This window comes from Aythya ferina (assembly GCF_964211825.1).
Source record: "Aythya ferina genome assembly, chromosome: 1".
NCBI lineage: Eukaryota > Metazoa > Chordata > Aves > Anseriformes > Anatidae > Aythya > Aythya ferina.
Window position 1 is genome coordinate 96,259,054 of NC_140296.1, and position 243,793 is coordinate 96,502,846.

A 243,793-nucleotide genomic window follows, 5' to 3' on the forward strand; every position below is an offset into this window, starting at 1 on the left:
TTAGAACGCAAGCTGCATGCTACCTTTGACATCAGGCCACTCCATTCTAATTTTGCTAAAAACATCATTTTTAGTGGCAATCTCTTTAAACTGCAGCTCTCCAGCACCAGAGAGGTAGAGCCAAGGCTTGTGGTTAGCGTTGCTTTTATGACAAATGGTCTAATTGAACATGTTAAAATTGGTAGTGCACGAGGCACTTGCTCAGACATTTCCGTGCCTCACATGTGTACCCCGCAGAGTGCTTATGGCCCCAAGGTACTAAAAGATACAGCGGAGAAACCACCCTCCAGTAACAAAAAGAGCTGAGGAAAGAACAGCCAGAGAAAAGCCTAGAAAGAGGAAGGCCAGGAGGAGCAGAGGTGAGCAGAGCAGAGCACTGCTCTCAGGTTCAAGGTGTGATGCCCCAACCTGCAAGTGTGTCTGGCAGGAAAGGACACCAACATCGAGTCCTCTGACCCTGCGGTGCAGAGAGCGCGGTGGTTAAGCCACCTTCACCTAGGCAAGGGAAGCACCTTTAAACACAAGACCTACCCAACCACATCTCAGATCCATTTCCTTGAAAGAGCAGAAGTTCACTGCTTCATGAACGTGAAACATCCTCACCTTCCAGTTAAACGCCACCATCCTGGCTGCGGACCGATCCTGCCTGTCCGGCACCCAGCACCGACGAGCGTCACACTTCTAATGGCACAGACCAGGGCAGAAGCATCTTGAAGAAATGGAAATTAAAAGAAATAGATATTCAAAAAAAAAAAAAAGAATTAACCCATCTGTTTCTAATCTGCATGTCCGCCCAGCACCTCTCTGAGGGGCTCGTCTGCTGCCCAGCACCCAGCAGGGTATCTGCGCCACGTGGCCACGTGGCTCAGCAATGACCTTCGTGGGCCTTTTTGGGGCTGAGTGACAGGAGCAATGTCCATGTGGGGTGCTGCTGAAGGACAGGGGCTTGACGGGCACCGGGCAAGTGCCGCACTTGTGCACAGGGGAGGCTGTACTTTCACCGCACACAGCACATCCCAGCAGCTGCCTGACTGAAAGCGCAACGCTGCTGCTTTCAAAAGCCTGGCGTGTGTGCACATCGAGCTGCCTCACTGGTGGCTGAGATGTAGAGGACAGAAGCACACCCAGAGTTGCTTCTTGCGATTTTTAAGCCCATCTGCCCTGTTCGAAGCTTGAATGCCTAATGGGTCCTGGTATATGGTACCATTTCCCAATTCTCTCCTGTTTGCTCCTAAATTAATTTTTCAGTACAGCTCACAGCAACACCTCAGAGAACCAGCCAGTCAGCCGATCCCTCAGGTGGGCAATGTACATTTCAGAGCTGAACTCTGGGACTGAGAAACGCCCGAGGGGATGCCAAAGGCTGCAGTACAGAGCTGCAACGTTGCCCTCTGGTCTCTGCTGCCGCTCCAGCAGTGCTGACGCCGTTTTAGCTGCTGGATTTCAAATTAAGCTCACTTCCCTGCCTGAGCGCCCCAAGGGATTTCCTGTATGTGGAACAGCAGAGTCACTATTGGAAAGCAGAAGCAAGGCTTAGTCAAAACCTTTACTGGCAGCCAGGCTGAGCAAATCACCACCACACCTCAACAGCTGCTTCTGACCCATCTTCACAAACAGGGAATCAAGGAAATGTTGTTGCAGCTCCTGTGCGGCTCAGGTAGGCATCCTTAGCTGCCACACTGCTCAGGGAGCAGAGGGAAGCCCTTCTGTTTATCCTAAAGAAGCCTTCAGAGATGCATTCCCAAGCTTGAAGGTGGTAGACTGTATCACACCACATGGCTCAGTGCACATCATGGGGTGTTCCAGGATTATATCCCACCAGGGCAGATTCAAGTCAGGAATATCAGAAGCTGTGAGGTCAGCCACTGTTACCAAAATCCAACTATATTTGAGCAGTAGAGTGGCCAACTTATTTGTCATTCTGTATTTACTGTGCTGACCCTGAGTTGTGCAGCTCCCTTCTCTTGATAAAATGTCAGGGTAGCTGTGAAATAACAAGTCAGTAGTGTTTCACTTACCAAAAAAAAAAAAAAAAAAAAAAAAAAAAAAAGCCTTAAAACTTCTAACATTTCCTCCAGAATTCCAGTCACCAATAAAATTTAAAGTCCCCTGCCAGATGGTCACAGACAAAATCACCCATCAGAGCACAATTTGGTTCTCAGTGCACGGTCCAGATTGCTACATGCTTCTCAGGAAAGCCCAAGGTACAGAAGCCTGGCCTGCTGTGAAGAGGCTGAACTTCCCAAGTGGTGTGTCCTCATCTCAAAACCCTGACTTCAGTGGGGACTTCATCATCAGCCACAGCCTTCACTCTTCTCCTAAATTGCTTTAAATTCTGTGACTCAGTTGGAATCAATTTTGCAACACGTTGTAAAGAGGCATGAATTCAGCCATTCAAACACATGCCAGCATCTGGCATACGATGCTGAAAATGGAGTCTTAGTGATTTTTACGTACAGAAGAAGGTTTTGACTCAGCACACGTTATGCAAGCCCATCTGTGGGGTCTGATTGTAGGGTACTGTCCCACTGGTGAGAAGCAGCATATAACGCGTATCACAGTGTGCACTCCTGCAAATGCTTGTTTGCAAGGCGATTATCTAAACATTCAGCACAACATTTTAATATTTCCGCTCTGCTGAGACACAAGCCTGAATCTGCTTTGATTGTGTATCTACTAGGAGTAGCTGCAGTGAAGTCACACAGCAAGGCAAGCAAAGAAATTCTCCCTTTGTTCTGAACTACGGTGTTTTAGTCTAAAATGCTTTCTGTGAGAGCTGACACTTTTGGTGGGCTGTCCTTACAGTGTCATCTGCGGCTGGAACTGAGTGGGGAAGCCACCGCTCTCTCCCTGTTGCATTCCCACATCCTGTGCCACCAGCCTCCAGTGGCCATACACTTCTCCCCACTTCTCCTCTTGACTCTTCTGATCTCCATCTTGATTCAGACCTTATTAAATATAGCTGAAACCCCAAGACAGAAAAAAAAAAAAAAAAAGGGTGGAGCTGGGACATAGGGTGGAGAGGAGAAAGTGTAAGAGAAAATGGCCAGATTCACTTCACGCTGAAAAGTAACGTTTGTTACCACTGACATTGTTAATTCAGAAGTAAAAAGCTCAGACACTGTATTTTCAAGGTTGTGATATCTTAAAAGCAAGCAGGCAAATAAACAGCTGAAGTTTCGTGTTTGCCTTTTCCAGAGGCAGATAAGGCAAAGATAGGAGTTCAGAACACATCTACAGTCAGGCATTGTTCGTTCCCCGAGAAAATACAGGCTCCCTTAACAAACACTGCACTACCGGGAACGGAGAGCGGGCCCCATGGAAGGTCACTATTACCTTCGCTCAGAAGCAAGAAGGTCTCATGCTGAGCCATGTGAGAAAGAACTGGGAGCACTAGCTCTGCCTGAAGCTCTGCCAGAGACTTCATAATCTATCCATCACATACTCATACGCTCCTATGCAGGGCAAGGATAAAATGACTTCACTCTCACACGTGTCTGTGGCCTTCTTCCCTGTGACTGCACTTCACTATCACCAGCCTAATTACACTCAGACCTCTGTGAAGCAGATCAAACTACTGCAAACAGGAAAGGGAAGAGAGAGTCTGCCTGTGCCATGCACCCTAGCTCTGTACTCGCAATCCTCCATCAGCTCCAAATGCTGTGAGGTCTGCTGGGTCCAGAGCCGGCAGACAGGGTCACCAATGCAGCACTAGAGGCTCGTGTCCTCAGCAGGGCTAACGAGCTCCCAGGGAGGGCTGCATCAATTCCCTGAGCTAGCTTTTAGCTGATGCCAGCCCCAGGATCTCTGCCCAATGCTGTGTTGTGCAACACAGACCACCCCGGACAGACTGACTTGGGCTCCAGTCGGATGGGAAGTCTGTGGTGGAGCACAGAATTGAATCCAGATCTCTCAGCCACTGAATTATAGCTTCACTCCACCACAGCAACCACATCACAGCCCAGCCACTCACGCCATTGTTTTCTTACGCAGCAGCAGAATATCGACTGGCCTGCATGCTCCAGAAAACTTCCACACAGGCATCTGGGTGCTCACAGCCCCACTTGAGTTGTCTTGGCTGAATGTCTCACTCAGCCTGCCAGTAACTCCATCTACTCAACAGAATGGGACTCGAGATATTCCTCTGTCTGCTGGGGGTTTCTGAGCGCGTCCTTCTTATTCATTTTGTGGAAAGCTATAAAAGTCACCAGCCACAAGGCCTCAGAAAGCAGCGAGCTACTTAAGGGAACTGATGCATTTAAAACAGGGTGATGGCTGAATATTCCCTGAGCTAGAAAAGGGACGTTTCATTACACCTGTCTCTTGTTGCTGCTTTCTTTAAGGCTTGTTTTTCAGGAAACAAAATGCATGCTTCCCACCTGGACAGTCACTGGAGGATCTACCACTGCCTGCTGCGACATGCATCAGGCTCAGCATCTGCAAGTCAGGATCGAGCCTCCTCAAAAGAGGGAGGCTGCTGGGCAGAGGAAAAAAGCAGTAATATGAGAAACACACTGAGCACTGAGAAACACAGTGGAGGCAAGTGGAAGCCAGAGGTGCTACACTAAGAGTCCATCACAGACCTGTGCACACTTACAGCCTGCATGAGTATGTATAGATCGAGACATCACTCTATAAAAAGGCCTGTGTAATCACTCAACTTAATATGGGAATTCCTAACCTGTCTCCAACTCAGGAACATCACAAACACAAAGCTGTATAAGACCTTCATACCTGAAGAAGCTGAAATGAAAATATGAGTGATTCCTCGGGCGGCTCCTTACACGCTCCAGCCGCTGTAAAGTAAGCACAGAGCAGACGGGAGGTGTCAGTGAGGGCATCCAGATAAAAATAAGACCAAACCAACCCCCAAAACCATCGGTGGCACATCTGCACCTCGGCTCCCCGTCACTCCAGCCACATCGCTTGCCACCACCGCCTCGCCCCCTCCCCACGCAGCCCTCCCACCCGAGTGCCATTTGCAACCAGCGATGGCTTCAGATCCCTCTCCGCTAGATTTATTTCCTCCATCTCCTTTTACGAGGACGAACCCGGGGAGGGCAGGCAGGCCGCGGGGCCGGCTGCAGGGCTGGGGTAGACCAGGCCGCCCTGCGGGGCCCCGACCCGGCCATCGGTGGGTCCCGCCCGGCCGCCGCCGCCGCCCCCTGCCCGGCGCCGGGCGGTGAGGGAGGGAGGGCGGCGGGGAAAGCCCCGGCCCCGCGGCTCGTACCTCAGCGGGCGGCCATGGCTGTGGGCGGGAGGGACTACATCTCCCAGCAGCGGCAGCGCCCGGCCCCGATGGGGAAGTGCCGCCGAGGGTTTAGGATGTGCAGTTTGTGAGGGAGCGGTGTGCCCCTCCAGACCCTACACTCCACGAGGAGCAGGGCTTTGCTTTCGTTTTCCTGTGAGATGTTCTGCACAGCCTGGGGATGTGTGCTAAGGGGGGGCTGCGTCTCTTCCTGAAACATTTGAGCTAAAGCACTTTGCCCCCGCGTCCCAAGGGCAAAGCCAGGCTGTGTCCTCGTCCCCAGTTTTGCTGGTCTGCAAGCAGCCAGCAGTGGGGCACGGCCAGCGGTGGAAGCTGCCACTTATTTCTGATGGCGAGTGTAGCTGCTGCTGAAAATGTTGTTACAGCCGGACTCTTTCTCTGGGCACACCTCTGCCGTCATACCCTGCCAAAAGCCACATCCTTTCCCCAACCACACCACGTGTGTAGCCAGATGGCTACCAGGCTCCCTCCACCTCATTGAACACGATAACTGCACCCTTACAGCCTGCGGGCCACAAGGATAAGCAGCAAGGAAAGTGCTTCCACCCAGAGGTGGGGCACAGTCCTAAAGAGAGCTTCAGGGCTGGCAGACACCCATGGGTCACCCAGGGGAGATGGGAGGAACAGGAGTGTGCTTGGTGGGGAGATACTCACCAGCAGTCTGCCCTAGGACCCGAAAAACCTTTGCTAGCACTCAAGGTCCCAGACAATTAAAAGACTTGTTATTATGCCAGCTAAAGGCACATCTGGAGCACGACAGCATATGCTGTGCCAAATCTCAAGACCAGTCTCCCAAACAAGCCAAAGCTTCCCAACAAAAGAAGCACTTTACTTTTTCATTTCTTCTTAATTCGAGTGAGGCAAACTTGTCAGGAATGCAGTGGCAGGCATGGCTGAAGTGTTTCAGCCAAAACTTTATAAAAACATACAACAAGCCCACACAATCAACAGCCAGCAAGGAAGTTTTAAGCTTAAGCGGTTTAAGTCTGGCAACATGAATAGGAGCTGAACCCAGAGCCTTACAAAAAGAAGCATGTTTTAATACCAGAAGTGTTACCAGCTCTGCTTCTAATTATTCCAAGAGCCAACATTATGGTACTTTAGCAGCACAGGAGAAGGTAAACCATCTTGAAAATCCATTTCTCAGCCAGTGCAAAGCAGTACCCAACATGGGAAGCCCTTAGAAAGCACATCAATGGGACAGCCGTGATAGCTGGGCATAGAAATTCCTCTGAAAACCACAGCAGGAGCCCAGTGGTTTGCACTAATGGGTTGCATCCCGCTAGTAGGGATGTGGCCGGTGCTGCCATAAACCAGCTTACATCCCAGCTTGCTAGATCACTCTGGAGAGCTGAGGAGCAGCAGAAGAGAGAGCTTGGCTAGCCATGGACTTGAAGAAAGACGGTGAACCTCTAGAAGCTGCCCTGCACAACCAGGACATGCTGTTAGATAAGACTGCTAGTCTAGCTGCACTTTTGCTATAAACCAGGCCTCCTCAGAAGGCCTTGAGTCAATCTTTGCAGCCAATGAATAACAACATCAAAATAGGAGCCAGATCATTAAAATAATTGTTTGGCATAAGTCAGTGTAGATATAGGTTACCTCCTGTGATTCATACCACAACATATTGTTCAATGAATAGATAGAGGTTTTGATATTTTGTTATACAGATTCATGTTATTTTTAAGATGGGCTTAAGTCATACACTTTGGATCTAAATCAGCACTGTTGACCACTTGAAAATTCATAGTTATTTTGTGGCCTGTTTTTCAGTAATCCAGATCTGCTTCTGGATTTCAAAAAAATGCTAAAAAAAATCCAAGTTATTCTTTCTCATGGCTTTATTTTCCTGAAGAACAGAATATCAAAGCAAAGCACAATTATGCATTTTTCTTGGGTGTTCCCCAGAGCAGCCATGCCAAATTTCTCACAGAAAGCAGTCACGTTGATTTCCTCAGCAGTCTGTTCCAGCTTGACCTGTGTTAAGCTAATAAACATTTTCACAGCTATGTATAATTTCAGTGAGATCCCTGTATGTGGCTTAATGATTTCCTCATTGCCGATGTTTCCAAAACGTCAAGGTGATCCAGGGCTTGTTTTGTCCCTTGCACCAAAGTTTTCATGGATCACACACTTGAGGTCTTCTCGATTCAGAACCTGGCTTTTATACTTCTCACCCCAGTCCTCAACGATGTACTGATGATAAGGGTCATGGGAGTGCTCTCGCCTCTTTGATTTCACAGTACTCACCAAAATTGCCACAATAATGAAGGAGAACATACCAATCATCACCATGAGATAAAGGATAACATAGTCAAAGTTTTCAGCGTCAACCTTGGCTTGCAGTTCGTCTGCTGCTTTTGTCATGTTTTTCCTCCAGCCATTCATGTAAGTGAGAAAAGTTTCCTTGAAGATATCTTCCACCGCCCAAGTGAAGTTCCGTATTTCAGCCATCCTTCCAAGTTACAGGTACTAAAGACAACATGATACTTATTTTAATCAAAGATCCATAATATAGCAATTACATTCATTTGTTTTGTCCGCATTATGTAAATTAAATAACACCTGCCACTTGCTGGTGAAAATGTAAAACCAATATTAGACCAGCTAGAATCCCCATCTCTGAGTGATTCAACATGTTCAGAGGCCCAAGGAGGTCTTACTTCTCACTCAGGTCATTTCCAGTCTGTTAGAGTCCAAAAATGCCTTGGTGAAGTGCAATGAGCTCATGTCACCCACGTTACAGGGGTTCAGGAACGCTGACTCCCCTACTGAAGTGAAACACTGCATGAAGAAAACACATTTCACCCAGGAAAAGACAAGATACACATTGGGTTTTCTGAAGGGCAGCACAGTGCCACTCCAAGCAGTTGCCCAGGATCTCTCCACAAAGGATGTGACCTTCCCCATTTCCTCTTTGGTCTCACATGTTAGATCTGGTGTGAAGGCTGAGTAGTGCTGCAAAGCCACATCTCTCCTGCCCCTGTCCCAGCCCCCCAAGCTTGCCCAGTCTGACTCAGCTGCTGCTAAGAAAGCCATGCAACAGGTCTCTATCTCACAGGAGATATCTCCCTTCTGCACAGGGGCTAGGTTGCCCCAGTTTTGTATGGGCATGGTGCAGATACCCCTGCACCATGGCCTGTTGGGATCTGTTTTTTTCAATGGTCTTTATCTAAGGCTGGATTTCAGTGCTGCTAGCAGAGGTGCAAAGGGTAGGAGAAAGAGACAGCTGAGGCTTCTAGACCATCAACCCCTGAGCAGAGCAATAGGGTGGGGAGACATCTAGACAACTCCTCAGCAACTGATGACTTAGCTCAAATAGTCACTTTGTGCTGATCCATTTGGGCTTACTCAAATTGAGCTGGGTCCAGGGCAGAAACTCTCACATAACTCCACTGAAGGAGTTCTCAAGGAGCTCTGAGAAAAGCTGCTGTCCTATTCTGCTTTTCCTACATAAATAGGAGGGTGTGATTGGATTGCCCCCTGCTAGCCTTCAAAAAAGGAAAGGGTTTGGTGTAGCATTTCAGTCTGATCCTCATTTATAACACCTGTACTTCCCTGCTTCAGCCCAGATGAGTCCTACAACATGTGGCAAAGCTTCCACAAAACATCTCTCAGTCTCTGTAGTCTTCAAGCAATGATGAGTTTACTACAGCCTATGGTAAAGGGTGATGGATTTTCATCACTAGTACAAAATTATTGTGTCTTTTCAACTTGAGTTCAGCAGTCTGCCTTCCTCTGCTTCTTAGACTAGCCTTGCAATGTCCTCATGCACAGAACAGGCATGCACATGCAGAGAAGCACACTTATACACATGCATGCATATCTCTGTATGATTAGACACACACACTCAAACATGCAGGATAAAGGCAAGCTAATGGAAGCAAGCAAGATCTAAGGAAATCCAAGCCCAAACTGTCTTGAAACTATTTTTAGTTTTTGTGCAAAATCTCTCTGCTTGTTCTTTCATTCAGAAAGAAAATTATTATGCTTTTCAATATGAAATAAAAAATTACCAACAGAAACTTACCTTTCCTGTGTCCTTTACTAATAAGATTCACAATAACAACCAGGATTTTCAAACTCCACTGGATAATACAGTGATACTCAAAAAAGGAATAGAGGTATCTTAAACTTCAGGTAGCCTCCAGCCTGCTGCAAGGCTTTAAGCACTAAGTAAGTGCTTTGTACTGCACACTTTATATTAAATTAAATGCTAAATCTAATCTCACCTGGAAAGTCAAATATTGGCTGACAGCTTACATCAGTCATCCTGTCAGATGCTGAGTACCACTCTTTATGCTTATTACTGCAATTTCATATATTGTAAAAAAAGAAACAGTGCTTTCTAGGGGTTTACAACTTGGTCTTCTCTGACCCAAACAAAAGAGTAAAGATATATTCTATAAAATAATGATAAGAATAATAATTCCATTCACTGATATGGACACAAGAGACTGAGCACTGATTAGGCACTGTAAGAGGCCTGCAGGGCTGCTAGCACCCAAAGGGAAGAATTTTGTACTTCCTCACTTCCATAGGGAGCTCAGACTTGAGTCTTCATTTCTTTTTCTGGTCTCTTTCTCCTTCCCTTGTTCCATGTTTCCCCTGTCCTTTGCCATTAACAAGACCATGGCCTTTCTCTCCCTTTCTGCTGGATCCCCCACATTTTGCTTTTCCATTTCTTTCACCAGGGATGTGGTTGTTAGTGACCAGCCCCTCCATGAAACCTATGTTGTGAGAAGCTGCTCCCCCAACACAGCCAGGACCAGCCTCTCTGAGCTGTGCTTTTTGTGTATCTCACTCACGATCAGGAGTGTGAAAAGACAAAAACCCACATTAAAAAAAAATAGGCAGAATTAATTAGTGTTGATTTTATTTCTCAGCAAACATGCTGACACCTCACCGAAAGTCACTGAGTCACACCTTAGTGAAATGAGACAGCTTCGGTTTTAGTCAGCAGTGGTTCCTGGCTGTGATGGGGAGATTCAGCAGAAGGGGATTAGGGTGAAGATGCAGACATCCAGAAAGTGCTCCACAAGCACATAGGCAGGGACAGACTCCTTGTAAAAAAAAAAATAAATATATCTTCATTTTCCAGGTAGACCTGCCTAAGCAATTTGCAGAGAAAACAGTTTCGCAGGTAGCTCTGCTTTGAGGAAGATAAAGCAAACATGGACTACCACTGAATCAACAGCATACATCAGAAAAAGGGAGATATGCACCTGGTGCTGAAAAGTGCTAATCCCCGAGGAAGCCCCGCTAGTGCCGTGCTGCTGACATCGTCATGGTTACTGCTATCATTTCTTCCGGATGATTTTCTGTGCACAAACACCTCCCAGCATGGGGGTGAGCTGCTGGCAGTGTTTCCTCTGTGATCCCACACACCTCTCTGGCAGTTTCATACATGCCCTCAACGTCAAAATAGCTGGCAAACTGCTCCTGCTTGCTTTGGTGAAACCCCTAAGCCAGAGGAGCCACTGCAAGTGCAGCCAGAGATGAACCCTACTTGGTCCTGGCTGTTTGAAGGCAGTGGGAGCCTCCCAAATGCAGGGCCATGAGCTGGGACATGGGAATGAGAGAGGAGGCACAGCCCTGGAGGTTAGGCTGCAAGCAGAGCAGCTTGGGAACTGCTGCCCTGGGCTGCCAATAAGCAGGTGACAGGATTTATTGCTTCGTCAGCCAGCCTCTTCTGATGCCTGTTCCTGGCCAGTCCTGCTTGGCCAATACTCGCAGGCATACACTCACACACATAGACATATATACATACATAAAAGATGCATGTTGTGAAGCAGACATGGAGTTTAACTGCCTGCTCTGTTCTCAACCAAGCAAGAAGAGTCCTTGAATAATCCCACTCTGCTACGTGTCCCCCTGAAGGTCACATTTGCTCGGGGTTTGTTTAGTCTCTACACCAATGAGGTGATCAAGGACAGGCAGTGTGAAACTGTTGGAGAAGGAGGGGCAGCCAAATGCCTTGGTTAAGAAACACAACGGCTGTAATATTGGTCTCTGTTTGGGACAGCAGTAGTAAAATGCTCCTGTCCTCAATAGAGAAAGGTGGGAATGCTTGAGCCTCCTGCACCCACCCCAAGAATGGCTAGGTCATGGCAATCATGTAAGGTTCCTGATGACTGGAAAAAGGCAAATATCTTTATGCTTCAGAAGGGCCATGGCAGCCCAGGGAGCTGCAGGATGCTCAACCACACCTCAGACTTTGGGAGGATTAAGGGGCAAATCTTGCTGGAAGCCATTACCAGGCATGTGAAGAACAAAAGGTGATTGGGAACAACCAGCTTTGGTTTAGCAAGGGCACAGTGTGACTGACCAAGCTGATTTTTTTTCTGTTATGAGAAGATGGTTTCAGTGGATGAAGGCAGAGTGGTGGTGTTCACCACCTATAGGATTGGAATGGGATGCTCAATTTTACCTGTTTCTTATAGAAAATGAGATTTACAGAAGATTATTAATATTGACCTTTGTCACACAAACAGAAACGTTTCCCTTCATAGGAGCTTCCAGTATGATGTCACTTTTTTGACAATCTTTCATTAGTTCTTTCCCTATATTCTTTAAAATAAACAGTCAAAATTTACTCTTCAGTTTAAATCAGCAGCTGGTATATTTATATGCAGATTTTACATTTTTCTTCCCTTCATATTAAACAATTAATGAATTATAACTTAAGATCATTAATTATATAGACTTAATTCTCAGAAACAAAAGAATATAGCTCTTAAGCACTGCTATTGAAGAGGTAGGAGTATCCTCTAATACTTATCTATGCATTTTTTCTTCAGTATTTCTTCTGTTCTGGCTAAGTCATAATACTGTACCCATTCACTGTGCCTCTCAGACCTTTGCATACACAGGTTTAAGCCACAATCTTTTCAGCCTTTAACTACTGATATGCTATACTGCTAACTACTGATACATAAAGTGCTGATAGCATTTAATTAGTTTCCCCACTGCCTCACTTTTTACCTTCCTGATACCCCTCCTAGATTCCTTCTATTATTTACACATTTGCCTAATAGAGCATTAGTGAAGTCAGCAATTCTGTCCCTCGGTCTGGCTGTTTCTTTTCAAGCTGTTGCTCTGCAGAGGATCACCCAGTAAAACAGAGTCCTACCAAGGCCATTATGTTATTATAGTTTGTCCTTAACTGTGAGTGCCAAAGTCTTTCCTCCTAAGATTACTCAAGATTACATCTACTACTTCCATTTGAACTATTTTTTCCCCACAGTGATTTTTCTTTATAATCCATTTTTTACTACATCTTGGGACATTTTCCAGCTCTTCTGGTTTATCTTAACAGCGTTGGCAATTAAAGATGCTGCCTCCTTACATTTTATTCCGCTTCTGTTCTTCTAAGTCTTTTATCTGTTTCCCGCATTCTTATGAGGAGCCTCTGCAGTGGGCCAGCATGTGCAAGCTACCACCTCTGCTGGAGCTTAGACTTCCACCTCCCACCTCTTAAACATTTAACTCTTATGCCTCTGTTTGCCATTCCCATGAGCAACTCATTATCACTTCATTTTCTTTCTGCATTCACCCCATGCGTGCATGGTGGATGCTATTTTCTTGCCCAGTGCAAAGGACTATGAATTCGTATATCCTCTCCTCCAAAGACGATTGTCTTTAGCACAACTTGGCATTGTGATGTCTTGCCCTGTATAGGCTGGATTTTCTTTTTAAGCAAGAAAATCCTTTTGCAATTGTTTATTTCTTATGTAACTGTTCTTCCATCTTTCGGGGAGCAATGATTGCAGTTTTCATACTTAACCTATTTTCTTGGGCTTTTGTTTGCTCTAAGGCAATACATTTGCTGGTTCAACACTTGTGTTATTCTGCTTTTCTGTGAGACCCTAAGACTTAGTTGTTTGTTATACCTATTTTAGCACTTTGGGTACATTTGAAAAGGTATTAACTCCCATCCTTTCACACAGGATTTCTGTCCCTGTCAGTTCAGCAGAGAGGCAGACCACTTCTGCCTTTTTCTTGAAACCCTTGGTCAGATTCAAGATAGCTCACAGGCTAGCCAAAGGTTCAAACCCTAGCCATAGTAAGGTTTAAAGATTATCACAGAATCATGAAATGGTTGGGGCTGGAAGGGACCTCTGAAGGTCACCTGGTCCAGTCCCCCTACTCAAGCAAGACCATCAGGATCAGGACCATGTCCAGAACCATGACCAGATTACTTTTGAAGATCTCCAAGGAGGGAGACCCCACCACCCATCCGGGCAACCTGTGCCAGTGTTCAGTCACCCGCACAATAAAAAAGTGCTTCCTTATGTTCAAACAAAACCTCCCGTGCTCCAAGTTTTACACAAAATCCACTGAGAGAGGCCTGATGCCCCCAAAATATTCATAAATGGTAAAAAAAAATCTCTAAATATGAGACAAACTCTGTCTAAAGATCACTCCCTCTGTAGGTCCGAGACCTACATCAGGGTGCACTGCCCTTAACGTCTTGTATAGAAGCAATGAAAATAGCGTGGACAGTGGAGAGGGCCACCTGGAATGGTCCTTTGTGACTGAAGGAAAATATGCTTGGCAAACTAACATCTTCCAGTCATAACTGAAGAGAGAGAAAAAATATTCAGGAGGAAAAGCGCATTTTAAACAAATTTTGTTATTCAGTACAAGCGTAAGCAAGGCTGTGAGGAAAACCCTTTGTGTCTGTGAGATAAGAGCATATCTCATCAGGATGCATTCAACAGTGAGGGACTCAAGCCTAAGCAGTTTCTCCAGCTCTGAAAGCTGGAAAAAAAAAACAACCAGGCAGAATAAGCCAGGTCCTGAATGTTGTCTGTGCCTGGTGCTGGGACTGCAGAGCAGCCGAGATACATGCACCTTCCACCCTGCCAAGAAACGCATTGCTTCCCTCAGCCCAAGCTGCAGGGATGGAGAAATCATGGCCAGGCAGACACTGCAATCATTCGGCTTTGTTGCTATGGTTTTACATGTTGCTGTTCCAAAAGCTTTAGATGATAAATAAGGGTGTTGCCTGCACATAACGTTTAAATGAAAAAGCAAACACTAATAATTCACCCTGTCTGATGCTTAGGTTCTAGTGACTTTAGGAGATTTGCTTCTCAGCCCCTTTGAGGTCACATTTCTGAAAGCAGGATAGAAAATAAACATCTTTCCAAACAATGACCACAAGGACAGCTTTTGCACCCTCACAATGAGAGTAACATAGCTCTGAGAGAAGCATAGTCCAACATGTGGGAGAGCAGCTGATAAATTCAAAGTACTTTTTGCTATTCCTCATCAGTATGCCCACCTTAGCCTTGGTGAAGCTGCTAAGTGATTCAGGTTATCTTACAGGCTGGCTAAAGGTTCAAACCCCAGCCATGGTGAGGTTTGAAAGCAAAGATAAATAACAGAATCATGAAATGGTTGATGCTGGAAGCAACCTCTGGAGGTCACCTGGTTCAGTTTCCCTACTCAAGCAAGGCCACCAGGATCAGGGTGCCCAGGACCATGTCCAGATGACTTTTGAAGATCTCCAAGGAGGGAGAACCCACAGAACCTGTGCCAGTGTTCAGTCACCTGCACAGCAAAGAAGTGCTTCCTGATGATCACAGAGTCTCTTGTGTTCCAGTTTGTACACGCTGAACCAGTGCTACTGGTGGTATGGAGCTTCCACTGTCCCTTGTGCCCCACTTTTATGTTCTTAGTTTTGTCCATTCTCTTAACTGACAAAAAACTGACAAATTCTCTTGACTGACAAAACCTCCCCACCCTGGCTGTTGAAGTGGAGGGAGAAGCAGGAAAGCGGACAATGAGGAAAGTAAATAAGCATGTACAAAACAACCTGTCCAGTGGAAAATGCAGAAAACAAAGCCAAGTTTGTAAAGGCCACCAGGATGCTCCCATCAAAACTCTTCCTCTTGGGGCAAGGGTGCTATGACTTGATGGAGCTTCAGATGATACAAGGTAAATAAAAAGGGGAAGGCAGGGATCATTCAGAGCCTTGCTAGGAGGCTCTGGAAGGGTCAGAAGAAGAATAACAACCTACTGATAGATGGTATTTTGGGTGATGCAGGATAGCCATCCTTAAGAAGCTGTAGCCTCCTGATGCATTGGAGTGGGCTTCAGCCCTGGGTTTGATGACACCAGAGTCAAGGGGTCAGAGATGGATCAGGACAGATGTGCATGGGTGTTTAGTCCAGCTTTGGCACCAGCTCTTCCATGGGCTGCCTCTCCAGCACAGCCCAGGTTATAACTGGGCTGGTTCTGTACTCCCAGCTCAAGTGAAATCCACAGAACCTGGAGGGGAATTTGAACAGAACAAATTAAAGGAGTCTGATCTCCAGCTGGAGTTACTGCTGATACCCACTTTTGCCGGGCTCAATGTTGTTAACTCACATGTCTACAGACTTATGGACTCGTTGCTGAAAAATGGCACATACGAGTGAATCATCTGTTTTCATAACTCCTCAGCAAAACAAACGGTCTGATTCACACGGTCAGTAGAGTTCAACCATTTCTCCAGAAGGGTTGCTGAGACTCCTTAGCAGGAATGCTTTTCAAGGCACATTTTTAAATGATGCTGTTCAGAAGGGAGAGGACTGAAGAGAGGGATTAAATTTGAGCCTTCCCTGCAGCCTTTGAAAAGTTACAAGACACTTCAGGGCCTCTCAAGCCTTGCTGGAAGTGTTTCCTTACATTACTAAGCACTGTTATCCTGTGCAAGTGGGAGGAGGAGTGCACCCAGAACTGGACACACCAGTATGAACTGCTATCCACCCATGGTTACTACAGCTTACTGACAGGCTCAATATTTTACAGATATGTCAAGTTAGATCTAGATCTATTTTTGGTTTATTTGAACTCCACCTATCCTTATTAAAAAAGTGGAGTTTATTTTTCCCAACTTATTGGCCTGGATATAACCTAGTAGAGATGCCCATTGGTTATACCTGGGACATTAATAAAGCTCTGTGAGCATGAAACCAGTTGATACTACGTACACAGGGATAATGAAGGGGAAGCAGAAGCCAAGCCAAGAGATTTTACTGAAATAGAAAAACAGTGAGCACCCTACATAACCCCATGCAATGGTATCATCTCATGAGCCTAACTCCACTGTCAGAGTACATTAAACCAGTATTTATTTTTGCAGAAAAATCTTTTACAACAGTCCATAGAGGTCACTGAGACCAAAACATATCTCAAGGCCTGCATCACCCCAAGAGCTCTTAAAAAGTAAAGGGAAGCAATCGTTGCAAGTCCAGTGACAGGGAAGGAAAACAAGTGAGTCAGCACATGATGTAAGAAATAATTGCTTAATTAACCTGGTGCATGTTGCACACAAATAGGCATGTTTCTTGTTTCCTCAGCCTTCCTTGACCTTGGGCCCGTTTGCTTATATGGCTGCAGTCCAGCCGTGCAAACTGGATGTACGATCTGCCCACCGTCAGCTCAGACTCCAAGAAAAAAAACCCTCACCACCAGCACAGCAAGCAAAGGAAACCCACATGTGTATGTCTGCACGGTGCTGGCATTCAGACACTTCTACTGGCTTCATAGCATTGCCTGCACCATCACGTCACAGCCACCACATGGGCAGGGACATCCTGGGCCGTCTAGGGGTGCAGGCAGGGATGCCAGGAAGGTGGCAGGCATGGGGATGTGGCACTACAAGCACTTTGTGCTGGGCTACACATCATCATACCCCTGGAGTACTGAGTCCTGTTCTGGGGTTTTCAGCCCAGGAGGGACATGGGCATGGTGGAGAGAGACCAGTGAAGGGCCACAAAAAAGATGAAGGGACTGGAGCACCCTTCCTGTGAGGAAAGGCTGGGACTGCTCAGCCTGGAGGAGAGGAGACACAGAGGGATCTCATCAATGTATACAAATACCTGAAGAGAGGGTGCAGAAAGCACAGAGCCAGGCTCCTTTCTGTGGTGCCTGGTAACAGAACAAGAGGCAGTGGGAACAAAATGGAACAAAGTAGATTCTGTCTGAACATCAGCAAGCACTTCTGTGCTGTGCAGTTAACCGAGCACTGACACAGGTTGCCCAGAGAGGTTGTGGAATTTCCCTTCTTGGAGATATCCAAGAGATGCCTAGACATGGTTCTCATGGTTCTGGGCTCCCTGATCCTGGTGGTATTGCTTAAGCAGGGAGATAGGGCCAGGTGACCTACAGACATCACTTCCAGCCCCAACTGTTTTGTGATTCCGGGATTCTGTGGGGTACCAGAGCCACAAGGATGGCTTCTGGGCCAGAATCAACATCACCACTGCATTAGGCATAAGAAGACGCATGCAGCTGACCTGTGTAACCACAGCACCCAAACACACGGCATCCATTTTCTCCACAGCCCCTCTGGAGCTCAGGAAAAGTATGGAGATTAAGGTTTCAACTTCGACTTGGTTACATCTCAACATCACTGTTTCCTGTCAGATCATGAGAAAAAGAAGATTACAGATAGTGAACGTTACGATGGTTGGACTTACATGTTGTGAAAACAGCATTTCTGTTATGAACAGCCCAGTCTCGCTATTTCTGCTTAGTGGAAGTCACAGTAATGCCACTGGTACCTATCCCAATCTGTTTCCACTTACCACAGGGCATAATTTGAGCTCACATTAAGGCACCTTTTTCACACTGCCTGTTGTTCAATCTTAAGAAATAGTTAAGAACATTCTGCAGAGTCAGGCTTAACTGTAAGCACTTGAGCTTCTGAGTTGGTGGCGGTTTGTTTCTATTTATTAGTATTACTATTTTCTTAAGGCCTGGAAAGGGAGCTTAGAATCCACAGAAGTAATTTCACTGAAAACAGACAAGGTGAAAGAAGTACTCAAACTCCTCAACATTAAAGAACTGTAGAACCCAGGAACACTTACCTGCCAGCTCCTGAACTTGAGTCACTTCCACGCTGCTTCACAGTGAAGTCACACCACCAGGCTCTCACTGTACCAAGGAGGCACCAACAACGCAGCTAGCTCATAGAGTCACTCAAACTATTTCACAGAGATGGGAGAAAACACAAATAAAAAGCAGCCCACTGGGGAACACTAAGCCCACTTCACCATGACAGCGGGAAAGCACCCTAGAGAACCTGAGCCTCAAACTCCCCCCATGGAGGCACTTCCCTACAAGTCCTCAGGCTTCCTATATAGCAAAGGTCAAATGATCCACACCTGGCAGGTTTCGCTTCACAAGGGTGGAGCCAAGACACCTTGTGGAATAGGCTCATCTACCTGGCTTCAGTCTTTTAAGGTCAATTGCTCCTTATCACTTATAGAAATAACCTGACAAGGGGCTTAGTGGTTAGGGTTGACCTAATGAATGAACTGCAAAAGGTGTACAAGGGTCATATTTCTGTTAGTCATTCTGTGAGGAAAAGTAGTACAGAGCCTGTTAAAATAAATAAATAGATAAATAAACAAATGAAAGAAAAGAAATAAAAGAAAAAAGAAAATGACCTTAAAGGCAAAATTGCTATCACAGAGTTTCATCTGTCTAGTCACGACAGATAAAGAATATAGCAATCAGAATTACTCTTCTTGGCATTAACGTTATTTAAATCTGCTTTTCTGAGATGTCTTCTTTATGCAGGACTTTTCAAAATCTAGCCCCGTGACCTCTGACTACACTATTTACTCCCGCTGCGTATAAGCTATCACGTATAAATGCCAGGATCCGGATCCTCACTCACTATTCAGGTCAAGGACTGGGCTGAAGGTTTGGACTGGCGTACGCTTCATTGGGTTAGAAACTGGCTGGATAGCCAGGCCCAAAGAGTTGTGGTGAATGGAGTCAAATCCAGTTGGAGGCCAGTCGCTAGTGGAGTCCCCCAGGGCTTGGTACTGGGGCCGGTCCTCTTTAATATTGTAATAAATGGCTCAGTCTTCAAAATAGGACTGTAATCAAAGTTTACAATTTATTAAAGGAATAGAGGTAAGCAAACAGCGCTGGGTGCGCCGAGAATCTCTGCTCCACCAAGACGCACACCAGTTACATCAAACAGCTGATTTTTATGCTCCTAGGCTAATACATATTCACTACTACTTCTAAAAAAAAACAGGGTTATTATTATTAGTTTCTGGAATCCAAACCCTCCTACTGGAGCATGTGTATCAGTCTCTGGTGGTCCCTCTGGGGGTCTCTCGTGCTGAAGGCTCATAGTCTTCCTCCCTCTTGTCCTTCTCCTTTGTCCAGCTTGTCTGTATGTCAGAGACTTGTGCAACGTCCCCTGCAAGCTTTGTCTTTTAGTTGTTCTTCAGCTCTCCCCGTCTCCTTAATCTCCTGGCCAGATATCAGAGACTTGCATAGTGTCCCATGCCATAGTCATAATAGTTAGCAGTTATTCTGAAACCCCCCAGATACCAGAGACTTCGAGGAAAAGCCTACAAATACATTTCCCTTCGAGCTCTCTATTGACACGAATTGCTAAAACATTCCTTTGCAAGGTACAAGAATTATATACATTAACCACTCTGTTTTTCTTAGACTTGTGGTTATACAAGGGTATGTAAGACAGAAGGTCACATTCATCACACCGTGCGGCCCTAGCATTGTTCCATACTGACATGAATCAGATGAACATATCTCACAATATCTTTATCGATGATCTGGATGAGGGCATTGAGTGCACCCTCAGTAAGTTTGCAGATGACACCAAGTTAGGTGTGTGTGTCGATCTGCTCGAGGGCAGGAAGGCTCTGCAGGAGGATCCGGATAGGCTGCACCGATGGGCTGAGGTCAACTGCATGAAGTTCAACAAGGCCAAGTGCCGGGTCCTGCACCTGGGGCGCAACAACCCCAAGCAGAGCTACAGGCTGGGAGATGAGTGGTTGGAAAGCTGCCTGGCAGAGAAGGACCTGGGAGTGATGGTTGACAGTCGGCTGAATATGAGCCAGCAGTGTGCTCAGGTGGCCAGGAAGGCCAACAGCATCCTGGCTTGTATAAGAAGCAGTGTGGCCAGCAGGTCTAGGGAAGCAATTGTCCCCCTGTACTCAGCTCTGGTGAGGCCGCACCTCGAGTACTGTGTTCAGTTTGGGGCCCCTCGCTAAAAGAAGGACATCGAGGTGCTCGAGCGAGTCCAGAGAAGGGCGACCAAGCTGGTGAGGGGTCTGGAGAACAAGTCCTACGAGGAGTGGCTGAGGGAGCTGGGCTTGTTCAGCCTGGAGAAGAGGAGGCTCAGGGGCGACCTTATTGCTCTCTACAGGTACCTTAAAGGAGGCTGTAGCGAGGTGGGGGTTGGCCTGTTCTCCCACGTGCCTGGTGACAGGACGAGGGGGAATGTTGGATGTTTAGATTAGGTTGGATGTTTAGAAGACCTTCTTTACCGAAAGGGTTGTTAGGCATCGGAAGGGGCTGCCCAGGGAAGTGGTTGGGTCACCATCCCTGGGGGTCTTTAAAAGACGTTTAGATGTAGAGCTTAGTGATATGGCTTAGTGGAGGACTTGTTAGTGTTAGGTCGGAGGTTGGACTCGATGATCTTGAGGTCTCTTCCAATCTAGAAATTCTGTGATCCTTAGGGGACCATTCCAACTCGGGATAATCTATGATTCTATACCCGCCTTTGGTTTCAGTGAGAATTCAGGCCCTGAAAACAACCAAAGTTTCTTCTGGATGGTGTTTTTTTCTGAATAGGATAACTTCATTTCCCTTTTGCAGACTTACAGGGATGTAGTAACAAAAGAGACAAAGGCAGAAAACAGTACCCGAGGCATAGGCTACTTTTCAGCCGGCAGCAGACTATAGGTATGATATTATCATTTCAGACAAACATGATCTATGTAATGCGAAGTGTTCCGGCATGCTTACACTCTGCCAAAGGCCAGAAAATGGGACCTTCATTTTAAGACTGTATGGAAAAGGAAACAAAAACAACAGAGAAGGAACTTTTGTTCACCTACATTTTATTATTTTGCCACTCCCCCACCCCAGTAAAAATAAACAAAACAAACAGAAAACAACAACAACAACAACAACAACAACAACAACAACAAGAACACATTGTGGCATAGAGGTATAATTTCAGTTCACACCAGAAGACATTCTTCTCACTGAAGCGCAGTTAAGCCCCACAGAGTGCCAAAAAACCTGCCAAAAAGTAACGTATTTACAAGTTAGTTTTACATGTTAGCATTATTTACTTGTCCGGTCTTGCCTTCAGGGCTTGACCTATCCGCCGGGGGCGGGGGGAGGTGGAGAGGGGGGGAACATGTAATGCCATGCAAGGTTGTTTGGGTGTACGACTGACAACATGACTTTAAAATTTGGAGCTGTTTGTATAGAAGCAAAACACAGAAGAGTACACTATCCCCAAGGGAAATGTAGAAACTACCCATTACTTCTCAGGTTTAAAGGTAAAAGGTGTAAGCATCCGTTAAGGTGTAAGAAAAAGTGTAATCAGCTGTTTGAGTAGAATCCTTACGTATACAGGAACATTTTCCTCTCCAATTTCCAACGTGGAGCACAACATTTGACATCGTGCTCTTAGATCAGGATTCTGATTCTAACAGCGGTTCCTAGTGCAAGTTTCTGGAGAAGAGAGAAGCCAACCAGTCCTGACTGCTTTGGATGGGATGGAGAGAGCAAACAAGTGTAAATGAAGAAAATAAACCCGTAGGAGTGTTTCCAAGTAATTGTCATTGTCCAAAAGCTTTAAATGGGTTGAATCCTTGAAAGCTAATTAAGGGAAACTCAGGTAGCATCACTGAATTTGAAGTAGTAGGATAGACTTGCATCGTTGCAGAGCCTCAGTCAGTTTAAATTGGCACTGCCTCTAACTTCATGAGAGCGGAAGAGAAAAAGCCTATCTTTCTACTGTGTCAGCTACTGGCGGACTTGGGGGAAAAAAAGAAGTTGTTAAAATTAAAAAAGTACTGTTTTCTTAGGACATTTCACCCAATACGTAGTATTTAGGAGTAACCAGACTACAAATGAAAGGGTAGAAATGAAACAGTAGAAGGTACTTGCGTGGCCTTAATTTACATGGCAGTTGACTACAACCACAACCTGCAATGATTTAGAAGTATTTAGAAGTGCCTTACACCATTCCCCCTTGAGACAGAAAAACGAGATTCCCGTAGTATTTACGGGGAGTGCAATCCCTCTCAAAATATGAGGGCCTGAGGTACACACACCACCGAGTGCTGCAAATCTTAAGACTAGGCAGCACCGAACTCAACTGAGAAGGGAGGAGGAGTCCCTTTGGACCTTCAAGTAACAGCAAGGAAACTCAGATTTTAGCCCTAAGCAACTGTTCTTGGAGACAGGCTGGGAACTGGTTCTTTTGAACCCAGGGTCCATTTCAGAATCTTCAAAGATGAAGAAATGGTGGATTGCCTTGTTGAATCGTGCTCCAGGCGGAAAAAGTCATGTTCCTATTAGAAGAAAGAGCTTGATGTCTTGCTTCGGTCCTAAAGATGGGTTTTGCATTCAGACGTACCCCATCCAAGATGAACAGCTACCTTTACTTTGTGGGGCTCCTACTCTGCATAAGAGATTTGTAGCTTCAAACTTCATACTGTCTCCTCTCGAGGAAGGGAGGAGGTTGCAGATGCAGAAGAGGGCAAGACAACTTCCCAAACTACATTGCATTGCCACAAAACTACTTTAAAGTATTGCTGCCAGGGCACAAGACTCCTTTGCAAACCACCACAGCTAAGACATTACGGCAAAAAAGGGTGGAGTGCCCTGTTGACTTTTTTCTGCATACTTGCCACTTCAGGAGCCAGTCAAGCTGAGATGACAGCTTGAAATCCCAAGTGTGGCTTAGGATACGCTGTGCACCACAGAACTTGGTCCCCATAAGATGCCATGCTTCGGAATGCCATGGCCAGAGGCGACGTCCCTTCTACAGTTCCTCCAAAATACTTGCAGCAATGTGTTGTGTGCTAAGTCACGGTGCCTTTAGAGAGCGGTTTTCCTGGGGACCAGATCTGGGGACCAGATCTGGGATCCCGTCAGGATCCGGATCCTCACTCACTATTCAGGTCAAGGACTGGGCTGAAGGTTTGGGCTTTGATTTGGGTACATGCCTACATTGCTGCTTCCTGGCAGCTCGTGGAAAGAAGATCGGCTGGCCTGGGGGAGCTTATGTACACATGGCTTTTAGGCTGCAGCCAAAGTGTTCCTCTAGATCTGGAAGTCTGAAGAGGGTTGCAGTCCCCAAGCTCAGATACAACCACATGTTAGTCTGGCGCAACCGATTTTTGTGTTCCTTGCACTGGCTGTTCTTTCACCTCCTCTCCAGAGGCAAGGACATGCGTCTCTTTCGTGCTCCTTCGTTAGTAAACAAAGCAGGAGAGATTAAAGCCTCTTTCTTCAAGTCAGTAAGATACTGGGCTACAAAGATGGCAAAGCACCTAGAGGGGAAGACGTATGAGGAGCGGCTGAGGTCACTGGGCCTGTTCAGCCTGGAAAAGAGGCGGCTGAGGGGAGACCTTGTCGCGGTCTACAGCTTCCTCACGAGGGGGAGTGGAGGGGCAGGTACCCATCTATTCTCTCCAGTCACCAGGGATAGGACCCATGGGAATGGTGTCAGCCTGAGGCACTCATCTGCTTTCAATTTATGTTTCTCCCCTCAGCAGTAGCAGCACACACTTAATCAGTGAGGCCTAATCCTGTTGCCATGGGAGCCATCATTTAGAGCCTCCTTTCCTCCCATGGAGGCTCTCCAGTAACTTTTCTACAGCAGCACACTCAGCATGGGCCTAGCAGCTCCTCTGGTTGGATGTATTTCTGTGGCTGCCTGGTGCAAGGATGCCCCGAGCACCTGTAGCCATACAAACACCAGCAGCCACACCTGGGTGGGGAGCCTGGTTTCCAGACAACACTTTTGAGAAGCCATGCAAGTGTGGTTTCTGACATACCATGTACTGCATAGCTCTATGAACACTCATTGGATGAAGGAGCTATGCAGCAGCTACGGAAATGGCAGCAGCATCGTTCCAGCTTTCTGAAATCAGCTGGAGCCTTTCCCTTGCCATTAATCTCAATTTAGGGAGGCAGGTAGGTTGCAGTTAAGTGCAGCCTTCTTGGAAGTGGCTCTTACATACATGTCTAATGTTAAGCCCATTCCACTGCTCTGGATAAAGAAAATTTCCTGAAGCTGAGCCTCCGCCAGAAGCTGGAGTGGGTCCAAAGAAGGTTATTCTGGGTGAGCTGCCTGAGGGATTTCAGCAGATAATTTTGTGCGTCCCTGTAGCACCCTATCCTGGAGATCAGGAAAGTAATCTTTTGATTGGATTCCACCTGATTAATTGCCTTCTTGGATTTGCTAATGTCCAGTGCTTTAGAAATCGTATTCTGGCATCTCCATCAAAGCCTATGGTAAAAGCTTCAATAGAGAGCCATGAAATGTTGCTTCATTTTAGATTTCAAAAATACTGTGACTATGGTGTCAAGGAAAATATGCTGAAATCATTGTGGCGTGGCATATGCATTTATCCCATCAAAATAATGGAAATGCTTTTTTGTCCTGCTTTCTCTCTTTTTTTTTTTTTTTTTTTGGACCTATATAGCATGCATTTCCTCAAAATGCTTTCTTCAAGAAGGCTGAGTTTAGCATTTCCACTGCTGGGTTTCACTCACCCTTTCTGAGATGGGAGAAAGAAGAAATAACAATTTTCATAAAAACTCCATCACTTTTGAAATAAATTAGATTTTTCACAGTTCCCAAGAACATCTGCAGACCTGCATTACCAAAGTATGCGTACCTTGTTCTGCATGTAAGTGTGTGATTGTTACGTTTAATTTAAGAATGTGTTCACAAAATTTCCATCATATGTTGATACCATACCTTGGTTTTACCTTTACCCAGATCATTCAGAGGTCTCATCTTCTCATTGGGATGACCACAGGCTTCATGCTGTTATCTTCTGGATGGGGATGAACCTGCCTACAGCAGCCTGGAAAGCACCAGGGCACAGGAGGCAGTATGCAGACTGCCAAGGGCAGGCTTGGGTCTCAATCCCATGAGATCTCAAGGATAAGGAATAGCTCCACAGTCCAGGGCAAACTGTTGAATCAAATTCCTGATTTATGCTATTCTGCAGGGAAGGCCATACCTCAGGCACCTACAGTACATGCAGAGATTTACCTTTACCATTACCCCTCCTCCACCACCAGAGTTATCTACGAGCTCAGTGTTAACTGCAACCCTTCAGCCCCAAAGCAGCACCATACTGGCTTAACTTGAGTTTATACCCTGACATGTGCAACAATTCACTAAGCACACACAGTGGCATGTCAACTATGGGACTAAATGTATCAGCCACCGAGGTATCTATATGCTGGAGGAGAGGAGTCTTAAGATGACAATGTATTGTCTAAGTGGCGTCCTAGATCTTCATTTTAAAGTGCTTAGTGCTATTGCAATAGCAGGAAAATGTTTCTAATGCAAATTTCAGATAAAAGTCGGTAGTTTCTTCCCACAAACACTACAGTGAATAGTCTGGAGTCAAGTGGGTGTTTATTTGTCTGCTAGCCACCTCCTCATCTGCTCCAGATTCTTTCAGAGCTGACAATCTTCAGTTTATTGTCCTGGAGAGCTGGGAATCAGTAGGGTGCAAGGGACAGACTGCCTGCCTGGTTTTGAGCATATGTATTTCCACTCAAATTAGCATGAAGGGCATCCCAGGTTAAAAACAATAAATAAATAAAAATGACCCATCTCTGTCTTTCCTACCACTGACGTTCTGCAGCCTGGTGTTACAGCTGCTAAACAAGGAGCTTTTATGGGATAATTTTAAAAGTTGTTACTGGCTGATAATCAAAGGCCCTTAAAAGAAAAGCAGCACTGGAGGTAAGGAAGGAGCAGATGGAAAAGCATACACAGGAACTACCGCAAATACAGAATCCATATGATACAATAGCAAATGTTTTGCCATGTAATGCCTCATTCACAGTAATGATGTGAGGTAAACTGTCTTTCAATGGTCATGAAGGAAAACAATTCTCAGGCAGAAGCACCATCTGCTGGTGGACACCAGTTTTATTACTTCACTTGGGAAGTTTACAGTAAAACCATTCTAAGCAACTACCTAAGAGATTGTTAGAGGTGCCTAGGAGCTGTCTTTGAGACCTTAATCCAAGTCTTAAACGTGATATTTACTCACTTTTCACGTCAAATCCCTCATGGCGCTGTGTTACTCCAGTCCCTAGCTGAGAAGCTCCACAAGCAGGTCTTTGCTTTGACAGAAGCAAAAGGTTTCTTACATTTGGAAAAGGATCAGGCTTTCAGTCTCTTCTCACTTAAGTCAATACAACAACTTTCACTGCCTCCCAAGCACCATAAGTGTTTCTTCAGTGACAGCAGGGGATACTTCCTAGCCTTGGGCTACAAAGGCTGTATGTCTCCCCATTTGTCCATAGAGTTTTTTTCTATAAATGGAAATTGCTTTCTGCCCAGAAACATGGAGTAAGGGCAAATACCTTACAAGCTTTCAAGAAAAGGTTAAGACACTGGGCTATGTTTTGCCCAGTGGATATACTGAATGATTAAAAATTTCCTTACATTTCAGTCCAAAGGAAATGTGAAAAACACTGTGCTGTATGTTATACAGGAAATGGTTAGTGTGCTTACAGAGGCTCTATTTTGAGCTAATTTCATATGGTCCTTCATTAAAAATTTACTCCAGTGGGTAAATTGAAACCTGAGATCTCAATGCAGCATCATGAAGTCACCCCTGCTCCTGGCCTTCAATGAAAAATCAAAGGGTTCCTTACAGCAAACTGCTTCTTCTCCAGAAGGACCCCAAACATTCCAGATCCAAATGTAATAATGTACAGGGACTGGCTGAAGAAAGTCTTGAATCATCTCTGTGATTTTTGATTTTGCCAACCCACACTCACAATTAAAGTAAAAACACAGTTTCCGTAGCTTGAGGTTCATCTAGATTAATTTCATCTTCTTGGAGGGGAAGTCTCCAAAATTTCAGCAAGGAGACTCTTTCTTAAAACTGATCTGCAAAACTTGTGTTGTTTTTGTTTTTTGTTTTTTGTTTGTTTGTTTGTCTGTTTTCCTGCTTTCTCTGGTCAGATTTTAGTTTTGATATGTAAACCTTTGCATTACAGCTAAGAACTACCCTAAAGCTAACACACCAGATAAGTGCTCTGTAATGGGTTGAAGAGAGTGGTGTGTCATCTGTGTGCCCATTTATCAGGAGGACCAAACCCATGGGGAGATCACTCACATTTCTTACTTCAAAGGTTCCATATCAGACCATATTTGGCACACATCTCAAAGCCCTGTGCCTAACCTGGATCTCTGGCTAAATGTCATCATAGAAGACAAGGAAGCTGATTAGATATAAAAATATCTGTGTCTTTGGAATGCCTGCCAGTGAAGCAAAAGTGGATTTAATCTCTTCCAGAGACATGTTTTTCCACGGAGCAGAACAATGAGATGTCCCTTGCTTTTTCTCTCAGAGAACACGGAATACCAGAGATGATGCAGATCCCTTCAACCACAGCTGGCATTATTGCTCTAAATACCATTTCCTATTTGAAGGGCCAACTGCAGTCTTATTAAGGTAGCAAACACTTTATCTTTCCCTTCAGATATCAGGCCAGTAGCAAAAGCACTCTAAGGTGACCCAAAATGGGTTCCTCCTATTTCTTTCTGTCTGCAGCTAAGGACTATGAGACAAAGAAGCAGACCATGAAGAAATGGCTGTGAAGAAATGGCCACAGAAGAAAAAGCAATGTTCTACCAGTATTAGGCTACAGGCATTTTGTTTAATATCCTTGCACTGATAGGTACACTTCTGTCAGGAAGTCTCAAAGTTGCTTTAAGCACAAGACCGGCTCAGTCTTAGAGCGAAAGCTCTTTTCACTGGAATCTTTTGACAAACTCAATGTATTTTTAAGCTCTATCTTTTTAGAAGATATTTGCTGAAAATACAGATACAGTTTTGCTCATGTAACACTAAACAATCTGGAAGCTTCCAGACGCACTGCATGTGGTGTGAGATTTTCTTTAACAAGTTGGAACTTTGAAGGGAGCTTTATCTCACCAGGCAGGAACAGCATGAGCTGTACCCTGCAGCATCTCACAGCTGATACGAGTCTGAGGAAGGGTGAGAACATTACTTCTGAAGGACACAGACACATACCACCCAGAGACAGAGCCTGGCTACCCACACAGAGCAGCCTCAAGGTATGCCATCCCAGGAGGTCCACATCTGCAGGACTGCACTCTGTGCTCTCTTGCTGTCTGTGGGACTTTTTTGGGTAATAGGACCACCATGTACCTGAGCAGCTCAAATGAAAACATTAATTTGCGGACTGCATTTCAGGAAAGGAACGGAAAACATAGACTTTCAAGGAAAATGAGGTGTGTAATACAATTAAAATTAATGGGAGCTAGGAAATGCAATTGCTTTGAGAAACAGAGTGAGTGTTTTTTATGGTCACTGAGTGACTCTGATGGGACAGAAGGCTGAGCCTAGGTCTTCTCAGCTGTGGCTGTCTCTGCTCACCCACTGACCCCTGATAACTTTGCCGTAGAGAGATTTATGAACCCTGTCCTCCACATGATCTGCATCAGAGTTCTCATTCCTACATAATGCCCTACCTTACACCTAACATCCATGCTACCTGGATGATGAAAATCTGTCTGAAAGTCCCCAGAAATCTGGCAGTGTCCTAGAATTGCCCTTGCTCTTTTAAACAACGGTCCCTATATTCACAGGTAAGCAGTATTTTTAATTGATCATTAATGACACATCACAGGTAGCTGAAGTTCATGAGATGAGTGATGACCAAAGGCTCATCTGAACCATCCTGAACTTTGCGGAACTGGAGATCAGATACTGCGTCAGGAATCATTAATAATGGATTGAAACCAACTCTCCCATTTAACAGGAGGAATTCAGGAGCTTAGAGCCATCTTTGTGATAGAATCTGATCCTAATTCATATCACTGTGTACCTGAGCTCTTCCTAGGTTAGCCATAATCCCAGAACAATGTCCCTGGTAATTTTTATGGTATCATCAACTGTAATCAAGGAAATGATCTCAAATGCATATGCAAAATAGGGTCTAGAATCACAGCCTGTACAGCATCAAAATGGCAAGTAGGCAGAACACAGAAATCCCCTTTTACAGAGTATTATTATTATTATTGAATACAGTTGCCTTCCACCTCAGACAGAACTCTAACAGTTCATCTTCCTCTCGGAAAGGGGATGGAGTCTCAGGTTGGTGTGTGGGAAGGGGGAGGAGGAAGCACAGGTGCAGTCTGCATGATGCCTGGGCCACTGAGGAGCTGTAAGATGGGTCTGTCAAAATCTCATCCAAACCTAAAGCCATTAAGTTTCAACAAGTTGGTGATTTCCTTGTTTTGTTGCTGTTTCTTCAGCCAGCTGCCATGGTGATGGATCCAGTCCAGAGGGGGTACTAACACAATACTGCTGCTGTATTCTGGAGAGCACTGCATGCTCCAGCGTGGCAGTCTCCCTCTGCTGCTACTGTCAGCTGCTGCAAGGGTTTGACAGGAGCTCCTGGGTGCACATATGAACAAGTTAAAAGAGAGGTTAGCCCATGGTCATCAAAACCAAGTGCCTCCTCAGGACTTGCTCTGATTCAGAAACCCAGACAGTGGCACCCACAGTAGATAAGGATAGGTCTGGGCTTGGCCCACTGGAGCTGATGAAGAATTATTTGCTGACACAGTAACCATGTGAGCATCCTTCTGGCTAGATGATAAATCACAGGGAGTGAGGAATCAGTTGCCCAGCTTCAGGTTTGAGGTATGCAGCGTGTATTATGATCTACTGAAGATGGGGCCTGAATCTTGGAGAGGCTACAGAAGTTCCCATGGAAGGGTTGCTGCAGCTGTAAGCACACTGAGGACACTGAAGTGTATGGAGGAGGCCAACTTTTATGGGAATAACTCTGCCAGTTAGGTTAGCACTCACAGAGAGACACTTGCACACGTGTGGTTACTGTGCAGGCAAACCCCGAGATGAATCTGGTACCATTTACCAATGGAGCCAGGAAGAAGAAGGCATGCCTTATGCTGGCTGAAATGCACTTAGCCTTTCTTCTCAGTCTGGCTGAGAAAACCGAGGGCAAAGTTATCAAGAATCAAAGTGCAGAAAACTGCATCGATATTCTTCCTGTTTACAACCTAGTCAGCGTCAAAGTTTGGCCGCCCAAAAGGCTGGAGCCGACGGCTGGGTAACCCTACGAGCTGGCACTTCTATTTACTCGCCTTTGCTAAGCCACAGATTCACCTTCACTCTTGCACTCTGACTATATCCAGACAGCAAAGGAGAAAGCCAGAGGCTGAGCTCGTGCACGTCAGGTGCCGTTTTCGGGAGTGACCACACCGTGTCCCCACAGAGCTGCACTTCCATCCCTCCATCCACCCGCAGAAAGGCTTCCAAGTGGTAGCTCATCTGCATGCCCATAAATACACCCCCCTCCAGCGCTGCTGTAACCCCTACTTATATGGTTAGAGCTGGCAGGAAAATAGTCCTGACCTTCAATTGCTACCAGTCCACTCAGTCCAGGCCCGGTGAGGCGAGTACATAAAAAAAAAAAAAAAAAAAACATGTAAAGGTCAAAATTCAAGGTCTGCTGCTCATTACTAAAAAATAGCACCAGAAACCCTCCTCATTTGCATAAAACATTTCGTACTGAGATCTGAAATGTCCTGAAAACAAAGGTAAGCACCACTAGCCCCATTTCACAGATGGAAAAGTGACCCGATTGCCAAGACCACACAGCAGGCATGCAGCAGACCTGAACCAGATTAGGCTTGTGGCTGTCTCTTATTGCCGTGCTGGACCACACTCCCAAGCCTGTGCGATAAGGAGACAATGTGGGGTTTTGTTTTCCCAAACTCTGGAACACCAGAGGTTACTATTGTGTATCTGAAAGGGCAGAGCAATGTGGGCCATGACACCTTACCTCCTTCCCTTGCCCTTTCAAACACAGCACATCTCTTCAAAAGTTGGGCAATTCAAGGCGGACATGGGATCCTCTCATCTGCAGCCAGGCCTGCCACCCACCTGGTTGGTATTCAAGGGTGGGAGCACTAGGGTCAGATGAGGCCCATATCATCTTGCTAAAATGGGGAAAGGGGTGGGCAGAAAAGGGAGAAGAAGTACATGTAGGACCATGGTTTCACAGTGAAGACCATCAACAGCCACCAGGCACACAGAGATCCCTGGCCAGACTGTTCACTGGGATAAAGGCAAATTTGAGAGCAGTGAGAGGCAAAAGAGAAAAAGTTTGAAGGACACCTTCAAACCAAGAGCAAGAGCAACAGCTTTCCATAGGGCAAGATACTTCTTCCTTGATTATAAAGACTTTCAGGAAGCCCACAGACAGGAAAGCCCTTAGATGAAAGAAAGATGACTGTTCATCCACCAGCAGATTGCAGCAGATTTGAAGGAAAGCTCACAGCTCTCAGAGTGGCATGTCAGCACATCGCTGTGACAGCAGGCCTCATCTCACTACAGGTACACCACCAGTCAGCAATAGTTACTCTGTGGCTCAGATCATCATTTCTGGGCAGAAAGATCTAGGGCCAGACCACCAGCCCCATCTCAGCAAGGCGCTCGTGCCATGCCTCCACCTACTGAGGTCACATCACTAGCTCTTCCATCAGTCCATTTCGCATCAAAGATTCTTTGGCTAGTCAGTCATCTGATGATTAGCCATCTTTGTTGCTCCAGAAAAAGAAGGGAACCAGTGAGTCTGGTTTTCAGCAGTGTAATTGTATGTTGATGGCTCACGGTGGAGGAGCCCGATGGAAAGCCATGGGACACAGCCCCACATCTACAAAAGTGGAAAGCCAGAGGATAAGCTCCTAGGATCAGATCCAAACACAAAGGTTCACTCTCTCCATTGCCACATAGGCCTTCAGCTTAGAGGCACAGCAAAACACAGACTCCTTCCCTGCACACGCCATCCTAATGGAAAAGACTGTCTTACTTGGGAAAATTGCAGTTGCCCTACCTACCTCATCTCATGTGAGCAAGTTGCTTCAGTTTTACCCCTAGTGGCATAACCTGTTCACTGTCCATCCAGGCCTGAATTGCAGAGAAACCCTGCATCCTGCCTTCCCCAGCTGATCACAAGGCAAAACCTTGGCCACTGGAAGCTTCACACAGGCTATGGAGTGCATGAGGGAGAGCAAGTGGCTCTGAAGTGAAGTGGCATAGAGCAGCAGAGTCTACACAGTGACTACACAGGGCTGGAGGACTGATACCACAGGAAACGTCTGCATTGCTGTTCAACAGCACACTGAAAGTCCTTCCTGGAAGACAGCAAAGAGTGGACCATAGCTACCATGTCCAGTGGGATTTCTTCTTTCAGGCCATCTCGCTCCTGGATGGATCAGCATATTTCTGTTTTGGTCAGGTTACTCCATCAGCGTGCTCCTTGAGGCCCCATGTCTATGGCTTCAGGAACTGAAGCCAGGCAAAGTGGCTAGAGGCTCAACCCTATGTTCTCAATATCAAGGCTGAGCCCTTAAGCCAGAAGCAATCAGGCCATCAGGGTCAGGGAACTCCTTGAAATGGAGACAGAAGGGCTCCATGCTCCGTGAGGGCCCTGGGGCTCTGTTTCAGCTCCATTGTTTTATAACCCTCTCGATTTTTGTAATTTTTAGAGAAGGATGCATCTTGTACTTTCTTTTACAGGTTCTGATACTACTGACTGTTTAACATGTGAAAGGGCAAATAGCTCTTAACCCGGAGTCACTGCCATGAGCAGAGGGTTTCTAGGCTTAACTTTTATTTTGGTTAAGAAAAAAGGCCAGGAGAGCATGTGGCTTGTGATTACACTCTCAGCCTTTCTGCCAGTATCGTGACCCATCTCTTATGGGTACAATGAAGATGAATGATCTCAGGGATTGCAAATTACCCCAGTGATCACTGAGGAGCTTTTTTTCTCCATTTGGTGCCTAATTTGAGCTGTCTTGATCCCTTCCCTTCTGATTAAGCAAGACATATGTGGTATGAGGGAAGGGGAAAGGAGGGGGGGAAAGAAAGGAAGTGGGGAGATCTCTGTGCCAAGCCTGTCACTGCTATATGTCCTCTCCTTACCTTCTCCCTCCCCATACCAAGGCTGGGTTACAACAGCTGGAGTCGCTCACCACTCTGAGCTGGTCCCCAGTGTGCAGGGAGGTGCAGTGGGAAGAGGGCTGACCAGCCTTCACATTTCCCCTGGCCATGCGCTGTCTCCACGGAGCCAGCAGTCCCAAGAGCCCTGTATAATGCGAGCTGGCTTTCAGGAATGATGTCTTGCCAGGAGCTTCTCTGTGTGAGGCCAATGCAGTTTGCTGGTCCATGACCACAGGAAAAAGCTTTACACTTGACAACCAGAAAGCATTTTTACAACACACACCCTTCTCTGGACTTGTTGACCTGTAGAAGGGCCTTTACCTCTGTCCCTTGCTGTCTTACCCCATGGGCAATGTGTCCTTGCCATGTCCCATCCCTGCTTCTGGTTGAGCAGGACTGCTGCTCAACCTGGAGCAGGCTGGTGAAGAGGCTTTTACCTCAGGGTGCAAGCTTTCACACATAGGAGAGGGACTTAGGAAGAAGATGAACAAGCAGGCAGAGAGGTGGAGAGCTCTTAGGAATAACGCAGCCTGACCAGACCTACAGAAGCTGAGAGCAGCCATCTCTGCCATGTCCTAGCTTGCAGCCACACCAGCAGGCATGGCAGCACCCACTGTCTTGGTGTATAGCTGACCTCCTCTGCAGCTCTCAGGTACCCAAAGACACGTTTGGCAGGAGCTCAGGATGTGACTGAACTCCCCATGGTCATCTGGGTGGAGGTTGTGGAGGATCACACAGCACTGATAAAGATGAAAGCGGAGATAATCACACTGTGGAGACTGATATCTCATGTCAATAGTTGAGAGTCAACATTTGGCACAGGTGGCAGATCAAGGACTTCCCAGAAGCACAGGCACAATGCACACAGCTTGCGCTTCTGACTTGTGTGTGCCAGGGCCACCTGCAGTGACCAGAGGGGCCCTGATAAAACCTTTTGTGGCTGTCCTATTCAGGGATGTCACAGGGTAACGCATGCCCTGCCTATGAGCTCAAAAAGGGGAAGATGCTTTCGCATGTCCAGGGCAGCAGGAACAGAATAATAATCCAGCCAGTGTATGGTGCTACTGACCTCCACTCTGACACTGGCCACACTGCAGTGACCTGCTGTGGCACACAAATGTGGCAGCATTGTTCTCCTTACCAAGATCCATGGCAAAAACAGACAGCAGGCCTGCTCTGCAATATGGTCACGGGATCATAGGATAATTCAGTCTGAAAGTGACCTCAGGAGACCAGCTAGTTCTGCCTTGCACTCAAGCATGGCCAGCTCAAAAGTGTGTGCGTCAGGCAGATATGTTGGGACTGAGGATATGTATTAAAGGGGGCTTGCATGAAATGCTATAAGGACTTGTAGGAGAAATGCCATATGCTATGGACTGTGGTACCTGGGGACAGATATGGTGTTCAAGCCCTTCCCTGGAGCCCCTTAAAGAGCAGTGTAGGTCCAGCCAGAGCAAGCTACATTTCTTCATTCACTGCTCCTGCTCTGGAATTACCCTTACTGAAGGTTTCATGGCTTACCCTTACATGGTTTCATGGCTGTAGGACTACCTCTTTCTCTTCCCCACTCTGTTTTCACCAAGCACATGCCTAGTGCAAATCTCCTACCAAAGTTCCCAGCTACAACTCCTTAACACTTCCACTGCCATCAGAAGCTACAAGTTTTCAGCTAATTGGTAATGACTGTTCATTAATGCAGGTGACTTAAAAGGGTCTTCTCAGCAGTAGAAACATGATATTGAATTTTAAAGCTTCCAACACTCTCCATGTATGTCTGCATCCCCAAAACTGTGAAGAAACTTGTACCTTCATCTCACCTAAAACTTGTAAACCGTCTTGGTCCTGAGTAAACTTGTTGTCTTCAGCCACCCATGCAGTATCTGTCAGTGATGTCTCTGTGACCGCAGCCTGCCCTTTCAGCCTTTCAGCAATGATGACGATCTTACTGGCTTTTTTGACTTGTGCGTTGTGTGGATGTAGCTTCTTTACAGCTTGCAGCTCAGGCATTATTTTTAAGAGTTCCCGATAAGTGAACCAACAATTTGCTCTTCTGGAAGTATGGTGTGTCTTGACTATTAAGCTTAGAAAATGTATTCATGCACGTAATCATCAATAACCAGATGTAGTGATACAATAATTATATCTATAGGCAGACTTCATGTAGGATTCACAAGCTATTACAGGCCAGATCCAAGCCCCATCTTAAAGAAATAAATTTTTAAAAAAAAGACAGAAGGAAGATACAAAATATTTTAACATTCAGTTCTCATTGTTTAACTGGGCAAACAACTCATTTATGCACAAACTTATATGCATACCAAGAGACTAAGTTAACACAATTAGAAATTTAAGTTTAGCATTTCCGGACTCCCAGGGACAGAGCTGTTAATACAACTCCTAATTCTGTGCTTGCATGGGAAAGAAGGGACAAAAATTAGTTGCTAGTAGTTGGGGTGACTGGTCATTTCTGCTCTGATCCCACAGGCTACTGAACAAAAATAGTCCTCTGTAGACACCAGGAGCCATTGAGAAGAGTTCAAAAAGCGTGGTCCGTAACATATGACTGGACTCAACTGATTGTGCCTGTCGAATTTCAACCCTCAGCAGATTTACTCTCACCCTTCTTAGAAATGTGGTTAGATATTTTTCTTCCCAAGCTGGAAAAAATGCATTTTTTTTCCACTCTCCCATAATGTAAGTGATTAAAAGTCTTTGCTAAAACTTCCATTGACAAAGGCAAATTTAACCTCCAGGCAAACTTCAAACAGGGAAAACTTAAGCTCCAAAGGTGTTTTGGAAAATTATGAGTGTGAAAAATAGAGGCTATAATGGAAACTATTCCTGCAATAGTAGGCAAATGACTGTATTACCATATTGGATTTCTTCTCCACGTTATTTTGTGTTTCAAGCCAACCCTGAAACGCACAGTGCACCGAAGACAAACAAAGCCAATAATGAACTGACCAAAATTCAATGTTATTCCAAGAAACATAGTTGAGGTGAAGTAAGTTATGTGGAATGGAAGTTGAGGTTAAGTGAACACAAAGACAAAGGAATTTGCGCAGTTTGGGGTATGTGTAGTAAATATCTTTGCCTTTGCATCTGGTACAAATTGGAGATTGCCATGCACAAAGTGCATACCCTGGGCCAAAACAGTGGTTGGTCTTAAAAATATTTCAATTGTCTTCGAAAACTAAATATTGTTTCTCCAGGATTTGTGTTTGTGTAGCTTCAAGATATTCCATAGGGATCTCTGTAGAGTGCCAATGTTAAGATAAAATTACTATCTGAGGCAGAACTGAAAAGTTGAAAAGACTCCTGTACCTCTGAGTCAAGGTCCCTGATGAGATTCATGTAGAAGACTCACCAGAAGAAGGTGTTGATTGAGAAGTGCTCCCCATTCCACCTTTCCAACTAACTCCCTATCTTGTCATCTTTCTGTTGGCTGGGTTTTTGTTTGTTTGCTTTTATTTATTTATTTATTTATTTATTTATTTATTTTTTAAACCACATTCACTGCAATTTGTTTGTTTGCCCTTCACTATACACTCCTTCACTGAGGGGAAAGGAAGGGGGAATGACTGTAAAGATCCATATGCACTGGTCAAAACGTTAATTCAAATCACAAATCCCTTTTAGTTGCACAGCTGGACAGAGAAATTTTGTCTTTCATTGGGCTGAGTACTCCTGATTCTGCTGTTACTTTCCTTTTCCACTTTGCAGTATTTTTTTACTCCACAGCATGAACTGCCCTATGATGAGTAGTCGAAGAGATACTTGGAGCCAGCACTTCAGAGCTCATACATGAGACAGCAACATGGAGAGAGAAATCCCATTAACTTTAGCAAATACAGTACGGACACCTGCATTAAACTACTCACACTAGGCAACAAACAAATGCTTTTAGGGTGTGACTCATCTGGCCTAAAGTAGATGATTGATTTAGGATAAGATGAAATGTGCTCTGCAAGTGCTTATTTGTCCTTATTGACTTTAAAGGGTATGCAGGGTGACCAGTCCTGCTTTAAATGCCTGTATTGTCAATATCAGCACATGATCAGATGGATCCTAGTGCTGCTTTCTGGTGGAAATGGGGACACTGACCACATTTAACAGACAAGGTCCTGATTGTCAGTATTGCCAACCAGCATGTTACTATTTCCAACTTACGCTCCTTGCTTGAATGCTAGAAAAAAAACTCTGAAGCAAAAGAAGGCTGTGTTGGCTAGGGAAAACCTGCAAGCTTTTATATGAAACTATGGGACATTTCAAAATGATTTCTTCAGAAAAACAAGAATCAGTGTAACCTGTTAAAATGACTGCATTCATTGCTGTAGGAACCTGGACTCTTGAACTCTGAGGAGGTAGGAATCTGAGCCCAGGAAGAAAAATGAGAATTTGTACAGAACATAGAAAGACAGAGGGAGAAGAAAAGAAAAAGTTATATGAGAGTAAATAAACACAGGTATAAGACAGAAAACCACAAAGAAACATGAAAGTCTCCAACTAAGCCTTCCCTAGTTTAAGAAATCTCATATCCAGGAGCAGAAATCTCACAATCTCTGTGAGGAAAATGGCAGTGTGCTCCTAGCATGTAGTACTGTCATCAGAGACCAGAGGGTTCCCTATTTGCTACTGGTCTTGAATGTCTTTATCAGCCACATGGGACGTCAATGTTTTTTGAGATCCAGATGATCTTCTTTTCTTCTCACTGTGCCCAGTACAGTTCCCTCTTCCTATTTTATCTGTTTTTGTAATTTTCTTCTGCACTTCGTGGGTCCCAAAAGCTATCAGACTTTGAACACAACCCTGCAGTGGATTCCCTTGTCCTACACAATGCTTAAGTCTTCAACCACTTCCTGACAGAAAGAGAATCGACGCTTCTCACCTCAGTAGGTAGCTTCCTTGAATCCTCACAGGTCTGGCCATTGGGCTTACAGGTATGTCCAAAATATTTTTTTCTTCCCCGTTTCCAAGAATTAAGAATCCCCATTATTAAAAAATGGGTCACCTGGGAATTTGTCTTTATAACCACCTGTTTCCACTCCTTCCTTCTTTTGTTCCCTGGGAACATCTTCCCCCAGGCTATTCTCCTTTTCATACGTTTATCCCTTTGCTTCATATCTGCACGTTCTGATGCCTTCTGGCCTAATCATGCTCATGTGCATGTATTGTTCTCAGTTACAGTCTACTATAGAATGGTCATTTCACATCTCTGGTCACTCTCTTCTTTCTGTGTTGCTACTGCTCCCTTCATACAAGGTATCTGCCATTTTAGTGGTGGAAAGTTCTTTTCTCCTTGTTCCTGGAGCACAATGGAGGGGTAATAATGGCTGGAAGTGGCATTTTCCCCTCTAGTCTTCACCTGAGGGTAAGATGCATACCTTTTCCCCTGCAAAGGCCAAGGAGATCTTGCCTCTCAGCTGAGAGAGGCTTTAACAGGTCACTGTCCTGCAGGTCAGTAGACAGATAGGCTGAACAGAAGAGAAACCAGGATCAGACACAGTATTATTCTCTCTCACCTTTTCCCTCTCTTGTGCCCAAGACTCTCTGTGCTGACTAGCTGCCAACTGCAAATTTGTATTCCCTAAGCACCTCAAGGAACTTGGCGCTCTGTTTCCATGAGCAGATAACTACCCAGGACCTCGAGAAAGCTGTGTTGGTTGGACAAGAAGCAGAACAGTGGAAGCCATTCCCATGGACAAACTTGTGAAAGACTGGAAAGAAAAAGGGCTGATTCAGCTTCACAGCTTGTTGGTCAAGGCCAAATTCTGCCTACTCACATCCATGAAAGTTTGTGGGATCTGTGAAATTCGGCACAGTGCTCTGCTTCGGTGAGGCACAGGATATAAATATCTTGGTTTAGGACTGGAAAGACAGACAGACAGATAGAGGGTTTGCACTTAGTTTCGGTGCTGCAACATGAGCTTCCCCAAGGAGCCAGTCTGAACGTAGAAAAGTTGGCCACTGCACTGAAAGATAAAACGGCGGAGAACTTACATGGCTTGTAATGACTTGACTGAAGCCAGATGAGAGTTTAAATGCTATTTTCCTGCAAGCCCATCTGCAAGGGACTGCTGGGATGCAGGACATCAACTTTGGCCCATCAGCACTAAAGTTCTTCTTAAGCTGTCTGGCCCACATTCACTCACTGGTTAGCTCAGCCATTTCTAAGCCCAGGAAAGTGCCAATCCACCTCTGCCTCCAATTCTCAGAAATGTTAGCTAAACAAGACTCAGAGAGCATTAAATTGAGAGCAAAATGAAAACAGAACAGAGCAGGGAAAAAAGCTTGTTGTTGCTAATAGGATACAAGGCAAAGAAAGCTTGATTTTTGTGTGTCTACGTTTATTATAAAAACTGCATGTGAAAATGTACAAGCTTTAAGATTATAATGGTAGGTAAATAAAAATTCTGACACAGTAGCTTAGGCTGCCAATTGCCTGTTACTGAAGTCCAGAGAAATTTTGCACAGGTAATCACTCAGAGGGTGGTAAGGCACTGGAACAGGTTGCCCAGAGAAGCTGTGGGTGCCCCATCCCTGGAAGTGTTCAAAGCCAGACTGGATGGGGCTTTGATCTGGTCTAGTGGAAAGTGTTGGAACCAGAGGGTTTGGAACCAAATGATCTTCAAGGTCCCTTCTAGTTCAAACCATTCTTTGATTCTTTGATAAGGGAAACCAATGAAAATAAGACCATCATAAGAAACCCACCATGCAAGAGTAGCAAGTCCACCAAATTCAAGTTTGTGCTCTTGCAGCCAGATCATCCAATGAAACAGTATGTCCTGGCCAGAGCCTCACCTGAATTGCTCTTTACTGCAACTTTACATTATGAGTACCAGTAATCAACACTGTTCTACCTGCCATATAGTTAAAACTATACTGACACTACACCTACCATGAGTAGGGGTAGATAAAATCATGATCTGAACAATGGCAACCATGAAATGCTAGCACCTTAAGCAGAAATTTTCAATGGTATGACTGCCGGGTAAATGTTTAATTCCCTCACATTTTAGTGAAAGCTAGGCAGCAAAACATCTGTTTGTGCCTTTGAGAATCTTCGCTGACACCATTACTATCACAAGAAGAAAAATTAAGGGGACAAAGATGGGTACATATCTTTGCACATGTATCTCCCCCTTCATATATCTACCTTGTGTTGGTGGCCCAGAAGAGTATAGTGAAGATATAAAGGTCTGAGGTACAAAAGGATTGGACTTCATGTTTACCTTCATGAATTCTCTACTGTTCTGAAGACAAAAATCATTCCTTTCCTGCTTTTTTTTTTTTTTTCCCCCCAATACTTTTATTGGAATTACAGTGTCTCTACAGCTGTTGCAATGTAAAATAATACCATTTCCAAAGAATGAGAATGTCTATGCCAGTTCATTGCTGCATTTCTAATCATCTCATTTTGCCCTGCATGTATATGATTTAGAAGTCTTTGTGGTGCTCTATAAATGGGTCTCCATTAAGTAAGCCATAAAAATCTTTTAACCTAAGGTCAATATTTGGCTTACAGTGACTATATTTAAATATGATTAGTGGAACTCTGTATTCTGATTAAGCAATTCCATATAAAGTAAACTCTCTGTAATTTAATATTTTTGAACTGTAGGCAGAGTATGAGATTCACATTTCTTCAGTAAAATTGTGGGGGTGGGAATGTGATTTGATTACAAGAGTAAATATAAGATCATATGATTGAAAAATTAATAGCTTCCCTGATTCTTATTTAATCTGTTAAAATAACTTTAGAAAAGGCTCAAGGCCTGAAGTATTTGACTGCTATTCAGTAAACCAGCCAAACAGCTCAGTCCCCCATGGAAAATCCTTGATTGACATTCTGCATGATAACTGAATACTTAGGTTTTCATCCAAAACCTTTATGCAGCATTTTCTTACTCATTCTTACACATTTTGAACAGCTGAGAATTTATTGGGCTTTTGCCTGTTGAAAAAATTCTTGTGGATGTTTCAATGGAGTGTTTATTGTTAACTGAGTTCAGGCTCCAGGGACAAGTAATATTTTCTATCCTAGATAAATCGACACTGAAAAATGGACAACGTCACAACTGAGTCCCATCAAATAGATTACAATAGGTCATTCACACTTGGTGTGGCAAAAAATGTCTACAAAAGCCCTGTGGGGAAAAATAAATAAATAAAAATCTATTACACCTTCTGAAAATTATAAAGCAAAATTTCCCTCAAATTAAAAAGTAATATTTGAAAGAATCATTGAAAACTTGGCTTAAAAATATTTGTTGCATGAGTGCAGAACATATAAACTATTCAGTATCTGCTGCTGGAAGATGGAGTGCTATTCCACTGAGATAGCATACTAAAAACTTCTAGGTCACTCCTGAAAATAACTCCTGTCTAAAAGAGCTGAAGGACAGAGTTCAAATGAGCCAGTAGTCTGAAGTTGATATGCTTCAAGCCCTGCACTTCTTTCTGTTCTCCTTCACATATTATTCCTAACTAGGTTATAATGATAATGCACCCTACTGCAGAAGACTGAGTTGAGACTGTAGTGATTTCTTCTGGTAGAACCTTGTGCCTCAAAAGGTCATGGGCAATGCAGTATTCTGGATTGCTTTAGGTCAGAGCTAACCATACTGAAGGGCTGTGGAGAAGTTTGCAATATTCTCAAGTATTTCAGCATTATCAAACACATCTTACCTTTTAATGCACTTCAGCAAAACAACAGAGATTCCATGGTGTTTCCCCATAGCCTTTGTGTGTTTAAGACGTGGAGGCTATGATAGTAACAGGGTTCCAGGGTAATCGTAACAAGTCACTATCAGAAAACAAGGGTATGTCCAGAGTTAGGGCTAGATCTCCACAGTGCTGAACAAGGCAGAAACACACAGAAACAAACACAGAACCTTCAGTCATCATTCAGCCTCAGCACCGTGATTCCTTAAGGATCCTGCAGCATTCAGCAAGTAATAAAGTGTTACCCCAGGCTGAGGGAGAGCTCCTTGTGGACTCAGACATTTCTTCAGTGCAAGGAAAAATGACAGCATGAGCAAGTGTTGTTAGAAAATCTTATAAAGATACACACTGCAGTTAAGTCTCTGGTGAGGTCTTAATACCAGCCTCACTGTCAACGAGGGCTACCTCCGCAGTAGCAATGCCACACTGCTTTTGTCCTAACAGAGGGATTCAGTTACAATCCCATCTCTGTTTGCATGCCCTCTAGAAGTATTTCCCGTAAAGCAAGTAGATAAACCTTTAATTAATGCTCACCTCATCTAATACTAAAACTGGTAAAAAGTTGTGATTATTGCTCTAGCTCAATCCATGCTGCCTTCATGCATGCCACACATGGCAGAGCACTGATCTTCCCAGCTACACAGCCCAGGACATGGGTTGCAGACACAGGCTTACCTGTTCTAAGTTAATAAAAATTAAAAAAAAAAAATGCAGCAAGGTATACAACTGCTCAAACAGTTGTGGAGTCCTCAATAATAGCAAGTTTGTCTCAGGGATTGAACTGAGACTTCCTTTCAAACACCTACCTTTCAAATACAGAGGCTGTTTTCTCTTATGCAGATGCCATGCCACAAGTTGACGCAAGGGTAAGGTTCAAGATCCATCTCTTCTCTAGACATCTACAGCCTGAGGATATCCTTAGGAAAGGATCCATCCTCAAAAAGCTATTGATATCATATAAAAGATATTTGCGCATGACTTGCAACTACCTTTTCTGACACACATTATGTGTTATGGGGATATCTTCATGACATGGGAGAGGTGATACTCCAGGAAGGCACATATACTGACTACGCAGCTGCTGAAAGCCGTTCATTTTCTGCTTCAGTTACGTATATCTTCCACCTACTCAAATTTATACTGAGGGTCAAATAAATATCTGGAAGAGCTGGAGAAGGAGAATGCCACCTCCTAAAACTCCCTAACACTGACCACTTCTCTTGCCTCTACACAGGGCAAATTTAAACAGCATAGATGGTTTGCTGGATCTGAGACTGCCTCTAACTGTGATCAGGGATTCATTAGTGGAAAGACTGTAGGAAATAGCACATACACCGTAGTCCTTTCCCTAACACACCTGCATTTCTGGCAATCGGTTATTTACTGTTTGGGCTGGGGCTGTAGCCAGTGTTTATTAGCTACAAACAAACCTGTCCTATGTGTATTTGTTTAATCTGTCTTCTAACTGATTTAAACCTTTGGCCTCTACAGTATGTTGTGATGAAGACTTTCACAACTTAATTACATACATTGCATTAAAAAGTGTTTCCTCTGGCCTGTTTTAAAACCTCTGCTTGATACTTTTATTAGCTTCTCCTTACTGCTTTTATTACAAGAAACAATGAGAAATCTTTCCCTTTTCCTCATTCTTCATGGTTTTATGGACCTACATTACTATCCATCACCTCCCTAATCCATTAGTCTCTTCTACTACAGAAACCATTCTATATTTCTGATCAGCTTTATTGCCCTCTCTTCTACCTTTTTTCTAGCTGTGGTAACCAGAACTACACATGATGTATTTGAACAAAGGCATAATGTATTTCTTGTTTTGTTTTTGTTCCTCCCTTCCTGTCTCTCTTTTTGACCATCACTGAACACTGAGTTGGTTTTTCATTGAATTATCAGTGACTCCCAGCCCAATTTTCTGAATAGCAGTAGCTCGGTTAGATCCCACTCTGCTCATAGCTAGGGTGTTTTTCCCCCCATATGTACTATCTTGCATATGTCAATAGTGCTTTTCATATGCCATTTTATCACTTGATCATGCAGTATTTTCAGAGCCTTCTGAAATTCTTTGCAGTTTACTTTGGATTGTGTAAAGCCATAAAGTAGTACCACTTGTATAGGAAAGTCTGTGAAATTTCACCGGAGGTCACTGATAGGTGTGATGGGCAGCACAGGTCCCAGCTGACATCCCAACGGGATTCTCCTGGCCAGCTCCCTCCACAGGGAAATCTGATAATTTTTTCTTACCGTTTTTTTTTTCTATCTTTACATTTTATCTAATGAACCATTTGTGTTTGTTTGTTAGTTTGTTTTTTAACAGTGTATAGTGAGTGGCCTCATCAAAAGGTTTTCAGAAACCTCCATTATCCCCGTGCACCATGGCTCTTTATTCCACCAGGTGTGGTGGTGACAGAGAGCACACTGTAAGCACCATTTCAGCTGTTTCCATTTGTTTTCCCTCTGCACTCCAGGGTAAAAGCCATCCAGCCCTGATAATTCATTACTATTTATTTCATCAGTTGCTTGTTTAGCTCCTTCTCTTGATGTTTCACCTTCATGTGTTTTCTCAGGTTAAGATGGCATCCTGCATGGGAACTTCTACATGAACCTCTATAGAAAACATAAGCACCACAAAGTTCAGTGCTATTGGTGTTGTGAAATACCTCTCCCCATTTCTTCAGATAGTCATACAGATTGATTCTGAAAGCCCTCCGCTTGCCACTGGAATGTAAAATCAACAGCGAAAGGATTGCTGTCCCTAAGGCCACTCATTCCCCACAGGACACCCAAGGCTGTTCTCTGTCCCTGCATTAGCAGACAATCTGATGTACAACCTCTGTCTCTTTCACTGGCTTTTCTACAAAATAACAGCCATAAACTTATTTAAGCACTGCACTCTTGTTATCATCTGCATAAGCTGCAAGAACTTAGCCATGAAAAAATTGCTACCCCCTACCTGTTGGCCAAACAGCTGCTGTAATTTGATTTCTGCTTTTTTCTTTTTGGTTCAAATTCTCCTGGAGAATTGCTAGCTATTGCTGAAATTTGTATTGTGCCTGTTTTTATTAATTCATCAAATGCCAATGAACTGGTTCCTCATTCTGTTTGGCCAGCTGTTTCATATAATCTGTTGTTACAACTGGCTTTAAAAATCTCCCAGGGGGAGCACAATAACTCAAATTTGTCAGATCTGCAGTAATTCATGAAAGATGCTTAGTATGTGGAAATCCACATTTCTTAAATGCAAGTATCAAGATATCAGTCCTATTGTTGAAACCAAAATGTGATTTCCAATATAACCCACTTGTCACTTGCAATTCCCCTACCCCTCTTCATATGACTGAGTAGCCTGAAATTTTCTGTGTTTTGTCTGTCCAGAGTTCAATGTATTTCTTTTTAAGAGAGAAGAAAATCTGTTCAGATAGAACCAAACAATCAGAACAATTAAGAAAATCACTCGGATGCTCCTTGTACTTGGATAATTCAAGAAACATTTTGCTTAAAGCCTCATATTTGGCACACGTTTAAGAGGAATGTGTGGTTTGCCTTGATATAAGAAATATGGTAATGAATGTTCAAACATTTTCTACTTTGTAATTTGTAATTGTCCTTACTGGTTTAGCAATAAGTATATAAGTATATGTTCAGAAATTTTTTAGTTATGGTAATTTTACTGCAACACAGACCTTTTTGTTATCTTACTTGACTCAGGAGTTACATAAGATGTCATTTGGAAACCACTGTCTAGCATTATACAATATCAAATGCATATACCCTGAAGAGAGTCTCAACATTTTCTTTATAGAAGACATGGCTCAACGCCTTTTTCCTATACCATTCTTACCTGCACAACATCTCCATATAAAACAGTTCAAGATAATAGACACAAACTGCAATGTGCAATAACAGATTTTCAAATCCATTCTGGTATTTATGGGAACTGTAGTTAAATGCAATTTGAGAGACAACAACTGGTTCTTTCATAAAAACCAAACAAAATAAAATTTGATCCTGATAACATAAAACAATATAACATCAATGAACAACTAGTTCTATCAGTTTAAGCCTGGTCTTAGGATTCAATTGGTTTCAATATGCTTGATATCATCAACCTGGTGGCATGACGGAAGTTATGTTTATGCAGAGATCTCCTAAAAACATTCTAAGGTCATCCCTGCATTGCACTCATGGGCTTAAGAGCTGGCTTAAAGCACACTTCTCATCCACACTACATGGACTCCTTGAAGAAACCACATTTGTGCTGCCTGTTGGACACCTGACCTGTGGTGTGCTTCATCATTCCTGCATGCAGCCACTGGAAGAAGAACCTGGGCTCCAGCTCTGGCCACTGACCTTCAAACCCTTCTGCTTTAGAGAGTCAGAAGTCCACCCCTGCAGCCACGTGCATGCAAACGTGGGCGGGGGGCAAGAGCAGGTTTAGAGCCAGAGAGCCACACACAAGTTGATGCTGGCCCTGCGGCCATATGAGCAATATCAGGCAGAGGACATGACTGGTGTCCTCACGGACTGGTGTCCACCTTCACATGGCTGGCAGCAGAAAAAATATCAGCTGTGCGCAGTGGAGCTTCTGTCCTGCTGGATAGCCCAGAAGCAGCTTGTTAAAGAAACCAAAGGGCATGCCCTATCACTCCCCTCCACAACTACAACAGTGCTTCCAATCTGCACAGTTACTACCCATGCAGCAGCCTGAAATGCAGATGAAGCAGATGTGGACACACTGTTCTTTAGCCTTGATGTCCAATCCTGCGTGTCCTAAAGGAGACAGACTCTTCAAAGTACCCAGCTGCTCTTCCAGGGTCCTCTGCATAACTTAGTGCTCAGAGAACAAGGAACATCTTTTAGCTTCATTACCAGAAGGTAACCCTGCTGACTTGAGAAGCAGTGAGATCCCTGCTTTAGTCTCCTTGTGGGAATGACTGCTGACAAATAAAACATAGCCAACTTGTGGTTAAAGCACAGGATCTTTGCTCTATTCCTGGAATTGCAGCAGATTTCCTGTGTGGCTTTGGACAAGTCACGTAAGCCAAAATATTCAAACCTGTGGCCAAGCCACTGGGTGCTCAGCAGCTTGAAAATCAGGTGTTTGTTTGTTTATCTAAGTATAGATTTAGGACCCTTATTTTCAGCAACCACTTCTTAAAAATCTTTGACCTATATGTCTCTGGTTCAACACCTATGTAGCCATGTTACACAGCTAGTCAAGCATCCCACCGAATTTTGGGGAGAGCACCATGTTCCCTGGCTGTCAGGCCAATTATCTATGCATAAACTTAGGTGCCTGTCTTCAGTTTATAAGGCTGATCACACAGGGACTGATCTCTCTGAGCCAATAACTTTCCACCTACGAATGAAGAGGACCCAGGAGCACACTTTTATTGCTTCAGGCCTTGCAGAGCCTCAGTGTGTAATAGGTGGAAATGCTCTAATCCCTTATCCAAACAGAGAAATGCAAAAATGATTGTTCCTACTGATGTTTATTATGTCTCTGTAATTACACTTGATTTTCAACCGTCATTGAATATCCCTTTTGTGTTTTCAGTGGTGAAAAACTCAACACTTGCTGGGCAGAAAGGTCTAGCAGTTGTTCTCACCCTGAAAATTAACTAGAGGCTTTTTCCTAAAAAAGGAACCCCAGAATTTGCCTGCTAGGTTTTCAGTCCCACACTTCCCCAAGAGATAAGCCTTCTGTTAGGATCCAGTCACCAGCAAATATAATCTAAGACCTTTTTAAAGAGAAAAATACAAGGTAGAAGTCCAAAACCACTAATTATTTTTCATTCTCTGTTTTAAATAACCTGTCAAAATAAACAAATACCTTCTAGGCTGGGACTTGCTATGGCAATTTTTAGTCTTGGCTGAATTTTAACAGCCAACTTATAACAACAATACACCCTTATTGGCAGTGGCATGTATGCTACCACGGTAAAAATATTTTCAATGTGCAGACACTGTATGGTATTTAAATAGAAATATCCTTTTTATTTTTGCTGACAGACTCCTTAGGCAAAGCTGGATGATTGGAGAAGGAGAACTTTTATTAGCATACCCAGGGGCCAGCTGGATGTTGTGTTCAACCCTCTGTTCTCACACAGAAGGGGTTTATCAGGAAGAAGGAACAGAGTACCTAAGCTGAATCCCCATTAAGACCTGCATAGTACAGCCTAATAGAAGATACCAATATGACGTATTTCACATTTAGAAACTTTCCCTGGAGGATGGAGGGCAGTCATTTTTTCCAACATGTATTCGATCTGGTGAATATGTGGTAAGAAGCAAGTACAAAAGCAGGTGAAGTTTCTCAAAATAGTGGTGGTGAGTGAGATTTCCTAGCAAAGTGGATTAAAAATCCAAGGGAATCTTTAAACCAAATATTGGCTTTTGTAGAACAACAAAACCAGGATAGTGTTTCCACTCAGCCATAAAAGTTACTGCGGTTGTGTAATCATGTTGAGTTGCGGCCTTAGGAGAAGTTATAAAGCAGCTGCAGCAAATTAACTTTTCAAAAGTTATTATGGATTGGACGGAATCTAGAAAATTCCCCCATGTTGTTTTTTTTTTTTTTTTTTAATAGAACTGTAAAATGAACAACTGTGGATGAGATCTCATCTCAAGCCTCTCACCCTGTGCAAGCACTAACCTGAAGACTTCAAGAGGAAATGAAGCCAGCAGCACCCTATACTCCAAAGCAGAAACCTCCCCCTCAAAAATGGATGGATATGTTTTTTCCCTCTCTAAGTGCCTGATCTCTGGTCCCCAGAGTTTAGCCAAAGGCATCCCACAGTAGGGTCTTGGTAGACCTTAAACAAGGTATCCATTTCTGGGGTGATCTGAAATGTCTGACTCCTGGCAAAACAACTGGGGAGCCTCATGTCTGAAAAAAAATGAGGGGTATGCAACATCAGGGAGAAAGCTGCAGGAGGGTTACCACAGCTGGTGGGGGGACGCTAGGGTATTCACTAGGCTGCTGTAAATGGGAAGTTGCCGGTTCTTAGGTGAAAAGACAGCGCTCAAACACATGGCTGCCAGAAAACCCTGAATTCAGCCAGCAACACCCTCTGGCCTCACATGGGAAGAAGTTACCACCACTCGGCTAATAGGTGGCCTCTTGACGTTGTAGGAGGCAGCTCCCAAACTTATCTGAAGTGTAATTTGGGGAAGACCTTCCCAGCCTAGCAGAGCACCTTGAGGCTGACAAGCCCTGGGTCTAAGCAGAAGACAGAAGGTGCAGAAGAGAGCAAGTAAAGGGAACAACAGTATTGTATAAGACAATGTGAGGTAAAACAAAAGAAGATACTGGCGTCATGGTCACTTCAGTCCTAAGTATTTGAACTAGAAAATTTGTGATTTGGGAGATTAACAGACTTGAAATCTCCTGGACCAAGCCACGAGAAAATCACACAATAAAAGAAATATATGGGGTGGGGAGAAGCAGGACAGTGGAAGAGAGCAGCATGTCTTGCTGTTTGAGCCGAAATCCTTACACCTGTTCTAAGACAAATGCCTTTTGTCTTACCACATAAAAGCTCTTGAATTAGACCTTAAAAAAACAAGTATCCTTCTGGACAAAATGTCCAGCATGCAGCTAGATAAATATATGATACAGTGGGTGAACAACTGGTAGACAGTTTGAGCTCAAAGTGTTATACTAAACAGTGGCCAGTCACTAGTGGGGTCCTGCAGGGCTCCATTTTAGGGCCAGTGCTCTTCAATGCTTTCATAAATGACCTGGATGCAGAACTCAAATGTATATAAGTTTGCAGATGATACTAAATTAGGAGGAGCTGTCGACTCCCTCAAGAACAGAGGCCTTGCAGAGAGATCTTGACAGACTAGAGGGCTGGGCAATCACCAACGTGAAGTTGAACAAGAACAAGTGCTGGACTCTGCACCTGGGGCAGGGCAGAACACTTAACAACCGGATATATAACATTTCCATGTCTGTTCAAAGCCAGCTAACGTACCATATCTTAATGATCTGACCACATATAATAGCAATACGAGGCATGCACAATGTGTTCAGACCTTCAGAGTGTTCTATCAGCATAAATTACTGACTTCTCACCAACACTAACGTGAGATAGGTACATATTCACACAAATAGGGTAACCAAGACCCCACTCAGAGTACGTTTATAGTGACCTATTTGCATTCAGACATGTTAGACTGCATTCTTGCTTGATGACAGTTTTTAGATGTGGCACAATTTACAAGTCACTGAACTACAGACATACTGTTGTGGTGTTGCTTCAAATATTTCCAAGTATTTACCCCAACAATTCTGGAAGGAGGAAGCTAAGGTTGTCCACCAAAAACCTTGAATCAACACACAGACGCCTTGCATGTAGAAAAAGCTTCTGCATACAAGAAAGCTTTTGATAAAGTGTGAGCTATTTTTAATATCCACAGATGGGCCTCATCCCTTTCCTACAGACAAATAATGATAGAGGTGGACTGAGGGATTAACAGAAACTAGTGGCACTCTTCTTTGTAAATTAGTTTTAAAAAATGACAAATCAATAAATCATTAGAAAGTAAAGGGGTTCAAAGTCCATCCCCTCTTTGTACCTATGCTTCTTAATGTCTTCCCTGTTTAACTTGCCGCTTTTCTGGGGCAGTGGCTGTCTCTTTCATTGTGCTTTTACCCAAAGGAAGGGTAAAAGCCTCAAAAGAGCCTCTGAATTAGTGCCGGCCATCTGGCCTACAGGTCCATAGCAACATTTGAACTGCTTACAAGGGATCTGGGAAAAGTGACTGAGAACAGCTGTCAGTATGCTTCTGCTATGTTTCGCCTGTTAAAAAAAAAAAAAAAAAAATCAGTGTCCACTGTCAGAAAATTCTTGAAAACACTGCTGTAAATGAGGTAATGAAATCTATCAAAATACCAGCTGACCTACTAAAGGATACGAATCTCCTCACAGACTTTGCTTCTCACAACACAAACAAAATTACTATAAAAAAAAAGTGTTTCCTTGTAGACCATAGTGAGTTATGGATTTCTAAAGCACCAAAAGCAGAAGGTGAAAGGGATTACCATGGGATGATCTGAACATCTCTACCTTAATTAGAAGACAGGGACAAAGAAACATGAAAGATGCATGTATCAACCACACATGGCATGACAGCCCCTTGTAACTCAGAATTTGACTATTTTTCACCTCTGCTGGAAGGAATTCCCCCTCAGATCCTAAAATACATCCACTGCACACCTCCATACCCCATCACTTTCAGAGTCTTCACTTGGTTGCACACACTTCCTGTCACTTCTGGCCCAGAAAAGGGGACAGAAACTAATTCATTTGCAGGATCTGTTTCGTATTGTTTGCTCTTGATTTGTTTGGCATGCAGAGGGCAGTATTTTCAAAAAGCCTCCGTGACACTACAACTGTTCTCTAATGAAATGTCAGTGGGAACTTTACCACTGACTTCATTGGGAACAGCCTTAGGTCAATGCTAGGCTCTTTCTGAAAAAAAGAGCAAAACCAACAAAAAGCTCTCAGTCTTTGTTTGTTGTTGTTTTTTTTTTTTTTTTTTTTTTTTTTTTTTTTTTAAATGATGTCTTGTGACTCTATTACAGAGTTATGCCAGTCCAAGGGAGGCAGAAGAAGAATGTTGAGAGACAAAATGCAGAATCTCCTCTAAATATCAAACACAGAAAGCAGCTAGTGACTTGCCATTTTTAACAGTGTATAATCAGCAGGAAACTCTCACAGATGTCCTACATTCTCCAAACCATGTTTCAGTTTCTCTTTCCTTTCCAGTCTTTTCCAAGAGCCCCCCCTCACCACCTATCTCATCAGTCCTCTGCTAGGTTTCCCTGGGGTCTTTGTTTCCTCTTTTAACCATACCCTATGACATATATCCCCTTTAATACATCTAGGTCTCCTTTCCCCTTTCTCACTTTCCTTCATACCATCACCTTAACCTTCACAGTATTAATTCAGGTTACTTCATTTTTTCATCTTAGTGTAAGCCTGTAATTGTGTTTAAATACCTGTACTATCCTCATCCGTATGAATAATAGTTTTCATTTCTACAGTAGTCCAACAAGGATGAAATCATTTCCAACTAATGCGCATTGGTGTTAAACCCACAAAACCACAAAAAGCCTTTCCCAAAATGAATACCACTTCCAAATCATTTTTGGAGAGAAAGTAGATGATTCCATTGATACGACCTGGATTCCTTGTAATGCTTTCTTGCACTTGCTATAGGCCCCATCCAAAGCTCATTCAGTATTAGTGGATGTTTTCCATCACCATCAAAGGAGTTAGGATTGCTTTATATCTTGTTACAAGAAATTTTTTGTTTTCTCCTACATGAACGGTCTTGTTCTCACTAACTCCTACATATTTGTACAGGGTGTAGTATCCTCACAAGGGGTGTTACACGGTAACAAGAAGAATTTTATACATCAAATATACCTTCCTTAAAGCCCACTTATTGTTTTTGGAAAGTGCTCAGTTCCTTCAATTGTTTTCCTATCAATAAATGTTCACTGATGAATATGTTCTCCATGCTGGTGACAGATTTCACCTTTAGAGCAGACAAACAGAAAGGTGGTGAGACCATGCAAACTCAACTGCTGCTAAGCTTTATGCTACCATGAATGAAAGGCATTTTGATGAGTGCCACAGTGTTCACTCCTGGCACCGAACAGCTCAGTAGCTGAGATTGTATGCAAACCAGCTGCTCTTCCAGGTGACATGTTCATTGTCCCTATAGGAACACTCTGCATCCAAATCCCACGCAAACATGCTGCTGGGAACAAAGCTGGCTTGTCTCCATAAAACATTCACAGTATTGAAACAGGAAGCTGATGCATTGTGTGCTATATTTTTTCCTTTACATTCCAGAAAAAAAGGATTAGAAAAGAAGGAAGATGTGAGCCATTAAGTCTACAGCACAATCATGTTGCGGTCAAGAACTGAGAACAAGAGCTGATCACCAGCTTCTTCAAGACCTGACAGTACATAGGAAAAAAAAAAAAAAAAAGATCAATGGCTATGGACTGAGTCTTCATGGCCAGACCTCTATCTGCTATGTGTTTGGGCTACTCCAGTAAAATCAGGCCAGGTTTCTTATGTTCAGGCTCACTCCCAGTCATTTTAGTGATTAACAAAGCACACAAGGCCACCACTTTCCCAGAGACCTAAAGTTGCCAGATACCTATATCAGTCTGAAAGTCCTAGACTGAATATGTTCAATGGGAGCAGAAAATGACTCTCTGCTTTTTATGTACATTACCTGTTTTAATAAACAGAGTTCCTACAAAAGAATCCCTCTGTGTCACCAAAGAAAATCCATATACTCTTCTTCTAAGGTGACGTTGTTCATGAATGGCACCTGTGTGCGGTCAGGTTTTTCTGCCTGTTACAAAGAGCTCCTAAGCTACATATATTAAAAAGCAGTTTTAAAGTAAGAAAATAGCTTGAAAGGAGTGAAGGCTTAAACAGAACACTATCTAAAGAATCATTCATGCCAGCTCAACAGCTTTTATTACTCCTGGGTCTGCTTTCTTGCAGACTTGGAGGAATAGAAGATATGGATAATGGCCACTCATAGCTTATATTTTGCCCTCAGTCAAAAAACTTCTCTATCTGTTTTCCATTTTTCACCAAACAGCCAAGCTCCTTATGTGCTTGTTGAAGGCAACTGCCCACTTCTTACAGAAACCCTAAAAATAAGACGCAGTGGTGATGCAGTCATACATAAACAATAGCTTGTTTTACAGAAGAACTGCTTGTTATATACTGTTTATAAACCAATCCCAGGCGTCTTTTCTTACACATACATCTGCATATAGTTATCAGTTTTGGCAAGGACAGCACAGAGCATGGTAAATCAGAGGTTCACAGATTATCTTACTGAAATTTATAATTGCAAAGGGCTTTGACTGATAAAAAAGACTGAAGCAATGCTCCTGATATATAAGAAGTTTCATCCATTTTGAAGCATGCCAACTAGACTCCTGGGCTCTGCAGTCTCTCTCTTCAAAGAAAGTGTCTTCAACCTGCACACCAGCATGAGCATAGCATATTGTCACAGCCAAGCTTCAGTTCCAGAAGCCCAGGGAGGAGAATCTGAAAGGGAATAATGAAGTGACTTCACAGGTTTTCCTGGGACACTTTTCCACTAGTGAAGCACAGTGTGGGAAAGCAGAAAGAACTCTGATTAAAGATGTAACATTGCCATTAGACGACAAGGCAGATGAGAGATGACGTTACCAAACATGACACCACAAAAACAAGAGAGAAAGACAACTCTCTATCAGACCAGTACAAGCAGTACGTATCCAAGTACTGCTTGGATACGTACAAGCAGTAGGGGATAAGACCCAGCGTATGGGTTGAACAGATAAGATCAGGACACTGAACACAATATTCCCTAGATTCTTTGTTGACAGAAAGTTATTAGGTATGTTTACATGTAGTGTAAGGCCAGAAAAATGGTGTTGCAGCACTTTGTGAGGTGGAAGAATGGGAAATGGACTAACAGATACTGGCCTCATTTCCTAAAGACAGAATTCCAGTATGGTCATATTATCCACATGTAAGTGTTCATCTCTTGTCCTCCTTTCATAATGTTTTCATCCAATGACTACATTCAGCCACAGCTGGCAGGCAAACAGCCATCTCAAAGATAGAAAATTCCTACGCTATTCGTGCAAATAGAGGGCAGGCAGAAGACAGAGACCCTAGAAGATCATTTGCCTTGGCCATACCATCCACTGCAGTATGAATTCACCTTGTAGTAAATATCACATGGGAAAGAAAGAGGCCATATACATGATGCCAATGGCCTAAGAGCTTCCATCAGATACTGCCTATTCCTAAATACCAAAGTCAGCCTTTGGATTCAAACCCATCAGAAAGCAGGACATATACGTTCAAAAAATCATGGCATAGGATAGCAATGTCTGTACATTAAGGATGGTTTACATTAAAGATGGCTTTGTTCACATTTTCCTGAACCTCTCTATTCCTGAATGCCCTTCTTCCATCTAGAAATTATTCCTATTTTAGGACATTTGGGGACATTTTTTGAACTTCCTATGTTTGTTTGGATTTCTGGACCTCTGGCAGATGCAGTGAGACCTGGGTAGCAAAGCTGACAGACTTCTGCGTATCACAGATATCTTCACTATATGGGCACACTCCACTATACAGCAAAGGTATCTGATCAGTAAGTACCTTGTGCAGGACACGTATCTGGCAGGTAGACCCCATTTTTCTGACCCATATTGTAGATGCCTGAACAACTGTTTAATAATTGGTCTTCACACGCAGTAAAAGTCCCACATGTTCTGAAAACGTTGGCTTTGTCAAGCATGTGCAGAACATCCTGTGCATCCTGTACTTCCATGGGCTAATTCTGAAACAACAATATCCATATTACTACACACAGAAAACCTCAAGAGCAAATATGTAAGAGCTAAACATGTCTGGCAAAGAGATTCTGGAAGATTTTTAATTAATCTGAAAAAAATAAATAAATAAATAAATGTAGAGACTTAAGCAACAGATGAGTAGAGGCTGAAAGTGATGAAGGCAGAGATAAGGTGGCTGAGAGGCCTCTAGGAGTTGTGATGAGGACATTAAGAATCTGGGCCCAGCGATGCCAAAGGTTCAGAGCCATTCATGAGGAGACAGAATCACAGAATGGTTTGAGTTGGAAGGGACCTCAAAGACCACCCAGTTCCAACCCCCTGCCATGGGCAGGGACACCTCCCACCAGACCAGGTTGCCCAAAGCCCCATCCAGCCTGGCCTTGAGCACCTCCAGGGATGGGGCATCCACAGCTTCTCTGGGCAAGCTGTTCCAGTGCCTCACCACCCAGAAGTAAAGAATTTCTTCCTTATATCTAAGGATCAGCAACACAGGCAAAGAATTATTTTGGGCAGAAGGATCTGGCCTACTGCCTGTTCTCCATTTCCTCCAGTGAAAAAGTTTTATGCAGCAATACAGCAACAAGACATAATCAAAACAGTGCTGGGTGATATAAACCACCTCTGTAAGCCTTTTCAATAAAAGATTTGAGTTGCAGGGTCTCACAGAGCCTACTCACCACTCCGCTGGCATTACAACCTAGCAGCAGCATTCCCAGCCACCGCCAGGCAAGCAAGCAAGCAAACAAACAAACAGCTGCCATGTTCTTTGCATTGTAGATGAACTCAGAAAAAAATACAGCTGCAATTAGTTGGCACGCAGCTGTCAAATTAAATCTTTTACTGCCCAGCTAGTAGAGCACAGAATTGTGGTTTACGCTGGATTTGAAGCAAGGGGCACCAAAGAAAGGGTTAACCCTACACCTGTGTGCATGTTCATAATGTGTATTTTTTCCTGAACACATTATTAGTCTGTTAGCTCATTTAGAGACCATAATGAAGTCATTATGATGCCACCAGTATATTTTGCCAGAAAGCTGGCAATCTTTAATCTGCTTCCTCTACAACATCTCACAAAGGAAGGGAGAAACCAAAACACTGATTTCAACTAACAATGCATTTATGTGCAGTGCTGGGTCCCAGCACATGCTGAGAAGAAAGTTCTTTTGTTTATTCCCCCCCTCCTTCCGACAGGCTTTACACAACAAGCAAAGCACAGAAGATTCCTCAATGCAGCACAAAGCCACTCCACCTTTTGCATGCTTTTCATTTTCTCTGCACCTTCCTTTGACCTTTCCTTCAGATGAGGCAACCGAAGATTAAGTTGAAAATTCTTTGAAAAAAGCCGTGAGTAATGAGTTGATGCTCACATATGCAATCCCCATAACTGCACGCTGCCAGACTCATGCCTTCTTGGAGAGACAACAATATACACTTAGCAGGGATTTGTAGGGTAAGTGTGCTAGGAAACAATGGTTGGCATGTCAACAAAGAGGATTTTCTATAGGAGTCAGGGGCAGGTAGGAGATGTGGGTGAGGACAAAGACAAAGAGGAGCCAATCCACCCCAGGCCAGTTGCACACTCACCAGGGTATGTGCATTTACAAACAGGGGGGTAAAAAATACTTTTGTCAGTCCCTGCTCTTGTTCCCTATTAAATAAACCCCACTGATTTCAAGCTCACATGGATAGCATTCAAGGCAGGTGTCCATGGGAGCTAAACAAGCTGAGTTTTCCCAATTAGCAATAGCCGAGATGTGACTGGGTCAAGTGATGGGGAACAGCTGAGCCACATCTATCCATCCTGCCATCCATGAGGTAACATAAGGCTTGTATAAAAAGCAGAGAGGTGAGTAGGTTGGGAAGCTGAATCTAAGGGCAGGTAACTACTATGAGTGTTGTCTTTTCTAAGGAGCCTGATCCAAATTCCAGTCAAGCCTCTTACTACTCTCATCATCTAAAAAGATATTTTAGGTGGGAGGTAATCTTACTCTTACCAACAAAATGCTGAAAAACAGCAATTCAATGACTTTGTCACAGTTAATTGCCAGGTGTTCGAGTCTCTTGTTTTCTGCTCACTGTCAAGTCCTCCTGAAGCTTCAATTCAAACTGCTTTCCTCAGACAACAGTAACTGAGTTACTAGATGATACCCCACAGGTGTAACTTCTCACAAAAGCTCCCATCAGCCACATCCAATGGCTGATAACAACACAGCAATGTTAGCATAAAGCTGGGGCACCAGCATACCTGAGACTGCTATCCTGTTTCAAGTGGCTAATGCCTGCAGTGCAGCTGATACCTTCCTGTGATGGAAGCCTGCAAACCACTATTTCAAGACAATATCCTTGTGCTAAAGCACTGGCAGCACAGCTGAATGCCAGCAGGGCTACTTGCTTTTGGTAGATGGTGCACAGCTGCCAACAGCTTGCTGGCACGCCACAGCGATCTGAGCATCCCCTCCCAGCATACTGCTGCATCACGGCCCTGAATTATGACTCTTTTGCTCTCCTCCAGTGCATTGACGGTGCACTGGTGAGAGGGTTATCAGTGGGTCCTAAACACTGATAAAAATGGAGATGCATGCTCATGCTGAGGGAGCAGAAAGCACTGAGGGGCCAGGGGGGCACAGTGAATAAGTGCAGATTGAAAAAGGAAGAGGCAATGAGTATATTGTGGGTTGCTTTTCAACAAAGCAAATTATTTATTTTCTCTAAATTTATATGTGCCACAGACTGCACAGCTAGGGGACTGTGCTCAGATAAGGAAGAAGAATAGACTTGGTGTTAAAACATGTGAGCAGAACCAGACAATGACTCTCGCAAGTGGCTCTGACCACCCAGCTCACTAGTGGGACCTTTGGGTGGGCTACGTGGAGCTATAGCCTCCCAGATAAAAGGGCACTCCAGTGTGGAGGAAAGGAGAAAGCCAAGAATGGGGTCATGTTCATCCTTGATCACTTGGGACACTCAGCACAGCGTGTGCGTGCTGTTCATATGGCAAAACCCTGGCATTTTGCCACTCTGTGTGGTCACATCTAGCTCTGAGAGGCCCTGACAGCTTGTGGGCTCCCCCATGCTGAGACCCCAGTGCCTGGGCGTACAGGCTCCTCACAGAGAGCCTGGGGACAATTAGATGGCTCCGGGAGGTGGTCTTGAAAGCAAATTAACTGAGACTCAGAGGAACAGAGCTAAGTGCCTGGGCCCAAGCAACTGTGCAAAACATGAGCAGGACATCTGCACCCCCACCCTAGATGTTTTCTGTGCTGTGTGCTTTGAACATGGTCCCAGAGCCACTGACCAATACTGGAACTGTCAACGTGAGACAAAGAGACCTCATCACCCACTCTGTGCTTAACAGCAGGGAGTGCTGAACTTAGCACTTACATGTGAGACGTAAGCAGTAGATCCATCCAGTGCACCCTGAAGTGATAGAGATACACCACACATCTTCCAAGGAGTCAGTGCAGGATGAAAAACAAAACAAAAACATGATTTTAACTAATAACACAAGGAGCTCTTGTGCAGATCTATCTTATGATCACACTGTCAAAACAGGGTAGCACTTTTTGGATGTCAAGGCTGACAACCAAGCAGCTGGAAGCTCTCAGGAAAACTCAAAACCTGCCAAATCAGCATTTTCAGGTGGGAATAGAAAGAGGGCATATCCAGGTTGGAAAAACAAAGCAAAAATAATAGCAGATGTATGACAGCCCTTTGGAGTACTGAAACTGGGACTGCTGTTGAGGAGCTTTGGCTGTGGCTGAGGAGGTGAGCTGCCCTGAGCCACAGCACAGGAGAGAGGCACAGCACCCTGTGCATGTACAATAGTCAGACAGTGGTGGAGTGCTGCCTCTCTTGTTACCAAAACCAAAGCAATAGATTTAGGTGCCTGAAGATCAGGAACATCAAGTTCTCTAGGATGAACGCCCTGTAGTTATCTCAGCCCACAGTTCTGGGGAACCACTTCCATGCTCTTCACTCCCGTGCCCCCCGGCAGCACTCTCAAATGACACTACCTGCCATGGATTCTACAAGCAGTCAGACACCCAAATACTGAAGCGATACAATCAGCAGTCAAACGGGAAGAGTCTTAAAAGTGCAGGGAAATGAAGACAGACCTCCTGAGGCTCACGTTGATCCCCTTAATCCTAAATCAGCTTTCTGCTATTTATATATATTCATTACATTAATTATTATTTCCTAGCACTACTGATTAACAATAAAATTTGCACCAATTTCTTTCTAATCCTGTTAACCATGAAGCCAGTTATTACTCTAAATGCTTTTAAGTGCACTTATTTTTAATTTTATATAAGCTATGTATATATCCTATAGTATGAATATATATGATGTATATTAGACTTTAATTTTATATCTATATACAGCTCTTTCATTCAAGATTGTGTGAGTGCATGACTTAGCCAAATGTCTTAGTTACTGCGTCATCTGTAACATTTCTAATGCTATTATCTCCTAGGCTTGATACCAGGTGAGTATATGTGTACTCTATACATGTATATGTGTACTCATGCAGTAGCACAAACATACAGGAAAGAGTTATCTGTACACCAAGACTGTGTATGTTGAAAAGATCAAACTTCAGTCTTCTCCTGCAGCAAACTTGGCTAAGAATATTCTACATTTAAAAAGAAATCAGAAATGCTGCTTGAAGAATTACTGAAATGTCAAGCAGCATATGAAAGGACTCTGTTTTCATGTCATCTCCATGCCCTAACTCCTTTCACATCCCTCAGGATTATCATTTTTTAAATTGCATTTAAAAAATAAAATAAAATAAAATAAGCTCAGTCATCTCAAGTGGATAATTTAAATGCCAAGTTCCTGCCTGGATTCACATTTTCTAGCTCAGTATTAAATCATTGAAAACAGATTGAATGGGGTGCCCTGTTTGGCAATCATTGCTGTTCACCTACCAACAGAACTCCAGTGTGGTCCTCTTCTGCAGGCATTTACCCATTGCCTTGACAGGGACTACTCAGGAGAGGAAGAACTTTTCAGGCCTGCTGTGTTTCCTTTTGTCTCGTCCTGCTATTAAATCTCTCTGGAAAAGAAACATCAGCATTCTGGAAGCTGATACTGTAGAAAATTCTGTGGTCCTTTGGACCCCATAAGTGCCAATTCATGTTTTGCTTACAGAAGCAAGAAAATGTCTTTTTCCTCTCAAATAGCATAATAATTTCTTTCTCCTTTTTGTGCACAGGACATTAAACAGTTGGACTTGTTTGTCATACAAGATCAAATTAAAGAGAGCATGACAAGTTAGTGTGTGACTTCTCTAAAGAATAAGAAAGAACTTGTGCTCACGTTCTTGCCAGCACCACCCACTTGTCTACCCTGGAAGGTCCAAGTGCCATTTCCCAAGGTGAGGACACCCTGGAAGGTCCAAGTGACATTTCCCAAGGTGAGGACGCCCTGGAAGGTCCAAGTGACATTTCCCAAGGTCAGAGTAGCTCACAGGTGCTCTCCAGTCCTGGGAATGGAGACGTGATTTGCCTCACTGTTAACCACAGCTAACCATGGCCATGCATTTCAAGGGTGGAAAAGTACTACACCAGCATTCCTGTGTCTCCTTGTTCCCACGTCTCTGAGCGTCCTCCCACACCACACTCTCTGCAAGCTGGATCCACTTGTAGTTTCCTCTGTTTGGAATTGGAAAGCAAATATTCCCCTTGGTCTGCTCCCAGCATAACCACTACCAGCTCCAAAGTCCTAGTTAACTTCTGCTGCTCAGTCGAAGCAGGATGTTCTTCCAAACATGCAGCAGCTGATCCAGGGGGCACAGCATATCCTGCTGAAGAGGAGAAAAACAGATGCCAGAGTTTCAGCTGCATCAATAGAGGTACTTGTGGTTGCAATGCTATTGCAAGCCTTCCAGGTTCAAGCATTTCCACAGCGGGCTCGTAGTGCCTGGGCAAGCCTCAGCACCTTGAAGAACCATGGCTAGCTGCACCCTGAAGTCCAGCAGCATCCCAGCTCCATGCCCTTGTTATTTGGAGCTCCACAAGGCATTTCCCAGCACTCTGACCCACTGCCCCATCTGTCTCCCAGGAAGACTTTTATGACCTGCCCCAGATGTAGGAAAAGAGAAAGGTTGGAGGGAGACAGAGATGGCAAAGAAAAGAGCAGGTATTAATATCCTTGGTGATGTCTGCACTTTATTTTCCCTTTTAATTTACAGCTTGGCACTTCAGCTGCAGTTGCTGTTTCCCAGATTGCACCTGGTTTGGGAGTTAAAAAAGAATATACTTTTTGTTTGTATTGGCCCGTAGGTCAGACTTGCTTGCTACAAAGTTTGTACTAGTTATGTATGTACATGTGAGTTTAATAAAGTTTGTTGTCTGTTTAAGCTCTGTTGTTGTCTACTCAATTGTAGGGAAGTGGGAAGCTGTCACTATGCCAGAATTTTTCTTATTGAAGTCTAACAAAACAGTGAGCAATCTAGACAAACCAATAATATGGCACCCTGTGTCCCCAAACCAGCACGCACTAAGAGCTTCATTAAAATTGATCTTGAATTCAGCAAGTAAATCAACACTCACCCAAGACAATACATTAAATTAATCAGGCACAAAATACCCCATACAGATCAGCAGGCCAAATGTTTTTCAAAAATAAGCACAACTGCAACTTTCAGTTCCTGGTCCATATCAAAGTACCATGATGTTTCACCACAAAGCAGCACATATAATTAGCAATCAATTACTCATTAAAATTGCCCCATGAAGCAAGCATGTGAGCACATACAACATCTCTAATTCCCTTTGGCTCACTGGGCTCTGGCCTGATTTCATTATAAAAGCACTTCTGGGGTGTGCGAGAAGGCAAAAGAATTGGTCCGGGCCCAGGACCCACTTCCTTGGCTGGGAGACTTTGTGGTGGGCACAGCCAGCCATGGCCACGAGCGCTGGCTCCCTTAATGCTCCTGGGGGCTAAGCCCTCCCTCCTGCCAGCCTCTACCATCGGCGAAACTGCCTCTTCTGCACAGGCCTCAGATTTCCTAGGTGCAGCTCCAAAGGCTGTGTTAGAAAGAGAGAGGACAGCATGGCTGCCCTCAAACTGGCCCAGCCCACTGGTGCCTGTGGCACTGGGGTAAGGCCCAGCTCCTCCTGGCTGGTAGATGCCCGGTCTCCCAGACCTCAGTGCCATCCACACCACCATGCGGCCCCACAGCTGCATTGCCCAGCAAATCCTTCCACAAGGAAGGGGATTAGTGCATTTGCAAGCCTTTGAAGGGCAAGCGAGGGCACCTATGCCACATGAGAGCCCCATCCTCTGCCATTATTCCCAGTATGCTCCTTCTCCTGCCTGCTGGAACATGACCCTCAATCAGCATCCCTCATGGGCAGCCTAACACTTGATTTTCCAACACCAGGTGGGGTGTCCTATTTCTAATGTAAGATTTCCAGGACAGACCCATGCTACATACCCTATTCCTGTGGTGCCCATGGCTTTTATCAACAAAGGGATCCTCTTTGTGGGGAAACCCCAGGGGAAAAAAAAAAAAAAAAAAACTTCCTATAATCCCTGCAGAAATGAATTAACCAAGTGACACACAGAAGGGCTGTAAAATGCACACACATAAAATAGCCTGATCGCTACAAAAACAAACAAGCAGTGTTCCTCAGGGATTAAGTGTACTGTAGGGACCCATTTCTGAGAAATTGTACCAAAAAATGAATCGATAACTATGAATGAAGACTGTGGACATCCTTCTTTGCAAAACATGTAATCTTAAGAAGTGTTGCTGCTCCTTGGCATGGCCCATCAAGTGGGGGTGAGAAGGGTTCACCTGCTACTGGGGGCTGAGCTTGTGGGTTTGGAGTCAGTGCAGGCAGCTCTGCAGAGCATTAGGCTGTGCAGGTGAGCCCCAAGGTGCAAGGAAGCCTGCTCAGACCAAGGGCTGGTAACATGGGCTGAAACACAGCCACCCAGGGAACAGGGAGCATTCAGGAAAGGGAACTCAGCAAGGTGACTCATGGTCTCATTTTATGCCACTGGCTTTTAGATAGACACCATAGACACCAAAAAAAAAAAAAAAAAAAAAAAAAAGAGAGAGAGAGAGATTTATATATTGGCACCTCATTTGCTAGGAGAACAGCCTAGAAATATTTATGATTAAAAGGAGTGATTGAGCAGTGACATTCAGTGTTTCCATTTTTTAACAATTTCTGTTTTTTTTTTTTTTTTTTTTTTTTCTCCTTTTTTTCTTTGTGGTCTTTGTAAAAACATCAGAATAATAGCAATTTATTAAGAACTGGCATTCACTCAAAATAGTTTCCCTTAATGTGAATGCTCTTACTGACATTGTAAAATTTATTTACAGTTTCTCTTTTTTCTTCTGTTCATTGTTTGGATGTACCATAGGACACCAATAAAAAAGGTTATTTATGCTAAACAGATGTACTGTGAAAAGCCAGATGCAACATGGATGATAACCAGCAGCTGAGCAGGCCCTGGCAGATAAACTGCCTTTGACTATGGGTTTCCTTCATATCCACCACTGTTGCAGCAGCTTCTCTGTCACTTACACAGAGGTAACCCAACCCACTGACTTCCAAAGTCTAAGGAATAAACAAAGTGAGCATCACCTCCAAAGTGCTGTGATTTCTGAGCCTCCTCATGCCTCCTAATGCCTTTATGATCTGGTAAAAAGAAAAAAAAAAAAAAGTGTTTAATACAAAGCAACATGAACACCCTAAGATAGTCTACAGAAAGCTGAAGTGCTGGATTTACCTCAGACATATTCATCTCCAGAGCTGGTCCCTCTGGGCCAGATGGAGAGTGTCCTGACAGTGCCCAATGCCTGTAGACACAGCAAACACATCATCTTTTCCTATTCAGAAATTGTGAAACAAACACAAGCAGCGTTCTCACATCAAGATGCACTCAAACTGCAACCCATGGTGCCTCAGGTGGACGCAGGCCCAAACTACAGCGCTTAAGATCAAGCAAGGGACAAACACATGAAACCACACAGTGCTCAAGGCTGCCAGACACCAGTTCCCTGTGCTGTCAGTGAAGAAGGATGCAGGAGGCACGCTACAGGTGTGCTGTGCTGGCTTCACAATTTCTTCTCCCCTTTGACTGCCTTGGGAACCAGGGCCTGGAGAGTAGGTGGTCTGACCCATGCATCACTCTCTTGGCCAAAGACATCAAAGTAGGCAAGCAGGATACAGCTGGATACTCCTACTTTCTCCTGAATATGAGTGGTTCCTCTGGCTCTCCCCACAATTCATTCCATTGACATTGTTCAGTTCTCATCCTATAAAGCATTCATTTAACTTAGAGGGGAAGAAAAAGTCAATTAAAAGGAAAAAAAAAAAAAAAAGTGCAACAATGAATTTTTAACATATTGTCCCAAACAGAAAGCTGGACCAGGTGCAGGCTCATGATTAGGATCAAGTGACGGGAAGAGATCCAAAGTGTTCAGCTGAGCTGATTGCAGAGGCCTGGCTTTGAAGGCAGTGTACAATAAAGCAACTCATTAATAGCTGGACTTTCACCTTCCTGGCAATAGATGAGTCATGCATTTGAGAAGGTCAGTGCCTTGGATTTTAAGAATGGAAGAGAAGATCAGGATCATTTAGTCTGTGTTACACAGGACACAGAATTTTCTTTGAGCATTAAGGTAGCATGAGGCTAACACTTCTGTCTTGTATACTAGTGATTTAGTACTAGCACTGGCCAGAAGGGAACTGCTGACCCAACCAGCAGCTAAATGTATCAACAACGGTAACAACAGCACTTTGCTAAGATCTGGGTATTTGTTGCTTTTCTTATGTTTGTCACTTTTTTCATCTGCGGCCAAGCTTTCCAGTTCGTAAAAGAGATTCCATAAGAGCAATCTGATCCCTTGTTTACAGGATAGTCCCTGTCTTTGCATTATCCCTAAAGCCCCAGATCAGCAATGCAATTAACCTTCTGAGAAATGCTCTCAAAAGCACAAGTAGTCTCACTCTTTTTCAGCACATCACTTGCTGTCAAAGCATCAACAAAGCAAGAGAAACAGTTCTTTACGGTACGAGGTAATTTGAGCCTATTAGGGGAGCAGCCACAAGAACATTTTGACTGCTATTTTCAAAACACAGGGAAGCAACTGCTTCATTGCATGATTGGACCAGGCAACAGAACCCCACTGCTGTAAAACTGGGCCATCTTGAGAGCTTCACCCTGTGTCTGATGGGGAATGTAATGAATGCATTTGGCTTTTGAGGGAGACACTCGTAAAAAACAAGAATTCTAGTGTATGGCAATATGTTTGACACATGAGATGCACTAGAGAGAAGAATGAGGGGGTTGTTGGGAATACCAGAGTAAAGTGGGGGAAAAAAAAGCTCCAAAATAAGCTGTGGAACATTTCTATATCCTACCTTGCCAGCAAGCACCAGCCTGCTCTCAGAACAGAACTGGTTTTAAATGTGTTAGCACGTTGCTTGGGCAGAAATGGTTGATAAATCTTGAAGCCAATTAAGGGGAAAAAAATAGATAGGACCAAACAGTGCTAGGGCCTTCCTCTCCACAGGAAAGAAAGAAGCATCTAGAGAAGCTTCCAGATAATACATTTAATATTCACATACCTCTTCCGCCCACTCAGTGTGGGTGCACTGGAATGACTTTGCTAGCTTCTATTATTTCTCTTGCAAGAAAGATCCTTGTAAATGAAAGAGAGTGTCCAGGTGACAGAGTTCCATATATTCACAGCTTTGTATCTTCTCCTTCAAAAAGCTTTGGAGAGAGAAAATGCAGATCAGCCTCCAAGTTGCATCTTCTTTCCTGAAGTAGTCTTTTGGCCCTTTTTCTCAATACTAGGTTTGGAAGACATCTCTACCCCCTTGAGAGAGAAAAGAAAACCATAGGCTTTCCCAGAATAACCACATATACACAAGCTTCCCTTCCCTAGAGGAGAAGGAGAAGGACTCAAAACCTCTAAGATTGTTTTAGAACTTTTATGGCACTTAGCCAGAAATTTCAAGAAGAGTTCATGTGGCCATAAATCAACTGAACTGGTCAATGTGCAGAGACAACTGACCAAAAGACTCACCCAATGCTAGATGATTCACATTTCTGAGAAAGCCAGGAAACTAAAGATTTTGCCTTAAAAAGCAATGGGTTCCTTAACATTTCTTAGAGTCATAACATTCTGCATGAACTTTCATGATTACAGGGACCAGCATAGCTGTATTAATGAAGAAGCTACTTTGAAGTGTATGTAGATATTTCTTTCAGTGCTGGCAAAATGACAAGTACACACCAGGTGACCAAAACCTCAACAACCTACACACTTAGCCAAAAAAAACTTGCACAAATATTCTCATAAACTCTTCCGCTCTGCTAAAAGATAAAGACTAGAATCTTTTTGTCTGGTATATCTCCTATTCCCATGTATTTTTATGTCAGGAAACTCTATATTTGTCTCCTTTCAAAATGAGTTCCTTTTCTCATGACTATGAAGGCCATTTTTCTGAGGCAGAACTAATGATTCTGCTTGTCTCAATTTATATTTTAATTGTAATTAACGTTTAGAGTAAGCAAGGCTCTTCTGAAAAATCAGTAGTCTTGAAGACATATACACTCCAGATGGATGTACAAAGGGATTTTGTGGAAGTGATATCTTATCCCGTTTATTTTTAAGGAATAAATATAAATATCAGCAGCAAGTACTAGGGACTTTTAAACATGCTGAAGTATTCTGTATTCTGATTAGATTCTTCACTGCTTGTAGAAATGCTGTGAATTGGGAAGAGGGGACTTTCACAGTGAGAGTCAAAATGTGCTTGGCTGCTCTTAGATGGCAGACTGTTATCCTTGACTCTGCTGTCCTTGTGTAGAGTACCTAGTGCTGTATTTTAAACATTTTTGAGGAAAACATCCTTATGCTCCCCTCTCTATTCAGCAGAGTGTCAGACTCAAGTTTCCAGATAATGTACAGAAATCAATCACTTATAACATCAGTGGCCCAGAGACTAAAACAGCTTTTACTTCAGTTTTAACTAGGAAAGACAGGTGTTGGTAAATGTCTGTCGTGGTTCTGCTCGAGTGGGCAGCCGAGCTCCACCACAGCCGCTCTCTCACTCCCCCTCCTCAAAGAGGAATGGGGAGAAAATATGTGAAAAGGGGCTCAAGGTTTGAGATAAGGACGAGAAAATCACACAATAATTATTGTAACGGGCAAAACAGACTCGGCATAAGGAGATAGTAAGATTTATTGCCTATTACTAACAAGCGAGAGAAGTGAGAAAACAAAGGAAAAAGCAAACCAAAAGCACCTTCCCCCCCATCCACCCTCTTCCACCTCCTCCCCCTGAGCAGCGCAGCGGAACGGGGGAATGGGGGTTATGGTCAGTCTACAGCACTTCTTCTCTGCCGCTCCTTCTCGGTCACTCTCGTCCCCTGTGCTGTGGGGTCCCACCCACGGGATGCAGTCCTTGATGAACTGGTCCGGCGTGGGCTTCCCACAGGCAGCAGCTCTTCCAGAACTGCTCCAGATATGGGTCCATACCACGGGGTCCATCCCTCAGGAGAAAACTGCTCTAACCTGGCTCCCCTATGGGCAGCAGCTCCTGCCAGGTCACCTGCTCCTGCGTGGGCTCCTCTCCACGGGCTACAGGTCCGGCCCGGAATCTGCTCCGGCAGGGGTCTTCCACAGGCAGCAGCCTCCGTCGGTGCAGGGCCACCTGCTCCACCGTGGTCTCCTCCACGGGCTGCAGCATGGAACCCTGCTCCACCGTGGCACTCCATGGGCTGCAGGGGGACATCCTGCTTCACCATGGTCCTCACCACAGGCCTCAAGGGACTTCTGCTCTGGCGCCTGGAGCACCTCTCCCCCTCCCTCTACACTGACCTTGGCACCTGCAAGGCTGTTCTCTCACTCCCGGCTGCTGTCTGGCGCAGCGTTTTTTTCCCTGTCTTAAATATGCTCTCACAGAGGCGCAAACAACATCACTTATTGGCTCAGATCTGGAAAACAATGGGGCCCTTCCCAAACATGGGGCAGCTTCTAGATCTTTCTCACAGAAACCACCCCTATGGCTCCCTGCTACCAAAACCTTGCCACGTAAACCCACTACAATGTCCTAGGTAGATCTCCCTTGAAGAAGTGGCCGAATTATTTAAGCAATCAAAGATATCGGCTAGCTCAATGTCACATCTCAGTAGTGTAACTCACACAATCCTGCAACTGGAGATGCTCATGGAGTCTGTAAGGCACTCTCTGTTTGGTGGCCCCATGGTAAAATGATGTGAACAGGAGATGTGCACTAAACAGCAGAGTTCAGGCCCACACCGTATGACAGATGACCACAATGTGCATGAAAGTAGCTCAGGCTTAATGTCTGGGCATTACCTCCTTCTGAGGTATTCTGTTTTTTGGTAGACCAATACCTGGATCATCCTGGTTTACAGCAAATGAAATGCCTTCAAAGAAGCTACTATTGGTCCTTCCTGGGTTCTGCCTTACCTAAAAATCAAAACACTGAAGACATCCATCTATGAAAGCTGTATCCTCCACTGGGTCATCAAAGCATACCTTGAGCACAATTTTTGGCAGCTGGGTTGTATCATAACACAAAACTTTACCTTACAGGCAGATAAACTGACCAGTTTGTAGACAGATTGCTAGTAGATTGACAATTTTAGGGCTTCATGCAGTGATGATGCAGGACTTTGTAAGATAACTTGAATGCCTCTATTTATTTTAAACATCCTATTGAACCTCTGGTTATAATGCTTAGGAAACAGCAATGCAAACACATAGGTAAAGAAGCAAGGAGTTTTACAAAGTCACACATCAAAAACTGAAACTTCAAAGATCAGCTTCAGAAGAGCCATGTTGATTTATAGGAGATGGCCCACATGTATCTAATGCAATCTACCGTCCAGGAAAGACATCTCGTATAAGGTAGTTGCCCAAGACAACAGAGCACTCAGAGTCAGTGACCATACAGGGCGCTCCCAGTTCCAATATTCCAAAATTCCTTGAAGCTCCATGAAAGACCTGGGGCAGAAAGCTTAAACTTTTGCAAAAAAAAAGTTCATGCTCAGCTGGTGACTATAGTAGATAGACACTTTGGAGTGTTTTTATTTTTAAATGTTGCCCTCCACCACCATGAAGCTAACCAGTTTGTAGGAATCAACAAGTCAGAGTAGGCATCTCTTGCTCCATGAACAATGTGGTTAGCTCTGCATTACAAGGTTTCACCAGTGCTTTTTAACTACTGTGTGCTTTTCTAAATTGAAGACCAGACACACTGGTCAGCAAAATGAAAAGACAGAGCCCCAGGCAGCATTCAGTTCATAAGTACCTGCCAATTTGTTTTGCAATTGCACTGTTATTTAAAAATGACAGTGTTGAATTAAAAAAAGTTTCAGCTGGGTATGGAACTTTGCAGCTCCGTGGCAGATCTGCCAGGGCTCTCTATCTGCCAGCCCATAAAACATTTTGTGATTGAACATGCCAATCTAAATTAACTGGATTTAAGGTCAAGTGGCATTCACAGCTGAATGTGGTGCAGAAACCCTGAGAAGGAATAGCAGCAATATCCCCTATACCTGTAAAGCATACTGAAAATAAAGAAATAAAAATTAAAAAAAAAAAAAAGAAAAAATTCACTCGCTGTTCTCATGTTCTTTTTTATGAGGTTGAGCAATATTTATTTGAAAACTGTAAAACCACAAGTACTTGGCATCTGCCCCCTTCGATCGCAGCATAGTTTAATGTAGGGCAGGGGCATCATTTAGCTGCTTTTAGCAAAGTTAAAATTGGCCCTTTGAATCATTACATTTTTTCTCTGAAACCCATCTGTACATGGATATGCTGAGCCACCACTTTATATATAAATATATATATATACACACCTTCTCACATTTTTTCCTTGGCTTTCCAATATTGAGGAGAGCCAACTGAAGCCAATAGACCAACCATTGGCAAAAATGACTGAAATGTCATCAGCATACAACGTGGCCACAGATGTATCCCTTTGCTTCCTTCTACCTTAGTTTGCAAAAATGTCTGCTTGCCATCCAGCTCAAACACAGGTACTGAAGCTTGATTAATATCTTTTTCATAGATTGAGATCGTCATATAAACAGTGCTTATAAAAGGTCTGATGTGGAGATTCATCATTATTTTATCAGGCCAAGTCCTGACATCATTGCAGTTTTCCACTGAGGGAAGAAAATGATCTTGGCTTCAACAGCAGTTTTGCCTCATTAAGGTCTGAACCAAAACACACTGAGGCAGGACTTCAGGATCTGTCCAGAGATGATTTAGTCTTAGGACAGACAAGTTGTACTAATGAATTTCACCACAAAATAGCTTAGTTTCAATTTCATCTATCTGCCACATCTAGGCTACCCTATTGCAGGTTGGCCAGCCTGCACAGCTATAAACAGTGAGGTGGCCTGCTCTTTTGTTCAAAGGAAAGGCTTTGTTAATGATTGGATCTAGAAACAGATGATCACTCGACTCATAGCTGCTTGGTGCTTCTCCTCTTAAAAAAATATCCTGGGCTATGGATGATCTCAGTGTAAAGAGCTCTTCCCACCTGGGTCTTCACTCTCTTCACAGCTTCCAGCAGGGCAAAGGGTATGACCAGAGTGCATTTGTATTTTAGCGAGTACCAGCTCCTGAATGGTTCTGTTCTCAAGAAAGTCATTTCGTCTAAGGAATGACCTTCAACAAACGAATGCCGTTTAATCTAAGTAGGTCGCTTTGTCAGCAACGCTACAGTTTTAATGGAAATGTTTCCATTTCAAGACAAATGTTCCATACCCTGATGGTTGTGGTACTGTGTTTGGCACATGGAGTCCTAAATTCAAGTCACCCAGATTGAAGCGCAGTAAAGGTCTGGAATGAAAAACGTCAGCGCTGCTTCAGGCAAAGCAGGGACTTGAAACCAGATTTCCTGCATGCCAAGCCAGTAACTCAACCATCAGGCTTTGGATCACACAGGTCTTGTCCATGGGCCAGCCAACCCTGAAAGTAACTGTGGGAAGAAACTTCTAGTCCTGTTCTAATCACTGCAACTGGAAGCAAAACAACTTTGGATTTCATGATATCTGGCTCTACAACCTTGTCTCCTTATGAGCTATTCCAATACAAGCTTGTTCAGTTGAGGGCCTGGATCAATTACGTGATTTCTCCCTCGAATCCTGACAGAGATGAGGAATATTAGTACTATTTTTTTCTTGTCTTATAACATGTTCGCTGCATGCTTCCATCAGATTAACTTAGACTACCCAGGTAGAAACAAGATTTTTATTGTTGTTGTTGTTAGAGCTGGTCAACCAAATCAATGAATTTCAGTTATATCGCAACTATTTCAGTATGATGGAAATTTACTAGTTTTCAAATATTTCAAAAACACACGATAAAATCCATTAATATTGGAACACCTGGTATTGGAAAAACACAGCCATTAGAAACAACAAAGATGAATTCTTGTAGACACAGGTCTATGGGTTCCATGTTTGTGCTTTCTAGTAGAAAGTAGATCCTGCATGGAATGAAGAGAAAATCATCCCTGTTTCTGGGTGACTCATGTTTTGAAGTGCTTCCATCCTAAGTCCCTTTGTCCTTCTGGCCGAAGAATTAGTCAGAGTGACGCACAAATTTATCACTTCTAGTTGCATTGCAACAGTCCAGTGCATCTATTTTGGAATAGGAGAGATCATGAAAGTCACACAGATGATCTCTTGCATGAGATTTCCAGGTACCAATAAATTAGAGAGGCCAACACTTCCACTGCATACAGATCTTAGCAACAAAAGTGAAGCTAGTTTTCACATATTTCTTTTTCACTTTTCCACTGTATGCATTTGTTTATGTACACGTCCCTTTAAGAACTGAATTTTGAAAGCATGAGATACTCACATTCATACATAGTTAGTGTCAACTGAGCATATTTAACACTACTAAAATTGTCAATGTCTCAATAACAAAGGCCTAAAATAAAGTACATGAAACTCAAGCAAAAGAATAAAGAGTTTAGTTTATTGCAAGCAATATCCATTTTTAACAGCAAACCCTGATCATAAGAATAAATATTTATCTCCTGAGATATTTTGCGTCACTGGATAAGCAGAAATATCCCTTTGCTATCTAAGAATGAATAGCATTAGGTGAGCTGCTATAGTGTTAGTCATCTTCTGTGATATGTTGAATGGGACAGATGGATCGATATTTTGTGCATGAGGGAGTGTCACTACTCATTTATTTCCTGTTTATCTGCCAGACCAGCTAAACCACCAGCTAATACACAAAAGAAACAAGACAGTATAAATGGCTGACAAACTGGCTGGCTAATGAAAACCAAGCACTACTTCACCCAACCTCACAACAACCCCTACACAGCAGCACTGGGGGTGCTTTGATTTGGCCCACTGCGATACAGGGAACATGCCAAAGCCAACTTGGCTCTTGCTTGCCACAAGCTCCCTGTACAAGGTGGAAGTCAAGGGGAAGTGGACAGTGCTGTTAGCAGTATATTGATGGATCCTTTCTTCTGTTGATTCTGCAAGGTGAGTCACCAGAGATTCCAAATCCCACCTACAATCTCATTAAAGCTCTGCAGCGTGGTAGTCAAACAGTGCCACTTTGGAAATGAAAATGAAGACCCTGGAACTTTAAACTTATCTGGATATGGAAGACAAAGTTACCACGTTTACTGAGCCAGTGTGATCCACTTCCCTTTAAGCCCTACCTCTCCTTGAGTCCGTAGTCATAAGCTTGGGAAATAGGGGTGGGCCTCTTGTCCAGCTGGACTTGTCGTGATCTCCATGGAATCACCCCATCCAGTTGATAATACATACCCAGAGTTACCCCCAGGCTTTTGAAAATGTCTGTCCTTCCCCTAAGGTTGTGAACAGGACTCCTCAATGCTGAAAGGTTCACAAATTGCCTGGGCTTTTCTCACACAAAATGGGGTTATTGAGCTATTCCCAATGGCTCTACTAAACCTGTACTACTATCCATACTGGTAGTACTAGCCTGTATCTGTACTGCTAGCCATATTCTCAGTGACAGAAGACAGCACCGGGACCACCTGATAGTCTCAGAGAGATCTAAGGCTGGGTTGGCCCACATGGCTCTACGTCCATGTTAGAAGATAGTACAGTGGTCTTGTTTTTCCTCCACTGGCTGACCTTCTCAATTTCAGAGGTCAGTTGCCTCCCCACACTCTCTGCTGCATGTAGGCCCACATACCATACTGCTACCATGAGAAGATATTCAGTGACACGTCCAAAATATCAGCAGGCAGCACAGACAAACAATCAAGCAAAATATTTTCTCTCCCACGCTAGGCTCCTACCCCGTCAGAGGCAGCTTCCAGGCCACCCACCTACTTCAGGTTCTCCCGCCTGTCCCTTGCATCCTGCATGTCCCTCTTGTCACCCATTCCTGTTCCTCTCTCTCAGTCCTATCCAGCAAATACCTAACAAATTCTTGTCAGTGCTGGATAGTTGCACAGAGCTGATTGGCAACTGGCAGGTATTGAAGAGAGACAGCTGCAATGGAAAGAAACAGTAAGTCCATTAACAAAAAAAAAAAAAAAAAAAAAAAGTCATAGTGATTACAAAATTTAAGGCTACTCCAACATACCCAGGCTATCGCAACATACCTGGTCTGCTTTTACAATGAGAAGCTCTGGTATCAGCAGAAAAAAGGCACCAGAAATTGAAAGGGTGGCCAGCAGCCAAGTAAGAATATACAGACACTTAACACTTCTCTGTTAACAGCAAGGGCAGCAAAACTATAAAAGAGTTATTGCTAGTTCAGTGGGTTTACAGCACAGAGAAAGCTGTTGCTTTTCTGTCAGGATAGCTGTAAACAAAAAGCCCTTGAACAAAGGAAAGAGACAGAGCGATGCATGCATTTTCCTGAGGTGGCAGCAGCACATCTGTAGGGCTGGGCCAGGACATCCACCACCTTAACTCAGAGGGCATCCACCCTCCTGGGCAGGGAGAAGGGCAAGTGCCAGAGCAAACCCAACAGCACTGCTCTGCAGGGAAGGCAAGGAAGGTAGCCAGTGGTCTGAGTGGGAAGGAAACCAAGGAAAGTCAGCTCCTCAGATGCAGGAGACACAGAAAAGCTTGAGGATGCCAACACAGATGAGGTGGTGATGAAGGGGAGAGGGGGCGGGAGGAGGGAAGACTCAGCCCAGAAACAAGATCTCCACAGCTGGCCAAGACACTGATCCCAGCCACATGATGTCTGTGTGGGAAGAAGGAGCAGGAAACAGGGAAAAGGATGGTCCCAAAAATACCTTGGGGGGACATGAACAGGAACAGGCACCAAGATGTAAACTCAGGTGTGCATCTCCAGCTGGTCTGGTAACACTTTGTGCACACCCACCAAGCTTCCTCCACAGCCAGCACAGGTCAGTTAGCCCCATATCCACCAGCGTACAGGGAAACCACCCCCTATTTATCAGGGCAAGAAAGCACACACGGGCAGGGCTTGATAAGTTGTTCTACTTTCGTAGAACTTAAGTAATTAATTTGTCTTTGTCTCTATATTGTGAGTTGAATTACTCATAACAGGTTTCATCAAAGGGGTGTAGCATCCCAGAGAAAACAAGACTGACTCTGGATTCTTCAGCTACAGTCAGACAGGACTAAAAATGTTAAATAACAAACAAACAAGCAAGGAAACAAACAAACAAACAGAAAGGTCCTTAAAGTTTTTTGGTTGCTTTAAGAGTCCTGGAAAAAATAGAAGATAATACAAGGAAGGAAAAGAAAGTTTATAAACCACTGAAAGTAAAAAGCCAGGCAAATAGTACATGAATACCAAGCCAGAGTGGGACTCACGTCTAGAAAGCAAGCTACGATTTAATTATTTGCTGTTACTATAATTTGAGCTGACTTTAGTAGGCAGATGACCTCTCTATAGTGTTTGTCATATCCTTGCAATCTCCCAGTTAGCTGCTGCTGCCAATATCTAGCCCAGGTGGCTAAAAGCATAAATCAGCTCTTGACTTAATCACCAATTATTTGAAAACCTGTTGTATTAAAACTGTATGTGCAGAGACTTTGTAACTAAATAACATCAACAAAAAAGGTCTGGGATACTTCTAACCATTTTGTTGTGCTTCCAGGTTAGAGAGAGAGAGAGAAAGAGAGCAAAAAAAAAAAAAAAAAAAAAAAAAGGAGGGGGAATTAAAAACTAACATTAGTCCAAACCCTTAGAGAGCAACATGTAACAGCTTGAGACAAGAAAAGCATGCAGAACTTGGCACTGAGCATTGTGCTACAAAACAAGGAACATACACTTGAACACATTTCCAGATCTCCATGCAAGAAAAATACCTATTGCCCAGAGTGGGTTAGCTGAAAGGTTCCCAGACTGCAAGACACATTTCCCAGAGAAAGCCTTTAGCCAACACCCAACTCTTGAAAATGCAAGAGGTAACCCTGGAAGCAGATCCCACTCACAACGTTGTGGCAGGAATGGCACCTAAATGCTCACAGACCATGTCAGAGGCAATATAGCAGAAAGCAAGTCTGCTTTGAGAAGATAGATGCACTTACTCCCGTGATAAATGCATCCAGGACCTCGAAGAAATAGACAAATGAATACTTACATATTAGTTAAATACTTATTTATTAGTTCCAGTGTTTCCTGCTGTCCTTTTTGACCACTGCTAATTGAGATTCAACCCTGCTGCTCATGGCCACTGTGAATCTGTTCACAGCTTTGTCACCAAAGGAAGCACCTGGGCCAGTCTCACCCAAATCTCAGGCTACCACCCACCCGGGTCAATAAGGAAGAGCAACTTTTCTAAGCCCTATGATTCAGTCACTCTGATTTATGGTCCTAACAACAACACAAGAAAGCGGTTTTTTTCCTTCCCCATTTCTAGCCCATCTTAGCTTTTGAATACAGGCCTTACTGAGAGGCAAATCCCACATATTTCTGAGGCCTCACAAGCGGTTTCTTGCCTTCTGTAAGGAATAATGCTGATATCCTTGAGCTCCATGTCAGAAAAATGAAACATTTGGGTCATTAGCAGATAATATAACAAGTTATGTGGTAGCAACAGACATCTTAATTATGGATGCAAAACCACCACTGAGAACTTGTGGGGAACAAAACTTGTGCTGCTACATGACTGCTCCACTTCTTGTGTGAAATTTATAGATGTGGAAAATATGTTCCTTGGACCACAAGAAAATTTCAGTTCTGGGTTCCTTTCAGAAGAAAAGAAACCTGAGAAGACCCAAACATTTGCCATCTTGTTTAACGTGGTTAATGTAGATACTAAATGTGATTTCAAGTCAAGAGATTTTTCAAAGACTCTCCAGGTGCCATGCCAGAATGGGCTTAATGTTGGGTCAAACTGCACGAACAGAGGTGGAGTGAGACACTTTACTGGAGGAGGTTGTTATGCTGCCTCTAAGGAAATTGCCTCAGAACTGGGATGTCGAGACAGTTTTTGGTGATTGTCCCACTGGCAAATATTGCCAAGCAATAGTCAACACACACCAAATTTATCCACGAGGAGTATTTTTTCGCCCACATTGTTGGCATTGCAGGTTTGAAATCCAAGGCAACCAAGGGTATCAGTAGAGGAACATGAAGATCTACGGCCTGCCAGAACAATTCTTAACATTCACGGCCAGCTCCTGTGAGATTTACATGGCTCCTTTCTAGGGTATTTGCTAGCCTCTCCCACCACATCTTACTGGGGACACACAGGGCACAGAGCCTCCAGGAAGTCTCTTGGGCTACCAGCACTGCCAGAGAAATTAATCTGGCTTACAATGCACCCGGGTGCTGACTCCAAGAGGCTCTCAGGAGAAAGAGGGAAGCCAACACAGGCCTCTGCCATGAGAATACTTCTCACAGTCTGCTCCAGCAGAAGTAGACCAAAGGCAGCTATTTCATGGCAGCTTCCTTCTTTTCTGGACGCTGCTTGGGACACATGGACATGCCCATATGCACAGGATGAGTAATGCATGAGCAGCCCAAGAGCTCTCCATGAGTATGAGGGATTGTTCTGGATATTCCAAGCTACAGCTTACTGAGCAGGTTAAGGTCGTTTCAGCCTGCCAGGCTTATAAGGGTGCATGCCACATTTAGAGCTTAAAGAGCATTGATCAAAAGGAACAAGCATGAAGCTCTTGTTGTCTACTTGGTGTTCTGATCAAGCCTGGGCAAACTGGCATCTCCTACAATGTGGTTGTCTGGGAAGCCACAGTCCTGACCTCCTTCCTCTGCATCTCAGAATGGGTGACAGCTTAAAAACATGAGTTTGAGAGAAAAAGACAAAAGCATCTTTACTCCAAATGACTTCTATATGGGATCCCTAGGCCCTAGTTCTAAATTAGGGCATAGAAGTTCACAGCCACATTTATATGTCAGAGAACTTTACTCAAGGTCTAGCTTAGGTCTCAGCTGTGCTCACCTGGGGATGTTCCTCAAGCAGGTGATAGCAGCAGCTTATGGAAGTGGCATAATATCAAACAAAAACAAAGGCATAATTAAAGAGAGGTTTTAGAGACAAGGGGTGTACATGTATCTGCCCGGCACATCACAAGCAGCTGTGGAGGTGCCTGAATAACCCTAAACAATCAGGCTTTGGGTCTGGCAGAACAAAGCTCAGCCAGAGCTAACTTCAGTGTTTCACTGCCATTCATTTTTCATGATCATCCGATGGCTCACAACTAGGACGACTAAGTTCTCCTTCAGTGCCCTCCATTTCAAGCTTTTAGAGGGTCTCAAGTGAGCTATCAGAAACTAGACCCCCTCACTATGCAGTGATGTTAGCCAAGTTGAACACGAACAGAACTGACAACTTCAGAGAGGTAAGGAAATACTATGGGAAATACATCTACTGACAGCTGAAGGGGTAGGTCTGAATTCATAAAAGCCCCAAAATGTGCTAATTCCCTTTCTAAGATTCACATTTAACTAGGAACAGTAAGAAAATCCATTTTATATGCTCACCAAGCAGTAAAACTATTGTGAAAGAATGTGAGAGGGATTATGTGAGATACAAACACATTTTCTTAGCCGTGTAGTGTTCATTCTAGCGTATCAAAGGAGTTACTCAATGAATTTGCCATGCCAATAATTTTTCCTTCATTGTGAAGGACTGGAGGAACTGCAGTGCTAGAGGAAAGCAAAATTCAGATTTTCAATAAAAGGGGAGGTTCTGTTATTACAATGGGCAGCTTGATCTTGTCTCCTCTTAAATGTACATATTGTGCTTTCTACAATAGGCCCTGATCGTGGTGGGGCTTTCAGATGCCTTCAAAATAAAACAACAGAAATGACTAGCAATTAACAGGAAATTGAATGGTCCCCAAAATTACCCCCTCGTAAGTCTGACTACTGTATCTAGCAGTAATGGAACAAATATCAAGAAAAATAAATTACTGAACATCTGGAAAATAACAGATTATTGAGCAATAAATGGGACAATAAATCTAGTCAAGAAAGATACGGCTGCCTTTTTTGACACAATAAAAAAAAAAATGACTGCAATATACTTTAAGCAAGACAAGTATTACAGCTATATTAGGTTCTCAGTAAAACATTACTTCCAGTGCCAAATATATTTTGTGGGTTTTTGTGTGTGTGTGTGTGTTTTTTTTTGTTTTTTTTTTTTTTGTGTGTGTGTGTTTGTTTGTTTTTAACAAAAATTGAATCAAAAATTATTTGGGGGGGCAATAAGTAATTTTAAGATCAGAGCTGCTAAAGGATAGGAAAGAAAAAGTAATAAAAGCTAGCATCATGTAAAATATAGGGCTAGCAATGCATAAGAGGTCAGTGTTAGAGCATGTGCTGTTTAACAGTGTATTTCATTTTGTGCCGTTTAGATCTTTCCTTCACTCTCCTTGTAATACCAATTGAGATTTTCCTGAAATATATTGCTCTGTGTTGATATTTCCATTGTCTGCAGCTGAGGTTCAGAAGGGAGGAAGAAAGGGAGGGAGCTATTTATTCTCTCACTCTATAAATTGAAATAGCTTCTGAATTTTTGCATAATGCTTCGCACTTTTTAATCATGACCCGGAAAGAGAAATTCAGAAACGAGGAATTCAAGCTGGTATTACTTTACCTCACACTTACATTGCCTTCCTCAAATCACCAGCTATAAATCCATCCAGAGCTAGCCCACAACACAACAAAACACTTATGCATATGTTCAACTGTTGGTCCAGCCAGTAGTCACTGAACTTAAGTAATTGCAGTTACTCTTGGAGGCCTTTTGATATCAACAGGTTGCATTAGCTAGTGAGAAGTCTCTCCCCTCTGCAAGGTCACAAGAGAAGATGTCAAGACATCTATCACCTATGAGAGACAGAAAATACTGCTGTGGATTTTGTAAGTAACCACTGAGAGGAACTGGGAGTATTTAAAAAGTAGATGAGACAAAACTGCAGTAATTGCACTGTAAAGAACAACCCATCCTTACACTGACCTGGAATGAGAGTCCTCAAAGATGTGGTCAGTGTGCAATCAAGGCTGAGCTATTTTTTACAACTTGAGAAAGAAAACCTTCCACAAAAGGATACACCAAGCCCCAGTGTCTTCTTTCCCTGAAGGGAAAAAGTGATATGTGAATCCCACTATGATAAAACATTCAAAAAAGAAAAGCTGTGTCTGTTTTTCCTCTATTTATTAATAATTTGATTTATGGGAGTTTCTAAAAATAAAGTACCAAAACTTATGACTGACCAGTGCCCGATGGCTTTCTTTCTCATGTGGAAACTTGAAAGTGATTCTTTAATTATTCTAGTATGTAAAATTCATCAGACTATTGGCAATAATGTAAACCACTCTGATCCACAGGGATAGTTATTTGCTTTTACCAAACTAAGATGGGTAACTGGTGAAAAACAAAAATGTAAGGTCATTTGGTAGCAACATAGAAAATGAAAAATATTCCTTGTAAACTTAAAGAGATACTGTCAGGATGGCTAGGCATGTTAGGCTGCTTTGGCAGCTGACTGAAATAAAGGATATTTTTGTTGGCTTCTTACAAATACAGCAGTGCCTTATCCATGGGACTCAAAGCAAGAATGGCAATATATTATTGACATTTCAGTTAACTAGCAGATCATAATAAAATCTTCATAGCATTTCAAATCAATCAGAAATAGTAACCTTTTCTAGTATTTATTTGTAGTAAACCTTAAGTCTGAGGATCAAAAAACTTTGTAGGCCAAGTGAGATGTTTAATTTGACCAAAAGGGAAACAACTCAATTTTCTTTTAAACAAAATTCAAGCATATCTGAACTATTTGTTGCTCTGAATTTCAAATACGGGAATGTTTCAGTTTAGGACAGTTGAAGTGAAATGTTTCTCTTTTTTCTATTTGGGGTTTGTTTGTGTTTTTGGCTAAAGGAATTGGGTGAATTTGACATGACACTTCATGAAGGATGTGGGAATGCTAAACAGAAGTAAAAAGAGGGCCTGAGAATGATCCTGCGGTTGGCAGAAAAAACTCTTGCAGTGGCACGCTTTGGGACCTCATGCTATTCGGCTCACGGGAGGAGAAGATGGATAAGCCAAGGAAAATAACCGAATCTTTTAATCCCCATCACCACAGACACAGCAACATCCAGTGGCTGGGAGATGGATCAAGATGGTCAGGAGTGGTTCAGGAAGAAGAGAAACACAGCAGCACCTGAGGACACCCGGGATTCAAGGATACCCAGGCAGGTGTTCCACAATGGCCCAAGCTAGGACTTGGCCAGAGGCAGCCTGGATGTCTCAGCCTCAGTGCTAAGACAGCTCCCACTTACCCACAGCATGCTGGTGCTTGCCCTGCTAGGGTCCATACCCAAACTCATCAGCATCCCTTCCTTCATACTGGTGTTACCTTACAAAAGCAAGGATGAACTGCTGCATCTTCTGTAGTAGCTTGTTTTGTGGGTTTACACCGAGTTTGAAGTGTCTATATGGTCAGGGAATACATTTAAGCTTCTGCCCAGTTTCTGTTCCTGTAGCCATGAGCCATGTGCATGACCTTAACTGGCTCCTTCCTCGTGTCCTTTCTGTGATGTCAGACACTTGCCTTCTGTTGGAATCCATGTGAGCATGCTAGTAGTACATGATAAACTTAATAACATTCAAGTTTGTGTTTTGCTGGAAGAAGAAAGTGGGGAGAAATAGAAAGCCAATTGCTTTAAAAAAAAAAAAAAAAAAAAAAAAAAAAAAAAAAAGATGAAAATGGAGCAAGGAGTGGCAAGGAGTGGGTTTAAGAATCAGTGCACACAGATCGGAAACATAGAACAGCCCAGGTTGGAAAGGACCTCGAAAGATCATCAGGTCCAACCTTTCCTGGAAAAAAGGGGAGTTCAGATGAGATTATCTAGCAGCCTGTCCAGTTGCGTCTTGAAAACTTCCAGTGATAGGGAGTCCCCTACTTCCCTGGGGAGGCTGTTCTAGTGATCGACTCTTCTTACTGCAAAAAAAATCTTTCTTATATTAAGGTGAAACCTCTCCCACTACAGCTTGTACCTGTTGTTCCTTGTCCTCTCCATGTGGAGGAGATTGTGGAGATGTGGATGTGGAGATGTCATCTCCTCGAGAAAACTGCCTATCCCCTTTTGTAGCCATTTTATAAGCACTGTAGAACTGAGATGAGGTCCCCCCCAAGCCTTCTCCTCTCCAGGGTGAAAAGACCCAACTCCTTCAGTCTTTCCTTAATAGGGCAGGTTCTCCACCATTTGATCATCTACAGGGCCCTCCTTTGGACCCTCCCCAGTCTGTCCATGTCTTTTTTGATCAGGAAATTAAAAAAAAAAAAATGAGGGAGCAAGACAGAACTTGTCATCTAAAAACACAGCATACCTACCATATGTAGGGCATGCATTTCTGCCAGCATAACTCTGAGGAAGTGTTTTCTCCCTCACACATTGGGCTTGCTTTAGCCACAGGGGTTTTAATTCACCACTGCCTTGAAGAAAGAAATGGATGAATACCACAGTGGTAAAAGGCTCACTACTCACAAATCCCAAACTAGTTTGTGATTTGCAAAACCTCAAACTCCTTGAAGTTCACTTCTTACTGCAGAGTGACTCACTTTGTATAACAAAGTCTCAGTATAATAAAACCTGGATTAAGCTATTGTAGCTTGTAGCCTAGCCAAATCACTTTGCCAAGTTCCTCTTAATGCTTTTTAAATGAAAACACATACAAAAAAAACAAAACAAAACAACAACAACAAAAAAAAACAACACCAAGAACAAGGGTCAGTGCAGCATTTTAAGGCAGAGCAATGCCCTGATGATGTAAAGAAATTCTGGTGCCTCGTTGCCTTTGAGAACTCAGGCACTGTTACTAAGTATGTGAACAAATTGTTACTTGTCACCTCGAGGTGAATGCTTCAGGTGCTTTACTACCTTTCTCCTCCAGATGTTACACTACTGGACCTCATCAGCAAGGACTCCTGAGTTTACATTAAAACAAAACAAAACAAAACAAAACAAATAAACAAAAAAACCCACAACAGTTATTTGGAGATAACAGCCAATTCTGATAAACGGAAAATGTAATTCTGAATCTCCCCTGATTGCACCTGAATGAGGTTGAAACATGTTTTTTGCTTTACTCCAGACCAGACTCAAACTCCATTCCAGTGCACATCCAGTTCAGTGAGCTCCTGCACATACACAGCACTCAGTTGCTCGTACCTACAGGCCACCAAACCCAAACCCCATATAACCAGCACCTGTGCTTCGCTGCAAGAAATGTCTCATTAGGTAGGTAAGCTGGCACTAGAGAAGCCCTCTCTTTACCACAGAGCAGCTTAAGATCTGCTAGAAGCCTCGCACTGGACACCTTATAACATCTCTTCTTTCTTTTTTCCTTTTTCTTTTTCCGTTCTCCTGTATGCACACACTGTTCTAACACTGGATAAGGTTCATAGCAAGAACCTGCAACACACAGCTGAAACTGCTGAGACTTCATTTTCTGTGTGAAAAATGGGTAAAGCTTTCCCATAAAATAATAATTCTTACCTTTGGAAGTACCCTCACTCCTGCTCTAGCTGTGGGAGGTCAGCAGTTCCTCTAGACCTCTACAGGGTTGCTGGGAGTGCACAGAGAGTTTTAGCCAGGCCACATGCGATGCCAGGGTTATTTTGTCCTTTCACTTGCCAAAAGAATGCTTTTTATTTCTCTCATCGCTCGCTCTCAAAAGTTCTCAGTTTTGCAGGGAACACAGATCCCTGTTAGGGTATTCATAGATCCCTCTTACAGCAAATCAGCTGAACAGACCAGAAGGAATAAATCAGAGGCAGGTGAAATCACCTGTATTGTAGGTGGGATAGGTTCATTCCCAATTTATCCATAGACATAAATTTTCTTTTTTATGGCACTGATGCTCTGGAATTTCCAGGAATATCCTCCAGACCAAACAGGGCTGGTGTTCAGGCTTTAAAATGGATGCCTACATGAACAGAGTCTTGTTCTCCTGAAGTTCACCCTTCACTAGAGGCACCCTCCTTTCCACAGCAGAAGAAATGGTCAGCAAGTAAGGACAAGGGCTTTAAAATAGACTTTATCGCTACGAGGTTATTCTTTCCCCTCAGGCATCACGGAATAGAGGCACCACGAAAATGCTGCCTTGATGTTTACAGAGCAAGGCCCCAGCTGTCAGTCGGTCAGCTTGCAGCTAGCCCAGCACAGACATTTCTATGCAAATGGAGCAGGCCAGTGCCTAGCATTAAATGTACAATCTCAGTTATTCCTTTTTTTAATTTGCTGCAGAGAAGCCTGAGGTGACCAGCCAGATGGTAAATTATTACCAGTTTGGCACCAAAGCCTGGTTTGGTCTCCTAATAGAGCATTTGTCATGGTTACATATTGTATCATGTTCTAATTTATAACACAGCTACGCCCATCCGTGAGGCCAGATTCTGCTCTGAGTTACACAAGAGTAACCCCGTTAACTTCAGCAGCGCTAAAGGCACAGGAAAGAGCAAAATCCAGACTTTGCTCACCAACGTTTCAAAAAGCCTTCAGATGCACCTAGAAAAAAGTGCACACACATTTCATTTGCTGAGTCTAGATGGTGTGAATGGGAAATAGATAGAAACTCTCTACAGTCTTACTTGGCACAATCTGAATTCAACAAAAAAATTCTTAATTTCCAAAGCAGGATTTTTATCTTCGATGACACAAACAGATATTCATTAACTATATATTGGAAGTCCCCCTTCTGATACAACAAAACCAAAGAAAACCTGCAGTTACAGGATAATGTCTGTTGTTTCCTGCATATTAAAAAAAAAAAAAAAAAAAGCAGTGAAAAGGCTTAGTCTTGATAAACCAGTCCCTGACAAAGAGGTTGCAGCAAGAGGATGTGTATGGCATCAGTATTCACGTTGCTTTCCTGGTGATAGCAGATGTGTTATAAAATTATGATATTCACGTGATCTTTTGCTTGTTTGCATAAGCAACATTTTTGGTCTGTACAATGTGCAGTCACTGGAGATAGAGGGGACTCAGATGACAACGTCTGGAATCACAGCAACAAACCTTCAATGTGCTATCCTAGGGAAGCACCAAGAGCTGCACGTCCTCTCCCACACCCAGAGGAGGAGAAGGCAAAATCTAACTCTGTATTCAGACTCCTCTTCCAAAGCATCCATCCTCAAGATAACTCTTTTGGGAACAGATTGAGGGCCAGGCTTTTCCCCAAACATTTTCCCCAAAGCATTTCTTGTTTCAGCAAGCAGTGTTCCTCTATCAAGGCTTTTTTAATTGTGTGCATCAGACTAGCTCCACCTACTTGAGTGCCAGCTATTTCATCTCAGAGTCTTGGATCCTCTGATTTATTAAGGAGAAGATCAGAAAAACTGGTTTAGGCTGAGCCTCGAGCAGGTAAGGATGGCTTGATATTGTCCCCGAACACAGACATGGAGATGAGTGCAGAGTGAATGGAAGCTATTGCATTACAATCTAGGGGATTCCCAAGCAAAAAAATCAGTAAACCTTAGCCCTTGCCCAGGTTGCAAAACTGAAAGGGGCAAATCCTTGCAGGGAAGAGGACCAGGTGAAAGCAGCACAGCCTCACTGTTGCAGGCAGCTGCCCAAAGCCACCCATGCAGGACAGTCGCCGCTACAGCACCACTCTGCCTCCCCAGGTGGGACTGCAGCCAGGAGGCCGGTTTGCAGTCAGCATACGTGTCAGCAGAATGGCCTTTCAGACAATGTCCAGAAAGCTTCCAAAAATTCCACTGGAATTACATTTAAATGTGTTTGGAAAAGTATGTGATTAACTGCAAGAAAGGTTGGTGATATCATCGTGTGAATTCACCACTGTACAATGTGCCATTAACTTTAAGTTCCGGTGAAAGAAATATGGAGAAATTGATTGTCCATACTACACAGAACAATTGCCTATAGTGTAATAGCTTGGTACGTTGGCTTTGCTTTTATTCAAAAACTTCATCTGGGCTGATGCTTTTTTCAAACATGCACAATACCCCTGGGAACTATTTTTGGGACCAGTAAAAAAGGCAACGGGTATTCGTACAGTTCTTGTACCATCCAAGAACTGAACTGCCAGAAGAACTCTTATTTTGCCCCCAAATAATTCCTTCAAGAAAATGGCCTGAAAAAGACCACCCATAACACTGAAGGACAATGGGCTGAAAATACAGCTGACATCACCAGTGATTTTGTTAACTATGTATTTTGATAAATATAGCTCTGCAACTAGAAATAACTGGAAAGTAGTGTAAAAATGAAAGGACATGAAGTGCAGTTAAAGGTTAACGTGTCACTGAACTATCTTCTATCAGAGGTTTGTTTGTTCTTGAGAAATAATTTATTTCAGAACTGAGGAGCAGCTAATTTGTAGTTCAAACAGGTGCTAAAGAAAATTAAATAAAAACAATTTTACACTTATAAGACTATAATAACCATAACCCTGGTGACAACATTTGTCTAACTGATTGAGTCTGTGCATAGGCATCAATTCACATGCCATAGAAATGAGTCCACTTACAGACAAATCTGTATGGAATGAGTGAGAAATAGCACTGGACATTACTTCGGAAAAGTGAAATTCATCTTACCTCACTTTAGTCATCTACAGGAAGCACAGCACTGCAGTACAGACTGTTACACTCCCATGCAATTTGTACAGAAAGAGAGCAGTCTAAAAGACAGCCAAACACATCTAAGGATAAAGTTATATCTCTATATTGACCCCCAGAGAGTTTCTAATCAACTAGCTCAGGCTGGGTAACTAATATTTAAATGTTGATTCAGAGGTGAGGTAAACACTACCTGAAGTACTGTGCAATTTTTTCTCTTTGAAACTCCTATGGAGATTGGCAAAGCAAAACGTGGCAGTAAAATGTTGCCATAAATTTATCAGAGTTTATGCTGCTAATATTACACAGAGCAAGAAACCAGTGCAAACTGCCTGCTGCTTGATTTTTTCTCTGAAATGTAGGGTAGAATCAGCACATGCTGGCCACGTACTGAGTTATACAGAAAGTTACCACTTCCCACATCACAAGATCTCTAACAAACAGTGTGGCATTTTTCATGTCCACTCACATACCCTGCAGAAATACAATTTCCTTGTGAGCCATATCCTTTGGCCTTCAGGTGGTCAGGTGAAAGATAGCATGAAAACAGGCAGGAAGGGCAGGTAGTCTGGCTCCTTGGATTATGAAAGCAGTTGAAGTCATAGTAAACAGCACTACAACTGCGGATTTATTGGATGGACTTATAAAATAATAGCATCTTCCAAAATTATTCTTTGCAAAACAGTGATTCATAATCTCATGAAGTATGAGGCATTCCTCATGAGCATGAGGTGCTGGATTTCCAGTGGATCCAACAATGACAGATTACATTTTCCAGTGAGGTGTCTGAACATATCAGTAATGCAGAATTTCCTAGAAGTCTCTAAGAAATTTGAATAGCTGACTTCTCAGGAAGGGTGTGCAAAGATTAATGTCAGAGGAAGGACAGCTATGACAACTTCTACCAGCTTCAGTTAATGCACAAGGAAATCATACAGAGAGCAGAAACAGAACTAGAAAAAAGAAAAGAGGGATACAGAGGCAAAAGGGTAACTAAACCTAAGACAAATCAGAAATTGAGGGGGAAAAAAAGGAGTAAAAACTAAAAAGGAAAGGAGTGTAAGAGAATAAAGAAAGATAAGTGAATGCAGAATCATGAAGCATGCAAATGAACAATGAACAGATGCGAAGAAAGAATGAATTGCTGGACAATGACCAGAAACATATCTGAGAATTGGGAAGAGGCAGAAGAAGGAAAGGAAAGAAGCCAAAAATCACAATACCAATGTTTTTATCTTCTTTGTTTGTAATTGTACTGCATGAACCTGATTTTTTTCTCTGAACTAGTAGGAAATCTTGCTGAGAAACTGCAGCCTCCAGCTAATGAACACCATACCTCTCAGAGGTACTTCTGGTGTTAATCACACACCAGTACATCCCCTGTTCTTTCAGATACGGTTCATACAGATTTTCTCTCCGCCATGTGAGAGGCTTCTTCTAGTCCCTAAGAGACGCAGAGTAAATATGATAGAGCCATACTTTTGCACTAACAGAAACAATGAAACGTGTGCAGTAGGCTACTCATACTGCAATGGGATTAGCTCTGCCCCGTATTCAGTTTTACACTACTGAAGCCCTCTGCCCTCTTTAGCAGGAAAAGATCCATCTCCCGTGACTCTCAAGTTGCAGCTGTAGAAACATAATTACATGCTAAGTAACCTGTCCTTTTTTATTATTATTTCAATTCAGTCTGTTTTTGTCTGTACTATTTGTAAAGTAATATTTCTCATACCATTATACCCTTCCCATTCACATTACAGAAGGGTATCTGTTCTCTTCTATGGTCTTCTGCATGATGGGCAATTGCTAACCCTGCATATTAAAAAACAAACAAACAAAAACAACAACAACAAAAACATGTCCACATATACGAACACATGCACATAAGCATGATACATAGCTTAACCATTGTTAACTTTCCTTGGATCCACACTAAACAGATTCACCTTCCATCTCATGCTCTTCCAGGAGGATCTCTCTTGCTTTCAACCAGCTTTTTAGGACCTTATTTCTATGGGGACTCAGAAGGTCGTTTTGAGGTCACAAAAAGCCACTTTAACAGACAATGATTGGGGTTTTTAATAGTCCTTAGCTACAGTTCCTCTGGCTTTAAGTAAAGCTTTTTTTTTTTTTTTATTTGACAAAAGTATTTATACAAGAAAACTCATGAGGATACAAAAAAAAAAAAAAAAAAAAAAAAAAAAGAGTACAGCCTAAAGTTCTGTGCAAAACATGCCAGCAAGCTCTGACCTCATAGCCAGGGCCCCAGGGTTAAGGCAGATGAAGATATCATGTGACAGCACATCCCTTATCCCCCCGCGGCACAATGTTTGTCTTCTAGCATCTGTCTCTGGACAATTGTGTAATGCAAGGCAATGAGGTGTCTGCAGGATCCGCGTCTCTGGAAGTGTAACCGCAGTCCCTCTGCTTACAGCTTGCTGGGCTTTATCAGGCCCAGTATTGCGAGCTTTCATCTGCACTGCACATTACTTCATCCTTCCGTCCAACGCACAACTACAACTGTACTTCTAAGTGACAGGCTAAACTAAGTTCATGATTTTGTGTAAAACCGTAATGATCTTTTTTATGTTTCCAGCTGTTGTTTTTTTTTCCTCTAGGTACGTACAAAAATCTTTCTCCTCTTTTAAGGACTTGTGCCAGGCACTGGACAACCAGCCGGGCCAGCTTCAGCAAGGTCATGATACCAGTACTGCCAAGGGACAGCATGTGGAAAAGGAGGGATGGAGCTGTGGTGGCACCCCAAGGCCACGTGGCAGGTCCTGCCAGCCACACTGCTACACCAGTGTCCCCAAACACACCACTTCTCCAAGGGAAGGAGGCCACAACAATGACAGAGGTGGCTGCCCAAAAAGCTGCTCACATCCCACACACCGACTGCCAAAAAGCTCCCTTCACGCCTATACCTCGCAGGACGGATTTCTCTGAGGGCTTCCCTGTTTCCTAAACAATTTGTCAGCTAAGACGATGCAGCTGCAGCTACTCTGGTTTACTCAGCCAGTGCACCTTGTGTTAGGTAGCCCGACATCAATGCATGAGGGGGAGAGATGGGAGAGGAGCCACCACCAGCACCATGTACAGCAAGTGATGCTGGCCACAGCCCGGCGTGACCAGCTGCAGCACGCAATACACATGTTCCCCCAGCGATGGACACAGAACAAAATGTTCCAGCGATACGGTCGGTGATGCAGTTGCAAGGGCCTTGGGAGGAATCACGCTCATGAAAAGCTTTCATGGTATAAAAGCCGAATTAGGTTTCAGTCCCTGAACGGTGGCCTTGCCAGTGTGTAAATGTAGCATCCAAAGCATTGTTGGCTCAGCAGCAATGCAAATCTTCCTGGCTCAAGTAAGTTCCTTAAGAGCGAGGCTGAGACTCATCCCTCATACAGACCTACCCCCATACCACTTTTGCTCACAGTCCTCCTATCATTTGGAAGGTATTCAGACAATTCGTGCTGTTCAAGCAAGTTGCTCGAACAAGGTTGTCATAAAAGTTGCAAAACATGAATCCTGACAGGCAAAAATTTCACCCCTAATCAAAAATAAAAATAAAAATCACTCTAATGTTCTCTGCTTATATGAGTATTAGGTGGTACATTTTCTTTTTTCTGAATCTGAAATAATCTGCATGGATACAACTCCCATTTAAAATAATAATCAAGGTGGAATGAAAGATGTGAGCAGTATACAGTCTTCAATGAAAGGCAGCCATGCTGGGATGTAAGTCAAAATTTGGAAGACAGGTCCTGCTTTTTCTGTCTGAGATAGTTCATAAATCCCCGCACCACTGAAATTAGAAAATGAAGATGATGAAGATTAGCTTGGATCAAATTATATATTGTTCAATTTGGCCATTTATTTACTAACTGCTTTTACAGCATGGCTGCTATCAAGAATATCACAGTTCTATTAGTTTTATGTGGTCTAACTTGGTGTTTGTTGTTTTTTGTTGTTGTTTTTGTTTGTTTGTTTGATTTTGTAATTATAAAGACACAGTTTAAAAATACAAGTGATTTCACTGGAAATCGTCACTTGCTCAGAGCCAGACATACATGTACATATCCAGCTGAACTAGGATTTAGAAGGGCTATTTGTAGTCTACAGCAAAAAAAAAATAAATAAAAAAATAAAGCAGTCACTTCTTATCTATGGTAAGTATTAACTGGAATAAATTGAATCAGTTGATTCAATTAAAAAAAAAAAAAATCACAATTTTAAACCTGATCCTTCCCCACCTACTAAAAATCTTTTAAAATATACCTTTGTAATGATTTACATGTGTGTATGTGTGTGTGTGTGTGAAACGTTACTGTAAACTAGTTTCAAGCAGAGGTTGAGACCATCTGGCTCATACTCAAAACAATTGAGACATTCTGCAAAGATTGGACAAACATCAAGTTCATGATTTTGCAGATTTCTTGGACTACACTTTTTCTTTTTTTCCTTTGGGGAGGAAATCCAAGATGTACCTTATATGTAAATGTCACCTTGTTTTATAAAGTAACATTATATTTTCTTAAAAGATTACAGCTATCAATTTGTAGCTAGGAAAAATTTTTCTAGGATCTCAAGACAGGAGAAAAACCTTGTGGAGAAGTGTGGTCAACCATAAAACACTGTGTTTATATCAGGCCCAGTTCTAAACAGGTAGATGACATTAGCTGCAATTGCTGTGCTACAGGTAATGATTCCCCCCCCCCCCCCCCAAAGGTTTTTATCATGTTTTTTTAGGGAAATCAAGCTTATGTATTCACACAAACTACCCATTTTCCCTGATGTTTTTTGAAGCAATTGGCCAATTTTCAAAACTTGACAGAAGTTTCAAAGATAATAAATTCACACAGTATTTCATGAAAATGGGTAGACTAGTGAAGGAGTCACTTATATTAGTGTGAATTACTACAAGGTATTATTAGACACCAGAGAAACCACACACACACAAAAGATGCCTCAGAGAAAACAATTCTTCCTGTGTTTAGTAGGTCAAATAACCACTTGTTTGTCCCGCCACAATTCTTTTTTTTTTTTTTTTTTTAACAGAGAATCATCCCTAACCTCTGTGCATGCCTGTGTTTAAAAAGTACATTTCTGTGCTCCACCACCAACATATCAAAGTATTACAATATTTCTCTTAGAGTGAGAAGGAAATGAAATTATTCCCATTAGACCATGGGAGCTGGGTAAATGCAGGGATGGCACAAGATACCCTCTCACCAGGCCACCTCCCCAGTACTTACAGTCCCACTTTGCCCCTTTCCTTGGGCTTGCTGAGGCCCCCTGGACAGAGCAATGCAATTGTTCAGCATGGGTCAGCGGATGAAACTCTGGTTAAAAAGAAAAATAAAAAATTAGGCCCAGTTCCAACATCCTCTGAACTAAAAAGTCCTTGATTAAGACATGACAGCATTTAGGTTCCTGGTGTGCTGCAAGCATGCTTATCATAATGATGGGAATCTTCTCAAGTGGTGTTTAAGGATACTTTCCCCGTGGGAGCTTGTGAATGTGATGAGCTCTTAACAACAGGTAAACTAACATAAGAGCTTGTGAGCACAGGAGAGGGTTGTGCATCTGCTTTAGTCATGCTGCTAAGAACAACCAACAGATTCAAAGGTCATCCACCCTCAATATTGTTTGATACTACCTTAGTGAAACCTTGAGCTCCTTTGGACAGTTGTTTTGGTTGCCACTTGGAGTTCCTAGTATTGCTTTTGTGTATTAACTCTTAACTCTTTGGGACAAGAGGCTTCTTGTTATGTTTGGTGGGGTGTTTGTTTGTGTTTGTGTTTATACACTGCAAAGTTGGTCCTTGAGAGGATGTTCAACAGCTAATAATAACAACAGCAGAACTAACCCTTGCCCTGCAATATCCCTCTCAAAATCAAAACATAGTATTTACAGGAAAGAGGGAAATATAAGAGAGAGATCATGAAGAACCAGACTGGGGAGGCAATGAGAGACCACAGAAGAAGGATGTGAGCTTGATGTAGCACACTGGACAAGGACAGATATTCCCTTGCTTCAGTCAGAAGTCTGTAAGGAGTTGGGACTCCCAGGAGAGTGGCCACCTTTTGCAGAAGCATCCAAAGAATTTCTTGTCACCCTGCTTATCCCAGGAGAAAACAATGTAAAAAAGGCAGGTTGTTCCTGGACAATTTATTAATGGTTGGAGATGGAGAAATGCTAATTTCTGCAGCAGCATGAAGTATCTAATACATCACAGACATATTAGAACGAGTCCAGAGGAGGGCCACAAGGATGATCAAGGAGCTGGAGCATCCCTCCTACAAGAACAGGCTGAAAGAGTTGGGGTTGTTTAGCGTGGAGAAGAGAAGGCTCTGAGAAGACTTTATAGAGGCCTAAATAATATAGAGGCCTAATACCTAAAGGGGCCTACAGGAAAACTGGGGAGGGACCCTTTGTCAGGGAGTGTAGTGATAGGATAAGAAAGAATGATTTAAAACTAAGAGAGGGTAGATTTAGATATAAAGAAGAAGAAAGTTTACTCCGTTTACCCTGAGGGTAGTGAGGCACTGAAATGGGCTGCCCAGAGAAGCTGTGGATGCCCAGCTTCCCTGGACAGCCCAGGGAATGGGCTTGCCCAGTCCTGGGCAAGGTTCAAGGTTCAAGGCCAAGTTGGATGAGGTTTTAAGCGACCTGGTCTGGTGGGTGGCTTTCCTGCCCACGGCATGGGGGTTCAAACCAGATGATCTTTAAGGTCCCTTCCAGTCCAAGCCATTCTCTGATTCTATGAAATGTGTGGATAATACCTGTAGGCAGGACACCCTTTGGATCTGCCATCCAGAGGCAAGTAACAGGAAAGAAGTTTTTCACTAAAAGTAAAAGAGCTTTCCAAAAACACATCTCCAGTCCTCTTACTGTCTCGATAAAGAGCAAGAAGTAGAAAAAAAAATTTGTAGTCTGTTGCTTCAATTATATAAATTCTTGCAGTGTTTAAGTATCAATACAAGAAGGTTCACAAATATCTTAGGAAGATGACACTAAAATAAAGAAAATGCCTACAGTCAAAGAGCTACCCTTTCATTTGAATCCTGTCAGACAAAATGTAGCTTTCACTCTCCTTTCACTGATACAAGCTTGGAAAAACCATCCAACCATGCACATTACCACAAGCTGAGCTGTAAGGATCAGTATGCCTGAATGCTTAAAGTACACAAATGGGTAAGTGTTCCCCTAACTTACATGGGAGGATAAGAGTCCAAGATGCAAAAAATCTTAAAAGCAGACCAGTGCTGGTTGCCTAGAAAAGAAGACTGGTTACTAATCAAGAATGGAATTCAGTATTTAGAAAAACATTACTGATTGAAATTTGGATTAGCAGAACTGCTGGCATGTACACAGGGTATGACCCTGGACCAGACAAAGGTACAGCCTTTCATTTCTGTGAAGAGCTCATTTACCTGAGAAGATCATTGGCTTTCACAGAGCTGCTTGTGCAAAATAAAGACCAGCCTGGTGTAAGAGTGGGGACCCACACAGAGTCCTGCAAATATCATTGTTCAAATAGGCAGAGCTCTTCTGTCTCATTGATACATGAGGGAAGATCATTCACATGAATAGAGGTGCAGGCGTCGCTTCCAGGGCTGTTCTCTGTGGGTTGTCATGAACTAATGATGCTTAGCAGCAGTTTTAGAAAATGAAGTTAACAGATTTTTATTTTATTTTTTAAGTGATGTTGCAATTTCCCCCTTGGTCAAATTTAACAGGCTAAGAAATATTTCTTAGTGAGACAGTAAAATTTCTTGCAATAATTTTGTTACAGATTAAAGGTCAAGCCAATAGCCTTATACAAGGCAGCTGAGGAACTAGTGAAGCAACAAAATTTGCAAAAACTATGCTCTTGGTCTTTGAAGGGCCACAAATTCAAGGGCTGGAACTTAACATGCATTCAATTGTGCATATATACATAGCTTTTCCTAAGAATTTCATCAAGGTACAAAATCAGACTAGAGAAAACACTAAAATGAATCTAAGAGTCCCATATTGTCTTGACTTTACTACCTGATTTAATAGGCTTATAATTAGTATACTTAATTAACAAAACTAATCTTTCCATCACCTTCATCTCAGTTTTTAACCATTGTGATATTCCTCCTGGCTATTATTTGACATGCCAATAAAAAAGCAGGAGTACAATGGTTTTCTTTGTGCTCCTCTCTCTTAATCTGCAAAACAGATGCAGTGAGTGCACTAGCCACTCCAGATTGCTTTCAGCAAAAAACATAACTTTGGCAGGTTAGTACTAGTTAAGGGGCATATGGTTTGCTATTCTCTGTGGAAAGATAGTCGTAAGTCAGCCAGCAAATTCAGATTCTTATAATTAACAACAGACAAACATTTGGCTAAAAAATCATGAGGTTTTTTGTTTGTTTGTTTGTTTGTTTTGTTTTGTTTTTGCATGGCTTTCTAACCATTTATCCTCTTTTTTTTTAGAAGAAAAGAAGAAAACCCACACAACTATGTGATTGATGGAGTAAATTATGTTGCAATTATCATAACGATGTCCTTGTTATTGTTTCAGAAAAATGTTTGTTTTTTACTACCACCCTCCTCTGATTTGACATGAATTTAAAGATGAAATGAAATAAATCTAGATTATTATAAATCATAATTTGGGGACAGTCTTTTCTGAGTGAAGCCAAGCTGGCTTGTACTTTGCAAACCAATCAGCAAGAGAGAATAAAATACTTGACTAGGCTGATATGAAGAAGCTGACTTTAGAGTCTAGGCCAGCTACTGAACTTGCATATACTTTCCATTAGCTTTCAGGGGAATCACGTATGTGCTTCAAGAGCACAGCCTGCCCTATTGCATTAGGCCTATTAGGGGAATTATGGAGCTTTAAAACTTCACGCTGTGAGGGACAAAGCACATCCCTAGCAAGAAAAACATGCCTCTTCCCGACCGATAGGTTTGTGGCATCTAAGGCTTGGCTTCAGAAAAGCACTTAAGCATATGGATTTTTTTTACACCTCGGTGTAAGACCGAGCAGGAGTTCAACAAAGCCCTTGAGCACACACTGAAGTCTCACTGTGCCAGCACAGGCTTCCAGACCTTTATGGAGCCATGAACTTTCTGCTACTGGGATGCTGTTGGGGCTGGTCAGTACCAAGGGACCTTAGGGACCTGGGATGGGTGCTGAGGTCCACAGCAGGGACCTGCTAACCCAAGCCTGGGATTTCTGCCTGCAGAAGGCCTGCCGATTTCACAGATTCTCTCCAGGCTCTGTCTGCACTACAGAGATGCCTAGCTGGGCGTTAAGCACTCAAGGCTTCCCAGCACAATGGGCAAAAGTGAATGTTGCACCCACAGGAATGAAGACTTACTTGTTCTTGTTCCAGAGAGCCGGAAGAACCTATGGCTTTCCTGTGGGAAAGGGTGGACACGCTCCCAGGCCGTAGGCACAAGGATTGAGCAATAATGCTCTCCAGCAAGCTCTTCTTGTAGCTGCCAAGGGGGTGAGATCTGACATTGCCAGAGGGCAGAAGGGAGGATGTCCTCTGTGTCCTCTCCCTCCCCTTCTGCCCTGAAGCAGGAACCACCCACTCCTCATAATCCAGCTCCCACCTCACCTCTCAGGGCTCAGGCACAGACAGCAGAAAACAGCCTTGTCACTGCTTCCCCACCCAGCTGGCACCCCAGGTGGCTGCCTACTCTGCTCACTAAATTTACCCCCGTGGAGCTCTGCACAGGCACTGCTGCAGCCCTCCTGTGCCCAGGCAAGCTCCCCAGTGCCTGCTCACTGCCTGCTGTGGCCATGGTGTCCAGCCTCACAGCGTCCTCCAGGACCATGTGAGAGTCCACAGGAGGTATACTAGAGAGTGTCTCTCCAAGACAGCATCAGTGAACGTGGGGTACTCAAAGACCCATGCAACTTTGCAAAATGCTCCACCTTCTCTTTCTCACCCAGCTGAGCATCAGGGAAAGTTGTCCTCCTTTAGGAGAAGCTGATTCCAGCCCTACAAGGCTGGCAATAGAAGAAATTTTCATTGCATACCAGAAACAAAATGTGGTTGAGTTTCTCCCTTTTTTTTTTTTTTTTTTTTTAAGCCATATGCATTCTATATGCTCAAATAGAGACCAGCAAAGCAGAAACTGATTGCCAATGATGTTTCAGAGCTGTGATAATAATAATTAACTTCTTTCATAGGTGTTTCTACTCTGAATATTTTAACAATTAATAAAGATTTGGTGCAGTACTGTACTTAAGAGTACAGTAGAAAATTGGGAGAACCTAAGAACAGCCCACACCAGCTCATAGCACAAGTCCACCTAGTCCAACACCCTGTGCTGGGAGTATCCAACAGCATAAATCTAGGGAAAACAAGAACAAGAGAAACATTTCAGCATTTTTCTAAATGTCAGCCTTGCATTGTAAGCTGTAGGTAGACACTTCCCCTTGCTGGCACTCCTCATAGACCAGTGTGTCCTTGATTCAGAATGATCTGGCAAGACCAGGCTCCTTCCTTCTCAGAAAAGAGCTTTTGCCTTGGAGCAGTTGGAATAAGCCATCCCAAAAAGCAGTGTCTCCCTGCGATTGTCAAAAAAAAAAAAAAGTGAACACAAAAGTTGGTGACTATGACTAAGATAAATGGTTAGAAAAGATGCTGGCAGCATCAACCTGCTTTCTTATCACTGGACAAGGACAAATCAGGCATTGCCCACTGCCTGGCCTGATGTCTTACCCCAGGTTCAATTCAATCCTTTCCTACAAGAGGGTGATGGTCCTACCCCTGTAGGCTGTAGCACACAAGTGACTCCCAGGGAGAGGAAAAACCAGGTAGAGCAGTAAGAAAGCTCCAGAGCACACAATGAGCTGGTAACCATGTCTGTGAAGGTTTCTTCACACTCCAGTTACCTCACAAATGAAAACCTTTAGTGTTTTGACACAGCCCACCTACAGGTTCCTGTTATAAAAGCCAAAACTTGGTCCGAGGATGGAGCTGGACACATGCTAACACCCTTTCTCTCTGAAAAACTTCAGGCCTCACTGACTGTTGCCTGGCCAGTCCATCCCTCTTCCTCCTGTCTGACCTCCTCTTCCTCCCATTGGGGCACGGTGTCCCAGCATGCCAGTACTGGTGTTACAGACCTGCACAAAAAATAGTTCATTAAAGTCAGACTGCAGACTGCACAGACTCCTAGTGCCTTGCTGTATATCAGTAACAAACGTAAGTCACATACTTAGTAGTGCGTTAAAAGCCAAGTCAAGATACTGCTGTTTTCTTTGGTTTGCCCGCTTCCAAATACCTAATAATAAAATATTAGGTACACTCAAAATGATTCACATGGAAACTGGATTTTGAAGGAGAGAGGCGCACAATTACTGTGCAGTAGAAAAGGCTGCCCTCATGATTTGTTAGTTCTGGAAGCAAAAGACAACAGCTAGCTCAGTGGAGTCCTGGTCCCAGCCTAGGACTCCAGGGCATGCCTGTAATACTACTAATAAATAATCTTGAGCATATTGCTGAACTCAAATTCGGGTCCCAGGAGCTCTCCCAAGTTCTCCCTCCACAGCAACCTTACAGTCCCCATAAAAACCTGACTAGCTCAGCTATCCCCATCCTTCTCCCCAGGCCTGTTTCCCACTGCTCTGTAAGAAAACATCAGCCTTATGCCCCCAGTCTCTGTTCCCCTTCTCCTCTGCCATTTCTGCTCACATCCCTTTCTCAAATGCTCCCTTCTGTCCATTCAGCTCATCCTCTCAGTGACCTGCTCATTGGGTGACAAGTGAAATCCACCTCAGCGCTGCTTGGTCAGCGTACCTAGCACATCTGCTCCCAATCCCTAGTCTTGAGGTCAGTAAGCGTTTTTCTCCCCAGAAAGCAGAAATCTTTGGGTTATCCTCCATTCCTCCATCCCAACAAAGAATGTCCCCTTCTCAGTAAAATCTGGGTATTTTTACCATGTCAAAACCCTACTACTGCAGGAATTGAGAATGCTGATAGTCCACTTGGCCAGACGTGATGCTGCTCGGTGACACGTTGCACTCTGACAGCTTTTGGTGCAGGTCTGTTGCAGGTAGCAGTTTTTAAACTGTAGTTTGCAGAGCCTGTTGAGAGGTTTGTCTGTGGACAGAAGCCTTCCCACCTACCTTTAAGGGGGTCCATAAAAGGACATTTTACACTCCCTATATAGCACTTGCAGATCAGCAGGTCAGCACCTCCACTGCGAAGTTGTAGGGGTCTCAAAACTGGAACAGCATGAAGACTCCAGCACAGGAGGCTGGGGGTGGCTTGCACACGTGGCTGATAAACGGTGGGAGAGACTGCTTCTGAAGTAGCAGGTTGCATGGTTGCCTGAGATATCAGCAACAGCTTTCTATTACTTCCACGCTCACAAATCCCACCAGGTATCTGGAAACTGACTCACTCCCCTCCTTTTCCCTGTGCTGAGCAATTGTAAAGAACCAAAGATGCAGAAAGCACTTCAAGGAAATTAGAGGGAATCGTCAACAAAGACTGACTGGGTTATAAACCCAAAATCTATCGTTCTCCTGAATGACGGATGGTGGAAGGCAATGGACTGAGAACATGTAGGATTAATTTGCCTTTTCTCAAGCTGGTTAAAAATGATTTGTTTAGAAATGCTGATGCTTGGGGGGAAAAAAAAAGAATGTTTTTTTTTGTGTGTGTGTGGTTTTTTTTTTGGTGGCACCTTTCCTTTTTGGAAAACCTCACTTTAGACAGAAAGCAGTGGTAATCTGCCTGCAACGCAGCTAGGCCCACGCTGCAGACGTGCCGGCTTCGTGCCTGCAGGACTGGCGGCAGCGCCCCAGCGCTCTGCACCTTTCAGCAGAGAATCTCAGCTCTTCTCCAAACACTGCTGGAGTCGAGTGGCGGAGCGTTTGCCAAAGGCAAAATGAGAACAAAAAGCCCTTCTCTGTCCGGCCACTCCCTGCCTGCCTCCCTCCCTAAGTGCACAAAAACAGTAATTCTGTGTGTGAATAAAACATGTTTGTTTGTGTACTTTTGGACAGCGGAGCTGCAGAATTCAGCTAAATACACCCCTGATCTGTGAGAAGCGAAGCACCAGTGTTCTCATTTCCCTCCTCAGCCATCCCTTTCGACAAACTTCCTCTTCTGAGCCATCCATTCATTTCCCTGAGGCTATACTGTTGCTTAAAAGTAATGAAATGTTCAAAGGATGGTAGAGTAAACCTGTTTTGAAGAAACAGAAAACAAAAACTGGAATAACCGTGTATCCGTCAAAGCCGAGTAAGTCCAACGCCATGAATTTCTTTCCCCAACCTGCCTTTGTCCATTATTCTTTGTCTTAGAGTGAGGTTTTCCAGGGCATTGCTACACTTTGTGAGGCCATGCCTAATTTTTAGATGCTGGGTTGCCATGGGGAATTCACAGCATCCAAGATACAGGGGCCTCAGTTCCCACAATGAGGCATGAGAGCAGCACGCCTTCAAGCAAGAGCCACAAAGTGCAGTTTGCTGAGCCAGCCGTGGGAAATGCCAAAAACATGGGTATGTCTCAGCCTTGTCCCTCCCCAGGACTTGGATGCCATCAGCAGTTTTCAGAAAAGTCCTCTCCCTCCCAAGGCCAGCTAAAAGCTCAGCATTGTCAGCAAAACTGAATTTTGCTGCCCCAAAACCAAGGACCATGCAGAGGTAAGGGGCAGACAGAGTGGCAGTGCTAGTGGAAATCCAGGGTTTGCTGGTCCTGCTTCCAAGGAAGACAAATGGGTGGTTGTCACAGTCCCAAAGACCCAGACTCCTCCCTGGAGAGCAGCAGCATCCATGCCCAGACTTTCCAAGGCTGACAAAGAAGTGAGCGGGGCGGTTTTGCCCTCTCCTTTCTCCCACATAGGCTGCTCCCATACATATCTCTGCCTGTGCCTGGTCTTCCTATTCAATATGCAGTGATATTACAGCTTGCAGCCAGGTTCTTCTCTTCTAGCTATGGCCCAAACAGCTGGTCTGGGGGCTTACAGGGCATGTCTGTACTCTCAAATGCAGAAAGTGACTGCTTGTGAGCTCTGCCCAAGCCAGAAAAGTGTAAGCCAATGCCAGTCCCAGCCCCGTGCCACCACTGAGCATGGCACTGCACCTTCCTTGCACATCCAAGGGCAGAGCAGGTCTCCCTACTGCCAGCACAGCTCAGATCCAACACGTAGAAATGCCTTGTAGGACTGGCTCAGGTCCCTCCAGCTTGGTGCCAGCATGGAGCTGGCATGGCACTTACCTCTCCTGCTGACACAGGCATATAAATCCGCACTGTCCCCTCACCCTTCCTGCCCAGTCTGGCTAACTTTGCTGGTGCTGAGCCCCAGACACAATGACATCTTAACTGTTTTCTTATCAGAGATGCAGATGACCACAGAGTTCAGCTGCCTCTGTGGCAACTCATCAAGGGAGCTAAATTTTGAATCCAAACATTTACACCGAAGCTGAAGTACCTTTGTCCCACCTGGGACATAATCAAGGACTTTCTCAGCATTTCACGACGGATGGCCCATGGCAGTGAGATACGTTGCTCTGTCTATCTATACACAAAGGCATTGGTTTGGGTCAATCAGCAACCAGGAAACCTACCATACGCCCGATTTTCAGCCCCTGGCCCAAAGCTACATAACAAAAACACAGCATTCATTTAAGCTTTTCCATAATATAGGGGTGTGTATAGGGAGAAGGGGAGGGGGGAACCAAAAACAAATAAGTTATTCTTGCAGATTTGATGAAAGGTTCATGGGCCAAACAGTTCTGCATGAAACCCAGTAATTTTTACTTCCCTGCTTAAACTTGAAACCAGCCAAATTGCATGTGGTTTGTGCTATTGCTGTGAACAGCTTACATGGCCATACTAAGATCATTAGCAATTAGACTATTACAGCTATACATTAGTTAATAAACAACGTGAATAATCATACAAATGTCATATTTTGGTGCCAGAACTTGACCAATACAAACAAATTCAACAGTGTTTGGCACAACTGAACATTCTAAGAATTTGTACATAATCTGCTTTTTTGCAAACCTTTTCAGAGGGAGCTATTTACATGGTAAGCATGTTTTTCTTCAAGAGATTATACTCCTTCCAAGTCAATTAACTACATTCCAATGAAAACAGGGAGAATTTTAAATAAATGATACTAGCATGTTCATAAAGAAAGAGAGAGGGAGAATGAGAACACAATGGAAACTCTGAAATTGTGGTCACTTAAATAAAAACCCTTCTGTGCACAGCTGAAAACATTTTCTCTCCTAAAATACTGACATTTTACCATGGGAGAAAGAACAAGAGCATTAATCTTACAGGGGTTTTCACTTGTTTTGGTTGCCAGAGTGTCTCTGTTACTGCCTCACGTTATGATTGCCATATTAAAGTCATTAATTACACAATTCAGTGACAGAACAATCAGAAAAAAAAAGCAAGAGAAGTCCTCTGTGGAATCAGCACTCAATAAACTGCAGGGTAAAACAGCAAGGATCAGGGTACAGCAAGGATGAGGGTAAAGCAACTTTTCCTTGCTGAAGGCAGCACTGACCTTTCCAACATCTTGGTTGAGCAGCTTCTCTTAGCACTAGCCCACAGTACCACCTATAACCTACCGTAAAAGATGAAGATGGGGCTCTGCAAGCCCCTGAGGCAAGGTGTTTATAAGGCCATTACCCAGGAACCTTGATGAAGAGGATGTGATCAAAGCAATGTGTCAAAAGCAATTTGTAACCCCCAAAAGTCCAGCTCACTTTGATAGCTTCTACTCCTGGTGACCCTGCCCCATGAAGAGCAGCTGCCTCTCAGGTGAAATTCAGCAGAGAGCAGTTCCACTGTAGCATGAACTGCTAACGGGCTAAAGGAGGAAAACACGGCAATTCACATACCAGCATCTTCATCACTAAGGAGTGACAGGACTCAGTTTGAAAGCACTCATTTACTTCTCTATGCAGTTATATCTGAACAAAAAGGAAGATCCGAACAGCTCAATTCCCTCCTGCTCTGTGCCTCAAATCCACCAGAGGGGAGCCCAGCTGAGCTGGGAACACTGAGTGCTCAGCTATTATTCAAGTCAGTGCCTTCACATCTCAGTAAATGCCCCACAACATGCGGGTATCCTCTGAAGATAAAGCATTTGTACAAAGCCAGGACTGTCAGAGTCCTTGAGAAGGGCTATCTCCTGTCTGTCACACGGAGAAAACCACCAGCTATAAAATAGGTCTGGAAATCTGGAAAGTGACCTGTAGTGTGGTCACTGTGTACTCAGAACTCACAGGATGTAATTTTGGTACTTCAAATTCCCCACTTGGATGCATTTGTCCAACCCTCCGTCTTCAACAGAAACCTATCTGCCTATACCCAAAGGCAGAGCCAGCTCTCACGTTCCTCCTCACTTGTAACATCAATAGAGCACAAGTCATATTCAGATGTCAGAAAGAGTCTATCCACACAGAGCTTAAAAATAATAATAAAAAGAATAAAAAGAAAAATAATTTTACAAGTCTGTCACAGGCCAAATCCAGCCTACTGCGTTCTATGTTCATCCTGAAAGGAGCCCCCACTGAAAAAGGAAAGACTACTGTTATTATTTCTATTCCCTTAACACTACAGATCAGGCCCCCTTTATTTTAGGCACTGTACAAACAAATTACTCAAACAGTCCTTCCCTCGGGTGCTCCCCAAATAGGAGTGCCTAAAATCTTTCATTTGTCTAGACCTCCCACTTCCTACAAGAACATGGGGATTGCTGAATGTGAGAAAATAGCTGAAGTTCGTCCTCAGCGAGCTGAGCACTGGCAAGGTTAGAAAGAAGCCTCCTCTTGGTTCATACATCACACAGTGGTGGAGTTGCTTCTCTGAAGCATGTGGTTCCTGGTTCTAATCTCAGCTGTGGTAACGACCAGCGTGTTCAGCTACTGCATGAGAAAGTTTGCTAATTGTCAGTGTCTGTGCTAGCGTCTGACAGATACAGCAGATGTCATGGCCAATTTTCAATTATGTGCAGAAATGAACTGCATACCCTGGGAGAAAGCAGAGCTTTCAGGATTCCCCCCACCCCGCCAAATCTTAGGTGTTTCATCTGTGCGCCAATAAGCAGCACTCACAGTGAATAACAGATTAATAAAAAGCTCTTCCAGCCTGAAGCTTTATCAGGCAACTTATACAGCCTTCCCTCTCTTTCGCACTGACTCTGTTGTCTCCCACAGTCTAAGATGCAGGCAGGAACTCAAGGCCCTGAAGAACAGTGCTCTCTTGACTCCTAACAGCTCCAAGAAATGGCTATATATAACTGCTGTCTGTCACAGCTGTGCATTTCATAGCCTTACTGCCTGTTCAGTAGACAAATGTCTTCTGTTCTTGCCCAGTTCCCAGACCCAAAGCCACCTTTGGACACAAGAGCTGAACTTCAGCAGCTTGGTTCCAAAGACCTTTCCCTAGGCTGCTGTGAGACTCTCTCCTGGCCAGCTTTAAAGAGATGGCAACCCTTTTCTATCCACTCTTTCTTCATCACCACAACTGCAATCAGCTGAACAGCCTTCCTGAATTTCTGCGTTATCCTCTTGTTTTCTAAATCAAATATAACAATGTTTGAATGTTTTTCAACAGAGTTGAAAAATATCATAGACCAGGCTATAATTGCCTTTTGCTTTTGATGCCTACCAGAAGCAAATCTTGACTAAAGGGGTTCCTAGCGATTGAATTCTACCTTTTTTTCTGCTTGCTCTCCTGGTGGGCTGCTACAAATGGAGGTTCATTTCCCCTGGCAAATCACATAGCTGTGTGAAGTGTTCTTAGCCTTCTTTCACATCTCTGTCCGTAGAAAGAAGTCCAGCTGAACATCTACAAATTGGCCTGCTGTTAATTTATCTTGGAAAGTCTCATGTGGATATGCCTGGAACCTAAGTTTTCTCAGGTCCTCAGTTCAGATGGGGCCCCTTTTTTTTTCTCTTCTAAATCTCATGTCAAGAGTTTGAGCCAAATATGGCTATATCTTATCCTACATCCGGATCTAAATAAAAACTGTGCCACAAATCATATTTCCAAGATTTTTCTCTTCAAGCAATTTTTCTTTTTTTTTTCTTTTTCTTTTTTTTTTTTTTTTTTCCTGAGGGCACATTCGACCGCACTATTAGAACTAGTTTCTATTAGGCTTGTTTATGGAAGGAGGAAAAAATTAATGACAACATCAGAGAGATTCTTTGGTGAGATCCTATTTACAAAGTATGCCCACAAAGTCCTATTTCCCAGAAAAAAAAAAAAAAAAAGAAAAAAAAAAAAAGAAAAAAAAAAAGGAGAAACAAATGACAGCAGAATATTTTCTTGCTCACAGTTACTAAGTCTCCCCCTTCTGTCAGTTCTGCTTTTTCTCATGATGACACACATAACCATTTCTGTCTGTTGGCTTTCTTTTTCTCACGTGTACAGAGGTTGCCTCTGATGTAGACCCTCCATTTTGCAATTAGAGAACGTCTCAGCCCACATTTCTTATCTTCTGACTAGGCCTCATCTGTTTTTTTCCTCCCCTTTCACTGTGTGAGGAGATTACTATGGAGCAAAGATTTTGCTTCAAGGCAACTAGTAACACCTTGCTATAAACAGCTCGATATCACATGCTATATTCTGTTTGCATCTTCTGAGGCCATAGTTCATCCCTCAGTCATGTGAACGCTCGGCACTGCCAGGTCACGTAGCAGCTGAAGGCATGGTTGTGTGGGCAGGCTGTGAACGGTCGCTGCTGCTAGCTAGATCACACAACAGAGATTTTGTGCCATGGACACGCTGCCAGAAGTGTCTCAGAGTGCTTCGTGTGCCTCAGCTCCTTGCTTGCTTTTATGAACAGCAGTGAGACAGAGAGACTGGGGGCTTGATGCTGGCTTTGTACCTGATTGGAGTGCTCTGACTCTGGCTACCCTGTAATGCCCAGCTATTATGAATCACGACAGTTCCTCCAAGATTGCTTCTCTGCTATTTCCACAGCCCTTCCGCCCCTAACTACTCTTACTCCCTCATCACTAAAATATTTCCTGTAATGTAGCTTCTCAGGCTACATCAAGGGCACTTCTGGTTGCCCGGTATTTCACTGTGTGTAACCTTTTGTATGTACCTCAGAGAAGCTGGATCCAGACCTTTCTCAATTCCAGCAGTAGGTTTTTGCCATCCTTCATAGACAACTGCTTCAGATCATGCCTGTGTGGACATGTACAGACAGAGCTCAGGTCTTCTCTGCTCTCCAGGATGGCTTCTTAGCTAGGTGTGCTGATGCAGATATTTGACTTCTGGGTAGAAGTTAGCCTGTACCTGCCCATGAAGATATGCCCTCTGCCAGCTTTTATGATACTCCCAAATACAAGCCTGTAAAAATAAGCTCTACCTTGCACAGTTCTTGGCACCCTTTCCAGGACCAACTTCGGAGAAGCAAAAGCATCCTAGGAAAAACCAATACACTGTATTTCCCAGAGATCCCATCACCTCCATCCTGCTGTGAAAGGCAAAAGGAAACAAAATTTTCCTTCATGATATCAATCAGCTTGTTGTTGTGCATAAAAACCTCCAAATCGGGATTTGCCTACCCCAAATGCTGGCTTCCCCCACTGCAGTCACCAACCTCTGAGCTAGGCTTCCTTTGTAGTCAGCCAGCTGAGGTGCTTTGCAGGGCGTGATTCATCCCACCCTCAAGCAGGTACCAAAATTAGGGCAACAAAGTCCTCAGGGGAGCAGCTCTGAAGTAGACACCTACCCCCAGACTTCTAAAGTTCAGTAACATGAATCCCACCTCCAGACACTTTTCAGATGACCCAGTTTATCAACAACTGTCACTTATCTCAGCAAAAAAAAAAAAAAAAAAAAAAAAAAAAAAAAGAGCAGATGCTCTGATCTGTAGTTTCATTACCCTACTTTTATTGAAAACTCCAGGCCTGTACCACAGAAGTCTGGGAAAGACTAGCCCTTCAGACTGCACCAGGGGCTTAATAAGAATGAAAACAGCTTCACAACACATCTGGCTTCCAGTTTGAGAGATCACCTGGAACTCTGTCATCTGATTTCACACACAGGTGCAGTCCCAAATCAAATATATACTTAATCAAGAACCTTACAGGACTCTGAAGTATATATTTTACAACATTTCAGCTCAAACTACCTTCTATTTACTTAATATTACTGTTCAAACAACTCCCAAGACATATATGGAGCTTTATAAACACATAAAGCAGATAGATCGCAGTCCGTGGAAGCTTTGATTCTAAACAAAACATAGCGGCAAATGAAGACAGACTGCTGTGTGGGGGCTGAGGAAATGGTTACAACCAGCAAGGCTAACTTCGAATAGACTTCACATTAAAAAAAAAAAAAAAAAAAAAAAAAGTTTGCACATTTTTCAGTTGATATTTCTGGGCCTGGTATTTTATGCTTGAAAAGCTTCTTCCTGACCTGTCTGGTTTTATTTGCATTGAACCATTTGCCTCATCAGAGTTTCCCAAGAGACTGCAGGATTGTCGTAAAACTCCCCGCCGCTCTATTTTAAGCAGGCTATCAATGCACTTGAGTGTTCAGACTATTAGGGGCTGCCTCCACCCCTGCTAACAGGCAGGGAGTACTGACCGCAGGCTCCTCTCAGGTCACCTCCTGTGGTGCACTGAGCAGCAGCCTTCCTTGGAGGACCCCACTCTGAGGAGGACAGGAGATGGAAAGAGCTTCTCAGCCTGCTGAGCTTCTGCACGCAAGACACAGCAATCTGGCACCTCATTTACTGATCGGGACAGGCACAAAGGAAGCCTGGAGCTGCCTTGCTGGTTGCAGCTGAGCCTCTGTGGGGCACGCGGATGTCCACACCTCTACCTTTCTCTGCACCACCACAACTTGCACTGACCTGGCCTGGGGGAGCAGGAGAACCACTCACACCAAGGCTGTGTCTCTCCCCCTGTAACCCTACAGGCTGATCCCAGCCCTCCGGGCAAAACTGAGGATGAGAGGAATGAGATGGGGAAGAGGTCACGCTGCCTCCTGGCCCCAGACCTTTGAACAGATGGGGTGGGTAGCTGAAGCCTGGATATGATTGTATGATCTTTTTCTAATATAAATAAGGCCAAAAAATATATATGTTTATTGGCTGCTTGACTAGCAAAAAGTCTTCTGCCATTTTGGCCCTGTTCGTCTGTCTCCTCTCTGCACCTCCAATATTTCTTGATCATCTAGCCTCTGTTTTGCATATCTAATTCTATGCTGACACTCGCTGCCTGCAACAGCTATTCATCGATGCTAAATTACTGCTCTTATTCTCACCCTAATCTGTCTCTAATAGTAATTATATGTTACTTCCTATATCACCTTATGCTAAATCCTGAATGTAGGCCCACTAAGACAGTGAGGATTAAATGATACCGCACCTATCAGACAGCCTTTGTGTATACATTGCCACACGCATGCACAGTAGGGTGACAACCCCTCTGCTTTCCCCTCTGACCTATCCATGTCTGTGCGCCCTGCAGCTCGTGTCCAGCTGAAGGACTTAACATGCAATGGAAGGGGTCCCTCTGACCACCATCCACAGGGCCAAAACACCCACCAGGACCTCTGCCACCTCCACACATCAGGCAGCCCCACTGATTCTCCTAATGATGGTCAAAGCCTTGTAGTGCCTGCCCACCGCTGCCACCCATAAAACACAGGGATGAAGTTCCTCTGTAGTCCAAGGACTATTGACCACTAGACTTCCCCTCAACCTCCCTTTAGGGAGCTTGCAGGGGAGCCACCAAGGGAGCATAAGCTTTTTCCACTCGTTGCAGGAGGGTGAATTTTATCTCTAGTGCTTGCATACTGTAGAGTGGCATAAATTAAATCAAAGTGGAGCTGAGGAAATCAATTAGAGTGGAGTCTCTGCAGGATTTAGATGGTTTGCAGTAAATAAGGCCTGGGGCCACACGCTGAATGCTGAGAATGAACCAGTAATAATGAATTGTGACCCAGTCAATGAGGACCATCCGGCCAGCACACCAAAAGGGGACATCATGTCACAGAAAACAGAGCACATGAGCATGTAATTGGAAACCATATCGCGCTTGCATACATGCAAGCAGCAGGAATGGACAACACACAAGCAATTCAATTCTTCTTCATAACTTCTGAGTGCTTTACATCCCAATCTTCACATTTTCTGGTTTCTTAGATTGAAGATACTAATAAAGTGATAGGGCAGAGACTTGTTAACCATCAAAATTACCTTCATCAAAAACTCAGCTCTCAGAGGCAGCTAATGAAACCACACTCGTAAAGCAATCACAGAGTATTCAAAATAGGCACATGGGAAGTAGCTCATGGAAATGTACTGGGCTGGAGCACACAAAGTGTGCCTGCATAGCCCCTGGGGAAAGCACAGTTACACGCTGTGTTGCAAGAGAGGCTGCGCTCTGCAGAGAGGTAGCTCAAAAATCAGCACAACTCAAAATTCCTTCATGTGCTGCCATAGTACCTTATTGTGGAAACATACATGGATCTGCAGAAACTTATTCCACCTGCCTCAAAGGAACTAAGATATACGGTGTGAGCTTTTAAAGGCTGACAATTGTAGAACATCAATAATTCAAAACCTGTGCATGACTCACACTGCCCAACCCATCCCCCTAAGGTTACTTTTACTTAATATTCACAGAAGGCACATTGTTATTTCTTCTTCAAAAAAGTCATGAATAACTTACCATTCATTACCCAAGCAATTTTTTTTTACAACTGACTTTATATAAAAGAATAAGAAAGCATAGAAAATGTTGATTCCCCAACCTCTTAAAATCTTCCTACTTTATTGATATTGAGCATAAAAGCGTTATTCAAAAACTTTTAGTTTGCAGAAGATTACAGTTTTGTTTGTTTGTTTAAAGGGCTCAACTTTGATATGTATTTGTTTTGTAAGCAATATCCACCTCTGTTCCTAAAAATGTAATCCAATGAAGAAAAAAAAAAAAAAAAAAAAAAGGTAAATATCAGACTAGATTAATATTTTCAATTATCTACAAATTAATGTATCAGAAATCACTCTTCAGACTACCAGAGAAATGTGGACTGATAAATTCTGTTACACTCTGTTTGGCAGAAGATGGTAAATTCTCAAGCATTCCACCTGGGACCATTTTAATCATTTCAAACCAGAGTGGCTTCCTCTACCCATTATGGGAAGAAGCAATCTTTTGCTTACTCTTCCACAGGATGAGGTGGGAACTGTCACCAGTCAGCTGCTGGCTGGCTGCTCGTGAATCATGCATGAATCCACTGGGAATGGCACCTTTTTAAAAGCAGCATGAGGCTTGTCACTGGTTACCACAGAAACACAGTGATTTTCCCCAAATTGGTCCACCTGGTTGAGATAGAACACACTTCTAAGAGGTTTTCTTCTGGTTTCAAAACAAGTGATGGAACCAGGTTGGGCTTGGGCATTGTTTTACCATTAGCAGCAGCAAAAATGGACCCCAAAAAAGGGGCCTTGCCTTTAGCCCCCAAGCTGCTTATTCTTACCCCATGCTGCTCACTTCTTCTCATCATCCCATGTGCTCATGATGTGATGGTGAATCAAATGAGAACATTTATCTTTCCTTTTGGAGAGGGAGACTAACTTGGACCAGTAGCCAATCCAGTTCTCTCTATAGCCTTGAAAACCCTCGTGCCAGTGTCTCTGAGAGAGGAGTGCTGTGGGAATTGAAGTAAGCAATGGTGCATGGCTGTTTTGGTTGCTGGTTTCTGCTAGTGTAAAATGAACATGAAAATAAGCCCTGCCCCACAAGGCGTAGTGAGTCCTTTGCAAAAATCAGCAGTTCAGTGTCACATCAGTTACAGTGCTTGGTTATAAATATTCCCTTTTCCATTTGACTCCAGGTTAGGGCACTAAGCACCAGTTTCCCCAAGTGCTTTTCTGCTCTGGGAGAGGGGGCCTGCTGTAGCTGCTACAATGCCAGAAGTCACCCAGGCTGACCTGTGTCCTTTGCACAGAGCAGCATAGTGAGGAGATGTTGACTGGTGTCTGGGCTGAGCTGATCAGCCCTGCATCCTGGACCTTTTTCCTTTGGAAAGCCTGAAAAGGAGAGGGACCTTTGCTCCTCCCTGAAGCAGAGAAAAGACCTACCAAGTTTTCAGCTTGTCCCCTAAGCCAAGCACGCACCCATTCACTCTGCTCTGAACCTTCTTCTTCCTCAGTGCTGCCTGAGTTTTCCCCTCTTCGGCTCCTGCTGTGCCTTGTCAGTCCTCCACTGACACAGCTCCTACGTCAGCCCTTTGGCTCAGAGCAAGCAGAGCTTTCTGCTAGCTGAACAAGAGTTTATTGAGGACAGTGCTGAAGTAGCCCTTTGCTCCTAATTGACTTCAAAACGAAATCTCATCCTCCGGGACATAAACACTCTGCAAAACTCTGTCCTAAAACAGAATAAAGACTGCAACAGAAAAACAGCAGCAAGCATCAACACTAAACTCAGAGACCAACAGACCAAACAAATTTTGTCAATGGCAAAATGCAAGTGGGCAGCTCGGGTTTTAGCTCTCCCTTCAGCTGCCTAGAACCAGGCAAATTTTGGAGGTTGTAGAGGTACTCTGCAGCAGCAAAGATGGGGACTCGTCAGGTCTGCAGTACCTCAGCAAGTTACACCAAGCAACATGCCACCAACGTGTGCCCCCACAGGCTTGGAAATTATTTTCTAAGCAACTGTGACTTTAATTTTTCTCCTACCATCACTAAAACCTGCAAATACATATAACAGTACCACTATAAATTCAAAGTAAACATAGCTAAGAAGGCAGTTTACAACTGTACTAGCTGTCCCCCTTTTTTTTTAAGTTTATGAATGTATATATATATTACATATACATCTATATAAATACACATGTACATAAGTATACTCACATGCACATATATATATATACACTTTCTAAGCAGTTACACTATAAGCCATATTTCTAAAAAAGCCCTGCTCCACAAGGCATAGTGAGCTCTTTGCAAAAATCAGCAGTTTGGTCTCCTATCAGCTGCAATGCTTGGTTATAAGTATTTCCTTTTCCATTTTACTCCAGGTTAGGGCACCAAGCACCGCTTTGCTCAGTTTAGATGTTGATGTTTAGCTTCAGTGAGGGAAAAGCAAAAGCATGCCACTTGAACTACTGGAGTGAAACCTGGCCTTGTGTCCCACTACAAATTCAAAAGGAGAAATTTAGCAACAATCTAAATCCAAGCTGCCCAAGTCTTCTCTTTTCCCTAAAGCATCTTGGTTTCTCACCTCTTCTGTCAGCACTAACAACCAAGCAGAGAGCTCAGCGAGCTTCCTGAGCTCAGACCTGCCTGTGATCCCAGCTCCAGGTTAGTTTTCCAGTCCGATCATTCTTTCTTCAGTAGCTCGCCAGTGGCCACATGGGTATGGGGGCTCCCCTAGGGTGGAACATATTAGCAGGTTCAGAAAAAGGGGAGCCTTGACAGAGAACAGCTCAGATTCCTGTTGGGCAACAGCCCTCTTGTTGTTGAAGCTGTTCTGCTATGTGTAAGCTGTTCCTGGGACAGAAGGACTCAGTAGCACAGGAGTAAGTGGGAGTCCTTAGCATTGAGGAAGGACCACAGAACCACTTGGTGTTTCAACACGGAGTACAGAGCAGGCAGGACATCTGGGCTATCACATAGCCAGAGGTGGGACACCAGCTTCAAGGTGGTTTTTAACCAGGCAGATGCACCCCTCACAGTCTAACATTAAAAAAAAAAAAAAAAGGGTCCATCTCTGCTACCACACCTGGCTTTAGGAACAGTGCCATTGCCCAAAATACATGTTCAGAGGAAGCCATCCATTACTAGCTCTTTCCCACTGGCTGAGACAGCATTTTCCAAATTATGCAAAGGAAGGAAGAGAAATTGCCAGAGACTTTGTATCAGGTGACAATCCACAAAGAGCAGAGGTGAGTGACCCTGGGAGCACACTGCTGATGGATATGCACATGGACGTTTATGTGTGTGCATGGCCAGGGCTGTGCTCTGCTCTGCCACAGTCATTTCCAAAGCATTTGAGCACTGCCTGTTGTGCCTGCTTTGAGCCCGTGGACTCTTAAAGCCCAGCCTAGCAGTGTGCAATGCAAGGAGCAGTGCATTCACCAGATTTTACAAATAATGCAATGCATGCCTCGCACCTTCGCTTGAAAGATATCTAAGTGCCTGATAAATATGCATGAACCAATCCCCGGTGTTGTGCCAGAGATATTCTGTAGACTGTGCTGAGGCATGTTCCCAAGCGTGAGGATCTGCAGAGGCAATTCACAGTAAAGAAGCATTATTATTGCCTGTTCTTCCCAGTTCACCTTGAGAAAGGGGACATAAATACTGTGATGGTAGCTCTGTCTGGACTGTACAGGCAAAGCTGCCGGCCTCAGAACAGCACAGTAAAGGACGAAGCATTTAGATGCATCTCCCAGGTTTTATTATCTCCTGTGAAGACACAGCCCATCACTTTTTCGCATGTACAATGCCCTCTATTGCTCCTCAAAGTATGCTAAATCACATTGCTGCCTCTGTTGATTAGTAGAGACATCATATGAGAGCTTGTACTCAACACGCTGCTGCACAAACCCAGAATTATAAACAAAACAAGCTTCCAAATCATGACATCAAGCAGTTTAGCACCTACCTATCCAGCCAGCTCCCTGCCTCTGCAGTTAGAAAGTGTTGAACAGGGCAGAGCTCTGAATCTGGAGAGTCTGACATTGCAATCAAATAGGAAAAGATCCGTTCCGTGGCAAGGCAGTCAAGTGTGTGAGCCTGGCAGGAGAGGATTAAACAAGATTGGGGTGTAAATTTACATTAGTTGGAAGTATAAATCAGGCCTGAGACACATTAGGCAGACAGTAGGCCTGTAAATAATGACACATGCACAATAAACAGACTCTTGGCAGGAGGCTGCCCTTAGGACACAATGGTAGAGGCTCCTGAGATTTGATGAAGGAACACAAAATAACCAAAAAGGGAAGGGAAATGCTATCAGTCTCCGGCGTGTATAAAACAGGGTACTAAACAAATCAGAATAACCTTGAGGCATGCAGGCCTCCCGGATCTTTCTCAGCTTCGCAGCTGCCCACGTTCCACTTGCAAAGCCGTAAACAATGAAATGAAGGCTCTGAAGCACTTCAACAACAAAGTGGCTTCCAGGTATCCTATCAGCAAGAGCAGCTTCCAGTGTTTATCACAGAGATAGAACTGCAAAAACGTTGCTCAGGCTTAATCGCATTGGCCACTATAAGATCAAAAACAAAACCAGTCTCCTCTACGCCTCTACTTCAGTAAGTTGACTGATTTTCTTTACATTTTTGAGTCCTTTTTGGAGGTGGAGAGAACTAGAACCATTCTAATTAGTAGTTAGTCAAAACACTGCTATCTAGGATACTAGGGCATGGATATGACATTTACATAAATAAGACACTTTTTACTTTTCTCCAGAGATTTGTATGTGGTTTTTCTTCTTATCCTCTCCAAACTCGAGATGATGATCACAAGGCTTATTTGGTCAGCACTGTTGAGGAAGGAGGCTTTTGACTGGTTTGGGAATAACTTCTAGGCCACGGTTTTGTCACTGAGGGACAAAAAGCAGGTGATGTTTCTGTGTGCATGCAAGACTTCCATTGCAGACCCATGCTCTGATGAGAAAGTGAAGAGGAATGAAAGGATGCCTGTACAAGAACGAAACAGACAGCCAAAAAGCACTAGAAATATTTGTGTTTACTCATATTTTGGCCCAGCCTGTCCTGTATGGCATGACTGCCCTCCCAGTCAGGAGAGCACTTTACACACTGGCTCTGTCTGTCCGTCTATCCTGCCTGCTGCAGGCTGGGGAGGGGAGCTCGGCACAACTCAGGCCTCCTGGACTCACTGGGAGGAGGGGACAAGAGGAGGGTGCTGCTGGTTTCTGTCACCAAGGCCAGTGGCTTTCACCCCTGGTAGCATAAAACTTGTCCAGTGTTACTTTTCCCCATCCAAAAACTACATCACTTTGTGAATCTTGGCCACTTCCCCCAGGAGGCAGGGAGAGGACTTGTATTGCCAAGCCAGCGTTCATCTGCTGAGACCCAGGCTGTTTGTCCTTTGCCTCCTACCCTCTGCATCACTGGCAATGAACCTCCTCATCTCGGCAACTCTCCAAGCAAAGCTGCAGCCAGCACCAGCCTTGGTCTATGCACAACTCGTGTGCAATCAGAGGCTGAGATCTGGAGGAGGTCAGCACGCTCAAGCAGCCCATGTAAATATAAGTGCTCATCAATCCTCATATAAAGCAACAGGGATTAAGCTGGAGTTGCTGCTTTATCTCTAATCCTCACCGTCTCCCATGCTGAGGCTGACTGTCGTAGCCAACTGCAGTCTGTACATACTTTGTGAAAACAGACCTCCACTGCTTGCTGAGCTCTACCGATCCAGTCTGTCTCTCTTCCTTTTCAGCTTCCCACCACCTCCCACCATGTACTAATACCCCTTCATAATAATCCAGAAAACTTCCTCCGTCTTGCTCTTTGGCATGCTTTCTGGAGCACTAAGGGCCACAGAACAGCCTTGCTGTCTCAGTTTCTGTGCCTCGCACTACAGCATTCCCAAGCAGCTACCTAGGAAGTTCTGCTCAGCTTCCGAGGTCTTGGTCTGAAGCATGCCTGAGTGCCGACTTTTCTAAATCTATCTACTGACTACATGCGACTGTCAAATTTCAAGAGCTGCTAAGCGGGCCAAATAAAGGCAATTTATCTTGGAAAAAAGAGCAAAAGGCATGCCCCTGACACTGTGGCATCCCATTGCGAAATCGCAAGCATGGAAACACCAAAGAAACTCAGCAAAAACTCTGGAAGGTTTTTACTTTTTTTTTTTTAATGTAATGTGGACAAAACAACAATTTTCTCTATCTTAATTCCTGGAAATGACTGAGCTAATCTAGGCAAATCTTTCCCAAATACATCAATCTGAAATGGATACTTGACCCAGGAAATACCTACTAAAATGGTTCAAGACTGGCAAAGTAAAAATAAAAATTAAAAAAAATAAAAATAAAAAGTAAAAAAAAATGGGTACATCTAAACTTTGCTAGGAGAGACCTACCTGTACTATACATGTGTATGTACACAAAGTATAAACACAAGAGAGAATAATTCATTTTTCAATAGCAGGCATCATCCTGCTCTGGCACCATTTAGTTTCTTTAGTTTGTCTGGCATCCAAATTACCTCCTGGGGTAGCCAGAAAGGTTGGAGCACATCCAGGTTTCACCCCCACTGGCTGTCAGGATGCTCACGAAGATGTGTACTCAGAGGTAAGGCGTGCTGCCAATGCCCACAACTTAGAAGTAGCTGGAGTGCCCCAAAAGCTAGGAGGATGGACAGTCTTGAAAAACAGAGAGGGTTAACACTCTGTTGGATTTCTTTAAAGTCAGGCAGAAAAGTAACACTTTTCTCTAGGACAGTAATAGCTTCTGGGGCAAAGATAACACATTGCCTTATACCCAAAACTTCCCAGGCACTGTAATTAACAATAGGCCTCTGACAAGCTATCTAAGCTGTATCCAGCTGTATCCCAAATGTGAAACACTTGCACAAGTGAAAATTCAATTAGAGACTCTTTTACTCCCGTCCAGAATCAACATGATGCCCCACAAATCGGGACCTGGAGCCATGGCAGCTATGTGCCTGTGGAGTCCCCACTACACTCTTCTTTCCCATTTCCCTTAAAAAATCCTAAAGAAGACAGGTTTATAACTGGTATGACTGGTGTGAGTGTTTAAGATAGAGATTTTGAGTGGTGGAGAGATCCTCCCTGCTGTCCTCCTCCCACAGATTTCACACTTGTCCTTTCTTCATGAGGTGTTGCCCTGGGCATACAGAGGGTGACCCCACACTCGGAGGTGAAAGTTTTGCTGCACTCCCAGAGATGCCTCCTTCTCGCACCCAGCTGAGGTTGTGTAGAGCCAGAAGAAAAGGAAAGACCGAGCTTTTCAGCATGCTGGCAGATTGCATACCTAACTGCTTGCAGCTTAAGCAGCAAGTCACCCCTTGGAGATAACGGGCAGGCTGGCAGCAGGAGGCAGTGGAGTAATCCACGTGTGCACGTGTTTCAAACTGCATCCGAGTCCTCATGCAGTTGGTTATTAACATAGTTTTCAGCAGAGCTGGACTGGGGATTGCTCTCTTTAGCAGTCCTGTAGTGACAGAAAATCAGTATTTCCAAGGAAAGTGGGCATTCGGCTTTGATACTTGTTAAATGCCACAACAGCTAGTGGAAATAAGAAAGCAAAATGCCCAGTCAGGGAAAAAGGGAGCTTGAACTGGAGTTACCCCCTCAAATTCATATCTCCACTGACAGAAGGGCTTGTGTGCTTTCCAAAGACTCCCATGCATTCGCTCTCAAATCTTCCTCACCTTGTGTGTACTTGTGCACTACACAAATTTATAGATCTGTTTTTCTCCTATTTATTTGGTTTAGCATCCCATTTCTAAAGAGCAGCTTCACCGTGCATAATGCAGCAGCTGCCAATAAGTCATTAGTATAGACAGCCTTGTTTTCCACAGGGAAGTGTGTGTAGTCAGAAAGAAACGAAGCATCTAAAAATAATGCCCTTAACACTCTACATGCAGCTGGTTTTCTCCAATTTTCCACTGGCCCGCTGCTGTATGCTGATGACAGTGTAAGAGGAGATCAGAGAGCCAGCTCAGTACTTTTCCATGGAAGGACGAAATCTCTAAGAATAACAATTTATCAGAGAAGCTGTGTCTGTTTGACCTGGCTCATTTTCAGAGATTAGAAACCAAATAGCTCACAATGTATTGTGTTGACTTTGGGGGGGGTTCTTATCTAAGAACTGATTTTCGTGTTTCATCAGTTCTCAGGGGGGGAAAGAATGCACATCTGTCTTCCAAAGTGGATCAGTGAGAGGATAATAACAAATAATGATAACTTACCCATGTGGAGTGCCTTTCATCTTAAAGGATCCCAGAAATGGCTACGGTTTGTTGTCCAGTCCTGAACTGCTGAAGTCACGCTGATTTCAGTGAGAGCAGAAGCACTAAGACAGGGCAGTATCTCTGCAGCCCTGCAGGTAGCTGGCCAGCCTGCGTAAAGCTCCATGTATATCACTGGGGAGATAAGTGTTTCGGAGCTGACAAGCTATATGCACACTCCTGGTTCCCTGGGGACAAGAGACCTTATGCAGAAGTAACCCCCAGCCCTGGTCTTCCACACTGCCGGGGAGCAGGCTGGTTGAAGGGAGTGGTAGACGACCCTGTTGTGATGGAGGAGACAGTCATGAAAAGAGTCTGAAAAAACAGATCATTGCAGAAACTGATGGGCTCAGTATCATGATCTCACCTATAGAAAGAGTCATTGCATCTCTGGCTACACCTGTACTAGCAAACGGCATAGTGGCAAGGCTCACGTATTGACCCTGAGGTCAACTGGCACAGACTGGCCACATCTGTGCTACTAAATACTCTTAGCCTACAAATCAGGGTGGACACATTCAAGTTGTCTGTTGGGGATGGTCCTTGCACTGAGGAAGTTAACCCCCTGTGCTGCAAATATTTAGGTGGCTGCCCCCCTGCCACCACCACCCTAGGAACTATTAAATTATTACCTTAAGAATTGAAGAGTAGGTTCAATCAAGTTGATGTGCCTGGGCCCAGGCCCCTTATTTCAGTAGCCCTAATTTTACTAATATAGAGATAACTAGTGGCTTCAACAAAGCAGTGTCTCATTTGTTTCTGGAGTGGCCTATCGCCAAAGATGTGGCCACGCATAAAGTCAGGGATGAGCTGGAAAAGGCTAAAACTCCTTCCAGGTTTTACTGGGCAAAGACCTGCTCCCATGAAAAGACAACAAAATGGAAATGAAGCAGCCAAGGATGCTTGTGGAGTACACTGCTGACATGAAAAAGCAAAATCTTTGACCCAGCAAGACCCTCAGCACATACAATTGAGTGATCGGATGCAGCCAACTACGGTTTATGAAGGGCAAGCCCTGCCTGACCAACCTGATCTTCTTCTACAACAAGATGACCTACTTGGTAGATGAAGAAAAGGCTGTGGATGTTGTTTATTTGAATTTTAGTGAAATATATGACACTGTTCCCTGTAGTATTTTGGAGAAACTGGCTGTTCATGGCTTAGGACAGATAGGACTGGTAGGACACAAGGAAATGTCATCAAATTGCACCAGGGCAGGTTTAGATTGGATATCAGGAAGGATTTCTTTCCAGAGAGGGTGATCAAGCATTGGAGCAGGCTGCCCAGGGAAGTGGTGGAGTCCTCACCCCTGGAGGTATTTAAGGGACGTCTGGACCTGGTACTAAGGGACATGGTTTAGTGACGGGACTCAGTAGGTCAGGTTGATGGTTGGATCTTGAAGGTGTTTTGCAAGCTAGATGATTCCATGATTCTAAGTCAGATTCCACTGTTGGTTACCTGTGTGCACTCAAAAGCATTTCCCTCCACTGCCTCCTTCACACCATACAAAAACATTTGTATTAATCTAATGAGGTATACATTCCAGCTCTTTCTCAACTTAAGCCTTCATTACTTTGATGACTCAGAAATACCAGGTGCAACTTCAAAGGAATGATTTCAGTAGGTTGTTAAGATATGATCTCCATATTAGCTCTCAAGGATACACACATTAAAAATATAACGGCAAACGATGAAAGTATCAACACATCGTTTGAGTGTGTGGAAAAGCTCCACAAATTCTCAACAGAGAACTGAAATAAAACCACCTGATGTTACTGATGAAGAATAACAACATCAGGATTCCCTGGGAGGAGGCTTGCTGAAGTCCCCAGCCAGCCTAAGGGGCAGGGGAAAGGTCTTTCCCATCTCAGTGGACATCTGTCAAACAAAATGGGATACATTTTCAAGGACTGTGCCAAATTTAGACGTTGTGTACTCCTGCTTGGCTGTCATGACCACTCTGGAGGTCACGCAAAAAGAAATATTTCTCACAGCACAAACCAAAGTGAAGCGAATTGCGTAGCAACCTACTCTTTCAAGTATAGTACAAGCTTCTCCATTCCTTCCAGGAAAATCCTGTCTACGTGCTATGATGCCACATCCCATCTCGAGTGCTAAATTTGTCCAACACACAACATCTGGGATATTCACATGCACATGAAGAGCCCTGTCCTGCAACACAGTGGGAGGAGCCATGTGGAACCACACTTGCTCCGAATGTTTGCCAGGCAAAATAGCACTGGACGCTATATATAAAAATGTGCAATTTAGAGGCCCTAATCTGCTCCTTCTTAAGGCAATGGCAAACTTTCCACTGTCTGCTGCAACATTTGATCCTTCAGGAGACCCTCAGAAGAAGCAGCAGTGAGGCTCTGTTGTTGTGTTGGCAGCTGAAGCTCACGCCATGGTGGCAATGCATAAAACAGGTGGCCAACACTCATGCACACAGCTGCAAACACCTAGAGATGGAAACCCCAGTGAGAATTGCAAATATATTTATTCTTTGTTAAATACTTACGGCTCATATCATGAAGTCTGCAAAGGATTTTACTGCTGCCCATGAGGGATATGGCTACTTCCTCATCTAGCAGTCTTTTTCCAGATGTTTCTGTGATACTTTTCTATACACTTTCTTTCCAATAATCTTGTTTTAGAATCCAATCCCCAAAAGAACTCAAAAAAACATCGTACTATGCTTGAGCACAAGTCTTAGACCACAGCATAGCCAAGATACACTCAGGCACGAATCAAGGCTGTATGGCAGAGCAGGTAAATATTGCTCAAGTCAGTCTCAAGAATATTTCTTCCTTTACAAATGTCTTTCAGACAGCAGTTTCACATATTTTCTGTTAGCCTCTGCTCATTCATAAAAACAGAGCATGCTGCAGAGGTCATTCTCATAGCATGGTATGAACCCTGGTGGTTCAGAAAGTAGAAGTACCTAAAGGTAAAGGTTAAGAGTTCCTTAAGGTGCTCTCAGACCCCTACCACATTGTTGGTGTTTTGCCACTTGTTTTGGCCTCCACAGGGTCTGCTCCCTATATCCCAGCCCAAAGTCCAGTGAAACTAATGGAAAATTTCTGAAGCTGATGTCTGCTCCAGAAGGGATGCAAAGTGATCTAAACTAAGAGTGGGCAGGCTGGAGGGCTATGTACTTTGAAAAAAGTGGTTCTTAGCACATTTGGGCTTGACCATTACTTTGTTCCGTTTTAAAATTAGATCAGCCAAAAAAAAAAAAAAAAAGTGTTTTACAATCAAACAATAGTTATTTTGTTCTTTCATGTTCCAGTATTTTATAACCAATATTTATGGCCCTGAAGGCAACTCTATCTTAAAGATCTATCTTCATAGATCATGGTTTCTGGGAGAGAAATAGAAAATAAAATAATAATAATAACTTTGATGTCCTATGGCCTAAAGCAGAATTCTTCATAAGATACACTCCACTACAAAGAAAGGAGCCTTCTGCATCTCAGGAAACTATGAATGAATATACAGCTTTTAACATACAATAAAACTGTTGTTGATTGCAGAAATAGTCCCACAGTTTGTGATGTGTGTCTGAGTGCATAGGACAGCCACAGAACACTGCATGATAAGGCCTAAACTGCCAAGCAAGGAACTTCATTTATAGCATAATACGCCAATCTTCTCATGAAATTCCCCAAATATTAAACAGGATACACTGTGTTTGCCTGGTTGTGAGCGTGCAGGAGAATGAGGAGAGAAGAAATTCTCCTTTTGCAGGGTTTTCTCCCAGATGTACTACTCTAAAGGCTGGTAAAGCAGAAACATTGCCACCCTTCAGCACAGATGGCAGGTCCTCCTGAAACACCATTGCTACCAAACTGCAGAGCTGAGAAAATCATTATGTTTCCCCACACCTCCACGTCTCTGGCAAATAGCCTTGGGTGTTTGGGCTGTGCACTCGTTCAGCCAGGGACTGCTTCCTCCAAAGTGTTTGTACAACGCTTGGCACACCAGGATCTCCAGACACTCTCGCAACACAGCAAGCGATAAGAATCACCATCATGCCTAAAGCCTGCCAAGGCAGCTTCTGGGGTTGTATCCAGGAGCCACAGTTGTGTAATGCCTCCACGTTTAAGTGTTATGACTTGAAATTTCCATTCAGAGCACGTTAGGCAGCATTTGGGGGTGAAACAAGAAGTACCAAATTAGATTACACTTGGAAGCTCCTAAGTAGGACACAGAGAGAAATCTGAACTTTCACCTTCACTCTGAGCTCATGATGTGCAAGCGCTTGCCTTCTTACTCCAAATTTTTCTGTCATCTTAGTTCACACATGGAATTGGGGTCGTCTGTAGACATGAGGTTCTACTTTTACATCTACAGTTACCAAACTCAGCCTTCACATAGAGAAAAGACATCTCTACACTGCAAAAGAGAATGCTGCCATTTGCTTGTATTTCACTTCTTTCCAGGCAGATCCATCTACAGCGCCTGGATTTCAAACACATACCTGGGGAGGTGTCTCTTCACATCTCCCAGAAAGGGAAAGCTGAGAAGGCTCTAAAGTTTTCTGACACTGTAGGAGCACCTTTATTCCCAAAACAGCCTTTCCCCTGGCTTGCAAAAGCACCGTCACCAAAACCCTCCCTCACTTCCCTGTTCCTTATCCCTGATTCAAACAGGGAAGAGGTCAGCAGCACACAGCTTATTTGGTCTGGCAGTGTAGTCCATAAGAAAAGCATCAATATCCTGTTTGGGACAGAAGACAGGTCATTCTTCTGCCACAGCACTTAAAGCTAATAGAAAAAAAAAAAAAACATATAGTAAATGCAGTAAGTGTAATCCCCAAATGAGGGATGCTTTGTTTGAAATATTTCTTTGGTGATTACGAAGAGCAGGACTAAATATAGCCTCAGTACAGAAATGAAGGTGGTATATTCTCTCACTCTGTCTCCAAGAATCTGGAAGACTGGGGAATAAATAAAAAAAGTTTGAAAAGGGAGTGAAAAAGTCCCTGACTCCCCACGAATCTGTCCCAGAATTGGCACAATAAAAGTATATTTTAAAAGCAACATTGTTTACAAGCAGTGTATAAATGGAAAAGAAGTCAAAAATCTCACAGAAAGAGATGTTGACAAGGCATCTAACCAGTCTGGGTCTGTAGACATGTTTTTGCTCTAATTGTTTAACAGAGACAAATACATAAAAATCACCTGATTTCTTAACTGGGCAGTAGAAAAACTACTTGGCCTAAATCTATAACCCTAAGCAGGATGTAATTTCTCTTGAGGACAATCTAGTGGAGCAGCCTGAGTCTCCTTTGCTATTTGCAAGGCCCATGATGTTTATTTGCAGGACTACTACCCTCAGATTAAATACTTCAGAGATTTTCGCCCCATCCTCACTATGAAAAGCTGTGCCAGAGCCTAGCAATCATGTGCAACTCTGTAATAATGCATTGGCAAATTCACAATGGAAGCAAACCATTTCAATTGGGAATCAGATTTCATTTTTAAGCATCCAAGAACTTATTCATCCAGAAGAAAAAGAAACAAATTTCTCCAAAATTAGGAATCTGCTTACTAAATAAGAAATAGCATAGAACTGGTAGAAAATACCCTTAATTGAAGAAAATGTGGTGGAATAGTCTACTATTAGCTTTGCATTATTGTTGGGTACAAGAGAGAGAGAGGTTTTGGAAATTAATTTGTCTAAATGTCATTTTCAGCTATGTGTGTGCAACCCTAGCGAGATGGATATCGCAGGGATATGCTGTAGGGCAAGATTTAGGCAACCCAGATCATCTCTTAAAGGTGATGTCAACCTAATGTGTACATAATTTCAGTCATATGCACATCACTGGTAGGACAAATTTCTGCATTAGAATACCACTATAGGCAAAAAAGTCAGGAATAAACACAGAGATTCATCTGTCTTCTATCAGATAAGTCTCAAGAAAGAGAAAAGATGGCTTTGTTGAATACTGGGTTAAAAATAGAGATGAAAAAATTGGCACCAATATAATCTTAGAAAGTTACTAATGGCCACTTAAATAAGGCAGAGGTAGATGAATTATCTTTTTCTTGAGCAAATATCAGAAGGACCTGAAGACAGTATCCTAAAGTACATGGCTTTCTCTTGGACAAGCAGTTCAGTGGGACAGGTATATGCAAAATGCTGACTGCAGACTTTCTTTTTTAAGGTGAAGGAAGATGCTAAGGCTTGGCTATGCCTTTTGTCCAATTCCAATTGATTGACAAGTGACAAATTGAGAGATAATTTGAATGAAGTGACAGAGTTTGTATTCTAAGAAAAAAAAGGAAACATGAGAGCAGCAGAAAAGGAATAATAGATCTCAGGAGAGCAAGCTTCACTAGTCAAGCAAGTGGCTGGTAGAGTCTTCTGGGAAGATAATTGGGGATTGCTGTGAGTTAGCAAAGGATACTGTATTGAATGTGCAGTGGCAAACCACAAGAGAAGGTTTCTATTTCAAAAGAAATGTCTTGATGCCACCTATGAGCCTGCAATGCAGAGATCCTCAGTGACCAGAATATCAAAAAGAGCTTGTGCAAATAATGAAAGCAAAAGCACATAACCAAGTGAAGTGGAACAGCATAAAGCACATATGAATAAAAATGAGTAGCAAGTGACAAAGGATATAAAGGCAATAAGAAATAAATTAGAAGAGTAAAAGTAGTACTTTTCCATGCAGAAAAGGAAAAGAGATGCCAGAGATGTAAAATATATGAAAACCTGCTGCTTTCAGTATTCACAAAAAATGTTAACTATGACTTAGTATTAAACATTGAAATAGCAAGGTAGGCCACAGTGTAGAAAACACAGGTGAAAAATATTTGGATAAATTAAGAATGTTCAAATCATCAGGGTCTGAGGAAATCCTCCCTCACATGATAAGCAACCAGCTGCAGTAATCTGAGAGTCTAGTGATCGCCTTGAATGGCTGGTAGATGGAGAACACAGTATTTGTCTTTCAAAAAAGGATGAGTGAATTACACACCAATCAGCTAAACTGGGTTCTCTGAAATCCAGAAACTCTTATTTAATAGAACTACCATTTTCCAAGTACCTAGAGACTACAACAATTATGCTGGACTCGTCAAGAACAAATTGTGTTGAACTAATATAATTCCCTCCTTGTAAAGGATGACAGACACAATGGTTGGGGGACATAATAATACAAGGCATTGTTTGGCTGCTGGGCGCTGTCTCACATTCTTCTCAACAAGCAGAGGTGGTATGGTTTAGGTCTAACTCTGGGTCTGCTGGGGAGGAAGCCCCAGGAATCCTCCAGACCTTGCCATGGCATGGGTTGTGACAAGGCATGAGAGAACTGTCTGCTGCATGCTGTGATGCTGAATCCAAACTTGCTCAGGGGTGCTGTTGAAGTCCACAGTCCTCTGACTCTGACCTCATGGAAACACTCCTTTTTTATAAAAAAAAAAAATAAATGAAAACACGGCAGAGGCAATATTATAGGACGGTTCATATAATAGGAATATTACAGGAAGGAGTTAGGTCCTGGACCTGCATACTATGGGGACTGGAATGTCCTTTCCTAGATGTATCCACCTGCAACAGCTGGATTCAACTGCTTCAACTGGGTTTAAAATCTCCTTTGCTTAAGGAAGGAGAGCAGAATGGGGAGTAAAGATGATGAGAATATAATTATTTATATATTCCCTGTTGCAGAACAAGGAGGAGACTAAAACATCTCTCAAGATGTGCTTCAAGATTCCCACCTTTTCTGTAGTTTTTCCTCTAGTGTTATGGAGCCACTTCAACTTTCTATAGCTAAGTATTTATCACCCACACGGAGTGGTCTCTGTGTTCCTCTTCGCATTGCATTGGCTCAGGTTACTCTCAGCAACTGACCAGAGCCAGACAAGCAGTTGAGTTAGAAGACAGGCAGCCTTCTAGGTCCTTACACGGCCTTGCTTCTGCAGCAGGGGAGCTGGGAATTACTTAAAGAAGGCTTGAAGGGAAGCGGTGAGACACTATAAGGGCTTGAAGGGAAGTGGAGAAAGATACCATGAAAGTGAGAAAGAAAGATTCTGACTATGCCAAGAGAAGCATGGGGCTCTTAGCCAAAAGGAAGAGGGGCTAAAGGAGGAATGATGATGCTGTGGCATGAGGATGGCTTGTGAGAGACAAAAATGCCAGAAATGATAGAGAATTCAAGGGGATGGGTAAGGAAGACTGCCAGCAGACACACATTCCTGGGGACAGAATATTTTTGGAAACTTTATTTAGCTATTCACATAAAGTTTCCTTTTTTTTCCTCTCATACATACAGAAAAATACACGTGGTGCACACATAACAATCTTATCCAACCTTTTCATGTTAATAAATACATGCAGCTAATTTCATATATCACAATGCTCCCAAAAAATACCTGAATTATGTTTTTTTTACCCAATCCATTTTCACTCAAAGGGTAATAGCAACACAGAATATCTTAAAGCATTCCAGTTTGAAGCTGGTCTCTCTGGGCATACCATATGGTTAATGGACAGAGAGAGGTTGCTACAAGAGGAAATTGAGAGCAAAAGTCTGATTTATATGTCCAGAATCATGCTGTGGAGCAGGTTTTCTCTCTGGATTACACAGACAGCCTAGGAGTCAGCCTTCTGAATTAGATACCTAAAATTAGTGCAAGTATGAAATTATGTGTTTCAATACAACAATGTGATCGGTTTAAGAACCCACTTGGAAGTTCAGGTGGTTTTAATATAGAAAATACATGTGTTAAATAAAAATATTTTTTAATACATCTACATTCTTCCACAGATTTTTTCAAACTCTCAACATGAAACTGTAACCCCTCCACAAAATATTTTCTAGTTTTCTACAATCAAAAAATATAACTCTAAAAATTCAGCTAGTCAGATGACAGCTAGCCACTTGTTTAAGTTCAGATTGCCATACACAAGAAGATTTTCAGTTCTCAGTTTTCCTAATATAAAACATAAAAATATAATTAAACCCAGATATTTTAACCAAGGAAATTTCCATTTTGACTAACATGATGGTACTCATTTAAAAGGAGGAGAAAAAAAAAAAAAAGTATTTCAGGTTAAAAATTCCACTGAAAAAGCACTCTGAAGAGGTTTCTACTGCAGGCAATGGTGCAGTATAAATATCCAAACTGGACAGGAGAGGAAGAAGTAGATGCTTTGTTTTGGCAATGTACTGAAGCATGAGCATACTCTGACCATACAAGTAGTTCTGCTGAGAACACACACTGCAGGACATTGTAGTTATACTAGCTAATCATAATATAAAAAGTCCTGGCACAAACACCTTTCTGTTTGCTGTCCTTGGAAATTGTCAATTAACGTGTTTAAAATGCTGGTTTGGCTTACAGTTTCAGGCTGGCTCGTCTGGCAGCCACTTACTCATCTAAGATGCTGAATCTTCTTTAAGACCTGAGAAGAGGATAAGCATAGATTTATTCTGTCATTTAATGACACACTTTCTTAAGACAGATTAATCTGCTGAATGAATGAGGAGCCTTCTGTAAAAAATGCACATTTAGTTTACTGGATAGACAAACCCAGCTAACATTTGGAGAGCATTAAGAAGGTCAATTAATTGCTTTGCAATGGGAATTCGTAACCAATTCGTTGGTGAAAAATAACTTTATTGTCATGATGGAAGACCAAATTAGGATAATTCACATAATTTTCATCAGTAAAGATGTTTTGAGTCTGAATAGAGATGTTTGTGTAGTTAGTAAGAACATCATGTGCATATAAATAGGCAAAGTTTCAGCAATTCTAACTTTAGTTCTCGAATAATAAAATCTACGTAGCTACTTGGTTAAAGGTATTTTTAGATAAGTTAGTCCCATTCTGTATTCTGCTGTATTTCACATGAACTATGACTACTGCAGGCAGAAAGGCCAGTCCAGCTCCGGATTAATCAGTAATACAAAAGAGATGAAAATACTACAGAGCTAGTCGTTGCAATTTGTTAAAGTCAGTACAGAGGCTTAGGGGTGTTGCCAAAAGTGCATGTTGTTTCACTCCCATTTAATTATATTAGATATATATCTTATAAATATATATCTTACCTTATCAACTATAATTGATATATATCACATCAGTTATAATATAATTGCCCACACAATTATGGTGTAGTCAGTCATATGGACATATAATAACATGCTAAGGTATCCTGAAGACCCACAAATCAATCTGATGTCAATGTGAGCCTTTAGGTTACCAACACGGTGCCTAGCTACACAGGTACTTGAACCTACAGCACTCAACACTGCAGATGTTTAAGGTTTGGGTGCTGGTCTCCACAGCAGGATCCCAGCATTGGGCTAGGCAGCCAGGCTCTTTACAGGGTGCTTAGGGATCTGCCCTTACAAAAGGATTCACAAGAGTTCATTCAATGGATAACAGATGCTCTAGATGGCTCAGAGGAAATGCCAAGGACATACATTCAAATCCTACATCCAACCCCAAGGCTCAGATGCCTTATTCCAGGCTGTATGAAGTACTTGCCTCCAAACCACTCCACTCTCTGACTCCTTCACTATACTGAAATGCCTCAGCATTTTCTTTTAGAAAGGGCAGGTCTAAGTCACCCCCTTCTTGCACAGGGTCCTACTGTCATCCCAGACAGTGTGAGGAACAGATGGAGCTTTCATCATGGGATCTGGGGCCTGTTCCTCCTTTCTGGTGAGATTCTGACCTACCTCTCCCACATGAGCATACTAGCTACCAGGCACTGTTTCCCCAGCCATGTGGATTGGCCTCTTGGGGGATAAGTAAATTGGTGAAACAGTGGAACTGGTTCAGCCATAGCCCAGTCCCACAGCAGAGCACTGGGATTGGTGTGAAACCCTCCTCTTCCTAACTCTGAGGTACAACAGGGCGTCCCTCCCTCTCTGCTCTTTGAAGGCTGTGGTATGGGGCTCATAACATTCAAAAAGCAAGGCTTCTTAGCTGCTGTCAGTGAAAGACAGGGTTTTGAATAGCACAGACAAAAACTATGAGAAAAATAATTCAGGATGCTCAGTAACTATTGACAATGGGATTGAGTGCACCTTCAGCAAGTTTGCCAGTGACACCAAGCTGTGTGGTGTCATTGGCACACTGGAGGGAAGGGATGCCATCCAGAGGGACCTGGGCAGGCTGAGAGGTGGGCCTGTAAAAATCTCATGAGGTTCAATAAGGCCAAGGGCAAGGTCCTGCATCTGAGCCAGGGCAGTCCCAAGCACAAACACAGGCTGGGTGGAGAATGGATTGAGAGCAGCCATGAGGAGAAGGACCTGGAGGTGTTGGTGGATGAGAAGTTTGACATGAGGTGGCAAAATGTGCTGGCAGCCCAGAAAGCCAACTGTACCTGGGCTGCATCAAAAGCAGCGTGGCCAGCAGGGTGAGGGAGGGGATTCTGCCCCTCTGCTCTGTTCTCGTGAGTTCCCACCTGGAGCTCTGCATTCAGCTCTGGGGCCCACAGCATAAGAAGGACATGGGCCTGTTAGAATAAGTCCAGAGGAGGGCCATGGGGATGATCAAGGGGCTGGAGCACCTCTCCTGTGAAGATAGGCTGAGGGAGCTGGGGTTGTTCAGCCTGGAGAAGAGAAGGCTCTGGAGAGACCTTACAGAGGCCTTCAAGTACCTAAAGGGGTCCTGCAGGAAAGCTGGGGAGGGACTCTATTAGGGAGTGCAGTGATAGGACAAGGAGTAATGGTTTTAGACTAACAGTGGGTAGATTTAGATTAGATATAAGGAAGAAATTCTTTACTATGAGTGTTGTGAGGCACTGGCACAGGTTTTCCAGAAAAGCAGTGGTTGCCCCATCCCTGGAAGTGTTCAAGGACATGCTGGATGCTCAGGTGGTGTGACCAAGGATACTGTCTACATCTTAGACCTAGCCTGAAGAGTTTGCTCAAAGCTGAACAGGTGAGTTAAGCAACCTGAAGGCTAGAAAACATAGAAAGAAATAATTCATCGCGGCCAGCAGGCTGGCATCAAATAGAAATATCTTTTTGAAATATATTGAAGGTGAAGTTACAGAATCTGAAAGGCTTCCAAATGCAGAATAACATTATAAGGTATTTTATAAAACAAACTGAGAAGAACATCTAACACACAGGACTCTGACCCCAGAAATCACTCTTCCAGGAGGCAGGATACCTGATGAAATCTGTGCTTAGGCAGGTACCTTTGTCATCTGCATAGCTTTTCTTCAGATGCTCTGCTGAAGGAGATCAGAGCATCAGGATTAGAAAATGGTTGCCCAGGAAGACACCTTCTGTAAAGAGAGGCAGGAAGGAGGAACAGCAGAGATGGAGCCCTTGGAAAGTGGGTGTCTAGATAGGTGTAGTACCTCGGGGGAATAAGGAAGAAGGGCCTAGATACAGCTGGACTGTAAGGCTAGCTGGACTGGGACAAAGAGACATCCCACAGAAAATGTGGTGGTGGATACAACTTATATGGACACAACTAGCCCAGTGGGGTCTAAAAGAGCAGACTGGTGAGTATTCATCCAAGGGTGCCTGTCTGTGCCCACAGTTCAGACTGATAGGCTCTGAATTGATGGAAGTAAGACATTCTGGGACAAGGAGCTCTTACTTCCATCCAAGGAGTTTTTAGAATTGTTTTCAGATATTACTGCAGAAGAAGCCGGTTTCTAAATTTTTAAACTATTAAGAAAACATCATCAAGCCAGAAATACCAAATAAATGAATGGCAAAGCCATGACTTAGCATTTTTAGTAAGAGTGACTTGATGTCTGAATCTCTTTCTCATGATGCCATACTCCTAGCTCTTCAATCCCTCAGCTTGCATTTCAGAGAGGAGAAAAACAACAGACTGACTGCAAACAGGAAAAAAAAAAAAAAAAAAAAAAATTAACACAGGAGTACTGATTCTTTTCTTGCTGTAGGACACACCACAGCTCTGAAAACTGGGTTAAACAACTGTATATGCTTTTAACATAAAGGAAGGCTATGCCAAAGGGCAAATGATCAATAGAATTGCATTCTCTTCTGCTTAAATGCCTAATGATGCAGTACTAAATTCTAATCCTGCTCTCACAAAATTCAGAAGCAAGTCTCTGTTTGAATGAAGCAAGAGGAAACCTTGAGAACTCAGTAAGGCTTATGTACTTGTGTTCACTGAACCTGTAAAGCAGACCCAGCAAACAAGTCGAGAAAAGTAAAGCCACATTCAGGGTTGGATTGTTTGTCCTAATTTTTACTTAGAGAGGCATAAAGAATAGCCAGAGGATTAGCCAGTTCGATGGTTAAAAGCTACAACACCCTGCCAATGTTAGTTCTCCCACTATTACTGTCTTTGCCAGCAGCCTAACGATGGGAGATTTCCTCAAATATGCTACTGTAGACTCAACCACAGTGTAAATAGTTGGGCTGCTGCTCCTCTGGGAGAGCCAGCCATGCCAAGAACTGTCAAACGGCAGCAACAACCAAGGTGGATGGCTCTCTGCTCCTTCTTGTTCACATCAGTGCTGGACAAGGTACAGGAGATTAAACAGGTCTGTTACAGGGCTACTATGCTGTTGCAGTCAAGCATTCTCCCCCTGCTTAAAACAACTGAAATGAGCAAAAACAAAATAAAACCAAATCCAGAGAACTGCATAAATATAAGTACCCTACACTTAAAAATTGTACATAAGTACAGACACAATTCCAGCAATCACAGGAAGAGAGGAGCCTTAGCTTTTGGGTAGCCAGAACCTCTTTTATCTCCTGTTCTGTCTACTCTTCAGCCTCTGTGGAAATTGTAGCAATCTTAACAGAATACTCTGAGGCTGATGACACGGTAAGAGTGTGTGGGACAGACAGAGATTCATTTACCTTCAAATCAGCCTCTTAGCATAAAGACCAATAACAGCAGTGCTTGAAGTTTTAGCTTTTCTCACGCTTAAAAGCATGACTTTAGCAGAGACTTCTCCCTGCCCAGTACTAAAAAGTGACAGCATTTCCTCCCTATTTAGCAGGCTTGAAAAGTGCCAGGTTAAGTACTCTAGAGGATGGAGTTGTCTGTGGAGCCACAAACCAAAAAGACTGATTCTCTGGCCAAGATTCCTGCTAAATCTCCATCTCCGCATGAACTCCTTATCACGAAAACAAATATTTTGTGATGCACTATTAGACAGGCACTAGCAGTTTCTTTGCCATTTAAGAAAAACTGTTTACAAATGCAACAGAAGATAAATGACCTGGTTTTCATCTCCAAGGAGGTTCCTTTATAGATCTCTATAGTTGCCTAATAGGGGCTTAAATATAGTTTACACCAACTAATTTCCATCGGATGACACAGAAGCTTTAATATACATGAGAAGCAGGTCTCCAGGTCCCTCTCCTCCCTTCCCCTCCCCCTCCCCTTTTTTTATTTGCACAAGAAAATTATTACTTTAATGTTTTCTTGCAGTAAACACCAAGGACAATAATGTAAATAGACAGGGCAGTAGGAGAGTACTTAGGGAAGATGTAGCAAACTCATTGTTTGCAGTGATTCTACTAAGTTCAAAAACAGGCCTAGCAATTAATTTGCTTTGATAGAATCATGTTTTTCGTTACACTGTTCCACATATTTAATTATGTACTAATCCATCTCCAAGAAATCAGAGTGAGCTAAACTAGAGAACCATTACCTAAAAACATGACCAGGAGCCAAGCATTTGAAATTCACTTATTGATACAAAACATAAGGCAGACTTCCAGCACAAGCAGTCCCTGGGGTTTAATCTTAAGATCTATAATGAAAAATCTCTTCTCTTTGCAACTGTAGTCTTTCATCTCTTCCCGGGAGGGAGCAATCATCTTCTCAAGCCCTCCCTTGTGGTCCTAATTGTCAAAAGGGAGTCTCTGTGTTGCTGAAGCTCTGTAAGGCTAATGAATTTACTGAAGTAAAGATCATATCTGACGAAGACAGACTACTGAACTACAGCAGTTTACTGATTCCCAGCAACATGTTCTGGGCAAATCACCTCCAGTCAGACCAACATCACTGGGAATTTACTGGTTAGTTTTCATGAAAGCAGAGTTTGTCACTAGCTTAAGAGACACTGTCAAGTTAAAAATATGTCAGTGTTTCATACAGGGAAGAAAGTTGCTCCTCACTGGGAACAGAAAACAGACCATTGCCCAAATCAGGGCTGGGAGATTCATTAGGGAATTGGCACGCTTTCAGAGAACAGGATGACTGTTCTCTGGCAGGTAGGATGGGGAGGGTTTCAGTTCATCAGCTAGTTGTCTGAAGCTGTTGTGGGGATGGAGTGCTGAAGTATGACTACATTGACACTGCAGACTTGCAGTGGGCCTGCTGAAGTGGTCAGGATGGTGAAGGGATGAACTCCAACAACACAGCCTCAGTTGCTGCAAGCCCAACTGTTGGCACAATTACCCTGGCAGAACTGGACTTCCCCCAAGACTTCTAGTTGCCCTTGGCAAGGGAGAGAAGCTTGTTCCTTTAATATCTAGCAGAGTTATAGCCAGCCATATTCAGATAAACCCTGAAGGAAATGTTTGATGTTCTGCAGAATTCCTTCAGGGTCAGCATTTTTCCTATCCAAGACAGTTTGGTCAAAAGGCATACATTTACAAAGCTGCACAGTCGATCCCAAGCTTTCTTTCTCATGAACTAAATCATTTTGGATGGAAATTGCAAATCTGCGTGCCATCAGGCCATCAGTACAGTATTTTCTGCCCTGCAAACCTTTTTAAGCCCAGCAAGTGTTGCCTTAGGCCAGCAGCCAGCCAGGAAACAAGCCAGTTCAAGACACTAGCACCTTCAGCAAACTCAAAGCCAGTTCTCATCACTAGTATGAGACCACAAGGAAACCAAGAGGTGAGGCTTACAGTAGCAGAGTGGAAGCAGAGAAGAGGCTGTCTCAGTCTTCAAGGCTTCAAAGAAACCTGCAGAAGTCATTGAGAAGTCTATGTGTTACTGTAGCTAGAAAAACAAAGCAGGACTTATGGCTATATTCATGCTACCACTTTGTGCTGTAATACCTGGAAAAAATTATGAATAAAGCTTTCAAGACTCAGTTTTTACTGTGTCAGTGAAAGAGGAAGCATTTAGCATTGACCGAGAAAGCCACCTGTTGTGACACACAAAGCCCATTTCCTTACATTGTTGCCCTCTCTTTGATAAAAAATGCGATAATTTTAAGTGGGCTTTGCAGGCATAGACACTTCAGACCAGATCAGTTTATGCAAGGACACAACACAGCCACTGGACTGCCACAGTTCCACCATATCCCATCACCAGCAGTTCAGCAAGGGGCAAATTCTCCTAAAGGAACATGTTTCGGAGCACCTCTGTGACTCAGGTTCCTAAAACACTTCCACCCAGGACAGAAGATGTGAAAATGTAACAGAGCACATCCATTCCAGGGTCAGAGAGTGCTTTCACACAGCAGTGTTGAGTGCAGACCTCCTAAGCCACTGACTGAAAGCCGTGAGGTTGGGATAAGCTCTGAGGACGTCAGGGAAGAGCTGCTTCAATATCCACAGAAACTAATGCAGCAAACATGGAGCTGCCAGTCAGCCAACAGTGCAGACCCACAAAGTAGTTGATTCCCTAAATCCCACACCCCCCCACTTAAAAAATGGCACTTTACAGAGGGCAGCAATGAGGCATCTCTCTGCACAGAATTCATAGCCCTAAATCCTCTCCTAATATTTGGCACTTACACCCATTCATCTGGAAATGAAAAAGACAAGAAAACTGCCAAGAATGGAAGTGTCCACATCCCATTTTCATCACTTGGTTATTGCACACCTCCAGAAGGTGGTAGCCAATGAAAGTAGCTACCTAGATCTCTATTTTAGGCCCAGGTAGCTAATACTGCTGTTATGTGGCTGAATTTAACCCTTGGTACTCAAAGAGCCTTAAAATCTGGACCTTAAAATACCAAGTTTCTCAAAAGTCAACAGAACTATGATTCCCACATCCTCACTGAAGATGGTTATTAGGGCCCAAGGTCTGCTGAACTGAACTGAAAATATTTAGTCCAAGATAAAAACTAGATTTCCCCTCTGATCAGTGTATATCTCCAGGGATACCTTCAGATATTTCATCCCATTCTAAACTACTTTTGAAAGAAATAATTCATAATTTTGGTTTGCTATCACTTTATAGCAAGGATAAGTATACAGCTTTTATACGTTTGCAGAGCTGCTGAGCAGCAGCTGGGAGGCTCAAGAGACTTAAAAAGAAATTCATTTTCTAACAGGATTGTCTGAACAAAGGTTCAGTCAGACTCGTCAGCCCACAACCTCTGAATTAGATCTGATAAATACACCAAGGTAGAGTCTAACAAAATAGCAATAGGATTTGGAAAGTGATGTTCAGCTTCTGCGATCCTGGGCTGTCTGGCAATCGGTGTCCAAGAAAACAGAAATGGAGGGTTTTCTCTGGAGTTGCTTTTATTTGTTGATAGCCCACATATAGGAAAGAGAGGCGTCAAAGAGCAAGGAAGGCCAAAATCCCCCCATCCACTGCCACACACACATTTGGAATGCAGCTCAGCAGGGAGGCTCCCAAAATCATTGTTGGAAGAACAAAGGCAAGTTTTAGATGACAGACATTTCAAACAACAGAAAAGTTTGAGGAGACCAATAAGAATAACAATTAGAATGGGAAAGGATTAAGTGGCCAACAGAAAACAACAAAAGGAAAATTAACATCTTTTCAAAAATCACAAAGCAACTTCAAAAGCAGGGTAAGAACAATGAAAACCCCAAATTATGCACAGTTTAGCAGCAAAGCTCACAAAGAAATTAAGTGACTCCTGCAGAGAAAGGGTGTGGGGAGATCTTATAAAGTTACCAAATTCCAAACAGGATAAAAAAAAATTCTCACACACATAGCCTGGTAGGCAGCCAGTACCACTCGGTGCCATGATTTTTGAAGGACAAATTCTGAAATGCATTTCTAATGTTAATAGTATTGCAAAGGGGAAAGCTAGGAAATGAAACAATATTAACAAATTCCAACTGGGGTTAGCAGGAATGGCTAGCTAGTGATACAGCAAAGCGTATCTGTGATAACACCTTGCTTTTGCGCACACATCACCTGGAAAAACTGTAACAATTTGGGATGAAAGTTTCTATGACAGGCACTAAACCAAGGTGGGATTCTCTCTGCCGTTTGTTTTAAAAATGCTTAGCCAAAATCATTGCGTTCTTTCCCAGAATGAGATTTGGAGGTGATAAATTATCACTGAAAGCAAAAAAAAAAAAAAAAATCCAATAAACTTCCCTCTGAAGAACATTATTACTCTCATATCATTGGAGAAAATGATAAAATTTTGCAGAAGCTTAAAATGTAGCCTATTTCTGTTACGGCTGCACCTTCTGCCATAAAGTCCAAGTGAATTTGGACTAATCATATATCTCACAAGAAACCACACTTCACACACCCTTAGAAGAGACTTCCTCACTTTCGGCAGCTAATGTTTCTGGCAGCACTGCTCTCTCTGAACCTGTTCCTTCCACAGCTCTTAATGCTGTTCAGGCTGTAGATAACAACAAGAAAAGCCTGCAAAAGCTGCTTTTAGCATTTCCAGGCTGGCATGAGACTGGGCACCAGACCTGAGAGCAGGAGACAGCTCTGCTGTACGCTGATGCTGCCCCTGCTGGCGTCCAACAGTAGAGTGAGTGACTCAGGAAAAAGGACTAGGGAGAAGAAAAAAGGGTACACTGACATTCAGAGGCAGTGTTTGGAGGACATATGAGAGAAATTATGACAATGAGTTGGAGCAAAGGACTGGAGCACGTCGGGAAAGGAGCTGTTTGGACTGGGAGCTGGAGCCAACATGGGGCCACAAGGCAAAGAGCTTGTGACTGGCAACCATGAGGGTGAGGGGGACAGGACCTGGACCCAGCAGGGGCAGGAGCCACTGAAGGCAACAGAAACAGTTGAAGGGGAGTCACAGGAATGGATGCGGAGCGTAGAGACGAGGAGAAAAACACTGGTGGTGAAGGACCAGATAGTGACACTGGGAGAGGAGCAGCTGGGGAGGTAATGAGGACAGAGAAAGAAGAGGAAGTGAGGGGAGTCATATCTTACTGGTGTCATACACAACAGAGAGAAACATGAGCCTGTTCAGGCAAAGAAACTGAGATAAGAAAGGTTTGGGGACAGGTGAAGACCAAGAATAAAACAGAAGCCCAAGGAACGAGACTACCATTTACAAAACACAGCGGATGGCAGACAGGCCTGTAGTGTGGAACAGGACACAAATAGAAATCATGGGAGAAGAGAGGCGTATCAGACAGAAAACTGGAGTATGCTGTGTGTCAGAAGCAATTCCTGAGGGAAGAGTGGATTACAAATTTACCCAATGAGGAAATCGAGCAGAGCCACGGGATCAAAGTAAGGCCTTTGAGAAGCAGAGACTGGGACTGGGCAGGACAGTGGGTCGGCAAAGAGAGGGCCTGAGGAAGGACAAGGGAAAGGTGAGGAACATGAAGCAGCACCAAAGGGTCGGCATGTAGCTGAGCACTGAGCAGGGCAGACCAGGAATAGCAGCTCTCTACTACTCTTTGGTAGTGTAAGTGCACATGCTGCAAAGATACCTGCACAGCTCAATGTCCCGGCCTCAGCATTCAGAGGACTGGACACAGGATCACTTTCCTTGACTTTCTAAGCAACCAAGGCATTTTCAGATAAATTGTGTTGATAAGACACAGATAAAAGATGAAGATTGTTCAGATAAACTGTGTTGAAACTTACAGCTTGTGGTTGCCTCTTACAACTCTGTGCTCCGATACAGCTTTTCATGGCAGTCACATGCCGTTTTATTTCAGCCCCGTGTCTCAGTCCACACATGGAATGGCCCACGACCTCTTAGCAAACACCTATTCAATAGTTTGTTTTCCCCTAGCTGCATTGACAAACATTATCTACGTCCCTCAGTTTGAATTGTCTGTGGAGAAAGTCATTACCTCTCACAGTAAATTTCCTTTAGCTTATATCCTTAAATATAACCCCATTCACTTCCTTACTCATTTCCTTCTCTGTGGCACTCACAGTGTTAGCACTTCCAAGGCCTAGAGACTCAATAGTTTTTTTTCAGGAGCCCAAGAATGCAGACAGATGTTTAAATAGAGTTTTAAATAATTAGGACCAGCATTGCTGGGAGTGTTTGGTATACTGCCCTAAATATTTGACTGTATTTGAATAAACACCTTTGAAAAACTGGCTCTCAGTGCTTGCACAACATCAATTCATTTATTTTCACAACACTTTCCGGAGGGCAGGGCAGACAATATTATTCCCTCGTTAGGAAATTGAAGCAATGAAAGTGTCTGGTCAGAGTGGATGCCCAATTTGAAATAGGCAGGAATTGCTTTCTGTAGCATACTATTGGCAGCAGTTCTGCATGCGCCTCAAATGAGCCCCTAGGCTTGCAAGTAATTCAGGAAATAAGGAACACGCCATTCATGACCACCTGTGGCTGCATGAATGATTGTCCCAGGATCACACAGAGGCTTTGTGGCAGCGAACACGGTCAACAGCCTAGCCCAGAGTAGGCCAGCACGAGGCTTTTTTACCAGGCAGCTGCCCTTCCAGCACTCACAAGCCCATTTTTTGTACCTTCCAGGTATTCCTACTTCAGCAACAAGTGATGAGACTCCAGGCAGCACTCTCCTTTACTACACCATTATTATTCACCTCTGGAGGAATAATCCTATCCTACAGAAGGTATTCTGTTCAAAAACCCTGCATGATCCTATTATATGGCATTATATATTTGCACAAGATAGGCATGTCAGGGCAACTCACACAGTGCCGAATCTGGCCATGCCTAACTTCTGAGTAAACAGGAGCCTGTGTGCTTAAACCAGCTTTTGTTCCAGAGTTGTGCACCTCACAGACTGGACATTGGCTGGAGATACTGGACAGCTCATTCTGTTGCCAGCTGTACCACCAAACTGCACAGCAACTGCAGCGAGGTTTTCTAGTTCCCCAGGCCTCCCTTTCCTCTTCTGTGGAATGGGGACATCAATCTTGACATCATTTGGAAGCATTTTGAGAACTATTGAGGAAAGATGCTAAGAGGCATTATCACTGCCCTTGTGCATAGCAGGTTCAGTGTGCAATCCGTGCATACATGCATTTTAAATGGCTGCTGGAGGCAACACACCAGGCTAAACAGAGCACAGTTTAGCTAAATCCTAGATCCAGGTCTTCAGGCAGCTCATCATCATGATTCAGGGGCTTGAGGCCAGAGATGTATGACACATGAGTTTATGCTTCAGTCCCAAGCTGGCTATAACTACCATATGATGAAGATGAGAGCATGAGTTAGAACAGCAACAACCAATGGAAGGGCATAAAATAGTGCAAGAAAAATGAGTGAATCATGCTTACTATGCCAGTTTTGCCAACTCCTACCCACTACTGGCCTGAAACTTACACCGTGGTTGAAATTACACAGGACTTGTTCTTAGTCAGCAAACAAGCTGTGTGCATAACTGATCTAGATGTCAGGATAGCTTTTTCACAGTTATTTTATGTGACACATCTGAGCCAACACGTCTGGTGTACAAAGCAGGGAGAGCGAGCTCTCAGATTAAACAGAAAACTAGCTTAAGCCTTTGGGTTCAGAAGCTTTTTCTTTGTTTGACCTATTATGCCATTAAACCAACATTGCAATGATGCTTAACCCACACTTAAACTTTGCAGCCAATTGCATCAAAAATTGAGATTTGCTCTTGATGGCCTTTTTGAAGTGCAAAGCATCCTCAGAGAGCTTGCCTCTAGCCGACACAGGTTGCACTGTGCTGTATTGTTAGAGACTGGTCAGAAAGAGATTTAGCTGCAAGTTTAAACTTCATGAGTAATTTAATGAAGGACTTCCATTCTGATACTTTGTTTGAAAAATACAGCATGAGTATGCACATTCATGGATGATGATATGGTCACACTTCACATAGCAAACTAATGGCACTTTTCTAACTTACTACTCTCTGTAAAAAAAAAAAAAAATGTTATTTTCTAGATTTCAATTTTCTAGATATAAATGATATTAAAAAAAATCATTCGAGTTGATGAGATTTAAAAGCAGGATTACAGAAAGATTGAAAAACTCCATTCAACTGGAGAAAGTAATTCGCTACTCAACAGATTTGTGCTTTGCTGCTGATCAGAAGACAGTAATACCCACATTAATATCCACATTACCAAGCACCGTAATACCACACAAGAGCAACAAGCACACACTTGATGAGATTACAGCTCCATACATTTGGAACTGGTAAAAGGAAATAATTCTCAAAGAGCTCCAGAGCCAATCTGGGGAATTTTCCACAACAGAAAGCCATTGTGATAAATAGCACAAGCATCTCTTTGAAAAGAACAGGATCATTCTCTGGACGCTAAACAGCTATGCTAGTGAAGATAAGGACAAATAGAAACACACACATCCTTTCCAAGGACAGCCTTATTTTTTCAGTCTTGTCTGTGGCCTTCAGTGAAAAGAGGCAGCTCCAGAAATAAAGCACTGGTCTGCTGCTGTGGTAAGTCCATATTCATGTCTCTAAGTAACCTAAAGTTTCCATTGTCTGCACTTGGCAGAGAGCTAGCCTCAAGCAGGATTCAGGCCTCTAGATAAGCTTTAGGTCAAGACTGAATCAGAGGCAAAGTGTTTATGGAGTTCGGGGACAGCAAATCCCACAAAGTGTAGGATGAGAGTTCATGTAAATCTTAAATCTTATGAGATCACCTTTCTCATAAGCTCAGTGCCTTCTTGGGCTGCGATGGCATGAAAATGGCTTCAAAAGAAACCTTCTGAATACATTGCAACCCAAAACCCAGTGGGCCATGCCTGGTATTAGGAAGTGTTACTGAGCTCAACACTGCTGCTCCTGACCAGAGGGGCAGGATTGAGCCTAGCTCACCTAGCAGAGGCCAAGTCACTTTGGCCAGGCAAAAGGAGGAGGAGCAAGGGGAGCCAAAAAGCGTGATATTCACACACATTCACCTCAGCACCTGCAAAACAGTCACAACACATCCTGCACAACCCACCAGAGGTTTCTCAGCCCCGAGCTAGGTATCACACCCAGGCAGAATATCAGTTAGCCCTGCTCCCTAAACGCAGCTCCCTCCACCTCCTCGCTGCTCAGCCGCCCCACCACACGGAGCAAAAGCAAACAAAGCTCAGCGGGGAGCTTTGCCGCACGCGGGTGCGGTGCCGAGGCCCCCCAGGAAAGGCAGTTGCACCCCCTGCAAACCAAACAGCACTTCCCATAGCCCACAGATCCCCTGCACCCCGCCACATCTGTTTTTCACAACCTGGTTTAATCATCACATTGCATATGCAAGCAAGGGCCAAGGAGGGACAGAGATGCTGTGCCACCCTCGTAAATGCATCTCCATCCAAGAGAGGATTTCTGTCATATCACAGAGATTTACAATTTTCTCTTCTGTTGGAAAACACATCTATTTCTCAGCAGCACGAGGCTAATTCCCTGCCTTGCCGCCTGCAGCTAGACTTTACCACGTTTTACTACACTGGGCTACCCATTTTAATGCACTGACAGTTTCACTTTCTCTGCGCAGTGTGTGTTTTTGAACTCTCTCCACAGCATGCTGCGAAGCAGACAAGGGAGGAGGGAGGAAAGAAGGAAGGAGGGAGGCGAGGGAAGGTGGATCAGCCCTGTGGAAATGTTGCACTTCCCTGGAGATTAAGCTTCTGTTTTCTCAGTAGTCCCAATAAGGGAATCTAAATGTTTAGCAGAGTGAATCTTAAAATAAGATTACACGTACCGCGCTGTCCCAGCCAAGAACACTACCCCTGCTCAGCAGCAGCCCAGATGCACTGGCATAAGTTCACACCAACTTGTGGTGGGTGCAGAAAGAAGAATAACTGTTTGTGTTGTCCACTCACAGCTCCTCCATTACTCATAAGCCCCAGGAAAACACCTCAAGGGGCTGTTCTGCAGTATTTGCTTAACGACACAAATGTGGATGGCTCTTTGTGAAAGAAGGGGTCTGCTTCTCTCTTGCGGGAAATACCCATCACAAAGCAGAGGAGCCCCCACTGATTTCAACCACAAAACTGTTGTGCTCAGTAGACCCAGCTTCAGCCCACACCCCTGCCCTGCACACCTTACAGCCTTGAGCCTGCCCTGTGATGTTTTAGCCTAGTTTACTTGAATAAACACCAGCTACTGAGCTAAAAAACTCACAGCCCCTTCCATTAGCCCACAGCAGGTCACCTGGCAGGATGGACGACCAGAGCATGGAGCTGGGTTAGCTCAGAAAAGCACTTGGGGGAGGAAAAAAAAAAAAAAAAGAGTAAGAAAAAAAAAAAAAAAAGCCACAGCAAGTTTGTAGTCCTTCTCCATTCATTTCTACTCACTGCATTGACCGAGTCATATGCAGTCAGTTCCCAGCTAATTTCCTAGGTTCAGCTAGTTGAAAACAGGCCAGACTCAACTTACCCACTGTACCCTTGCAGTTCCCACATGCAGTCTATTACATCAAGGAAACATCCTATGGTTTCGTGCCAGGGAGTACAGTTTCTGGGAAAGATGCCACCACTTCTTCTAATCAATTGTTTTAAGATGACACTACTTCACCAATGGCTGAAAGTGCCACTCTTGGGGACATATGAAAATAATTCCTTCATTTTTAGGTCAAACATTGCCCTACAGCACCGCACAGCCCACATTACAAGAAAAATTGAAGTGAGAAGAGGCCCTTTCTGGTATTGCGACGCCCAGAACAGAGCACAGAGCTCCTAGTGTGGTCCCATCTGGAATGTCCTTTAATATCCAAGTCAATGAGGTTTCAAGTCAAGAGGATTAGCTTAATCCAACTAGTCCTCCCTCCTTGGGGGTAAGGGAGGGGAGAAGTAGTTTAGGTTTCAACCTCAAGTGATATCTCATTCATTTAGAAACCCCCCAGCTAAGAGAGGGGATGTAAGGCCTGAAATTTCTCACATTAAAAAAAAAAAAAAAAAAAAAAAAAAAAAAAAAAAAAAGGAAAAAAAATCCAACATTAGCAAGCCATAATCCATTTGCCATGAGAGCTATTTATCAGGCCATAAAGAAGCAAGGAACAGACTAATTCAATTTTGCCTTAGTCAAGTCTCAGCTGTAAGGGAAATCTGAGGTTGCCATAGGTTTCCTACTGAACAATGTGAAACGTTCAGACAAGATGGACAGGGGTGTGAAGCCCACGGTCTGAGGAGCAACTTGCAGTACCTGAATCAGCACTACTCCCCTTTACTACACCCATTTGGCTAAAGAGTAAACAAGGTACACCTCATTTGCACTAGATCTCTCTGCCTGCTGAGCCTTAATTAGCAGCTGAACGTATTCAACAAAGCTGGGGTCAATTATCTCAGACAGCATTCCCAGGACTTAGATCAAAAGACACACTGGTACCTAAGGAGGGCCAAGGAGGAAGAGCAGGAGCCAAAACTACCCACTTTGTCCTGTAGCCTGCTCTGTTTCATACACAAATAAGCAAGGCATACCTCCACCACAAAGCTGCAAAAAGCATTTACCCTGGCATCAGCAAAAATGTGCAGAGGGGCCAAAGGATCTGATGGAGTGACTCCTTTTGAGAGACACCTCATCCCTGGCAAACTCGCCAGAAAGAAGTGCCAGATCACATTTGTTGCCAAAGGGTGTCTTCACTGCAGAAAATTTCCAAGTCGGGCCAAAACCAGAATTTTGTGAACTGTCTTTTTGGTGCCCTGCACCCTTGAGAAGCAGGCCACATGTGCTCACAAAACAGTTCTCATGCATGCAAGCAGAGCTTCGGCTAAGCTGCTCCAGCAGGCAGGTGCATAATTAGCTAATTTTGATTTGATGTTAAACGTGGCTGAATTGGGGAGTCAAAATTTAGGCTTGTTTTAGACAGCTGATGCACTTCTTGATTTCACAGGCTGCAAAAGATGACAGGAAAAATGCCAGCGCTACGATAATTTTTCAGTAAAGAATCCAGTTCATATAATAATACCTGCCTGAAGTTTCCCCGTTGCTGAGCACAAATGAGATAATAACTCAGTGAATTGTTCACATACAATCAGCCATCTAATTGTGCGTGCAACTGCCAGGCTGGAATATGCAAATATACCTGCAGAATGAATATGTGCAATCTTCAAAGTGAACTTTAAAAGTACTGTGGCAACAGGGAGCCAGTAAGGTCTAGTTCCAAATGTCTTCTATGACCTTATCGTGAGAATAAATGGCACTTAGTTAAGGAGTTCTCAATCCACTTCTGACCATTTGACTTTGAGGTGACTTTTCCTACCTACTAAACTGCCTTCCCAACACTCATCCTTCACACTGCTGTGAGGCTGCGTGTAAAATGGGACTTCGGTAAAGTTCTTCATCAAGGTAAGTGCACTGGCTCTGCTCCATCTCCTGGACTAGTCCAGAAAGCTGGTCACCTCGTTTCAGTCGCAAAGCAGCTGACAGTAATTGCTTGTTCTGTCTTGCTTCTAAGCAAATGAGAACAAGGACCTAAGGAACAATAGAGTAGAAATGACACTTGTGAAACGAGCATGTTGTAAGTCCTAGATAATCAACTATGACAAATGCATTCATAAATGTATAATTGTTACATGGAGTGCAAGGGGGAGGGGGTGGGACTGCAGAGGTACTGTGTTCAGGCTCACAAATCATTGAAATTAGAGAAGGAAAAGTAACAAGCCACCTGGGGCCAACACAGAATCATCACCAATGAGAGTTCATTAATAAAAGGCCCTAAGGAAACAACATATGGGTAAATGGGAAGATACAAGAGGCTATTCAGGCCAGGCTAACATGCAGTTGCATGTTTGGGAAACCACTCATAATGAAGGCAAAGATAAATGACTGAGCAAAAAAAAAAAAAAAAAAAAAAAACAAGAGAGAAATCAGAACAGCCAAAATTGAGTTTGAAAAATAAATAGCCTGAGGTATTAAAACAAATCAACTAGAGGTCCTTTAAGGCTTTGTCTGCATTAGTGCTTCAGTTCAGATCAGCAGCATGCTTTTGAAGGAAATCTCATCATTTTCACTTAATATGTTTCGTTCGTATCTCAGAGCAGACAAACTGGATTCTTGTTGGATGAAATTAAACCAGATGTACACGGGGAGAGCAATGAATGTGCTGCAGTTGCTAGGTTGAGGTCACTTTACAGGACCAGGCTCGAGCAAATCTAAAATAAAATCCCCTTGAAATTTGTAGTGTGTGTGGATACTGCATCTTCATCAGCACCAGCTGTTCTGCTTTGCAGGTCTGCTCCTACTGGACATCACTTTGTGCTAACATTTACATAGCCTCAGTGTCTCCAAATCTTGAAATGAGAATCTGAAATGACATCTGAAGGGAGAAATGTGTGAAGTAATCTGAGAACTCACTCAGTTGGGGAGCCTTTAGCAAAATAATCAAGGTAAACACTACATTTCTGAAAAGCTAAAAGACTCCTTTGCACCAATCTTTAGCACTGAAGATGTTGAGGAGGCAGGTAACTATCCCAAACCTTCATTTTTCAATACAGGTTCCAGCTGACTAAGTGATGGATGCATCAATAGTAGTGACTTGCGCTAGGGCACAAGAATGGGTTTAAAGAGCACTCACTTTCTGTTTACCCTCTTAAGTCCAGGGGAAACTTCCTTGTGAGTCAAGTCAGGTTCTTAAAGAAATCAGTAAATTCATTGGAAGCATTCTCTGTTTCAACAGCTGGGAAGACAGCACAGGTTTGTACCTTTTTTTTAAGAGAGCTTTGGAGCTGAGTTACAGACCACTAGGCCTCACGGCTTAAAACAGTGTAAGAGCAAGAGGTCCCCAGGAATATCACTTAGACATGACCATTTCTAACAGAATTTGTTTCTGTCCTACAAAACTCCTGGGTCATCTGTTCCCTGGAATGTAGAAGTAAAGGCACTGGAGAACTGGCTGACAAAGTTTTGCAGGTACTCAAAAGACGGACAACAGAAGTCCTGAAGAAGTCACCACAGGTGTGGGGCAGATGTGACAGAATTGCTCCAGTTTAATGAGGCAGTACTCGACTGATCTGCAAAGCATCTCCATGCCATTGTAACACAGTGACCGTCACTCGGGTGTCCATGGTCTGCAGTCACAAAATGATCCTAAGCTGTAAGAATGGGTACTCCCATGCAGCAAAAATTATCTAAAAGCAGGAAACAATGACATCAAAGTCAATAGTCAATTTTTCTCAGGGCCAAAGGTTGTAATGAGAGTCTTATGGTGCCACACTAGGTCTGCTGTCTTTAAAGACAAGTGCTGATGACCTGAAAAGGTAAATATGCATGGAAGCAGCAACATTTCCATAGTGCACAGTTATCTAGGTCTGTCAGGCAATAAGATTTTCCAGAAGGATGGACAACAGTTATATGATGCCAAGCAAAATTTATTACTCATGAATAATGCACAGTGCAGGGAAAACTGCCTTTCCTTGTTGCAGGGAAAACTGCCAGAACTGCATCAGCTCAGCAAAGGGCTATGCATGCCACTTCAGATGAGTCCAGGCTACCCTGACTCAGGGTTTGAGAGCAGTCAAAATACTAAGATGTTCTGCCTGTAGATGTAGAAGAACTGGCCTGTAGAACAGAACAGAGAGATTATCACCCCAGCTTCCTACCTAAGCAGAGGTACAGAAACAGCAGCAAAAAGGCCCTGATCACCTCATTTCAGAGGCAGCATCACAGAAGCCACTACAGGTCACTGCCCTCCTGTTGTCCTCTTCCATCTGCCAAACTCAGTCAAAACAAGCTAAGTTAATTTAAACTGTTTATACAATAGGGTTTTGCTGCCACAGCAGACGCGCTCTGATTGGAACAGGTTAAGGGGTATTCACACAGACAACTATGCCATCAAATCAAGAAAAAATGACTTCTTTATGTAGTGAGGTTTGAGAAATAGCAGGGGATAGGCTTGGAAGAGTGGGAAGGGGTCAAGACCCCATTTCTCTGCACCATAAACAGGACAGATTGACTGTACCCAAAAATTGCAAGGCAATTCTAATATAACTGTTCAATTATCTAACACCAATAACTGTAAGTACTGTTAATGCTTTCTAATGTGATGGTGGACAAAATGTTTTGAGTTCTGGTCTTATGAATCAATCTTTCCAGGCCTACTGTGGTAAATGCTAAGCCAAGAGGATCCAGAAGAGTAAACTGAGAGCATGTTCTCATTGAAATCTCTTCTTGGACATTCTGCAAGGCATTAGTGACTTGTCCCAGCTTTAAACCACCCAAGGGTAAAATGCTGACAGTCACCAGAAACTCCAAAATATGGCTAAGGTTAATGGCTGCTGAGGTGACGCTCACCTTCGCCTCTTCTCACCACTCTACAGACAGCAGACAAGTAGCAGCCCCACCGCTCAGAGGGGAAGCTAGGCAATGTTTGGGGACGTTTCGGCAGCTGCAAGGCCTTATCTGTTGAGACCGATAGCTTATTTCCCACATACAAAGAGGGCCTGCAAATGTCAGCACTCTCAGTCACTTATGCTGCACAGGAGCATAATGGACAGGCAGAGAGCAGTTCGAGTTCAGCAGGCGCTGCCACTGGAGAGGGACGGAGAAAGAGTTAAAAGTAGATAGACATTGGCTATCACATGATACTCCAGTTTTTCCGTTCTCAATGCTCACATTTTTTTGCCACAAAAGGATACGTACGTTGAAATTGTTTGTTTGGGGGTGGAGGAAATGGGTGTTATGTTTATCTGTAACCATCGCTCTCACACAGCGTGTATGTACTTGTTCTTTTAGCCAGGAACCAGTATGCCCAAACAGTCTTATGAACACAAGTAAACAAAGCCTGAAGTTACTTAGGCTGTGCTTACATGGTTGCTTGAATCAATACAAGTCTATGCTGCCACTGACCGAGTCTGCATGGCTCTTGTGTTTAGCCCACAGCACATCAGCACACTTTTGCTCGCTCTGCCTGGGGCCTTCGTGCACCAAGAATTCAAGAGGTCAGATAGTCATACAGATGAGGGAACTGATTTATCTGTAAACAGATCTTTCTTGTCAGGTTGGTTTTCAGACAGATCAGCTTGGCATGGTGTATGACTTCACTGGCATTAATACCATGAGTATTCACTGGAAAGGAGAGGACAGGGGATTGTGGTCGCCTTTTCAGCAGAATCAGCCTCTTATGTGTAGGCTCATATTTGAATTCCCTTACTGTCAAAAGGAACTTAGGCACATATTTAAAACTGGCCTTGTGTCTCAGATGCTGAATAGAGCTTTGTAGTGGTTTTAAATTCTACCATAAATAAAACTCTATTGTACTCATAAAATCTCTACAAGCAAGTTTCAAAAAAGTAAAATTCTCCATGTATGATGGCTTCTAATATTATGCAATATTGTTGTAGCAGCATAAAGTCATAAAATATGAACACGAACATGACCTGAGATCATTTTGTGACTGTAGTTCCAACAACATGCATTCATTTCAGAGCTGATTGAAACTCAACTTTTCTCATTGAAGTCTGACATTTTGAAATTTGGTTTTGATCCAAGCATGAAACCAAATGTTTCAGCAATTTCTCAATAAATGGACAACCTAGAGGGAAAAAAAAAAAAAAAAAAAAAAAAAAAGGTTGAAAGGCATGTTGTTTCCAGAGTCAATTACAGGACACAGAATTTTAATTTTAAAACATATTTTATTTTATGGAAATTTTCTTACTTCATATTTTCCTGATATTCCATGACTAATCAATAGAATTATGCACTGACTAATACTGGCATGTCATAATATGACATATCATAATGTAAATATCCTTCTATTCAACCAAAAAGCGTTATTTTTAACACCATTAAGGGCAGTTGCTGCCTAGTACTGATCAAAACATCTTTTTTTCTCTCATAGGATAGTTTGATGCTTTGACACAGAAAGAAAGGAAGATGAAATATTGCAGTCAGCACTAAGCAGAAGCTCCTCTAAATTACGTTTAAAATAAAATAAAAAGTAAAATTTAAGTGATAGAATGTTTGAACTGCATGTCATACTGTATGCGCTACATCAATGCTAACAGCACATACAATATCTAGAAATAGTTTAAAACAATGAAAAATACAAAATAAAGCAATAAAAATACTTTGAAATAAAAATAACATTACAAGTATACAAAATTATGTTATTTTTCCAAAACAAAATGTGCAGCAGGAGGAAGAGAGTAGCAATCTATTTCATTCTGCTGCAATTTCTGAGCCCAAATCTGGCTCCATCTTACTGATGAAAGCATTTTTCTTTGAAGCTGATAGAATCACTTCTGTGAGAATAGCAAAAAAACACAGGCTCAGAAAATGTCTTTCTCAAAGAGAATGAAGGCATTAAGGAAAAAAAAATCATGTCAAATTTCTCTTTTTTTTTTTTTTTTTAAACATTTCTGTGTCACTACTAATTAACGATCACACCTTATCTTTACTTTTTCTCTAATAACCTCCAGGTGATCTGGAATATACTGGGATAATACCCAAGCAATTTGTCCCAGTATTTAAAATGCACAAAATAACTAAATTCAGTGAACAGTTTCTACCTGACTTTTTATGTTTGCAGGGAAACATTTTTCTGCAGCATCTCTAGCTTTGCTGATGCCTGTGCAATGGAAGAAGAAATCCTGACATGGTGTGTACTCACTCGAATTTGCACACAGCGGCCCTTCAGGGACCTGCCAAAACTCCAAGAAAACATAAAGCTGGAATTTGCAGCTGTGAAGCATGCAAAAGAGACAAATCAGCCTGAGTAGCAGTCACACAGAAGCACATTCCTCACTAAAGATAAGGCCACAAGCAGCTCCTCAAAGTCAGTCCCAGGCCCATGACTAAGTAACACATTCAAATATTGGCATTTTTCAAAGAGTGCTAAAGCATCTCTGTTGCCTGAACCACAGGGCAGATTTTATTCAGGTGGGGTTCAAAGAAAAAGGCCAGGGCTTCTGTGCAGGAACTCAACATTTGCAACATGCACAGTGACATGTGGCAGCCATTAGATCCCCTAGGACCATCAGGCCTCCACCTGTCCTGCAGGGCCGGACAGGACTTATTTAACTGGTGTCCTAAGCAGCTAAAAATAAATAAATAAAAATAAACATGTTTTAAATCAGGGTTATTTTAAATTTCATGTCAAAATGGGTGGACAGTAGATCCCAAACTCCCCAGAGTCCCCACTGTCGGGAAGTGGCCAGCCAGGCCTCACTCACACCATCGCCACCTCCCCCTGTATCTCCGGGCACTCAGAAACCACCATAAGCCCAGGACACCCTCCTGCTGTCAGCTGTCCAGCTCCATATTGGGGTGAACATCAGATTTTTGGGCATGGCTGTTACCACCCTTTGTGAATGGTGTGGGGAGCAAGTCAGAGTTGGTTGGGTGCTTGTTTACTTTCTTTCTCCCCTTTGCTGACAGCCTGAGATGTTAAGAAGCCCATTTACATAAAGTAAAGAAATTCTCCTAATGAAGAGTGGAAGAGAGAAAATAGCTTCATCACCAGAAGCAGCCCCCTGCTGTGCTTGAGATTGGATTCGGAGCGTCTGCTCCAGATAGACACTGCAGTGGGCTGAGGTTGGAGCCGGTGTCTGGCAGTAAAAACAAAACCCCACAACTTCTCAGGGGAAATAAATGTTGGGAGCTGGAGGATATTAAGATCTGTATCTTAATATTATGTCTGATTTAACAGGAAAGCATCTCATTAATAGTTGGTGGCTTTATGGGAGAAGAGTTGCTTATGTTGTAACATCTCCCATCAGTGCAACAAATCTTACCCTAAGTGTAGCTGTGGACATAGAGTAATGATGGGGACTTTGTTTCACAACCTGAGAATGACAGAGCATTACACAGAGGGAAGGGCTGGCACCTGCTCTCAAAATAAGCAGTTAGTTTTATATGTGTGTGTTTATAAAGCTCATACAGGTTATGATGGCACATGCGTAGATGCATCCTTTCTCCTCGAGTGTTTTTCAGTTTTACAAACTTAGCTGGTTCTGCTCTTATCTGAGCATGCGTGGCCATACTGGAACTGTACTGACCCAGACGTCATGCAAGGACCTAGAGGGTGCTCATGTCCTGGCTTTGTAAGGTACATAGGTAGCCATTCCAGTGAAGCCACGTATATGCATGCCTGCAAGGCTCTAAATTCCAGATATCTCAGGCTGAACAGCTTAAAGACTCAGAGCGAGATGAACTCCCTGCAGAAAAACTAATAGGCATAACCACAGTTACTATTGGCTGCTTTGCAGTGGGCATTCCTCAGCCTTAAGAGCTTCTCAGACCACCCCGATGCCAGTCCCTTTCCAGACAATTTTCCATACAAGTATGGGAGCTGAGTGACCCTTCCCAAAGCACATTCCCTGTTGTAGTTAGCTACAAGCCAAAACACGTTCCTCTGGTCAATTGTCAGCAGACTGGGACAGCATCGTCTACAGCTGGCTGAAGAAAGCAGAACAATGCAGAAACAGAGTATCACAATATCAAGAACAAAATGCTAGGCAGGTGTGCATAAGCCAGCAAGCAGCTTTAGGCAAACAGGCAGTGAATGGGCAAGTAAGTACAAAAGCCAGAAAACACAGACACATGTTGCTGTGGAAAGGCCTCAGAAGACCATCAGAACCTGGTTTACATGCCTTTTTGCCCAGATTTTGGTTAACTTCGTACTGCTGGACAAGCATTTGGAAACATTTTGCTTTACAGTGAACCTAAAGCTCTAGTATCTGTCCCCAGCCAAGTGCACAAGCCTAAGCTTTTCAAAAAAAGTGCCAGGAGTTCAGTGTAAGGAAAGAGTCTCCAGTGTAAAGGGAAGCAATCTGTGGCAGGAGAGATTTACCTAGATTCAGATACCTGGTCATTAGGTATAAAATCAAGAGCCTAGCCTTCTATCACCATTCAGGTGCTTGCCATCACACTTTGCTCTGTGTCATAACCTTCTTTAGTCCAACCGGCAGTATCTGCAGATGATGTGGTCTTGGCCACACCAGCGCAAATGCAGCACCTGGATTTGTCCACACAGGCAAGGTGGCTGGCCTGGAGTTCAGACCTGAGCTTGGAGGTGTAAGTAATGTGAGTTGGTGGTATCAAAAGTGCCTGTGGAAGCAGAGCTTGAGTGTAAGCGAATCCTCCCTTGCACCTAACCTTTCGTGCCCAGACAGCAAATTGCTGCAGCCCAGGTAAGGGCCAGAGAAAGTCAACTCACAGGGAGTTCAGGCTCAAGTGTGAATGTAATGCCTGAAATAAGTAGGCACTGCATATGTTTTCTGTGTTTGTGCTTTTTGATCTCAAACAGTTTATGGATACCTTAGGAAATCAAATCGAAGAGTGATGAAAGCCATAATTTGGATGATTGTTTTCTATAATTTCTTTCCTCAGTCACTCTTGAATTTTCTCTGATTAGAGTACTTGGTTGTTTTAGTCAAGTGTTTCCCCACATTATTTCATTATTTTCCTTTGCTTCGAGTCTTCCCATTTTTTCCTTTGAAAATCACTTTTTCCCTTAGTCCAAGCTTTGCATCTTTTCTTTTACTTCCCCTGATTCTCTCCCTTTTTCTCTTGTTAAATTTCTTGCCTTATACTGATCCTCCAGGGAAAGACTCTTGGAATGTATATACTTATCTGCCGTATATATATATACAAAGCTACAAATAAACAATATGTGTATAAATATAGATGACTTCTGAAAAGCATCTAATAAAACTGTTCACTCTAATGGGAAGCTGTACATCAGAAAAATATAATCATGAGCAGTGTAAGACTTACAAACGAGCATTCTTACAATCACAATTTGACTTCTGTTGCTGAAGGTGACAGGCACGGTGCCCTGGGCTGCCTTTGTTCTGGGCTTATGCCTTCCACTTCGTGCTTCTTCCACTCTTCTACCAGTGGAGGATGTGGAGAATCTTGTCTACAACACCAGAGACAGTATGAAGGGTATCAAAGACAGTGGGCAGATCTGGAAAAACCCAGTACCTAAAAATCAATACATCAACATCTCATCTCACTTTTTTTTTTTTTTTTACTTTCTTTTTTTTTTTTTAAGGTCAATGGGGCAAGGAGAATATGCATTTTAGAAAGTAAATCTATGTATTTCTCAAACCCCAAAGTGGGAACCTGCCTTTTTCAAACAGATGGCAAGTTGTAGGAAGCTCGGCAAAAACAACCCTCATATTTTACAGTGTGAGTGATTAACCAGTGGAAGAGGCTCTCCAGGGGAGGGACTAGATTAGCTTTCACTTGAAATCTTCATCTCAAGTCTGGCCGCCGTTCAGAGAGAGAATCTATGCCAAACCGAACTTGTTGGGCCAACTCATAACTGTTTGGAGTATGGCAGTAAGTAGAGCCTGTGATAACCAGTAGATTAAACTAAATGATCTAAGGCACTTTCTGGCCCTTGAGCTGTCTATGACTCTATGATGCCAGGAGGGTGCAGTTCTGAATGTTTCAAAGGCTTGTTGTGCAGCTTACCTGATCCACCATAATTTCTGCAGAGTCCATCTTAGCAATGTTAAGACGGAAAGTTCCTCAGACAGCTCACTGGCCATGGATGGTAATAGAAGAGCTCAATCAGAAGTCAAAAGAGAAGAAATTAATTCAGGAATACATGAAGACAGAAGTGTAGAATATGTGAAAATTTATCTAATTATAGGAAGACACCTGGAACAGCTTGAAAATCAAGTAAGTGCAAGTACCTTTGAATTGCAGTTTCCTACAACAGCAAGAGGAGTGATATATCCTGTTTGAAATGGTTTGTTTCCTGACAATAAAGCTCAAACTAAAAGATATAATTGGACTTCTTTATGGTAAAATGTAGAAAAGATGTCAGAAACAAATGGTATCGGCTTATTAGAAATCAGAAAAAGACCACATCCTTCCCTAAGCATGCCTACAAACACACAACCCTGGAGAAACCAGCAGGCTTTCCATAAACCTCAGGAGGCTCTCAAATGAACTCTACAAGTTAATTTCAGATAGTGGACACACATAGCAAAGAGGAGAAAACTCATTAAACTTAATTGGACCACCCAGAGAGTCTTTTCTATGCCAACTTTTTTTTTTTTAAAAAAAAAGATCTCTGTTGCTAACACAGATAGGTATCAAAATAGATGAATGCTCAGTGAGAATTTCTAAGACTTTTATTTTCACCTAGGTCTAAGGAGAAACTGACATCTGGAGGACATGATTGGTATGCAGTGACCTTCTGGACTTTATTTCCAGGATTTAAATAAATAAATAAATAAATAAATAAATAAACAAAAAATGAATATTTTTCAAGGAAGATTTGGTAGAAGTCTTTTTGGAAGAACTCTGCATAAAGCTCTGATTTTCAGTCCTGGATGCCATGAAGCAAGTTGCTGGTCCTGCAAATTTTCAGGTATGTGCTTAGATTTGTGCAAGTAAGCAGTGAGGCTGAAATCAATAGGGGATCCAAAGTAAATAGATGTTTTTCCCCCAGATCCGAGAACAAAAATCAGTGGCATAGGAATAAAACAAAGCATATATATGTGTTTCCAGGAATGAGATACCTTGCTGACCATCTGGACTTCTTAATTTTCATCGTTACAAAAATACCTTAGCAAATACTTTTGGTAAAGCCATATACCATGGACTCCAACTGGCTTCAGTGGGTTGGCCACATTTACCATTAAAAGAACCCATAACATTTCTGTGGATTCTCACATGAGGAAGACCACTATTGTACTTTTTTAAATGCCAGCATTTAAGGACCATGTAATTCAAATCATAATAACACTCAGAGGGGGCTCTTGCTCTTACCAATTCATTTTCACAATGCAATTAACCGGGGGGTTTTAGACCACAGCTGTTTTTAGAGTCCCCAGAGGTCAACAGGAATGTCACATGCAGGAGCGATCGCAACGCTGTGATTTACAGTCCTCTTCACAGTCATCGGCCCCGCTGTCTCAGAGCAATTACTCAGTGCCAGCGGAGGCTGTGGAGAAGCCAGAAGCACAGACCTACACAAGAAGAACTGCTGCTCTTCTTGACGGTGATTCACCCACTGCGCACAGAAAGCCTGCAGAGAAATCCTCCAGAGCCTTCCTCAACTGGAAGGACAGGCTGTGTCTATGCTGCCTGGTTGGTGCCCCTTCCCTGACCCTCCATGCTCTCCTGGCCTCAGGCTGTCTGTGGGGATATGATGAGAGCCCCTCTGCTGGTACGACAGGCTGGGAACCTCATAAGTGGCTGTCCCAGAGCTGCCCAAATCCCTTGCACCCGCAGGATAACACAGCACAGGCCAAACCACTGCACACCCAAACTGCTCGCTGTCCCACCACAGACAGCATGTCTCCTCCAAGGTCCCACATCCCTCCCTGCACCAGTGCATGGGGACCACACTGGTACCAGGGATGAGGCCCACTTGCTGCTCATCCTCAGAAAAGACCACACCAGCCACCATGCCAGTGGCCTTCCTCCACCCACGTGTGGTGCCTCCAGGCACCACACACGGTCCTGACACCATTTTGTCACATGCAAGGCCATTGCTCCCCATCCTCCCCATCCCAGGCAAGCCCTCTCCACCTCCCCGGATCCTAAGCTACAAAGCCAGGGTGAAGGAAATGTTGGACGTGGTGCTTAGGGACATGGTTTAATGGGTGATATTGGTGGTAGGGGGATGGTTGGACCAGGTGGTTGGACCATTTTTGTCCAAGCAGGGGTAGCACAGGATGGTGGGGGAGTGCTTGCTGGGAGGTGGAGGAGAAAGGCAGGTGTAGCAGCAGCCCTCGTTGGCACTGCCTCTCCACACACTCCATAACGCTATGGTATATACAGAAAGCATAACCCTATGGCCCATGCCTCCATACACACGGAAAATGGAAGAGCCACCACACCACAGCTGGTGCAGCTGATCTGGAGACCAGAGTGGGAATCCCAGGCTGAAAGTCCCTACGAACAAGTAGCTGAACGTGACCCAGCGTGCCAATGCTCCACCTTCCAGCTCGGCCTGCATACAGCACAACAAACAGAGCCTTGGGGTCTGGAATTTCTTGAAAACTGCTTTTCCAGCCGAAGATTACGCAGATTTTCCTTCCTGATGATAGTCCTTCTTTCTCTGGCTGCGATCCTAAGCTCTCCTAATGCGGCTCAGATGAAGCTGACCAGCATCACGAGTGCATTGGATGATTTTTTTTTTGTTTCGTTTATTTTTTCCCCCTTGGCTGGGTGTAGCTGTTATGTAATTTTTTTTCATCAATATAGGGGAGGGCATTATTTATAGGGGATTACAGGGATTACTAAAGCAAACCATTTGCACTTTCCAGTGGCTGGTACAACTGGCAATATCCTACCCTGCCTCACAGTTAGCAAGTTGGAGGATCAAACAATTTTGGTTTGATTCTCCTCCAGCGTGCTGACGCAGCACAAGTCTTGTGTCTACACTTTGAACAAGCTGGGCACAGACCCATACCCACCAGCTGCTTCCAGTGCTCCTCTGTGCAAACACACAGATTACTTCAGGGCAGGACGCAGGGATGCGCTTGGTTTTTCCCCCCCCAGCATTCCTACATGCCGCTGTGGCCTGTACTTAGCGCGGGACCCATCGGCTTCTCCACTCAGACCCTTTGCTCCTTTGACACCCTTCCCCATTGCCCCTTTCACCTGGTGTGGCCCATTATCACCACTACTTCTGAACAAGATACTCAACCCCACTCACCCCTCCACACCACTCTGTGGATCCTAGCATTTCTGAGGTGCCTACCTCCTTGACATTTAAGCAGTGAGTGTATTTCTTGCCTGACATTCCCACTTGCTGAGCAAGAGAACGGGAACGATGCCCATGCGCTAATAAGATAATAAACATCCTGCTCTTTACATTTTCCCCAGTCATCTCTCTCTCTCTCAGGTACAAATGCATACGGATGACACAGATTACGTGTGACATTTCCATTCTGCCTGTCGCACACAAAAAGCAGACAGCCTGAGAGATCAGAGGACGCCACGAAAAGCCTTCTCCACCCTGCCTCACCCCACGGCTGCATTCAAGGTGAAGCCGGCCCTACCAAGGTGGCTTGATCTTAGGAGAAAGTAAACCTTAAGGTCAGGATACCCCTGTTTCTACAGAACTCAGCAAGAGGCCTCTTACCGACTCAGTGGAACCACACCGTCCCCCAAAACTGTCCCAATGTCAACATGTTGAAGCTTTTAATAAGCCAGAATTTCTGTGGGCAAGTTAGCACTCCCCAAACAAGGTTGGCTTGGCAGCCTAAGCACAATGCAAAAATAACAGGGATGAAAACTCTCCCGGGTTTACAGCAAGCGTTACCTCCCCTTGAAAAATGCTTTTAGGAGGCAACCTTGAATACTCCAGCACTGGAATCTGTCAATGCATCACTCCCCCTCTTAGCCAGCACTCAATAAGTGGTGACTCTCCCACTCCTCCGCAGCACTGCACAAAGAGCTGCGGCGTTAGCCAAACGGCATCCACCAGCTGCAGCCTGCCTGTGCTTAAAGGTCTGTTGGAGCAACACTAAGAAAGCAACACATTACATAGGTCACAGAAAATAACACATTTTTAATCTTCCCTTTGTGCAGCAGTTGGGAAAAATGCATGTTTTGGCTCCGCGTCAATTCGCACTTCTACGGTTATCTGAAGCTCAGAATTGCGGGCAGGACAAAATAACAATCCCCTTTTTAATTTCCCTTGTTCTGTTTCAGTGGGTGTAGGGCCATAGCACCAGCCCCAATGAATTTATCAAGGATCTCATTTGCTATAGCTGTGTTATTCTAAATGCTCTTCAGTCAGATGTTATGTGAAAATCATGCCAGCCACAAAGTTTAAAAAAAGTGAATCATAAAAGCTCAAAAGTCTAAAAGGCCAATAAAAAGAACCTCGCATTTGAATCAATGCTCATTATTTTTAAGCCCATGATTACATGCCATGGCTTCAAAATATCTGTGGGGCTTGCCTCATGATTTTTGAACATTTGTTCCGGAGACACTGGCAGTGCTGGACAGATCCTAAATGCTACTCTGAGAAGGAATAAAATGTGGCAGATGGGTTAAGTCTCAGGAAGAAAAAAATAAAATTAAAAAAAAAAAAAATCTGTGACTTTAACAGGTCTGCTTTAAATTTTGAAGTCTTGCTTCACAACCGTGTAGCAACTTACTAAACAGAAACTGATCTCTGGGTCAGTGGGAGCAAATCGCTGCGTGCACAAACTTCCTAGGGTCAAGTCACACCAGGGGCTTTGTGAGCAGAGTGCTAAGTGCTTTGACACTGCAGTGCCCTCAGCCTGCCGGAGAAAGCAGCCCAGTGCAAGATTCAAATGAGTGAGAGAGAGAAAATCGGGGAAAATGAGTGACTGAAGATGTGCCTAGGATCTTCACCATGAAACCGCTTGTGCTCGTTTGTTTGCTGAAGGTAGGAGAGAGAACAGAAAACATTTCTGAGGCAGGAGAACTGCCAGTTGTTACTTTAATACTTACCAACCTCAGTGCATCTCCACAGTCCACAAGAAAAACAGAGCATTTAGGAGTATAAAACTACTCATTTATTCACTTGGGAACATGATCAAAGGCAGGAAGAGCTTCATTATCAGATAAACAAAATTTAAGGTACTGGTATTCAAATTGTTTACGCCTTCGGGAATGCCAAAAGTGGAGTTTGACATTTTATTATTTTGCCACGGTCCAGCTGCACCGACTCTCCTGGCTCTCCACTGACACCACATAGCATCCTGAAATTTTATTCTTGGAGATCAAGAGTCCAGTGGGACAGAACAGCTATCAGAAAGGCGAAGTGAACCCCCAACACATCTCAAAGATGAGCTGAGATCGCCCCTCTCTCTGTAGGGAGAATTTGCGACTGCTCAAGGTATAGTTTGGGACAACTCGGACTGCCCAAAACCAAAACTGCTCAAATCTTCTGACATAATCCAATGCCCATTCCGGCATTTATAGCTACCAAGAGAGAATGCACACACTGTTCTGCATTACTTTCCTGAAATAGCTAACTACTAGTCTGGGTGGCTGACTGGGCTAAACAAATTGCAACCCAAGACTCCTTCCTCATCCTCCCCCACCCAATCCCTATTAAAAAAAAAAAAAAAAAAAAAAAATCTGTTCATATTAGAAACTATCAATTATGAAGAAAATAGTACACCCAGTTAAGAGCCAGCTATTCAGCAGACCTTTTATAAATAAATCCTGCTGCTGAGAAAGCACGAGTGCTTGTGTAACCACGCACCAGGCCTGCAAGCGCTGCAGTGCTTGTGGCCGGTGACTTTCGGTGGTCACTATTTCCATCCCAAAGGCAAAGATTTTCAGTTTTCCGCTTTTGCACATTCAGTACTTCAGAACAGAGGAGAACTGGATTGGTAACATCTCCACATGCTTTGTTTTGTGGCCTTCTGGGGACTGCTGTCTCTCAGAGTGGGTACTGCCACGTTTCTTTGGGGTCAGCTGAGGCTCCAAGAGATTCACTGCTTCTGATCCGTTCTTGGGATTAGCCAGGCTCAGGTGCCCAAGTCTTCTGCTCTTGGCATCCTCTGTTCAGATCAGAAATGGGACCCACAGGGACATGAAAGTCTGGCTAACCTAAGGTCCTAAATTCACAACAAATCACACATACCATAGATAAGCTGACACGGTCACCCCTAATGAGCATCTAGGGTTTTCCTACTGAACGTGGGCACCTACATCAAAATTGGAACAAATTAAGTGCAAGACTTAATACTACGCTAAAGAGAATTGAATAAAGACAAACATACAACATTTGTATGTGTACAGCCTCTGCTTTCAATCTTCTTCATTTTGCAAGGCTGAAAGCTTATATACTCCTATTCAAATGAACGACAGGGCCCAAAGTCCTAGCCAGAGGGAAATTGCTGTAAGCTAGACTTGAAAGCAATTTTTTTAAAGAATAAAACATCAGAGGAACAAACTAATACTCTATTTGGTCACCTAAGCCTTTTTTTTTTTTTTTTTTTTTTTTTTTTTAAGGTGGGGAGAGGTGTAGGTGAATAGCTTGCAGAGGTGGTGATACAAGGGAGAACCGGTCTTGTTTTACAAAAAAAAAAACATCATTAATTTGCTGTGTGATTATGTAGGTGTTAAAAACAATGAAGCCCTGATGCCACAAAACACTGGAACTATGACAAAAGATCGGAATCTCGATTTGACTTTAAGCTATAGGTTTTTGTTTGTGTTCTATTAAGAAAAACTTGAGAAACTCAAGTAAAGCACATTCTTTAAAGCATTGCATATTTCCCTATTTGTAGCTTGTGTTGTCTGGCAGTCTGAATTTTCAGCGGGCCAGAGAAAAATGACAGCTGAGGGATCCCAATTCACAGCACAAACATTCAGTCCTACAGCTCCTCCCAGCTAAGCTCACACCTGTATAGAAAAAAGGTCTGCCCTACAAGCGAAAGTTATTGATAGGAGCAGCACTGGAACAGGCACTGGTACATAGCAGGCACATGATCAGTAATGGCAACAGCTACAAAAAAAGTGGAGTGTACCTACTCTACTAAAGGTACACTTTTTTTTCCAGGAAATAAGAGACAAAATGTGACAGTCTGCTCTTAAAAGCAGATTTAACAACAGAAGAAAAAAAAAAAAAAAACACACACACACACACGTTCACATCTCCTAAATATGGACATACAGAAAGAAAATTTCATTTTTCTACCTTACTTTTTCCTTAAAAGAAAAAACTCTGAAGAAAAGTTAGTTTCATTTCCCCCTGAAGTCCTGTATCCAAGAAAAAAAAAAAAAAAAAAAAAAAGCATCATCCATGAAAAAGAGCATGAAGAGACAGCATGCTGGAGAGCAGTCACACCAATGAGACCCATCACGTTTCCCTGGGAATCTGACCTCAGCTGCTGGACGGGCCTTCCCTCTGGCATCATTTAGCATTGGAGTGAAGGTTTCTTGGTGAAGCTCATTCAGGTAAAGAACACCCTCCGTGCATAACAACAGATTGATGTCAACTTCATTTTCCTACAAAAATTACCACACGCACACATATACACCTTCAGTGAGATAAATGGGAAGTGCATTCCTTCAGTAACATGGGGAAAATCTGGAAATCCTCTAGAAACTAATGAATTTGTACGTCAGACCAAGAGGAGATCATATGACAGTAACATAAGCTTTCATATGCATTGCTGCTTGTCCTGTTTTTATGTGAGGAAAAAAAAAGGCAAAATATACATCAAGACTTTTTTCCTGACATTTTTCTCAGTTTGAATGTTCAGCCTGGGCCTGGTTGATAGTGAAATAAAACATTTTTTATTCTTCTGTTCATATAGACGTATGGTTATTCTTTCACATGCCACTTGGAAATTCTTGGCTTTTTGTATAATTTCGTACAATTATTTGAATAATTCTTTACCTGTGCTTTGAACAGAGTTCCGATAAAACCTTAAAGAGAAGTTCGGCATGTCTTTTGGCAGTGTAAGCTATTTTTTCTTATACTTTTTTTTTTTTTTTTTTTTGAAGACCAGAGAAGGAGTCAAGTTTTATTTTTAAGCACACTTTTATTACCTTTTTTCCAAAAGCAAGCAGAAAAATCCTCAAACAGATCACATACTATACCGCTATATTACACCATAGACTTCTTAATCTCTTATGTAAATACACATTCTTAAGTAATCTGTCTTTGGAAAAGAATGCTATTTCGAGCATTCTGATGATGGATAAATCTTATCAATGTAATGCTCTAAGGGAAAAGAAAATCAATTTTCAGAGTTGTCGTATATCAAAATAAGCAAACAGATTAAGTCTACTCAAGTTATTTTAAACAAAAAAGAAACCTCAAATGTTACAATAACTTAAGATAGTGTACTATACCAAACACGTAATATGGCTAAAACTGATAATTTTTGATGGACATTAGTTATCACAATTGTATTCAAAGCAGGACTAAAAAAAATCTTTTAAAAGTTTCAAACATGCAATTTAAAATATTCATTTCTTCTTGGCAGCTAGTTTGTCTTCAAAGCTGACCGGGATTATGCCACTGCATTCTTCTGTCTTTGACACGGGATGTTTTATAAAAGCACGTCTAATTACATCAATATCACGTCCTAAATGATCCATCATGGTTGATACAATCGAAGGTGGGGCCTCTAAGTCTACCAAAAAATACCTGTAATGAGAAACACACACACACAATAAAACAAAATACCTGTACTGCAACTGTAATTCAAGTAGCTGTTCTGTGGGACTTCTTAAATGAAAAGTTCTATTTTTTCCTTAAATATTTCTACCAGAATTGTTTTAAATCAAAGCTCGGTATTATTTTGATTTCAAACACAAAGAGTTCAGTTCAAGCAGCTTCAGTCTGAACTCTTCTTTGTTGCACAGCACTTCTTACACAAGGACATTAAAGAGACCTTACTCGTCTTGTACCTACTCCATTCATCTACACATCTCGATTTGAACAGTTGAGGGAAAAACTTGATCTCCTTTGAATTCATGGCATTGTTTCTTTGGGGAACAAATGTCAGTGTGAAGCACCTCAAGCTTACATGTATATGGACACAGTTCTTTAAAGTTCTGTTTCGGAGCTGAATGTACATTAAAAAAAAAAAGTAAAATAAACCCAAAGAGATGGATTTATGCCAAATTAGGCACCTCTCCAATGTGAGCATGGCTTAAATTTTCGATCTGAGGGCAGGAGCTGAAGACGCATGTAGGAAATGCCAGCTTGCACTTGACAAGCTTACTGTCTTGCTGATCTTGGCAGGACTGAAAAGGTCTTCCTTCCACACATACACGGCACGTACAAAATGCACCGCACCAGGTAAGCGCTTCATGTCCACCACACGACTACCTTTGACATCTACAAAGAATAAAAAAACTACCCCTACACAAAGAAAGGAGAACGCTGCTCCCCGTTAATATCTTAGGTCACCAAGATCACTTCTGCAATAAATTGCTTTGAAGAACTGCACCTTCTTTGTGAGCTCCATTTTAATTTCGCAAGAGGCTTTTAGAACTCCAGTAGGCTCAGACACGTGAAGAGGCCAACTGCATTTCATGAGTAATGCAACTTCAGGTCTGGGACACGGCTAGTATTGCACACCAACAATCTCAGGCACGCAAATTTCTTAAAATGAGATATACCTTGAATTCATTGCAACATTATGCCTACCACTCCTCCAAGTTATGGGTGACCTGGTGCCAGGTACCATGCTGATACAGAAGCCGTGCCATTGGCCATCCCTCCTCCCTTGAAATTCTGTGAATAAACTACCATTGTCAATAGAGCCATAATTAAAAAACTTTATAGTAAGTCAGTCTGTGTTTGGCATGGCACTAACTATACTATCGTAAAAAGACACCACAACTGCCTCAGAAATCTCATGAAAGGGATCAAACCATCCACCTTGTTTCGAAGACTAACAGTAATCTGAAGGCCAGGTGTGCAGGACAGAACTCACCATTCAGATATTTCATTCTAATTTTTATGCATCCTCCTGTTAACGCTCTCCTTTCCTTCTAGTCCACGCAAACACACCTCCTCACGAAGCATCAGTATAATTTCAAAGCGGCATCTTCTAAATGAAGTCATACCACACATTTGCCAAGGACCATATTCCTAAATCACTTAAACCCAAGCAGGATCTAGCATCACAGTTTCATTTAAGAGCTGTATACCTGGTGGGACTTTGTCCTGTTGGAGGTACAGATTCTTACAAAGGCAACTTACAAAGGCACGGGGACAGGCTGCCCAGGGAGGTTGTGGAGTCTCCTTCTCTGGAGATATTCAAGGCCCGTGTGGACCCCTACCTGGGCAGCCTGCTCCAGGGAACCTGCTTTGGCAGGGGGGTTGGACCCAATGATCTCTCAAGGTCCCTTCCAACCCAGTTCTGTGATTCTGTAACTGTAGGGCAAACATCACACTGCACAGTCCCCCTTGGTAAAGGCAATCTTTGAGGATTAAGTCCCCAAGACAAGAAGCTGAAGAGGAAATAGAGGAGGTGGGGTCACCAACAACAGACAGATTTGTGTTTTTTACACTGCTTATCCCACATGGGGTTCTTTTTCACCCACCTAAATGTGTTGCACAAGTAACACCAAGATATACTACACACAGAGGAGACCCACCAGGTCAGGAATGATTTAAGCACCGTGTGCTGGATTGCTGCACAGGGTGGAATCCACACATGGAAAACGCTGCAAAGAAGCTTCCCTTCAGCCAGACGTCCTAATCCCAAACCTCTTATGGATGCGTGTATATTAATAGCCACAATTCAGGTCTGAAGTCTTTCTTAGAAAAAGCAGATTGAAGCAACAATTTCTCATGTGTGAAGGGCCCGACAGCAAGAAATCTCCCTGCAGCCTGCCTGGAAGGAACCAGGCCTCCAGAAGAGGTGCCCAGCTGGCACGGGCTGTGGCCGAGCATCACAGAAGCCGAGGGAGCAGTGCCAGTTCACGTCAGCTAAGGTGCTGCTCCTCTGACAGCAGCAGGAGGGCTGCTACGAGCTGCAGAAAAAGCTCACCTTAGCAAGGATTTGGAGGAAATATGGTGGGCTTGGTCCCCCTTGCAGATCCTCACACACGGAGCTTAATTTATTTGGAAAGCTGAGCTGCCTGTTATTTTCTGGAGACCAGTAAACAGGAGATATCACCTGGTTAACAGTTCAGGGAGAGAAACGAGCTTTAATCTTGGAAAATTCAATAAAACTGTGGCATAGCAACTTCTGAAGGATGCACACCCCTTGAAAAGGGAAAGTCACATCTTCTGTTAAAGCCATTAAAAGCCACTGGTAAATTTAACAGATGCCACTTCAATCCCCTCCTTTGGAAGAACCCTTACAAATTCTTAATCAGTTGCAGCTAATAAAAGGGACGACGGGGGGAGAAATTCGAGCTGATGATACACCACTACTCACCTGCCCCCTTCCCCAAGCAGTTGGTTCACAAGAGCATTCGTTCGGATTGCAACCTGTGCTCTCTGCCATCCCTTTTTATTCCCAGTTCTCCAGAATTTCATTTCATTTCTGCTTTCAAGTCATATGCTGCTTTTCATTGTGTTCCTAAAACGGCAATATTTTTTCCCCTCCCTCTCAAAAGGCTGCTTTGCAACTTTGTGCTTTCTCTCACATTAGCAAAGGGTGGAAATTTCCACTGACGCACTGTTGATAACTGAAGGAGAAGTGGGGGAAGGGAGGATGAGCTGTTGCAGCATATCTTTATATGACTCCTCGCAGAATAGGTATTTTATCTGAGGGTACAAAACTGCAGTCACTGGCGACAATGCCATTTCTTGAAACAACACCCATTCCTCAGCGTAACAAGCAATGATTGCCTCCCTGTGCCAAAAGAGAAGGAAGGAAAAGAGGGCCAGCATAAAAAAAATAAAATATTATTCTTTCATTAAAGAAAGAGCAGAAACTGCCTGCTGCAAGCAAAACAACCAAATGCAATTGATAATGCAATTCCTGAGGAGATCTGGAGCACCTTTCCTCCAAATACATGCATTTAAATTAGCTGCCATCAGGCTGTGGGCTTTTTTTTTAAGCCCGCTCTCCATAAAGCATGCAGTAACCTTAATTTCAGCCGGCCATCTCTGACCCGACACACCACGCTGCCGCCACTGTTTGCGTAGTAAACAAAAGCAAATCGCAGCCAGACTCAAAGATGGGGAAAAATACAGGAATGCAGGAGGGAAACTACCTCATTCCTGCAAGCAAAAATGCAGAAGCGTTCAGGCTGTCCAGGAGTCAGCCGAGTCATCAGGGGAGAAATGCAGGAAAATTCCACTGATTCACTATGAGACCACAGTTATTTTTGTCATCACGCTCCACTGTAAATAGAAGGATGATTTAAATACAGGAGAGCAGCCTAACCACTGAAACGTACTGAAACAATGTGTTAATTGAAAAAAAAAAAAAAAAAAAAAAAAAGAGGAAAATCATAGGATTTCAGGAAAAGAAGGACATGCTTTTGCATATGAAAAAAATGCCATGTTTCATGTATCCTTTTTAATACATCCAAGCCAGAAATCATTTGAATTTGAGTCCTAAAGTCCTATGGATGCTTGTATATTTTGCTTTCACATGGACAGTCTGTGACTTCAAAGAACCCTGAAAGGCACCTGGATCAAAACTCACTTTTAAATCCTCCTGGATTATGACTGTGAGGCTATGTTCAATGTACCTGAGGAACAGAGGGAAAAAGCACACTTACAGGGGACTTGGAAGAGGCTGTGTGGTGCCATTGTTGTACCCAGAAAACGTCTGTATGCTTAAAGATGATAAGCTCTAATAATAAACTCAATTAGCTATCTTTCCTTTAAATTTCTCCTTTACGCAGCAACACGAAGTCTAAGTAAGCTTCCCCAGTAGGAGAGTGGAAGATACAAAGGCAAGAAAATGTACAACTAAAGCATCCCAGAAGGAAACAAGAAATCGTTTAGAGGAAAGCAAGCTGCAGTACTGTCATGGAAGTAGCTGGACAGTCATTTTCTCCATAGTAATCCTCTGTTAATGAAATTGCTCTGCTACCAGAATGCCCACTTCATCTTTGGAACCACTGCGTTGCTCTTGAAGAGCAGTAGTTTGCTTTTCTCCTTGGCTCTCGTGGTCACTATTCTTCCTTAGCAGGGCAGGTGGGTGAGTTTATGCTCAGAAGGACCATCGTTTTGTAGCTGGAAGGACTAATGCACGTGTTACTACTTCTAACTAAAACACTCCTATGGAATAGATGGAAGTCCTCTGAAAATCACAAGGACAGCAACGGAGACATTCCAGATCAAAACCAAAAGCCAGTGCTTTAGTAACTAGATTGTGCCACAGCAATGACACGAATAATCCACAATGAACTAATACTGGGGGAAAAAAAATACTGTTTTTTTTTTTTTTAAAAAAAAAAAAAAAACTGTGCACATTCTTCAGAAATTTCATTTGCCAAATTCTATACCCAGACGCCTGTTATTAAGCTAATTAAATAACAGAAAGACATTTTGCAGTGTTGCAGAAAAATTCTGTTTCACTGCAAAAGAGAAACAAGCCTGACCTACTCGGAGTGTTTGAAAAGTCACGCTCACTGGGCAGCATTTGAAATGTCTGCATATTTGTTATGAGCACAGCTGCAGTTACACAGCAAGTATTAATTCAGAGCTTAAAAAAAAAAAAAAAAGTGACTGCTTCCCACCTGACCAAGACCACTATTTAGTGCAGCCATCACATTTAATCACCATGCTTGCATAAAGATGCTACAGAATTTACCGCACCAGAAATTGATGCTGGCACCTCAACATCACAAACTACTGTACTGTGCCATTCCTGCTAAAAAGCTTCAAAACTGCAAATCGCACCCTCAGTGATAAGGTGAGGAAAAAAAAAAAAACAAAACAAAACAAAAAAAAAAACACTACTCAACATTTCAGGGCTCTGGTACCCAAGGTAGATGCACATTTATACATGAATGTGGACAAAAGCATTTGAAGGAAAAGTAATGGTTCAACTCATCAATGGAGAAAGCCCCATCTAGTGGAAGAAGACAATCAATTTAGTAGCAAATGTTACAAGCATGCCTCATACTCAAACATTCAAACTGTGTCTGTTCTCATCCCAGTACATCACAGATCCCGAACTCCTTTTTGCTGAAACACAATAAAATGTTCTAAAATCTGAACAAAAATCACACTTAGGTTGTGCACTAACCATAAATTTAGGCTGGCAGTGTTAAAGAAGAAAAGTTTGCATCCTCCTGCCTCTGTTTTTCTTTGCCCCTGTTTGGCCTTCAGGAGCCATGAAAATCAAGTGATCCTACCTGAGGGAAGCTACACATGTTGGTGTATTATCTTCAGGATGAAGTCCTTCAACTACATGATAGCTTGTATTTTATTGGGGGAAGAGATGGTGTGTTGAAAGTCGAGAACACTCCTGAGAATGACTCTGATGGGTAACTATTATTTTACTCGTAAAGCTGTATCCTGACAGCATGGGTGACTGGATGACAATTTAACTTCTCTTGTCCTCAAAGAATATTACTCTGCCACAAGCTGCTTGTTTAAAATCAATTTGTGCAAGTATAGTTCCAAAACTTAGATACTTTATGGAAAGAGTCAAAGTTTGAGCACGTGACGTAATTTACACAGATATGTTCAGATCTCCTAAAGAACATTATGCTCCATTACTGAAATAATGATCTTAATAACTACCTATTTCTCGTGTATTAGGCCACTGAGGCACAAAGAAATTAGGTAGACTCATGCTCCTTTCCTGAGCCTGTGCTTTGGCAATGACCATTAAGTCAGGTGCCATATAATAGAGGCAAAACACAAGGTGCTTCCACAGGAGGGGAAACTGCTTCAGACCCTAAACCACCAAGAGAAGCTGGGAGTGAGCTGTGGGAAGGCCAGGACAGCCTGTGGGAGGCATGCAGCCTTCCTCACCATCGCGGAGGGGATGCTGGTACTGAAGCCTGGTGAGCTGCTCCCAGTTCCTGGGGAGCAATCACAGCACTGCAGAGCCTAAAAACTTCATGCATCCTTAGGAAAGCATCTCATTTTTGGGGCCTTGCAGTTTTCCCACTGTCACACAAACATACCCACCTTGCAACTCAAATTGTAACTTTAATTTCCTGATGTCTGCTCTGGTCAGGTGCTGCAGGTACATACATTTATATATACACATTCCGTGCTACTTCACAGATCCCAGCAATCACTAGGATCCTTGCACACCTCCGACTGAAAATTCCCCATACACTTGTTAAGGTAAGCTCCCAAAATACAATTCAGCACGTACAGAAGTAAGACCTGAGCTTGCTATTTCAGAGAACTAGTGGGTTGATCAGATAACTGAGAGTGAACAGCAAAACAAAAAGATTAAGAGACAAGCAAGCAAATAACAAAAGAACATTGCTGTCTTCTCAAAAATCAAAGTTTAAAAGAGAAAAAGAAAACAAGGCAAAGGAAATTGTTAGGAACAACCAAAATTATTCACAGTTCAGCTAGAGAATTCACAAATAAAGAAAATGAAACAGTCAAAAGTGTAGGGAGATAGGTCTAAAAACGTTACCATGTTACAGGTAGATTAAGCAGGGAAAAGCACGTGCATACGCAGAACAAAGTGGAAGGAGAAGACCACGGTGCTGTGCTGATTTATGAAATGGTACTAAATCTGAGCACTGAGCAGGCTGATGCACAACAAAAACAAACTAAAAAAAAAAAACAAACAACAAAAAAAAAAAACACACTAACTCTTACAACAAATCTGTAGTGGATACCAGGATATCAAATGGAAGGCAATAATCAAACCCCAATTACACTCGACCACTTCCTTCTTCCCAGAGTCCCTGTCCTATCCCCTTCCAGTTTAACACAAACCTGGTCTGCAAAAAGTTTGAGCCACTATCTTCCCAAAGGAGTGCCTGAATCATTTTTTTAAGATCTGTTTTGCAGCCTCTGTTGTAGCAGCTCCCCTAAAGCAAAAATATCCGGCATACCAACCGCCTCCCCCAGACCAGCTCCTCGGTCTGATGCCTTGAAGGACAAAGTGCCACAAGCGTATGATTAAGGCACAGCCTGGCAAGGCCAAAGAAAACAGGTATGCCACAAAGTGCAAACCCACAGACTGTGCCACTGAGATCTATCATTTTACGAGCAGTTGCAATATCCTCCAGTTCAGCACTGACCAAATATGCAGCAATGGCTCGGCAATGTCATCCCCCAGCCCTGGTCTAGACCCTTTATTTGAAAGCAGCTTTGAGGGATTTGTTGCTTCTGTATCATTTTAAACAACAAACAAATTCAAAGTTTAACATTCCTTGAATTCATATCCTAATACACACCTTATTTAAATCAGTTCACTTTTGTTTATTCCAGAAATAAGCACCTCCTGATACGTGTGATACAGTATTAAAAAAATGTGCCAGTGTTAAAAGCAACTTCAGTACACCTCATTAAAAATGATAAACAAGTAGAAACAAGTAGTGGCTAGCAGAACAAATATTTGGCACAAATCTATTGCCCATTAGGAGATACTGCCAGGAATCCTTACTTACATTCCTCAGCTGTTTTTTTCCAGAGATGTGACTGCCACGGGCAAGTCACTCAGGCTCAGTGCCCCAAGTACACTTCCATACCTAACCCACGCTGGAACCAATGTGTCACATTTCATTCACCCATAAGGTGACTTTGTATTTGTTACAATTTTGTGATATGCTACAGAATGTACTTGAATCACGCTCTTAAATACTTTGAAGCCAAAACAACATTCTGCTACAGCAATTAGTACTGTGAGTTAGCAGCTACTTTGACTTCGGTTTAAAATATCAGTACACCAACAATTTAAAAGTTTTGTTCTTCAGATGTACCCTTACGGTTCTTGAAACATACTATTTTCATAATTATCTAAATTCAAAGCCTGTCAACATTAGGTCTCTAAAAAAGGAAGGTGTTTTCTGTCAAAAGAAAGATGCATTTAAGAGAAAGACCTAAATTTGTTTTAATACACTCTCAATGCACATGCATCACCTGCTCAGTGAATACCATTTCCAGAGAAGAAACAAGTCAATTATACATGTGATCCGAGGTCTGCAAAGCTGCTGGTGGAGTAAAACTGTTCATTCCAGTGACAGCTGTGGGCCACAATCCCCTGTGGCAGCCTTTGAAAAATCTCAGCTTTACAGAGAATGAGAATTTTGCTGCCAATCGATCTGCAAAGCGTCCTGGATACTCGTAAATTTGTAATGTGCCTGTAACGCTGTATAGCTGAGACAGATGATGCTGAAAGCACTGCAGAACTCAGAAGAAAATAATGTGTATTGAGGATAAAAAGTACCTGCTCGTGGACCTACAACTACGCATTTTCTAGGTTAATTCCTTCCTATTTACTAAAGACAGTACAAAAAACCTGGTGGAGCCCAGTGGCAGGTTTGCTGTGTGTACTGCACCTCTTTCTCTGTCAGTCACTCAGTGTTATGATACACTGCGTGTAAAGGCTTGAACTGCAGATAGAATTAACTAAATGAAAAGATGCATAGCAAAAGGCTGGGAGAGGGATGATACTACACATGCCACAGAGCACGTCTCAGCAGAGCTGTGAGCAGCTGGCAGTGCCAGGCTGATGGCCCTTGAGTCAAGGTAAGGGGAACAGCCGAGATAACCCTGGGCATTTGTAAAGGAAGCAGGCTGTTTAGGAAAATCACTTTGTTTTCCCATGCAGCTGAGGGGACTCGGTGCCATTCTGAGTGACAGAAAGATGGTTCGAGTAGCGATCACTAGGGCAAGAGCTGTCTCTAAGAGATGCACTCCATTAAGCTGTGACCTATGCTATGAATATTGTACTGCCCTAATTTTCACACAGGAAAACCAGCCAGGAAGTCAAAGGAAGTAATGGATTCAGCATGCATCCTAAGCCCACAAGCCTCTCCACATTCTCAGAAAATAAACTAGTCAAAGCTCTGCTGAGAATCACCAAACTAAGAAAACAAACAAGTCCACCCCCCAAAAAATTAGAAGCTCTGAAGGGTTCACCACTCTCCCCATACACACAGCCTCATTTGCACTCTCACAGAAACCCTTTCAGTTATTTCAGAAAAAGCCCAGAATAAGGAAGAGGTGAGAGACTATACTGTTTAATACACCACCTCGGTACTGAAGGGGAGACAGGCAGAATTAAAAATTCATTATGAAGGAGAAAAGATGTTAGGATTTTTTAGCGAGTGCACTTACTGAACCATCTTGAAGAGCTTTTTTTTTTTTCCCTTTCTTTTTAATGTTGTCCTGTTAAAAAAGAGATTACTTTTACAGATGTTGTAAAACAGAGCTGACCGATTTTATGAGGTGGATAAAGAACTGACTTTTCACTCTCTATTCCTAGATTGTTTAATATTCTGAGCAAGTTACTCTCTGGACCTTATAAAATATCAGATCAGGAATCCACCATAGCTGTACACCGAACTGCAGCCTCTCTGGCATATCTACACAAATGCATTCTCCCACATTACCAGGTACCGAAACTGCCTGCTGCTTCCCATTGCAATATCTGGTTTCTCCTGAATTTGAACTCTCTGAACAACAACCTTATCCTTTCCTGTAGTACCTACTTTTAATCGCTTCCTTTTAGGAAGTCAAACAATTTAGAGCAGGGAACTGCCATATTCATATACAGAGGATCCAAATCCAGGGCAAGCAGAACGACTGCTAAATTAATTTAGAGACACTTGAACTGGGAGGTAGAGAAACAACAGTTATGGTGACATAAATCTGATGGCTTCGTGCCCATGTTTCAAAACATGATGGCAATTATTTGTCACTAAAACCACACCTCAAGCAGAAAACAAAATGTGTCTGCTCTCAGCTCTGCAGAGGGTTATTATAGTCTACTGATCCCCTCCTGCTTATTAAACAGGTAATCTGTTGTAATAAATGAGTTTAGCTAGCCTACATGTCTGAAAGATACCCTCAAGAAAAGGCTTGTATTCACCTCTACATAATTCTTGTGACATCTGGTTATGGTTTTCTCCTTTTCTCTTTTCCCTGCTGAAGAACCCAAGCCCTGACGGTGGAGTATTGCCACCCAAGCCAAGCGGAAACTGTGATCCAAAGCGGTGAAGTGTTTCAGAGGGCTCAGTGCTGTAGAAAAAAAGAAACTAGAAGCTAAAAGTCTCAACTTCAGCATCCCAAATCAGTGGAATACAGTCTCTCTGCCTTTGGTCTCCACCTGTAGTACCAGAGTTACACCAACTCCTTCTCCTGCTGAATCAGCCTGGAAATAATGTTGGATGGATGAGGTAATGAATCATTCTGTCTTGAGGCAAGGCTTTGATTAGCTCCCACATGCAGACAACAAGACTTCATCCTAAAATGCAAAACTATCGGGATTAAGCCATGTTTCGAAGGCAATCACAGACACCAAGGAGCAGGAGCAGAAGACAACCATGGCCACGTCGCTGTTGCTTTTGGGTAAGCAACAGGCACAACGTGGAGATTCCCTCCCCTCCGCTTACTGTCTGTCTGCTCGAGCTGCCAGCTCCTACTTTGCAGGAGAAGGAAGGGGTCTTCGGCAAAGGGAGCGAAGCTGTGAGGCACCCTCAGGAGACAACCTACCAAGGGCTTCCTAAAAGGCGCTCCCCAGAGCCACCTCATGCCGGCAGGAACCAGAAGGCCTGAACAGGAAGGCAGCAGGTCCACTTATGCCCAGTTGTGCTACGGGGATGAGGAGAAGCGGTCGGCTAATTGTTATTTTGATTACAGCAGGCAGCCCCGGTGCAGCACGGGTTGCTTAGCAACATTTCTCAGCCCTCGCGGAGAGCCAGCATCCATTTCCATTTCGGAGGCAGCCTCAAGGAGCAACAAAACGCCAGCGCGGGCAGTCAGGGGAGAAGGCCGCAGCTCCTCTGCTCTGCCTCGCAGGAGAAGGCTGACATCCCATGTCCCAGTTTTCCTCCGTGGGGACAAACGGAGATGTTTCTCCTCTAAACAAGCCAGTTGTGCTTACGTGGTCATCTCTAGCTAAAGCTGTACCAAAATCACGAGTGAGCCTTACGGGATGTGTATGGTAATCAACATTTAGCTCAGATGCATTAGAGAAAAAGGATCAATCTTGCCAATTAGCAACCAGCAGATTAAGTGAGACTTTTATCAGTAAACAGCCTGCCCGCCTTGGAAAACAGTTACGTAAAAACGGCCTAACAAAATAACATTGTGTACATTGGGGAAAAGCAGTCCCGAGGCCTGAGCTCAGGCCACTCACAAGACACAAGGAGCACATGAACAAGGAGCAGCCAGCACACAAAACAAAGCAGCACGAAACACTTGAAGTGGAGCACGATCTGCTTTGCTGAGGCGACACACATTGCACATCTGCTCCCCAAAAGCACGAGGAAGACCAAACAACGACAGCGGCTTGTGGACATTTTAAGTGAGCACTGAAAGGGTTTTAAGCAAAAACACATCGTGCATACCCTCCTCTTCTGTGGCGCTGCTTGTGCTTGGAGATTTTGTACGGCAGAGCCCTTTCTCCCAGGTTTTCGAGGTTCCTCACAACGGCTCCATTCTCCATGAGAGCCTCAACAGTGCGCTTCAGCACAGCTGCGGTCTCAGGCTTGAAAAGAAAAAAAAGAGAAAGCAGGAAATGTACACAAATCTGGTTATTCTGATTATGTGATTACAATCAACGCATGCACTTGCATGGCTAAGTGCTGGAAGGAAGCGTGTAGTAACCTGAGATGGCAAAATGGAAGCACTTGCTCCCAAGGAAAACATCTATTTAATTTATTATGATTATTTTTTAAACAACAAACAGCTGACAAACAGCCAATTCCTCTGTGACTTACAGCAACAGCAAAGTTTCCACTGATCTCAGAGGCAGGCCCCAACAACAAACAGGAAAAAGGACATAGTTAACGGCTTTAACTCACCTGGTATCACCTTGGCTGACCCTTGCACAGGTATGAGTAAATACACTTGGCAAAGAGCAACTTAAGGTCCCTGAGCATTGATGCTAATTAATATCGTTCACCACAGCATTAAAAGTGAAGAGTTTGGGGGGAACACCAATCTGTGGCTTGCTAAGGGGACAATAATCAGCACCACCTTCATTTGGCATTGTCATTGCTACTGCACATGCTTTATAGGCATTTGGACCCTTGGTTAAGTCACTGCACCTCTCCTTGCTTTTGCACAGCTGACATATGAGCCTTTTTAAGAGTTAAAGAACTGACATGCAGTAATTAGACTAACACGCAGAGATTTCACTCCTCAGAAAAACAAGTTTGAGGGACAGGCAGCCAAAAAGCAGTAGGTAAAGCAGATGAAATATTTTCTTGCTTATTGCATAACAGAGCTCTAAAGCGCCGAATTGTTTCTGTAATAACACTCAATAATATCTATGAAAAATATTAATAAAGTATAAATTAGACTGTTTTGAAAACAACTACAAACTTGGTATACACTCTCAGTGACAAGAAGCATTTTAAGAAACAGATATCCTACAAAGAAAGTAAAATAAATGGATATCCTACTAAACAAAAACTGCACAGCTTCCTTCTCTGCTCCCTGCAACATTTCACATCAACATATACTCCCAAGTCTACTGTTTGGGAAGATGGTAATCACTGTAAATGAAAAAGTAATGAAAGAGATGATTTTCTGAGTAGTTTGTATTTTGTGAAATCACATCACCATAATAATTTCACTGTCTTTTCTCAGCCAGGAGAAAACTTGTGTAATCTTTCAATCATTTCATGAATATGACAACTGAAAGTTAGTCTCCCAAGTCTAAAGGAGAGATGTACACCTAACAGTTGTTTAATGCCCCAGTCCCTTAATGGAAATTCATAAGAAAGGTGGTACGAGAACCTCACTATATGCAGGCATGTAGAATTTCTTTCCTTTTGCTGAAAATGCAAGGTGATATGAAAGAGCCTCCAGATGCAGAGCAAAGATGTTCGGCATATTACATGCTGCAACGTTGACTGCTCTTTGAAAGACCCGACGCACAGATGGTCTGAAACGATTCCTTGCCTCCATGAGTTAATTGCCGTGTGGCAGTCAAGAGTCTGCACCTAACTGCTCCTATCAATCAGAAATTTTATTTCCCCCTCACCAGCTAGATGAACTGTTTGGGAAATTTATTTTCAACACAAAGAGCCTAAACAGTTATGAGGTCAGCAAAAACGCCTGGGATTTTTTTTTCCCCAATATATATTTAGGTTGTGTTGTAAAACCATCACAGGGACCAGAGGTTCACATTTGAACTACGTCGCCAAAGTTTGAAGCATTAAACCTATTGTTTCTCACAACAGAGAAATACTAAAGTATCTCTTGTCACAGCATGAAAAAATATGATGAAGGCATTATTAAGAGAGCTTTGGATTACACTATATTACTTTAAATCACTCTTTAGCTCAAAAACAGGAATAACATTATTTTTCAATTGACTTCATTTGGTTGCCTCCATCAGTACTTATTACATTTCCAAGTAAGTGTCTCTCATGCTTCGGACCTCCTTCCCCAAATGGAGAACTCTCTTGTTTTCCCTACAACTCTTTTTGCCCTCTTGCCACAAAGCAAGCTGTTCCCACAAACGTTACAGGTGTCTGAATTTGACTTCAGCTCCTCCTTCAAGCTTATCTGGAACAAAACCAGGGTGTTCAAAACTTACCGAGGAGAGACTGACAGATGGATAGGTAGACCACAACTATAGAGGCCTCACTTTGCTAGAAAAATAGATCAAAAAATTCTGTGAAGTTATGTAGGCATTTACACATTGATGCTGCTGACCAACAGCTGATGGTGACCACATTAATACTTTCTCTTCCTCCTTTAAATCTCCCTCATCTCTCAAACCCTGCTGCTTACTACAACGCTACATTCAAATACCAAAGTATCCCACCAAAACAAGCATTATCCTCCAAGACTGGATTCTTAGTCTTCTCTATGTGCTTATATTTTGCATCTTTTCCATCCTCTGTACATCTGACAACTACCACCAAGCAGCCACACACACAGACCTCTCTCTCTCCACAAGCCCTAGAAGGACAAGCAAATACTATCAGAGAAGAATTGGGAAGCAACAGCTGCAGGATGTTACTACCTCATTACTTTGAATTACTTTGAACTCAAGAACTAGGAAGGAAGGGTCACTGTGACACCTGTTGGCTGACAGGACTGAAAGTGAGGAACAGAATTCTAAACGGTTTTGGTTTTGTTTTTTTAGTTTTAATTTAATATACTAAATTTCACAATAGGAACATTCTTAAAAATAAGATCAGAATCTTGCTAATGAGGTACAGAGCCTGCCAGAGACACAGCTTTCAAGGTCTGTTCTACCCCTCCCTGTGTTACCGTGGCATATTAGCAACCAAAAGCTGCAGAAGCTTACCCAACTAACATTCTCTCTGAAGGTATTTATTTGAAACAGAAGAGAGTAACAAGGGCCAGTAACATGGCATTTTTTGAATGCTGGATATCTTCCTTAATATTTTCCTTATTTTAAGAGTCCTTAGTAGTAGAAGACTATGTTTAAGTCATGCCCTCTGGAAAGCCAAGTAAGTAGATCAAGCAGCATTTTCACAGTATCTTCAACATCGACCATAAACCAAAAATCTCTTACTTTCTACCACACCCATCTTTTGTTGTACCACAGCAGAAAGTGTTTGTTACGATTTCTGCTATTGCAGAAACATCAATGACAGCTAGAGAAAGGTAAGAGCTTTGCTTTACTTGACCCCATTCTCCACAAATGCTGTAAGAAAGGGGTAAGAGTAGAGCTGAGGCTCCTCTCAAGACTTTCCCCAGGAAAAACTGTTTTTCCAAGTTCCTTATATGCCTCTTTTGGCTCACCTTACAGGACACAAAGGTGTGAGAAGCTGGTGCAAACTCTGGACACGTTTTTATGCTGCTTCTATCAATACGCACCTCAGCACTCTTGCTTGTAACAGCTTCATGCTCTAAGAACCATACTAGAAACCTGTTTTCAAGAAAGAAGGGAAAAAACAAGAACTGCTGCCTTTGTGAAACAAGCACCGATGCAAATATTACTTCCTAGAAGGTTCTGACTTCAAAACGAGAATCTGACACTGACCATTAGGGTTTTACTTACCCATATTACAATGAAAAAAGCAGTTTTAGGAGAGAAAGGGCAACTTATCTAATAGCTTTAGTATTTTGTGCATTACAGCACACCTGTAGAGCTTCCAGCACTAGGCTGGGAAACATACACTTGGAAAGCAACAGGATCTGCCATTCAACTCTTCTCCTGCTGTGCATGCTTCGGTTGCAGAAGCCTTCGTGGTGCTCAGGCAATTATCACAGGAGAAATCTGTCAGGTCAATGAATAAAAATACCGTTAAGTTTACTGTTGCTGCTTGTCTCCCACTCAAACAAAAAATGCTGATCCATAAAAAGAGCTCTGGTCGAAAGCGACCGTAATTGATTGAGACCTTTATACAAGCAGCTGTACGTCCAGCTGTGGACTTGTTTGACATACCCTGCTATAACAACCGTGCATATTTGAGTTAAACGGTGTTGGATAAGCTTATTGTTCTGCATCCCTCCTACCCTCAAATGACACATAAGCTTTTCGTCTCTTTTATACATGCCAACAGATCAGCACATTCCCTGAGTGGCAGCATGTCCAACATGATGTGCAGTTTCCAAACACAATGAAGCCTAAGACAAAGTCCTATATATTTAAAAACAAAACAAAACAAAAAGAACAAGAAAAGAAAGCCGCAGATTTCTACATCCAGGATTGTAAAATATTACGCTTTTTTGCAACCTCCCCATTTGTGGAAGTACTTTGAAAACATAAACTGTTGGTTTTGAAAGCTTGTCACTGTAATCCCTCTCATTCCTCCTCTCCAAAAAAGATCATGGTTTATCATAGCTTGCCTAAAGCCATCAACCAAACTATATATAGGCTAGCCTTTGCTAACCATAATATCCACAGACACAGGTTCCTTGGTTTGCCTCAGAGCCAGACCAGCTGAGGACATAGGAAATGGTATTGCCTGGCTCCCAACCCAGGAGCCACAACATTTTTTTCCTGAACAGCCAGCAGCAATTCCAGTACCACAGATATGGGGAAACAAGGAGGGGAAAGAAAAAAAAAAAAAAGGAAAAAAAAGGCAGGGGAAAATGGCAGTCAGTGCCAGAATACCCATGTTGGAGAGCAGGAAGTGCTAGAAAGAGTGTGTAAACCTTGGTATGTAATTCTAGCTCTTGTTCACCCTCCTGGGCGCATAATCAAGCCCTTTCGAATGGGTTCACCCTTAGTGAACTTGATGAACTTCGTTAGTGAACTCAGTTCCCCATTGTTTGGTCATGAGTGAGTTACCTTATTCTCAGCGGTACAGATCTACTGAGCCTACCAAAGCTGTGGAAGGAAGACAGGGGAACTCACCGCAGACTTACCAAGTGCATTTACTTGGAAAACTGCCCCTGGAAAACATAACTAAAGGACAATTACCCATGGATCAACCTTCCTCACCCCTCTGCCCTGCACTTTTTAAACTCAGAGCAGCCCAGAGGAAACGTGTCAACTAGCAAGTCAAGCCTGTAGCTGGCTGACCAAGCAAAAACAGCAGAGGCACATTACAAAAGACACTTTCTGCGTAGGGCTGGCTGTCTCCAGAGATGAGGAATGCTGTGGCCACACTTAGCAGGGTGAACCTGGTGCTGCTGCTGCCAATGCCACAAGATCAGCGGGCGCCTTTCCACAAATAATCCAGCTAAGTTTACTTGAAACGCTGCTGCTCCCACGGGCCCAGAGGCTATGCACAGCCCCATATATCACAGAAACCACAGCCGCATACCATGCCCTAGGCATTTCCCCATACCTACAGCTTGTCCCTTTCTCCTCACCAGTCTTTCTTCTGTCCAGTCATAGGGGGCAGGCTGTAAGATCAAGTGCCTGATGGTAAATCCCCATAGCACAACACGGCATCACACCGTACAAATGGGCCAACCTGGCTCTGGAAGGCATTTGGTCATATTCATGCAGCATTACCACCATCACCACCACCTGCCAGTGCAGATAGCCTCTATGCAGACCCGAGCTGACTGATGCCCAAGTCAATGAGGCCTGTCTACACTGCACCCCTTCTTCCATGCACCCCAAAGCCACCCCATGTCAAAGGTTGGTTCGGGTAGATCTTCAGCTGTATGGTATGTCCTTTGTGGCTCTTTACAGTGTATCATAAATGTCACAAGGAAACAAAAAGCTATTTAATGTACAGACTTCTTCAGGATCTCAAGAGATTGCAAAAATGGGAACAGGTGGGGGGCACCCAGCCAGTTGTCACCCAAGAGCAAAGCCGCAAACGCACAGCAATAACCAACGAGTACCAAAACACAGCTCCAACAACCTCTTTGTGAAGGGAAGTTGTTATACATCACCAGCAGGAGTAAAAACTATAGTACAGTTTCTAGCAGTTGTAAAGAACTCACTCAACCAGCAAGTAAAAAAAAAAAAAAAAAAAAAAAAAAAACAGGCAATATACTGATGGCAAAGTATCCTTTGCTCTACTGGAGACCAAATGAAGATGAGCTCGTCAGCTATGAAGCTACAAGAAGCATTGCTGAGAAAGACCAGAAAATTGGCAAAAGCATGAAATAAAGCTTTTGTAATGCTGATGTCTCCTAAAAACCAAGGAGCCATCCGCTCGATCCTAAAGGAAAGGACAACTCTGTGGCTGTAATTAGAGCCACCTAAAAAGATCGCACCACTGCTCCACGTCCCACCTAGTGAGCTGGCCAGAGGGAGCTCGAGAGACGAAGTAAGAAGGATAGAAATAAACAGAACTGGCTAAAAAAGAAGCTTTCTCAAGCCACCAGGGCTCTCCTCCTAAAAGAGTCTTTCTTCAGAGGTAGAACAGGAAACAGACACCGAAGGCCTAGTTTTAGGGTCAGTTAGGACTATACTCAAGTCCTTCTGAACTAACTCATTCTGTTAATACAAAGCATTTAAAAACCAGTGGGCACACCTCTTCAAAATACAAACAAAATGGAATCCAGCAGTCTTCAAATTCCCTTCACTGCAGTAGTAGTAGCATAAAACTGCGTCTTTTTGGTTATTAAACAGTTAAAGTTCTTCTGCAACTATTCATTGAGGCGGAAATTAAAGACTGCAAAAAACTATGTTTAAAAACTGCAATTCAAAAGCAGTAAAACTGGAAAACACGTCCATATCGTTACTGAATACGTAATTAAATACTAAAAACTTATTAGCGAAAATGATAAAAACACATACGTTTGTGAACTTGCCAAGATCAACAAGAAAGAAAGATGATGAACTTTACAACGAGGAACAAGGGGAAGCTGGAGAGTCATTCAACTCTCGCACCCTCTCTTAGTACACAACAAGAGGCAGCAGACAGATGAAAAAACAATCAGCAGGTTGAGAATGGACAGCAAAGAACAAAATAGCGCTAATATTAGCAAAAAACATACCGGGCATGCAAGCCAGCTCATGACAGGTTAGTTCTTTATCTGCTTAGGGATCAAACTTGAAGTCCCGGTGCAAGATGCAAAGCTGCAATTACCGTAAAAGCATAAACAACACGGAGCAGCAGCAGCGAGTAGAGCACAACCGTGGAAGGACACGTAGTATTAAAAAAAAAAAAATCAAAGTGGTAGATCAAGTGAACAGAAAGCGTGCTAGCCCTGCTGCACCCATCCTAAAAATGACCCGCGTGCGACTTCTGAGCATAATAGGCAGGGTCTCTGGAAAGCAAGCAACAAGAACCAGGACTCCAGACACCTCATTCGAAGTTCAGAGCCAGGCAGGGGTGGGGAGGGAACTATCTAGGGGAAGTTGGGCACAGAGCAGCACTAGGTAGGAACTGATTTCTCTAACTATGATGGTGTAATTTTCCAGACATAGAATAAGGAACAAATGACAGAACCGAGGATGATATTTTCACCAAAAATTTACTAGTCAAGAAGGCATGATACTATTCTAGAAATGGATTTGGAAAACAGTGAAGTTATAGATGGCAAGTCTCTGAAGATAAGTTTGCGGGAGTGACCAACATCACCCCTGTCTGAATTAAATGCAGCACTGCATCCCCCCCAAAACAGCTCTCTAATTGCATTTTAATGAAGGGTAAGCCAAGGCGTTATCAACTTCACCTGATGCAAATGTGAAGCCCAGGGACCTGGATGCAAAGGAAGCAACTTTTAAAGTCAAAGTGCTGCTAACCTCTCTTCTGTCCCCAAATCCACCTTTATTCTTCAAAGAACCTAAATTCCACAATATTTTTAACCCAATGTTTAACATCAAAGCAAGTTATTAAAGCTACAAAACTGAACTAAAACACAATGAATACAAGTTCCAAATAAAGACCAAGTTTCAGTGAATTTAACACTTTAGTCTCATCACTGAAGTTAGCTTATAATTATTTCGTTTTTAGAAACTATAAGAGTTGACGCTTTCTAAAAGAACTCTAGAAGGTGTCTTCTAAGTCTGAACTGAACATCTTGGCCAACTATAACCAAATCCCCAGTGATGCAGGGCCATTTCAGTGGTTTATTATTAGAAACATTGAACTTAATAATTGGATACTACTGGAGAGCCATCTTTGTTACAACACCACCTAGAAACTTACCCTCTTCTTCTCAATCACAATAAATTGCAACACAGACTTCAATCTAACGCTCCTGATCAGCTAAAGTCTACTTATCAGAAACTACAAGTAAGCCTTGTACTCCATATCTAAAAGTCATGAAGAACATTTCATCAGGTTTATTTTAAATATTCATTAAGCTTAAATAGGCTCAAATGGTAAAAAGAAAAAAAAAAAAAAAAAAAAAAAAAAAGGAAAAAAGCATGTTGGGAGTTATTCCCAAAAGCCTTTTCTCTGTGGTGTTTGAAATGTGCATGTACACACGTTCACCTACAATTCCTATTGTTTCCATATTTGTCAGGTTTAAGATGAAAAAGCAAATGCATTCTAATGAACGGAACAAAAAGCTAACAGTAAGAACAGAAAATGGGGGAAGTGAGAAGAACTGAAGTCTTCTGCAATTTTGTGATACAGAAGCTGAAACCACAGTCAAGAAGCTTCTTCTACCATCCCAGTACCTCTCATTGGTAAACCTCCACCTGAGTACATTAGGAGTGGGTAAGTGGTTGCACAATTTGCCCATTTGGGTAATCAAGTCTCGTCCCCAGAGCTATCAACTGCCAAATAAAAAATAACAATAATAAAACAAAACTGAAACTTCTTCTGACTTCACAAACTTTCCTTTTGATTCCTCAAGCTTTTGGTTTGGAATTGCCCAACCTCCACCTTCAAAAAGCCTTGAGATGAGCAACATAAAGCCAAACTAAGCTGCCCAGCCTAATCTAATAAAGATCTGCATCAAGTCATCCTTAGACAAGTATGAAATTCAGTTCACAACAGTATTTTTAGACATCATCCGGATTTTAAACACCACAGAGAGAAGAGTTTTGCTCTTTCCTCCTCCCCATCTTCCAATATCACAGCTGACCTAAAGCTTACTGCTTTCTTGAGAAAGCTGGTTATGGCTTCTCTGCATAAGAGGTCCTTTGGTGCAATTTTACTTGCTACGATGTTTAATAAGACGTAATTCCTACAAAAACAGGCTGCTGCTAACACAACTGGCTATTCATACTACCCAGCAGACTTAAATCGAGACTTACATACTTCCCAAGAATGTCATCTATGTTATCAAATTTCTCAAGACAAGACTAATTTCAAGTCAGAATTTTAATTCTGGGTTAAGATATCTATTCTGAGAAAAGCACTTTCTTCCAGTATCTCTTCTCTCATCCTTGTTTCCATCTCCTTACTTTCTATTATATTTCTTTTGTGTGTATGTGTCCATATCTCACTCCCCTAGTATTTTCTCTCATTTTCTTCTTTACACGCATTTAACTACAGCTTGGAAGACTTACAGAAACTGACAGAAGGGGTCCAAAAGTGATGGCTGCTATTCCAAGGTAAGCCAAAACCATTTTTCCCGCTTACCATCAGTGTTTGAAAGGAAAAGGCTGCCTGAACACGCACAGCTGAGCAATTCCTTCAGCTGCCCATCACCTCAAATCCTCAGCTTCTGTGCAAGTCAGGGGAGGGAGGTGAATCAAACCACTGTCACGTGGCTGCTGTGACTTTGCTGTCCTGGACACTTCAGGGACAAAGTCAGAGGGATCATGAACAAGAAGGGCTTCGTTGTGTTGCAAACAGCACACAACATCACAAGCATTTACAATGCTGGCTGCCTCCCTGTCCAGCCCCGAGTAGGTGACACTGAGCCTGGTGCTTTTCCCCACGGGGACCAGCTCGCTGTCTGACACGGCACACGCACAGGCAGCTCAAAACCCACAGGGATTCTTTCAGTGTAATTGCACCGGACACTTCCAGCACGCTAGGTATTTTTCAAGTCAGCTTTCACACTTCTGTAATTGGGGGAAACGTGCGCAGCAGCAAAGGAGGCTGGCACTGCACACCTTACAGAAGGGAAACGCCAGTTTGGTAGAGTCACAGCTGCAAAGGCCACAGACTGTTAATTTCAACATTTCCTGGTCAAAAGCTTCCAGACTTAGAGCTCCAGCAAGAGCCAAGCCCTTGAATAATTACGTGCAACCGTCCAAAGCATCCACTGCAGCCATCAAGTCTTGGGATATATTCACGTGAAGCCCCAAACACTCTAGAGTGAGGGTGTACCATTAGCACCAGACTAGTCTAAGCCCTTAAATGAAAGAAATGTTAAAGACTAGACTTAAGGACTAGAACAGGAGGTCTGATTCCTACTATTTAGTTGTTATACACATCAATGTCATCCTTAGTGCTATATAACAAGTGTCAGGACTAAGAAAAACACTGAATAAGTAATAAACTTTACAAATGTGTGGGACCACGGCCATAGGTTTAAAATCCTCCTGCTTATGCAGAAAATTAACTGTCCTCGACTCTGACCCAGAATAGCACGTAGGGTGGAAATCACACTGTTTCGACCAGTTGGCGTGCAGAAGTGAAACTGAAACTTGGTAATTTCTTGGTGAAATTCTCCTATGCACAACACGTATATTTAAATACACACATACATATACAGAGATATTCAAAGCTAATTTACAAAAACAGTTTCATGGTTTAGGTAAGTATTAAAAATAATTGACTAGCTCAGGGTTATAAGCATGACAGCCATGAAATCAAAGCACCACCTTATTCCTATCAGTCTACATACTCCTCAAAAAAAAACATCAAAAAAAACAAATTGCAAATTACACCCTGATTAAATGCACTTGGTAGGCAGACAGGGGGAAAAAAGCACCGAATTCAAACTTTCTGCCTCGCTGACTTTCCTGGCACAACGCACACACAGCACAAACTAGGGCAACCACATCCAAGGAGGGAGAATTCACTTTAGCGCCAGTAGGCAAAGAGTACTCATTACCACCATCTCCTTCAGTTTTTCCAGTGCACCCTCAAAATAAACGCTGCTGCAGCATTTGCAAAATGTGCCCACAACTTGCCTAGGCCAGGACTCCACACCCAAAGAAATATTAAGGTCTCAAGCATCCACAAATTGGGGGTTGAGAGAGTGATTGCTAATTAACGCAAATAGAACCAGCTGGTGACAAAGGCTTCTTGAACCTCCTTTAAAATCAATGAAATGGAAAGCTGCTCACTGAATAATCACCTAATAAGCTAATTAGATAACCAATTAATTAACAGCTAACTAATAAAAACACAAGGGTTCCACTCCCTCACGGAAATCACAAATCCACACTAAGTCTGCAGGCAAGAAGCTCTGCTTATTTTTCATTCCGAGCCCAAGCCTTCCTCTCATTCCTTTAACAAACAACAACCAAGCTTCCACTTTTCTTTTAAAAGACAGCAGCAAAAGAGAATATCAAGAATAATTTTGATGGATGCATCACTTATTGCACAGCTGAAAATCTGCGTTTGGTGTCCTTAATTTTTCCCAGCTCTGGAAGATCTTGGACACCACTCAACAGGTGTTTAATCACCAGGCCTGCCCCCTTCTTGCTGAACTTTCTTCCCTGGGCAATGAAATCATGATTCACACCACACTTTCCATGGCTATTAGCTCAAATACGTCATTATGAAGGACTGGGAGAGAAGCGGAAGACCCCATTTGGTCTCCTCTTCCAGAACTGAGCCAATTTTTAAATCTTTTTCAAGTCCAAATCATGAGCAGGTATCCCTCCTAGCCCCAAGATGTAAGCACTGACTCTTGCAAGCTGTAACTGCTTCCTCTGAGGCAGTAAACAGCATCACGCTCATCATTCTCAGAGCATGACCACCAGCACAGGCTGATGGAGGGCTCAGGCACCAGGATTGATTCAAGATCAGTGTCAGAAGTAAAACAGAAGAAAGCCACCAAGGCTGATGTTGTCCCAAAGGGATAGTGGCAGCACAACTGCAGGTATTTAAGTACACTCCAGTACCAAGAATAAAGGTGCCTGTCCCATTCCAGAACTGCTTAATGCAGCAACAGCTGGCCTATAAGAGAAAAAAAATATGTGGTTTTACAGTGTCCAGGAAGACTGAGTTTAGGGCTCACCCATAATTTGTTTTGCATGTAAGCTGCTGTTCTGCAAGGTGCATCAGGTGGCTAGCCTTCCCCTGCTAGCATCCTGACCTCCTGGTTGCAGAAAGAGCAGATCATCACAGCACCCACACATCTCACCCACAGCATGAGTTGGCCTTAAATTTTGCAGCCAAGTTCTGAGACCATATTTTGCATCCTTAAGTTCTTGCTGAAGTTTTTAAAGGACTTGGGTTTTGTTATGGTTGTTCTCGATTTGTTTTACTCCTCCAACCAAATGCCCAAGCCCTGCTTCAAGAGGCTTGCCCTTCTGCAAGGGGGGAGGTATTCTCACGTAGATGTGAGGCTTATCACAGGCAAGAATCCGTGAGACACAATTATGTACAGGTTCTGCAAAATAGCTTCACAAGTATCTATTCTGGTTTTTCCTCTATTTTTATTGAAACTTTGTACAGAAGTTTTAAACATTTCCATACAATACTTTTAGACAGGACAAAATGCCATGGTAAAGGAATGTAAACTGCAAGAAACACAGTCTGAAGTATCCAAATACTCTCTAACAAGAGTTTTAGTTTGAAGACTAATGCAGTAGGCAAAATAATATGCATACAGTATACAAAGAACAGTATACACAGGGCCAGCAATGCTAACTATGAAAATTTGCATCAGATTTACTTCAAAGATTTATAGCAATATGATAATTCTATACACTAGACCAAAATTAATTTATCATACATCGTTTCTATGACAAAAAGCTTGTCATTATGGACAGTAGCAACTTACAAGTATAATTAAGCTGTATTAATCTCATTAACACTTCTAAAACTATATTCCTACTACAATAATTTTTTCAGTATATTGTCTTATAAGATCTTAATAGACCTTTAAATAACACTTTACCAAAAGAGAGACCTGGATCCATTATAGCGATCTTATCTACATGCCCATTTGGCTTATTTCAAAACAAAACAGAACCTAAAAAAAAAAAAAAAAAGGAAAAAAAAAAAAGAAAAAAAACAAGGGACAAGGAAAAAAGGCAGGTTTCAAATGCTATATGATATCATTTGGTTTTGGTCTGAAATGTATCTTAGTAGAATAGTTTAAAAAAAAGGCAGTTCATTAACTGGTATTTTATATAAAATCTGCAGAAAAATACAACAGCAACAAAAAATACTTCACAGATATTTAAAAAAAACATATCAGAGATACAAGGTAAAGCAGCATCACTTTGACACTGTGCTTCAAAAATAAGATGAATGAAGAGACTGCTCTAGTGATATTAGAAAATTTGCTTTCTTCTTGAAGAAGACTACTAACATTTTGCACAGCAACTATTTTTATAACCACCTCATTTAAAAACGTGTATTCATAGACACAGAGAATTGTCATATCATTACCATTTTTGCTCAAAGTGTCTGACTTTACACAGTGAAACTGATAATGCTAAGTGTCACCAGATGTCACTATACCATGAATTCAATATTAGAACAGAAGTGAAGCAAATGCCTTTGAACCAACACCATAAAAGAAATCATAGAAAGTGTTTTGTAAACAAAACAAACCACTTTGCAAAACAAGAGAGTTCAGAGATCTCACAGTGAAATCAGAAATCTAATTATATATGTTTACATTCTAGGACTACTCTTTACCTTAGGCCAATTAAAGCACATTAAACCATTTAATTATATACAAACATTTTCTTAAAAAAAATTTAAAACATTGCACACAAGTTTGCTTTTTAACATCACGTAACAAGGTTAGTTTTATTTTCAAAAACAATTACATTTAAGGGCACAGAACATACAGAATACCAAATTAACAGATGAGTATTTTTGCTTTGCTATACATGCTAAATCCAAAGATTTCCTCAAAAGAGTTGGAGCTTATCAACTCCAACTTCTTCCACGTATCCTGTTCTCTGAAAGGGAGCATCTCCCAACACCTCCTTTATCTCAGGATTTAAAAAAATATATATATAAAAAAAATAAAGCTGTATGTTTTAAAGTTGTAAGCATCTTCTGCTTTAAGTGTTCATGCAGAGATCCTTTGACGGCTCTGCCCACTTCACTGTAACCTTGTGGGAAATCCTTTCCACTACTCAGTTACAGTACTTTCATGACTTGCATCAGAAGTCTCATGCTGGCCCTTCTGGGATAAGGGTGAAAAGGGAAACACAGATTTGGAGAAGTAAAAAAATACAAAAGGGTATACTGAAGGCCATTTTAATTTCTTACAAAACTCTCACCATTTCCTTTCAGGTATTAGCAAAAGCTAACAGGAAAAACAAAAACAAAACAGTTAAAAAAAAAACCTTTGGCAGAGAATAGCTTCAAATCATTCATTTAAAAAAAATTAAATAAGAATAGTCTCCCAGAACATACTATTAAGTGCTCAAGAAGCCTTCTTTTTTTTTTTTTTGACTTTTTTTTTTTAATTTAAATAAAAGGCTTTAACAATTTTCTGGGAGAAGATTAAAATATCTTAACAGAAAAATAAGTTAAGGGGAATAACAATAAAAAAGGTGTCATTCCAAAACAACTTTTTCAAGACTGTCATTCTAAGTTCAAGGCAATAAATAAACCCCTCGCTGCAGAGACAGAAGCCAAGTGTCCTCCTGGCTCTACCCCTGCACAGCTAGCCAGTCCCACCTCGGAGGAGGCCAGTCATTAAAATTTATGGAACCGATTGTCCATTGTGGGAGACACTCTGTGGTTTTACCAGACTGGAAAGTTGGTGCTTGAACCAAAACATATTAACCGGGGTTCTAGGTAGGTCATGACCAGAAAATTAGCAAAGGCATGTTTACGCTATAAAAAACCCTCAAGCAGCTTCTTACGCTGTAGTCCGTAACTCAAGGTGAGGTACTTGCTCACCAACAGTTTGCTTGAAGCCTTATTTTTTTTTATTATTTTTTATTTATTTTTTTGAATAAAGGGTTTTCATTAGGTGGTTACATGCAGCAAATAATATTAGCAAGTTTTATGACCTCTAAGACATACAAGCAGAACACAATTGAAGAGGCCGACGTTAGGCAGAGAGTAGCATAGAAACGTTTTCAACTAAGAGAAAAAAACACTGGAGAAACAATTTGCTTAAAAGCTTCTTCACAATAACAGTCTGAAAGGTGGGGGGATGCAAAGTAATACTTCTTAAAGATTCTGACTGCCTGCCAATTATCACTGTGATTAATTCAGCAACTTGTTAGTTTAGCAAAAGATGGAATATATTAACTGGAATGCAGAGTGTCTCAGATTCAACAGTCAAATGTTGCACTGCACATTTGGGGAGGATTGTGACTCCATATGATGGTCAGAGAATCAATTTCATCATGAATCTGATTGTAGTTATACTGCCCAGGATACATGCATCTTATGCATTAACTATTTAAACAGAGCTCTGTTTAAAGAGCAAATGGCCTGGGGGAAGAAATGAGGAAAAACAACCAGGGAAAAGACATGAGAAGCAAACCACTATTCAGGTGGCAATAAAAGCCATGCCTTCAGCTTCATAACCACGTAAGGCACCCTGGAAAAATAAGCAAGGATGAAGCAACAGGGTCCCTGAGCTAACCTGGCTTCACAGGTTAGGTGGCAATGTATTTGTTAGTACTAGAGCCAAGAGGACTGGTCTGAAAAACCCAAGTACCAGCCACTGATGGAAAAATACACCGAGTTGTTACGGGACAGTGCCTGGCACCTGAGTCTCTTTCCTTGTGTAAAACCTGACATTCTAGATCCTAGGCTTTTCAAGGAGATATTGCTGATCTGAGGCTTATCCTTACCCTCCAAATTTATCTTTCACTCCACTGTGATCAATAAAGTTTCATCCTAGGCTACTTTATCCTGAACAGAAGCAATTAATTATGTTTTGTATCTTACTTTACATATAATATCATCCTTCCCAGTTCCCACCGCTTATGAATTAAGATTCCATTAACATACCTCACATACTAGGGCTTCACCTAGTCCTATTAAAAAAGATTTTATTTTTTTTTCCTGAATGAAGGCAGCCACACAAACTAAGAAAACGTGTCTTGTCGCACTGGTATTAACGTTAAGACTCAGGTACGGTAACTCTCCTCCATATATTCCAAGACAGCTCTGACACTTATTACTGTATTTCCAGTTATTCTACTTTCCAGTGGCAACAACTAAAAGTGGACAAAAGTTAGACATCACATCCTCCAATTAAAGGCTCAGAACTAATAGGATTCAACTGATTTCAAAACAAAACAAAAAAATCCCCCACACAACTAGACATCGATCAGTTTATCTGAAAATATGCATTATATATGTCATACTACTATGAGCTCTTTAGACAGCCTGCAGCTTCTGGGACCACTCTAATGGAAAGCAAACTTTCTCTAGCAGTCAATGGCAAGATTAACTCAAATTTCATCTCTACAGAACTTCTTGAGTTTACATTAAGAAATTAGACTGTGCCAAGGAGACGTTTCTGGACCCTTGAATCTACACTGTTACACAGTCAGCATGGTCCCTTGGGCTGTCTTTGGCCTGGCCAGTTACTGCTCTCCCATACAATTCCCCAGACAAGCTCAGGAGCAAAGACAGCTGCAGAAATTAATTTCGGAGGCAGTTCTGTGGGGTAAGGGAGCTCAAAGGTGTATGGCCACTCTGTCAGCAGGCCTCAGTGCCCGACACCCAGCCCTGACTTCGTCCAGCCTGTGACCGTGCACGTAACCAGGCCGTGGCCTGGCTAAGCGATGGCCACCAAGCCGAGCACTGCTGGTTTCCAGTAAGGGCAAAAGCATCCAGGCTGGGGACAGGTCCTCCTGTTTTACTGAGGGGGCAGTGGCCAAAACCCCCCCTCTGCTGCCTTTTGGTCTGCTGGAGCCCATGGACCCGCCAGCACATGTACCCCACAGAACTGGAGGGCTTCATCATCGTCCTCTGGGAGGAGAGACCCTGACTGCCTCAACACCTACTAACCACCTGTGACTGCCCAGGAAAAGGTTCAGGTTTTGGGGTTGTTTTGTTTGTTTGTTTGGTTGGTTGGTTTTTTTTTGAGGAATCCTCAAATGCCAGCACAGATGACTACTGCAGTCACTCCTCATCTCCTGACAAAGAATGCCTCAGGACTCATTCCTTAAAAAAGGTCTGGGAGCAAAAGGAGAAGTAGGGTAAGGCATTAGGTAAAAGGACTCTAGAAACTAAGGACCACTTCCACCCCCCCCTTGCCCCAGCCCCCTCCTCCCTTCCCACTTCTTTTTGTCCCCTTACAGATCCAGCAGTGGTAGGGCTGCGGCACATTCCCTTTTAGACATACGTCACAGAGGAAGATGGTTATTTTTTGGTGTGTTTACCAAACTGAAGACATGCAAGCTTCCCGTTTCTCTTTCTCCCATGTGGTAGAACCTACGTGGAGGCTTCTCTCTACAAAGAGGCTAACCCTAATTATGTCAATGACAACACAAGGCTAAAGGTTTGGGACAGACAAGGTTGAGTATATAATCTTTCAGCATACTACAAGTGTACAATAAAGAGAATTCCTTCCCTCCTCCCCCCATTGAGGGTTTGTAATCTCCAGGGTGTTTTTGTTTTCAGATATACCAATTTTTCAGTAATGAAATTAACAGTGAATTAAAAAGAAAAGACATTTCCTTGCAGGGAAAGATGACAGAAAGCTATTGACAGGTATCACATTTTAAATACTACAAGATGAGAAAAAATATCATCCTGTTGTTGCCATAAGAAAACTGAGAAACTGAAACACCTAGAAGCAGTGAGCGAAATTCGTATGTATTAAGTTGGCCAAGGTAACACAGTTACGTTACAAAGAACAACTATACAATAATGTGTATCACAGCCTTACATTGAAAATCTTTCAACACAGCTTTAATCGTTTCAGATTTTACACGTAGGTAAACGATTACTTCTTGTTATCTTCACCTTCATGTTGACTGAACTCTAGAGCTGCCTGACTTCAAACACAGCCACCTGCCTGCCTTTGGTATATTTATACACGTATTTGTGGAAAAAGAAAAGGTTAATACTGCAAATGGGGAAAAGAAAAGAGAAGAAAAAAGACAAAGGGGAAAAGGGAAAGACACCACACAACACATTCTGCCTTCAGCAGAGATAGGACAACATGTCTCAAATGGTCTCTAAATAGGCTAAAGTTGAGTTGATTTTACAATTATAGCGTAAACAATGCCTGGGTTGCGGTTATGTTATTTGGAAAAAAAATAAAAAAATCTCCAGAGACCTGTATCAACTTCTGTATGTTTAGCCATACCCTTAAAAGTTCACTATTCACTCACAAAGAGAAATAGACAAACATGAATATTCCAAGCGAACAGACACAGACCAGTCCAGTATTTAGTAATAGCTTAACTTTTGGAGTCTCTTCCAGCATTTGTAAACAAACAGTCTCTTCCTCAATCTCCCGAACAGCTCTCTTGTTCATGTTTTTACTTTTAAAGCCACAGAACCAATCTATGAATTTCAAATGTCTCTCTCTATCATCAGTTTCTTCCTCGCGCTTTTTCTCACCCATCAAAGCTGCTTGTCCGTTCGAATAGCAATCAACTGGTGTCTCGACTTCAGAGTGACTTACAGAAATCACCGGGTTGCTGTCATCTCTGCAAGTGACCAGAAGATTGATATCCTCAGGCTTAATATTTTTAATGTTTTCTTCAGATTTGCCGTTTGGAATGATATGATTAGCGTTTTCATTGCACCTCAAGATGTTCTTTTCTTGCACTTTGTACAGCTCCCCCTTTGCAGTATGCTCTTTCACATTCCTGTTTCTCACGGCCCAGAAAGTGGTTGTCCGAACCTGTTCCTTCGTAGGCGGAGGCGTAAGCAGGCTTACTATAAAGGTCACAATCCCAGTGATCCAGAACAGGGCTGTAGCGACATACATGTAATGGATGTTTTTGATAAAGCTTGGCCTAGTATCCGGCTGGTTACACTCTGGAGCGCGATAGATGAACGCCAGTACCAACCGTATGGCTCCGAGGACAAACCCAGCCATTCCACCATAGAACGCCCCCTGTTCATTGCAACGCTTCCAAAATATACCCATAAGAAACAGAGCAGCCACCGGTGGGGTCAGATAGTCTGCTACCTCTTGAATATAAAGGTACATCTGACCGCCTTGCATTTCTACAATTATCGGGACCCAGGCAATGCTTATAACTACCATGAACGCCACAAAGACTCTTCCTACAATCATCAGTTCTCTAGACGTCGCACTCTTCCGAATGAGTTTGTAGACGTCAAGCGTGAATATGGTGCTGGCACTGTTGAATATAGAGTCCAAGTCACTCATCAGTGCAGCAATCATCACAGCCATCATCAGTCCCCGCAGACCAACTGGCACAAGTTTCATCACCAACCGTGGGTAGGCAATGTTAGAGCATCCAGCTCTGCTCCCGCAGACTTGAAAGCAGTGTTCTGGATTAATGCAGGCGATATCATCTGCAAACAGTATTCGTGAAATCATCCCTGGGACAACTATAATAAACATCGGCAGCAGCTTTAAGAAGCCTGCCATCAGGGTGGATCCTTTGGCATGAGCAATGTTTTTTGCAGCTAAAACTCTCTGAACTATGACTTGGTCAGCACACCAGTACCAGACAGAAGCTGGGGTCTGTCCCAACAGAAATCCAGGCCAGGGAATATCTTCGTCTGTTGGCTCACGCAACATTTTAAGAGCGTCAGGCTTTGGGTCCACATTGCAGGAATCGGTAGTGGAAATGTTGTAGGTTAACAAGATAGACGTGATATTTGGTGATGCTAACATGTACCTTCTTTTAACTTCTTCAAACCCACCAACCTCCAGAATACTTATGATCATAAGTGTGAGGGCACCGATAATCATAAGCAGAGCTTGAAGGGTGTCTGTGTAGATGACAGCCACAAGACCTCCAGTCACAGTCAACAGCGCAGTCATTCCAATAAGGAGGATTACTGACAAATAGAGGTTCCAACCTAGCGATTCTTGGATAAAAAGTGCCCCTGAATACAAGTCAACTGAAAGTTTGGTGAAGATATAAAGAATGAGAGACAACGCTGCAAAATAGATTTGAATTCTATGCCCTCCAAAACGCTTGGACAAGTATTCAGGCATGGTGTACACTCCTGACCGGATGTAGACGGGGACGAAGACCCATCCTAAAAGCTGCAAAAGCATTAAGGCGTTGAATTCCCATGCACCTACTGCAAATCCACTCGCCGCTCCAGATCCTGCGAGCCCAATGAAATGTTCACTTCCAATATTGCTCACAAACAAAGATGCACCGATAGCTACCCAGGTCATAGAACGCCCTGCCAAGAAGTAGCCACTTACGGTGCTTCGATTGTATTTCCACATGGCAAAAAAACCTATGCACATTACAAGCACGAAGTACAGAGCCACAATGGCAATGTCTGCTGTTTCCAAAGAAGCCCTCATTTTTGTAAACAAAATGACTTCGCACAGCTGACGTCCACTTCTCGCCCCCCAGCAAACGTCTCTTAAGCAACACGTGAACCAGTTAACATATATCAACACTGCGGATCAAATTCTTTGTCCCTTGGTTTGCTGTCCTGATGCTGGTGGTTGTGGTACATTTACTTTCTCCGCTTCTCAAATGGAAATTTGGAACTTAGCACGCACTTTTAATCCACATTCCACAAGAGCATCAGCCTTAACTCAGTTGATGTAGGAGAAATTCTTAGTTGCAGCTAAGTTTAGTGAGGCCTACTGTACCAACCCTGCAAGGCAGCAAAGACAAAAGACAAAGATTGAATTAGAGAAGAATTTCATGAAGTAATGAGAAAAAATTTGAAGTCTAGCAAAACAATCACTGAACACCACAGATTTTCCCCCTTATATTTCCTGCTGCATTTATGCAATCCATAACACACATACATTAAATACTTGTAAAACTAAGACGTAATTCCTTTTATAAGTCAACTTTAACATGTACCTTAAGAGGCGCGGCAATTCCGGACTATTAAGTGACCCAAATTCCCCAGAACAAGGCAAGAAACACAAATGCATTTTTATTATTTCATTACTTTACAGTCTCTCAAGTCTATTTCTCAAGCCACTAAAAAGGCCTTCCCCTTGCAGACAATCTTAGGAAAAAGAGAAAACACACAGGAACTTTACCCTGGCTAGTCATTTCCTGCATTTCTCTAGCACTTCACCCCACAAATCCTGATAGATCCTGATGTAACATGCATGCACTGGAGACACCAGCTGGCTGCTAGAACTAGGAAAGTGAGGACATAACGCTGTCAAAAAACAACATACATTTAAGATCCCCTGGAGAATCGAGGTTATTCTGCAGGATTTAAGCAAGTTTGCACCTGTCTGGGGTACAGATTATCACAACAGGGTTACATTTTATTCTGAAAGCTCTTCACACATACCACACACACACACAGGGTGAAGAAAGTCCCATTCAGCCAGATGACAAAAGCAAAACTATGCCTGACATCCAACTTTAGGGTATTTCTGTCTTCCACATGCCTTTTTATACCTGCACCCATGTGGTTTTGGGATCCTCTGGGAGCACTCTAGGCACCAGGAGGAAGAACCAGGTGGATTTTGGCAGTTTCCAGTTGCTAGGATGTCAGGAAGTGCTGTTCCCAGCACCACCCCTTTGCACCCAAGCATGAAGAGGATCCCATTAACCTCAGGGGCAGAAAGTCTGGAAGCCAAGCATACCCTGTTGTTCTATTCCTGAGCCCCCCAGTCATACCCCATTCCACCAAAGCATGTCAGTGAACACGGGAACTTATTTAAACAACAAGGATTGCAGCACTCAAAGTGGAGGGAAGGGGATAATAAAAAGGTTTGCAGGCAGATAACCAAGACAGTGGGAAAGGATGAGGGGATTAAAGAGCTGCATTAGGATTCTTGTCTCTCCCATGGAGAAAGGATGCTCCTATCTCCTATTTCTACGTTGGAAAATATTCACCTATGCCCATCCAAAACCATTTAATGGGTTTACAAAGGGCTCAACATGAGGTTTTTCTGGTCCCATTACCTAATAGGCACAGCCTTGGTATTCAAGCTTATTCAGAACAGGGTCTGACCCCATTCCTCTTTCCCGCACATTAACAAAGGTAGGTACACAGATCACCAACTGCTGTTCTGACCATAATGTCTATCAGCCTTCTAAGTCCTATAAGCATCACTTTTAGGTACTCCCCCTTCCATCTCATTTGCAGAATCACTGAAGCTCACGTTTCCCCTTGAATTCATCTCTGATTAATACAAGCACCTAGATAACATACCAGTATATGGGCGGTTTCCTGTTCAGCACCCCTGTAGCACATTCACTTTGTTAAAAATTTAAAAGTAAATAAAAACATTACACGTTCTCAAATAGACCGTAATAAGCTGTAGTTAAGGTTGAAAAACATGCGTGCACACACCCTCTGCCTTACTTCATGATGGCAGTGGAGGTGCTGACATAGGAATGCGCACTTCTCATTAAGGCAGATGCATTTTTAAAAAAGCTTACAGCAAACCACAGCTTCAGCCTTAAGGAGAAATTCACAATCATGTTACTTGTATGAGCTGGCTGTTTTTCAACAGTAGCTCGGAATCAGAACGAGATAATAAGGGTTCCCCACCACCACCACAAACCCACATGAGAATACAGATATTCATTCTGCGGGAGCTATAGCCAATAATGAGAGACTATGGAGACATGGCACAAAATGGACTGATTACAGTAGTGTGCTAAATTTATCGTGCTCATAAGCCTCAAGCCACAGATGTATTTTAAATTCTTCCATAGAAGAATTCGTATTTATCCCCACCCACAACTGCAGCAGAAGTTAAGTGGTCTACTCCACGGTTTAGTTTAACCCAACATAAAATTCTAGACACTGCGGATGGTGTGGTGCCATCAGATGCAAGTGTTGCATGCTATTCTTGCTCTTAAGCACTTCCAGGTAACACTTCAATAGTGTTGCTTCTTTTGCTACATTTCCCTAAGTTTTCAAGTGCAACCACATTCTAACATTTATGCCAACAATGCAAGCATTTTAAGGGAAGTGGAAGAAGAGGTAACTGACACATGGTGGAAAAGAAGAAAAACTACTACACAGAGAGTCCGAATAATGGGCAAGATAAAGAAATTGTAAGTAGTTACACTCTCCCTCTTCTACCGTCCTGCTCTTTTGCTGAAAAAATGTTGGACTTGAACTTTAGTTCACTTTCCAACATTTTCCCTGTAGGTTAATCAATGACCTTGCAGAACTATGCTATACTGTGACATATATAAATCATGACAATATTCAATGAAACTACATCTACCTGACAGAAGAGGTACCCAGCTCACGGTATGGCTACTTACAGGCACATTCAATCCCTCTGCAAAATGTGTAAGTAGAAGATGCAGCTGCCCTTGAATAAGTTGTGACATTTCTCAATTAGGATACTTGCCAACTACTATGGGCTAGTCCTAACCAAAATAAACAATACGTGAAGTTTCTTGATTATTTTCCACTGGAAGGTACAGCCAAATCATGCATTTTAAACAAGCAGTCTACAGAGGCTTTGTACCATCACCTTTGTAATCAACATCTGAAATCTGCAGGGTTCAGCTTGCTCTAGGAGGAAGGTGGAAAGTTTTCAGTAGCCGCTACAAATTTGCTGCACTGTCACTAAATTACTGCACTAAAGTAGCCTCTTGTACCAGTTTCTTATTAGACCTAATTCTAAAATAACCCTGGAACTTTTTTTTCATTACGAAAATGAGACTCGTCCCTCTGAACTTTCAGCAAGTTATGACCTCAAGTCTTGAGAAGGACTTTTGAGACGCCCCATGCGAGTTTAATCTCCAGTTATTAGAGCAGCATACATTGTGGCACTGACAGGAAAAAAAAAAAAAAAAAAAAGACAGAAAGACAGCATTGCTGCCAAGGACTGTGAATTTTTTCCCTAGAGCTGTTTTCTGGCTGGATCGTATCAAAGACGCAAAACAATGTTTTTCCCTCTTGTGTGAAGATAGAAGGCTACAACTCTGGTGAAACAATGCTCATCTCTCTCCAACAGGCAGCCCATGCTATAAGAGAAGAAAAGTCTCAATTCCCTCAAGAGATACTAGATAATGTGAAGCAGATTGAGGGTGGGATTTTTAGGAGAAATTCATATGATTGCTTTAAAGGAAAACTTTCTCCACAGTGCTTTTCTAATAAGATGGGCCTTTAAATACGCCAGAATCAAACTGCTCTAGCCCTGAAGCAACCATTTGGTTTGTGCTTAGTCTATTTCTCTTCTTTGCAGATGGGAAGTTTCCCAGTTTATTTCCCTTTCCTCTTGCAGCTAAAGAGATGGTCTCAAAGACCAAAGCTGTAAGGGTTAACCTGAGGATACAGAGAGCCATGTATCACACAGAGTAGCCTCCACTCTCACTTGTTAGTAAATGAAGCATATACTTAACTTTGTTTATAGGCTACAGAGCAGTTTTGAAGGTCTTTTTTCAGAAATAGCATTTCTTCATTCTCACTTTTTCAACCAGGGGTATGGTAACTCATTCTAGCAGCATTTCACCCATTGCACAACTCACCTGCATAAGCAGAACGTACCCAGACTGCCAGGCTCAACACCTGATCTCTCCGCGATTTCACACCTTGAGCAGGCCTGTACAACATTCAACCCCTCGAGCGTGTTGTCTGTCCTTTTCAAACTGCAGGCTACCTGCTACAGAAACGCAAGTAAGTTCCTACCTGTTCAATGCTCCATAGTAAACACAAGGTTGTCTGAGGCAGCCTATCTCTCAGGAAAAAAAAAAAAGAAACCTATATTCCATGTATTACATTTTATTACAGCACTCTAGAATACAAAAAAAAAAAAAAAAAGAAGGAGAACAAAATGTTCTTCATCAAAAATTGGTATGTATCAGCTTATTCTTAATGTAGCCTTCTTAATGTATGACCTTGAGAAAGCAGGGGCTGCTCAACACAACCCTAAACGTCCAGGAACTGAGTTTCAGGACTTGCCCTCAAAAATGACTGGGTCAGATGGGACAGGCGAGATCACACCCGAGACAAACATAGGTACATCACAGGAAGAAGGCAAACCTCAGAGGCAGCAGTGGACCTGTAGCATCTAATAAACCAGTTAAAGCCTGCAACATCATTTCCAGCAGCTCAACATGCTGGAGTGGAGGAGTACATCCTTACAGTTAACCAGGGCAGCTGCCTGGCTCAGCCTGTCTGCCACATAGTTCCAGTTCGGGGCTGCAGAGCCTACGTTAACACTTCTGCCACCTTGGAGAACACAGGTGCCTCTGTAGCACCTGTGTAAATTGCTGCCACCATAAAAGCCTAATTTAAGGTGCAAAGTTCAAGTCAAGTCGGCCACTCAAAGGAGTTACTACAAACATGTAACACGCTTTTATGGCTGGGGTCTCAGGAATCACTCCAATGCTGTTCTTCATCATTCTACAGCAGCATCAGAAGCAGCAGCTTGCTCCATAATACATTCTTTTCTAAAGGACTGCTGAAGGAAACGCGAGAGAAGTAAGTAACTCACAGCACGCAGTTCAGCAGAAGAAACAGAGAAATGCATCTTCACAGAGGTGTGCTACACTTGCCCGTGAGGAAGGAAATGCTACTGTGGTCTCTTACAGAAGTCATAACTAGAGTATCGTGAGGCCAGCTGAAGCTGAAGGCCAGTATGACTGACAGCATTAGCACAGTAGATCAAGGTTGTTTTTTTATTATTATTATTTAAAAATATAATATAAATAAATATATATTATATATATGCATGTATATAATATTTATCTCCCAACCTCCTGTCCTCAAAGCATATAACTCTTTCGTTCCCCCACCAAGTCACAAATTAAGGGGGGAAAAAAATGAGCAGAAGAGGATGCAGCTTTACTGTAGTGCTTACGCAGCACTTCCCAGCACAGCAGAAGCTCCAAGGCTACTAAAGAATGACAAAGCAAGAGGAAGATGGTTTATTTTCTGGAACCTACATCACTAGCAGTGCCTCAGCAAGCCATTTCATGCCACTGCCTGTGGCTTTCACATTCGGATGGCTTCTTTCCTCATAAATCCCCAGCACTGTGCCAGGAGTAACAGATTATTTGTTTGTACCGTTCTCCTCAGAACTCCACACAGTTACGGGGAGGAAGGCAAGGACAGAAGAAGGGAAGCAGAAATTTCCTTTTTATTAAAACAGAGGGCTACCAGAGAGAAAGACCATTTGCTCCATGCCTATCTAGGCATACCGTAATCTGCTAATTCGGGTCTTAAGGAAGACTAGTCCATCAGCTTAAGTTAAACTGACTACTAGTTCAATGAAAACACATAGGTAGGGACTTCCTCTTCTGCTTATCGGAAGAAAGAGCTGGCTGATGTTTACACAGGTGACAGATATTATCAGTTCCTGAGGAGAGTAGAAAGTACAGCTGCTCAGCACCGCTGAGGGACTGGACCACGCTTCTCTGGCACATTAGCAGAATCGTTCATGCCTTCACCAGAACTCCAGCAGATGGACACGAGGCTCAGATGCCCACAGCTGGGCTGTCACTATGAGCAGGCAGCTCCTTCCCTCAGCAAGAAAACCATGCTTTCCTTTGCAATTCCAGATAGACACGTGACCTTCTTCCTCCTACACAGGAACTGGAAGCAAAAGAGGAAGGAGGGTACAGAGAATGCACGTGGTCAACAGTAACTAGGTAAAGAGCACAACAGGGGACAGAGGGACAGCAAGCCATTCTTACTGGGGTGCGGAGGGGTGCCTCCTCCAGGAGATGGCAAAAGGGAGAAGGTTCTGGCATCAGGCAGAATTTGCCATGCCAGGTAAGTTTGTAAAGATGTCAGCTGATATACTATGTTGGCAGCTGTGGAGGAACACTGAGCCTGAAAACTCGAATTCCTTCTTGTGGTGGCCTATTCGACGTTCAGAGGCGCCAACATTTCCACTGGCGGGCACTACTTATCTGTGGATAAATCAGTTTAATGAAGTAGTTAGTGATTAAGACCAAAAACAAGAGAATGGATGCAAGTATTTGACTTCCACAGAGGACTTGGGAACACATAATCAGGGGAGTAGGACAGATGTTACCATCCTGTAAGAAGCACACCATCAGAAAGCAAATGCATCTCTCTACCACTGCTCAAGATGATCATTTTCTTTAGCTGCAAGGCACAAAGATGCAATCCAGTTGGTGGTTACTACCAGCACTCACCAATAACTAAAATAATTGACATAATTCAGATAGAAAAATGTGTTGGTTCACCCCATCTGAAGAGGATTTTGACTAGGAGAGTAGGGACTTCAGAACCTACTTGAAGAAAGAGAAAGGAGCACTGGAAGTGAGAGTCACCATGCAACTGGGCAGAAGAGGAAGCAATTCTTCCCAGAATTTCCCAGACTAAAGAGAAACACACAAAACACACCCTCATTAAGCTTATTCAGGACTTTGCCATATTCCTATCACATTTATGGTTGCCCACCATCTTTCCAACAACATGAAGCATCACAAGTTTAATTGATAGGTGAGACCGAAGTTTTTGGGGGCATATATAATCCTAGAGTTCAAGTTTGAGGCCTTCCACCACGCTTCTTAGTCTGCTGATGGTCTTGCCAGATTCCTGATCCTGCTAAGGCATTTCAAGACACCAAAATGAGGCATAAGTGAAATTATCTTGATTAAAGAACAACTAGTACTATTCTTTGTAATTACCTACAGTGAAAGCTACCCAATTTGTTTTAAAAGAGTGTCAACACAAGAGCTTTATTGAACACATTCCCCCCCTCCATCCATGCTCTGCATGTACCTCTGCTTTTACTTATTATTCCTTAAACATTTGTGTAACTGAAGTACAAAGACTACAAAAACAGGACAAAGCAGGACAAAATGATTTTAAAAAGGCAAGAAATAGCAGAACAGCAGTTCATGTGTAGTTCCTCCCATTCACATTTCCAGGGTTGATGACACTCTATGCCATCTGCTGCCCTGTGCTTGTTTCTGTTCCCTCTCTGCACCAGGAGCCTACATTTCTGTAGTCTCTCATTTCCAGCGCCAGTATTTGAGCTGGTGTTCCCACGGCACAGGTCCTTAGCTTGCAAAAAAACTTGCTCTGCTTTCTGAATTTACACTTCTCATTTTTTTCTGTCCCTCTTCTACACAACTAGGTATATTTCACCCATCTGTCCTCCCCCTCCTTGAATCCCCCTTTCACCTCTTTCTTGCCTCTTCTGCAGGACGCACACCAGAGCCAGCCCTGCTGGTCCAGCAGGTAGGCAGCTTGGAAGGGAATAACCTGGTGGTTCTTTACACTCTCAGTTAAACAGCACAGAGGCTGATACAAGCAGCACTATCAGACAACTGTTTGCACATAATCAACATTTACACTACCAGAGATTTGTAGCGGAGGAGCTCTGAGCAGCTGTGGCACAAAAAAATTGACAGCCTGCTCTGGTTGGAGTCTGACAAAAACAAGACAAGTGACTTGATCAATAGACAACAACCCCCAAAAGCAAGTTTCTGGTGGAAACCACCAGCATTATGGCTCTGGAACAAGGGACTTTGAGAAATGAGATCCTGAAAGAATTGGTAAGACAGCAAGAACTTTCATTGTTACAAACTATAGAGAAGAAAGCAAGTGTATAAATACATTCAGACTTGAGCTAATTTAGCAGGTGAGTCTAACTGACGTAATGGACATCTTTAAGAGTCACTCAAGGGTTTTTACAACAACAAAGAGCAATGGCATGATTTTATCACCACAACAGGTTCTCCTTCATTCATTTTACAAGCGCTTCCCTGATCATATGTGCTGTGTGTACGTATATCCATATACACACACAGTGAGCAAACGAAGAGATGCAGAGCCAAAAGAGAACAGCACAGCTTGGACAGGTAGCAGGGGCAAAGAGGGGAGCTCTTATCTTAAAGTTTAAGCCTCCGTTTCTGCCTGCTGACGAGCAGCTAGCCAAATCCCACCGAAGTCTGTCTGTCCCAGCACGGGCACAAGGTCCTGCCCAGCGTCCTGCCTCAACACTCAGGCTCGTGGCTTGAAAGCTTCGGGAACAAGAGGTGCAGAGTTAAACCTGGACATCCCAGTACACACGTTCATCAGCTGAAGGCTGTTTAAACCAAGAGGCTTTTGGCTATCTTATTCCTGCCATCAGCTTAGTACTCGCTTTGGACAACTTTGCCAAATTCATCTCGCTAACAACTATCTGCTATAAAAAGGTTTAAACTACGTCGTAGAAGAGAATAATCCTCTACCTCCCCCATATCCAAGCCAGGCACATATCCCACACTTGGCAGAAACTTAAAAGACAGGCTATTCTTGGGTCTTCAGATAGAAAAACGGCAAACGTCAGCCAAGAGGGTATCATTCCCCCAACAGGTCAACTCCAGCAATTCTGACAGAAACGCTAAGGGCAGGAAACAAAAGGCTGATGACTACAGGACAGTCAACTACAGACCCTGTGGCTTTTCAATCCTCTTTTGGTTCCAGCTATTTGGCCTTCTTTCCAGCACCTCCCCCAGTACACAAGACCTTCCCAACCAAGTGCAGGAAGGGGAGGAAGAGTGTGCAGGAAAAACTGCACTTGTAATTCAGCTGCAAGAACAGGTAGGCTCACCAAAGAGGCAAGAAAATAAAAACAGTACCTGCCTGCTTACTGCCCTCTGCGCGTCCCCCACCCTCCTCCTAGCAGAAATCAAAAGCCCAATTGCTGCTGCTGCCTACGCAGCAATTAAGTGTAATAGTCAAGATGTCAAGCAACACTACTGCCCATTACTTTGGCTTTCTCAAAATAGCTGAACGATCTCCAAGGCAGCTAGGGCATTTCTGAAATGAGGCAACCTGCTCAGAAGGCAACAAAGAGGTGCTGAATACCAGCCACGCCATGTGAACCTGCTAGCCAGACTGAGAGCCCAGGTTTACCATCGTGTTGCAGCGGGGCACAGAGGGTCCCCCAGCCCAGGGCTTTGCTGAAACAAGGTGCTCAGACTATGGTACATACTGTGGATTCGTGATGTGCTGCGGGTGAAGACCATGCTGCTTGTAAAGTCTCAACACGCTTTCTCGCTCTCAGTGTTCTCACTCTTCTATAAGGGGAAGTCTTCAAGCTGCCCAGACACTTCAGCTGCGGTTGCAGCACTGTCTGGCTGAGGACAGGCGCCCAAACTCCATGAGCCACGCAGCAGTGAGAGCAGTGTGGGGGTCCCTGGTGGCCAGGGATCGGAGCAGGGCGCCTCGCATTGCCGCCTGGCTATCAGGCTGCTCAACAGCAGAGCACGAGGAAACCATTTCCAGCTCTTCCTTCCCTTTCCCTTCCTTCCTCCCTTCCCCAGGCTCCCACGGGAGTTTCGGCAGGATCAGGAGGGCAGCAAGAGGAAGCCTGCCTGGAAAACAACCTGTTCCCCAAAGGGAGAGCTCCTGCAAATTTTCTAGCAGGTCACTGCCCCTTCCTGCTGGCGGTCCCGTCCTGCCAGAACCCCCCCGCTGAAAGCTGCTCTCCTGGGAAAAAGTTGGAAATAATTAGAAAATCATCTCTGGCTATGGAGAGTGAAGTTTGGAGCATGAACAGCTATGTCCTCACTTTGTATCTCTACCCTCCCCACAACTGCAGTCTTTGACTTCGGCTCTGGAAGGTTGGCAGTGTGTCTTTACACACGGCTGTGTGCTACTGATAACCAGCAACAAGCCTGCCATCAACCTCTCCAAGCTCCTCATGCTATTTGTCACTGGCATGTTGAGTGTAAAGAGCCACAGACATAGGCAAAATTCATTATTTCCACCATAAGTTACACTTATTTCACTTCACTGGCCTCACATCCTTCTTTTTCCAAAAGCATCTCCTCCTCGTACTCAAACACACAGCAATACAATCCAAGCCTCCCCCTGCAGCTGCTTCTCTAAGACAGTGAAGCCACGAAGAAATGCTGTGGGGTTTTGCTCTGTTTAAGGTATTTGTTTTGGGGGGCACTTTTAGGGTTTTTTATTATTTAGATTTTTCTTGGGAGTCAAACCAGGGTCCTTGCTGACTGAGAACTCTGTGCACAAACAATCTGCAAATAAGATTTTTACTACAAGTCAAATACCTGATCATACACTACCTACACAACAGGGCAGAGAATGGTTGATAAAGTCATCATATCTTTTGAGATAAGTACATGCAGGCAACCAGTGATAAAGTCTGAAAAGTCTCAGTTTTTCCCCTTGCCCCCCAGGCTTTTAGGTACTGCATTTTTTAAGGCAACAAAAGGAAAGCTGAAGAGACGGAGGAAATCTGCCAAGAAATGGACACAGGAGCATCAGGTGGGACTGTAGGGTCACAATGTCCTAGCAGAGGGCCCTGCAACCACACCGAGGCTAGCTGGATACGGAGGAGCCTTGCTGCTGCTCAACAAACTCTGCCAGTCCCGGCAGAAGCCACGTGCAAGAGAAGAATGACTTGAACCCACCTCAGACACAGGTAGTACTAGGGAGCAAGGGAGTTTAAAGCAACAAAAATGATCTGGGGGGGGGGGGTTATTCTGCCTAGATCTACGAAAATGCCAAGGCAACTATTAAAAACAATTGTGGGCGGGGGAAACCCCGTAGAATCACGATGTTTGCCTCCGAAGAAAGAGCTGTGAAAGCCTACCAGACTGCAGCTCTGCGAAGGTTTGCGCTCAAGCTGCCAGGGAGCCCGCAGGAGTTAACAACAGTGCTAAAAGCGTAAGAAAGACAGGCTGCAGGGGCTTATTTTTTTTGCAGGGCAGGGGAGCTGTCAGATGAGGAAGAATACCGCAGACACCAAGAGAAGAGCCAGCACTCGCTCCAGTCTCAGACTGAAGGAGGTATTAGAGCGTGCAGCCACAGCACAGAGGGACCGACACGCTAGCGTGGTGAGCATCTGCCTGGGGTCGTTGTATCGGAGAGCACTAGCGTTAAGAAGCCACGTAATTTATTCAGGACTGCATAGGAAAACTCCAGCTTCCACAGGAAAGAAGTACGTAGTCGCTGTGTAATTTCAGACTGAATTCAGGTCTCCGTATTTTGCCTAATTAAAGTTAGCATTATGCTTCAGGTTGTGCGTTGTTACAGGATCATTTGTCAGGATGCAGCAACACTGCGTAGCATAGAACCCGTACAGAAATTTTCTTCAAGTGTTTTCACTGCTCAGAAATGGCAACAGTAGTAAGATACTTAAAAAAAAAAAAAAAAAAAAAGAGCATCTAGAGATTAACTCCCTTGACTTTAGAACTATGACAAAGGCAGGTTAGAAACAGCAGTATTCCTGAACCAAAACTCGGTGCATTACCACCACCACAAAGGACACATTAAGATACATCTACTACTAGGAAAGAGCGTACTAGAGAGTCAAAGAGAAAAAGGTTGCAGATGTTAAATCCTGAGTGCATCAATGGCTCCTTAGAAGCATTTTGCAACTAAAAGCTTATCCCTGCATCTCAGTGCTCAAACACTTGGAGTCAAAGATGCTTTTCACCAGCACAGCACTCTATGGCATTCTTTCAGAGCAGTCAGTTTATTGGTGTCTCAGTATGTCAGATTTGCTATGCCTTCTGCCCTGTTCTGCATTTAGAGGGTCTGCACAGAGCAGTGCATCTCCCACACGAGCAGCATATATACAGAAAGCATCTCATCACCTTACCTACGGCTTACACGTGGACTGGGGGGACGGGGATGGAAGTCACCCTGTGACACAAGCCCAGCAAGAGAAGCGTGTTTTGTCAGGCTGAATGCTGCTCCATGAGGTGGTGCAGCGATGCCACCAGATTTGCTCCAGTTGCCGTATTTCTCCACTAGGGGACTCACCTGAGAAGTCTACTACAGCTTCTGCAGTTAAGCCAAGTTGAAAAAAAAAAAAAAAAAAGCCAACCCTGACATGTGGATGCTACATGTAAAATGAATGGAAATGTACTAGTATATGTAGCACATGTAAAGCATGAAGACGTGCTCCCGTAACTACGGAGGAAACAGAGCAACGCTATTTAGCTTCCTGATATGCTACTGCAGAGAGAGGTGATCCTGTAAACAAAGGTTAAAGGCAGGAGCGAGCGTGTCCACACCGGGCGAGATGAGAAGGGCTGCAGGCTAGCAGAAGGGCTGCTACATTCCCACCCCAGCACCGCACATGAAGCGGGAAGGTGGCAGATAAACAAAAGGCTGTGGAAGGACTGGCGGAGGACCAGCACCAGCTACTGTTTTCCCAAAAAAAAAAAAAGAGAGGGTCCTACCTAGATGGAGATGCTTCTGTGTTATTAATATTTACGCTCAGGTCCACTCGCACACCCCTGGCCCAGCACCGCGTCACCCCGGGCTTATCGCCGCGCCGCCACCGGCAGCCCTTCGGAGGGGCGATACGGCCGGCCCTATCAGCGGGGCTCAACTGGTGTTACCAACGGAAAATAAGCGCGTTAAATGAACTAACTACGCTATATATACGTATATATTTTAAAAAATGATGCTTTGAGGCTTCCGAGGGCCGGAGGGGCGCGGGGCTGGCAGCCTCCTGCCCGCAGCAAGGGGATGCCCGCAGTGTTGCCTCTGCTGAGGCGAGGCCAGGAGGCTGGGGAGGCCACCAGATGGGCACCCTACAGCACCCCATAGCACCCCACAGCACCCCAAGGGGGGGACTGAGGGGTGGGCGAGGGTCAGTGGGGCTGGGGAGGGCTATGGGGGGGGTATAGGGGGTTAAGACCCTGGTGCTCGGGCTTAAGACCTGCGGGGGCTGTGCTGCTAGGTGCACGGCTACTAAGTCTTTTTGGGGGGGAAAAATATGAGAAAAATGGAAGATAAAAAAAGGGGGAGAGAGGGCAGGGAGAGGCGCAGGCGGGGGGCTGGGGCAGGCTGCGCAGCTCGGCTCCAAAATACTGGGGAAGGGGGGGGGGGAGGGAAAATGAAGGGCCAAGGGGGTGCCCCTGGGGGGGCAGGGGCCGTGGCAGGGCGCTGAGGGGGGGTCCGCGAGGCGCCGTCCCTCCTCCCCTCCCGCCCCCCCCACTCACCCGTTGCATGGCTTTCAGGATCAAAGCCAGTTCATAGCGGGGCATCGCAGGGCTCGGCGGCGGCGCGAGGAGGAGGAGGAGGATGAAGAGGAGGAGGAGCGGGGATGCGGAGGGCGAGCGGGGAGGAAGAGGGGCGGCGGTGCGCGGAGAAGGGAGGAAGATGAGGAGGAGGAGGAGGAGGAAGAGGAAGGCGCGTCCCCAACGGCGGCTCCTGCCCGCGCGACTCCGCGGCGGCACAGACACCGGGGCGGGCGGGCGGGCGGCGCGGCTTAAAGGGCGCCGGCAGCTGCGCAGCCTCCGCCGCTCCGCCCCCTGCCCGCCGCTGGCGCCGCCTCCGCCGCTGCCCCGCACACGCCCGCCCGGGGTCCGCTGCCTCCCTCCTCCTCCTCCTCCTCCTCCTGCGGCCCCCAGCGGGGCGGAGGGACAAGGGGGGACGATGGCGAAGCCCCCCGAGCCGCGCCTCCTTCCACCACCACCCCCCCCCCCTGCGGTGGCTCCGGGCTTGCGCCCGCCTTCCTGCCTGCTGGTGCTGCAGGGAGTGGAAATTTCCACTGCGACCGCCCCTCGCTCCCCCCCTCGGCACCCGGCGGGGCCTCGCAGCCCACGGGCGGGAGGCTGCGGCCACGGCTCCACGCTCACGGGTGGGGGGCACGGCGAGGGGGGCCCGCGGGTGGGTGCCCCAGGTGCCCTTCCAGAAGCTTCTGAGGGCGGCGGCGTGGCCGCCCTGCTCCCTCACGGGAAGCTGGCTGCCCTTGAGTGGAGGCGTCCTGGTGCCCACAGAGTTGGGGTCACTCCCAGTGAATGTTTTCTTAATTTTTTTTTTCTTTTTTTTGTCCTTTTTTCCTTCTTTTTTTATCTCAGTGCAGCACGTGGTTGTGTGTAGGTGCCTGAGGGACACCTAGGCTGAGATACAGTGGTGAGGCGACCCCAGTGGAGGGTCACCACACACCAGCTCCCAGCCCTGACCGTGTGCTGCCAGTCCACAAACACCCACGGCCCCAGAAGAGGCACGTTGGAAGAGCCTCACAGCATGGTCAGGCTGGTTTCAGAAGGATTTCTGTTCTCCACAGCATAGAAACATGCCTTGAGGGTACCACCTAATCCCACGCACACGCTTAAGAGCATCCCAAAAACACAGCACAGAGCTGGCTTTAAAGAGAGATCTCGTGCTGAGTTTCTGCCCTGGGTTTTGAAGCCCTCTTGGCCTGGCCCTGCCTATGTTCACAAGGTGGCACATCTCTCCTCTCCTCACCAGCCATGGCTCCAGGTGATGAGGATGCAGGGAAGAAGGCAGATCTCCAGACTAAACAACTTTAACGAAATAATATCCCGGCACCCCAGCTTCTTGCTGTAGGCCCGTGTCCCCTTGTACACCGAGCCCACATTCTCTCCGAAATATGCTGGAAATCCCACACCCCCTGGTCTTTTCTTCAACAGTGCCTAACCTCTTACTCATCGTTTACGTACATCTTTAACCTCCTTGTAAAATGGAAGGGGAATTCGTACCTCACTCTGACTTGACGTGTACTTTCACCAACTCAGAAACTCAGACTACCTGCCTACAGCCCCACCCCAGTCAGAGAGGCCTCAGCTGCCCATCCCTGCCCGTCTCTACCAAAAAATAATAAAAAAAAAAAAATTACCATCAACTTGGCATTGCTTGCTTTTGCTCTGTTTGCACAGCAGTGATATAGTAGCTGGTAAAACAAATCCGAGATGCAAGCACTGCTAACTGAAAACTTTTCCCACAGCGACTTGCAGCACAGCCAGCACTGCTAACGTTGTGGGCATCCCTCATCTTCTCCAAATTCGAGTTCTAGGTCATTCCCTACAGGTGAGGCAGCACCCACAGGGGCTGTGTTTTATTAGGCACTTCTGTGCACCACCACAGGTTGTCAGCTGTTCAGGATAAATTGCCTGTGCACAAGTCTTTACACATACTCCCAGCCTACACCCCCCAGCTCAGGTAAACACCTGTGCTTTGGCACTCATTGCCAATCTGCCAGCTGACAGGTATAATTTACTGCCTGCTGGTGCTTACCACATACAAGCCTTCCCTGGGTCACTTTGCTTTGTGTTTTCTTTGTTGCTGGTGGTGGTTGGTTGGTTGGTTTTTATATGGTATTGTGTGGAGAGAGCTTCTTCCTTGTCCTGAACAGCTGCCTGAGTTATTCCAGAGGAGATCCACATAGTCTGCAAATGGTGGTCCCCTATGGAGGGGAGGGTGCCCAGACACCCCTGCCACACGGACACAAATGGACAGCAGTTCCCACCCTGCTGGTGGTGGTACAGTCACACATGAGCACACTGTTCTCGTCCCATAGAATGAAATCTGTGTCCTGCTGCTCTTACCCATGCTCTACCTGCTTAAAATACTCATCTTCCAGAAAAAAAAAAAAAAAAAAGAAAAAAAATGAAACACATTCAACTTCCTTTCCTGAAGTCTTTCTCATGCACAGAAATCCCCAAGTCTATAGACTGAAATTTCTAGTACCACTCAAATGTCAGTATTTAATCTCAGTTGGATGTACATTTATATTCACCATTCACATGCACTTTTAGCTACATTCCACATCCAAGCCCCACCAATACACCTCTGCATGTGGCCAACAAGCCCCCCTTCCCTGTTTGTGAACCTCACCCTCACGTGTCCTTCAGCACAACATCTCAAGACCTCACCAACATAAGAGTGAGCCTGAGCCCATTTACGCCTGGGCCTGCCGTCTGTTCACGCACACAGAAATGGTTGTGCATGAGATTTAACAAACACACTCCCAGATACATGCTCCCGTGTATATTCTCTGAACAAGATCTCCATGCTTGAGGGGCTCTTGATGTGCATATTAGTGACGCAGGTACAGTGATTATCAACCTGTGTCTGAATACCACATATGCAGACCTCTGGTCTCAGGCTCCATGCCCACGTCCAGCTGTGCACACTCACTCATGAGCTGGCTACTGCGTGCATTTGCGACATCCCGTATCTTCGTGAGAGTTCCTCACACTTTTTGACTTTCTCACTGCTGTTGCAGCGTGTCCACTGCTGCCTTGAATCTCATGGGTTTGTTTGTTCCTCAGAGCAATAACCACAAGTATCCAAAGACAGTAGGAAACTCTCGTTTACCGTTTCAAAACACACACTAGTAGGGGAAGGTCTGAGAAACATGTAGTGACCGTGCCCTGAGGACTTGGAAAGCAAACATAAACCGCTCCCACCCCCCGATATTCTATTTTATTTTTAAAAAGTAATAAGTGTAAATATGTGACTTGAGAGGCCTGAGTCATGGCTTTTTCATGCTGGAGGTTGAGGGTGCTACAAAGGCAAGCCGTCCTTTCTACCCCTTAGTGTCTTTCATACCCATCCCTGTGCCAGTGAGCAGCACAGAGAGCACTAATGAGTAACGTCACTCTTTCTAATAGAGCACAGGATAAAAATACGTCCTCGTGCATCCTATATGCATATGTAAATACAAAACCTATCTTCTGAAAAAGCTTTTGGAAATGTTTTGGGGAATTCAGAAATGTCATGCGATATCTCATAGACTTCTGATGAAGAAGCTGGTCCAGTATGGTAGGAATTAAGGGAAAAAAAGAAAAGAAAAGAAAATGTATTGTGTGTTTTTAAAACCTTAAGATGATATTTAATAGCCTGAGCATAACTATATTGTGCTTCTGTGATTTCTTTCTTATGCTGGAGTATACCTCATTGTGAAACAAGTACTCTGTGCACCACAGAAAAGCCAATACTCTCCTCTTAATCAAAGCTTTAATTTCTAGCTGTGATACTTCACACAATACCAACCCAAAATCAAAATTTATCATAGATTTAGTAGTAGGATGTTGCCCATCTTGAACTCCAAATCAGGACAGACTTTCAGAGGCATTAGTAGAAAACAGGAATTGCCTGTGGAAAGAGATCTGCTGTACACTGATACACTGCCAAGTGTATTTTTGTTTGCTTGTACTCGTGTTTGTCTATAGACACAGACAGGGATATAGATACAGATCCAAATAGAAATACAGATCCGGATACAAATACAGATACAGATACACATGCCTCTTCTCCCTAATATCTGCTCACCTTCCTGGCAGGGTTTGTAGCTGAGCACTGTATACCTGCGGTGACAGGAGGTGAACGAGCTCATATAAAGCCATCGTGGGAATACCTGTGTGGCTCTGCAGTGTGGCAGTGATTGTGGTTTAAACCTACTCCAAAGAAGTGATGGGTGGAGCTGGATCAGAGCTTTGAAATGCCAGAAGTCATCTGATCCGAGGGAGAAGATGAGCAAGCCAGGCTGAAGAGAAGGAGATGATAGTAATAGCTGGAGCTGTGGGAACATGGGAAGGGTTTTCCCTGGAGGGAGGATTGAAAGGAAACAGAGATGAGAAAGAAATGAAGGAAAAATCAAAGAAGAAAAAGGATAAAGTCTGGGGCAAAAAGCCCAGAGCAGAGCTGACAGGAGCAAGGAGGAAGGAATGTGGAACAGATTGGGGTGTGATGCTCTCAAACTGGGAGTAGGGTTTAAAGGGAGGATATAAAAGGGGGGAAAGGGGAGGAATGGATGGAGAAAGACTAGGGTTCAGATAGGGCAGTCTTGAAGAAGACTAGGGTAGGGGAAGATGGGGCAGTAGGAAGTTGAATGGGCCATGCTAGAAGCAAACAGGCAGAATGATGTACTTCAGAGCTTCTCATAAAAATGCACGTCTGGGTTTCCCGCCTACCCACAGCCACCAGTCCTCCTCTGTCAGCAAATACCTGTGAATCTCCTGACAAAGTAATTTGTCTAATATTGCCCCTGTCCACACATGGATGACAAGCCACTGCTCTTATCAGCTTCCCTGTTAGTTCAGAGTGGCAGGGCTCTCTGCCATAGATCTAAAGGCTCCAGCCCTAATGACATTTACAGCAATATGATGCCACATGATGGAAGGGGTTTTCTTTTCTCTCTCTCTCTCTCTTTTTTTTTTTTTTAACTGTTTGCTTTTTAAAAAGCTAGCTAATTGCACATATAAAATCTGCTTTAAATGAGGATTAGGTCGCAAAATCAATACTACATAATGTGTGTAATTTTATCCTTCCTCTCACTTGCATACGCATTTTCAAATAAATGCAAATAATATAATTGCATACTATTCTTTCCATGGGGTCTATTCTACATTTACTTCTCAGGGTGGAGCTGCTCTGGAGCTATGTCAGGCACTACATAGTGGAGAAGGCCACCATCTTCATGAGTTTTTTCACATTTATTTCAGAAAACAGAAGATGTGCAGCAAAGTGACAGTACAGGATCATGTGAAAAAGAAGGATGAAGTCCTGGCTAAAACAGCTGAGCTTTGCCTTAGGGATGGATTCAATCCCTCCTTTGCTGCACAGTTCTTCTGTAATGCTGGATAAGTCGGTTAAACCACACTTTTTGCAGGTGGCCATAAATTTCATGCTCCTAGTTTCTGGGTATCTCAATTGAGATTTTGTGGTCTAATTTGCAGAAGTGCTGAATGATCCCAGCTGAAAATGAATTCAGTTGGTGCTGGACATATAAAGTGCTCTGAATGGAAAGCATAGCAACTTCTTGAAATACTTACTGTCTCAAACCGAGCTGTCAAAATCTACAAAACCCTTAAACTACAGATACTTCCAACCCAAGCCCATCCTGAAACCATTGCACCCAAGAGGTAACAAAAAGTATTTAAGGCTGGGAATTCTTTTATGCAGAAAGAGGAGGAAGAGGAGTTGTGCTGTCCAGCCTGATATCCAAGGAAGTGTCCTGCCCACCAAAATCCCAAATCCCAGATGGTGTGGGAAGGCTGCTGTGAACAGGTCAAACGCAGTTACATGGAGATGGGAGTGGTGGTGGAGGGTCAGGGGGCTCTGACGGTGTCCAGTTTTTCCAGACAAAGGTACTGGCTCTGGCACTGCGGAAATCAAGATGTGGTTGGGGAGGAGCGCTCAGGTTGCAAATGGTAGCTTACCAGGGATAAAAGATGACAAGGAAACACCTCTATAAAATGAGCATATAGAAAAAGACCCTGGAAAGAAAGCTTCAGAGCCCCAGTAGGTGTACTGTCAGCTTCTGTGCCCCAGCTTACGGGCAGCCACTTCTTTAAACCTCAGCAAGTGGGTCCTCCAGTGTGATCATATGCTACAGCAAACTAAGGACACGAATAAAAGAATAGTAGGAGCCTGTAGGAATAAAACCAGAAAGGACCAGGGAAAAAAAAAAAAAAAAAAAAAAAAAAAAGCAATGTAATTAACAAAGGAAAGTGAGAGTAACAGGAAAGTGCTTCTGTACGTTACAAATCAGAGCAAAACAATGGCAAAGCAATGATCTACCCTTTGACCAGGACTGAAACCTAGTAAGAGGTGCCACAGAAAAAGCCAGAGTGATTAATGCCTTTCTCCCTCATTCCTCAGTTAAAAGAGTTAGTTATGACCAGCTGACGAACTGCTAATATCTAAGGCTAAATAACAGGAAGAACAGAACAGACTACTTGAGTTATTTTCCAGCCAACCAGACCTGACACAACTCACGTGAGGGAACGTGGAGAACTGGGATCCTTTCCCACAACAACCTGGAGAACGGGAGACCAGAGACAGGCGATGGCAGTACCCATGCTAAGGAAAGAAGAAAAGCAGTCTGAGGAGCATAGGCAAAGAAAACAGCCTAACTGGAATTCCTGGGAATACATTGAAACAAGTAATTCAACAAACTTTTCTTTTGTGCATGGGTGATAATGACTGGATAAGTAGAGGCCAACAAAGATTTGCCAGGAACACATCATGCCGAACCAAGCTGATTTTCTTCTTTGACAAGTAGCGGGCCATATGGACAATAGATATTGCGTATCTTCACTTGAACAAGGCTTTCAACACAGTCTGTTGTGATTTCTTGTAAGTGAGCTAGAACAAAACTGCTGTAAGGTGGACTCAGAGCTGCTTGGAAAGGGAAAAAAAAAAAGTGTTAGAAGAGTAATTATCATCAACTCATTGTTGATGTGGAAGAATTACAGAAAGCAGTTCTGTAGATGCCCTTTCAGGGACTTGCACCACTCACTACTTTTGTTGTGTTTAGGAAGGCGATGTGTAGAGAACAGCTATCAAATTTGCTGAGAAAGTTCTGTGAGCAGGGTTGGCATCCTGACTAATAGAGGAAAAGGTCTGAAAACACAAGGAGTCCATGCAGCAAGTACAGGTGTAATCTGTTAACACTTAGGCAATAAACCTGGGAGGTTTTGGTCGATCTCAGGCTGACTACGAATTAGCAATGCTATACTGGTGTGGGAAAGCAAGTACTGTGCTGAAATGTATAAACTGCTTAGGTGAGATGTGAAAAAATTTCTCCACTCCTACCCAGCACTGGTGAAGTCTCAGTCAGGAAAATGGGCTCACTCTGGGCTTAAGAGGGGAACGGGCAATCAGGGAAAGTCCTGAGAGCAACAAAAAATACTAAAAGTCTTAAGAAGCTAACCCTGGAGGGAAATCTCTAAGAACTGGATTTGTTTAGTCTAGAGAAGAGAGGACTGGGAAGAAACGTGATAACGGTCCTGAAATATGTAAAAGGCAGCTGCTCGCTGACAGGCAGCAAGTGCTGCCCATGCCGAGAGGGAAGCAGGGAGCTTAAATGGTGCCTGGAGTTAGGGTTTCTGCTATGCATAAGGAACACCTGCCTAGCTAGGAGGTTAAGGAAGCCTTGGTGCCAGAGGAGGTCACTGAGTCTCTGGTGCTGATGAAACACACTTGAAAAAGACATCATTGTGTTGGGAAGGGCGTACTAGACCCAAGGGCCGGAGCTTGTCAGGCAAGTGTGCGTAATAGCTCGCAGGCACATGTTTGAAAGGCTTGTGTAGCATCTGGAGCTGGAGTCGTGGCACCGGGAGAGTGTCATCACTGGGAAAAGCATCTCCCAGCTATCGCTAAGCTTTGCCCAGCACGCGTAACCTCAAAGGAGGGAGAAAGAAATTGGATGCGAATTTTGAAAGGTTGCTGACCCCCAGAGAATTTCTTGAGGCCTCTTCCTACCTTCTACATTTGTAAGTAGACGCAGCCTGTGCCAAAAGGGCTGAATTACTGCTGCAGGGGATTCCTATTACACGTGAAAAACAGGCATTAAGCCTTCACTGGTAACTTATCTGAATTTTTTTTCTAGCTACATCATGTGCATTTCTGGCCAAAGGAGCTTGAAATCCCATCACCTGGGAGACAAACAAGCACTAGCATTTCTCCTTTATGAGGAGACTGGAAGGTTTTCTCACGAACCTGAAAAGCTGTTTTGTTGCATCACTTTGCAAACATTTGGGAGGCAAACGTCCTTGTCCTTGTCCTGGGGGCCTGATATTCTGCATAGCCAAGCCAAGAAAGCGGAGCGAGAAGCAGCAGAGGTACAAAGAGGGGAAAACAACTTGCCTCACGTTGCACAAAACTTTCATGACACGAGTGGGAGTAAAACCCAAGGCTTCCTGGTGTTCATGCCAGCACCATCCACCTTCTAGCACTGCTGTCATGCTGTAGCAGTGTTTGTGTCAACAGTTAGGTTTCCTCTTCAGAGAACCCATGTGAAGGTTGCGTTGTATATTGGCAATGGCTGCAGACTGTGTCTATCGCTGAGGCATTTTTCTAGTGCTATGAAAGCTATAATGCAATTCTGTGAAATTAAAATGTCACTTCCCGCATGCACAACGCTTCTCCCTAGTTTTACAGCTGTTTGCCATGCTCTGTGTGAGGGCATTTGCTGATAATGAATTGTGTTGTGGAAATATAATAATCTACAATGATCCAATTGTGTAATCTAGTTTAAAACTACTTTCACTCAGAGGAATCCCTAACCCAGATTAATTTAGAGATGTGATGAGGTTTGACCCCATCACCCTTATAAATCACACAAGCAAAAAAATACGCAATTATTTTCCTATTAGTGATACTGACATGTATATGTATGCTCATAATCCTGTAAATATATGATTAAAGTGAAAAAAAAAAAAAGATAAAAAATCCTGAAGTATAATTCTCTCTCATTTCAGTGTAGCCCACCTGTCTCCTATTTCCCAGGGGAAAGCCCTGCATCCTGGCTTAAGACTATTCTGTTCCCAAACTCTAGTTTATTGAAGCAAAGGATGTTCAGTCAGCTTTCATTTCTGACTCTCTTCTGGGCATAATAATTTCTGCTCCAAGTTACCATTTATCCAGGCTTCCCTGGACATTTATTCTTTCTCCATTCAAAAATTGTGTCTGGGCAGAAAATGCAGATTTCATACATTTCTCCACGATTTTCAGGTACCAGACAGCCTGACTGGAAGTGTGACTTTGAGCCTGGCTGGTGGGTGTCCAACGATCATTGAATCGCCTATCACGTAACCACAGATCACCTCTATGCTTCGTGCACTGGGAGGCTGATGCTTCCAAGAAGCGTGAGATCTACTGTGCAGGTATTGTAGAGCTGATCAGTACCTGTGCAGGAATTCTGATGCTGCACGGATGTTTTGGACGTACTATGCATTTGCAGACCACCTAAAACACCCTGCAGAGCAAGTCTAATAACTCCAAAAGCCTCAGATTTAGCACACGATATCCAGAACATGCTCCTTTTTTTTTTTTTTTTTTTTTTTTTCTGAGCAATCTCCATGAATAAAAAATAACCCCCATAAGTCTTTGTGGAGATATTAGAAATACTGCAGAAATTAGAAACAATTAGAGCTAAATCCTAAATTACACTATGTTTTTTTTTTCAAAGGAACAGAGGAAAGAGCAGTTAAGAATCCATTGAGAAGAGAGAGAAACATTTGGAGGAAATGGTCAGCTTAAACCAAGTATGTTTAGCAGGTGAGAAGGCAAATCTACCTCTCCCCAGGCTGCCCACCTGGCAAGTAAGCTAGCTGTGACATGCTTTACTCCCACTTTGAGATGTGCTATATATCCCACATCTTTCGTTCCACAAGATTCAGGAATTGTCTCTTGGCATGACATAAAGAGTATTTGTCAGCCGGCTTCTCTGTTTGCCTCTCATGCTGCCAGCCACTGAAAGATTGTCATAGAAAAAGAAAAAAATAAAAATTAAAAATAAAAAGCCTTGCTGTTAGTCTTTATTATGGGTTTCTTTATTATGGCGCAACAATTGATAAATGTCTGTAATAAACAGGACTCTATATTTTCCCCAGTATTAACTCCAGTTCACTGTAGTTATACTACAGAGGAATTTAGGAGTTTAGTCTTAGCAATATTATGTTAAAAAAAAGCTATCTGGTGCCATATGAATGAGTTCGATTAGAGAATTCAAAATCTTTCAGATAATAGACTTATTCCTGCATACACAACCTACAGGAGATGTGTATGTTGTTAAAACCAGAAGTTTCACATTCAGTTTTTACAGGTGACTAATGCAGTTGTTACTCAATTTGTCCAATTTACATTTGTGCAAGTGTATTGTCCTTTACAAAGGGCAGGCCACTTACAGGTGCTTAACGTTACTGATATCATCTACCTGGGAAATCAGATCAGCTGAGAATTGTGTGAGTTTACAGTAACAGTTTTTCTGAAATGATTGTGAAATTTCTGGTAATTTGTCTTTCTGGCTGGATGGGAGATCATTAACAAAATGCCTTTTTGGTAGTTCTTCAAAATCCCGTACAACAACAGGACTTCAAAACCGAAAGTGAAAGCTTGAACATCTGTCTGGATTCCCCCAAGATTTAGGGGCTTGAAATAAAATTATAGATGCATGTCTGAATCTCTTATTTTTTTTACAGAGAAGAAAGTTCCAGGTCTTGGAAAAGCTATAAGACAGCCTGGTATATGCTGCACTGGAATGGCCTTGACCGTCTTTTGGGTCTTCTGAACAAGTACAGTCAATTGGGTTGCAGAGAAATGGTAGCTAGCTTATAAAAGGTCAGCAGCTGGCCAAGGGAGCACTAAATAGCTTGGTCTGAAGTCAAGCAGGACCAACACAGTAATGGTGGGACAGAAAAAATGCCACAAGAGCCCAGCAAGCACACCAGCTTCTACCACTGTTTAAAGCACTGCCCCTCCGGTTAGCAGGGGAATATGAAACCTCCCACTTGACTCACTCCTGGTTCCGGGTGCTCTGAGGAATGCTTTCTCCAAGTTTCACTTAAACCATAAATCAAAAAGTTTGCATGTTCATTGGGAGGAAGTGGAATAGTTTATCCCTGCGTCATGAGAATAATCTCACATAGCACAACAAAGAGCAGAAAGTGAGGCTGCATCCCTGCCTAACTTTGCTGTTTCTGCACTTCTGAAGTCACACAAGGAAAAGCATAACCCTGTCGAAAACGCTCAGCTGAAGATCCTCTCTAAAGTGAAGGTATTTCTAGGTACAAAACTGGTGTTTCATCCTGAGGTCTTGCAGTCAAAGGTGTCTCATGAGATGTACATACCAGAGGGATGCTGTCTGGTGACAGACCAGGATCATCCGTGACCGTGAACTAAAATTACAACAGATTTCTAAACCAGTTACTCCTCCCTTCTCCTCTTTGCAGATACAGAGCTGCCAAAACAACTGACCCAGATCTTAAATAAACACGCACATTTGTTCCTATTTTTGTTTGCTTTCATCTCTCACATTAATCGAGAAGATAAAACACTGCAAATGAGCTAGGAAAGAGTGTGCAGGTGGAAAAAATGACACCAGAAATTAAAGTATTACAGATGTTAAATTATCTTAGTGGATACTGGGGGAAAACACATTGGGGAAAAGCATGGTGTGGGATGTTTTCACACTACAAAATGCTAACGCGAAAAAGGATACTCAGGCAATATTCTTTCTGCCCTTGGGACAGACTGATTTGGAAAGAACTTTTGTGGTCGCCCGAATGCATTTCTTTCTCCTCAAAATATTTAATTCCCTACTAAATTATCCCAATGAAGCTTTCTAGCTAAACAATGAATATTCAACACAATGATAATACCTCTGGATATTACTTTTTTTTACCCATCTGATTCAAATACAATTAGATTTTAAGTTCCCTTAAGACAAGGAACTGATACATGCCTACCATTTTTTTTCACGGAATACAGTATAATGAAACGTATACTAAATAAGTAATCTGCTGTCTTGGTTTTTATTATATTTTTTAAAAAATTTACTGTAACTAAAATACTGGATTCTGAGAAATGATTTATAGCAAGCAATAAGACATATCTGCGTAGTAAATATATTCAGCTATATATCTAATTCCCATCAAACAAAATCAGTGCATGGATCTACCATATTTAAATCATGGCTATATTCAAACCAATCCACATTAAGAACTTGGTGGCTTCAGAAAAGCTAATGAATCTTGTAATAAATTTTCAGCATAATATATTTCAAGTCCCTCAGTGAATGAAGTGACAGAACACTACAGTTCTGTGTAAGTGACAATTAGAGGCCAACTCTGCATTTGTGAGCATGAAACATTCAATTAGTTTTAACTTTTAAAAGGGATTCTGCCATGAAAAGAAAAAGAAAAAAAAGAAGAAGAAAGAAAAAAAAAAATGGAATCAGGGCTTCTGTGTTTTTATCTGTTATTTTGCAGGAACGGTGCTCCACCTAGAAATAAAAGCGTATTCCAACCCCCAGACCTGATAAAACCATAGGCACTGAGGATCAACCCAGAGGTTTTTTAGTAGCATAAGCATCATTTCCAGTCATAAAGCGTGTTGCCCTTTTTATGGCCTTAATGGCATCTTAGCTATCCCATTGCTTTCAGTGAATTTGCCGAGTTAACTCAATGTAATGCAATAATCAGCTCCGTCCCATCTGTAAGAGGGAAAAAGCTCCAGCTTGTTCGGTCCTTTTTTTTTTTTTTATTCACAGTAAAGTAACAAAGAAAAAGCCTTGGGAAAAAAATGTACAAGCAAGAATATCGGAATGTGTGAAAAACAGAAGATCGGCTGTTTCTTCCATACTTTGAATCAGAACTCAGAAACCTCTCTCAGGACAGCAACTTCAAAACAGGAGACAAAAATGATACAAGCAACAGCTGAAAACAATTTGCAGCATCGTTTCTTACGGATACCAATCTATATCCCAAATCTCTGCCTCCTTCTTAGCTTTTGAGAAAATCAGTAGGATTTGCTTTCTATTTACAGTCCTGCTGGGTCTGTTCTGCAATTTAACACACAATTTAACAACACAGCAAGCCTGGTAAGAGCAAGAGTACATTGAACCTGAGTTACTAGGCACAGCAAGTCAGGGCAAGCATGGAGCCTGGCAGAAGTGTACATAGCCCTCCCCAGAGCAGGAGAGGGAGCGTACACGTACACACGCATGCATGCGTTATTGTTCAGCAAGTGAGAATGAATGGGACTGTCTTTATGAGGTACCACAGTGTTCCTCAGCAGTGCATCCTATTAAAATAAGGATTTTCAGGCTTGCTTTTGCAGCTACAAGTGTCTGGGAAAAAAATCATACCTTTTTTTCTTAGTGGAAGGTGATCTAGCTGTCACAAATACTGGACTTTCAATGCATGCAGAGCAATTATGGAGTTGGCAACGCTACAAAAAAATGAGGTGAATCGGAACAGGACATTGCTTTCAGAACTGTATATTGTATCAGCAAAATACCAGGCTCTGTGTAAAGAAGTTATGATTAGGTAAGTCACGGAACTATTTCTATAGCAAATGTGTGTGGAAAAAAAAAAGAAACACACAACAATATGTGGAAGAAATAGCAAAACAGATGACAGCTGCAGGAAAGTAGGAAATCAAATAGCCCCTTGCAGAGATGTCATGAATGCTGATACACTAAAAAACATCCTAGCAATTCCCATTTCCGCTGGTGAAATTAGATACAAAAAAAAAGTGGACACCGTGAAACAATGAACTGTATCATTGCTTTATGGGATGTGGAATTGTCTGTATTGTGTAATAAGACGTTACAAGTTGGCTAGGCAGAACAACTTGTGCTATTCTCAGCAGAACAACCCAGGACATAACAGCAACTCCTTTCCTTGCTTCTTAGCATTAATGTCTGCGTGGTTCCCTCCCTGCACAAAATTGTGCAGAGAATATGATACAATCACTAATTCTCGAGATCATTTTTTTTCAGCTGGCACTTCCTTAATGTGCCCCATTCCTGGTTCTCATGGAAAATCTAGATTCTGAGATAGGAGGTACCAAACACCTACCTCATGCTAACGGTGCAGCAGTGCACATAATTACACCCTCTTCCCCTCCAGTACTGGCCATGCAGTAGCTGACAGTTCTGGCAGGTTTCCATTGGCACCACCAGCTACTCACGCTCAGCGCTGTGCCAACATCCCCTGATGTAAAATTAGAACAGCAACACCACATCCTCCCCTCCTTTGTTTGTTCACCTATTTAGATACTGGTTTCAGCTGAGCCTGAGCTGTGCCCTCCCATGCACAAAGAGGGAACCAAGCACAAAGGAACCGTGCTGTCCGGGGCTCCCACTACAGGCTGCAATAACTCAGGTTGGTACCGACGGTGAGAACAACTTCTCCACGGTGGTCCCAGACCAGTGCAAACATCAGGGGTGCTCCAGGCAGTGTTCACACTAGGGATTTTCTTGGCAGGCAGAAAGCCCTCTACAACACTCCTTCAGTTTCTTTGCTCATGAAATATCTGCCAGGGAGGCTAAAGTCTCAGCTGTTGTCAATGATTAAGTGGCAAAATTTTTTTCCCTTACCTGGGGTACCAATACAATGATTTTCCAGGGGTTCCTTCAACTTCAAAAGACACAGATCCTAGTGATCATCCTTATTACTGGCTGTGGTCATTTCCATGGAAATGTTATTTGTCCAGTGCTCTGTGCATGCCAGGCACACTGTGAGCACAAAACAAGACAATGCCCAAACTATTTACAGGTTGGTGACCTGTGTCTGCCTCCTGTGGTGGCGACTCTACACAAACTCCAAAGGCATGCATGTGTGTGTGTGTGTACACACGGATGTGTTCATGGAGGGGCTGTGGGGCTGGTTTAATTTTCAGCCAGATCAACCCCGTGATTTGGCTCCACATACAGCCAGATAGATGCTACTGTTGGCAGGCAGAGAGGGGAGGAATGAGCATGTGGGGAGGAAAGAGCAGCAGAGGAAAGGTGGGACCATGTTTCTGGTGGCAGTGTAAACACAAAACTGTGGAGCTGCACTACCAGAATTGCTGTAATTGTGTCTTTTTGGTGGTTCAAGCTGCTGTGGGAACTGTGCTACCCCTTGTCTACATCCACTGCAGAGATGTGCACAGGACACTCGGGCCCTGCTCCAGGTGAGTGTAGGCTGCAGAACTGGGGGGTGAACACACAATACAGAGATAACAAAGAAAGGAAAATAACAAAACAAAAGTTCAGTCACTTGTTTGTAAAAAAAAAAAAAAAAAAAAAAAAGCAATTCCAACCTGCATAAGATTTGTGGTGGAGTTTTTGATAGCCACAGTTGAAAGTACAATAAAATTGCACTTAGAAATGCAAGGGAAATGACACATCTTTAGCAGAGGGGTAAGACAAAATTTGTCTGTCTTAACCTTAACTTCCTGGGCTCTCAGCATTTCTAAGTCTTGAAGCTGAGCAAGCCCATTACCAATAATGAAAATGCCAAAGAAACTGGAACACTTTAATTTTGCTTTTTCCTATCTTTCTTAAAAAAATAAAAATAAAAGGCTTTTACCACTTCCTAGTGAGGTTCTGAGTCAAAATTCTACCAAAATAGATAATTAACAATAATGAAATTGTTCCATGTCATATAAACAATGGTCCCATATCTCATTTTTTATGTGGATGACTTATAGGTATCCTTTCATTTGACAAGGGAAAGAGGTTTATCTATATCTATAGATAAAAAGATTGATATAAATGTCATACAGCAAAAGACTATCAAAGTTCTGAACTGAATCTGTTGAAGTTTTGGTATGTTCAATCCCCCTTTTTTTTTATGTAACATCCCTAACAATCACTGTTTGTTGTCCACAAGGGATTTTCTGGTTTAAACAGATTCTTTTTGGCTTCTCATGTTCCTCAGGCTCTGTCCAAAATGTCTCTACCCTGAAAGGATCCAAGTAATAGTTAGACTTTTTCTTGTTGTGTCACATCCAGAGATCACTCTTTAGATAGATGATCACTGCACAACACACCTTTCCAGGAAATTGTATGCTTTCTAATACTAAGTCTTTGTCAACAGAGTAGCTCAGCTGTTTTTCTATCTGGCCCGCATATAAAAGAATGATGCATTTGTTTCTTGCTCTTCGGCTGCTTTTACAGACGACAAACAGGTTTCTGTACTGGGCCCAGGAATAGAACAAGAAGGACTAATTTGTAATATGTAACTTGGCATTGCGTGCTTTGAGAGTGGTGTTTGGAAGCAAAGAGAAAGCAAAAAAACAATATGTTCAGTGGAATTTTCCTCCATGTATATGTTTTATCTGCAGCTGCGGTGTGCGGAGGCCAAGTTATTAGAGGTGAACTGGAAAATGAAGCAATAAAACGCCATTAACTTTAGCACTTTAGAAGCTGGAGATGGAAATGACCTATGAGACCTCTGCCAGAAAAAGACTGCTCCTTACTGCAATAGGTACACCACAGAGGGAAGAGCAGGAAGTGCGTACACCATACTTTGCCCCTGCCTTTCCATCTGCTTGTCCATCCCCTGCACCTTGCCTCTTTTCCCTCTCCCGGGTGGTATGGCACTGCAGCAGGCTCTGTTCGGATGCTGTCATTGCCCACCAACAAATTCCACATGATCAGGAAGCCAGCTGTGCGGAAAAGAAAAGGGGGGTGGAAAATGGACCTTCAGAAAAAAAAAAAAAATAATGCATTTTCATGGGTGCTTTTTAGCAAACAAATAAATGTCATAATGCAAGAAAATGAGAGGTTTGTCCTCACTGAATATGGATGAGAGATTTAATATGACGCAAGTCTACTAGCAGTGTGTGGTTGCAATATTTTCATAAGGATTTGTCCTTCAGAGATGGATTATACAACTTTTCGTATTACAGGAATGTGAAGATTAAAGATCCAAAACGCTCTATATTTCGAGTTGTTGTAATAAATGTGCCAGGAATCTGGGGAGATTTCCAAAATGCATTTTAATCCATAGTAGGCCAAAAGTTGTGTGCGGTAAGCAGTTTTCATTGTTAGGTGGAAGTAAATATAAATTACTGAAGAATCAGAAAATCCTGTTCCAACTAGCAGCTCACACAGTATTTCAATCACACGCGTACATCCTTTTGGAAGGAAGGAAGGAAGGCAAAAAATCTGTGACACACTACCACTTAATGACATATTTTCAAAATCTAGTTGTTAGTTTGCATATAGAAAAGCTTTTCCCACATCTTCTAAACTGCACAAATAGCTTTTCTACATGCAAACTAACATCTGCAGCGTGTGCACACCTATGCCTAGGATGGTGCATACACAGAAATGGATGTGAAAATTGAGACTTACAGCTTCAGAGGCCAAGCTGAGGTCTCTTTTAAAGTACTCAGGTACTCATTTAGTTTTTGGGTACTCGTTTAAATATGTAAAAGAGAAGAAATGGGGCGATGACCATTCTCCCCCCCCTGCTCTACATAGTTCAGAGTTTCCCAACTGTGTTGGATATGAAAGGGTCCAAAGTGTTACCATAGGTAGTGTGGTGTCCAGTTTATGAGCCATATGTACATCACAGCATGCTCGTGGGCATGGATGGATGGCCTGGTTATACAGAAGGCTCTGGGGAGGAGGGACAGCCATTTCACAGCCCCCAGCTACTGGGAGGCTGGAGGTGGAGCTGGCTGGTGATAACTGGATGAATTGTTTCCACCTCGTGGTTAATGACTCAGCATCGTTATCCTAAAGTATTTTTCCAGCTCTACCAGCTATCCAGCATACTTGCATGGAAAAGAATGGGGGGACTGGGAGAGAGGAGGTGGGTGGCAGAGTCCATAGACTTTGCTGAGTGAGCATTAAGCCCATTTTCCATGCTGCTGCTTTGCCATCACTAGGGTTGTAACACTACAACTGTAACACCACCGATGGATTCCTGCAGGCTCCAGGGAGCCCCTCAGTGCATACACCTTTGTCTTCAATGCCAGCAAGGAAATTTAACCCAGCTGGGTGTGCACACATGCACACGTGCAGTTTGAAATCCATCACCTAGGTTGACAACAGCAAGGGGGCAAAGCAAGCATTGACTACCCTGTTCCTGCATTCTCCAAAATACCATGAGTTATGCCTCTCCGCAGCGCTGGCAATGCTGAGGAGAAATGGCCATGACAAGAGTGGGAGTAATCAGCGTATGTGCAGCATATACTGATATGTAGCTGCTGCAGCCCTCGTTCCCTTCAGCTGGTTCCTAAAATAAGAAAGTGATAGTATGTGTAGGTTTATTTTAAGTAGGGCTAGAGCACACATATAGCTGGCTTGTACACAGTCCCCTGCAAATACTGCTTGCTTGGTGGGATAGATTATGTCACCATGGCCCTAAATACCTCTCCACTGCAAACCAAACTTGACACATAACTTCCGAAAAATGAGAGCACTTCCAATAGCCTTTCTGTTGTCAATGAACTGGAGAAGTGCTAAAGTGGATTGTGGTGCCTCCCTGTATTTACTGCTAGCCCGCTGGCTCTCTGTCGCTAATGTTCATAAAGACACCCACAACAGCGAACAGTGGAGCCTTGCTAATGCCACCCACCAGCCAAATGGTATGCAGAGCGTAAGGCTGGAAGGTCACATATTCCTCCCCTTTCTTTTTATCCCCCATTTGGTGAAGACCAGCCAAGGAATGGCACTCAGTCACCTGCATCAGTTGGCCTGAAAGGCATTCTTCCAGCAGGATGTACACCCACTCCCTCGTCTTCAAAACCCCCCAAAAAAAACAAAAAGATGAGCCCAATACTGCAGAGATGTACTTAAAACAATTGATTGCTGCCATTCAAGTGTCAGGGACCACCCTGCCAATGCATCCCACCCAGCTGGCAAATAGCAGAGGTACTGCTGGCTCCAGTTCATCGAGCGCACAGCCACAGAAGGCCACTTTGCACCAGGCAGCCTGGGGCCATGGGATGCTCCGTGTCCCTCTTCCCAACTGACCTCACATTGTATCAGCACCTGCCTCTGCAGCTGAGAACAGCACGTGCATATGCTCATGGAAGAAATAGTCCATTCGCTGTTTTCTAGCTCCTAAGAGCTACCTCAGTGCGCAGTCTGCTACATGAGCAATATCTCCCAGTGCAGAGAGCAGATTTGTTGGCTGGGCAGTCATACTGCGTGTAAGGTCACTACTTTAAACCGAGCTTTTCTACCATCTGTGCTTCCCTACGCTCTTACTTGTGGGGGCCAGCCAAGGGCAGAATCCAGCTCTTAATTTAGACCCCCAAACGTTATATAAAAGTTATTCATCCCAGATGGACTCGGTCCCAGAAGTCACTGTTATTCAAGACTTGTTAAGCAGTCGCTTCTACAAATGAAGATGAATCAACGTCTCCCCGTTATCTATTCATGTTTCCCATTCCCTGCTTCTAGGGATGTACTCGCTTAATAAACTACGCACCCAAGGAGTAGGAAGAGCCACCTTGAACTTAATAAATAGGCTATGTTACTGAGTAAGAAAATGCAGTCTGTGCTTAATTTAAATCTGACACTTTCAGTCACTTTGCACATCAGACAGAAACAGCCCACAGAGACTAGAAAGGCTATCAGCCAAATTATCTCCTGATGAGGGAAATTAATACTTGCAGTGATTTTTAAGAAAAGCAGGAAGGAAGCGAGCACTTTCAGAAGCAGCACCCATTCTGCATCCCTCTAAGGAGGGTTCGCTTGAGCCTGAGTTCCTGCTGGACAACCACCCATCGCAGGTGGCACTGCAAGAACTTCTTTGGTCTGAAAATCAAATCCCAAGTATCTCAGCTTCACAGCTCAGAAACAAGGCATCGTAACACACAGCACGCCCTTGATAACATGGTCCTAAGTCAGTGCATCCTGGGGAAGTCTCAGAAAAAATCAGAGCAGAAACTTCACAGACAAGTCCTGTTCTGAAGTACAAGACCTGTGTGCAGGTCAATGGCATAACACACACTTGTGCTGCCTGATCACCAGCAGGACTACCAGCAGTTATAGAAAGGATGTGCACAATGGCAGTGTCCTCACTTTTACGGCTAAAACCTTGGGAAGTGAAAGGGGCAACATATCAATTGCATGAGCAAGTGCTGTATTTGTCCTCCCTTTAACCTAATGTTCTGAAGTGTGTGAAGGATTAGCATTAAGGATTGCCACGGGCCATTTGCTGTAACCCTATCTAAGACAACTTCCTGAAACAAAAGAACAAATTTCAGCTTCTAGGTAGAAGCCTCCAGGCACATGAGAATATAACCAAAGAATAATTCACCACAAACGCGGGCTACGTGTAGAAATGAGACAGATTGGTGGTTTACTTAACTCAAGAAGAAAAGGATCTGAAGGTTCCTCAATTGCCTGCAGTTGGTGTGCGTAACCTCAGTGAGACATCTCAGATCTTATGATTATTTCCTACTCTAAACATGAGAAAACACTGCGATTTTCCTGATAGCATTACATGATGGCTGTGGATAAAAGATGCCTTTTAAATACCGAACACACTACCTGGTAGACACCTCGCCTCTCTTTTCAGAGAATTAACGCTGGCCACAAAAAAACTAAAGAAGAGGAAATTCACATGTAAAAATTGCTTGAAAAATTAATCACAGGGCTGAAGCATGCATTAATAGACTTAGTGTATCACAGCATAGTGGGAAGCCCACTAGCAGTCTTACAATCTCAGTCACAACAGGCTGCTAATTTAACAAGCTTCACTAATACAGAATTTGTTGGCTGTTTCCCCTTTAAGTAGGCATTTTTGCCAGTTTTTGTTCCTCACTAATTTTGATTCCTCACTCTCATTCTCCTGATTTTTTTTTTAACATGCTGTTTCCTAGTTATTTGTTTATTTAAATGTAACAAATCCATCTTCACAGCCTGGGTGATTCTGAATGTACCCAGCATGAATCACAGAGGTTAGGTCTCAGAGTACCTCACAGCTAGGGTCCTCAAGAGTATACCTGGGACATCGCTGGCTAGTTCCTGAAGTGACTGCAGGTGCACCTTGATTCAAGGGGTATGACACCTCCGTCTTTGCAGAAGTTTTTTGCAGGGTAAGGTGTCAGTGCAAAAGCAGGAGGTGAAAAGCTGGGGCTTTTTGTTCCCTGGTGAGATATGGGGTTGGTTGAAACAGAGAAAAGGGAAGGGAAGGGAAAAGTGGTGGAAGGCAGAAGTGAGCTTAGTGGGAACAGGCTTTATTAGGAGACTGTGAATTTTTTTACCAGGTGATGGCAGGTTAGCCTGCATCATAGACTTGCACATAGACTTGCTTGCCACACACAACAGCACCTATATTTTCACTTCCACAAGCTCAGCCCTTGGACAAGAAGTAGCGTGACTTTTTCCCCCAGATTTTGCTCCTTCCCCTCTCTGAAAGGGAGCAGTATGAACCCAGAGGTGCTGTGGAGTCTCCCTTCTTGGAGATCTTCAAAAGCCACCTGCACGTGGACCTGGGCAACCTGCTGTGTGTGGCCCTGCCTGAGCAGGGGGGTTGGGCCAGGTGGCCTCCAGAGGTCCCTGCCGATCTCAGCACTTCTGTGATTCCATGAATATTGGCTGTCCAAACCAAAGTGAGATTCATATACCAGACAACCACCGTTAAGGTGTTCTGCAACAGGCAGACACCTGAAGGACAACCAAAGAGATACGCAGAAAAAAGGTACCTGGAAAAGCTTTTGGCACCCAAGAGCCTCTGAGTATCACACAGAGCAGAAGACCCTCTCTTAACTGACTAAGACAAATTCTGGGAAGGAGTGCATGTATCTTGCCTATTCATGGAAGAGAAGTAGACAACAGACAACTTCCATCTATCACCTGCCCACAGAGGAAGAATGAGGACAAACTGATCTGCCTCCAGTTCAGCAATGTCTTCAATGTTGTTGCTATGTCCTCTCCCCACCGCTGAGCTCCCCCATCATCCTGTTTCTCTCCTTTGCTGGCTCCCAATTCTTGCAGAGACTTATGTGGATCTTGCAACTGGATGCAAGATTTGCTCCCATTGGATTTACACTGGAAAGGTGCAGGGATCTGCTCAGCTACCCAGGAGCACGGCCCTGTTCTGCAGAGCCTCCTGGTGTGGGCAGAGAGCCTGTGAGGAGTGCTCGCATTGCTCTCCAGAGCTTTGCAGGAGCTGGAGGATCCCAGGGAGACTCAGAGAAGAGGATCACATCTCTGTTGGCGAACCCTACCACTCACTGTTACTGTGGTGGTCTTGGTAGTCACAGCAGAGAGGATCAAAGGCAGAGAGAGCATTTGAAGACCTTTTGTTTTTTCAGCCCCGTGTCACACTGATGAACCATATTCGCCCCACCACTTCCAGCCCTGCCAGCAACAGCCATGGAGCAGCAGGCAGATCTCCTCGCTCCAACTTCTCTCCCCTGTGGGAAAGCAGCTGCTTTACCTACCACAGAATGTAGGCTTTGTTTTTGAATAAGCTAGGAAATAACACACCAAAGGGTTCCCCTCTGATGGATGCAGCAGAAAGGAACACGGCCATTTGGACCAGGCCTAGTAGAGTAGCAGCTCTAGAGAAATACAATCCTTTCCTGGGCTACTTTTTATTTAAATGCCTATGCCTCTGTTTTTGTTTGTATCACACTTCTGTAAGCCAGGGGAGGAAGACCTGGGCCTGTAATCTGAGACATTTCTGGTACTGAGTCAAAAAAAAAAAAAAAAAAAAAAAAAAAAAAACACTTAAAAATGCAAAGGCTAAGAGGGAGGATTTCATGAAAAATGGCCTTTGGGATTTGCAGCTCTCTGGTGACACTGACCCTGGGCCTTCCCAACAGCCAGCAAGTGCGATATTTGGGTTTAGTCAATACTTTGCATTCACATCCAGGACAAGTGGAGTTCAAATTCTTCCCAACAGACTAATTAGGCAAAATATTTAGAAATGCTGTAATTCCATTCATGCTTTTGCCATAACATTTAGAGAAACAACAATGCTTTTCATATCCACTGGTACTAAGAGTCTCTGACCGTGTGTCTACATTGGAGAAACGCGCAGTGTCCCCCATGTACGCACACTGACACCCAGGCCTTCATAAAAGCTTCATAGCTTTTATGGCAGAAATGACACCTACCTGCCAGCCTATATCGGTAGCAGCACCAATGCACTTACACCTCAGCATCCAGACTTTCTTCATGTGGGCACACCTGAGAAGCCTTTAATTGGATTTGGAAGGGCTTGCATCTGTTCAATAAATGGGCAATATCATTTACAGCAGTAGCAGAAAGATAATCAGGTGGGTTTATTCTCTGCCAAAAAGTGCAATGTATATTTACAAAGCTTTTCTACTTCCTTTGTTGTGCATTCTTTCCACACACCATTACAGAAAGATCATGTTAGCAGTAGTGGCTGCTGTGTGGTATCATATTGCCTTTTTATTTTTTCTAAATCATTAAAAAAAAAAAAAAAATAAGAAAAGAAGGAGGGAAAAGAAAAGAAAAGAAAAGAAAAGAAAAGAAAAGAAAAGAAAAGAAAAGAAAAGAAAAGAAAAGAAAAGAAAAGAAAAGAAAAGAAAAGAAAAGAAAAGAAAAGAAAAGAAAAGAAAAGAAAAGAAAAGAAAAGAAAAGAAAAGAAATAAGAGAAAGAGAAAAGAAGAGGAACCGTGTAAATGTTAAACAGTTCTTTTTTGATTAGGCTGTAACAAAACCATTAAAAATGCTGCTCATCTTTGGGGTGGGGGGCAGTACAAATATTCGCCTGCCTTTTTTTTTGATTAGTGCGTGTCATGATGAAACCATCACTGCGTCACGATCAGCATGTTTAAGAGAGCAGCCAGCCAGCTCCAAAAGGGTATAAAAGCCAATGCCCAAGAGTTTATAGAGTGACAGAGCCAATTCTAGTACTGATTTATTGAAACTCAAATTGGAGCACTTAGATTTCATTTCTGCCAAATGATGTTGTTGGAATGCCTAGTTATTTTCTCATGCGAATAACTGAGGAAAAAAAAAAAAAAAAAAAGAAAAAAAAAAAAAAAAGCCCTGGAACTCTTAAAATTAAAGGCCTTCTCTCTCTTTGTCAGACTGCAACAAAACCAGCACATTTCCTGGTGCTTCTCTTTTGCCAGTGCATTTTAAACCTTTAAGGTGTTGTTTGTTTGCTTCTTTTGACATAAATTCTGGCTGAGTCTTCTGGGCCCAGGTACGTGCCACAGCCAGACAGGGAGGCGCGGGCTCCTCCCTTGCCCTCCTCCACTCCTGTTCTCTGGTGTCTGCCCAGTCCTGTAAACGCCTTAAACAAGAGCTGGCTTCGGGTTCTACTATTTGTGCTATCAAGTGGGAAGGCATTTTACTTTTCTGAAATGAAAGAGCCAATTTATGCCCTTTTATGGACCATTTGAAAACTCTCTGCAGTGGAAACTTTTCTGCAATAAAGGTTTCCTTGTTTATGAGCCCTTTGTGTTACGAGTTGCAGTACCACTTGTTACACTTAGGGAGCATCCTGCAAGCTCTGGTAAGGAAATCAGACCTTTTCATTCCTTCTCCCCAGGATTCAATGCATGTATTCCAATGCTGTCTTCAGCCTGCCACCAGCTTGTTACAAAGCTGGCGAAAAAGAGAAAAAAAAAAATCAATCTAAAGCTAGTTTGTTCTACATATGGCACGACACAGTCTTCCACAATGTGAATAAGTGGATATTTATGAAATAATAATAAAAAAAAAAAAAAAAATCATGGGATCCAACACAGTTAAATACCTTTTATTTAAAATAAGAACCTTCCTGTCACCCAAAGCTTGGTCATGTTCACTCAAGATCCACCTTCCCCATCCCCGTCCTGTTCTTATGGCCCCCCATTTGCTCCCCAGAGCTCTGAGATAAGCCAAAAAAGCTTTCACTAGCAGGAGCAGTTCTGCTCTTTGTTAAAACCAGTCCCATCAGTATTGATGCTGCAGTAAAAAAAGGAGTCTTTATGCATAAACTGGTCCTGCCAGATGTATTCTTGTTGTCTTTTCAGTTTTGAAACAGTGTTTTTGTACAAAAGGCTTCCTTTGCTACTGAGTGAAAGACCAACCTGACAACCAGGGAAACAAAATGTAGCTAACAGGCTCTATCAAGGCTCTAATAAAACTAAAGAATGCGTTTGTATTTGAATTTAAAAAAATAAAATTAAAAAAAAAAATAAAATAAAATAAAATAAAATAAAAATGAGAGGGGGGAAAGAGACCAAAATATCTATCTAGCTATTTGTCTATCTATCTAATTTTAAAAACTCAAGAACTACTTAATACAACATTATGTGGTAGGTGTTATTTTTTAAGTGGGAACATAAAATTTCAGTCAGTGATATTCTATTGACAGTATTATTTAACCACAAATGACAGATAATAATCAACTGGAGCAGCTGAGGGTCGTTTAATACCATTAAGCTATGAAGTTGTAAAAATGACAGCAAAATAATTACTGTTGTGCTTGTTGAGTCGTAGGAGCTAAGCTCCATGTTTCCATGGATATAGAGTTTCCGGTTTATGGTTTGGTCTTTTCCTATTTAAAGATCAATACTCTGCTAAGGAGAAAGCAGGATTCAATTCCACATTTTTTTTGTGGTGCCTAAACATCAATGCTGCAAAGCACGGGGCAGCCTGAGCACTCACAACTACAAACTGAGCTCCATCCAGCCCTTTGTTTACATAGTGCAAAGTGACCAAAAAAAAAAACCTAGCCACCTGGCAGAAGAGCTCTGTCACGTTCAGATCATGTTCAGAAACCTCTTGTCCTCCAGATACTGAGCCTCTAGGACATCTTTATGCCTTCACCAAAATCATGATACTGCAAGAGGTCATGGCCCCTTGGCTTCTTCTAAGAAGCTGTGTGGAGTCACACACAACCAGCCATAATTCCAAGTATGGTTCTCTGTTTACCGTGAGTCAGTCCTTTCCTTCTGGTGCACACCCTTGCCAGCAGCTAGCCCCTAAATTGCTGTGAGGACACTGTGGCCACACGAGCACTAGCATGACCACAGGAAATCAAAGCAGAGGTTATGTCAACAGGGAGTAGGCATGTGGAGGAAAGTGGTTGCATGGATGGAGATCAGCATAAGACTGTGTCCACAGACAAGGATGTGTCATGAGAGCTTTGACTTACCCAACAAGCCCTAAAGACAGAATTAAAGATGAGCCTGATGGTCACATCTCTGTGCCTATCCCACACTGGGCTCACAAAATGGAGCGGCTCATACCAGACAAGCAAATACCAAGTTATTGCTGGTTTATCCATTCAAGGCTTACAAAATCAGCTGGCATTTGGTCAGTGAGGGTATTATTTATTAACGTGTTTCACATTCAGAGAGCAATGCTCTGCTATTCGGTATAGAGGTGCCACCCCCGTTAAGTCAACAGGGTGCAGGAGAACAATGCAAAACCAGTCACACATGCCTCAGAAATACACATGCCCCAGACTGAAGAGCTTCCAGAGCTGCAATCATGACACCAGCAAGGCAAAGCAAGAGATGACAAGAGATGGAAGATGAAAACACTGAGAAGGTATGGCATACATGAGCAAAATGCAGTTTAAGACCTGGCACTTGAAGAGCAGAAAATGGTGACAAAAGCTATTTGACATTTAATGGTGCTGTTAACTTGTGTGGGAGCAGAGGACAGCTCAAGCCTGCACGTTGTTAACTGACCTAGTTCCAGACTCTTGATAGCGCCGACAGCAGGGTACAGCACCGCTGCTCGATGCCAGAATCTGCAAGTGTGAAGAAGGATCGTGGTATTTCCAAACACTTCCTGGCCCCCGTCTGCTGGCAGCCCGGGCTGTCTGTGTCCCATCCCAGTCGCTGCCCTCTGTGCAGCACTGCCTTCCTTTCCTCGCTATGTTCCTGGCCAGAGGCAGTCATGAAAAACAGCAGTTTTGAAGGAAATAAGACAGCCAGCTGGACTCGAAGTCCTTGCTAAGGGTGGCAGTTTAGATCAAGGGAACCTGGCAGAAGAGGATGAACATTATCAGTAGCCATCACATAATCAAGGACATGAGAGAGAAATGGTTTTAGCAGTGCAGAAGGGGCTGAACGTCAGCTGTTTAATAGAGAAAGCAACCACCATACTCGGAAACTCTGCAGGTGGGGTGACTAGACAGAGGCATTGCCAGCCTAATTTGCCTCCCACTCCTGATCAGAATACACAAGCCCCTGGGGCAGCAATGGCTTCACTTTGAGCCACAACACTGTGGGGTTTTTTTTGAATCCCATTATCACGTATTCCTACACTTCTGAGCAATTCTTTGCTCAGGCTGGAGTTTTCCCACTTTGTGTCAGAAAAAATTTCATTGGATCTTTTCAGCCATTGCTGAATTTTGCAAGAGAAAAAAAAAAAAAATACATCTGCAAGACATGCAGAACCTGACAGCCCTTCCTGTTGCACCGAGGAGCACAGCCCGTCGCAGTGGTCATCAGCAAGGCTGAGCGCCTGACTCTTCCCCCTCCCTTCATTCTCAGTAGGATGTGCGTGGTGCTCAGCCACTCTGGAAAAAAAAAAAAAAAAAAAAAAAAAAAAACAGGCTATTTCCACAGAAATTAAGTCATCTCTTGGCTAAATCCTATCATGTGCTGTTCAGCAGATGTAGGGGGCCTCTTTTTCCAGCCCGTGTAGCTGATCAGGTTCTCCACACTCAAGAAAGAGCTAGCACAGAGGACCAGCTCACCATGTGGGCAAGCTCACGCAAGAGCTTACCGCGGCGTGTGGTTTTGGGGGGTGGCTAGTTTATTAGGCTTGCTAGCACGACAGCTGCCTTTGGAGGAAGGCCCGGGTGTGTTTTCGTTTCTAGAACGTACTGCCTCAACCATCCCAAGGAATCTTGGTTTGGCCAGGAGGAGCCCTGCGGCTCAGGGCCTTCCAGCAGCGCTTCCTCCATCCTAATTTGGGCAGGATTTCGCTCTGCAGGAGCAGCGCCACAGAACCTGGAGACCATTCCTTTTTTTTTTTTTTTAGTATATATTAATATTATTTTTAAATAAGGTATAATTACATGCAGCACACAGACTCATGAATCAACCTGATTCTGTTGTGACAAGTTTCGCTCTGGGCATGTGATCTGTCCTAGGAGATCACACAATTTTTCTTTCTTATCCCTTTTAATAGCAAAATATTCTTGCCTGCCCTCTCTTTCTTCTTTTCTAATCATCAGCCATTAAAATGACACAAAGAATAACACCTCCACTTGCCCAAACTGTTCCGCCTGTCATTTGACATCTTTCTCTCACCACCATAAAACAGTTTCCCTGTTGACTCTCCAGTCTGACATGAACCTTCTGGTTTCTTCTTTGCTTCTTCCCTTGTGTGTGTGTCTAATACCAACTCATCTACTGCTGTCCTAATCTGACAAAACAAAACAAAACAAAACAAAACAAAACAAAACAAAACAAGAAGACTGCTAAAGGCTGTATTGAAAACAATCTCTGTAGAAAAAAATGGGGCTGAACAATCGTTTATGTCTACAAATCAGCTGACATTGGGCAGGTAGACAGTATGCTAACATTTGTGGTCATTGGGTTGATGGGTGTCCTTTTGCATCCTTTGCCACCTTCCTTTCTTATTGCTCTTTCCTACTTGCATTTTGTCACATGAATACATTGCCAAAAGAAATGCTTTGGGACAGAAACTCTTTTTGTCATATATGACTGTGGTGGATAGAAAAATGGGATTCTTAAAATATAAGTAACACATTGTAATAATTTGTATCACCTTATGGGATGTTACACGCAGGTCAATTTTCATTATATTCCACACATAAAATTCACCTTTACTTGTAGGACTTGCCCTCTTCAATACCAATGTACACTATGCAATTCAGCGTGTGATAATTGTCTTATGACCTTGTAATTTTCCTTTATAAAGATCAATACAGTTCTCTTAAAAGATTTTACATGAGCAGAAATAAACACTGCAAGCTAGCAGCTGTCTTCATCAGGCAGAACGAAGACCACTCTCCATCATCACAAATACGAAAAGATCAGATGGCAAAGGACTCAGTATTAAAGAGTGAGTAATGACATCTGAACAGCCCTGTAGGTGACCTTTACAGCTCCTTGAAGCAAAAAAGTCAGCCTGGAGGATACGTAAAATGCTGCTGAGGTGCACCTTGAAGAAAAAGGCCACGTTCCTGAAATGAGGCAAAAGCCAGTACCCTCCTTAAGCACTTTCCAGCAGAGCTGAAGCATGCCCTGCTATCCCTGCTGGGCTGAAGCCAGCACTCGTGTGCTACCCAGAAGCTGCAGAAGGTGGAAAATCACCAGGTCTAGAAGCTGTCCCACCATTGATTTATTCTGAGGCATTCATTATTGAGCTAATCTCCGCTCTACAAAGAGACTGTCAATAATGCCCTTGGAAACAGATCTCTGCCTGCAGAGCAGGCACAACCCTACCACTTCCCCAGATGGCTGGGAAGCAGGCTTGGGCCCGTGTCCCCTCCGGCCACTCCAGAGAGCCCCACATCTCGCTGCCACCAAAATGGGCAGGGGTCTTGTTTGCCTCTTGCTACCATCTCTTGGTGAAGGTGGATGAGCAGTGAGAGCAGGATGAGCAGTGGGAGTAGGCAAGAAGGAGGAAGCAGGTGCAACTATCATGGTGGGAGTCAGCCGTCTTGCTGAACACCCTCCGAGCCCTGCCACCACGGGCCAGGCCTGCCGTGATGACTCAATTACATCTCGTGCAGCTCCCCATGCCTCCAGCTCCACCTCGCACCCCACCTTGCAAGGGAAGGTGCTGACAGTCCCACTGTCACCTTCTGCCTCAGCCTCATCGGCAATGGGAAACTTCCCCCATGGTGCCAGCACACAACCAGGCCCGTGCATGCCTCGATGGGAGAGGGACTGAGAGGGGGTCTTCATGACATGAAGACAGTGCCATAACATGACTTCATGACAGTGGCATGAGTCAGCACTCCGAGCTGGAGTCCTCCCTGTCCACAAAGCTGGCAGGTGGCTCCCACTCCTCGGTCCATGACCTTTGTGCCTTGACATACTTTATTCTGGCCACCAACATAAATGAGAAATGGTTGCAGTAGATGTTCATCATTACCCTCCTGTAGGTTGTTAATTGTACATGACTGAAGTTATAAATCGCTGCAATAAATTGTCATCATTGAGTTACAACCTTTGAAATGTTCATTAGTTAAGAGCATCCAAAGGATAGCCAGAGTGACAGGGATTAGGTTTTATGGCTCCTCTGTTTATGGATACAGAGGAGGCAGCATCTTCTCAACGGCATCGTATGCACAGGCTTATCTGCACCCTCGACCACCCAAGCCACTCAGCAAAGGAAAAACAGGCAAAGGAGCAGCAGCAGTGATGCACAGCACCAGGAGTAAGCACTGTTGCACTGCACCTTTCCTTGCACATCTTTGACTCAAGGCCACCTAAAGATTTCATGAGATCTGTTCTTGTTTAACAAGATCCACTTTCGTTTAATGATCTCATGGCCACCGGACCAGCAAAGATGGCCAGGCCTGGCCTCTCCATTCATCTCTGCCATAGCCAGCAGTCTTCTGTCCTCCAGACGAAGGAACTGTCTCTGCTGGGTTTCCCCATCGTGTGGAATGGAACGGCTGCCCTCTGGCCAGGGCTGAGCTTTAAAAATAATAGCTACACTACCACAAACTATCATGAGGCACATAAACAAGTCATCCAGACATCAAAAATTGTCAAGGAGTGAGTCTCCTGCTGCTTCTCCAGCGCTGAAATAAAGTCCTGCTACTCTGGATTTATACCAGTTATATTTGAGGCAAGTTTTGGCCTCAGGTTTCCAAATCCTTTTATTGAATTAAGGGCAGAATTCCTGTTTCCAGAGTTTCACATCAACATGACAACACTGGAGCAAACAAGAATAGTCTATTTAAAAGCAAGCAAACATTTTGCAGATGAAAGACAAACACTGTAGGTATTTATTAAGGCCCTAATCCAACCAAATCTCTAATCCACTTAGAAAAAGAAAAAAGCTCCAAACAAGCATTTTCAAGATCCTCAAGAACTCCAAGGCATCTGAAATGCTTTACTGCATCTCCTTTCTCAAAGGTATCCCCTCACTGAAAGCATCTTGTGTTTTCTGGATAATGCTGTGGTGAAGGAACACAGGACCTTTCAAGCTTTTGCAGCATCACAGACTTAGAGATCCTCTTTACAACTCTTTCCTTGCACTGCTTTTTTTTTCTTTTCCTCTCAAATCTAGGCTGGTCTTGAAAATCTCCATAAATGGTTGGACTCAATACCATAGTTTGGTGTACTCCTGCCTTGATGTTTTTTATATGAAAAAGCCACGGAGGAAAAAGGAAATGGAAGCTGGTGTCTAAGGATACCTAGCTAACTTTTCTCCTAATGAAGAAGTGATCTTGAAGGCTTCAGTCATCACCACAGCAAAATAATTCATGCACAGGATGCTTTCTACATACACGTGACACAAGAGACTCCACTGCTTTTTTGTTTCTTTCATGGGCTCTTTCTGCTGCTGCTGTTACGGAGCTGCCACTCCCCTTCTTGGGCAATATGGCAGCTAATATGGATTAATTATATTTGTTCCCATCTGATGCTTTTTCATTCTTGGTCTAGCTTCCTTCAGGTATCTTCAGTTCTGCTTTATCCAGACCAGATCAGAATGACTGTCACAAAATCTTAGTTCTCTTTCTGTAATGAAACATACAAAATATATTATTTTGGTGTCTATTCTGAAAGCCCACAGAATAGTTCTCCTCAACATAGCTGGTATGGTAAAGGATCTTATATAAAATTCAAATTTTTATCATTCCAATTGCTTTCCTCCTAACAAAAAATGAAATTTAAGTTTTAGCAGAAAAGCTGTTTGAAGAGCTGCCTGAAATATGAAGTTTTCCGGAACTGTGTTGTTTCCAAGAAGAAAAAGAACATTTGCCTGTTTTTAGATTAGCAGAGGAATAAATACAGATGATTAAATATATCATGAGTCTGAAATTATTTTTATTTTTCTGATGACCAAATGCTGTGCGACTGGCTTTATTGTGCAAGGTTTTTCCCATTAGTTATTTTTAGGGGTTTTAGATTGTATTTTCCCCTAACTGGTGACATAATGTCTTGTTAAGACAATTGACCCAGATAAGACTACGCCAACTTCATCAGAATTGGTCTTATACATCTGGATTTTTGATATTTTGGTGGGTCACAGACCAATAGTCTCTGTGGCATGGAAAATATTTAATTTTTTTTTAGACTGCCAGCTTCAGCAAGACTCCTCCAAGTTGACACTAGTTAACAGTGACCTAATTCAAGCTTGATTGGACAAAGATGCCTGGCCCTAAGGGAAATAGTGCAAGGCAACCCACAAAATTCAAGGGTGAGGCAGAAAAGCCTTGTCTTATGGGTCAGCAAGCAACCTGAGGGAATACTGCTGCTTCAGAATATCAACAGCTATCATTTGGGGAAAAGCAAGTCACTGCACCGACATTAAAAAAAGCTCCTTCAGTAGCTGACTAATCCATCATCTCTTTCCTTGCTCCAGACTGAAAAATCCCTCCTAGTGGAAAGCAGTATGCCAGCAAAACAGTACCACATCTGCTGTGCACTCCCAGCCCCTGCTACACAAGCATGCAGAAGACTGAGAGCTGAAGAGCTTGCACTGCCCTCGTATTTTTAGTATCTTCTTACTTACTCTTCTGTTCTCTAGCCTGGTTTCCCAAGGACACAAAGCTAAAGTGATTACATTGTTCGCCCAGCTATTAGCTCTGCAACCTGGCTGTTTATTTCTGCACAAATAATGGAGAAAGGGAGGTGTCCAAGAGGTGAGGTATCTGTGCCTTCCTTCTGACCTGGCAAGGGAGAGGTCTGGGACCTGTGCTCCTGCATGGGACCAACAGCCAGGCAGTCAGCACACCTACGGCCAGCTGCCTGCACAGCCCGACAGGAAGAGAATTTAAGAAACCAGAGGCTGAGAGAGAGGGGGCATAAACCCACAGGAAGCAAAGCTTCTTCCTCGTGGAACAACTTCTCTTGTCTTTTGTTTTAAGCAGTTGTGTGGACAAACTAGCCTCTTTCTTAATTTTCAAGGTGCCGTGTAAAACTATAATGCAATTTAAAGAATATACTCTTAATCAAAGCAGAGGGGCAATCAAAATAACCCTTGAACTCATTATAAAAGTCAACTAAATTCAAATTAATAATTTCAGTGTTCAGTATAGTTACTTGGGTGAGGTTTGTAGCAAAACTTCATATTCTGCCTTCTAGAGTTGGGCTTGAGATTGCTTAGAGCTGGCTTTCATTTGGTGAGTTAATTCTAACTCAGTATGAAGACTGATTTGCTCTTTATTTAATAAAGTATTTTAATCCTGGATTGTTGTAGTTTTACTAATAATTGTTTCATGCTGATCATGTGTCTCTTGGTTTTATTTTGCGTTTTAAAAGCATTTTAATTGCACCACTAAAATAAAAGCTGGTACTGAGTCACTTTTATTACGATATGTAAAACGTGTCCAGAATATTTCAAGGCCTGCTATGGAGACCAGGTTTCCATCTGACTAGGTCTCTTTAGGGAACAAGTGGTTTTATTCTGTTTTTACATTTTAGCATTAAATTTCTGGAGGCCCTGGTCCCCTCCCTCCTGTCATTGACTCACTGGCTGATTTGCATTGCTATATTGCTATCCAACTTCAGCCTCCCCCTCCTTCCAGCCTTTCACGCTCACCCCCAAAAACAGGTTTGTATCTGGTCATCATTTCATTAATAGGATTGCATGCTGTTTCTTCTAGCAATGACCATGGTTAGAGGGAAGAGAAAGCCACTCTGACCCTGAGAAGCAACTACTCTTTTGACTTGATCACTGCATTTTAGTCCCAAAGTAATAGAAGCCATTGAACTCTTTGCTTTAAAATTTAGCTATAGAGGTATCTACTTCTTGAGCCTCCAGAATGGTGGCAAAGCCCTTTCCAAACTGGACTTATTCATCCCTAAATAAGTCTACTTAGAATTTGAATGGTGCAGGTGTCCTGGAAAAATACACTGCACCCTTTTAAGAATGAAGGACAAAGAGGTATTCGAAATCTGAAGTATTATTGGACCTTGCCAATGCAAAATCTGACTGTAGGTACTGAAGGAAAACTGGGCAGGGCCAGAGCATTGATGTAAGTAAATTGCACGTGTCCAATTCCTCTAGCAACCCTAATGTTTACTCTAACAGAAACAGTGCCTCCAGGTATAAAATCCAACCTACAGTTAGGAACAGCAATGAATGTAAACTAACTTCTTGGATACCAACACTCCCAAGAGATATGTTATACCTGACTGACCACTACAGCTGAAGTCATGACACCAGAGCACAACCAAAAACCACAAAGAAGAGGATGAAACATTCAAAATGAGAAAAGGTGAACTGCATAAGCAACCCATATGCCAGACCTTCCGCCAGAGCAAGTCGGCAGTGCTCCAGAAATATCTGCGGCTCGGTTCCATCATGATGGCATGGGCACGTTTTGCAACAAGCAGCTCTGTTTACGAAACTCTGGTGATGAATGTCCAGCTGGTCATGAAAGGATCAGTCACTGCACCTTTCTGGATAAGGCTGACTGTGCCCCAGTGGGCATCTGTAAAGCTATCATGGCTTGTGCTTGAGAGCCTTTAAGCACCCCTTGTCACAGTATGTCAGCCAAAATGCTGTTGCAGAGGTTGACATGTCCTTTGCCTTAAACACTTTCACTGTCCACATGTGCATTATTGCTGCTCTAAAGCCCTCTGCTCTGACAAGACACTTTGGTTTTAAATCATGCAGGTTCATCTTCAGTAGCCTTCGACTTGACAATCTTGTTTCAAACATTTTGTATCATGGCTTGTGTTGGCCACTGGAGCCCAAAATCACAGGTGAAAAGCTTAGTCCACTAAGGAAAAGATGTTACTGAGGATTCAACCAGAATACTTTAATCACATGTTGCTTGCCAATATAAGGCTATTTTGAACTGGTGGAGGAGTATCACAGGAAAGGGGAAAACAATGTGTTTGTTTCAAAAGTAACTGGTTGCACTGTTGTTTCTGTGCAGCTGAAGAAAAGATTTTTTCTAAATGCCTTGTTGGTGTGTCATGAAAATAACTTCAGATGACTGCTCAAAAATAAGCCTAGACAAAATACGGAGTATTTACAAAACCTGTGTCTTCTTGAAGAGACAAAAGCTCTAGAGTATCAGAAAGATCCCTCAAACTCCAAACCAAAAAAGACACTCTGAAGGCTCAGCAGCACCTTTCTGACATCGTTTTACAAGTTTGTTTCTATATTACAACTCTGTAGTACTCTGTCATTCCAATACCGCTAACACTCGTGCTAATGCATCCTTTACACACCAGTATGAAGAGTTGTTTATGGTAGTGCAGCAGTTCCCAGGCACTAAGTGGGATACTTCACCATAGCGAGTGATATTTGTCCTGGTATAAATGGGCATAAATGCACTCCTACTAATGACTATACCTTTATAACAACAACAAAACAAAACCATAAAAACCCACACTTCCGAGACAGTTGTATTGGCAAAAAAATGTGAATGTAGGCCAGTCCTTAGCAATGATAATGTTGAAACACTGGCAACTTTATGAACAGATGAATGCTCTGTTGAAAAAACTGTGACTAAGAAGACTGAAGATTGAGAGTATGGCTCAGTGGGATCTGGCTAGCACTCCATAAAACAACATCACACTTCCCTTATAAAAACCCTGCCACTGAAATACCACCCAAACATTAGAGTGCTTGGGAATGAGCAATGACGGAACCAAACTGCTTCCCTCCTGCTGAATATAATCCTTCATCACTCACTCCCACCTCATTATCTCAGTCACTCATGGCCATGCATGAGCTGCTCTATCCTAGACCACAGTTAAGCCTTCCAATACCCTCTGGTTCTCAGGAGACGATGTATCTGCTGCTAAACCCTGTTGCAGCCCCTCTTCACAACACATCCAGGACCTCCTCCTCAAGTCCCCACTGCTTTCTCATCTGTGATCTTTTTGCCTGCCTGCTCTTCACTATTGTCGCCAATACAAGCATGCTCTCCCTGCAAACTCCTTCCAGTTTCACCCTTCATCCAGGAGCAATGCCTCGGCCCATACTGCCTGATGTTCAACAGCTCTCAGGCACTCATCTTGCCCAGAGCTGGCTTTCCTGAGTCTCCACATCCCTCACACCATCTCGTGTTCCCAAGGGAGTGTTTAGCCCCACACAAGACCATATAGTCTTCTCCCAGCCATTACACCCGTCTGCAGAAAAGTTTTCTGGGGCACTCACACATGTAGCAAAAACGGCTTTTTCAGATATGACACATATGCTGAAACTTTAATGAAATGCTTAGAAACATAAAAGCATCTGCCAAACATTGGTTAAAAATTTAATGTTGCTGCTTATGAAAAACATAAATGTTTGTCTGAGGCAATGCTACGGACTGTTGAGAAAT

The 243,793-nt window shown here is 43.3% G+C and overlaps 3 protein-coding genes and 4 long non-coding RNA genes across 16 annotated transcripts in view; 2 read left to right on the plus strand and 5 right to left on the minus strand.

Moving 5' to 3' along the window:
• The window catches only part of KCNE2 (potassium voltage-gated channel subfamily E regulatory subunit 2), an 8,862-nt gene extending 1,124 nt beyond the window's left edge, over positions 1–7,738 (minus strand). The window contains exons 1-3 of the mRNA XM_084517255.1: positions 7,552–7,738; positions 4,735–4,796; positions 604–709 (exon numbers count right to left, since the gene is read on the minus strand). Of these exons, the coding sequence (XP_084373381.1) occupies positions 674–709; positions 4,735–4,796; positions 7,552–7,723 (270 nt within the window). The 5' untranslated portion in view covers positions 7,724–7,738 and the 3' untranslated portion in view covers positions 604–673. The remainder of the gene's footprint in view (positions 1–603; positions 710–4,734; positions 4,797–7,551) is intronic.
• A 19,483-nt stretch (positions 7,739–27,221) lies between these two features.
• LOC311435833 lies at positions 27,222–156,643 on the minus strand. Of its 2 annotated transcripts, XR_014692429.1 has the most exons (8): positions 141,256–141,328; positions 117,466–117,785; positions 91,804–91,890; positions 66,064–66,211; positions 64,220–64,289; positions 60,400–64,128; positions 58,850–58,912; positions 27,222–29,751 (listed from the first exon to the last, which is right to left on the minus strand). It is a non-coding gene; the product is annotated as an uncharacterized lncRNA (long non-coding RNA). The 2 variants fall into 2 exon arrangements; XR_014692428.1 differs by lacking the exons at positions 64,220–64,289; positions 117,466–117,785; positions 141,256–141,328 and adding an exon at positions 156,547–156,643.
• Positions 53,554–56,596, minus strand: LOC311435838. The gene is made up of 3 exons (XR_014692435.1): positions 56,146–56,596; positions 55,272–55,452; positions 53,554–54,161 (listed from the first exon to the last, which is right to left on the minus strand). It is a non-coding gene; the product is annotated as an uncharacterized lncRNA (long non-coding RNA).
• Positions 143,707–145,121, plus strand: LOC311435840. Its single transcript, XR_014692436.1, has 3 exons — positions 143,707–143,840; positions 144,725–144,880; positions 144,989–145,121. It is a non-coding gene; the product is annotated as an uncharacterized lncRNA (long non-coding RNA).
• A 4,279-nt stretch (positions 156,644–160,922) lies between the features above and the next one.
• MRPS6 (mitochondrial ribosomal protein S6) lies at positions 160,923–207,609 on the minus strand. 5 transcript variants are annotated; one of them, XM_084526589.1, is made up of 5 exons: positions 207,371–207,516; positions 177,090–177,190; positions 176,713–176,839; positions 173,331–173,470; positions 160,923–161,553 (listed from the first exon to the last, which is right to left on the minus strand). In XM_084526589.1, the coding sequence occupies exons 2-5, from the start codon at positions 177,113–177,115 to the stop codon at positions 161,373–161,375; spliced, it is 474 nt and encodes a 157-aa protein (XP_084382715.1). In that variant the 5' UTR covers positions 177,116–177,190; positions 207,371–207,516; the 3' UTR covers positions 160,923–161,372. The 5 variants fall into 5 exon arrangements, with proteins under 5 accessions (XP_084382715.1, XP_084382716.1, XP_084382717.1 ...); XM_084526590.1 differs by lacking the exon at positions 207,371–207,516 and adding an exon at positions 184,291–184,365; XM_084526591.1 differs by lacking the exon at positions 207,371–207,516 and adding an exon at positions 182,792–182,850.
• SLC5A3 (solute carrier family 5 member 3) lies at positions 185,826–207,526 on the minus strand. Of its 5 annotated transcripts, XM_084526549.1 has the most exons (4): positions 207,371–207,386; positions 197,948–198,078; positions 194,530–194,632; positions 185,826–194,129 (listed from the first exon to the last, which is right to left on the minus strand). In XM_084526549.1, the coding sequence occupies exon 4, from the start codon at positions 193,825–193,827 to the stop codon at positions 191,686–191,688; it is 2,142 nt and encodes a 713-aa protein (XP_084382675.1). In that variant the 5' UTR covers positions 193,828–194,129; positions 194,530–194,632; positions 197,948–198,078; positions 207,371–207,386; the 3' UTR covers positions 185,826–191,685. The 5 variants fall into 5 exon arrangements, with proteins under 5 accessions (XP_084382675.1, XP_084382672.1, XP_084382674.1 ...); XM_084526546.1 differs by lacking the exon at positions 194,530–194,632 and having other exon boundaries at positions 197,948–198,081; positions 207,371–207,521; XM_084526548.1 differs by lacking the exon at positions 194,530–194,632 and having other exon boundaries at positions 207,371–207,389.
• On the plus strand, positions 200,346–218,916 carry LOC311440145. The gene is made up of 6 exons (XR_014695223.1): positions 200,346–204,834; positions 205,119–205,353; positions 206,172–206,810; positions 216,639–216,790; positions 217,096–217,184; positions 218,108–218,916. It is a non-coding gene; the product is annotated as an uncharacterized lncRNA (long non-coding RNA).
• The last annotated feature ends 24,877 nt before the right edge of the window (positions 218,917–243,793 follow it).

Coding starts and splice junctions, on each gene's coding strand:
- MRPS6 (XM_084526588.1), bottom strand. CDS start 182,867: ATGGTAAGCGGGAAAAATGGTTTTGGCTTACCTTGGAATAGCAGCCAT. Junction 177,191..182,791: donor GACCCCTTCTGTCAGTTTCT/GTAAGTCTTCCA, acceptor TTGACCTGACAG/ATTTCTCCTGTGATAATTGC. Junction 173,471..177,089: donor GATCCTGTTGCTTTCCAAGT/GTATGTTTCCCA, acceptor TTTCTTTTCAAG/CCTGAGACCGCAGCTGTGCT.
- SLC5A3 (XM_084526547.1), bottom strand. CDS start 193,827: ATGAGGGCTTCTTTGGAAACAGCAGACATTGCCATTGTGGCTCTGTAC.